The sequence below is a fragment of the Hippopotamus amphibius genome, chromosome X (assembly GCF_030028045.1).
Source record: "Hippopotamus amphibius kiboko isolate mHipAmp2 chromosome X, mHipAmp2.hap2, whole genome shotgun sequence".
Taxonomy (NCBI): Eukaryota; Metazoa; Chordata; class Mammalia; order Artiodactyla; family Hippopotamidae; genus Hippopotamus; species Hippopotamus amphibius.
This window is the reverse complement of record NC_080203.1, coordinates 103,496,347-103,784,704: the sequence shown is the minus strand read 5'-3', so window position 1 is coordinate 103,784,704 and position 288,358 is coordinate 103,496,347. Positions and strand designations below refer to the sequence as shown.

Here is a 288,358-nt window from a genome sequence, read left to right as displayed (position 1 = left end):
CTAGGTGTTACAAAAATTTGTAGTATGTGATTATTGAAAGTCAGTTCTCCTACCATTGTGTAATACATTTTTTAGCTCCTTGGTCAAGGATTCTTCCTTGTTTGTTTTTAGAACACTCTCCCTCCCGTATGATGGCAAACAGACCAGAGAGAGCTGGTAAAGAGTACTGATAACTATCACTTATATATCATTTTATCATGTTCTGAGCACTTTAATGTATTTCAGGTTATTTAATCTTTCTAAAATCTCTTCAAGGAAGGACTTGTTTCCTTTCTATGAATGACGAATCTTAGGCTCAAAGAGCTTAAAATGTCTTGTCGCAGATCTAACAGTCAGCAAATGGCAGAAGTAGGTTCAAATCCAGATTTTCTGACCCAGAATAGCCAACTCTACCTTGGACAAGAGAATGAAGAAGAGTTGGTCTATAGAAATATCATTTGCAGCCCATCCCCAGACCAGGCCAACATTCCCAGAATTTATCTAACCTCGAAAAAATCCTTGTAATGGCTAGATTTCCCTGTATAAACCAGCTTATTTATTTGTGTTTCAGCAATACCTATATGACACTAAAAATATCTATGACCAATTCCCAAGATTAGTATGGTTTGTTCTCTGAAAGAAAGAAAAAATTATACTAGAGCTTATTAGAGCTCCAAAATGGGGAAGATGGAGTTAATGCAAGTCTTTTTGTAAATTATCAAATTATCTTGACCTGCAAAAAAAAGTTCAGAAGGAGCTTCCTTCATTCTCTTTGTCTTTTATTTTTACCTTTTCACCTTTTTCTAAATACCAAAGAAATGTTTCTAAGGAGCTCCACTCTTGAGAACAGCTTGTCCAGGTCCTTTTGCTCTGTCTTCTCCTGTTTTCAGAGCCATCCATATCTTTGACTTCATGATCCTCAAGGTCAGTGTTTCTTAGAGAGCCTTTGATTTGCTCTTCTTTTTGTTCTTCTCCTGACGGGACCAGCAAGTCATTAGATGCTCTCTCTGTGTGTCTGCCAAGCTAGCTGTATTCCCCAAGTCAAAATTGGACCGTGTGGTTTGACAAATACAAGCATGCTCTTGGAGACAAGGGAAAAGAATATTAAAATTGAGATTGTCCCAAGTCCTTTGGATGTCTGGGATAGGATGTCACAATACCTATCTATGTATATTTTGTGTTCCTTTATTCTGTAGCTGTAACTTACCTTCACATGAGAGCAAAGGAGAGGGACTTGGATACCCCCATTCCTGACTAAATATGCGATTTAATTCTGTTATTTCTTCTTATTCACAACACCTCTCCACAAATTCCCTTGGAAAATAGAGACTGGCTAATTTAGAACTGTTTCAGGGATCTGTTATCACTCTCTTTAGAGTGCTCTTTCTCCAAATTGTTGCATATGGCACTCAATAACTATTATTTAATGAATGAATAAACGAATTGAAATGAAGCTGAGTTTAACTGTAGCACACGGGTACTCTTCGTGGTTAATAGTCTTCTGTTGTCCATTCTCTTATCCTTGGCGTGTGCCACAAAGGGGAAGAAAAAGCTAACGTAGACTCTGAATTTTCCTGATGGTGTCTCTGATAAGCCTGGGCAACTTAGTGACATTAGTGAGGTGTACAAGTCTCGAATGCTTCTCATCTGCATATCTCTCCCTCATCACCACAGATGATTCAGCCCCAATTTTATGTGATCCAGACCCCTTGGATGTTGGGAATTTCCCCCCTATGCATCTTTATCATTGCAAACTTACACCAAGACTCAAGGTGCTTTTGTTTTATGACTTAAATATGTAATATCCAGATCCTGACATATTTTTCTCTGCACTACGTGAACTCAGACTTGCCCTGAAACTCAAGATATGACCCCAGAAAGGAAAAGGGAGCCTTTATGAGAGACAAAACACATTCACATTCTGCTGCCCGCATATCAAATTCATTAGATTGTTCCCAAGTCTAAAATGAGGGTAAATGCTAAAGGTAACTGATTCACTGTGAAGTGTAAAGTTAAAGTTGTTGGTAGATGTTATATGACAACAGGGGACTCTATGGAGTCTTAGTTCCTACTCAGTACCTCTCATATGTCTTGTTGTTAGGCGATCAGACATGATGCAGCCTAAACTTGAGTTTTCTCTTGCTCCTTTTCATTTCCTCCAATGGTTATGCAAGATTGTTAATGTTGTTTACAAAGAAATTCTAGATGGGTTACTTATACCAGCGAATTAAATTAGCTGGCAATTGCGAACCTGTTTCTTTCCCTTGTAAATGACGTGATAGCTGGGCTCAAGGCTCATAGTTTTCCATCTTCACAAGTCTCGGGACATCTGTATTCCACGTTCCTTCCTTAGGACTTTGTGTGAGTCTCACGCGATGGTGAGGAGATGGCCAAGATGCAGGGACGCCGAAGGGGGTCAGGAGTGGGTATCCCAGGCTGAGCGAGGAGCATAAACAAAGGTGTCGGGGAGGGACAGCGCGGGGTGTGTGGGAAACTCCAAACAGTTGCGTGACTTCTGGAAGAAGGCCAGACATGGGAGGAGATGAAGCCGGACAGGTCAGCCCGGCGGGTGGGGAAGGACACGGCCAGGTGGGGAGGGCCAAGGACGTGCCGCGGTGCCGAGGAGTCGGGGCCTCCTCAGCCAGTACAGGGAGCCTCCGGGGCTGAGCCAGCGGTGATGGCGTTAGACGTACACTCACGTGCGTGACGTGCGCAGCTGGGGGCACCGTCCTGGAAGAAGGAAGTCCGATGGGGAGGGAGCACGGCAGCCCAGGAGAGGGATGGTGAGGGCCTACAGAGCGATGTCAGAAGAGGGGAGGATGGGCTGCAGCTGAGGGAGATTTGAGGGGCGGGGCGGGGCTGTTTGGCCGGCTGGTCGGATGGGAGGGGGAGCCCCGGTTCTGGCGGGGGCGGGGCGAGACCGCGGTGGTTGGCAGCGGCGACGCCCAGCTCAGGGGGAGCAGCAGCAGCAGGGTCGTCCTTCAGTTGAGCAGGATTGACAGAGGGCCTTCCTCAAGGTCAGGTGGCCGGAAGATGGTGAACGGGGTGCAGGAGACGTGGAGTTTGAGGTTCCGGTGACATACCCACGGGCAAGTGTCTGACGGCGGGAAATGGAACTTTGAAGCTTGCGGGAGGGGTGCGGGCCAGAGATAACGGATCTGGGAGTCCCCAGCTCCCAACTGGTGGTTGGAACTGAGAGTGAATGTTTCTGCCCAGGGAGGGTGTGAGTGTGTGGCAGAAGGACAATACCGGGCTCGGCAGAACTCTAGGCGGTGTAAACACTGAAGTGTCTATATAATCCCTTTTGTGTCTGAATAGGTCATCCATGCACGTTGTATGAAGTCCAAAGGGTTCAGAAGGCACGTAGAGAAAGGTGAGTCTTTCTCCAACCTTGTGCCCTGGCTGTCGTGCTCCCAGCACTGGAGGCTGCCGCCTTTACTGCCTCCTCATGTAATCTCTCAAAGATATTCTCTACATTTGCAAATATCTGCAAACATGTTTGTGGTTGTTGAAATTATTTCCCACAGTGCCATGTAGTGTTCAGTGTGGTTGAGCTGCAGTGCTGGGGACACACCCACGTGCCGATGTCTAACAGTTAGTGACAAATAGACCTTTGAGGCTTGCAGGAGAGGTATTGGCTAGAGAGAACAGATTTAGAGGTCATCAGCTCACAGCTGGTAGTTGAAACAGTGAATTATCTACTCATGGAGTGTTTATTTCCTTCTAGAAATGCAACAGAGAGGGGAAGAGCGGAGTGAGTAATAGAAAAAGAGGGAGAGAAAGGGTGTGAACCTCAGGAGAAGTGAAGAAGAGGTGGGACATTGTTGCTTTCAAGAAAATAAATTATTAGAGGAAAAAAGAGAACAGTCCAAGTTCTGTTTCGTTCCAGATACCGAAGGGGGTGGGGGAAATAAAGCATTAATGATAAAACAGAAAGCACAGGGCCTTTGGAAGACATGGAGGGACACCCCAGAGACATATTTTCTCTACTTGTTTAATTTCCTTAAGTCTTACATTCTGGGAAGTCTCGCAAAGCCTTAAAAAGTAGAGGCATCTCAGTAGTGTGCATTGAAAATACACGGGTTTTTTTCCTTCTAAAAAACGTTCTAGCAACATTTCCCTCCTTTTGAATGAACCGGCCTCTCGGCTGTGGCTTGCTGGCCTCTAGCGGCCAGGAAGGAGCCTCCCCGCTGCCGGCTCGGCCTGGCTTCACTGTGACTGCAGCGAGGAGAGGGGTGGGGCCAGGGGTTCATGCTGAGTGTCTTAGTTACCCACCTGCAGGGCTTCTTGGGAATACTGGACACTATCTGCTTCTCTACCCAAACCTCCATTTACCTGGGTGAGAAACTTTCTTTGGCCCAGAACAAATTCTGGAGGCAGCATTTAGGCCCAGACTCGAATTCCTTGTTTCTAAGATGTAGATAATATTCTAAAGATCACGCTTTCCAGTTTCTCTGATGAAAGGTGCAAAAACACATGGCAGGCAAGATATGTTTGGAGCAGACCCTCGTGAGCCTGGGAGGAGGAAAATCAAACGGAAACGCTGGAAACCAAACACGTGTGTAAACTCTAAAGAAGCACAGACATATTCAACATTATTTTTGGAAAAAACTCGGTGATCATCTGGCCTCCGTAATAGTTTCTTGGACAACATTTGCAACTTCTCCAAGCTTCCGCCTGCCCATCTGGGAATAACGGTACATCCCGCGTGTATGTGTTGCCGAGATTACACGAGTCAGTAGGTGAAGGGCTTACTTTACCTTTCCCTGTGCAGGACTGACACTTATTAAAGATGTCATGAATTTAGCTATGATTATGATTTTGCTGTTTTATTATTATTATTCTCTAGGAGATACAGTCCCATCTTCAGTTTCATGACAGACCAGGAGAATCTTGCCCTACGTTGAAATCCCACTTCACAGTTTATAAAGGTCTTTCAAGCATATGTGGATCCCACTTATTGAAGGCAGTACCTAAAATTCCTCATAAAGTTCTCGTCAAATAGACGGAAGGCTCATTCTTCTAAGGGGAAAGATGTCCCTGAATGGCCTGTTGATATGAAGATACTATAGAAGGGATATGAGTGGACTTTGAGGGGGTTGACAAAATGGACTTTGAAGCCCTTACAAGCCTAAAATTTCAAATCACATGACTCTCTAACCTGTTTATTGCCTGAAAATTCATGAGTGGAGGTAGACAGCAGAAGAGATGAGAGACATATCTGCTCAGGAGCCCATGGTTGACCCCGCCCCACACTCTGCAGGGAAACTCCCTTCTTTCCTCCTCAGAGACGGGCACTCCGGTCCCTCCAGTCACACAGGGATGCTGCTACAGTGGCACAGAGGCTGCCCGTGACAGCAGCCTTCCCCCCTCCCCCCGCCCGCCCCGGTGCCCTGTGCCAAGAGTGCTTTCCAAGTGGAGGAAAGACGGCATCAGGCTGAAGTAAATCAAGATAGTAAGACTCCGCAGGATGACTGGAAGGACGGAGAGAGACCTAAGCAAATAACTGATAGCAATAACTGGCAAGGATGACTTAGATGTCAATTTGATTTTTACATGATACAAATATTATGACTTCCTAGAATTTTGACAGAAAACAATGCAAATAATACCGCATCATGTGTCCGTTCTGTCTGACAGCAGTCGAGTTAACAGAACCCTGTGATTAGTGTGCAGAGGAAGAAATGATCAGTGCTTGTACTGGGACACAGAACCTACACGTACTTAATTCTTCTTTATGGAAGGGCAGAATAACAAGTTGGTGAATTGACTGTAGTAAATAATGATAATGGACTGTGAATTCCTAAGAAGAATTCGTCGCTATAAATCAACAAACATTTCAATATGGAAGATATCAGAGGCTGGAATTCCGGCGCAGAATCACAATAATATCAAAAGAGCTCGTATTATTGAGCATTTACTGAACACCGGATGCTATGCAAAGTGCTTTTCATGCATTCTCTCATTTCATTCTTGAGACATATAGCCCATTTGCACATTTTACGGGTGTGGATACTGGGGTTCTTTAGAGAATTTCTTTCTTTCCCTTCATATAATTTACCACCATTCATAACTGTATATTTGTTTGGGGATTTGATTGATGGCCAACATCATCATTGCAATGGAAGTGAAGCCTTTTCTTGTGAGATGTAGCTGGGTCCAGTTGTCCAGTGGGGGAGGCGGGGGAGGCAGCACCGGGGTTTACACTAACTTTGACCCCTGCTCAGAGCAGCGGGAGCCTGAGTTTTGCGGTCCACAGACTGAGGACTGTCTCCCCTCCTGGTTCCCAAGCGCTGCCTCTGAATACTGACTGCACTGTAGTCCAATGGCCTCTCCCTCCCCCACCTCTGCCTTCACCCTCAAGAAGAAAAGAAGAGCTTCCTCTTCAGCAGCCATTCTTCTGATACATTCAAGTCCAAGAAGAACCCCTCTGAAGAAGCTCATCAGTATGAACACGTAAAACCTGCAGAAGCGCTATAGGAAGTGGGAACACGAAGGGAGCTGTCATGTTGCCGGAGGAAGAGGACCTCAGTCAGTGGAGGACAGTTAACGCTGTGGATTTCTTCAACCAGATCAGAACTCTGCACTGAAATAAGCTGTCTCGTCATGGCTGCAGGTCCAAGATCTGAATATCATTGGGAAGATGGTGGTAATTTTGACACTGGTCACATGCTCTGAGCCAAACTGTATCGACTGTTTCATGATTGGAGTTCAGGGTGAACTTGCTTGTGAGACTTTTTTTCTTTCTAAGATTGGTGTCCCATTTCCTCCAAAATCTTATATCTGTGGTAAAGACTATTCTAAAGTACCTGTTCAAAGTTTATGGCCCGTCTTTCTTACCAGCGCTTTGATTCTGTGATGCAGCTGCCAGAAAAGGCCCACCATAAGGCGTCCTTTAAGTACTTTATTTGTTCAAGAGTTCAACTTGATTGATAGGTGAGAGTTGGCACCACTTGAGCAATTCATCGAGAAGCTTGGATTGAAAGACGGATTTCTTTAACACAGTTACCCTCTTGCTTCATGTACTGTTAGAGTTATCTTATTGCTCATCTATCATAGACTTGTGTTTGTGGTTGAATTACACCCGCGGAAATCACGTGTTGCAGTCCTGACCCCCCAGTAGCTCAGAATGTGACCTTATTTGAAAATAAAGTACTTGCAGATGTAATTTTTTTAATTTATTGGATTTATTTATTTATTGGCTGCATCGGGTCTTTGTTGCTGCACACAGGCTTTCTCTAGTTGCTGCGAGTGGGGGCTACTCTTCATTGTGGTGCATGGGCTCCTCATTGCGGTGGCTTCTCTTGTTGCGGAGCTCGGGCTCTAGGCGTGAAGGCTTCGTTAGTTGCAGCACATGGGCTCAATAGTTGTGGCTCACGGACTCTAGAGCACAAGCTCAATAGTTGTGGTGCATGGGCTTAGTTGCTCTGTGGCATGTGGTATCTTCCTGCAGCAGGGCTCAAACCCATGTCCCCTGCGCTGGCAGGCAGATTCTTAACCACTGCACCACCAGGGAAGTCCCTTTGCCGATGTAATTAAGATGAGGTCATTAGGATGGGTCCCAACCCACTATGACTGGTGTCACATAAAGGGGACATTTGGACATAGAGACATGCACAAAGGAAGAATATCCTGTGAACATGAAGACAGAGACCAGGGTGATGTGTCTACAAATTCAGAAGGGAAGCCCTAACAAATCCTTCCCTCACAGCTCTCAGAAGGAACTAACCCTGTCCATACCTTGCTTGTCAACTTCTAGCCTCCAGAACTGTGAGACAATGCATTTCTGTTTTCCTAAGCCATCTGGTTTGTGGTACTTTGTGTCCTGGCAGCCCTCCCTAATACAACTGGTGATACAAACTTTGAGAAAGCAAGGTACAAAGACACCCACTGTCTGTGTTTACTGACAAAATTATTCCCAAGGTAGGTTGGCCTCAAAGCAAGAATTTGAGAGCATAGCTACCTTTGCCGTACTTTAAGACCTGTTATTTCACGAAGTCACACTTGGTTGTAACATGTGGTGACTAACCTGTACTTTCTTAGTTTACTCATTGTTCCTTTGCTGAAGAAATTGATTGACTCTGTTTCAGGTGGCAACATGACAGATAATGAGCACTTCAGCCAGTAATTTGTTAGTTTCCAAAAGTTACCAAACCAAATTTCCTAACAACACAATCACACGATCAGATAGGTTTCATTGCACTTCAGTTTAGACATTAAAGAGAGACATCTTTAGGTTTTCTTAACATTTAGAACATTTGTCTTATTTTGTATTTTATTTTCAAATTTGCATGGCAGTGCTTTTATAGATAAGAATCTACCTATTTATCTCTATCTATATATCTTAAAAAAAATTCATGATCTCCATTTTAATAATCATCATATGACATATGTGGTGTAGGAGCAATCAAAAATTTTCCCCAAAATTCCTTTTTATTTATCTTTATTTGAGATTTCTGTCAATATAAACCTATTAAATTGTTAGGAGGTCGTATGTGTATATATCAGAAATGATATCTTTTATGTCTTCTAAGGATAATCTTATAGATTTTTATTTTGAAATGCCTCATTCAAATTAATTTTAACATATGAAGAGTTTGGTTAAGAAAAAACACCTTCCAAAACATTATCACAAACATAGGTCTCAAAGCCACTGTTTTCATTCATGTTGTAGTGTGGGAGTCCATGAGCGTTATGCCAATAAAGATAAATTAAGGAAAAGCACAGTAAAAGTCATGAAGGTGTATAAAAGTTATAGCGCAGCTACAGTGTTTATTTATAAAAGAAGAATAAGTAAAATGTCTTCCTTCCCTTTGGTTATATTAAAAGACTGAATTGAGCCCTCACAGGCGTTTTCTTCTTTTTCACTGCTTTTGTATCCATAACCAACTTGCTTTATTTCAGCTGAGATAAAAAGGACCTTCCCTTTTAGAAAGAAAACGCCTACTTTTCATTTGCGCCCTCGGACTTAGTAAACTCCAGCTGTTTAGAATATACTGAGGCACAACAAGTGTACTGGGCGATGTGCCGTACAGAAGAAGCTTTCCATTCCCCTACATTCTGTATTTCAGAGCTGTGGTTTTTGTAGTCATTCACTGAGCTCCTTGATGGCTTCAGTGAAGGTTAGATTTGATAGTATGTTTTATTTATTTTATTATCCCACTAGACTATAAAGAAAATCGCTGTTTAGAAAACTCCATTTTTAATAACTGAATTTTAGTAAATTCTCAAATACATGAGGACTTTAAAGGAAACACTTTGCATCTAACTTATTATTTGTGGAGTTCAGGAGTGGGATACCACTTGTGAAAAAAGAGAAAAGCCCTACGTGAAACACTCCACAACGAATATTGAAGCTAATCTAAGGTTCTCTGTCATCCATTCTGTAGATTGATCACTAAAATAAATAGATAAATAAAAATGAATGTATCAGCTGGGGTATTAAATGTAGGGAAATATTCAAAAACAAAAAACAAAACCAAGAAAGCCAGTGTCCAGATACTGCTTAGAATGTTACTGCCTCTCGGCACTTCCCTGGAAGTCCAGTGGTCAGGACTCTGTCCTTCCAATGCAGGGGGCCAGGGTTTGATCCCTGGTCAGGGAACTAGGATCCTATATGCTGTGTGGCATGGCCAAAATTTTTTTTAAAATAAAATAAAATAAATAATGTTGCTGCCTCTCACCTTTAAATTAAACCTTATTACCTTTATTTTTCCAGAAAGAAATTAACTTATATTTTTCAACCAGCTTGCATTTTCATCTTCACTTCTAATGTTTCCGGTATTCTCAAACACAAGGGGCCTCACTTTTGTCCATGTATTTTCAGTAACAGAAATCCTCTCTCACCTCACGACTAAGCTTCAAACCACACATCATCATATCCCAAAGACTGATTCCTAGTTAGACACAAATCAAAAGTTTGTGATTTGAGGCTTATAATGTCCTTTATTGTTTTTAATAAGTACATTATCAACAGGTACACCGAAACACTGATATTAACATTATTTCTCTGCATTCAAGGCCATGGAGCCAAGGGTAGGAAGAAAACTGGAAGCAGAGAGAATGGGAGAGGATGACATTTTCCTGACTTAGCTAAGGAGCTAAACTTTGAGGAGTCAGAAGAAATCCATCTGTCCTTTACTCCTGTCTCACTTTCCATGTATCTCCTAGTGTCCTCAGCCAGAGTTTCTTGTTCCACAACCCACATTCCCCTGCCCTCTCCAAATCAGAAGTCCTCTATTCTCAGTATCTGTGATCTTTGCTACTTGTCCCTAATCAAACTCACTGGGTGGAGAGTGCTTGCTACATTGTGCAGTGAATCTATGGTGCTTTAATCTTCAGGCCTTTGAAAACAAAACCAAAAACTTGCTCTCATGGATCTTTGTTTGAACATGGAGAACTCCTTGTGCTACAATGTTTGTTTTGGCAGCCAAATGTATCTTCTTCAGATTGTGTCTAAATCTGGTGATTTTATAGGCCTGCTAGTTAAGGAAGTGTCTCATGTTAGACTTGTAGAGTCCTAGCTCAGGTAACTTACTAGTTATTCTAGAAAAGCAAATCTGTGCTCACCATGACTTTGATGACAACGAAAGGAAAGTTTTTACAGTATTGCAGAGGCCACAAGGACAGTTCTAGTGGTGATTTTAAGGTTTTGCAAACATTGTTGAGTTTTCCTTATTATTCTCTTGGACTTCTCTCTGAGTGGTGAGATTAAACCAGAAGTGGGGCTTCTTAATCATAACATCACTACCTCGTTAGCAGAAACAAATCTGGCCCAAAAAGTATGTCCTAGAAATTTGATTCCAAGCAGATTCAGTCATGGTGCTGCTGCTGCTCCTGCCTGTCAGTGAAGAACCCTAGCCAGAGAGGTACTGGCCTGGACAGTTAATTGAACAAGGAGGCCATTGGGCTGAGATGACTCTAACGCCGCTATGTAAGTAAACTAGAGTCTAAGCCTGCAAATGCCTCAAGGTTATGAAATTGAAACCTAAGAACAACCAATCACAACAAGCCAACGAGGCTTTAAGCTATAGCCCATCGAAGAATTTCCTTTCTTTGCTCCCGTACTTCTCTATATGATCTTTCTGCTGGCTCTTATCGGCAGAGCACCCCTAACCACTTCCGGTTTGGCACTGTTCCATCGGAACCAATTTTTGCTCAGATAAGCTCTTAAGATGTTTAATATGCCTCAGTTTATCTTTTGACAACACCAAGCACTGAACATCTTGTGACAGAGACATTATCTCCTCCCGAACATTCAGTTCAGGGAGTAGATTTGATTTTTGCTACTGTAGAATTCTGGCAAAAAGGGATAATAATCATCTTCTGTTTTCAGTCTTTCTATGTTTTGCATTATATTTTTTATTTATTTTTTCATTGGAGTATAATTGCTTTACAATGTTGTGTTAGCTTCTGCTGTACAACAGTGAGTCAGCTATATGTAAACATATATCCCCTCACTCTTGGACCTTCCTCCCACCCCCCATCCCCATCCCACCCATCTAGGTCATCACAGAGCTCCGAGCTGAGCTCCCTGTGCTTTCTAAGAATGTCCCCACTAGCTAGCTATTTTACGTATGGTAGTGTATATATCCATTATGTTTTGATGTACCAGGCTGTAAAAGGCTTCCAGCAGTAATAGGGATATTACATGAGGTGGCAGTAATTTTACTGAAATCAAGTGCATCGACATTCAGTTGAGGTTATTCTCATTATCAAATTCTATGCCAAACGCATATTCTGTAAATCCAAATGGATTACAGTGGGATATATACTTGTTATAGAACAACATTACATATTTGGTCTACATCAGACATTGTAAGCCTTGTTTGCCATCTACAATATTTTTAAACGTTCTTTCTTAAACTTTTTAAACCATTGTTAATTGAAGTATTGTTAGTTTACAGTGTTGTGTCAGTTTCAAGTGTACAGCACAGTGATTCATTTATTCATATATATACATATATATATTTTCAGATTCTTTTCCATTAGAGATTATTACAAGATATGGAATATAATGCCCTGTGCTATATGGTAGGTCCTTGTTGGTTATCTGTTTTATACATAGTAGTGTATATATGTTAATACCAAACTCCTCATTTCTCTCCCCCCACCCCACTATCCCCTTCAGTAACCATACATTTGTTTTCTATGTAAGTTTATTTCCTCTTTGTAAATAAGTTCATTTGTATCATTTTTTAAAATTCCACGTGTAAGTGATATCATATGCTAGTCATCTTTCTTTGTCTGACTTAGTTCACTTAATATGATAATCTCTTGGTCTATCCATGTTGCTGCAAATGGCATTATTTCATTACTTTTTTACGGCTGAGTAGCATTCCATTGTATATATGTACCACATCTTCTTTATACATTCATCTGTAGGTGGACATTTAGGTGGCTTCCATGTCTTGGCCTTTGTACATAGTGCTGCTTTGAACATAGGGGTGCATGTGTCTTTTCGAATTACAGTTTTGTCTGGGTTGTGCCCAGGAGTGGACTTGCTGGATCATATGGAAACTCTATTTTTAGTTTTTTGAGGAAGCTCCATTACTAATTTCCATAGTGGCTATACCAACTTACATTCCCACCAACAGTGTAGGAGGGCCCCCTTTTCTCCACGCCGTCTCCAGCATTTGTTATTTGTAGACTTTTGAATGATCACCATTCTGACTGGTGTGAGGTGGTACCTCACTGTAGTTTTGATTTGCATTTCTCTAATAATTAGCGAGGCTGAGCACCTTTTCATGTGCCTGATGACCATCTGTATTTCTTCTTTAGAAAAATGCCTATTTAGGTCTATTCGTCTTGAGATGTGCATCTTAACTGTCTAGGGCCCATGTTTCCAAAGCGCAGAATGCCTCTTGTTTTTTTTTCACCCTGAATCCCTGTCAGGGTGTACTGTCGGTGGGTGACTGCAGTGGGTTCTGACTTAAACCTTGTATAATGGATGACAGGCAACACTCTTTGTTCTTTTTTTGTTGTTCATGGTCCTTCATCAGAATAAAATACACTATAAGAAAAAAATTAGTAATATATGCTTGTTGAGAACAGCAGCTAGTCCTGTTTTGCTAATCTACGTGCTCAGCACATAGCAATAAATATTTATTGAATGAATGCGGCTCAGAGAATCAAGTAAAGTGCTCATCGTTACTGAAGTGGAGCAGCATCTGCCACCCCAAAATGTGCCTCTTTAGCATAAGGATCATTTTGAGCTTATTATTTTTCAGAAATGGCAGGCACAGGAAAATCTCGGAAAGCAGAGAAGTTATCCTTTTGTAAGAGACAATTACGTTTGTAAGGGAAATCTCCATTTATAAGGGTGTCTCCCTCACTGTACCAGGAAGAGAAGGATAACTAAATCTCTAGAAACGCTTGTGAAAGGAGAAGGCATGGACTGAAGTCTGCATAACAACCTTCCCCTTGTTTACTGTGATTTGCCTGATAGCCTCCAAAAAGTGGCTCCCCTGCCCTTCCAATGTCTTCTTTTGTCTTTAGCGGAGATAGTATTTAAGGTGGTAGCTTGGGCTGTTTCAGTGAGTTATTCAGTTCTCCTTGGTCTCGCCCATGTGTACAGGAGGTATCCATGTTATGAAACTTCTCTTTTTTCTCCTGTTAATCTGTCTTTTATTATACAGAGGTTCTCAGCCCAGAACCTAAAAGGGTAGAGAGAAAATGAATTTCCTCCCCCTACATCACTTAGCTTTGAGAAACCCTGTCTTGGGAACCATTAACTTTTGGATCCTCTCTTTATACCGCCTTGGGTCAGTGAACTCTATGGAGCCGGGGCAGCCATCTTACAATCACAAGGAGTCAACCAGGAGAAGAAAGTCAAATGAGTAAAGGAGGCTAGTTCTGAAAGTGTCAGGTTTCTGGATCAAGGCCAACAGTGCCATACTTTCAGACTTTCTGTTATGGGAGAAAAATAAACTTCCTCTTTAAGCCATTGTAAGACAGGTTTTATGGTACTTGCAGCAGGAAGTACTGATGGACTCGCCTTTCCCCAGGAGAGCCACAGCTGTTGTTTAGCTGCTAACATGGAGAGAAGGAGTCTGGAACACTGGCTTGGAACAACCATAGAGTTCCTATGTGGTCAGGCAAAATGTTTTCAGATGACAGAGAACTAGAGGGCTCTTTGCTCGATGTGTTTTTACGGTCAGGAGGCAGGGAGGAAGGAAGGGACAGAGATATTCTAGATCCAAGTTTAGGACTCATCTCTAAAGACTGTGAGATTTGGAACTCCCAGGTCTATTCTAAAACCTCTAATGCAGCACTAGAATGACAAAGTGTTTACTCAACATAGAGCCCTGAGGAGTCTGGAGAAAAAGAGACGCGAAGGAGGATACGGAATTTTCCTGGAGATGAGGATTTTACTCTTCAGTTGAGTAGCTTGACTGGCGTGGACACCAGCAGGGGTTGAGACACTGAGAGGTGATGTCCAGAAGCCGGTCAGAAACAGGAAGGTGCGCGAGCGGTGAGCGAGATAAGCAAGCGTCCCGCGGCGCCTGAGCACCAGGAAGCTGGAGTCTTCGTTGGCACGCGTGCGTATCCTCGTGCGCATGTGCCTCACGCTGGGACCTGGCTCCACCTGGAACCGCACAGCTTCTCCAAGGGATCTGGGGCCCAAAACTGGGTGCAAACTCCTTCCTGATCTGGTCCGCCTGATGGACTACAGAAAGCAGGGCAGCAGTCATTTCAGCCACAAGGGGATGCTGCCCAGAAAAAAACAATCAAGGCTCATTTATGGAACCAACACCAGTCAGGGACGATTGTAACATTTTGGTGTATGTGAAGCTTTGGATTCCAACCCTGCTATACTTGTGTCCCTTGAACTTTGGATTTCTGTCTGCAGGGTGGTAAACATGTTACTAGATGCTGGTTATGATTGTTCCTGCCTCCTGTTTTAACCAGAATTGGGGGTGTTCAGGGCCCCTCCGTTTCTAAGGTCTATGAAGTGTGGATTCTATGGTACCGGCAGAGCTCATGTAGACTTAGGGCCACAAGTTGAGAGAAGACCTTAAAGGCAATCTCCCGTTTCCCAGATGAATCAACTGAGGCCCAGAATTGTTACAAAGCAAATCTGAGTGTGGACCGATGGTGTCCATCTCTGCAGTGCTGTGCTTATGTCACATTCCGCCTCTCCTGGTGGGAAAGGACCCCTGTTCAGCATTGTCTAAAAGGCCACCTTGTACAGTTGCACCAACCCTTGATTGTAGGAAGCTTTGGTGCCGTATGGCATTGTCACACACCTCGTCATTGCAAGTGACCCCTTGGGAGGCAGCAATGACGGAAATCGGTCAATTAGCTGAAAGGAGGTGTATTGACAATGCAGTCATCTGGAAAACCATTTCATTTCACTTGCTGCCAACTTCAGATAAGAAGCATATACACAATCACCTAAGACAGGAGTACCACTTAATATTTTTTCCAAGTGTTTAAATATTACCACTTAGTGGTAATATTTGTCATAGTTGTAAGAAAATTTGTCATATTTGTAAGAAAACTTGCAATAAAATGTGTCACTGAGGTATTAAATGGGATTGTGTTCTAAGGGTTTTAAAATAAATTTAATACTTTATCAATTATGTTATTTCTCTTTAGTTTTCAAATATGATTAATTAGGACAATAATAGATTTGTGGTCATTTGATTAATAGCAAATCACTAAAGTACTGAAAGAAAATGATTTCCACAAAATAAATTTTTATTTAACTAATTAAATAATTTCCCATGTTATACTAAGAAAAAGAGAAGTAGAAAATAACTTTGAGGTTTTTAACACAACTCAGAAGATGAGTTCCTGTAATTAGAAATACCATAATAGTTATGGAGAATTACAGGCATACCTCATGTTATTGTGTTCTCTTCACTGGCCTTCCCAGATACTACATTTTTTACGAACTGAAGGTTTATGGTAACGCTGCATTGAGCAAGTCTATTGGCGCCATTTTTCCAACAGCATTTGTTCACTTTGTGTCTCTGTGTTATCTTTTGGTAATTCTCACAACCTTTCATACTTTTTCATTATTATTATTATATTTGTGATACCAATCTTTGATCAGTAATCTTTGATGTTGCTACTATGACCTCCTGAAGGTTCAGTTGATGGTTGGCATTTTTTTAGCAGTAAAGTATTTTTAATTAAGATATGTACATTATTTTTTAGACATAATGCTGTTGCACACTCAACAGACTACACAGTGTAAACATAACTTTCATATGCGCTAGGAAACCGAAAAATTTATGTGACTGACTATTGCAATATTGACTTTATTGCAGGGGTCTGGAACTAAACCTGCAACATCTCCAAGGTATGTCTGTATTTGTAAAACAGGCTGCAATAATTTCCTCCCACTGTCCATACCCATGAGCACTTCCCTCCCACACTGGCTCTGTGCTTGCCCACCTGACTTACTTTGGTTACTGGGACAATAGCAAATGTGACATAAACAGAGACTTGAAAAGTGCTTGCCCTCTTTTGCTGCTCTTGGGAACCCTGTAATTACCACCATTGAACAAGCACCCAAGTCATCCCCTGCCTCACCTGATATAGAGCATGGAGTCAAAAATCTGACACGTGAAGGAGGCCATCTGGAACTAAACAGAGAAAGGAAAGTTGATAAGATGTGGGGACTTCCCTGGTGGCGCCGTGGTTAAGAATCTACCTGCCAGTGCAGGGAACAAGGGTTCGATCCCTGGTCCGGGATCGCACATGTGTAGCGAAGCAACTAAGCCTGTGCACCGCAAATACTGAGCCTGTGCTCTAGAGCCCGTGAACCACAGCTACTGAGCCCATGTGCCTAGAGCCCATGCTCCTCAACAAGAGAAGCCACTGCACTGAGAAGCCAGCACACCACAGTGATGAGTAGCCCCGCTCGCCACAACTAGAGAAGGCTGGCACACAGCAACGAAGACCCAACACAGCCAAAAATAAATAAATAAATAAAACATACTTTTAAAATATATATAAGATCTGAAGGCTAATAGGGAGTTAGCCAGCAAGTCTCTCTGTGCCAACCAGTGGCCAGTATCAAGCCAGGAATTGCCTCTCAAAGAAGGTGTGCTGGTGTCAGACATGTAACAAGACCTTCCTCAGGAGGATAATAGTTATTTATAACGCCTGTCCTAAAAGGTCCTGGTAGATAACCTTTGATCAAGTGGTCCCCTGGAACAAAGTCATGTGTGTAATACCCATGTGATAAACTGTATTCAGCATTTGAGCCTGTAGTAAAATGATAGCCCAGAATTAATTTAAAATTGAGATACTCTATTCTTTAATAAAAACCCAGGATCTTGCTGTAAAGAATTTAAATATTCATGAACCTGATCTTTTTTTTTTTTTTTATCATAGTGGGCATGCAAATGTCTACAAGATGAGCACTCTTAAAATTAGGGCCAGATGATAGCTTCAATTAGATGGTTCCAAGTTTCTTTTAACTCTTAATATCTTGGCATAAAACCTGGAGTGAGGGAGTCCTATATTTGGCAACATTTTAACTCATTTATTTGTATCTCAAGAGACCTAGTTGCTGCTACAGAGGTGAATAATTCTAAACAGCAATACATGATTTACTTAGCTTCTGTACTTGTAAACTGGGAAGGGAAGAGAAGCAAAAAACACAGAATCATTTTAACATCATGAATTGTTGACTCTTTTAGTAAAAGTTACATGTGGCCAGAAATATACATGGGAGACAAGAACAATAAGAAAAAGACCTGCATCTCATTCCACTTAATCATCACATATGTAACAAGTAATTGTAACTTTTATTGATATTTCATAAAACCACTGCTTGAGGCCCTTTTACTCCCCTTTAAATCTTCAACTCCATTTTCAATCCTTGCTGTTAGCTTCATGCTTGGGACTTGCCAGATTAATAACTTTATAACTATAATCATCTCAGAAGAAATTGTGATTAATTTTGATAGATTGTATAGTAGGTTACCACCATCTTTATTTCCTCTCCCCTACCATTTAACTCAGTTAGGCCATAAAGCTTCTGAAGGATATGTTTGCTATTTCTTTTTTGGCCTCTTTAGCACTTGTTACAGTATTCAGTAGGAGCTTAATAAATGATTGTTGAACAGTCAGATAAAGTACCTAATCCGTCCCTTCGTTTCCCTGACTTTCTCTTAGCCCTCAGTAAGTTTTGGAGACTATGACTAAGACGTGCTCAGAATCTGCGAGGGGGTTTGAAGGGGGATGCTTTAGTGTCTCTGCACTTTGTCTCCATATTTTATTGGCTGTAAGTCCATGGCTAGTGATATCCCCTTAGAGATCTGGACAGTATGCTTTCTTCTTGCTATTTCTCATGTTCTCTCTGTGAATCCCCATCCAGCCTATGCCCCAGGGCCAGGAGTAACTAACTTGTGTATCTTTATCTGGGTTGATTTTGCAAATGGTAAGGAATTTGTTGCTTCAGTGATTTGGACAAATCAGTTCAGGTGGTTTCATGCACACATTCACAACTGTGCCTAAGTAATCATTGGAAAGGGTTAGCAAGGAAGGAGGCAAGCCTGGGAGAGATGGAATGCACCTAAATTTTTCGTTTCCCTCTGCCTAAATACATTTCACAAATACATTTTCTGAAATTTCTCTTGCGACTTCCTCTTTCACTGGATTGTTTAGAAGTGTGGTGTTTAATGTCCAAATGATTGGCGATTTTCCTAACTTTCTGTTAATGACTTCTAGTTTAAGTCCATTACAATCAGAGATTTCAATTCTTTTACATTTGTTAACGTTTTATTTATGACCCGGGATATGGCCTATCTTAGTGAATATTCCTTGTGTGCTTGAGAAGAATGGGTATTCTGTTGCTGTTGGGTAGAATGTTCTATAGATGTCAGGTGGATCCCATTTGTTGATGTTATTCGGTTCTTTTATATACTTGCTGATTTTTTACCTAGTAGTTCTATCAGTTACTGAAAGAGAGGTGTTGAAGTTGTCAGCTGTGATTGTGGATTTGCCTATTTCTCTTTCAGTCATGTCAGTTTTGGTTTTGTGTATTTTGCAGCTCTGTTGTTTGGGGTATACATTTATGTAGGATTGCTATATCCTCCTGGTAGACCAATCTTTTTATCATTATATAATGTCCCACTTTGTCCCTGGTGATGTTTTTCCTCTGAAGTCTGCTTTACCTGATATTAGTAGGTCGCTTCTGCTTTCTTTTGAATGGTGTTTGTATGATATATCATTTTTACATCCTTTCATTTTTAACCTACCTATATCACTATATTTGAAGTGAATTTCTTATAGACAGCATGTATTTTGGTTTGGGGAAGTTTTAATTATTCTTTACTCTGCTCCTACTTCCAGTTCATAATCTCTCAATCTCCTGTTTTCCCACTGTACTTTATTTGTGTTCATGGTATAGCAATCATCACGTTTTGTCTTATGTATGTATTGGAATGTGATTATAGAAGCAGTTTCTTATATCTATGATCCCCCATATGGAAGACAGGCAAATTTTGGTGGCTTGAGTTCAGATTAGTACTATTTTTAGATTCATTGTGCTCTATTACCTGGTTTTCTTTAACTGAAGTACAATTGATTTACAATGTTGTGTTCGTTTCTGGTGTACAGCAAAATGATTCAGTTATGCATATATATACACATTCTTTTTCATATTCTTTTCCATTATGGTTTATCACAGGATACTGAATATAGTTCCCTGTGCTATACAGTAGGACCTTATTGTTTATCTCTGTTACCTGTTAATGGTAAACTGAAAGTGTAAAATCCATGAAAGAAATGAGATTTTACATTTTGAAAAATCTCATCGTTAGTTTACTGTAGGAAGGTACATTGTTTTGTTGCTATCCATAAAAATGCTTACGTAAAAGATTTAAAACTTTATTTTTAATTCCGTCAAAGGGAAATATTATATCAGAGAGTCATAGTCTCGAATTCTGAAACCTGGGAAATCTGAATTTAAGAAAATACAAACTAGAGTGTATTTTCCATGAGAACTTCTTGGGTGAATTAATGTAAGATTGTTAGAGGATGAAGAACTGTGGTGAAGGAGGAGAGTAGGTGGGAAGAAGCAAGTGAAAACCACTTCCATTGCCAATTCATACCCATCCTCTGCAACAAATCAAATATTCTTATTCCCTAATTTAATGTCAATGCAACATAGCCCCTCATATTTTTTTTAATTTTTATTGGAGTATAGTTGATTTACAATGTTGCGTTAGTTTCAGGTGAACAGCCCTCATATATTAATAATAGCAAAATATAGAGATTTTTACTGGCTCATAAAAGAATTGATGAGAATTAATAATTTTTGCAAAAGTGTTTTTAGTAACATTAGACTGTGGTTACATCAGGGAACATTTTGCTTTTAGTTCAAGTCTTACAAAGTCCGCTGCCCACCTGAGTCAGGGATTCATTTAAATGTGTGAAATGGGTCAAGGGTTTACCAAGGAATGTTGTGGACTGTGGTAAAGTAGCCAGTGCATGCCCCATATAAAGCCATTCAATTTAAAACATTTAAAAAATATTATGAAGGACATACAAAACATGTCTCCTGGCCAAGCCACCTTTGCACGACCTCCAATTTAATTACTTAGCCATTTCGATGGAGGAGAAAACTAGTCTGTCTTTATCACGTTCCGGCTGCCTTACCTCACATGTAACTTTCGCATTTTGGAGTCATGCGGAATCTCTGCATATGAAATCATCATATGGGGAGATTTTACAGTACGCAGTGACCATAAGACATGATGCTATACCTCAGGAATTTCTGACCCCTAGAATCTTAAAATCAATAGGCAGATAAAAAAAAAAAAATCAGGGTTCCAAAAAGGTCTAAATAAATGGTCATTTTTACTTTAAAACTTATTTTGTGTATGAACATGTATAATCTTTCTTTAAAATTAAGAATGGGACTTCCCCCCCCCAAAAAAAATAAAAAAAGAATGGGACTTCCCTGGCCGTCCAGTGGTTGAGACTCCACGCTCCCACTGCAGGCAGTGTGGGCTCGATCCCGGATTGAGGAACTAAGATCCTATGTCCTGCATGGTGCAGCCAAAAAAAATAAATTAAAAACAACAACAACAATTTAGGCTAAAAAAGCAAATAATTAAAACGTGTTAGGGGAAAAAAAAGAATAACAATTATTTTTTTAAAAAAATAAAATAAAGAATGGCATCAGTAATTCAGTATTTTACTCTAGATCAAAGGCCAGCAAAATTTTTCTGTAAAGGTTCAGATAGTAAATATTTTAAGGCTGCAGGCCACATGATCTCTGTCACGAATAGTAAATTCTGTCAATGTAGTGCAAAAGTAGCCATAGACAGTATATAAACAAATGTGTGTGACTATGTTCCAATAAAACTTATTTGTAGACTTTGTGATATTTTCAAAGAAAAAATTGGGATACTAGTTTTTAAAAAATAAATGGATAAAGCCATTAATAGTTACCCAAATCTTTAATGCTCAGCCAAAATTAAGTCAATATGAATCTTGTTTCTGAACTCCAAAGTAAGCTCAATTTACTCTCAAAATCCCACAGAATATTTTCCAGTTGTTTGGAAAAAAGGCAATATCATGCCTCAGAGCCAGCCCAGTGGCATACAGTGACCAGGCAGTGGGAGTGTCTGCCCACATGGGAAGGCTTATGACTTCTGTTTTGCTATGCATATAGTGATAATAAAATGCAAGCAGATTTTAGTCAGGTTTCTTATTATTATTGAAATTCTCTGTAGTCAGTGAACCCTATTATTGGCTGTACCCATTGCCTACGTCAAGGAGCAGACCTCTCCCATTGGACCATCTTTGAAATGCCACGTGGGGCCAGCCTACATGATGTTTGCTCACGTGGTATCATCGAAGGGCTGTGGGAAAACCTCAGACAAGTCTACCATAAAATACCTGAAATTCTCCCATTCATCACAGAAATATAATGATAGACATGGGTAGGAGATTATCATACTAAGTGAAGTAAGTCAGACAGAGAAAGACAGATATACGATATTGCTTATATGCAGAATCTAAAAAAAAAGACACAGACAAACTTATTTACAAAACAGAAACAGACTCACAAACTTAGAAAATGAACTTATGGTCACCAGTGGGGAAGAGGGAGGGGGAGGGACAGATTGGGAGTTTGGGATTGACATGTACACACTGCTATATTTAAAATAGATAACCAACAAGGACCTACTGTATAGCGTAGGGAGCTCTGCTCAATACTCCGTAATGACCTCAATGGGAAAAGAATTTGAAACAGAATATATATATATCTCTGTGTGTGTGTGTGTGTGTGTGTGTCTGTGTAACTGAATCACTTTGTTGTACACCTGAAACTAACACAACATTGTGGGGTTTTTTTGTTTTTTTTTGAGATTTATTTATTTGGTTGCGCCAGGTCTTAGTTGTGGCAGGTGGGCTCCTTAGTTGCAGTACATGGGCTCCTTAGTTGTTGCATGCAAACTCAAAGTTGCGGCATGCATGTGGGATCTAGTTCCCTGACCAGGGATCAAACCCAGGCCCCCTGCATTGAGAGTGCAAAGTCTTATCCACTGGGCCACCAGGCAAGTCCCACAACATTGTTAATCAACTCTACTCCAATACAAAATTTAAAGTTTAAATAAATAAATAAACAAAGAAACAGAAATGGTTAAGAATTACCATTTATTGACTGTCTACCATGGGCCAGAAAAATTATGTGTCAAATGCTTTATTTATATTTGAGAGATGAGGAGATGTCATTTCTGAGAGGCTAAATAACTTGTCCAAGGCCACAGAACAAGTATGTGGGGGATTCGGGACTGGGTGCAGGGAGCGAGTGGGGTGGAGAAAGCTGTGTGGGAAACTTCAGGAAAAACGATGCTTAGTCGTGAGAAGAGAGGGTTGCATGAGAAAAATATGAAAGGATAGGGTTGAAATGAGAGGGTGTGTCGCAAGTTTTCCCATGGCTTTTGTTCCCCAGTGTGTCCTTTCTCCTCATCTTCAGCAGTTTATTTACAGCTAACGATATGCAGAGTGCTTCCAGATTGCTGCTGTCACAGGAGCCAGGGTTTTATGTGTCAGCTGAGCCTACAGAACTCTCACTTGTTCATATATAGTTTGTCAGCTATACTGCAAACAAAGACTATGAACCATGTGACCAAAGGAATAGGCAGTCGTCATATAAAATTGCTTGAAAGGAAAGCTTACTGCATACACATTTATGAAGAATCCTTAATAATTATTCAAGCCTTCTTCCTAGAATTTTGGCACAATATTTAGAAAACAAAACAAAACACTGAAACAGCATTCACAAACATCATCATATTGTAGAATAATTAATTTCCATAGTTTGATTGTTAAATAAGATCACCCTTTCTAACCCCTAAAAATATTTAAGATGTTTTGAAAAGTGAGATGATTATATAAGATGTAAAGGTAGTTTTGGTCTCATAGAAAATTTTCAGCATTTAACAGGCTCAGGGCCTTCCTGATTCAAAAGAGGTATGTCTAATTTTGGCAACCCAGACCTTTTTCCTGTGACTCTGTAAACATTTTAAGTATGGTCAAAGCTGTCATGTGGTAAAAGAGCTCAACTAAGATGAATACTAAAAACACCTCTAGTGGGGAAAAAAAAAAGAAAATAATAGGAAAAATACGATGGAAAGCATGTCTACAATTGGTAAAAAGGGAAGGGATAGACAGGGAAGTTATATTCACTGAAGCTGAAAGTAAATGTGAAATGGAAAGAAAGTTTTGAAGTTGAGACTAAAAGTGGTCCTCCAACTTCAGTGTGCTTCTCTATCAGCTGGAGGGATTGTTAAAACAAAGACCGCAGGTCTTCACCCTGAAAATCGCTGATTCAGAAGGTCTGAGTTGAGGCCTGATAATCCGCATTTTTAGCAAGTTTCTAGGTAATGCTGATGACACAGGTATGGGGACCACTCTTTAAGAACTATTGGACTGGGACTTCCCTGGCAGTCCAGTGGTTAAGACTACACACTTTCAATGCAAGGGGCACAGGTTCGATCCCTGGTCTAGGAATCTGGGAACTAAGATCCCACATGCCACATGGTGTGGCTAAAAAACAAACAAACAAACAAAAAAACCCCAGAGCTATTGGACCAGAGCAATGCTACTTACACTTTTCAAACTAACGACTCTCGATAGCAGTGGAGAGCAGGCAACCACGGGCTGCATGTGTGAATCCTTTCTCTACCATTTACCAATCATGGGACCTTGGCCTAGGTACTTGACTGTTCTGTGAATTTTGCAGTGTACCCTGTGATATATCCCTGTTTTTTTTTTCATATAAAATTACACCCCCTTAAATCTTCTGAGTAAAATTGTAAGTTCCAGGGTAGGGCCCTGATCTTCAAACCCCACAGCACACTAGAATCACCAAGGAGACTTGAAAAAATATTGAAGGCTGGTACCCATCCTCATAGACTCTAATGTATTAAGTATAGGGTTAGTTTGGAAATAGGCATTTTAAGAAAGTGGTTGATATAGTTATAACATTACATGGTCTATAGATCAGTGAAAATACATGAGCCAAGGCTACATGAATCTACATGGAGAAATATACCCTCAAAAAAGCAACTCACAGGAAATAATCACATTATAACACAATAATACTTCTGTAAGTATCAAATACATCTTAAAACAGTTCCACATACATAGATGGTAAAAGTGTGAAAACATGGACAAGAAGCATAACCTACACCCCCAAGGTAATATTTACCTCTTGTTAGGAAGGGGCTTGGGGGTGCCATTGAAGAGGCATACAAAAGAAACTTCTGTGGCAAAAATATTTAATTTCTTTAAAAAAAAAAAAAGGACAGGGGCAAGTGTGACAAAATGTTAACATCTAATGCATCGAGGTGGGAGTTAGATGAGTAATTTTTATATTATTATCTACTTTTCTGTTGGTTATTTGAGAGTCATAGAAAGGAAAGCTACATCTTCTATGGAATGTGTCATTTCTCAGGGAATGTGTCAGTTGTGAACCCTGCTGTGCAGTACTGAAAAAGACAAAGGGAAATCTACTGCATTGAGAATTCTTAAAAATACTTGACATGGGGCCCTTTTATTCAAGGGGAGTCTTGTAGGATGAGAGCTGTCAGAACACATTTAAGAAGCACTGCCTTATTGAATGGTGGACACTATCATCAAACATCCAGCGTCATTATTTGTCACCCCAAATGAGGAAAGACAGACTTAAGCTTATAGAGGATGGACTGTCATAGTCATACTTGAGCTCCCGCCCCTGCTTGATAGTAGGAATCAGGTCATTGAGATCTGTAGTAGTTCAAAGTCAGGAGGTATGTCAGAGGTCCTCAACACTGCACCCATGTTCAGAGATTCACTAGGATTCTTGGAAAAGGATTCTTGGGAGTCAGCATATAGTTGTAGTCAGGGCTGAGATTTATCACAGCAATGTAGTAAGGATACAGGGCCAGATCCTAACGGGACAAGACACAGGCAGAGTCTGGAGGAATCCATGTGTAGGCCTCCTTATGCTCTCTGCCTCCCACAAGGGGTCGCACAAAACATCCTCTTCCCCTAGAAATTCAAACGCAACAACACGTGTGCAGTGCTTCTGCCCAGGGAAGCCCTTTTAGACTCAGTTTAGGATTTTTCTTTTTTTTTTTTACTGGAGGCTGGTCACATAGGCACCCTCTGCCTATCATGTGGCAGAAGCCCAGACTTCCAAAAGGAAAGTAGGTGTTCAGAATAAGACACGTTGTTTGTATAAACAGTCCAGGCACAGTAAAAATCCTTACCAATTAGGGAGTATTAAGGACCTTCCCCAAATCCAAGCTCCCAGACTCCAGCCAAGGGCCAAGTTTGCAAGCAGGCCTGTCTGAGGGTACCAGTCTCAGGTTTGCTATGTTCTTGTTTCTGCAGAGGACAGTTGGCAGAAACCTCAGAAAATACCATCAGTAGTATTATGGAACCCTGAGGGATAGAATGATGAGGTGAAACCAACAAGGTGAAGCCTATTAAGGAAAAACAAGAGCTCTGCATTAAAGTCCAAAAGATCAATTACTAGTACTGGGTGGAGGAGACCCAGCTTGACAGCAGTGAATGTGAAAACCCCCCAGAGGGGTTTGTTGCTCAATATCAATTAACAGTGGTAACTGAGCCATTGGAAAAACTAATGGAAACTTATTCTAAGTTAATGGGCGTGTCATGTCCAGATCAATGGATGTGGAATTCCCATGGTATTCTGAAACGATCAAACGTCATTTGGAAAAGGTATGCATTCCTATGGGTTTTATTCTAATCCAGATATGAATAAATAAAAGACAAGCAATAGGTAGTGCAGGCCACTAGAATGACACTGATATAGGAGCAGTTTTATCATTTTTGAAATGAGGTTTTGAAATTTTTGAAATGAGTCTGGGAGATTCTCTTTTGCTGCATTTGGCAGAACAGAGACCAGTAGAGGTGGCTTTAGGAGACAGATACAGAGACAATATAAAAAGGAAATAGAACAGCCCAGCTAGGGAATTAGCTGACTTGGGCAAGAATGTCTTCCCCAATAACGGAAGTATTCCCACAGCTGGGTGAACATGTGTCTCTAGGCTGGATGAGACATTGAAACTGAAGATCTATAGAGTCTCTTTCTACTCTACAACGCTTGACCCTGTGATTCTATTAAGTTGGACGTTTCCACTGTGCCCATGGTTCAGAGGCTGCTGAACGGACAGTCAAAGGAAGAATAAGAGTGATGACCTCTGCCTGGTGTCTCTGAATCTCATTCTGAGTGTTGCCTCAGACACCCCGGGGATGCTCCCAGGCACTGGGGGCTCATTTCATAACATTGCCTCTAAATTTGGAGACAAAAGCTTTCACTGGCAAGATTCATGCTTGAAATTTCACTTCTAGAATTAATCTTTAAGGATTATGTGACAAATATCGACACTACCTCAGTGAGGATGCAATTTCAGTATACACCAGGAAGTTCCTTAGTCTCCACTGACCAGAGCTCCTCACGTTTTACCACTAAACATTCATTTTTCTGCATCTTACTATCATGTGGACTTTCACAAAACATCCACTAAAAATAAATACCCCTGGGTGAAGTAGTGCTTTAGCTAATATGTAGATCGGGCTTTTCTGTCTCGTTTTATGTAAAAAAATATTGTTTTCTATCAGGAAAAATTCGGTTGTATTGTTACCAAGCCAAAGCTTGCTGTGCTCGCCACACAACAGGCCAGTGAATTGGAGATGAGGTATTGAGGCAAGGAATAGCGACTTTATTCGGAAAGCCGACAGACTGAGAAGATGGCAGAGTAGTGTCTCTGAAAAACCAGCATATCGGGGGCTGGATGCCAGTTTCTTTTGTAGAATCAGAAAGGGAGAGGCAGAGGCGGTGAGGAAGTAAAGTAAAAAGGCAGAATAGAGAGGGAGAAACGGTGAGGAAGTAAAAGGGCCATCAGTCTTGCAAAACATCTCCTGGAATGACCAGCCTCAGTGAGGAGATGTGTTAATTTCTTCTTCCTTGCAGCCATTTACAGGTGAGCAGGGTCAGATTGTCTGCCTGTGAGCTGAAGAGAGGCACTTGAGCTTAACATTCAGGCAGAGGGGTAGGGTTCCCTGAGGCAGGCCATTATGTATGACTATAATAACAAAAGCAGTGAAAAGCAAAGGTTAATGTCAAAGAAACAGATCCAACATGGAGTCCAATTTAGCTCTTCCCTGTTACAGTATCAAAAAAAAAAAAATTAGTTGTATCCCCACCATGCCTATATGTATTTTCATTCCTTATATCCTTGATGCATTCTCATTCAAACTTACTTCCTTAAAACAACCAGAACCCTAGTCACAGCCAGCTCTCTGCCTGCCCTGCAGCTGTGCCTTTGGCTGGAGTAAAACTCACCCCCATGCAGATAGCTCTCTCTTGAAATTCATACTGCAAACCTCATGTGGGTCCTTAATGCAGCTGGGCCATCAGGCTATTCTTCCTCAATCTAGTCACTCTCCCGAAAGTGTATCTCAAACTTGAGTGTGCGGTACATCACCCGGGGATCTTGATAAACACACTTTCTGATCTTGCCATGGAGTCTGAGAGTCTGTGTTTCTGACAAGCCTCCAGGTAAGGTACAACACAGGTGACCCTTGAGTAGCAAAGTCCAAGATGACTATTTTATACCTTATTATCTCTCTTCAAGCTTCTAACACCTCCTCCCCCACCGGTACAACCAGCTAGTGACCTGCTTCTTACTGTACCTAGAAAGTTGTAGGAATCAGAAGAGGACGTCATAGACTCCGTCACCTCCTGTACCTGACCTGCCAGCATCTGGACCCACACATTCTGCCTTCCTGTCTGTTAAGAGACATCTCAAACATACCTTGCTCAAGAGTGAACTTCTGATGTTGTCCCCACAATCTCTTCTACCAAGCTCCATTCACCCATCTCTGCTGAGGTCATTGTCATTTCTCCAGTTGCTGAAATCAAAAAGCTTTAAGTAATCCTTGTCATGTTTCTTTCCTTCATACCCTATATCCAATCCTCTTTGCTTTACCTTTAAAATGCATCCAGAGTCTGACCACTTCTCACCACCTGTACTGTTCCCACCCCCCCTCCAAGCCACCTGGATCACCACAGTCATCTGGTAAATGGCCTCCCTTCTTCTAACTTTGCCCCATTAGGGTCTATTTAAAACTAAGCAGTGAGAATGATCTTATTCAACTTACCATATGTTATTGAATCTAAAATGCCATCAGTTGCAAGAAGCAGCCTTATTGTATGCATAAATAAGTAAAGTAGGGACTTCCCTGGTGGCGCAGTGGTTAAGAATCTGCTTGCCGATGCAGGGGACACGGGTTCAATCCCTGCTTCAGGAAGATCCCACATGCCATGGAGTAACTCAGCCCGTGCGCCACAACTACAAAGCCTGCACTCTAGAGCCTGTGAGCCACAACTATTGAGCCCTTGTGCCACAACTACTGAAGCCCGTGTGCCTAGAGCCCGTGCTCTACAACAAGAGAAGCCACTGCAATGAGAAACCCGCTCACCGCAACTAGAGAAAGCCCACGCGCAGCAACAAAGACCCAATGCAGCCAATAAATAAATAAATGTATAAAAAAAACTAGAGTAAGGGATATTGCCATGAACTAAACTATGATGCTTTGCCTTAATAATAATTTTGTGCAAAACATGACTTCGTCTCACCAGAATCTGTCTGCTTTGAAGATACTTCACAATCCCAGGATATTTGACACTTTGTACTGCATCCAGATTAACTCATTGCTTGAGGGAATGATAGGCAATCCTTTCAGATGTAGATCATGAACAAAAGAAAATCCAAGTCCATCTACTCATTGATATATTTTTAAAGCACTTATTGGTAATTGCTTTGCAAGAAATTACGGACTTTCAGTCATTCCTCCAACCATGAATATTGATTTCACCAGTATCCAATTTTTATGCTGCTGCTGTGTTTCCCTGACTTTCTATTGCAGCTTAACTTTTTGTTTCAGTACCAAATCATCATATAATCTTTTGGAAGGCATTTTAAAAAGCAATTAAACTCAACATGTATAGTACAGATAATGCACAGAACTCACCTAAAAGGAAGAAAATAAGAACTTTCCTGAACAAGTTCCTCTGTGCAGGCAGTGACAGCTATGCCTGAACTGCCACTTGGCAGACGAGTATTGTAATACAATTTCTACAAGGATAATCCCAGTAACCCCAGTGATAAAATGTAGGGGGAAAGGGATAAAATTCAATATGTCAGATCATGTCCCTTCTATACTCAAAACTATCAAACGCTCTCCATGGCGCTTACCAGTATATCCCCTCTGTATCCTACAGAGTGCTATGTGAGCTCCCTGTCCCCACCCCAAGCACCTGTGCTTTGCCCTAGAGGGAGTTTGTCATTAGAGTGACTAGGTGGGGTGTCTGGAATCTAGCCATGAGGATACTGAGTTGAGGATACATTTAGTTTGGATTTCTGAGCTGTACTTCTGTGATTCACAGCCCTACCGAGAGGTCAGCTACTTCTAGCTTTCCCATATAAGGAATGATTTCCAGAAGTTCTCTTCATGTCCGCTGTGCTGACTCACCTGTGTTGGGACATGAGGATGTAAGGCCAAAGGCTGTTTGGTAATATAACCAGGTGCTCTGGCTCCCAGCACCTGGAAGAATGGAGGTAGCGGGAGAGAAACAATTATTGAAATGGATGGTGCCAGAAGTTAGACCATGAGAAACTCTTCTAATCACTAGCGTATAAAATTGTAGGCAGAGTGGTTTACTCACATCAATGCTTGTCGAAACAGAAGTTCTCTTCTATCAGGAACGTACATGAAAATGCAGGCATAAGCACCACCCCATACTTCAGGGTTTTCAATGGTTGTGGTGTTTGTTGGCTTTTTTTTTTATAATAAACTTATTTATTTATTTATTGCCTGTGTTGGGTCTTCATTGCTGTACTCGGGCTTTCTCTAGTTGTGGTGAGTCGGGATTTACTCTTCGTTGCGGTGCACGGGCTTCTCATGACTGTGGCTTCTCTTGTTGCAGAGCACGGGCTCTAGGCACACAGGCTTCAGTAGTTGTGGCACATGGGCTCAAAAGTTGTGGTTCGTGGGCTCTAGAGCACAGGCTCAGTAGTTGTGGCGCATGGGCTTTGTTGCTTTGCAGCATGTGGGATCTTCCGGGACCAGGGATCGAACCCGCATACCCTGCATTGGCAGGCAGATTCTTAACCACTGTGCCACCAGGGAAGCCCTGTTGGCTTTTTAAGGTTTGTAATTTATTGCAGTTTCCTTTGTCATTGTACATCAATCTTCAGTTTTGTGCCTAATTTTGTATTTGTACCTTTGAATTCTTTCTTTTAATTGTGCAAGATTCAGGTACCACAAAACCTAGGTCCATCCCTGCTCTGACATCTGTACCATTACCCTTGGGCCCCACTCTCCACACACTTGCCCTGAGCTTTTGCCATGCTGGCCTCCTCACCGTTCCTCAGACAATTCTGACAGTCCCTGGTCTCTGCACTGGTCCCCCTGTCTGGAGCCCTCTTCTTCCAAGCATCCACATTACTTGCTTCTTCCCCTTTCTAAAGCCCTTTCTCAAAATTCACCTTCACAAGCAAATGCATTCAATATCCTGAGATAAACTATAATGGAAAAGAATATTTTAAAACTGTGTATGTATAACTGAATCACTTTGCTGTACAGCAGAAACTAACACAACATTGGAAATCAACTATACTTCAATAAAAAAGAAAGAAAAAAAATTCACTTTCTCCATAAGGCCCTCCCTGTCCTGCCCTCTCCTTTTGAGTACACAGTCCATATCTATACATACTCCTGAAACGTCTTACTCCACTTTCATCTTCTCTTTTCTGTAGCATTTTTCACACTCTAAAGTAGATAGATGGGTAATGATTGATTGAGCAATAGACGGATGATAGACACTATCAACAAGTAATCAGGTTATTATGCTTAGAGTTAATTGCTTGCCCCTCCACAAAAATATACTCAATAAATATTTGTCACATGAATGAAACACTCCTTATATCAAAATTTGTGAATCATTTACTTAGGTCACACACACACACACACACACACACACACACACACACAATGCTCTTCTAAACCAAAATGATAACAACTTCTAAGGCCTTAAGTGAACCCTTGAGAAAGGAAAATCAAGATGGAGTCGGTATTGCTAAGAGAGCTCTTTAAAATGGAGCCAGGAGGCCATTAAGGAAGTGTGACTTGTGTATGTCTCAGTTTGGATGGAATCTGATCTTTTGACCTAATGAAGCCACCCAGAACACCTGCCAGAAACTCAAGATACTTATCTGACCCTTACCCTGAAATAACTTGTGACAGTCTATCTATTACCAGACTCCAACCCTAAAACAACTTGTGATTCCTTAAGGACAAATATTTTCTGACTCAAGTCAGAGTCAATCACAGTTCTCTCCAGGCAACTTTTAACCATCTTGTGGCTTTTTGTCTCTATAAGCCCCTGACTCTTTCTCTTCCCTAGAACATCCTTTAGGGGTTACCCAAATATGGGGTCTCCCAAGTTACAATTATTAAGACCCCAAATAAACACTTTTCTTATTTGCAGCCTCCTGAATTATTAATTTTTTTTGGCTGACAGGCTTTACTATGCCTTGTAGAAATTCAATATCAACATGATACTCTGCGCCCCAAAATGCGAAAGTGTGGAGAAAATGTGACTCTTCAGTTGAAAAGGCTCAGGGAAATATTGTAGGGTTCAATTGTAGTTGGTGATTGCATATTCTTTTTTTGATCATGTGAGGATTTTTCTTTTAAGACTATTTTTTTACAGCAGTTCTAGGTTCGCAGAAAAATTGAGAAAGGTACAGACTTTTCCCATATACCCCCTGCCTAGAGGTTGCAGATTCTTACTACAGAAAAAGGACGGGATGATTTTTATAGTTGAATGATTGCAGGACAAAAGACAAAAGCTGCCTTTGAAATAAAGCCTCTCATACGCATGGCTCTCAGTTCAGGAAACCAGAGAATTCTATGGTGGTCATTATTTAGAACAATGAGGAAAATGAGTACAGCAGAAAATGTTGAATGCTGTGAGCATTGGATACAAGTCAAACATTTGAAATGATTGTTTATTAACATCTTTTCTGCCTGAATTTGTTTAGCTTTTTTTTTCCTTGCGCAAGAAGTGAGGATCGTTTTTCCACATCTGCATGATAGGGTAGCATCCAGGGCTCCATTTCCATTGCAGTGAAGGAGGGGATGGCGACAGGATCTTCACAGATGTTAATTTCACTTCTGTCTCAGAACTTCACATTTCAGGAAAAATCTTCCTCCTTGTCAAGAGCAAATTGAGTTACACTTAATAGCTGTGTTTCTTGTGTCTTCACCTGGCTGTGGGCTGCTTCCAGCAACTTCTGTCACTATGTGAGAGACTGGATGAGAGATCACACTTTTGCTGAAACAAAAGAAAGATTCAAGCATAATGTTTTCTGCTTGGCTTAGCACATATACTAGGATGCTTACATATTCTGCGTAGCGATTCTAGGGAAATTTTAAATTCAAGACCAAGTGTCCCCTATGAGGATCAGTTGTTGGGATAGTTAACCATATTTGTTCATCATTTGTATTACAAACATTTGTAGCTTTGGTTCATGTCTGATCTTGACCCTTGGCAGTTGTCAGAGAGCTGTAGCTTTCTATTCACAGCATGGTAGACTGGCAGGAGGGGGCCTCCACTGGGCACAGGCTTGTGGGATCTGATGGCTTGTGGGGCCAAGGGAGGGGCCACATGTGCTAGGACCTATGAGGGCTTATGAGGTTTGTTACTTTGTTTTTTTCTTTCTTTCTTTCTTTTTTTTTTTTTGGCTGTGTTGGGTCTTTGTTGCTGAGCATGGGCTTTCTCTAGTTGCAGCAAGCAGGGGCTACTCTTCATTGTGGCGTGCGAGCTTCTCAGTGCGGTGGCTTCTCTTGTTGTGGAGCATGGACTCTAGGCGCACAGGCTTCAGTAGCTGTGTCACGCAGGCTCAGTAGTTGTGGCTCGCTGGCTGTAGAGTGCAGGCTCAGTAGTTGTGGCTCACGAGTTTAGTTGCTCCGCGGCATGTGGGATCTTCCCAGCCGAGGGATCAAACCTGCACTGGCAGGCGAATTCTTAACCACTGCGCCACCAGGGAAGTCCAAGGTTTATTACTTTGTTATCCAAGTGAACAAGACACCAATCTTACTACCTTCATCCTGGCCCCCACACAGCAGGCAGAGGGATCCTGTTGAAACTGGAATCAGGTCATGTCACTTCACTGCTTCACAAGTTCCCTTGGGTTCTCATTTCACTCAGAGGAAAGACAAAGTCTTCACAAAGGCCTAAAAAAGCCCTCCTTGATCTGATCCATGCCCTCCTCTTCCCTCTCCAACCTCTTCTATTATTCTCCACCTCCCTCACTCTATCCACTTGGACCACACTGGTCTTCTTGCTGGGCCTAGGACACACCAAGCCCATGCCCTCTTCCAGTCCCTTGCATTTCCTCTCTCTTCTGTCTGGAATTCTCTTCCCCCATATTTCCTCATGGCACCCTCCCTCATCTTTCACAAGTCTCTGCTTAGAGGTCACCTTCTCATTGAGGCTTACCCCGACCACTACATTTTAATTAGCACCCTCCAGACACCCCACTCACACATATATACTTAAATTTTCTCTTCCCTGATTTAATTTTCCCACAGCCCTTTATCACGATTTAACATTCTAGATTATCTTCCTTGATTGTTATGTTTTCTGTCTTTCTTACTATTGTACAATGTAAGCTCCAAGAAGGCACTGATTGTTTTCTCTTTGAATTATTTTTTTAAGAACTTATATTGAGATACGTTAACATACAATAAACTGCATATATTTAGAGTGTACAATTTGGTATCCCAATCTCCCAATTCATTCCCCCCCCCCAACCCTTCCCGCTTTCTCCACTTGGTGTCCATATGTTTGTTCTCTACATCTGTGTCTCTATTTCTACCTTGCAAACTGGTTGATTTGTACCATTTTTCTACAGTCCACATATATGTGTTAATATACAATATTTGTTTTTCTGACTCACTTCACTCTGTATGACAGTCTCTAGGTCCATCCATGTCTCTACAAATGTCCCAGTTTCATTGCTTCTTGCAGCTGAGTAATATTCCATTGTATATATGCACCATATCTTCTTTATCTATTCATCTGTTGATGGACATTTAGGTTGCTTCCATGTCATGGCTATTGTAAACAGTGCTGCAATGAACACTGGAGTGCATGTGTCTTTTTGAATGATGGTATTCTCTGGGTATATGCCCAGCAGTGGGATTCCTGGGTCATATGATAACTCTATTTCTAGTTTTTCAAGGAACCTCCATACTGTCCTCCATAGTGGCTGTATCAATTTACATTCCCACCAGCAGCGCAATAGGGTTCCCTTTTCTCCACACCCTCTCCAGCATTTACTGTTTACAGATTTTCTGATGATGCCCATTCTAACTGGTATGAGGTGATACCTCATTGTAGTTTTGATTTGCATTTCTCTAATAATGAGTGATGTTGAGCAGCTTTTCATGTGCCTCTTGGCCATCCGTATATCTTCTTTGGAGAAAAGCCTATTTAGGTCTTCTGCCCATATTTTGATTGGGTTGTTTGGTTTTTTTTGATACTGAGCTGCATGAACTGTTTATATATTTTGGAGATTAATCCTTTGTTGACTCATTTGCAAATATTTTGTCCCATTCTGAGAGTTGTCTTTTCGTCTTGCTTATAGTTTCCTTTGCTGTGCAGAAGCTTTGAAGTTTCATTAGGTCCCACTTAGTTATTTTTGTTTTTATTTCCATTACTCTAGGGGGTGGATCCAAAAAGATCTTGCTGGCATTTATGTTAAAGAGTGTTCTTCCTATGTTTTCCTCTAGGAGTTTTATACTGTCTGGCCTTACATTTAGGTCTTTAATCCATTTTGAGTTTATTTTTGTGTATGGTATTAAGGAGTGTTCTAATTTCATTCTTTTACATGTAGCTGTCCAGTTTTCCCAGTACCACTTATTGAAGAGGCTGCCTTTTCTCCATTGTATATCCTTGGCTCCTTTGTCATAGATTAGTTGACCATGGTTTATCTCTGGGCTTTCTATCCTGTTCCATTGATCAATATTTCCGTTTTTGTGCCAGTACCATACTGTCTTGATCATTGTAGCCTTGAAGTCAGGAAGCCTGATTCCACCAACTCCGTCTTTCCTTCTCAAGATTGCTTTGGCTATTCAGGGCCTTTTGCGTTTCCATACAAATCGTAAAATTTCTTGTTCTAGTTCTGTGAAAAATACCATTGGTAATTTGATAGGGATTGCATTGAATCTGTAAATTGCTTTGGGTAGTTGATTCTTCCAATCCAAGAACATGGTATATTTCTCCATCTGTTTGTGTCGTCTTTTGATTTCTTTCATTAGTGTCTTATAGTTTTCTGAGTACAGGTCTTTTACCTCCTTGGTTAGGTTTATTCCTAGGTATTTTGTTCTTTTTGTTGTAATGGTGAATGGGATTGTTTCCTTAATTTCTCTTTCTGATCTTTCATTGTTAGTGTATAGAAATGCAAGAGATTTCTGTGTGTTAATTTTGTATGCTGCAACTTTACCAAATTCATTGATGAGCTCAAGTAGTTTTCTAGTGGCATCTGTAGGATTTTCTATGTATAGTATCATGTCATCTGCACACAGGGACAGTTTTACTTCTTCTTTTCCAATTTGGATTCCTTTTATTTCTTTTTCTTCTCTGATTGCTGTGGCAAGGACCTCCAAAACTATGTTGAATAGTGGTGGAGAGAGTGGACATCCATGTCTTGTTCCTGATATTAGAGGGAATGCTTTCAGTTTTTCACCATTGAGAATGATGTTTGCTGTGGGTTTGTTGTATATGGCCTTTATTATGTTGAGGTAGGTTCCCTCTATGCCCACCTTCTGGAGAGTTTTTATCATAAATGGGTGTTGAATTTTGTCAAAAGCTTTTTCTGCGTCTATTGAGATGATCATGTGGTTTTTATCCTAAAATTGGTTAATATGGTGTATCACATGGATTGATTTGTGTATATTGAAGAATCCTTGCATTCCAGGGATAAACCCACTTGATCATGGTGTATGATCCTTTTAATGTGTTGTTGGATTCTCTTTGCTAGTATTTTGCTGAGGATTTTTGCATCTAAACTCATCAGTGATATTGGTCTGTAGTTTTCTTTTTTTGTAGTATCTTTGTCTGGTTTTGGTATCAGGGTGATGGTGGCCTCATAGAATGAGTTTGGGAGTGTTCCTTCCTCTGCAATTTTTTGGAAGAGCTTGAAAAGGGTGGATGTTAGCTGTTCTTTAAATGTTTGATAAAATTCACCTGTGAATCCATCTCGGTCCTGGACTTTTGTTTGTTGGGAGATTTTTAATCACAGTTTTCAATTTCATTAAGAAGGCACTGATTTTTACCTTGATATGCTGTTCACTGCTCTAGTCCAAGCCCCTGGAATAGCACTTAGAATATTGCCAGGTTGAGCATCCATACTGGTTTGCTAGGACTGTCCCAGTTACACCTGTTGTCCTGGTATGATTATTAACTGCATTCCCTTCACTGTGCAAAGTGTTAGATGATTAGATTTATGGTTACTGAGAAGCTCAGTAAATATATCTTAATTGAGAGGCTGCTCCCTCAGGGATAGAACCTTTTCCAGTTGTGGTTCAGGTAAATAGTACCGGGAAAAAATCAGAACACTCACCAGGATGATGCAGCTGAGGCTTGGAAATGGTGGTATAGAAGAGCAGCTAGCATCTGGAAGGTCAGTCTTTGGGCTACAATCCATCAATCTCTGATATTCAGGAGCAGGGTACCAGTTTCCTACAAAGAGCACAGTGGAGTCACCACTCCTGCAAGAAGCCTTGGGGACTAAAAAGTTGACCAGAGCAGAAATGTAGAATAGCATCCAAAACAGAAATCTAGCTTTATAAACTGGGGCTGGAGAGGGTAGCAGCTGGGTAATCACAGGTTCAGTCAAAAACCTAGCTAACTGCTGCATAGCACAAGGAGATTAGCTCAGTGCTTTTTGATGACCTAGAGGGGTGGGATAGGGAGGTTGGGAGGAAGGCTCAAGAGGGAGGGGATATGCAGATATATCTACCCATATAGCTGACTCACTTTGTTGTACAGCAGAAACTAACACAACATTGTAAGGCAGTTATACTCCAATAAAGAAGTATTTTAAAAAAAAGAACTCAGCTAACAAAAAGGATCCTTGGGACTTCCCTGGCAGTCCAGTGGTTAACACTTTGCCTTCTAATGCAGCGGGTACGAGTTCGATCCCTGGTTGGGGAGCTAAGATCCCACAAGCCTGGTGGTCAAAAAACATAAAACAGAAACAATATTGTAACAAATTCAATAAAGACTTTAAAGATGGTCCACATTAAAAAAACAATGCTATCTTAATGCTTTACTCTCTTGAATGAACCCTTTGAAAGAACCCTTTACATATATTCAAAACATCCTTCTCTTAATGAAGACTGTTGCTCCCCTTCTACTTGCCTTAATCTGTGACTTTCCCTTTTTTCAAAATATATTCTTGAATATCTTTTTAAATGTATATTTCACTTTGATTTCTCTTACTCCCTGTGTTAGTTTTCTATTGCTGACATAGCAGATGGCCACAAACTTAGCAACTCAAAACAACACAAATTTATATCACAGTTCTGCATGTCAAAAGTATGGGTTGGATCAGCGGATTTTTCTACTCTGGGTCCCACAAGGCTGAAATCAAGGTATTGACTGACCTGGGTGCTTACCCAGAGGTTCTGGGAGATATTCCCCTTCTAGGCACATTCAGGATTTTAGAGGAATTCAGTTCCATGCTGTTTTAGGACTGAGGCCCCCATTTCCTTGCTGGCTGTTGTCTGGGAGTCGTTCACAGCTTTGGAAGCTGCACACATTCCTTGGTTTTTGGCCCCTTTTATCTTCAAAGCCAGAAAGAGCAGGTTGACTTCCTCTCACAATTGCAGTCTCCCTGAAATGTTCCTCTCTAGCATCTCTCCTCCAGTCTCTTCTGCTGCTGCATCTCTCTGACTGACTTTTCAGCCTTTCTCTTTTGTTTTTCTGGATTCATTTGTTTATAATGGGCCCACATTGAAAATCCAGAAGATTCTACCTACTCCAAGGTTAAGTGATTAATCACTGTTAATCAGTTATTAATAAAGTGGTAATTGTAATAAACTGTAATAACTGTAATAAACAGATTAATTACATCTGCAAAGCCCCTTTACATCAGTACATAGATTAGTATTGGATTGAATAACCAGGAAAAGGAACTCTTGGGGGAGTCACCTTTTAAAAAGTAACCTCAACTGGTGAGAACTGGTTGTGAGAGTCTCCAGCTTCTGGCTGGTACTTAGTACCTTCATCCCTTCCTACTAGCAGAGTGTTTAGTAAATAGCAAAATCCGACGTCAAAAATAAGTCCACAAGTCTCTGATTTCCAAGGCAGGGGAAATGGGTAGGAGGATGTGCACAGGGATTAGAAAACTTCAGCACAGGAGCATAATTATCAAAACAGTGCACCCAGGAAGTGGAGGTGGGAGGATCCCACATAACTGAGACCCACCAGATAGATGTGAATTGTGACAAGGGACATGTGGGTGGTGATTCTGAAACTGCTGCAGTAACTCCTCTCTGGAGCTAGGATAGGTCAAAGACATTGGTTCTCCAAGTGTGATCCCTGGACCATCAGCATCAGCATTGTAACAGGGAAGAGCTCAATCAGGCTCCATGTTGGATCTTTTTCTTTGACTTTAACCTTTGCTTTTCGCTGCTTTTGTTATTATAATCATACATGATGGCCTGTCTCAGGGAACCCTGCTCCTCTGCCTAAACTAAAGTGCCTCTGTTCAGCTCACAGGCAGACAGTTTGCCCTGCCCACCTGTAAATGGCTGCAGAAAAGAAGAAATTAACACATCCCCACACCGAGGCTGATCATTCCAGGACATGTTTTGCAAGATTGATGGCCCTTTCACTTTACTTCCCTGCCACCTCTCCCTGTCTATTCTGCCCTTTTACTTTACTTCTTCACAGCCTCTCCCTCTCTGATTCTATAAAAGAAACTGGCATCCAGACCCCAATAAGATGGTTTTTTGGAGACACTAGTCTGCCATCTTCTTGGTCTGCTGGCTTTCTGAATAAAGTCGCTATTCCTTGCCTTAACACCTTGTCTCCGATTCATTGGCCTGTTGTGCAGCCAGCAGAGTGAGTTTGGACTCGGTAACAGCATCACCTGGGAACTTGTTAGAAATGTAAGTTCTTAGGTCCCATTGCCGACCTATTGAATCAGAAACCCTAGGGATAAGGCCCAGGTGTCCATGTTTTAACATGCCCTCCAGGTGATTCTGATGCTGGCTAAAAGGATTCCAAAAGTGATTTCAAAGGGATTCCAAAGTAGTTCCCTTTTCTCAAGATTAGGCTGCTCTCAAGATAATGGAGAGAAAGGAAACAGTTTTGCTCTCTGGTGGGGTCCCCTTCTGTTTAGCCATCACACTATACAAGAAACGGAGACACATTTTCTGCAGGAAGTAAGGATATAATATAAAAACATCATGGAGATGCTCAATTACCTTTCATGCATAACACTGTTAGTGATTTTCTAAGATGTGAGCATAGAATTATTTCCTCTTTATACACAAGACACAGTTCCTTAACATCATATTTGAACACTTCCTCTAGATCAGGAGTTTTTGTTGCCCAGAATCTCTGGGGATATTTTCAAACTTCAATAATCTAACTTTATACTTGCCCAGGGGAAGAATATTTAAAAGTTGAAAAACATTACCCAAGAGATTCTGATCAACTTCATCATTTCTCTCGTCCTGGTAAAAGCCACGAAGGAAAGAGTGTTCACTTCATGGTTCCAACCTGAATTGAGTATATTCCTAAGCCATTCAACTGAAGCCCTTCAGATTTGTCAGCGTTTCTTTAATGACCCAGGGTGTGGAGGGCAGTGTTACCAATTTGGCTGCTACATGGCCGATGCTGAATAAAAGTAAGGGTCTAAACAGCAACAGTGAGCCCAGTCTCTCTACAGTGAGCTTCTTCTTTGATTGAACTTGGATGTGAGGTTGACAAGCTGCCTGGCCCATCAGAGAGTGAAAGAATTTATTGTGAGTAAATGCTTGAGGCAGAGGGAGTGGAAAAGGTTAAGGCCATGGTTGAACTCAGACATCTGCCTGGCTTCTAAAGAGAGGCGTGAACCATGTTAAAGGAATTGAGGCTTTGTCCTCTTTTTCTTTCTTTGCTAAATACTGATTGACTCCCTTTTCACTGAGACTATATGCTCGTGCTTTTGTTTGTTTTGTTTTTTGATTGATCTGGACGCATGACGACCAAAAGAAATGGCTTTCCTTGATGTTTTTATCTTCAGATTTTACATATCCAAGTAGCAGCTCCTGAAACTTGTTCCTTCAGAACTGCCTGCACCCCAGCTCTGCCATTTCGAAACTCTGTAAGCTTGGGCAAGTCACTCAGCATCTCAGTGTCTCATCTGTCAAATGCAAATAATAATAGTTCTTACCTCAGTGGATTTTTTTTAACAAATTTATTTATTTGTTTATTTATTTTATTGGCTGTTGTTGGGTCTTTTTTGCTGTGCACGGGCTTTCTTTTAGTTGCGGTGAGTGGGGGCTATTCTTTGTTGTGGTGCGCAGGCTCCTCATTGTCCGTGGCTTCTCTTGTTGCGGAGCATGGGCTCTAGGTGTGTGGGATTCAATAGTTGCAGCACATAGGCTCAATAGTTGTGGCTCACGGGCTCTAAAGCGCAGACTCAATAGTTGTGGCGCACGGGCTCTAGGTGTGTGGGATTCAGTAGTTGCAGCACATGGGCTCAATAGTTGTGGCTCACGGGCTCTAAAGCGCAGACTCAATAGTTGTGGCGCACGGGCTTAGTTGCTCTGTGGCATGTGGGATCTTCCTGGAGCAGGGATCAAACCCGTGTCCCCTGCATTGGCAGGCGGATTCTTAACCACTGTGCCACGTAGGAAGCCCTCAGTGGATAATTTTAAGGATTGAATGAGTTCATAAATGTCAAGTGCTTGCAACTGTGCCCTACATAGAATAGGCACAGAGCAAATGAAAATTATTATTGCTGTTGTGGTGGCTGTTTTCCCTGCCCTGGACCTCTTCTCACACTTCCCATCCCTCACCCAATATGTACTACATGCCTGGTGACCACAACTAGGGGAGAAGACAGAGGCTATGGATTAGAGGTGAGATAATTCCCCAAATGCCACACTCCATCTGCATGCACAGTACCTCCTTGTCTTCTCTGACTGGCCATGAGTTCATTACTGAAATGGTAGGAAAGTGAAAGAATAACAAAGAATTACTTTAATGACCTGAAAATGTGGCCTTTTGGCATTTAGAAATGTAAAAAGTAGAAACTAGCACAAACAAATTTTAAATCATTCCAGCATCACCTGTTGCGGGGAGCTGCCCTGAACAGGGGTCCTGGTTTCCGTAGTTGCCCCCAACAAGGGCCTTGGTCTCCAGGACATAGCCCTGGGAGCTGCCTTACTGTAAGGGCTTGCCTAGGCAAGCATAGCTCTCTGTCCCGCCACCCCTGACCTTTGAGTAAGTGCTTAAACAAAGAGCATGTGATCCCCTGGGCTGCACTATGTGCACCCACAGGTCTGTGATCTCGCTAGTACACCTAGAAACAATCAACAGGAGGTCTTATGCTTGCTACGGTAGATGGTTATGGGAAAAACACATTGTTCTCTAAAGTAAGAATCATTTTTCTTTTAGCCTTGTTGTCAATGACTCCTCTGATTTAATCTGTATAAAAAGCCACTGTAAAATAAAGAAGTTTGTCAGTTGCCTGTGAGCTTCTGACCCTCTCGACCCCATCTTTTGTGTGTCTGTCTGTCTGTCTTTCTTAGCCACGTCGTGTTTGCCTAAGGACCTGATCGATTTTGCCGGCAGGCTCCGGCAACCTGTCAGTCAGAATAGGCAGAAAGTCTTATATAGGGAAGCCCAGCATTGTAACAATGTATACCAGCAAGGGCTTCTTTCTTGCTCAAATAACCAGTCTGTCCTGGGGAGGCTGGGTCCCTCCTCCACAGTGCTCTTCTCTGGCTAACTTGGGCTCTTAGAGCAGCTAGCATCTGCAGAGTTGCTGTGTTGTCACTGTGGCACATGAAAAAGGTCACGAGGGACTCCCCTGGTGGTCCAGTGGTTAAGACTCCAGGCTCCCAATGCAAGGTGCCAGGGTTCAATCCCTGATCAGGGAACTAGATCACACATGCATGCCACAACTAAAAAGATCCCGCATGTCACAACTAAGACCGGGTGCAGCCAAATAAATGAGTAAATAAATAAATAAACTATTTAAGGAGAAAAAGTACAGCAAAGCTTAAAAATAAGATTAAAAAAAAAAAAAAGAAAAAGGTCATGAGGCAAATCATGTACTGGCTCTTAAAGCTGGAGCCCAGAAATCAGCCACCTCTCCTCACATTCCTTTGGCTAAAGCAAGTCAGTTGTCTATGCTTAACTTCCACAGGATACATTTAATCCTTGAAGAGAGAGTCTAAAAACCATAAACATTGTAAACTATTGCTTCAAAAGAAATAATTAAAATAAAAATATTTCATATTTAACAATATAAGAACACAAATCAACATGAAATGAAACATCCCAACCCTAAGTGCAATTTATATCGTCAATTTTTTCAGTCTTAACTCCCCCCCCCCCTTTTTTTTTTTTTTGGCCACACTGTGTGGCATGTGGGATCTTAGTTCCTTGACAAGGGATCAAACCCATGCCTGCTGCATTGGGAGCATGGAATGTTAACCACTGGACCGCCAGGGAAGTCCTTTAGTCTTTAATATTTACATGATTAGTATACTTTTTCAAAACCATCGCCACAAGCAGAATGATACAATCTTCAAACACTTCAACTGTCTAAGAAAGAACTGTGTAAAAAGATCAGTCTCATTCTGATTTTAGGACAACAGAGAGATAACTGGAATTTTTTGCCTGAGTTGTTTGTATTATCCTAAATTGGTAGATATATAATTCCTAAAGTATATTTTTCTGTAGTTTTGTTTCTGGTGTTGAGTGTATGCATGTATGTATTCCAACTGCTTTATTTTTTTTTAAGCTCTTTATTGGAATGTAATTGCTTTACACTCTTGTACCAGCTCTTGAGGTACACCAAGTGAATCAGCTGTATTTTTACATATATCCCCATATCCCCTCCCTCCTGCGACTCCCTCCCACCCTCCCTGTCCTGGCCCTCTAAGGCATCACCCATCATTGAGTTGATCTCCCTTTGTTATACAGCAACTTCCCACTAGCTATCTATTTTACAGTTGGTAATGTATATATGTCTATGCTACTCTCTCACTTTGTCCCAGCTTCTCCTTCGCCACCCCCCAACCCTGTGTCCTCTAGTCCATTCTCTGCATCTGCATCCTTATTCTTGCCCTGTCACTGGGTTCATCAGTACCATTTTTTTAGATTCCGTATATATGAGTTAGCATACAATATTTGTTTTTCTCTTTCTGGCTTACTTCACTCTGTATGACAGTCTCTAGGTCTATCCACCTCATTACATATAGCTCCATTTCATTCCTTTTTATAGCTGAGTAATATTCCATTGTATATATGTGCCACATCTTCTTTATCCATTCATCTGTTGATGGGCATTTAGGTTGCTTCCCTGTCCTGGCTATTGTAAATAGTGCTGCAATGAACATTATGGTACATGTTTCTTTTTGGATTATGGTTTTCTCTGGGTATATGCCCAGTAGTGGGATTACTGGATCATATGGTAGTTCTATTTTAATTTTTTGTGGAACCTCCAAACTCTTTTCCATAGTGGCTGCACCAACTTACCCAATTGCTTTAATTCAAAGTAACTACTTAAAAATGTCCTTTGACTAAGGAAGTATATTTTTGAGAAAGTCTATCAAGTTTACTAAGTTGTAAGCATGAACTATAGTTGTTTTCCTTTTCAGGTAACCTTGGTAATTCCAGCTGTATAATGCAGTGTTTGCATTTAAAGCCAACTCTGAATTATCCATAGTCATGAAATGAGAATAATAATAAAATAATATCTTAATTTACTAAGTTTTATATACTTATTTAATCCCGTCAATGCTCAGAAGGAGGTGCTATTATTCCCCCCCACCCCATTTTACAATTTTAGAGGTTGGGAAGAGGCTAAGAGACTTAACCAGGGTAACACAGTAAGTGGCAGAGAGAGCATGCAAATCCTAGTCTCCCTGGCACCAGAGTCAGTGCTTCTAATACTACTCTATGCCCAGGAGCTGACCAAGCCCACACAAAGTGAAATAAGACAATTTTGATTATCCAACTGAACTTACCCACATGGAATCCCTGAATATATAAAACAAAAACAGGATTACTTAGGGCCGGATAAAATACATCCCAATGAGATAAGAGTGGGTATAATTTACCCAAAAACATAATGATCACCTATGCACTAGTAGAATGAGTCCAATACAACAATATCTATGTTTAAAGTATATAAGTAGGGAGTAGTAGGCTTTTTTGGCTAAAAGAATGAAAAAACAGTTGGGCTTAAAGATAAGCAGCTAAATTCTTAATATTAAAGGAAAAACAACTACTTAAAAAATTGGGTTAAACTGTAGGTATGTCAAAGGCTTCTTTAGTAAAAGTAGAGACGAACAGCAAAGAATGTTCAATAGCTTCAACTCACCTATTAACACATGAACCTCCAGACCTGCCAAGAGATTTAGAGTAGCCAATGTGTCATAATAGGCTTTTAGTTTTCAATAGGATCAGAGAGAAATTACATTTTAACTCCAATTAATTCTAACATCCTGTTAATTGAATACCTTGACAAGCTGGTTAATGAGACCATTGATGGAAGAATGTAAGATCAATTGTTTTTTATTGTGGCTTTTCAGTTTACATTTCCTTCATAAAGAAAAGCTGATAAATTACATTGGAAAAATCTATATTCTTAACCAGAAAATAAATCGCTTTTACAGTAATTTTGCTGAGGTATGTAGGCTACAGTGTAAAGGGCATTTATTTTTAGGTAAATTGCTCGTGCTCAAAAATGTTCTATTTGCAAGGCTAGCTTGGTTAGCCACTATGCAGAAAAGAGTTAAGATAACATGCCTGAGACTGCTTTCCTAAGAATGGCCTGTTAGTAAGGTTGGACCTTGCCTGGCATCTGGGAACTTAGATTTTGGGAGGGTTCCCACCAGTCTCAGAAGTGATAAGGGTGACTCACTGTATCTGAGTGGTTTGTGCAAGCAGTGTGGTTCCTGCTGAATTCTGCTTTCCTTTTAGGAGTCTAGAATTTTGATATATGATTGACAGAGGGTACCTACATGACCAGCCCCCAGTGAACACCCCAAATGCTAAGTCTCTAACGGGCATCCCTGGGCAGTAACATCACACACATGTTGCTGCATTTTTGTTGCTGGGGGAAGAGGGCGCTCTGAGTGACCCCTTATAGGAGGAATGAAACCAAGCAGGACCCTGCGGGCCCTCCTGGTACAAAAGCCCCTCCATGTCCCCTGTTTCTTGTCTGTAGAGAAAGGCTTAAGTCTCCTACACTCTTCCTGAGTTCCAAAGAGCAACTCAAACATTTACTAATTAGGGGAGTGAGGGAATGCAGAAACAAAGGAAAAGCAGTCAAGCAAGAAAAGTAATGATAGTTAAACAATAGTTCAGCAATAAAACAGAGTCTTAGTTCCTCCTCAAGAGGCCTACATAATAATCTGATGTATATCTTTGAGTTATTCTGCAAAAACTAAGACTCCCCACCCAGGTAGAGGATGGTGACTGCATACTGACCACAAGCAAATAGACCTCAGATTGGAACCAGAAGGTTGATGATTGATTAAGATTACTGAAACATAACCCTGTTACGTCACCACCAACCAATCAGAAGAAAGTCTTGCATCCTACTGCCCTCACCCCAAATGTTGCCTTGAAAAACCCTCCCCTGAAAGCCATCAAGGAGTTCTGGTCTTTTGAGCTTGAGCTGTCCATTCTCCTTGCTTGGTGCCCTGCAAATAAATGATGTACTTTCCTTCACCAAACCTGGTGTCAGTAGATTGGCTTTGCTGCTCAATCAGCAAGCGGACCCAAATTTGGTTTGGTAACAGGAAGAGAGCAAAAGGAAGCCTTCACGTGGATTCCTCTAGGTTCGGCTTATATCTTTTCCCTTCATGGTCTGGCTATATATCCATACTGTATCACTGTGATAAATCTTAGCCATGTGTGCAACTATATGCTGAGTCCCATGAGTCCTTCTAGTGAATCTCTGAATGTAGGGATGGTCTTGAAGACCCTTCAGCACAGCTACTTTCTACAGGCATTTTACATCCACAGGCTTTAATTTTAAAAGCAGTACAAAGTTTGTGTGTTTCATCAGAAAATTGTAGGAAGATGACGTCTCATCCCTGTTCTGACAACATAAATAAGACTCCAAATATATTTGCAATCTTTGATTTCAATACGTCAACCTGCAACAAACATTTTACACAGTAAAAAGCTCTGGAAGAGAATCAGGAAGGCGCTGAATGCACACAGCAGAAAGAATAGTTCACTTTTAAAGAAAAATAAGCAGAAGTGTCATTGTTCCTTTAGCCTTGGGGCACAATTATTCTTTGTTCTAAGAATTGTGAGGAAAAAAAATCCAAGAAGCCAATGAAGATCTCCTGTGGACTTTTAAAAATATCTTCCAAGGGAGAAAGTGGGCAGAGATAAAGAGGGATCATGTTGTTAACAGATGTTGTCTTTTTTGTTTGTGTTATTTTTAAATGTTTTTTTCTTCTTTTAAAAAATTTTTGTGCTGTGCTTTGTGAATGTTGTCTTTTAAAATTACAATAACATTACCTTCACTACAATATCAGTATGTGTTTTATCTACTCTTCTTTTTAGGTACTGGAGGGCTGTTAAATATTTGTGAACAAAGGAAGAAAAAATATTCACACAGTATGTTTTGAAATGTAATTGAAAACAAAAGAACAAAGCAGAGTGTTGAGATCATCACATAAAAAGAAAAGATGCCTGACAAGATTAAAGTGCCAATGCCTGACATCAGGTAAAATTAAAATGTCAGTTTCATAATAAATATGTCATGAATAGATACTGTAACACAATATGAAACATTAGAAAACAACAATCAGTGCAATGTACATCTAAGCATCACTAGTTTTTTCTCATCTTTTAAAGCAATGTGATTTTTCAGAATGCATGAAATACAATGTTATGACAGTGTTTAATGTTTCATATAGTTTCACAGGGTATTTCCAGAATATGATAAATAATTTAAGAAAGATATTTCATCTATTGGGAGTATGGCTTGAGACTCTCTTCCTTTCCTCTAAGATCCCTGTAACATTTATGCATCTTTAGCATCTGCCTCCCTTGTTTTCCCGCTTGCCACCCACTGACTATTTTGTAATTAACTTTATTTTTTCTCTGCAAACTAAGGATTTCTTAATGGAAGAAATGGTAAAAGACTGGCCTTAGGGGAAGTGGGTTTTGCCAGAAAGTTGCAAAAGGATAAGATTAAAATGAAGAAAGATAGTGAGAGTAATGAATAGTTTGAGGACTACAGATGGTATGAAGCTACTCTAATTGTAATGTGAAACCTATTGAAATGATGTCATTAAAATAGAAGTGATGTGATGAATAACTATGTCTATCAAAGAACTTTAATAGTCTCAAAAAGGATTATTTTCCAATCCTCTCAGTCCAGTTAGACTATATAAATCATTTGTAACAACAATATTTTTATTTCTGTTACATTCCTCAGAATAAAGGTGAGTAGATTTGGCTTCACAAAATTCTTTCTACGACCTTATACTCCTTTAAGGAAGGGAAGTGAACCCATTACTTAGATTCCTTACTTAGATTTTTCTCCCCACACCCTCAGACTCTTCTCAATGCTTACTTCATAAAAGGAATTTGGAGGGCTTCCTAGGTGGGGCAGTGGTTGAGAATCCGCCTGCCAATGCAGGGGACACAGGTTCGATCCCTGCTCCAGGAAGATCCCACATGCCACGGAGCAACTAAGCCCATGTGCCACAACTCCTGAGCCTGCGCTTTAGAGCCCGTGAGCCACAACTATTGAGCCCATGTGCTGCAACTACTGAAGCCCACGCACCTAGAGCGCATGCTCCACAACAAGAGAAGCCACGGCAATGGGGAGCCCATGCACTGCAACAAGGAGTAGCCCCTACTCACCGCAACTAAAAAGAAAGCCCGCACACAGCAAAAAAAGACCCAACACAGCCAATAAAATAAATAAATAAATAAATAAATAAATAAATAAATAAATAAATTTATTTATTTAAATAAAAAAGGAATTTGGAGAAAAGTGTAGGAGGTGATGGGGGCACTTCACTCCTTTTGTTGCCATATCAATTTGAAGAAAAATGCACAATGTAAGAGTTGTGAGTTTGGTTTTGTTTGTTTGTTTGTTTTTAACTTTTTAAAGGGGGTATAGTTGATTAACAATGTTTTGTTAGTTTCAGGTGTACAAAAAGTGATTCAGTTATACATATACATGTATCTATTCTTTTTCAAATTTTTTCCCAATTAGGTTGTTATCGAATATTGAGCAGAGTTCCCAGTGCTACACAATAGGTCCTTGTTGGTTATCCATTTTAGATATAGCAGTGTGTACATGTCAAGACCTTACTAAGGACTGTTGCCCAGGAGACAGCCTCTCAGTACCTCTGAGGGAACTGCTCTGAAGAGGAAGAGGAAGAAACCAAGTTTATATATGACTTTTGGCTAGTGAATCTGTTGCCGTCAAGCATGCATTTTGGTAAAAGATTACTGCTATTCACAAAGAACAGATATCTCAAGTTGATGATTTTAGTGGTTTTCTATGTAAGGATCTAACTATCTAAGGGGCCTGTTTTTCCAAAGCGTAGAGTGCCTCATCCTGTTTTTCATCCTGGATTCCTCTCAGGGTGCACTGTCAGTCAGTAACAACTTAGAGCTGGGTGCTGAGCAATGCTCTTTGTTCTTCTTTGTTTACAGCTATGTTATAAAAAATTAATTTTACTTTGTAATTCATAATTGAGAGGTAGACTGCAACTCTGATTTCAGTTCTAGAATTTTCACTGGGTTCTGTTTATAGTTCGTATTTCTTTGCTGAGAGTCTCTGTCTTTATATTCATTGTGAGGGTATTTTTATTTACTTCCATGAGCATAATTAAAATAGCTCCTTTAATATCCTTGCCTAATAATTTGGAAAACTGAGTTATCTTAGGGTTGATCTCTGTTGATTATCTTTTCTCCTAAAACTTGGGCCACAGTTTCCTATTTTGTTGTATAATTTTAGATTTTACCCTGGATATCGTGAATGTTATATCATGGAGACTCTGGATTCTGCTATAGTCTCCAGAAGAGTTGATTTTGATATTTTGCTTGCTTGTTTGTTTTTAAATCAGGTATGTCATTTGGTTGGTTTCAGACTTCATGGTGTGAATCTTCTGATGTGGCAACATCTCAAATTTCAGCTCTCTTAGATTTAGCTGTGTTAATTTGAGCCTACCCCAGCACATGTGCAGTTCAGAGGTCAGCCACAGAATTGAGCAAAATTTATAGAGAGAAATTGATGTACTCCCTGTCTTGTCTCCTTTCCATTGTCACCCCCTTGCTTTCCAGTGGCTGTGGTTGCCCTGGATTCCTTCCTCTACTTCTTCAGGCCAGAAATTCTGAAGATTTTCTATCAGAGTTTTAGCCGCTCCAGGTAGAGATGTCTTTGTTTTTCCCCCGGTCTAATGGATGGAAAACTGATACTGTGCTCTGTTCCTTCTTCTGAGTTTTGAATTCTCTCCAAGTTCTGCTGTTTTTGTTTATTCTCCTATGCCTCCCAGTCACTGTTTTATATTATTTTTGGTATTTTTTTCCAGAATTTTAAATTGTTTCCTGTGGTAGGGTTGGATCTAGTAGAGCTACTCAGCTATACTAATAGTGAAACTAATAGCTCTATGTGATTTCAAATATGACAACTATAAAATGAACTTTGTAACTGTAAAAGTTTCTATGGTGTTTTTGCTAGTGGGATATTATAATAAAAATAATCAGTCTAGCTATTAAAGGTGAGCCTACCAAATATAACTTTTCTATAAGCTATTTCAGTATTTTAAAAATATAATTTTCAAAAGATAGCAAAATAAAAATAAGTAAATAGAACAATAATTACTTGGAAATTCATATTATAAATTAAGGATATTTGAAGGAAGAATAAGTGGCATTACAGAAGACATAAAGTGAGAAGTAAACACAAAGGCTGTGACCTTGATCCTAAGTCATTATAGATAAAGACATTGGGCCTCAGTATAGGTTTTCTCCCTCAAAGTCTGATGTGGGATGGCAGAGGCTCTCTTCCATTTAGTGACTCAGGGATCCAGGTTCCCACCATCTTCTGATGTTGCCATGTAAACATGTGGCTTGCATATGGGGAGGATGGGGGGGACTCGAGGGAGGGTGGTGGGGGAGTCGAGGGAGGGAGGGAATATGGGGATATGTGTATAAAAACAGATGATTGAACTTGGTGTACCCCCCAAAAAATAATAAATAAATAAATAAAATTTAAAAAAAAACAAAAAAAAAATGTGGCTTGCATAACCTCTGCTATAGGGAGAGAAAGAGCCAGAGAGTTGCTTGCACACAGGCTTTTCATAGCCAGACTTGGAAATGGCATGCCATTTCTGTCTACATTCCATTGGCAAGAACTCAGTGAAATGGTCCCAAACCACCTGCAAGGGAGATTGGGAATGTTATCTTTCTGTGTGTCCAAGAAGAAGAAATGGTATGACGAACACAGACTGCTGTATGTGCAGTGTTCTCCTTTTAATTGAGGCTATTAGAGAAAAAAAAGAAGATATAGTTTTTAGTCCACATTTCTCTTCTTAATGGGAGAGTTGCTACTTGCATATTACAGGAATATTGATAGGATGAAGATTATCTCAGAAAAGTATTTATGCAGTTGACCCAAAAGGAGCAAAGGGGCCTACTTACAATAAAGAGTAATATCTTTATTTATAGACAGATTGCTATTTGTGTGGGTGGGGGTGGTCGTTTATAAGATACTCTTTCTGCTCCCTTTTCTCAGTAGTTTTAGCAACTTGCTCTTTATTATAAGGGAAATACGGAGTCTGTAGTTGTTATACAATAAGAGATATATGTAGCTTTTATATACAGGAAGGTAATCTACAGCCTATGTGGAGGGTAGGAGCACTGAGAACTTGCCACTGAGGGTTGGTACAGCTGGGGCTACCTTCATGCTGATTGTCCTTCAACCCCAGGGAGGCTAGTGGGCTGCGCTTTGACCTCTCTCTTGGGGCTCTCTGCCCTAACATGTGGGAGTGGCCTACATGTAATCCGTTCAGAAATCCCAAAGCTTGAAAAGTTCTTCATTGATTACTGATTCTCCCTTCAAAGGTATTCCCGACATCAGACTTTGGGTTTACCATGCATGGTTTGTCTTATCATTACAGTTGGGTTTTAATTTTTTAAAACTTAGAATATCTTGGCTGAGCTTTCATAGTTTATCTGGTGAGATACTTTGTTACCGAGTCCAAGCTCACTCTGCTCACTGCACAACAGGCCAATGAATTAGAGACGAGGTGTTGAGGCAAGGAATATGACTTTATTTGGAAAGCTGGCAGACCGAGAAGATGGTAGACTAGTGTCTCCGAAAAACCATCTTATTGGGTTCTGGATGCCAGTTTCTTTTACAGAATCAGAGAGGGAGGGGCTGTGAAGAAGTAAAGTAAAAAGGTAGAGTCGAGAGGGAGAGGTGGCAGGGAAGTAAAATAAAAGGGCCATCTCCTGGAATGACCAGCCTTGGTGAGGGGATATGTTAATTTCAGCCATTCACAGGTGGGCAGGGTAGATTGTCTGCCTGAGAGCTGAACAGAGGCACTTTAGTTTAACATTCAGGCAGAGGATCAGGGTCCCCTGCAGCAGGGCATTATGTATGACTATAATAACAAAAGCAGCTGAAAAGCAAAGGTTAAAGTCAAAGAAACAGATCCAACATGGAGTCCGATTTAGCTCTTCCGTGTTACATTTGTATTATTATAACAAACTTTAACCTCTTTCCTCAGTTTTACTAAGTAAATGTTTAACACACTTAGTTTTTTTAGCTCCTTTCATACATATATACAGAGAGGGAGAGAAGTGGAGAGAGAAACCAAAAGATACAGGAATAGATGTTGATTTCTGTACACAATACAGTATTTTTCTGCAGAAATGATCAAAAACTATTTTCTGAAAGAGCCATATCTCTCTGTCACAATAATTCTATCACAAAATTATTTTATTATTTTAATACAATGTATAGTATTTTCTAGAATTTGTTATAATATATATAATAGTAATATATTTCCAGAATTATAGTATAATACATTAATATATTATTGTATATTAATATATTATATATCATATTTTCTCAAATTTATGCAGTATAAAGTATATGAAAAATACCCCAAAAAATCAAAAGAAAAAGAAAAAAATTACAGTCCCATCATTCAATCATTGTTTACAATTTAGAAAACTTATGCTTTGAAAACTTGGTATTTGTAAGTAGATAGCAAATCCGTTGCACAATCACAAACAGCTGGTTAGCTGAGGAAGTAGTCTGCAGAAATGGAGTGCAAGATTTGAAACATTGATATCAGAAGAGCATGACGCAACTAAATGAATGAAAAGGCATCCAAGAGGAAAAAATTCTCCCCTACCCTTCTAAGTTCATCTGGCTGATCTAAGAATTAAACTGACATGAGACAGATTAACAGCAGAAAATCAAACAAAAATTTAGAGACCCAGGAAAATTGAGTAACTTGCCAAAATGTGTGAAGCCCTCACCTTAAATACCATCTTCAGCTAAAGACAAAAGAGGATGTGGGGGTAGTAGTTTGGAACTTCTACGGGGAGGAAGAAAAGTCACGTGGAGATGAAAAGCAAATGTTTGCTAAACAAATGTTTGCTGGGCCAGGCAGAGACCATGGGACACCGAGTGGACTCTGATCTCTAGGCCCTGCTGAGTTTCCCCAATACATCTAGCCCATAGTCTTTAGATATCTCTAGTGATAGCTCTATTCTGGAAACAGGACTTCTGCCTAAATTCTTTTATGCAGCGAGGTGGAAGGTCAAAGATTCTTCCTGAGTCTTTTGGGCCTTGATTGTTTCAGCTTGAAATAATCCACATGTCAAAGAGACAGTTTGGTGTGGCTAATTTTGTTCCCCTATAGAGTACAAATGTTATAAAGGTATAGTTTTAACATTTTTAAGGGAAAGAAAGGCAGTGATAAGCCACATACAAAATCTCTTAGATCAAGAAAAATCCCTAGTGCTAGTTCCTCAATAGAAAAAAAGCTAGAGATAGCTGATAAGCCCCCAATATAGAAAAACTGATGTCACCCCCAAAGACTAATAATATTAACCCTAAAAGCCCTGTGGGACTTCAGAGTGGCCAAAGTGCTTCAGAAATAAATAGGATGAGGTAAAACTAATCTAATTTATGGCCCAAGTTGGTAAAGAGCAACCTGGCAACTTCTTCACTGGATGCAAGAAAAATAAATTATTCTATTTTAGTTATATATTTTATATGTAAGTCTAGCATCTTTTTTCAAAGAAGTACTGCCCTTCCATTTAGGATTGATAACAGAGAAAATCAAGCTGGGGTTTTATTATTGAATTCAAAATTGAATAAGAAATGACTAAAAGCTCAAGAACTTATAGACTCATGAGACAATTTATAGAGGCGTGTAACTGAGAAAAGGAAGGGAAGAAGAGTGGGAAGAACATAAGAGCAAAGGAGGGAAAGAGGGAAGGCACAAGAGAGGGGGGATTTTTTTCTTAAGTTTTAAATAGATTTTGTTTTCAAAAAGAAATGAGCCACATGCACTACAAGTTCCCAAGTTTAATCTGAGAATCTCCATTACCAAAATCCTTAAATTGCTTCTAAAAGTTAAATTACTGTTTAATTCTTCACATTTTAGGCGTTCTCGGCATCCCTGTTGAAAACATTGACCTGATTAGTTTTTCAGTTTACTTTCAGAAATTAGTTTTTTAGTCTCTAATTAAGCCATGTGTAGTAGACTGAATAATGAACCCCAAGATATTTACATCCCAATCCCTCGAACCCGTGACTACATTATCTAACATAGTAAAAGTGTCTTTGCAGATGTGAGTAATGTAAAGCTCTTGAGGAGGGGAGATTAGCCTGCATAATTTAAGTGGGCCTTAAATGTAATCTCAAGGGTTCTCGTGAGAGGGAGGCAGCGGGAGATTTGGCAAGAGAAGAGGGAATGGAAGCAAGAGGTCAGAATGCTGTGAGGAAGGGAATGAAAGGGACCGCTAACCAAGTGATACAGGAGACCTGCAAAGATGGGAGAAGGCAAGGAGACAGATTCTCCCCAGAAGTCTCCATAAAGAACACAACCTTGCCAGCACCTTGATTTTAGACTTTTGTGGATTTTAGACATTTCTGACCTCCGGAACTATAAGAAAATAAATATATGTTGTTCTAAGTCAGTAAATTTGTGGTAATTTGTTACAGCAACAATAGGAAACTAATATAGCAAGCCAGTTTGAATGGATCTGAAAGTAAAAAAAAATAAAGCTATATATAATATATATATGTGTGTGTATATACATATATATATTTGCTCATATTCATATACACATATATAAACTTATATATTGAAACACTATTGATATATATTCATATATAAAAGGCTATTCATACATATGTACACATATATGTATGAAATCAAGTATCTGACATTAGACTTTTAATAAAAATGGAAAATACAACACATTCCTCCGGAATCATGTGAAGATGATGTGCATAATCACGATACCGCTTTTACTACACTCAGTCTTTGCCAAAAAACCAAGAAGCAATTACTCTACCGCTTGTGACTGTAGTGAAACACAGATGAGATTTAAATATGGCAGAAACTCTCTTAACTGACCTCCTCCCGAGGGAGTTGTGGATTAACTGATGATCTCCACTTCAATTGTAAAACATACTAACCCATGTCCACAGCACAAGGAATATTCTTGGTCAATAATACTCATGTCTACTTCTATCCCACCAGTTAAGTGGTCTGCTCTAAGAATAGTGGTGTTTGTTCCCAAACCTGTTTATTTCAATTACACATCCGTAACTCGATCACAGATATTATAATTATATATGTACAATTTACATTCCAAATTTGCCTAAACATTTCAAAAACTGATGAAATATAAATTGGAAAAGAAACCTGTTGTTTTCATGAAAATACTTTGGAAAGATTTAATACAGATGAATAGCTAATAAAATTGCTGTTAAAATATGTATGGGGGAGACAACTTAAAAGTTTTGAAAAAGATCATAAAAATCTAGAAGGATTCTGTACTTAGACTGCTTCACAAATGTCTTTAGTTTCTTAAAAGCTCTTCTCTAAGGACACCCAGAAGTGGAAATTAGAAATAACATCGTGCTGGTTCAGAGTGTAAACTTGGAAGCCAGACGACATGTGTTTTAATCTTATCTCCACCATTTACTGACTGTGTAATCTTAGGCAAGTTTCTTAACCTCACGTGTAAAATGAAGATGATAATAATTGCTACCTCAAAAAGATACATGACACATAGTAAGTGCTCAAATGTTATTATTAATACTATTACAGCTGCTGTGTATATGGTTTATTCAAGAATGACTACTGGGACCATCTATTGATGGAGTCATACTCAAAGAAGACTGCTGGGCTTCAAGTCAAAAGACTGATAAATAAATGTGCATACAGCTTTATGTTAAAATGAAGCTTTCAGTTCTCCACTTTAGCCAACTTTGCCAGTTACCAAACCAATTCCACTGCTAATTGTTTTTGATGAGGGAAGTCTCCTACAAGTTGGTTTATTTTTCTGTAAATTATTAGTTTAAAAACCCCCAAATAAGACCCAAATCCTATGAAAATAAAAAGCTCCCATGACATATAAAGATTGCTCCACTCAACCCTTCTTCCATATTTTTTTTAAGATTAAGTGTTTAAAACAATAAAGCAATGTGCCTGTGGCCCATGGCATCCTGTACCACTCTGGCTCTGCTCTTCTGTCTCGATGCAACATTTATCTTATAAAATAAGGGCCAAGGTCTTTTCAAGCTGAGCTTGCCTTCTCTAGCTGGTGCAGCATTCTCTTTGTACCTCGCTTGCAAACATTTCAGTGTTGCATCTCTCTTGTTATCTTACCTTAAAAAATCACATTGAAGTAAATGGTGTCAGAACTCCCCAGAGACCTAGCCTATTGTATTGCCTTGGGTCACCCAGAGAGGTCTACCTGCCAGAAATGAGGGAAATTAATCACTACCTCCTGACAAAATAAACAGAATTTGCTTTTTCTTATTTGGGATCATAATAACTTAACTCCTTCTGGTTAGACTATAAAGGGCTGAAGTGAAGAGGGTAGTGGAATCCCAGGTTGCTTTTGATAGAATCATCTCAATGTTTTAGTAATTAGGAATTGGGCTTTTCTCAAATGTCTTATATGGAAAATTTGCAATTATTTGGGGAAAATGTTCCCTATTTGGGGGGTCAGATTGGGAAAAGATACCCCAAAGTCTACAGCTGTTGATCAAAAGGGAAGACTAATAGGAAGGAAGCAAATATCATCCAATAATATTTATTAAGGTAGGGCTCTGTTAGGCTTCTTCCCAAGGATAAAAAGGGACTTGGCCCCTCTTCTCCCAGTGATAATAGATTTAGGAAGATCAACTCAGATTGTGATGAAACTAAAGACATATTAGAGCTGAAGACAAAATGGCCAACAAACATTCAGACTAAATAGAGAGCAAATACAAAAATCACAATGTTGTATCGAGTTTTCTGTCTGAAAGCTGGATGTTTGTTTGACTAAAGGATTTCAAAATTCAAACATCTTAGATTAAGAATCGTAACTTTTAGCCTTCAAGGGGATACTCATGATTTAGAGGCAAGAGCACAAAGTGAGGTTTCAGAAGAGCTGAATTTAGGTGAAGACACTTCACCTCTCATAGCTGAGTGAATTTAGATCAGACACTTATTGGAGTCTAATCTAGTCCTTGACCCTTAGCAGTCATGACCTTGGGCACAGTGCTTAACCTTTCCTAGCCTTGGATTTGCTATTTGCAAAACAGGGATAACAATAGAACCAACCTGTAATAGGTAGAAGTGATGATTACATGGAATAAACATATGTAAAGAGCATAGCATTGTGGCCAGCACACAAGTACTCAACAAATATTTGCTGTAACATACAAGTACTCAACAAATATTAGCTGTAATTTACTTATTCATTTGTTTGGGAGGTGGTTAGAGAGACTGGCAGGAAGGAATGAGTGTCAGAATTGGTGGCATTAGCTCATTGAAAGGGAGCTATTTTTTTAAAAACTTGTGTACAGTTTTTCAGCCTCTAAAGAAATGCTGGCACCCTAAGGCATAGTCCTGGGTGACCACACCCCAGTCAAATCTCTAATCACAGATTTGTTCTTTTGCATTGAAGATCCAGGGTCTGTGAATACCTTTTGTGTAGTACTCATTCTGTTTAATCAGAAACTAGACAATTAGCCTAGGGAATACATGAGTATGCAGAAGTACAATTTATATTTATAGTAACTATTTTAGCTTTTATTCAAGTATTGACAACACCATATTAATATTGATTATCCTTTTCCAACAATTGAGAACTGTTTAGCCACCAAAAAGATGATCCAACTTTAAAGCAGTTAAGGCTTAGAGTGTGGGCCTGTTTGGGACCTCCAGGAAGTCAACTCTGAGACAATCAGGATTAAAAGGGGTTTGGGGAAGGATGGAGAAGTAACATCTCTGAAAGGTAAATGGGGGAGGAAGCCTTGGGCAGAAAAAACCTTGATCCTGAGATGCTGATTTGACACTTCTGAAAGGGAAGTGAGGCGCTTCAGACCAAAATGCAGATCTGATCAAGTTTCAGCCAGCCCAAGAGGGAGCTCCGGAGCAAAGATTTCTCCTTAGAGGAGTCCCGCATTGGGCAGGAATGGCCAGGCACCAGTGCCCCACCATGCTCATTCACATGGTAGGGGTTTCCCATCAAGCATGCACAGCCCCTGCCCCCACCTCAAAAGTCGAGGAGGCGCATCCTGAAGGTGATACTGCTGGAGGCTGCCAGCTAAGCCTACTGTCTGTAGCTGAACAACAGTTTTGTTTCTTGAAAGAAGATCTGAGAGGCATACCTGAATGGCTGCCGAAGAGAGTTCCCATAATAAACACACCATCAATGTATTTTATTATAATATGAATTTTTCCTATTTTTATAACTTACCTCATTTAGTGTTTTGTAATTTAAATCTTTATATTTTTTCTTGAACATATTTTACCAAATTTCTTGAGTTGTTAAATTTAAATAGCAAATTACAAATTATAGTAAAGAATTTTAAAATATATGTTTAAAAGTTGATTTATTGTATTTTAGAGGCAACTAAGTAAATAGTAAATAAATTCATTCCTGTGTTCCCAAGTATAACAGTAAAGTTGGCATTTAAAATGCTGAGGTACCTGACCTTAAAATTTCATTTGTATTTTGTATTGGATTAAAACTCATAATTTTGAAGTCATATTTTTGATATTGCAAGCACATGTCAGATGCAAAAACAGCATTCTCTTTTAGTTTTCAGGTTCTTTGAGGATAGGCATTGTATCCATATTGCCAAGTATTTTCCAAGAGGTTCTGTAGCCTAATTGTAATGAATAGAGAATCACCACATTTCTTGAATGTGATAAAGGATTATTTAAAATAGACCTTTAACATCAGTGAGATATATAAAGTATTCATTGAAAATGAATTATGTTTTTTACATATCCTTACTTTTTACTGAATTCAGGAGGATGATAGACTATGCTTTTGGATTGCTCTGTGATATAATGAAAGTTGTAAACAAAATGAGCCATGGACATTAGAAATGAAAAGCCGTACTCTCTCCATCATGACAGTAAACCAGAGGATATTCTTTCATCTATTTTTTACAGAGATGTATGGACAGATAGATTGAATTCTGTAGATATACACTGGAATTCCCAATGTACTTCAAGACCTTTTTAAAATGTGAATATTGGCTCCCTGGATTATATAAAGATGTAAATAAATTAACCTCCACATACATGGCATAGTTATTATGTAACTAACTTTTGTATTCTGTAGCCAAAAGAAATTTGCTGTATTCTGATGAGACTCAGTAAATATGGATAGAAAAAAATGTTTATTTAATATTTCCTAATTATATCACATTTTTTCTATTTTCCTGATATTTTACTATAAAAATTTTCAAGGATACAGAAAAGTGGGAAGAATTGTACTGTGAACACTCACCACCTACATTCTACAAATAACATTTAACTTCTCTTGCTTTTATCTGTCCATCTATCTATCCTTGCATCAGTGCAAATTATTTTCAACACATTTGAAAGTAGATTGTATATATTGGTATATTCTCCCTAAAATATATTAGAATTCATTAGAGTTTAATATTTGGTTGTATTTTTTTCTTTTGAGGTAAAATTTCTATACAATATAATGTAATGTCTTGAGTGTAACATTCAGTGAGTTTCCACAAATGCACGAATCTGGGCACCCAGAATACAGAATGTTAATATCATCCCATAAAGGTATCTCATGCCCCCATACCACTTCCCAGTCAGTCTCCCAACACTCCACAGGAAAATACCATTCTCTTTTTTTCCCACCAAAAATGAGTTTTGCCTGCTTTAGAAATTCTTGTAAATGGAATCATACATACTCTTTTTTTTTGGGGGGGGGGGTGTTGGTTTTTTGTTTGTTTTTGTTTTGTTTTTGTTTTTTTTAATTTTTATTGGAGTATAGTTGATTTACAATGTTGTGTTAGTTTCTGCTGTACAGCAAAGTGACTCAGTTATACATATATTCACTCTCTTTTAGATTTTATTCCCATATAGGTCTTTACACAGTATTGAGTAGAGTTCCCTGTGCTATACAGTAGGTTCTTATTACTTACCTATTTTATATATAGTAGTGTGTATATGTCAATCCCAATCTCTCAGTTTATCCCCCTCCCCCTTTTCTTCCTTGGTAACCATAAGTTTGTTTTTCATATCTGTGACTCTATTTCTGTTTTGTAAATAGGTTCATATGTACCATTTTTTAGATTCCACATGTAAGCAATATTGCATGATATTTGTCTTTCTCTGTCTGACTTACTTCACTCAGTATGATAATCTCTAGGTCCATTCATGTTGCTGCAAATGGCATTATTTCATTATTTTTAATGGTTGAGAAATATTCCATTGTATATGTGTACCACATCTTCTTCATCCATTCCTCTGTCAACGGACGTTTAGGTTGCTTCCATGTGTTGGCTATTGTGAATAGTGCTGCTATGAACATAGGGGTGCAAGTATCTTTTTGAGTTATAGTTTTGTCTGGATATATGCCCAGGAGTGGGATTGCTGGATCATATGGCAACTCTATTTTTAGTTTTCTGAGGAACCTCCATAATGTTCTCCATAGTGGCTGCACCAATTTACATTCCCACCAACACTGTAGAAGGGTTCTCTTTTCTCCACACCCACACTAGCATTTATTGTTTGTAGATTTTTTGATGATGGCCATTCTGACCGGTATGAGGTGATACCTCATTGTGGTTTTGATTTGCATTTCTCTAATGATTAGTGATGTTGAGCAGCTTTTCATGTGCCTCTTGGCCATCTGTATGTCTTCTTTGGAGAAATGTCTGTTTAGATCTTCCACCCTTTTTTTTGATTGGGTTGTTTGTTTTTTTGATAATGAGCTGCATGAGCTGTTTGTATACTTTGGAGATTAATCCCTTGTCAGTGACTTAATTTGCAAATATTTTCTCCCATTCTGTGGGTTGTCTTTCCATTTTGTTCATGCATATTCTTTCATTTAAGGCTTTTTTCACTTAGCATATTTTTTTTTAGATTCATCCACATTGTTACTTGTTTCAGTAGTTCATTTCTTTTTATTGCTGAGTAATACCTCATTGTGTGAAGATCTCAGTTTGTTTATACATTGTCTTACTGATGGGCAACTCTGTTTCCAATTTCAGACTATTGTAAATAAAGCTGTTATGAACTTTTTAGTATTAATCTTTTTTGTACACATTTGTTTTCATTTCTCTTGAGTAAATACTGATGAGGCAAACTGTTTGGTTATAGAGTAGGCATATGTCTAGTTTTAGAAGAAACTGCCAGATCTTTCTCCAAAATAGTTGTATGGTGTTTCACATAACAACATATGAATGTTCTGATGGCTCCATATCTTCACTAACATTTGGTGGTGTTAATCTTTTCACTTTTAGCCAACCTGGTGGGTGTGTTTTGTTAGCTATCTGTGGTTTTATTATTCATTTCCCTGATGACTGATGATGTTGGGCACATTGTCATGTGCTCATTGGCCATTCATATCTCTTCCTTTGTGAGACTTCTACTCAACTTTTTTTGTTCATTTTTCTTTTATTTATTGAGTTTTTTAAGATTTTTTTTTTTGATGTGGACCATTTTTTTAAAGTCTTTATTGAATTTGTTACAATATTGCTCCTGTTTTATGTTTTGGCTTTTTGGCTGCCAGGCATGTGGGATCTTAGCTCCCTGACCAGGGATTGAACCCATACCCTCTGCATTGGAAAAGGAAAAGTCTTAACCACTGGACCACCCGGGAAATCCCTTTTTTGTTCTTTTTTTATATATAAATTTATTTAATTATTTATTGACTGCATTGGGTCTTCTTTGCTGCACATGGGCTTTCTCTAGTTGCGGCGAGCAGGGGCTACTCTTTATTGTGGTGCACGGGCTCCTCATTGCAGTGGCTTCTCTTGTTGCAGAGCCCAAGCTCTAGGTGCGTGGGCTTTAGTAGTTGCGCCACATGGGCTCAACAGTTGTGGTGCATGGGCTTAGTTGCTCTGCAGCATGTGGGATCTTCCCGGCCCAGGGATCAAACCAATGTCCCTTGCATTGGCAGGCGGACTCTTCACCACTGTGCCACCTAGGAAGTCCCATTGTTCATTTTTAAATTGCTTTTCTCTTTTTATTATTGAGTTTCAGAAATTCTGTATGTATATTGATGCCAGTATTTTGTGAGATATATGTTTTGCAAATTTCTCTCCCAGTCTGAAGATTATTAATTTTCTAAATGATATCATTTGATGAACAAAGTCTTAAATTTTCATGAAGTCTAATTCATCATTATTTTCATTTATTGTTGTTGCTTTCTTTGTTCTATCTTAGAAATCTTTGCCTACCTCCAAGTCACAAACATATTCTATGTTTTCGGGACTTCCTAGGTGGTGCAGTGGTTAAGAATCTGCCTGCCGATGCAGGGGACATGGGTTTGATCCCTGCCCCAGGGAGATCCCACATGCTGAGGAGCAACTAAGCCCATGCACCACAACTATTGAGCCTGCGCTCTAGAGCCTGTGTGCCTCAACTCTTGAGCCTGTGTGCCGCAACTACTGAAGCCCACATGTGTAGAGCCTGTGCTCTGCAACAAGAGAAGCCACTGCAATGAGGAGCCTGCTCACCACAATGAAGAGTAGTGCCCGGTCGCTGCAACTAGAGAAAGCCCACGTGCAGCAACAAAGACCCAAAGCAGCCAATAAATAAATAAATAAATAAATTAATTAATTAATTAAAAAATATTCTAGGGACTTCTTAGGTGGCACAGTTGTTAAGAATCTGCCTGCCAATGTAGGGGACACGGGTTCAATCCCTGCTCTGGGAAGATCCCACATGCTGTGAAGCAACTAAGCCTGTGTGCCACAACTCTTGAGCCTGTGCTCTAGAGCCCATGAGCCACAGCTGTTGAGCCTCTGTGCCACACCTACTGAAGCCCACGTGCCTAGAGCCTGTGCTCCACAACAAGAGAAGCCACTGCAATCAGGAGCCCTCACATCACAATGAAGAGTAGCACCCACTCACCACAACTAGAGAAAGCCCATGAGCAGCAATGAAGACCCAATGCAGCCAATAAATAAATAAATAAATAAATAAAATATTCTGTGTTTTCATATAAAAGATGTATAGTTTTACTTTGTATATTTAGGCCTATGTTCTATCTCAAATTAATTTTTTATTGTGTGAGGTAGGAATCAAAGTTCAATTTCTTCACATATGGATACCCAGTTGGTCCAGCATTTTTCATGGAAAAGGCTCTGCTGTCCCTAACAGATTGCCTTGGCTACTTTGTCAGAAATCAAATGACCATACAAGTGGGACACTTCTGGGTTCTCTATTTAATCTATTGATATTTTTATTGGTCTGTATGCCAGACTGTCTATGATGTTATAGTAGGTCTTAAAAGTCAGTTATTATGAGTTCTGTTCTTTTTCAAAATTGCTTTGGATAATTTGGATTCTTCCTTAACATTTCCATATGCCTTTGTTTTCCTATATGCCTTTTATAATCAGTTTGATTATTTTTTAGGTCTTCTGGGATTATGATTGGAAGTGTGATGAGTCTAAAATCAAAACCGGGAGAAATATATTGTAACATTGAGTTTTCTAATACATGAACATGGTATATATTTCCATTTAGTTAGGTCTTTCTGAATTTCTATGAGCAGGTTTTTGTGGTTAATAATAAAGAGATCTTGTATATCCTTTGTGAAATTTATTCCTAACCACTTTACAGTTTCTGATATTATCATAAACTGTTTCCAAATTTTATTTTCTAATTGTGTTAGCATATAAAACATAATTGACTTTTATATTATTTTATTTCCAAATATATGGATTTTGTCTAGATATCTATTGTACTTACTTCTTTTTTAAAAATGCTTTGATAATTTTTTTATTATTTTTTGATTAGTTAATTAATTAATTTGGCTCTGCCAGGTCTTATTTGCAGCACATGAGATCTTTGTTGCCATGTGTGGGATCTTTGTTGGTACGCAGGATCTTTTAGTTGTGGCATATGGGATCTTTTAGTTGCAGCCTGCAGGGATCTTTGGTTGTGGCATGCAGACTCTTAGTTGCAGCATGTGGGATCTAGTTCCCCAACAAGGGATTGAGCCCGAACACCCTGCATTGGGAGCACAGAGTCTTAGCCACTGGACCACCAGGGAAGCCCCTATTGTACTTATTTCTAATTTAATCTCATTGTAGTCAGAGTGCATACTCTGTATGATTTCAGTCCTTTTAAATTTTTTTAAAATAAATTTATTTATTTATTTATTGGCTACGTTGGGTCTTCGTGGCTGCACACGGGCTTTCCCTAGTTGCGGCAAATGGGCACTACTCTTCATTGTGGTGCACGGGCTCCTCATTGTGGTGGCTTCTCTTGTTGCAGAGCATGGGATCTAGGCACGTGGGCTTCTGTAGTTGTGGCACACAGGCTCAATAGTTGTGGCTCACAAGCTCTAGAGCACAGGCTCAGTAGTTGTGGTGCACGGACTTTGTTGCTCCGAGGCATGTAGTATCTTCCTGGGGCAGGGATCAAACCCGTGTCCCCTGCATTTGTAGGCAGATTCTTAACCACTGCACCACCTAGGAAGTCCCAGTCCTCTTAAATTTATTGCCTTAGTTTTGTGACCCATCATATGGTCTTCCACACTACCTGTATGTTTACCAAGATTTTTTGAGACGATACAAAAGAAATACAGAAATTTAACTCTGCTTTCTTTCAGTTTCCCAACTACATGGGAGTTAGAAATGTAAATACATGGAACAGTACAACAAAGTTAGGAAAAACTAAATTATATCATCGGTAGGGATTAACCACATAGTGATGAAAAATCCTAAAGGAAAGGATTTATTAGAGTAGGGGCTCAACAGGATATGCACCCCTCCACTCTTTCTGGACATGGGTGTTTAAGCCAATTCTTGAAACAAATGATGGGTACAAACTATTAGATTGGAGGTTGGCGCTAGTAAGTGAAATGATTAAGGGACTAAAAAAGGATCTGATAAGTCATGAGCAGAAGACAGCATGGAATCTTCTCATTTCCTTGTGTTCCTTCTTTTTTACCCACAAGAATTTTTTCTAACCTTGTGTGTGTCAGGCTTTGTAATTAATGCCAGAGCTACATTGTCCCCCTGCCTCAGAGAGGTCTGGGTGAAGAGAAAGGTTCAGGGATAAAGAAGAGGGGGATGCAGGTACTAGGATATCAAGGGGAGTAGCAATAACTAATTTACTTTGCATGGAGTGGCACCAGAAAGACCTTACATTGTGTGTGTCTTTTGAGCTGGGTCTTTAAGAATGTGTCTGCCATACAGAGAGAATAGAAAAGTCCTAGCAGTTTGAAAGTATAAGACAAATACAGAGAGCGACTTAGGAAGAGGGTAGAGGGATGCGTTTGCAAAGGAACACTAGTGCCAGTAATTAGAAAATTTGATTGTGCTTAAGGAGTTTGTATTGTTTGTTAAAGTGGGTGGGAATTATAAAATGTTTTTAAGAAGTACACTGGCTTGATCATATTTGTGTGTATTTACATATCTGGCAGAATTGAGCAGGGTGGATTGGATCTGGGAGAAACTAAAGACAGGGAAACGAGTTGGGAGAGCATCTTAGGTCAGGTGACTGATGATTAACAAGAAGTAACGCAGGAAAGGGGCATTAATATGTGAGACATGCAGGAGGTAGGATGAGTAGACAACTGAAGATGGAAAAGAAGGGGTCATGGGTGACTTTTCCATTTCTCATGTGTGATGGGGTGCATAGGGGCTTCATTAACAAGAAAAGAAATTGCAGGACAAAAGCAGAATTTGGAAGAAAAACTGAGTTTCATTTCTTATCAATTGAGGAGGAAAGATCCATTAGTCAGTTTTAACTGTAGAGCTAAAAATTAGGAGAAGGAGAGCTAAAGATTTGATTTGCACGGGTCATTAATATTTACTTGCCAGCAGTCAAGCAGAGAGTTAACTAGAACTACACCCACCTGGTGTGTCTTATGGAGACTGGACGGTTGAATGAGGAAAAGTCTGAGATAACTTGTGAGTCCCCTTCTAGGCCTTTGAGTAACTATTAAGAGGAAGAAGGATAACCAGTAGGTGGGATACTAGTGAAGTAGCCCTGGAATACCAACTCTGACAGTTTGGTTCTGAAATTTGCTTCATTTCTTAAACGAGAGGCAACTCATAAATAAGAAACTGGGGGAAAATAAAGCTCACATCATGTATTAATGAGAACATTTGAGGGGTAATGCAAGAGAAACCAATTTGAGCTAGCTTCAGCAAAATTAGATTTTCTTATGAGAATGCAGGGGTGCCTCATAGAAGCCAAGGGTAAGAATGCAACTGTAACCAGGAAGCAGACAGCCACTGAGAATCCAGGCTTGGCTCCACTGTTTACGTCTTTTCTCTTTCTGTCTCTTCCCTTTCTTGACTTGTTTTTTCTCTTTCTCCTGAAGCCATAGCTCCTAACTTGATATTATAGCTTCAGACACCCGGTGTTACTAATTCCCCCTCCCCATTCTAAATCCCCAGGCAAGTTCTCTGATTGGGCCAGCATGGGTGGGATGCTTCATCCTGATCCAATCGTGTGTGTGTGTGTGTGTGTGTGTGTGTGTGTGTGTGTGTGTGTGTGTGTGTGTGTGTGTGTGTGTGTGTGTGTGTGTGTGTGTGTGTGTGTGTGTGTGTGTGTGTGTGTGTGTGTGTGTGTGTGTGTGTGTGTGTGTGTGTGTGTGTGTGTGTGTGTGTGTGTGTGTGTGTGTGTAGTGGCCAATGGATTCCAGGCCAATTAAATCATAAGATCTGGGGGTGGTATCCAGACATCAGTATCTGTTATAAGTGTCCCAGTTCAGGAACCAATGCCTTAGGCTCTGTTATTTTTATGCAAATAAAGGCTATGGTAGGGTTAATAATGCCCTCACCTTGTCCCTGTGCTAGTACCCAGAACCTGTGGCAATAGTATGTTAAATGGCAAAGGGGAATTAAAGTTTCAGATGGAATTAAGGTTGCTAATAAACTGACCTTAAAATAAGATTATTTTGGATTATCTGGGTGGGCCTGATATAATCACAAGGGTCCTTAAATGTGGAAGAGGTAGGCAGAATTGTTACTGTGAGAGAGTAACGTCATTGCTGGCTTTGAAGATGAAAAGGACCGTAAACCAGGGCATGTGGGTGGTGTCTGGAAGGTGAGAAAGTCAAGAAAAAGCATTCTCCCTTAGAGCCTCCATAAAGGAACTCAACCCTGCCGAAACCTTGATTTTAGCCCAGTGTGACACTTTTCAGACTTCTGACCTCTAGAGCTGTAATACATTTGTATTGTTTCAAGCCACAAAATTTGTGGTGATTTTTTTTTAACAGCAGCCACAGAAAACCAATACAGAGACATTATTGAGAAGACTGGTTAGTACTTGAATAAAAGAGAGAGATCAAAGATAATTCCAAGGCTGTATTCCTTAAATACAGTTGTTCCATGGTGAACATTGAACTTTGGGGGGGAGGGTCCTCTCTAGCACTTTTCTTCTGAAGACAGCATCTCCTTCTACCTTTTGTTTTCATTTAGACATTTTCTCTTCATTTTTTCCCTCCAACTCTGAGGTTCTACAGAGGGGAACCATTCTTCTGTCCCACCTGCACTCTCTCTCCAAGAATGCTTATATGACTCAGCCTCGCCCCATCATGCTGTTTATCTGGTGTTCTGAAAATTGGAACTTTGGGAAGAGAGGTACATTCTGTCTGCTGACAGCTTGGTAGGTGTGAGCCCACAATTTGTCCGAGGCCATGTTTCCAAGTGTACAGAACATGACTTTCAGAGATGCTGAAGAGTGACCCCTTCCAAGAGAGGCAGGGTTGAGAGCCTAACCTGGAATTTGAAGCATTCTGTTACTGGTTCCATTTATTCTTAAGGCCAATCATAGAATTACCTTTTCACAACTTGGGTTACACAATAACTCTCTTTTTGCCTAAGTTACTTCATTTTAGGTTTTGTCACTTCAATCAAAATATTCAGACAAATTCAGACATAAAATAAGAAAATAAATCTGGTAATCAAATGAAAGAAACATGCGCATCTATTAAAGATGCAAAAATTATCTTTATTAATGCAGTGTTGTTGTTTTTTCTTTTAGCACCTTCTGTATGTGAAACATTTTACCAGTGAAGTGACTAGGACAAGGCCCTGTTTCTAGGCACTTACAGATTTATTCAGCCTACAGAGTCTGTGTCTACATTTACCAATATACATATCTTCTTGCAATCTGTCCTCACTGCAATCCCCGTATGCTTATTTCACAAATGCAAAACAGAAATGAGTTCAGAAAGTCTGGTTTGTAAACACAAATGGAAGAATCACAAAGGTTAATGGGAAGAATTTCAGGATATTCAGATCACCAAGGGCAATGACCAGTCTCTCCCCAAAAATGTTCCTTTCGCTTTTCAGTCAAAATACTTGCTGGAAAGGACTATTAGTGTGGCCCTGTGGCAGTTCTATTATTCTTAATAAGCCAAATGTTTCTTAGTTCCATCATAACTAAAATAAAAAGAAGAAAGGAAAAGTAATTTGGAATAAACCACTGCAGGCCCACAGGCCAGTTCACTTTGGATTCACTCAGGTGTGTTTATTTTAATAGCTGATCTGAAGGCACGTGAGATACCACAGCTGACCAGATTTTAAACAGCAAAGCGTAGAACTTAAAACTAAGCACGCATGCAGCCTGGAATAATAATCAAGTTAGGCTTCTTAAAATGCTAACTGCCAGAAAACCTGAAACCAATAGAGCAAAATTCACAGGACAACACAGGCTGAATATTCTGTTTCTCAGAGGGGGTTTTAAGAAGGCTCAAATTCTGAGGTGGCTTCTTAAAATTCAGGGTCAATAATGGGTCTTATTTGACAACATGTGTTCTTCGCAAGATGTTCGGGTAGGTTTGTTCAAGACTTTTTCTTTAAAAAAAAAAGCAGATATTATCAGCAAAAGGCCAGAACAGCAGAAGAGTTTGTTCTCAGGGAAAGGGCTGAGCTGTAACAGTGGGCAATGGTTGGAAAGTCACCAACCACGTTCTGGGCTCACACAGCAGAGACACGTTAACTAGGGTGCCCTGCGCAGGCGGTCTGTGGGTGTGAAATTTCCATGCAGCTTACCTCTGGACGGCTGAGGACACCGCGCGATGAGGACAGAGGCCAGTGGGCGGAATAACGTGTGGGGAGATAGGCATGTAAAAGGGTGAAAGGCTCGCCAGGATCTAGGGTGGCTCCAGGGAGAGGCGTGCTGACGCCAGCGGCTGGCTAGCTTGGCCCCACGCCAAGCTGGGCTTTTTGGAGTGTGAGTGTGCGCGGGGTGCACCCAGGGACCTCGACGACTTCTCTTGCCAGTGTTATTTATAAACAGATCTCAAGAGTGGAACGCTCTAACCAGGCTGAGTGCTAGTTCTTCCGGACCGAGGCGGCGGCGGCCCCGCCCCTCTGTTTCCCACCCTGCCTGGCCCCTCCCCTCCTCTCCCGACTCCGCCCGGGCCCCGCCCCTGCCGCTTCCCACCTCCTTTCCCGTCGGCTCCTGGCTCCAGGCTCAGACCGGGCTCGGCGGCGGTGGGAGCGCGCAAGCGCGGTTGGCGGCAGGCAGAGCACAGAGTAGTGGCGCGGGGCGCGCGGTGAGTGCGGTGGCCGCGCGGGGCTCGCGGCCGGGGAACGTGGTTCGGGCCGAGCGTCCGGGGAGGGCTCGGAGTGTGTGCGGGTGACGGCCCCGGGAGACGTCGGTCCCTTAGGGAGAAACCTGCCAGACGTGCGGCAGCGGGGTTGGCCGCGCCGCTGGAGGGTGTCCGGCCCGGCCGCGTGGGGAGCGGCGTGCGTGGTGGCGGGAGCGGGCGAGGGTATGTGTGAGGAGAGAAATCGAAGGAAAGGGCTCCGGAGGCTGGAAGTCCGGACTTAGCCTTGGCAGAATCGGGAGCCTTGCCAAGGGCGCTGGAGGGTGTCCCAGCTTCAAGTTCAGTACCCCCGCTTGGTGCCCCTGAGCGGCGGGCGTCCCGGGCCCATCCCTTCCCCCGCGCTGCCGTCTCGGAGTGCAGAGTTGCCAGGAACATTCCTCGTCGCGGGGGGAGAGGATTTGGAGGAGGTGGGCTGTCGCACCAGGCTTGTGCCAAGGAAGGCGTGGCATTCGTGTGACTTTCTTCACCCCGCCCCGGGAATGTGTCCGTCTTCTGGTACATTGTGCTCATGGACATTTTAACAAAGGCTATGACTGTTTTCTAGGCAGCGGCGGGTGACAGCGGGGGCGGTCGGTGGAGGGGAGGTGCACGAGGTCGCGGTGCGGCCCTGGAGGACGGGGGAGCGAAGGAGGGGCAGACGTGGGGAGAGTGGAAGGCAGGGAACAACCCTCCTGCCCCAGCTTTTTCCTCCTTCCTGGTCCGCTGATTTTGATCAGTGGTAAGAAACAGCCTCGAGAGGGATATGAGTGGAAATGAGTGTGTGTGTTCAGACTGGCTGCAGCCATTGGTTTTGGAATTGTGCTGTTGATGTATTTTCTAAGTGTCCCTTAAGGAGAGAGGCGAAGCTAATGGAATTTAGGAGGAAATAATTGAACGGAAGGATGAAGAGGTGGCGTGTCAAAATTTAGAGTTAAATTAATGCCTTGAGATAGTCATAGTATAAATTAAGCCAAACTTTGAAGGATGTGGAGGTGTGAAAGTCAGGGTAAGTGGAAGTTGTTTAGGCTGCGGTTGATTGCTTCAATCAAGAGTGGAGTGTGTGTGTGTGTGTGTGTGTGTGTGTGTGTGTGTGTGTGTGTGTGTGTGTGTGTGTGTGTGTGTGTGTAGATGCTGCTAAGTTCTTCAGCAGATTCACTTTAGAACCCTTAAAAATGATACTGGGGATATAAAACACCAGGGCAAATGTAATTTTGGAGAAGATTCTGAGGCTTTCATTTTCAAGCTTAGGATCTTTATGGAAAGTAGTATATGTGTTCCCAAGCATAGATATTGATATTTTTACTCATTTGTTTAACTTAATACAATAAAACAAACTGAACTTCTTCCTCCTCCACCCCTTTCCCTTGATTGTGAATCCTGTTTTATAAACATTTACTTTCAGATCTGAAGTGTGTTTAAAGGTGCAGTCCCCCCTCCAACCCCCAAATCAACAGGATTTCATCTTATGTTATTGTCATTTTACTCTTTCTTTTCCTGTTATGTTAAGTGCTGCTAACATTCCCAGGTTTGGGGAGGGAGGTGTTAGGGATACTTCCCTTTTCCAGTGCCTAACGAACTCCTATTCATCCTTTCAGACTCAGCCCAATTCACCGCTTGGAAAAATTGCCAGATCCCTCAGAATGAATTAATCACCCCCCTTTCTGGTAAACTAACATTACTGGCTTTATTTCTCTCTTACTGGAACCTCAGTCTTCTTTGTTATCCCAGTACCTAGGGCTACTGGGTATGTACTAAGTGCCTACAGTTAGATGTTAATAAGTGCTGTTAGAATGATAGTAATTGGTATCACATGAAGTTCATGGGGTACTAGAAGAAATTCAGAATGCTGAAATTATATTTAGTATATGAACAACATAGTTTGGAATATGGATAAGAAATAAGTATGGAAATATGTTCCCATGTAGTCTGTGGATTATCCTTCTAAAAGAGGTGCAAAAGCTTTGCAGATATAGGCAAAATAGACATCAGAAAAAGGCCAGTTTTTAAAATTTTATTTCTTTTTAATACATCTTTATTGGAGTATAATTGCTTCACAATGTTGTGTTAGTTTCTGCTGTACAGCAAAGTGTATCAGCTATATTTATACATATATCTCCATATCCCCTCCCTCCCACCCTCCCCACCAATTTTTTTTAAAAAGTCAACTTCTGACACTGAAACTAGTGAAAAGTCAACATGAAACAGAGATGAATCATTTGTAGAAAGACGCAAATAGGGTGCTGCTGGAATTTAGGAAATTTGTAAGCGGATCACACTGGCCAGATGGTGTCTCCTGAAGGCTAATAGAACTGAAGAAGCTGTAACCCATTAGACCAGTTAGAGAGGCTAATCAATTGTATTATTCTCCTCCTAAACCGTAAGGTGATTTGAGTATTTGGCAAATGAGTCTCTTCATATTATAGTGCCCTTAGTAGGCTTGTCCTGACTGTTTCTGCCAGCCAGTTCTCCTAACTCCGCCTGCATCACTGGGCTTCCAGTCACCTCTGGCTCATAACAGAAATTACCTTCCTCTTGCTCCTTACCGCTCAAGCTCATCACCCCCAAACCTAGCTTTGTCTGCTAAATGGATTTACCCATTGGAGACAATATGGTGAGCAAATGATTACTCAGTTTGTAAGTGAATAGAATTGATACTTTAGTTTTAAAAATAAGTCAGGATTGACTACTTGGTTACTCCAGGTTTCTGTGCCTGCAAAGCAGAAAACCTCTTCTGGCTCTTAGTAAACTTATAAGTTTTCACCCCTCATTTGAGTTATCCCCTCTCTATCTAAATGTAAAGGCTCTTTTTCTTCACGTCACTTTTTAAGTAATATATAATATCAACCATTGTTCCCCCCCAAAGCACTCCAAGTTAGTGTCTGATTTTTGTCAGTAAAACTTGGGAATCAGAATGAGGAGCCTCCATAAACCTTTTTTTAGAAAAGAGTTCTACATGCTCTGTGGTCTGTTGACATATTGAAAAAAATAATTCCCAACTACTGTGATTAAGGCTTCCTACTTAAAACTTTCCTCACCTAGACTTCCTCCCTTATTTCTGGTTTTTCTTCTAATTCTTTGACCAGTCAACTGCACTCACTTCCACCGAAGTCTTCTTAGGATTCTGTCCAACACGCTTTCTTTCCCACTCTTTGCAGGAGATAATATAGTGATCAAGCACATGAAATTTGCAGGCAAGATGTCAAGCATCTTCCTCTGTCAAGTTTCCTCATCTATAAAAATGATAACACCTGATACGTGAGATAAGGTATATTAACAGCGTATCATAATATCTAGCACATACTAATTGCCCTAAAAATGGTAGCTATCATTATTTGTAATTGCCATTTCTTATGACAACCACTATAATTTCAGTAGCAGTTGACTTCAAAATATGCATGTATTGACATCTACTGGGATTGAGCTTCAGTCCTGTGATTGTAGAGTCCTCCCATATTTCTAAAACAGGTGGCTTAGCACAGTGGTTCCCAAACATCAGCATGCATAATAATCACAAGAATGCATAGATTTCTGGGCCACATCCCTAGATGTCTGGGATGGGGCCTGAGGAATTTTCATTTCTTACAAGTTTCCAAATGATAATGCTGCTGCTGTCCCTCGGATCCCATTGAGTAGCACTGATCTAGATGGCATTAAGACAAGTTGGCAGGGAGGAAGGGAGACCAAAAAAAAAAAAAACCAAAAAGTTATCGAAGAGAGGAGCATGCTTAAAGCTGGTGGTATCAGATGTCTTGTAAAGATTGGAAAGGATAAAACTAAGAGAATACAATTGGGTTTGGTGACCAGGAGCCTTTTTGTTTGTTTTTCACGTGTATCAGATACGGAGGGTTGTTTAATTATACTCCTCAGTTGGTGGAATATTATCATTATTATGACCAGAAAAAACATATGGCAGCTATTCGAGGAAATGGTTCTTAATCTGGGGTGTGCATTAGACTGTGTTGGGGAGCTGTTTTCACCAGCATACTTATGGTTAGTGCCCTTACCCCCAGTGCAAACTCATCAAGTCGGAATTTCAGAGCGTGTAACCTGGGCATGAAAAAATTCCGGGAGATTTTTGTGTACACCCTGGTTAAGAACCACTTCTTCGAGCAATGATGGTCAGGAAATAGATGCCATGAAAATTAACCAGTTTTTTGGTAAATTGTTGATGAAGGGAGAAGAGAAGAAAAAAAACCAGAGTTTGAGAATTTTAAGGGATCAAGAAAAATAGCAATGTGTAAAAAGAGGAGAAAAGCCTGCTGGAGCATTTGAAGGTGTAATGCTAAGGGGATGTAATTGATGAAATAGAGAACTGGATCCAGAGAGCAGGAGGGAATAGAATCAGGCCCCAAGAGAACAGAGGGGGAAAGAATGAGGGAAGAAAAATAAATCTAAATGTAGAGAGGGGAGAAGCCGAAGGAACGCTCTTTAAGGGCAGTTTCAATGGAACTTAAATAGTCCATGAACTCTATGGATTTTTCAAGTTTAGTAATGCAGATGAATAAACTAGTCAGTTTCGTTACTCCAGCTACCTCTAAAGGTTACACAATTGTGTTTTTTCACAGCTTTTCTCATTAAGGAGAATTTTTTGAAATGAAGTCCAGACATGCTGTGCTGTAATGTTATTGCCCCAGCCCTTGCCATGAAAGATTGACACATCATAAGTATTTATATGATTATTATTCAACAAATGTTTGAGTGCCTCTCAATTGCCAGGCATTGTTCTAAGCACTAAGGATACAGCAGTGAATAAAATATTTGTATTTTATTGGAAATTTCTGTCCTCAAGGAGCTTACATCCTATTTGAGGGAGGAAGATAATAAAATAAATAAAATATAAGTGTGCATGTGTGCACGCTCTGTGTGTGTGTATACACACACGTGTACCTCTATAGGTATTCACCAATAGGTGAACAGAGTGTGTTGGATGGCAGTGATCAGGGAAGACTTTGCTGTCAGCAAAGACTTGGAAGAGATGAGAAAACCATTTATTTGGAGGACAAGCTTTCTGGGCACAGACAGCAGCAAGTATAGGGGTCCTGAGGTGGTGCCTTTTTGAGACCTTTTTGCTAAGAATCACAAAACAGTCCCTGTGGCTAGAGTAGCATGAATGAGTGGGGATGAATAAGAAGAAACAGGGTCAGATAAGTAAGAAGGTGTGTTGGAGGGTGGGAAGAGCATGTACGGTTATTCAGCTCATTATGAGAAGACACTGTAAGGTTATTGAGTGGGAAGGAAAGCCATAAAGGGCTTGAAGAGTGAAATGATGCGATCTGATTTCTGTTTTGCAAGGATCAATCTGAGTGCTTCGTGGAGAATAAATTGTAAGGGGAGCAAGAACAGAAGAGAGCAATTCGAGGAGAGGTTGTGGTGACGTGCACCAAGGTAGTATGATGCTGGAGGTATGATGAGTGATCAGATTTCCTGCTTACTTAGAAGGGGAATGTGAAAAGGATGAGAGTCAAGGATGATGCCAAGGATTTTGATCTGAGCAACTAGAAGGATGGAGTGCTATTTAGTGAGATATGGATGATTGTTGGAGAAGAAAATTTGAGAGAAGGAAGACCAAGAATTCAATGTCTGAGTATTTGATATCCAGCTGGAATTCAGGAGAGTGGCATGGGTGGACAGGGAACTCTGGGAATGAATCAGATCATTACAAGGGAAGAGAAGGGGTCACTCCTTTGCTTAGAAAAATTAATGAACTGTTTTTTTAGAGCATTTTAGGTTCACAGCAAAAGTGAGCAGAAAATACAGACGTTCCATATACCCCCAACATCCTGCAACATAGTGGTACCTTTGTTATAAGCAGTGAACCTGCACTGACACATCATTATCACCTAAAGTCCATAATTTACATTAGAGTTCACTCTTGGTATTGTACATTCTGTGGGTTTGGACAAATGTTTAATGGCATGCATTTGCCATTGTAACATCATACAGAATAGTTTCACTGCCTTGGAAGTCCTCTGTGCTCTGCCTGTGGATCCCTGGCAACCCTGGTCTTTTTACTGTTTCCATAGATTTACATTTTCTAGAATGTCATATCGTTGGAATTACACAGTATGTGAACTTTTTATATCGGCTTCTTTCACATAGCAATATGCAGTTAATTTTCATCCATGTCTTTTCATGGCTTGATAGCTCATTTCTTTCCAGTGCTAAATAATATTCAATTGTCTGGATATATCACAATTTATCCATTAACTTACTGTAGGACGTCTTGATTGCTTCCAAGTTTTGGCAGTTGTGAATAAAGCTGCCGTAAACATCTGTGCGTAGGTTTTTTTTGTGGACACAATTGCTGGATCATATGGTAAGAGTATGTTTCTAAGAAACTGCCAGATTATATTCCAAAGTGGCTGTACCATTTTGCATTTCCACCTAAAATGGATGAGAATTCCTGTTGCTCCACATCTTCACCAGCCTTTGGTCTTGTCAGTGTTTTGGATTTTGGTCATTCAGATAGGTGTGTGGTAATCTCATTGCTTTAATTTGGAATTTACCAATGGTATAAGATATTGAACATCTTTTCATATGCTTACTTGCTATGTGTATATCTTCTTTCTTGAGGTGTCTGTTCAGATCCTTTGCCCATTTTTTAAATCAGGTTGTTCATTTTCTTACTGAGTTTTAAGAGTGTTTTGGTATATTTTGGATAATACTCCTTTATCGGATATCTGTTTTGCAAGTATTTCCTCTCAGACTGTGGCTTGTCTTCTCATCCTTTTAACATTCTTTCACAGAGCAAAAGTTTTTAATTTTAATGAAATCCAGCTTATCAATTTATTTCTTCCACAGATCATGCCTTTAGTGTTGTATGTAAAAGTCATTGCCATATCCAAAGCCAATTAGGTTTTCTCCTATGCTTAACTTATAAAACTTGCAGGAGTTTTATAGTTTTGTGTTTTACATTTGGTCTTTGATCCATTGTGAGTTAAATTTTTGAAGGGTGTAAGTCTCTGTCTAGATTCATTTTTTTTCTTTGTAAGTGAATGTTCAGTTGTTACAGCACCATTTGGTGAAAAGACTATCTTTGCCCGATTATGTTGCCTTTGCTCCTTTGTTAACAATCAGTTGACTATATTTATTTGGGTCTTTTTTCTGGGCTCTCTGTTTTATTCCATTGATCTGTTTGTGTTCTTTCTCAATACCACACTCTCTTGATTACTGTACCTTTATCGTAATTCTGTAAATGGCGTTGAGTCAGTCTTCCGACTTTGTTCTCCTTCAATATTGAGTTGACTCTTTTAGGTCTTTTGCCTCTCCATATACATTTTGGAATAGGTTTGTTGATATCTACAAAATAACTTGCTAGATTTTAATTGAGATTGTGTTGAATCTATTGATCAACTTGACATCTTGACACTATTGAGTCTATCCATGAATATGGAATAATTCTCCATTTATTTAGTTCTTCTTTGATATCTTTTGTCACAATTTGGAGGAATTTTCCTCATAGACTTTGTACAAATTTTTTAGATTTATACATACGTGATTCATTTTGGGGGGTAAGTACTAATATAAATGGTAATATATAAATATACATATATATATACTTTTTTAAAATTTATCATTCATTGGCTGTGTTGGGTGTCCGTTGCTGAACATGGGCCTTGTCTAATTGCGGCAAGCAGGAGCCACTCCCGGTTGCGGTGCGCAGGCTTCTCACTGCGGTGGCCCCTCCTGCTGCGGAGCACGGGCTCCAGGCGCACGGGGTTCAGTAGTTGCGGCACAAAGGCCCAACAGCTGCGGCTCATGGGGTCCAAAGCACAGGCCCAACAGTTGTGGCGCATGGGCCCAGCCACTCCGAGGCATGTGGGATCCTACTGCAGCAGAGATCGAACCCACGTGCCCTGCATTGGCAGGCGGACTCCCAACCACTGCGCCACCCAGGAAATCCCAATGGTAATATATTTTTGATTTCCTATTCCATTTATTTATTGCCAGTATATAGGAAATTGATTAACTTTTGCATATGAATCTTGTATCTTGCAACACTGCTCTCATTGCTTATTAGTTCCAGGAGGTTTTGTTGTTGTTGTTGATTCTTTTGGATTTTCTACATTGACAATAATGCCATCTGTGAACGAAGATAGTTTGATTTCTTATTTACCAGTCTGCAACTTGGAAAAAAGTGGTGAGAGGGGACATGATTGCCTTGTTCCTTATCTTAGTTGGGAAGCTTTGAGTTTCTCCTTATTAGGTATGATGTTAGCTGTAGGTGATTTGTAGATATTCTTAACAAGTTAAGGAATTTCCCCTCTATTCCTAATTTTCTGAGAGTTCTTAATCATGAATAGGTGTTGGATTTTGTCAAGTCCTTTTTCTGCATCTACTGATAAGATCATGTTATTTTTCTTCTCTAGCCTATTGATGTGATGGATTACATTAATTGATCTTCAAATATTGAATCAGCCTTGCGTACCCAGAATAAATCTCACTTGGTTATGGTGTGTAATTCTTTTTATACATTTTTGCATTCGATTTGCTAATCTTTTGTTGAGGATTTTTGCATGTATGTTCATGAGAGATACTAGTCTGTACTTTTCTTTTCCTGTAATGTCTTTCTCTGGTTTTGGTATTAGGGTAATTCTGGCCTCATGAGTTAGGAAGTATTCCCTTGGTTCAGTTCTATCTTCTGGAAGAGATTATAGAAAATTGGTGTAGTTTGTCATTAGGGGTTTGATAGAATTCACAGGTGAACCCATCTGGGCCTATTGCTTTCTGTTTTGGAAGGTTATTAATTTTTGATTCAATTTCTTTAATATATATAGGCCTATTCATATTGTCTGTTTCTTCTTGCGTGAGTTTTGGCAGATTGACTCTTTCAAGGAATTGGTTTGTTTAATCTAGGTTATGAAATTTGTGGGCATGGGTTTGTTCATAATAACCTTTTATTAACCTTTTAATGTCTGCATGAGACCTGTTGTGATGTCTTTTATTTCATTTCTGATATTGTAATTTGTCTTTTTTTTGTTTGTTTTTTTAGCTTGGCTGGAAGTTTATCAGTTTTAACAAAGAATTAGGTTTTGGTTTTACTTTCTCTGTTGATTTCTTATTTTCAATTTCATCGATAACTGCTCTAATTTTTATTATTTCTCTTCTTTTGCTTACTTTGAATTTAATTTGCTCTTTTCTGGCTTTCTAAGGTGGAAGCTTAGATTTTTCTTCTTTTTTTTTTTTCTTCTTTTTTAATATATGCATTCAATGCTATAAATTTCCCTCTAAGCACTGCTTTCACTGCATTCCATAGTGTTTGGTAAGTTGCATTTGCATTTTCATTTAGTTCAAAATATTTTAAAATTTATTTTGAGAGTCCTTCGTTGACCCCTGTGTTTTTTAGAAGTGAGTTGTTTAATCAGCATATATTTTAGGATTTTGCAGTTACCTTACAGTTAACTGATTTCTAGTGTAATTCCATTGTGGTCTGAGAGCAGACATTGTATTATTTCTATTCTTTTAAATTTGTTAAGGTTGTGTTTTATGTCCCCAAATGTGGTTTATTTTGGTGCATGTTCCATCGAGCTAGAGAAAAATGTTAATTCTGCTTCTGTTGGATGAAGTAGTCTTTAGATATCAATTATATCCAATTGATTGACAGTGCTGTAGAGTTTGACTATGTGCTTACTGAATTTCTGCCTGCTGGATCTGTTCATTTCTGTTAGAGGAGTGTTATTTAAAGTCTGCAACTATAATAGGGGATTCATCTATTTTTCCTTGCAGTTCTGTCAAATTTTGCCTTATATATTTTAATACCTTGTTATGTGCGTGCACATTGAAGATTGTTATGTCTTCTTGGAGGATCAACCCCTTTATCATTATGTTATAATATTGTCCTCATATCTCTGTCAACTTTCTTTGCCCTGAAGTAGCTCTGTCTGAAATTGATATAGCTGCTCCTGCTTTCTTTTGATTAATTACTAGCATGGTGTATCTTTCTCCATCCCTTTACTTTTTGTCTATATGTGTCTTTATATTTGAAATGGGTTTCTTGAATAGTGCCGTTTACAGCAATGTGGATGAACCTTGAGATTGTCATACTGAGTGAAGTAAGTTAGAGAAAGAGAAATATTGCTTATATGTGGAATCAAAAAAGAAATGATGCAAATGAACTTATTTACAAAACAAACAGACTCACAGACTTAGAGAACCAACTTATGGTTACCCAGGGGGAAGGGATACTTAGGGAGTTTGGGATCGACATGTACACACTGCTATATTTAAAATGGATAAGCAACAAGGACCTACTGTATAGCACAGGGAACTCTGCTCAGTGTTATGTGGCAGCCTGTGTGGGAGGGGTGTTTGGGGGAGAATGGATACATGTGTAAGTATGGCTGAGTCGCTTTGCTGTGCACCTGAAACTATCACAACATTGTTAATCCACTATACTCCAATATAAAATGAAAAGTTAAAAAATTAATAAATAAAATGGGTTTCTTGTAGACAACATATATTTGAGTTTTGGTTTTTTTCATCCAGTCTGTCTTTTCATTGGTATGTTTAGATCATTGCCATTTTAAAGGGATTATTAATATGGTTGGATTAATAACTACCATATTTGTTACTGTTTTCTATTTGTTACCCTTGTTCTTTGTCCCTGTTTTTGTCTTTCATACTTTTTCTGCCTTTTTGTGGTTTTAATTGAGCACTTTATATGAGTCCATTTTCTCTCATTTGTTAGCATATCAAGTATGCTTTTTTTTAAAAAAAACTTTTAACGGTTGCCCTAGCATTTGCTAAATATACATTTCCAACTAATCCAATTCCACTTTCAAATAACTTCATGGATAATGCAAGTACTGTATAATAACAAAACATGCCAAATTCCTCCCTCCTATTCCGTGAATCATTGTTGTCATTCATTTCACTTATACATAAGCATATTATATACACAGTATAAGCATTCATAATTGAATACATTGTTGCTATTATTTTGAACAAACTGTTATCTTTTAGATCACTGAAGAATTAGAAAAAGAAAAGCTTTTATATTACCTTTAGTTACTCATTTTTTTTGATGCACTTCCTTTTTTTAATGTAGATCCTTTTTTTCTGACCTATATTTTCCTTCTCTCTGAAGAACTTGTTTTAACATATCTTGTCAGGCATATCTACTGGCAAAAGGTTTCCTCATTTTTGTTTGTCTGAGGAAGTCTTTCTCTGTCCCTTTTGAAAGATAATTTCTCAGGGTACAGAATTCTGAGTTGGTCGATTTTGTTTCTCTCAACACTATAAATATTTCTCTTCACTCCCTTCTTGTTTGGTTTCTGAGGGAAAGTGAGATGTATAGTTTAACTGTTGAACAACGTGGGGGGTTAATCCAAGTGAGTATAATTTACAGTTATCCCTCTGTATCTGCAGTTCCACTGCATCCGCAAAATCAACCATGGAATTCAGTATTTACTATGAAAAATATCTGTATATAGGTGAGCCCAGGCAGTTCAAACTCAGATTGTTCAAGGGTCTACTTATCTTTGTTCCTCTGTAGGTAAGTTTTTTTTTCTCCCCCTTTGGCCTCTTTCCAGAATTTTTGTCTTTGATTTTCTGCAATTTGACTGTAACATGCCTAGACGTAGCTTTTGTTTCTTTGTTTTTAAGCATTTATCCTACTTGGTGTTCTTTGAGCTTCCTGGATCTGTGGTTTGGTATCTGACATTTATTAGGGAAATTCTCACTCATTATTGCTTCAGATATTGCTTCTGTTCTTTTCTCTGTTTCTTCTTTCTGGTATTCTCATCACACATATGTTACATCTTTTGTTGTTGTCTCAGGGTTCTTGGATACTCTTTTCAGTTTTGGTAAGTTTCTGTTGTCATATTTTCAAGCTTAGCAATTCTTTGCTCAGTTGTGTCCATCCTACTAATGAGCCCATTAAAGGCGTTCTTTATTTCAGTTACAGCGGTTTTGATTGGTAGCATTTCTTTTTGATACTTTCTTAGAGTGTCCATGTCTCTGCTTACATTATCCATCTTTTCTTGCATGTTATTTACTTTTTCCATTAAAACCCATAGTATGTTATTCTTAGTATTTTAAAATTCCTGGTCTGATGATTCTAGCATTCCTGCCATACCTGACTCTGGTTTTGTTTTGATTTTTCTCCCTCTTAACAGGGTTTAGAAGACAACCTCTTGGTATTGCAATACCTTTCATACATGGCAAAGTGATTGGGTTATCCTGAAAACCTGGGGACCATAAAAATAATATTGTCAGTGCAAGTTGACTTTTAGAGTCTCCTAAAGAAATGGCTTTATACAATGTGTGGCAAACTTTTATTCAGCATTTATTGAACACCTTTGCTGTGAAAGGGGTGTGCTTTACCCTTTGTAAAGTAGAAACATAAATATTTCTCTAGAACGTTATTGAGTATAATAAAGTGAGAGTCGAGTAAATTTCCACAAGGCAGGGATAATCAGAGCTCTTAAAAATGCTCAATGGTTGCTTTGCTTTCTCTGTTATTGCATGATAATAGCTGGTATACTTCTTTTCAAGCTCATTCACATACTTATGATGAATTTTTGATAGCATTCATTATCTTCTTGAAAGTGTTGGCAGTTAAATGGGCCAGAATTTAAATAGCAAATTGAGCTTCTTAGGTATGTTTTTCAGTGCCTCAGAATTTAGAGTCTAGGATTTCTTTAGGAAAATGTATTCTATTTTATATTCCTGACTTGGAATAATTTCCTTGTATTCTATTTTTTCCCTTCTTTGTGTCCTAAAAGATATGTGTTATTTCCTGGAATCTTAGTTAACCAAACTCCTCCTTTTTGAGTGACAAAACCTTGTTACTCAAACCATTGTAATATTCTGTGTATGTGCTCCAGTCTGGCTGTAGAGAGCCTGTTCTTTGTGGTTTGGTTTCTAATGTTATGCATTGCCATTTTGTAAAAAAAAAAAAAATCCATATGACTAACTTGCCACAGTAATCCTCTCTGACATGTTTGCTTCAGGGAGAAAGCTGGCAAAGTTAGAAACACATGCCTAGTTTAAAACGTGCTGTCACTGCAGAAAAAAAGTTAATGGAATATACTCCTAGTTTTTCTCTCTGTGTTAGTATTACTCATGGGACCAGAATAATGATTTTGGCAAGAATATATTTACTTTCCTGTGTAATTTTATCATACTTCGGTATCTCACTCATTTTTTCCCTAGGATTTATCAAGAAAATATTATATAGAGAAGTAAAAATAAAATTCTTTCTTTAGGCTCATAAGCAGTCAGTCTGAAAATACAAATGTTTTTGTTGCGTTAATATGAACTATACAAAATTGTGTTCCTTGAATTTTAAAGCTCCTTTAACTTAAAAAGCAAATGTAGACATTAATATTTGTTATTAACATTTTCTTTATATTTCATTCTCTCAACTCTGATGTTCACCTAGTTTATAGGATTGACCTTTGCAAAGTTTTCGATAGTCTGTTCCCACTTTGTTGTCCTTGCTCAGGGTTCATTACTTCTTTCCTAACACTATAATTATATCCTTTTACTGGTCTCTCCAGTCATTTCTTACCAGTCCTTTAGGCAAATCTGCCCATCCACAGGTACCACCCTTCACAGTGCTTCTAGGAAGCCCCACCCACCCCTAAAGACTGATCTCTTTACTTGTTGAAAAGGTTGTATATGCCTAACCTTTCTGAGTTGGCTTCTGCCTTTTCTGTCTGAGTTCCTCATTTGCATTTCAGTTCTTAACTGTTGAGCTGGTGCTAGTTCTCTGCCAGAATCTTAGCCTCATTAGTAAGGGGTCAGAGCATTTGTCTCTTTGGTCTCTGTCTGGTTAGGGTTGGGAATCAGGATTCTAAACACGGTGTGACTCCTTGCCAGTAGAGTGGGTGGCCTCTAGTGTACTTCATTGGGGCTTATTGATAAAAGGAAGAAGATGTCAGGGCCTTCAGAAGACCAGGAAGAGCACTGGGGTAAATCCTATTTAGAATGGGATTTTGTTTTTTCCTCTGGGACCCAAACACACTCTTAGCAACCCTGTCCTTCACAGGAGTGTAGTGGATTCATTATTCAGAAGGTTGCTCGCATTATTTTTTTCTTCTCATCTCTCAAACAACGCCTGACCACATGGATTATCTTCTTTAATGATGATAATAACAGCAATGACAACCCCTCTGTGTTGTACCAGACATTGTACTTTTATTACTTTTATGACCTTGTAGGGGATATGACATTTACCCCCACTTTATACTGAGGACACTGCAGTTCAGAGAGGTTAAGAGCTGCAAGGTCACTTTGGGGTATGTGTTAGAGCTGGAATTCCAATCCAGGTCTCTCTGACACTAAATCTTGGAGCTTTTTTCAGGAGGCCCCGATGCATGAAGCATGCTTTTGGGCTGCCTCTTTCCATGCTCAGCTTTATACAGTAAAACTCTTGTGTTCAGGAAGAGAAAATATATATTGAACACTTAACTATGCATGCATTTCAAGCATGAAACATTATGGTCTAGCAAGCATTAAGTGCTTAATGATTGTTGAATGAATTGAATGAAAATGAGAGGATACTGTGTAAATTTGTTAGAAAGGGTAATCTCTTTGTACTTAACACAGTGGCAGGCACGTGGTAGGTGCTTAAAAATATTTAAATTGGTGAGATTATTCATTCAAATATTGTTGAATTAATGAGATTATCCACTGTACTCTTCTATTAAAACACAGTGAGGAATATAAGTATTTGAGTGATAGATCTAGTCTTCTGGTGAAGAAAAGATAGGTTTTAATGGATGTTTTTTTCCTTTGTATCCCTCAAAGAGTAGTTGATATCCTATGATGAACTCCACTTCCAATAGAAGGCTTCATTTAGCCTACTTCATCTTACTCGACCTGTCACTCATTCACTCCTTAAAACTCCTTCCTTGACTTCTGCCCTTTCCCTGGATAATGCTGTTAATTCTCATAAGCAGCTACATTCTGCACACTGACAATTCCCACAGCTATATCAGAATTTTTTGCAGAATTTTTCCTTGATGATCCAGGGTCATATAAATGACTGTCTACCTTAAACAAAAATGTCTTAGAACTTCTCCCCCTGCCCACTACCCCATGTATACATCTGCTGCTTCTCCTTTGTGTCTCATACTGTTAAAGGGGAGGAAACTCTGTGTTCAGGGCAGAGACCTCTGGGTAAGAAGCAGCCTGAGTGTAATCATGAATGTGACCACGTGAGGGTCCCTGAGCCACTTGTTTAAAGAAATCACAGTCTTGACCTAGAGTTAAGGCCCCTAACTTAAGGGGTAACAGTGGTCTGCATCACCCCCTCCAAACAAGTTTTGTCTTTTGGTGCTTTTCTGTGCCAGTGACCTTCTTTTCCTCCTTGCCGATGCAAGCAAGGATGACGGGAGAGTGAGACCTCTTTCTCGTTACCTTCCTTTTTCAGTCATGATGTATGAGAGAATGTACTCTCGATGATCACATCCACAGAGCTCTCTCAAGGTTTGTGTGGGTTTTTCCCCCATTGTCTATTTCTTTCCTGGCTGGATAATAGACCATGCATTGTTTTGTGAGTTATTTTTCCTATTCCAGTCCTCACAGGAGGCCTGCTCACTGACACTGCGCAATTAACTCAGCTATTTCTCTGGGCCTAGTCATGGTTTCCCTTTCTTGTGCTAGAGTCACTGGACTTCAGCTGATAGCGTTATATTTTTTCCTGTTACATTACTACAATGGCATCTGGTTTTGCTTCTTTTTTTTCCTTCATCACATTTGTGTGGGACCCATTTGTCTAAAACTGTGTATGAAATGTCTTCAAACAGCGTGAATTAAGTCACACACCGTCTGTGCATAATGTTGGCAAAGAAATCTTGTGTTTCCTTCCTACATTTAGTCCTATTAAAGAGAAATTTATAAGGAGTATTTTATTCTTTTTATTCCAAAATGTTTACTATAACTTCTTATGTAGTATTGATGGAAACTATGGATTCTGTTAAGATGATCAAAAGTTAATGCACATCTAGCCTCCACTTTGGCATAGGTAGATCTTAGTTGCTATGTGATCATCTACTGTCTGTCTGTCCATATCTGTATTTAAAGAAGTATAATTCAAACTCATTTTGTTGTAGTTTCCCCAGCTAGCCAGGACTAAGGCAGATTGTCTCAGAGAGCTCTGAGACGGGTTTGTTTGCAGCCTAAGGTTCTAGCACTGTCTGGGGTAGATGTTTCTGATTATATAGTGCACTGGTTGTTTTAGAACCACAGCCTTTGACCTGGCCTTATTCTGTTTGACCAGAATAGCAGCATTAATTCTACCGAGTATTACAAGACCCTGAAAGTGTCCTTCTGTAGGACCAAGAGTGAGTGGTTAGGGAAGTCATATCTCTGGTACAGGGCTTCATTGTGGACTACACTTATCTCCCACAAATAGGCCCCCTGCTTCAAGGATGGTTGTATTTGGAGTGGTTAATTCCATTAGCCGGTATGGGTAGGTGACAGAGGATAGTCTGTTAAAAGCTTTACACTTAACTGTCCTCTTCCATCACTTTCTTTCAGTTAATTCAGGGCCCAGCTGAAATGCTATCACCTCTTAGTGAGTGCTTCAGAAATCTTGGCATTGAATATCACTCTAGTAAAAGCACATAAATTCAGCATGTTGTAGAAAAGCTTCTCTGTGCAGCACGCTGCCCACCTTGCACATCTTCATTCAGGCCGCGTGGGCAAAGCTTGACCACAGTCTGAGTCAAGTCTTGGCAAAATGCCCCATGGTTCCTCCTGGAGCAAGGGGACCTAAGTGGCCTGGTGAGGAGCTGTCATGAGGTGGTTTCTCCTAACATACCTTGTGGGAAACTATCATAAGTCCATTTCTCATCCAATCTCCCAGTTCAGCTGATGCAGGGGTTTCCACCTTGTAGCTTGTACCCTTCAGGTGTCTGTGTAAGTCTGTAAAACCGCTTGGGTTTAGTTTAGAGGTGGCTCCTCCACAGCAGCATGACACATCGCTTGGACATCTGTCATCTGGCCCCTCCTGTTTGATGTCAGCATGTGGGATTAAGGACTTGATACACTGACACCATGCTGATTTTGCTTTTGCTGTGTCTGTAAGAAATAAATTGTCTGAATCCATTTGAGCTCATGGTCTCCTTACTAGCCTAATCTATGGAAGTGTGGCAAGCCAACCTAACAGCTGCACTAGTAATACTTGTGGCCCCGGGAGCCATTGAGTTGGTGCTTTGGGATTGTTTGACTGTGTGACGCACTGGGACTCTAACTGGCCAAAAACTCAGCTCCTGTACGTACCATGGGGTACTTATCTCTAGGCAGAGTGGGGCCCCCAGTTTGTAGGTGGATAGAGGCTTTCTATTGGAGCTACCCTTTTCTCACATTGCCAGGTCAAGAAAAATACTAAAATCTGCTCATTAGAAAGTTTTTTTATGCAACTGGAAGGACCACACAAATTCTGAAGCTGACCCCTGCCTCCCAGCCTCTACATTTCTCTGAGTGTGATAGGAAACAAAGAATAATCATAGCCTTTGGGCCTACTCAGAATGGTGTACTTTAAATGGTACATTTCTACTCAGGAGGTGGCTCCCTCTTGCTTGTAGATTTCGTGATATTTTGGTTTCCAAAGAAACCAAATGTTTCACCATACAAGCATCTACAAAACGTCTCTATTCTGGCATTAGATCTGTGGAAAATAGAAGGCAACATGGAGGGTAATTTCTACTTATGTATTTTTGAAAAAACTTTCTATAGTACTTGTTGATTTCGCATTATAATCTTTTTTAATATAGACATTTAAAGTTATAACTTTCCTTCTCAGGACAACTTTCATTCCACAGATTTTATGTTGTATTTTCATTACCATTTAGTTCAAAATATTGTCTAATTTCTCTTGTAGTTTATTTTTTGTTTTTTGCTTGTTTCCCCTTCTTGAAAGCTTTTCATCCAAATGCAATCATATACATTTCACTACATACTACTATAATTTTTATTCTAATACAGCAACACTCCTTCAATTTATCAGATCCCTTTTTTAAGAACTTTTATTGAGATACAGTTAATATACAATAAACTGCATATATTTAGAGTGTACAATTTGGTATTTTTTTTCTTATTAGTAACGTATATATGGCAGTCCCAATCCCAATTTTTATTCTTATACAGCAATACACCTTCAACTTATCAGATCCCTTTCACAAGAGAAGTTAGTATATACGTAATTTATTTTTTGATCCAATGATTATTTAGGGTTTTATTGTTTACTTTCCAAATATGTAGGGTTTTCCTGGTTTACATATTGGTATTTGTGAGGAAAATGTTAACACAGTGGGTCTGGTTGCTAACTCCTTCATGTCTCTAAGGGAACCTGGAACCATGATTGACTCTAGGTTAACCCCTGGGAATGTGGCCCTTTGCATGTTTTTATGTTAATGGTTGATTTTGTTTTGTACACCAGGAGCAATAGACCGTGCTGTACCTATTTGTCAGAACTCTTTGTACAAACATCCAGATTGAAGTGTCCCTAGTATCATTGTTGGGGTCCCGAGTTTCAATTACCATGACTGGTTGAGTAACCTGTATACATACAGGATATGCCTGTATGACCAGCCCTTTGTACAAGTCATGAATGCTGAGACTCATTTGCTCCTTCTGCTCTTTTCTGGGCAGAGGTATTTTGCATATGTCTCTGCATTTTGCTTCTAGAAAGTATGTATATAAAAGGTCTGTAAAAATAAAAAAAAAAAAAAGGTCTGTGACCTCTCTGGATTCTACCCAATGAGTATCTTTTCCCTCCTGCTTTTACTTTGTACCCTAGACTGTGGTAAATCTTAGCCATGAGTATAACCTACTGTTGGCTCTTTGAATTGGTGAATCACAAACTTGAGGGTGGTCCTGTATGCCTTAAAACTGTATTCTAATTTGATTCTATTGTGGTCTTGAGAACATATTCCTTATGATTTCAGTTTTGCTGTTTTTTTTTTAGAAAAAAACTATTGAGGCTTGTTTTATAACCTAGAATATGATCTCGCCTGGTAACTATAGCATGTAAATCTGAAAAGAATGTATTCTGACATTGTTGGGTATATCGTTGTATAAATATATATTAGGTCAAAATGGCTGATAATGGTGTGCAGGTCTTCTGTGCTTTGCTGATTGGTTTTTTTTTTTCCCTAGTTCAATCCATTGCTGAGACAGGATAAAGTCCCCAGCTGTGATTGGAGAGTTGTTTATTTCTCCCTTTAATTCTATCAATTATTGTTTCATATATTTTGAAACTCTGTTGTGAGATGCATACACATTTGGGTTGATCCCTTCCTGTTGATTTGACTCTTTTATCATTATGAAGAGTCCTCCTTTATCTCTGGTAATACACTGGGTTTTGAAATTTGTCTTGTGATGTTGATTCCAGCCTTTCGCTTATTATTCTTTGCAAAGTATATATTTTTCATCCACTCATTTTTAACCTGTGTGTTTATATTTAAAATGAGTGTCTTGTAAACAGCGTAGGCTTGTGTAGTCTATTTTTGCCTTCTGACAATTTCTGCTACTTAATTGGAGTGTTTAGTTCAATGATCTTTAATGTAATTATTGACATGATTGGGCTTAGGTCTAATATTTTATTTTTTATTTTCTACACATCTCCTCTGCTTTTCCTTCTCTCTTCATCCTGCCTTGTTTGTAGAGGATTTGAATATGTTTTCAGAATTCTCTTTTATTTTGTCTATTGATATTTTAGCTATTCTTTTTTTTTTACTATTTTTATAGTGGCTGCCCTAGGGATTACAAAAATAACTTTTCACAGTCCACTTAATTAATAATGTATTACTTAGTACTTTAGTTAATAATGTACTACTTCAAGTAAACATGGAAATCTTACAAATCTTATAGGTCCATACCTCTGTCCTTTTAGTTATAGTTGTTACCTGTAAACACACACACGCACACACACTCCACAAGACACTGTTAGATTTTAGTTTTAGACAGTTATTTGATTTATAAAGAAATTTAGAGGGGGAAAAAAGCAAAATAAAGTCCTCTGTATTTATTCTGCCATTTTATCACTTCTCATGCTTTTTATTCATTTCTGAGTGTCCCATTTCCATCTAGCATCATTTCCCTTATATCTAAATAACTTCCAGTATTTCTTACAGTGCAAGTCTGCTGCCAACAAATGCACTTCTTATAGTGATCTGCCAGTGACAAATGCTTTTAGTTTTATCTGAAAGTATATTTTTGTTTTCACTCTCAGGGATATTTTTTGCTGGATATAGGATTCTGGGTTAACATTGATTTTTTTCCCCCAAGACTTTAAAGATATTGTTCCAGTCTTTCTGTCCCCCATGGTTCTGATGAGAAGTTAAGCATTTAATCAGATCATTGTTCTCTCTGATGGTGATATGTCATTTTTCTCTGGTTGCTTTCAAGGTTTGCTCTTTATCTTTCGCTTACAATGGGTTTATTGTGTACTTTGGCTGGGTTTATCTATGTTTATCCTGCTTTGATTCATGTATCTCGTATCTGTGAATTTTATCAATTTTGGGAAATTTTTATCCATTATTTCTTCAAATTTTTTTTCTCCTCTTCATCTGGTATTATAGTTACATTTATTTATGACTGTATAATATCATTTAATAGGTCTCTTAGCTTCTGTTCATTTTGTTTAATTTTTTCTCTCTATTCTTCACCTTCTGTAATTTCTATTGATTTGTCTAAGTTCACTTATTCCTTTCTCATATCCATTTGGATGTTAGTTGATCTAGTGATATTTTTTCAGAAATTATATGTTTTTGTTCTAAAGTTTCATTTTCTTTATTTTTTGGCTGCATTGGGTCTTCATTGCCCGCTTGCTGCGCGTGGGCTTTCTCTAGTTGTGGTGAGCAGGGGCTTCTCTTCATTGCGGTGCACGGGCTTCTCAGTGTGGTGGCTTCTCTTGTTGTGGAGCAGGGGCTCTAGGCGTGTGGGCTTCAGTAGTTGCAGCATGTGGGCTCAGTAGTTGTGGTTCGTAGGCTTTAGAGCACAGGCTCAGTAGTTGTGGTGCACGGGCTTAGTTGCTATGTGGCATGTGGGACCTTACCGGCTCAGGGAACGAACCCGTGTCCCCTGCATTGGCAGGTGGATTCTTAACGACTGCACCACCAGGGAAGTCCTAAAATGTCATTTTTATTGTTTCTGTTTCTCTGCTGAGACTTCCAATTTCTCTGCTGAAGTTTTTATCAATTGATCGTTCCAACATCTTTGCCATGATTGAGTCAAGTTCTCATGCTTTCTTTGTGCCATCTAACTAGGTTGTTTTGTTTTATTACTCTTTGAAGTTTTTTGTTGAAAACTGGACATCATGTACTGAGTAATAGGAACTGAAGTAAATAGGCCTTTAGTGTGAAGTTTGACATTTGTCTGGCTAGAAGTTACACTGTGTATAGTATTTACTGTAGGTGACAGAGGATAAACTTTCCTCTGGTGTCTTTGTTTCTCACTCCCCTATTGTCTTCGGGTTCTCCTAGGGATGTGTTCTTAAATAAGGTCTGGGATTGCTATTCTTTCAGTTTTATTCCCCTGTCATTATACAAGAGTATTGGTGTGGTGGGAAAGTGTGGGGAGAGAGGAAGTGTTTTATAATCCTAAGATTGGATCTTAGTGTTTTAGTGAGCCTGTACTCCTGGGCTGTGACCTTCAGAACTGCTTCTCAGCTTTTGTTTTTCCCCCTTAGATAAGATAGGAAGTCTAGATGGGGTCTGGAATTGGGTGATTTCCTTCCCTCATGTGGAAGGCTAAAGGGGATTAGAACTACCTGGGTATTTGGGTATTTTGAGGCAATTTGAGTATTTCACTTCCCCAAGGTTGGTTAGGCTCTGTTAAAGAGTTTCTCTTGAGGGCAGGCCTTGTTAAGAGGTAAAGAATATTCTGGGCATATTACAAAATGGCTGCTTTCCCCCTCCCCCTGCTGAAGGCCTGAGGGAACTTTTCTCTGATCTTCACTGTGAGAACTTAGTAGGGCTCCTGGTAAAACTCTCAAAAGTGTGAGGGTCCCCCTAAGATCAAGCCCCTCTGAAGTTTTCAGCTCTCAAACTTGTCCACACTGAGCCTCCAGCAATCAACTACAGTTGAGGTTTTCCACTCTGGTACTGGTTCTGGAGTTTTCTGTTCCTGGTAAGTTGGATTTTCTGTATGCACCTGTCTGTCTCTACAGTTTTGGGGGCAGTGGTTTGCCCTGTGAGCTCAACGCTCTGATAGATCTAGAAAGAGTTGTTGATTTTCAGTTTGTTCACCTTTTTTATTGTGAAAATGGGAGTGATAACTTCCAAGGTCCTTATATGCCAGGGTTGGAGGTCAGGTTTTTATGAATTGAAAATGTGTCAATTGTGTATCATTGAGGATAACCACTTTAACATCCTTGTCTGTTAGTTCCAGTTTATATTGGAGTTGGACTAGAATGATTTTCTTTTCTCCTGATAATGTGTTATTGTGTGAGTGTGTGTTATTTTCTTGATTCTTTGTATGCTGGGTACTTTGGGATTATATCTCGGATATTGTGAATGTTAAGTTGAGATTTTGGACTATGTTATTTTTATCCAAAAGTACTATTTCTTTATTTTAGCAGGCAGTTTCCTTGGCTGGGCTTGAACAGCTAACTCTTGTGTAGTAGCTCTTGTCTTTGTTCAGATGTGTTGTTTTTGGATGGGCTGTTAATAGTCTAGTCTGTGCAAGCGTTGTTCAGGGTTGAGTCAGAGATGTGGGTAATCAGGGATTAGGGATCTAATCTTTGGCTCTTTGTCTTCAATGCTCATGATTTCCTGGATTCTTTTTATCTGGTTTTTCAGGTCTGAATGACTGGGTTTTTCACACGTGCTTACTTCTGCTGTGAGCACTTGGACTTCACCTAGATGCAGACTAAGAGGCACACCATCTCCCCTCCTTCAACTGAATGCACAGATCTGCCAGTGTCTGTCTGCTTCTCTTCACTCACTAGCACCTTCTGGATGGCAGTTACAGTCTCAGTTCAAAATTTCTTCTTTTGCTTTGCATTTATTCCATACCAGCATAGTTCAGGATTCAATGACAGATGTGGGTAGACAGAGTTTGGGGACTGCCTCTAGCTCTCTTCCTTCTGGGATTCCCTCACTTCTTCAGCATTTCTCCAACTCACCCTTTCTGGTTTTCTAGGCCAGGATGATGTCGGTTTTTTTTTTTCCATGTGTGCCCTGTCCTCCACTAGCTGCTGTTCATCACAAATGCTACCCATAGCCCCAGGCTAAAAGCCATGGTGACTAAAACTTATTTATATAGTTCCCTGTTTCTGTTCCTGCCAGGAGTTGTGAGTTCCCTCTGAGAATCTGTATGCTTTTGCTCGCTGTCCAGTACCTTAGGTTCATTTCTCTTTCTGTGATAACCTAGGCTTTGTGGTTGTTTTTTGTGTGTATGTGTGCAGAGGAGGGAGAGAGTCCTATAGGTTCTGAGTTTATCATATCCAGAAATTGAAAGTTTTGAGGAATAATTCCACAAGGGCAAAAAAATCCATTTACTTTACTAAATAACCTCTTAGAAACCAAAATCATGTGTTCCTTTAGTGAATCTTGGTTAAGACAGAATCTTGTGCTGTCCTAGCCTCTTTCTTATTTTCCATACAAAACAGAGTATGGGGCAGAGACAATTTAGAGAGAAACAGAATCCTTTTACAGCTATGAACAACTTATATGATTCCACCTCACTAAGTTATATTGAAAATAGAATAACTTTTCACCAAGCCTGGAGATTTTTAAAAACCTATTTACAGCTGTTTTCAGTCAAATGCTTCTACTCTGCTTAGTACGATGCTTGTGGTAGGTATTCACTAAATGTTATTTCACCATTAATAAATTAACTAAGAGTGAGCATTTTGATTCTCAGAAATAAGATGATTAAAGAAATATATTTGTATGTTTTTCTTCTTGTACCTATGTAGATACACAGCTAATATATTTCAAGCCATTTTTAAATAAAAGTTTACTTTGTCCATGATATACTTTATTATATAGTGCTATATAAATGAATTGGGAGGAAGTCCCTGTAATGGTTATTTCTTACTTTTAACTCATTTGTTGAAGGACTGTAGGGAATAGTGAGCTAGGTAATTAAATAAAGTTCATTTTGTGGTTTCTACGTTATATGACAGCCAGAGTAAATGAGATTATTAACGTGAACACGTTAAGAATTAGGAGGCTTATAGAAATCATCAAGGAATTTACAATGATAGAATAGCAAAGAATTAACGTTTCTGTAATAATGGGGTCGGAGTGTTCTTCATGTATGTCTGCACATATACAAAGTATAAAATTCATCAAAATACAACTCACAATACTTTTGGCTCATTATCCTCTTGTTAATTCACATGTAAGAGATTATGTGGGGTCTTGATAGCATTACGGTAAATCGCATGCTGTGCTTTAGGTGCTACTTCCTATTGAATGGCAATGAGATCAGAGCAGCCATGTTGGCCTGTCAAAATGAGAGATTTGGCATTGACTTGTCAGTGTGGTGATTGTCAAAGAGATGCAGTATGGAGCTATTTCCTGCGATGAATTCAAGTATTCAGCATCATAACTCAGAAACTTGTTTGGTTCTCTGCCCTGAGTCTCCATTTACTCTGTGCTGTAGGCTGATTGGTGAACCCTGAGAAGGCTTAGGACCTTGAAGGGGCTATGGTAGCTATCTTGCTGATGGCTCCAGTGACCCGAGGCTGTGGATCTCCCGGTATGCACCCCCTTTCTGGGGTTGAAATCCAATGCCCCAAAGATGCTTTGAGGGCTTAATTGCATGAGTGAGCACTGAAAGTGTGAAAACAATTGTAGACCAGAATAACAAGGTAAGACCAGAGAACGTTTTTATGGCTATTCATGCATGTTGCCAGCAGGATTCAATTTTTTTCCAGATGATTCTGAAAGATTCATTTATAATTTAACGAACTTTTATTTGATTCTTCTGAGCACCCAGTTACATTCCTATTGGTTCTGTCCAGACCACACCAATTTATGACCCTTTGTCTTACTCTCCCCTCTCTGAGGTAGATGAATGCTTCAGTTCAGCGAACGGGAAGAGGCTGTATTTTCAAAGGACTTTCCTTGTGTTCATAGTGTCTGTGTGATAAGGACAGGAAGAAAATCTGTTTGAGAACAAACTGCACGAGGTGTTAGAATCCTGTAATGCTTATACGAAGTTTGGTGAAATGCTCTTCCAATGAGAATTTTCTCCTCAAATTCGTAGCTATTGATAAATTGGTACATGGTGGGAACCTTCCCTAAGGTTGGTGTTCCGTGGTAGCTAAAGCAAAACACTGCAGACATTTCAGAAGCAGTTTCCAAGGAAGTGAATAGATGGTAAGGTAATTTTCTTAAGAACTTGAATCCTGATTGTCTCGAGAGGCTTCGAAGCTGTGAATTACAAAATAGACTGATTTGATCTCCTGGGATCTTTGCCAGGTTCATGATTGCGCTGAGATTTTTGATGATCACAAATGACAACAAGATGTCTTTCCCTTTGTTCTAGGAGAGAGGTGATTTCTAAATGATAAGGAACGAAGGTAGGTTTTAGTTTGGAAGGCTTGGAAAACCAGACTTCTCATAGGCCAAACACAGCAGTGTATCTGTGATACAGTTATGCAGCCACGGAGTTGTGACTGCTTGTTGTATTGAGAGTGTTGAAAAAGTCAATCAGACTAAGCAACATGAAGGCAGGTTTTATGTTATTTTGGTAATCAGACTCGTGGCATGCACGATGCTAGGCTGTCGTAGATCCTGATACATTTTTGTTAGAAGAATGGGAAATCTGTTATGTTGCAGTATCCTAGGTTGCTTGACTTGTAGACTTTTCCTCCTACCCTTGGCAAACAAGTCATTTTTCAAGACTCTCGAGTGTCACCTGGTCTGTGAAGCCGTCATATCTTTTCTGGTTACCACTGACCTGACTATTCTTCCCTTAATGTATCCTTTACTTCTTTTATAGCATCTGCGACATTTTAATTTCATTTTTGATGTGTAGCTGCCTCTTTATACCACAGTAGGGAGCTCAATTACGGTTCGTTTGTTTACCCCTGGTGTATTAGTAGGAATGAGTTTGGCTGCAATTAGCAGAAATGCACTTGATAGAGGCTTAGATAAGGGTGTAGTTATCTCACAAAATTAGTCTGGAGGTAGGCAGTTCAGGGCGGATGTCTTCAAGGACACATATCTTTCTGTTTTTCTAACGTATTAAGTTTAGCATGTGGTTCTCATTCTCATGATTGTACAGGGGCACATCTCACATCTGTATTCCATGCAGGAAGAAAGAGGGCAAATGGCAGAAGGGTTTGCTAGAAGTATGTCCTCTTGAAAAAAAGACTTTCCCCTTACATCACATTGGCTGGAATTGCGTCACATGTACACCCTTAGTTACAAGGGAGTCTGAGAACTTTTCCAGCCTTCCTCCTTGAGAAAGGCTGGGCACAAAGGCATTGTGGATGGCATTTGTGTAGGTAGTCTACAATGTCCTGTTGATGATTGGAGTCATCCTCAAAAATGTCCTGGCACGTGTCCAATCAACTATGTCCCATATGGAACATATTTTAGTAGTAGGCTAACCATCTTAAATCCCAGGAACAAAATCTGGGGTTTTTTTGCTATTTCTTCAGATTCTTTGCATCTATTTTAAAAGTGTGGTCTGGCTCATGGTTTCAAATTAAACTTGCTTTGGCCATTTTCAAGATGAAGGTTATGGTCAGAGATGGAAATAAGCAGTAGTACAAGAGAATGTGCTTCCAGGAACTTAGCCCCAGCAGTATGGAAACCATTTAACCCTCTAATTGATGGACTCCATAAATAATCTGTCTGCTTCCTAGGGTTCTGTGGTTTCTAGATGTCCTTCAATTCCTTTCTCCTTTTATGAATTGCTTTTGACAGAGGGAGGGGCTGCAGCCCTTGATGGGTCCCCTTATTTGTAGTGTGAGTATATTTAGTTTCTGTATCAACAAGCAGTTTGAGTGTCCTCTTCTTTAAACTGGTTGGGATGAAGCTGAGGGCATCTGGGAACCCTTAGGACCCTCTAATCCTTGCCGCCCCCACTGCTATTCTCAGTTGTTTTCTTAGGGCACTCTTTTCTGTGATTCATGACTTTTATATGCCTTCCTTACTGTGTTCTCTAGATAATTGTGAATTGTAACGTCTCTTTCTTTATCCAAATACATAACGTTTTCAGCCATAAATTCCCTTGTCCTCACCACAGCAACAAGAAAACCCTACATCCATATCTATTAGACGAATCCTTTCCTCAGAGACCAAGCTTTCCGCCACAGTCCTTCCCTTTAGTTCTAGGAAAGGCAGGAGCTTTTCTGAAGAAGGTTTTCTGAAGCTTTTCTGAAGGTGCTTCTAGAAAATTTATGTCCATTTTGGTAGTGGAGAGTTTTTTTTCCTTCAAAGGCCACATAGATAAGGAGGAAGAGATCAAGTAAGGGCCACACATGTAAAGATCCTACTTAGAGGGTAGTTCTTTTGGGTAGAAGTTTTATTTTTGAGAGAAAATGTTGTTCGTGCATGGTTTTGCAATTAAAAACAGTGTAAATGCCCCCAAAGAGCAGAGAGCACAAAATTTTAACCAAAAACTATAGGTTCCTAAAAGAAGAAATACAGCTAGCTCATACATACATTATATATAATATGTTCAGCCTGATTGTGATCAAGGAATTGTAAACTAAAATTATGAGATACCATTTTTAATCTATCAAATTCACAAATTTGAAAAACAAAATGCTCATACTCATTGCTGACAAGTGTGGGAAATAGTCTTTAAAATCTTTTTTTTTTAATTATAAAAGATTAGGCATACCAAAGAGTAGAGCCCAATATAATGAAAACTTCTATGTCTACTATTTTATTTATTTTGGATCTTTTTTTAAAGGCCTAACCCTCCCTAATCTGGTTCCCTTTCTTCCTCCCTCCTTCCTTCACTGTCTACCTCCCTAAAGCCAACCTGAGGCAGCTACTTTCCGTAAAGAAGCACTCTAATACACTGGTGGTAAAAATGAAATTGCTTCAGTCTTTCTGGAGGGCAAGTTAGCAATATGTATCAATCACCCTAGGAATGTAATCTCAGAAAACAATGAGATGTGCATAAAAATATAGGTGGTTACATTTATCAACATTATTTATAATAAAGAAACAGAAACATCCTAAATGAATACCAATAAAGCACTGGTTACATAAATGTTAAATATTCATATAATGGATTATGAAGTAGCAATGAAAATTTACGCATGTTCCAAGTTGTCTGCCCTAAGTATATATTAGTGAATAGAAAATATTTCCCATACGTGTCATGCAAGAATCGGTAGTCAGTCCAGTGGTAAAACATATAATTTGGTTTTGCGTTATGAACAATTAAAATAGGAAAAGAAAAGTAAAGGGGAAAATGGAAAATTAAAAGATTGGTTGTGTTTGTAATGAAAGGAAGACAGTGAAGTCAGTAGCTGGTTTGTTCAGGCTGTTCAGGGGACTTGGTATCTTAGCCATCAGTTATTGAGTGTTTTTCCTCTGTGTCACCTGGGTGCAGAAAGGCCAAGTGATGGCCTCATCCCTCAAGCAGCTTGTGATCTAGGGGAGATAATACACAGTAAATTGGTGCGCAAACAAGAGAGAGTAACATTTGACAAATGAGTACTACAGATTTGGAAATTAGCTATAGAAATTCAGAGGACAGAGAGATAATGTCCTGCTGGGCTCATAGAGATGCATTACTAAGGAGGCAGGAAATTATACTGTCATTAATAATGGCTTTTGGGTTCAAATATGCCAGGAGGAAGGGACATCATATTTAAATGAAGGGGAATGGTATGAACAAAACTTGGAAGTGGGAAAGTATATAGCATTTGCAGAGAGCTAACTTGATTTGTAGGATTCTTGTTGGAGTGAAAAAACAAATAACAGGGGCCAGAACTCAGCCTAGAATGTCATCCTTGTCTTTGGACCTCTGATGCAGCTTTGCTTGCAATCGTGTTTGCTGCTTTTTATTGCAAGTCACAAAAATGTCCATTTTAGCATTAGAAAATCCACTGTAGGACATATGAAATTAAGCTGAGAGCCAAGAATTTTCCATTCTTGGTTCAGTACTATAGTGGGGACATTAGAGTGAGAAGCAGATCTAGGATGTGCTACAGGGTCTACCCAGCAACAACTCTACAGAGTTTGGTTACAACCAAACCAAGCCTTGGTTTCCTTATCTGTAAGACAAGTATGGTATTATTCACCTTACTGAACTCACAGGGTTCCTAATGTGCAGATCAAGTAAAATGATATAAAGATTCTTCTTGATGCAGTGTTGGGGAAGCAAAAAAAATCTTTAGACAGAACCCCCTCTCTACCCTCTGCTACCTCAACCTCAACTCTGATAAAAAGGTATGTAACTAAGGGAAATAAAGGATTTATAGGGAAATTTGAACCCCCTTGAATACTGAGTACTAACATGACAATAGTCCAGAAAAATGTTCCCCCACCCAGCACCGGAATCTTTAATGCATTGTCCCCAGACAGTTGGACTCCAGTATAGGTTTTGGGATTGCTTTTTTGCCATGATTATATTGTAGCAAATATGCTCGTTTGTTTTGGCCAGTTGATCCCAGGGCTGTACTGATTTGGTAAACTCACTTGACAGGCATGCCACAGTGTATTTCCAAGGTATAGTAATTCTTAGGGACCCAAAGCTACCCCCAGATGAACTATAGTCCTTCATCCTTAATTATTTAGAATGGAATGATATTCTCAATTCTCTTGGCCCATGGCGTTGCTTATTGGCCTTTTTTTTTTTTTTTTTTTTTCCAGGGCTGCTGCTCTTTGTTGGAGAAGGGCCAGCAGAGTGAGTCAGATCATTTAGGATTTGTTTATAGAGTGGCTGTCAGGATATTTGTCAGAATCAGCCAGGTGCAGTGAGTTTCTTTTGGCCCGGGAATTCCACCGGGCCTAGAGTGTTTTTGAGTGTATCTAGGCAGTTTTAGGAAGCCATTTGAGTGGGTCAATTTCTAAATACTTTATACAAATGTAGAGTATGCTGCTTCTGTGCTGTCTTGCCATTGGCTGACTTATACAAAAACTATAGAAATTGTGTTTGTAAAATGTCTTATAGTAGGGATTTCCCAGGCACTCCAGTGGTTGAGACTGCCCTTCCACTGCAGGGGGCACAGGTTCAATCCCTGGTCAGGAAACTAAGATCCCACATGCCATGTGGTGTGGCCAAAAAGTTAAAAAAAAAAAAAAAAGCCTTATAATATTTACTATATGGATGTTGAAGATATTGTTCATTACATTTCTTCTTTTGAGGACACTATGGATAATTTTTCTCCCTAATCTAAAAAGCATAAATAATAAGGCTTCTAAGGCATTTGGTTTGTTTTTAGCGTAGGGATGCCATGGCTCATGTAACTAATAGTGTTTTTCTCTTGGCATTAGCTACTAAGAGGTTTATCTCTTCCTTTACCAAAGATACAAAAACTTTCAGCAAGTTTTTTGCATACAAATCTCAGTTCTCTCTATTCAGACTATATTATCCTGAAACTCTTCTATTCTTGATTTTTCCCTTTGTTACATTTTCCTCAAATGCTTTTTATTTTTTAATTTAATTTTATTTTCTTTTATTATCTGATTTTATATAGACCATCTTTAATTCTTTCCAGAACGAGGTAGGGTATGAGTAAATAAAATTAATTTGATACTGCAGTGTTAAGTTTAATGTGTTGAAATGGTGTTTGTTTTGCTTTTGTTATTTATTATGACTTGGTGATGATCTAGGGTGCCAGCGTAGGTGATATACTGAAGTATGTAATAATTGAACTTTTAGATAAGGTAGCATGAGAAGTAAAGCAACAAATGAACATATGCCTGCAATAACCCCTGCAACGAATATCTCAAGGTATGCACAAGTTATATCTGCCCTTTCCTGTCAAGCTTCTCAAGTCTCAGTTGACTTCACCAGGATGTCTTTTATAGGAGAGGAAACAGTCGCAGGTATTTCTCACAACTCACTAACAGAACAAAGGACTAGCCTAGTGCATGTTCCTTGATCAGGATCAATTCTCCCACGCCCACCCTATATGATCCAACTCTTTCATTGCCATACCATGTCTATTTTATCATGGAAAAACTCCATTTTTTGTAATCTATTTCAGGTAGGTTTTAAGCAAGCTGATTAAATTAATTTACATGTGTGAAGAGCTGATAACTCCCTCTAATTTTCCTAGTAATATATGCTGGTTTGCCCCCGAAGGATAAGATAGCTCTATCTCTAGATATCTAAATCCAGGTTCTCCCATTTATCCGTCCCAAGGCAATAGTCAGAACTGAGAATAACAGTTTATATTTAAAAATATACACTGCTACATTATTTATGACAGCAAAAATAGAATCAGTTCTTAATGGCTGCATAAATTTTTATTGTATGAATGTGACAGTTTATTTCTAAATGGTAGAACATTTAGGGAATGATTAAATTATGGTACATGGATATAACGGAGCCATTAAGAATCACGTTTGTGAAATGTTTAATTTCATAGGAAGATTATTACAATGTATGAATGAGAAAAGTTGGACACAAAATGGCGCATCATATGAGCTCAACTTGTTAAAATACAATTTTATTTATTCAATAAATTTTTATTCAATAAATTTTGTATGTCTAGTATGTGTCAAGTAGAGTGATGAGTATGAAGATATAAAATCAAAGAAGATAGGCGTGATCTCTGCCAGCATTAAACAAAATAGGACATGATTATGAAATTAAATCTCCCTTTGGGGATTAGTGATTTGTAGTCAAATGTGATTAAGCTCATTTTCTAGTTTGTGGATTCTCCAGGACCTTGGTTTCATTTCTCTTCTGCTTTTTGTCTGGGAATTCATAGCTCTCCAGTTCAATTAGATTGAGCAGTAGAATTTTAAAACAATAGCAACAGACAATTCAAGCCTAACATTCCCCATCATTTTTGGGGTTTTTTTTCCCCTGTATGGTCAGTGTTGCCCAATGACATCAGTGTAATAGCTTCTCCTAGAAATCTATCCTTGTGAGTTTGTCTGGGCTCCTTCTGCAGGAGAAGATACTAGGAAAAAAAAATTTTATTTTACCTTACACAAAGGAAAAAAAATTTTTATTTTACCTTACACAAGCTTTTATAGAATGTGATTCTTACTGTCGGGTAGCATTATGCGCTTAATGTTGTTCTTGAGGCAAATTTCCTTTTAAAAAATCTGAATGATACTTATAGGAAATGGACCTTTACTCAGAAATAGTTTTTATTGAAGAAGCTATAAATCTTGTTTATTTAAGAAAGTCATTCTGCGAAATAAACCTTCTTTAGAATTGAGGTTAATGTTTGAATTTAATGTTTAATGGTCCGTGTAAAACCATTGAATTTTGGTTCTCCCAGTAGCTTTAATGTAATATCCTTAAACATATTCACTACAATGATATGCTTTGTTAAATAGTGATGCAACTTATTACATGTCATAGAAACAGCTCTTCCTTCTAAAGCCTTAGAGGTATTGAATTGTAAATGTGAGCTCTTGAAGTTATTTAGTATATCTGACCTCATTTATTTAAAAAAAATTATAAACGTGAATCATTCATATGATCACATTTAAAGCTCCAGTATTGTTGCATTTAGGGCTAAGATTTTGTGCTGTGGTAAGCCTAAGGTAATACGGACCAAAGCCGCATTGTTTATTCTTCTACTTTTTCACTCACACATGGTGTCCATTATGCATTGATCTTGTCCAGCAGTATTAACTTTCTTTAACTGATTGTTCTGCTATCCAAAGAGTCTTATTAAAATTTAATCAGTAAACTAAAAATAAGCAGCTAATGCCATAGTGTATTCTGGTAACTCATAAAAGAGAAAAAGAAAGTAAAACCTAATGTAGGCTTGTGAGGTTAAAGGAAGGTGAGTATGTATTTATTGGCTATTCAAGGGTATATATAAATTGCCATTTTTCCTCTCTTGAGAAGTGTGATGTAATGCGACCACACTTACAGGTAATACACTTTTCCATTTGCAGAATATTTACTGTTTGCCCTGCTAACACTGAACTACTCTGAATTATATAGCGCTATATAATAGGGGTAAAGCCCATCTGTGCCCCTTGTTTTCCTCAGAAAAGCTCTTCCGGACAGTGACTACGGCTAACATGGTTCTTGAGTTATGTCCTTTGTGTGCTGCACTTCCCATCCACCAAAACCAAGCAAATCCTACCCACATGCATCATCTTTATAACACCCTCTCCTTTTTGTCTCATTTCCACATTGAAGGTTCTTTCTGCCTTACTGCTTTTCTTGTTTCTCTTTTCAAAACAGGCACCTAACCATATTCCTGCTGTTCTAACTTTCCTTTTATTTTTGGTGGCTCTGTTCTGCTGCTCAAAGGTACTTGTTTTCACAGTAACGCAGAGAACCTATTAGTTTAGAAAATTATGGCATTTCGCTCATCTTACAGTAACATTTGCTTAAATGGGCAAAAGATTTTTTTAATTTTTTTAATTAATTTTATTTATTTATTTGCTATGTTGGGTCTTCATTGCTGCAGGTGGGCTTTCTCTAGTTGCAGTGAGTGGGGGGCTACTCTTTACTGTGGTGCGCAGGCTTCTTATTGAGGTGGCTTCTCTTGTTGCAGAACACGGGCTCTAGGCATGCAGGCTTCAGTAGTTGTGGCTCATGGGCTCAATAGCTGTGGCCTGCGGGCTGGGCTCTAGAGCATAGGCTCAGTAGTTGTGGTACATGGGCTTAGTTGCTCTGCAGCATATGGGATCTTCCCAGGCCAGGGATCGAACCCGTGTCCCCTGCATTGGCAGGCGGATTCTTAACCACTGTGCCACCTGGGAAGCCCTGGGCAAAAGATTTGAAATAGGCATGTCACATAAGATGTCCAAATGGCCAATTAATGTACAAAAGGATGTTCAGCTTCATCACTCATCAAGAAAATATATGATACAATACTGCTAACACCCACCAGAGGAGCAAAAGATGAAAAAGACAATACCAAGAGTCTGCAAAAATGTGGAGCAACTGGAACTCTGCTCTAGTGCTGCTGATGGTGTGTATTGGTACAACCACACTGGAAAAATGTTGATCAGGTAATGAGTAGAGCTGAATATAGGCATGCCTATGAACACATTAATTCCATTTTGGGGCATAGACACAGAAATAGTTACATATGTTCATAAGAAGACATGTATAAGAATGTTCACAGCACTATTTGTAGTAGACCTAAACTTGAGAAAACCCAAATGTCCATTAGTAGTAAAACGAATTGAATACGTTAATGGGGGTATATACCTAACATGGAATTGGTAGTGAGAATGAATGAACTATAACTACATGGAACAATATGGATGAATCTTATAATGTTGAGCAGAAGAAGCTAGATCCAGAAGAGTATACACTGTGATTTATATGAAGTTCAGAAACACTCAGACATCATTTATGACATAAGAAATCAGACTGGTGGCTACCCTTGCTTGGTGGTAGTGCCTAGACCAGAGGCACAGAGAGGGGGTGGGGTTCTAGGGTGCCAGTATTGTTCTGTTTGGTGTTCTGGTCTGGGTACTGGTTACATGGGTGTGCTCACTTTATGAAAATTCAACAAGGAATATATTTATGATTTGTACGCTTTTGTGTATGTATGTTTATTTTAATAATATTTTATATAAACTAATAATAAGTACTGTATTATTTATCTACTGCTACATAACAAATTACCCTAAAACTTGGCAGTTTAAAATAATACTTATTTCACACAGTTTCTGAGAGTCACTGATCCAGGAGTCGCTAAGCAGGGTGGTTTTAGCTCAGGGTCTCTCACAAGATTGCTATCAACCTGTGAGCTGGGGCCTGCAGTCATGTGATGGCTGGAGGATCTGCTTCAAGGTGGCTCAGTCACCCACCTGTTGACAGAGGCCTCACTGAAAGCTCCTTATACTACCATAGGCTAGAAAAAAGAAAAACCCCACAGATAACATTTATTTTCTCATGTTTATATACGTATATGTGCACATAATGTTTTTACACACATTTATATGTATTTAATGAATTATAATGAATACTGTCATAATTTTTTTCTCTACTCAATACTTTATGGGCATCCATTTTTTTATGATTGGCTCAGAGATCTATTTCATCCTTTTTGCATGTAGGTTTTTTTCCTTAATATTTATTTATGTTTATTTGGCTGCATCGGGTCTTAGTTGTGGCACGTGGGATCTTTCGTTGCGTTGTGGTGCATGGGCTCTTCGTTGTGACAGGTGGGCTTCTCTTTAGTTATGGCGCATGGGCTCAGTAGTTGCAGCGCTTGGGCTCTCTAGTTGTGGTGCATGAGCTCTAGAGCACACGGGCTTAGTTGCCCCACAGCATGTGTGATCTTAGTTCCCTGACCAGGGATTGAAACCGTGTTCCCTGCATCGGAAGGCGGATTCTTAACCACTGGACCACCAGGGAAGTCCCTGCATGTAGTTTTATTGAGGTATAATCAACATACAATTGACATACATGCACATAATTAAAGTGTACAACTGGATAAGTTTTTGTGTATGGATACACCCATGAAATTGTCAGCAAAAAAGATAATGAGTAACTTCTCACCCCCAAAAGTTTTCTCCTGTCTCTTTATCATAATCCCTCCTCTCATTCTCTTTAATGGCTGAAAAGTTTTATTTACATATATAAAGCATCTTTAAAATCCACACTTAGGTATGCTCACAGATAGCTCAATCTGATTTTTCATTTAAATTGTAGAACCCTCACCCCATTTGGAGGAAGAAATCCCCTTCTCCCCAGTCAAGAACATGTAAGCCAGATTGCCTGGGTTAGAATTTGAGCTCTGCCACTTTGCAAACTGTATGACCTTGGACAAATTGCTTAACTATTCTGCATCAAATTCCTATTCTGTACCTCTGGTGCTAATGATAGTACTATACCTAACTCGTAAAATTACAAAGATTAAAGTAATTAATATACGTAATGATCTGATGACAAAGCACTATGTTACTGTCTGCTGTTGTTATTGTTCTTGTGGGTTGCTGTGCTAAAAGCCTGGGTTCTCAGTTTCTCTTGATGATGTTAAAGCTGTGAGTTGACAGTGCCCTACCTTCAAACATCTTACTGGCCCGTACTTCTTCCTTTCACTTCTACTTCTTCTATACCACCTCCCTCTGAGTTCCTTGCTAAAGGCGAGGAGAGGTATGTATTTAATGCCAGGCTCTTTTGGTATTTAGGTGATATCTTATGGACATTTCATTTGTTGAGAGATACCTAAAATAGGATGCTTTAAAAATCCCAAGACCTTATGAGTCAAGATGTCAGAATGCCACTTGCATTTCTACATTAAAAGTTGTTAGTGATCACTTTGATGGTAGTGGTTATACATGTACAATAATTATTCCTTGAATGTATACTAAGTATATATCCTGTGAAAGATCCAAAGAATTAAGATATTTTTTGTCCTTGGGAAGCTTACTATCAACTTGAAGAAATACAATTATATTTTGAAGTAGTGAGTACGGAAAGACGGGGATCAGGTATTAGAGATATGACAAAGGAAGAGTGAGTAGGTCTTATGGATTGGTTATCTTAGATTGAGCTAAGGATACTGCCACTGTTGTAAACCATGTAATGGGGGCATGTTTTACTGCTTCCCCTAAACTGGAAACAACCCAACTTTCCGTCGGTGAGAGAATGAATAAATAGGAATGTATAACTAATAGGGAGTCAGTAGTGAGAATGAATGTACTACAACCACATGCAGCAGTATAGATGTTCACAAACATGAAGTTGAGTGGAAGAAGCTGACTTCCAAAGTATACACTATGATTCCATTTAAATGAAGATCAAAAAACATGCAAAACTCATTTATGGTGTAAGAAATCAGGTCAGCAGTTACAAGTGCCTACCCCTCTACCCTCACTTTCCTCACCTTGCTGATTCAAAGTACAGGGCTTGCCCTAATCACCATAACCACCATTACGACCATCGCCTCCAAGGAGTGATCAGAGGTCTGTTCTTCAGGTTTATGGACCAGGGAAGTTGCAAAGTGGGCTATCTACATGGCAGATTGGATGGGGACTGAATAAAGCCTCAGGCATTGGTAGGCATCCTTCTAGCAGGGAGGTCATCAGTAAGGGGATGACTGCCATAAGAGAGAAGCCCTCACCGTGCACCACCAGGGAAGATTCTGTCCATATGCTTGCACTTGTGGTCTGTTGATGCTGAAACCACTCCCGAGGCATTCCTGAGCATTCAAGTAATGTCCCTCACTAAAATGGCCCAGCCTTACTCATCTCTTTGGTCCCTACACACCTGGCCCTTCTGTCCTACAGCTTACTGACTTCTCTCTTCCTTTTAACCTAAGGGAGCCTTTCCAGCCTGGGATGGGGGAATGAATAGATGGGATTGAAGGAGGAACCTATGCTCTCATTACATTCGTCAGTCATATTGTCTCTGTTGTACCTTGGAAGACAAAGTTAAGAAGCTTTTTTTCTCTTTTTATGACCCAAGCTTATCTTTCATTTGAAGCAGTGAGAACACAATGGCTTAGCTACTTGTGGAGGAGGTAGTAGGTAAGAGTTAAAGAAAGACAAAAATGAACTCTTGGGAGAAATAAAACTTTAAATATCTTAAAACATCAGTGCCACAACACTTGGGTTGAATGAGATAATGAAAATATTAATAATATAGTTATGAAATTTAGAGGGGGAGCTACTTTATGTGGTGGGGAAAATACTTGGTTTTAGATCCATGATGTTTCAGGTGGTGGCATGATATCCAGGTGTAGATTTCTCTGAGGCATTTGGAATTACGGAAGTTAGGGGAAAGGTCAAGTCTGGATAAATAGCTTTGTATTTTATTGGGACAGAAGTGATAATTGAAACATTACTCTGGATGAAATAAGTGGTTTCTGTTAGGAAGTACCGATGACTTCATCAAGTGATTTATAGGGCATCAGGATTATTTGATGTAAGTTGTGATGACTTCTTTTTATTCACTGGGGTACTTCTATAGCTTTAGCATGATTTATTTAGATAGTTACACCATTGTCTTTAATATTTTATTGTGTACTTGAAATGTAAGTCCCACTATCATATAAAATTATTATCTCTAACTTAGTTATTAGAGAATTTTCTAACTGTTGTTATTGATAGTGCTAGATCTTTATATTTCAATAATATTTATCCTGGGCTTACTTATATTTCTTTTGACTTGTTGATTTATGGAAATTCAGTAAGCCATTTCATGGTATACTCCTGGGGTTGGCAAATAATGGCTTGCTGCCTGTTTTGTATGGCCTGTGAACTGAGAATCCTTTTTACATTTTTAAACGGTTGAAAAGTTTTAAAAGGAAATTTCACGACACATGAAAATGATATAAAATTCCAGTTTCAGTATCCATAAATAAAGTTTTATTAGAACACAGCCACACATTCATTTCTGTGCCTGCTTTTGTGCTGCAACAACAAAGTTGAATAGTTGCAGCAGAGACCATGTGGCCCGCAAAGCTCAAAATATTTACTCTCTGGCCCTTTATAGAAAAAGTTTGCTGACCCCTGGTATATACCAACAGTTGTGTCATTGATAAACTACTAAAAGACAAGTATTCAAAAAGAAATGCTTGTTTACAGTCATTTAAATCCCTGTCCTCCTTTCCTGCTTTATTTCTTTAAGCTTTGTATGCACTGCTCCTTATCACAATTTAGCATGCTATACATTTTGCTTGTTTCAATAAACAAGCACAGGTTCCCATCTAGGTTGTAACTTTCATGAGGGCAGGGATTTTTGTCTTTTTTATTTACTGCCGTCTCCCCAGTACCTAGGCATGTGGTAGAAACACAATATGTATTTGAGTAGTCACACAGTATATGTTGAATTGAAAAGATGATGGTGCTGAACTGGCTACATATTACTATACCCAAATCTGAGGATAACTGAAGAACAGACCAAAACAAGCCTTTATGAGGGTTATTATATTTATACATTGAGGTTAATGGGCCTAGCGAAGTGAATGGCATGGAGTGAGTACCCAAAGGTTAGAGTAATTGAGCAAGCTCTTTGGAATAGGTTGTTTTATGAATGGAGGGGTATTGTTTACCGGTCTTTCCCTACATTTAGAATCCGAACTCTTTTTCAGCCCGTAAATCCTTGTATGATCTGTTTATCTCTTTCTCCAACCTCTTCTCTCTTGCTTGCCATGCTGAATCCATACTGAACTTCTTTAAATTCCTCTCATACCTGTATGTTCCTTTATGTATAGTTTTTTTTTTTTTTTAATTATTATGACCCCCTATAGACTCTTAAGCTCCATTAGGGCAGGGATCAAATCTGTCTTATTCACCATCAAGAACACGGTGCTTAGCAAAATGTCTGATGTTTAGTAAGCAGTAAGTAAGTATTTGTTGAATGACTACATATATGATTTAAAGAGCACTGGACTTGGTGTCAGATAAAATCTAGGTTAAAATCCTGTAGAATGTGTTCCGAATCTTAATCGGGGTGCCAGTTAGACAGATGTGTTTGTGAAGTCATTGAGCTGTACACTTACAGTATGAGCAATTTTGATGTAAATGTGTGGATGAGTTAAAAACAATAATTCTGGGATGCCCCTGCTTATTGATGATGTGAACATGAGTGAGTCAATTTCTTTGCAATGTATTTTTATCAGGGACTTCCGTGGTGGCACAGTGGTTAAGAATCTGCCTGCCAACTAGAACAAGAAATTTTATGATTTGTATGGAAATGCAAAAGACCCCAAATAGCCAAAACAATCTTGAGAAGGAAAGAAGGAGTTGGTGGAATCAGGCTTCCTGACTTCAGGCTATACTACAAGGCTACAGTGATCAAGACTGTATGGTACTGGCACAAAAACAGAAATATAGATCAATGGAACAGGATAGAAAGCCCAGAGATAAACTATGGTCAACTCATCTATGACAAAGGAGGCAAGGATATACAATGGAGAAAAGGCAGCCTCTTTAATAAGTGGTGCTGGGAAAACTGGACAGCTGCATGTAAAAGAATGAAATTAGAACACTCCCTAACACCATACACAAAAATAAACTCAAAGTGGATTAAAGACCTACATGTAAGGCCAGACAGTATAAAACTCCTAGAGGAAAACATAGGAAGAACACTCTATCACATAAATGCCAGCATGATCTTTTTGGATCCACCCCCTAGAATAATGGAAATAAAAACAAAAATAACTAAGTGGGACCTAATGAAACTTCAAAGCTTCTGCACAGCAAAGGAAACTATAAGCAAGATGAAAAGACAACCCTCAGAATGGGAGAAAATATTTGCAAACGAATCAGCAGACAAAGGTTTAATCTCCAAAATATATAAACAGTTCATCCAGCTTAATAGCAAAAAAACAAACAACCCAATCCAAAAATGGGCAGAAGACCTACATAGGCATTTCTCCAAAGAAGACATATGGATGGCCAAGAGGCACATGAAAAGCTGCTCAACATCACTAATTATTAGAGAAATGCAAATGAAAACGACAATGAGGTATCACCTCACACCGGTGAGAATGGGCATCATCAGAAAATCTGCAAACAGTAAATGCTGGAGAGGGTGTGGAGAAGAGGGAACTCTCCTGCACTGTTGGTGGGAATGTCAGTTGGTATAGCCACTATGGAGAACAGTATGGAGGTTCCTTTCAAAACTAAAAACAGAACTACCATATGACCCAGCAATCCTACTACTGGGCATATACTTGGAGAAAACCATAATCCAAAAAGACAGATGCACCCCAATGTTCATTGCAGCACTATTTACAATAGCCAGGACATGGAAGCAACCTAAATGTCCATCAAGAGATGAATGGATAAAGAAGATGTGGTACATATATACAATGGAATATTACTCAGCTGTAAAAAGCAATGAAACTGGGACATTTGTAGAGATATGGATGGACGTAGAGACTGTCATACAGAGCGAAGTGAGTCAGAAAGAGAAAAACAGATATCATATATTAACACATATATGCAGAATATAGAAAAAGGGTACAAATCAACCAGTTTGCAAAGCAGAAATAGAGACACAGATGTAGAGAACAAACATATGGACACCAAGTGGGGAAAGCGGGGGGAGGGTTGGGGGGAATGATTTGGGAAATTGGGATACCAAATTGTACACTCTAAATATATGCAGTTTATTGTATATTAACTGTATCTCAATAAAAGTTCTTAAAAAAAAAAAAAAAGAATCCGCCTGCCAGTGCAGGGGACATGGGTTCAATCCCTGGTCCGGGCAGATCCCACATGCCACAGAGCAGCGAAGCCTGTGTGCCACAACTACTGGGCCTGTGCTCTAGGGCCCACGAGTCACAACTGCTGAGCCCACATGCTGCAACTACTGAAGCCCGTGTGCCTAGAGCCCATGCTCTGCAACAAAAGAAGCCACCACAATGAGAAGCCCGCACCCAAACTAGAGAAAACCTGCATGCAGCAATGAAGACCCAACACAGCCAGTAAATACATAATTTAAAAAAAAAAGAAATTTAGTTTTATCAGTTATCGAAAGGTGTTGTACCTATCTCATAAGGTTGTTGTGAGCACTGATAAGATGAAGCAGTCTTACTGTTGTAGATATTCAGCATATACCAGCTGAATGTTTATTATTTGAAGGACATGGAAGTGGAGAAGGTACAGAGAGGAAGCTCTGAGAAACCTGGTAGAATAAACCCATCTCTTACAGAAGGATCCTTAGGCAGCTGAAGAGAGCTGGGGCTTTAAGAGACACCATGAGGAGACAATGGACTTCATCTCATCCCTAGAGTATGCCACAAGGCCCTTAGGCCCTCTTACTCTTAAAAATTGGAAGGACTTTGGGGCTTGGGGAAGAGCAGGAGACTAGGACTGGCAAAACCTTTAGTAGGGTGGCCAAAAATTAATGCAAGTGCATATCTGTGTCCTCCACAGTGGAGGACAGTGAAGCGATTGACCTGCCTAATCAGCCATAAGAGAGCCATGTGACTAAAAACTAAAACCATCATTGAAGTGCTTCTCTACAAATTGTACCCTGCAGTGTTTCAAAACTAATAAAGAGCTAGATATAATTGAATCTCAGAGGATTACTGAAAGAAGAATCGCTACTGGGATTAGGAGTTTCCAGGCTGATTGTCAGAGAAAAGAGAGACAAGAGTGTATAAGGACATAAAAATGGCAAAAGAAGTCTCTTGAAGAACTGAGGGCACACATTTCAAACTTAAATAGGACATGCAACTGAAGCTAAAACTTTAAAATCAAATTTTATTTTAAAAAATTCAGCTCATAAAATATATTTTATCCTCTGTCTTATTTAGTAATATTTACACTTAATGTATTGAACCAGATTGAGCACCAGAACTACACTGAACCAAGACATTTTTGAACCAAGACATTTTGAGAAAAGGCAGTCTTTGTTTTGATCCTCTCAGGTCCTGCTCACTGTTTATTGTTATCAAGAACCGTTCTAGCTGTTCTCATCTAATCTTCCCTCAAAGTCTGTGACATTTGGGCTATCAATAATAACTCCATTATGGATGAAGAAACTGAGGCTTAGAGAGTTAAATAACTTGCCCAAGGCCGCATAGCTAGTAACTGACAAGTCAGGCCTCAAACCCTGGCACGTGTGGTGGCAAAGCCCACACTCTGACTTGGGGGTAGAACTCTTGTAAGGATGTACATAACCTGCCATTATTTAAGAGGCCACAGTTCTGGAGGTTTGCTCAGTACCAGCATGCCTTCCATATATAAGAAACTCACACCACAGAGAAGAAATCCTAAAAACTGTAGACTCTTGAATCTTACTTGAATGTACTGGAAGAGAGTAGCATCCGTAATGTTACTGGATTATAACAAAAAAGCAGAGAATTTGTCTCTCTTTTGTTTGTCATGTTTCTCTGAAGCAGGGTTTCTCAACTTTGACACTGTTGACATTTTGGACCGGCTAGTTCTTTGTTGTGGGGGACTGTTCTGTGGGTTGTAGGATGTTTAGCAGTATCCCTGGCCTCAGCCCACTAGATGTTAGTAGCACCCCTCCCCAGTTATGACAAGCAGAAATATCTCTAGACATTGCCCAATGTGTCTAGGGGAGAAAATCCAGTTGAGAACAACTGCTCTTTTAAAGAACAGAACAGTGCCTGGCAAGTAAAAGACCCCCAATATTTTTTTAATTGACTGAAGACAGGAATGAACAGTGTTCCACAAAGTATACTGTTTGTGATATGCAAAATAACTAGAGGGAACCTTGAAAAAGTTCTAGAACTTTAATAGTTATGCATTTTAATATGCATTAGAAAAAGATAACATATCAAACCTATGATTTCACATAGTATTTTACAAGACAAGGCTAAAGTGGATACTGAAGTTTAAAAAAATGTCTTAATTGAAGGAAACATTGTGTAGACAATAAACGCATTTAGCAAAAATCATAAAATTGATTAAGGTGGTATGTAAATGACTAGAGTTTGATGCATTGATCTATACTAAGGGAAACTTAGGCAAACAGTGTGTCCTAAACATACTTGGTATGAGAGCCTCAAGTCCAGCCACTAGAGCCCTCACTGGGAATGATCTGGTGTCCTGTACAGCCTAGACACAGATGTTGAAGACAAATTGCTTACCCTCTGAAAACTAGAGTCTGATGGATACTGTAAGGTGTGCACATCTGTATGAGATAGTACCTAAGTTCCATATTGTATGAGAGGTCAAAGGAAAAAGATTACTTCCTGTTCACGTGATGAGAAAAGGCTTCACTACTGGTAGTGAAGAATGAATGGAATTTTAGTAGGTATGGATAATGCAGAGAAAAAGGGCAGAGGCATAGAAAAAAAGGGCATGGAACAGTTTAAAGCATATTTAAGGGATGAGCAGAGGCCAGTTTGGCTGGAATATAGGGTGACTGCTAATGAAGGTGGAACCTGCTTGTCGAGAATGTTTAATGCCAGGTTGGGTAAGTCCATGGAACGGTGATTTTTTATATAGATTTCCTAATATCTGGCTGAAAGCTGCTGTGTTGTTGTTTTTAAGTGCCATTACTTTAGAAGTAATACTTAGTTTGGGATGGGGATCTAAGAATCAAGATTGATGAATACTGCTGCTCAGAGAGGTCTACAGACTTAAATACACACACCCCCACCCCCCACCCCCACCCCCCACCCCCAGCCGAAAGAAGAGAGTAAAGCAAGAGGAGGGGATCAGAGTAGAAAGAAAAAGCTGAACCTTGGCAACAGAAGAAGCAGCAGGGTAATATTGTCGGACTGGGGGAATACAGGGTTTGGGGGCCAATATTGGCAGGAGGCCTTAAACTCCGTCCCCTGTAAGGAAACTGTCTTCTTTAAAACAAGATTCGGATCTTTGGAAGTTTACTGCTGGCACAGTAGGTGAGTCAGCTGACAGGTAATAATGATCTTTACCTCCTTGGCTACGTCTTCCCTGGAAGAGAGCTGCCTCTGAACCCTGTTCTGTCCACCATGTTGACTTCTGGAGAGGCAAGTCCTCTTGAAAACCCTGGGCTATGCCTGACAACCCTTTCCTTTGTGGTTCCCCTGACACAACTGAGAATGGCTTGCTTCTTTTCAAAAAGACTATTAAATATTAAAGAATGAACAAGAAATAAAATACAAGAAGTCTTGTCAGTCAAATCTCCTTTGCCTGCTGCCGCCACAGAAAACTTCTTTTTTTCTTTTTTTGGCTTTCTATTTATTTATTTATTTATTTATTTATTTATTTATTTATTTATTTATTTATTTATTATTTGGAGGGTACGGACTGGGACGGGGAGGGTGGGGGGGACGCCACAGAGAACTTCTTAAAACCCAAATTTAGCGACGTGATTCCCTGGCTTCACTCTTTCATAGCTTCTCGTTTGTACAGGGATTACGTTATAATGGATTAACTTTCTTATGGTTTCTCCTGGAGTGAAAAAGCCTTTATAATTCTCTTTACATAATGCTTATTTTACTTATCTGACTTGGAGGGGTGACAGTGAAAATGGAGATGATGCTGGGAAGGGTGAAGGAGTTTCCCGTGAATACATATATGAGAGTTCCAGCTCTTTGCTAAAGCCTTCCCACAATAGCTTTATCTGAGGGGTCAGGGCTCACTAAACTCTTGCTTTCTGACAAGGTATTTCTAGGCTGCTTCAAGGAGAAATCCCAGTGAATGGGACTACAGCCCTCCACCTCAATTCAACCCAAAGCCTTTGGCCGTGACCCATTTTATATATTAGTGTTCTGCCTAAGATTTTTTTAGAGTGGTCTCCTGCTTTAAATAAAAGTTGGGGTGATGAGAAATCATTAGATGATTTCTCAAGTTCCTTTTGCCTCTAAAATTCTCTGAGAATCAAGCCTCCTTCTCTCTTGATTCACTTTATGTTAATTTTGTTCCATATAGTTAATGCCTTGTTAGCAAGTAATGAGATTTCAGAGCTACAAGAGGTTTTAGCAGTTATCTGGTCCAGTTTCCCAAACCGAGCTCCCAAGAATAGAACTCCTAAGAAATAATGATCGCTCACAAAAAGAATTATATAGCCAAATATATTGAGAGACTATACTTTTGTCACATTGCTTATTAGCATTTTTGAGGCTCTGAAAGGTTTTATAGTAAAGAAAACTGTTTGACAGCATTTCTTACCTTTGTTTGATCAGAGCCCTATTTCTGAATAATGCACCTTTTAACATCCTGTGGACATCAATTTGGGAAAAATTCATCTAGTTGTGTCCCCTCCTTTTGCAAGGAACTTGAGATAGAAGATTTTCCAATGTTAACACAACGAGTTATCAGGTTTCATTTGCATATTTATTCCCTGATTGTCTCTAGTTCATATATGCTCAATTTCTTTTTCCCAGTTTTATTTGAGATATAATTGATATATAACATTGTGTAAGTTTAAGGTGTGCAGTGTTGATGATTTGATACATAGATATATTGTGAAACAATAGCCACAATAAGGTTGGTTAGCAGACCCATCACCTCACATAGTTATTTTTTGTGTGGTGCTTTGAGAACTTTTAAGATTGGTTTGCTTAGCATCTTTCAAATATACAGTAAGTATTGATAACTACTATGATAATATACAGTCATCATGCTGCACATTACATCCCCAGAACTTACTCATCTTAAAATTGGAAGTTTCTCTTTTGACCATCTTCACCCATTCTCACCACCACTCCCTGCTCCCACTCCTGGCAACCACCAGCCTACTCTCTGTTTTTATGAGTTTGTTTTTGTTTTCAGATTCCACATATAGGTGAGATTATACAATATTTGTCTTCCAATGTCTGACTTATTTCACTTAGCCTAATGCTCTAAGATTCAACCATCTTGTCACAAATGGCAAAATTTCCTTTTATGGCTGAATAATACTCGTGTGTGTGTTTCTTTATCCATTCATCTGTTGGTAGACATTTAGGTGTTTCCATGTCTTGACTATTGTAAATGATGCTGCATTGAAGATGATGGTACAGAAATCTCTTACAGGTAGTGATTTCATTTCCTTCAGCTATATACCCCAAATAGGAATTGCTGGATCACATGGTATTTTTGTTTTTTTATTTTCTTGAGGAACTTCCATACTCCTTTCCACAGTGGCTATACCAGGTTACATTCCCACCAACAGTGTCCAAGGGTTCCTCTTTCTCCGTGTTCTCACTAGCATGTTATCTCTTGTCTTCGATAATAGACATAGTAACAGGTGTGACATGTGATGTATCATTGTGGTTCTGATGTGCATTTCTCTCATGATTAGTGATGTTGAGTACCTTTTCATGTACCTGTTGGCTATTTGTATGTTTTCTTTTGAAAAATGTCTACTTAGATTCATTACCCATCTTTAAATTTGGTTGGTTTTTTTGCTGTTGAGTTGTGTAAGTTCATTGTATGTTTTGGATATTAAGCCTCTATTGGACATGTGATTTGCAAATAAATTCTCCCATTCCTTTGGTTGCCTCTTCATTTTGTTGATCATTTCTTTTGCTATGCAGAAACTTTTTAGCTTGGTGTAGTCTCATTTATTTGTGCTTTTTTTTTGCCTGTGTTTTTTCCCTTTGTTTTCTTCTAGGACTTTTATGAGTTCAAGTCTTACATTTAAGTCTTTAATTCCTTTCAAGTTAATTTTTGTCAATGGTGTTAGTTAGGGGGTCCACTTTCAATTTTTCACATGTGAATATCTAGTTTTCCCAGAATCATTTATTGAAGAGACTCTCTTTTCCCCATTGAGTGTTCTTGGCTCCTTCGTCAATTATTAGTTAACCTTACATGCTTGGGTTTGTTTCCAGATTCTAGATTCTGTTCTTTTGGTCTATCTGTCTGGTTTTTTGTTTGTTTGTTTGTTTGTTTGTTTTTATGCTAGTACTTCTAGGTTGTTTAATTTGTTGGTGTATAATTGTTCGTAGTAGTCTCATGATCCTTTGTATTTTTGTGGTATTAGTTGTAATGTCTCCTCTTCCATTTCTGATCTTATTTATTTGGGTCCTCTTTTTTTTTTTCCTTGGTTTAGCTAAAAAATTTGTCAATTTTGCTCATGTTTTTAATGAACCAGCTTTTAGTTTTGTTAATCTTTTCTGTTGTTTTCCTGTTCTTTATTTCTGCTCTAGTATTTAGTGTTTCCTTCCTCTACTAACTTTGGGCTTAGTTTGTTCCTTTACTAACTCCTTGAGGGGTAAAGTTTGGTTGTTCTTTTCAGATCTTTCTTTTCTTTTAAAAGTTTACCACTATAAACTTCCTCTTAGAACTGCTTCTGTTGCATTTCATTGGTTTTCTTGTGTTTCTATTTTTTTATGTCTCAAGATTTGTTTTATTTACCTTTTGATTTCTTCTTTGGTCCATTGGTTAGTCAGGAGTGTGTTGTTTAATTTCCATGTATTTGAAATTTTTCTGGCTTTCCTTCAGTTATTGATTTCTGCCTTCATAACATTGTGTTTGTAAAAGATGTTTAATATAATTTCTATCTTCTTAAATTCATTGAGACTTATTTTGTGGCCTACCATATGATCAATCCTAGAAAAGGTTTCTCTGTGCTTGGGAAGAATGTGTATTCTGCTGCTGTTGGATGGAATGTTCTATATATGTCTGTCTGATCCATTTAGTTTATAATGTTATTTAAATCCACTGTTTCTTGATTGATTCTCTGAATGATCTATCCATTGTTGAAGGTGGGATATTAAAGTCAACAGGTGTTATTGTATTGCTGTTTGTTTCTCATTTTATTTGTATTAGTATTTGTTTTATATATTTAGGTGCTCCAATGTTGGGTGCATAAACAATTACAATTTTTATATCTTCTTGATGAATTGACCCCTTTTTCATTATATAATGACCTTCTTTGGCTCTCATGACTATATTTAGCTTAAAGTCTGCCTTGTCTGATATAAGTATAGCTATCCCTGCTTTCTTTTTGGTTACCACTTGCTTGGAATATCTATTTCCATCTCTTCACTTCATCCTATATGTCTGTAGTTGGGTGAGGCTATTGCCTGTGCTCTGAGGTTGGGGGGATGCCACTGGCTGGGCTCCACAGTTGGGTAGGCCTATTGGCTGGGCTCCATGTTCAAGCAGGACCACTGGGTGACCATCTCCCTGTTTGGGTGGGGCTACTGGTTTTGCCCAGCAGTCAGATGGGGCCACTAGCTGGGTTTTGCAGTCACCTCTAGTTGGGTAAAGTCCCAGGCTATGTTTGCTGGTAGGGTGGTGCCACTTGTTGGATTCCATGATTGAGCAGGGCTGTGGGTTGGGTTCAGCAATCACCCCTTGTATGGGGTCTCAGACTGTGCTCTACAACCAGGTGGTACCACCGGCTAGATTTTATGTTTAAGCAGGGCCCCAGGCAGGACATAGAGGTTCGACGTGGCCTCAGGCTGTGCTCTGTGATTAGGTGGGGTCGCAGACTGTGCCCTGAAGTTGAGCAGGGCTGCATGCTGGTGTTCCTGACTGTGCTCTGCTGCTAGGTTGAGCTTTCTTGTTGGGTGGGACCATAGACTATGCGTCTTGGTTGGGCAGGATTACTGGTTAGGCAGGATTACTGGTTGGGCTTCCTGCCTGGGCAAGGCCACAGACTGTGTGCACCAATTAGGAAGGGCCATAGGGTGGGCTCCTCAGCTTATCAGGGTTGGAAGGGTGGGCTCCTCTGCTTATTAGGGTTGGAAGGGTGGGCTCCATGACTGAGTGAGATTGTAGGCTGGGTTCTGCCTCTCTAGCAGTCTCATAGGCTGGGTTCCCTTGTTGCCCAGGGTCACTGTTCCAGCTCTCTGGTTTTCAGGGCCAGTGACTATGCTCAGCAGTTGGCAGGGCTGCTAGCTTGGCTGCCTCACCAAGTGGGGCAGTAAGATGGGCTTGTAACTGCTCTAGTTCCCTGGCCAGGCTTCCTGGAAGGAGAAACTGGAGGCTATGCTCAGCACTTGTGCGGGGCTGAGAATTTGCTTGCCTTCATGGGCTGGGTGGTAGGACAGGCTCCGTTGCCAGTCTAGCCCATTGATTGTGGATCCAGATCACATAGAACTATCAACTGAGCTCCCTAGCCAGAAGGGGCCACTGGCTCAGCTCTGCAGATGGCCAGAGCTGCTGGCTGGGATCTTTGCTCAGGTGCTGATGGGAGCAGGAATGCCATTTGCCAAGGCCTGAGCACTGTTTGCTGTAAGCCCCGCCCCCTTCTCCATCTCTGTCTGATCCCCAGTAGTCAAGCCCAGCAGATTCCTCTGGTAATCTCCACAAGGCAAGACCTGAGTGGGCCTCCTGGGAAGTGTCCCATATGCTGGGGGAGCTGGATGTCCACCTTGGGCTCTTTTTTCCCCCACTATGGAGTCCATATTCTCCTTCCTTCCCCCAGGGAGGAGGGTGATGTGGTTAGGGTATAATCCAGTCCTCTCACCCTTCTGATGTGCTCTTTTTCAGTCTTTGTTGTCCAGCAGGGTGCTTCAGCCTTACCCCCAGGTTCTAGCATCTTCATAATGGAGTCCTTTCTATGCATAGTTGCTAGTTGGTCTTGTAAGGGGAACTCAAATTGGGAATAATCTATGTGACCATCTTGATGACATCACTCTCCTCTATATGCTTGACTTCAAGTAGATTATATATTGCTTAACGTAGTGATAAATGATATCTTAGCTCCATATTGGGAATGTGGCAAGTGAACAATAAGTGTGTGGTAGTCCTGTGATTAAACCTTGTAAGAAAATGAAGCATTATGGTATAAATTGGCTTCTGTGTGTGTATTTTCATAAAGAAACAGAATTGCTGCTCCTCCATGCACACCTGCATTTGCAATATGTATCTTTTTCCTCCAGAGTTTCTGTTGTCAGTAGCTCATAGTTAGATTCATACTGTTTATTGATAATAACTCTGTGGGCTGCTTTGCTGGAGGGATAATTTGATTAGAGGTACTGCTGTTTGACACCATTCAGGAAAATGTTACACTATAAAGGGTATTGGATTTGTCACAGAGTGACATTCAAGAGAAACCAGGGATAGGCAAACTAATAACATGCTAGCCTTGTTATTAAAATTGGGCCTTTTGGCATTTTTGTCCACCATTTTTCATTGGTATCACTGCCTTCCTAAGAGATAAGAATGTGACCAATTTGATGACTTGTATCTGGCAAGGGCAGAAACTAATGCCGGATAAACAAGGTCATGATAAGCTGATATAGAGCCCATGCTTTCAGAATACAGTGTTCCTGTCCTCTGAGGTTAGCTGTTTTATGTATGTAAGGGGGCAAGATTGAGATGCAATGAAATGAAATGCTCATGTTGACACCATAAGCTTTAATGGAACTTGAATCTGACTCTGTGTGTGTGTTGTGTTTTGTACAGGGAATCATCATCCAAGGACCTACCAGAGACCACCAGAAAACATGGGGAGAAGTAAGTTTCTCTTCACTTTTAAATAATTTAGATTCTCTCCACATTAATCTAGTATATCCAGGAAATTAGATTTGCAACTCAGAGGTTGTTTTGTTTTGTTTTTTGTGGACAAGCAAATTGTATTTCTGGTTAGTGTTAGAAAGGTTTCTTTTGAAGCAGGGCGGTGCAGAGAAAGACCAACAGATCACATGTTGCTCACTGGAAAGGGTCTTTTTTTTTCCCCCTGCTCTTTTCTGGACATCTCCCAGTACAGGGAGAGAAGGCTCAAAATTGATATTATATAAATCTGCCTAATCCCAGCTTCTGTACAACTCTTAGCAAAGTTACCCATATGTTGCTAATGGTTTCTAAGCCTTGTTGATAATAACATAAACAAAAATATGATTGTACTATGCAGCCAGTGATAGTAGTAAAAAATTCATCTGTGAGGTTGGCTTATAAATGGCTTCGGTTGCCTCTAAAATGTTAAAGCCTGGCATTAGGAACCGTGAGATGAATTCTTTTTATTTTTCCTTTGTCATAAGGCTGTTCTATGGGCAGTAGACACATTTAAGGTCATTTCTTTAAGTTGTTAAAAACCAGCCACTGCAGTGACTTCATAAATAATTCTAATCAACGTAGACCATAAAAATCTGATGCTATACAGGACCTCAGAGGAAGACTTGGTGCTGAGTAGTATAATGAGACGAGTACCTGACATAGAGTCAGAGGCTTGAATTCAAGTTCTACCTCTACTATCTCGATCAAATCCTACCATTCCCCTAAACTAGTTTGTTCTTCTCTGAGATGAGATTAACAACATTCTGCACTATTAGCCTCAGGAGATTGTGGCTGGCATAGTGTGATAATACATATGAAAGCGTGTTGAGACCTCAGAAGTGTAATGGAAGAGTGCAGTGGTATGCTCATTGCTATCCTTATTTAATAAGTATGTCTTCATTGGTTCTGTCTTTCAGTAGTTAAAATGAAGTTATTTGATCAGATGTCTCTATAGGCAGCAGGGCTGGGACTAGGATTGTGCAAGTGACAGAGAGTGCTTCCTTACGTTTATGCTGTAGGTATCTTTCTCGTCCCGTGTTAGTATGGGCCCTACTAGGCAGCCCCAAGGATTATAGATGGAAAATATATTCCTGAACTTTGATGAGCCAGCTTCTGTGTGTTTTCTCCAGTGCTTCCCTGGGGATTCTGGTTCTTTCCTAGCCTTCACAAAAGATACCAATCTCCACCCTCCCTGCAGGGAGGGTGGGGAGGACTCGAGGAGGGGGAGTCAAGGAAGGGAGGGAATACGGGGATATGTGTATAAAAACAGATGATTGAACCTGGTGTACCCCCAAAAAAAAATTTAAAAAAATTAAAAAAAAAAAAGATACCAGTCTCTGATAGTTTAGAAAATTTTTAAAAATGAGTAAATTAAAAAAAACTGGTCAAAGTTCTGGGACTAATCCATGCCATGTCCTAACTCCAAGTCACCTGCCAACAGAACCTTCCAGAGTGACTCATCGTGGTTTGGTCCTCACCTTCTCTCAAGCTTCAAGTGAATTTGGAGAATGTTGTGATGATTGGATTTCATCATGGCCGTATGGCAAAGAAAGCGGCACTGAGCCAGGGCAACACATTCCTCTTGTTTTCATTCTTCCTTTTCAGAATGGTCATCAGGTCATTAGCAGGGAGATCATTTGGTGCTTGCTTTAAAAGGTGCCCCAGCAAGTATTTGTTTAAATGGTCACGCAATTAATAGAGTTCTTGCTAAAGGGCAGGGCATGGTAATGTAATCTGCAAAGATGGGCATGTTTCCAACCTGGAGATGAGATAAGGGAAGTGCTTCAAAAAATGCTACTTTTACAAACACATGGAAGCTTGTAATAGCAGCATTTTGACTATGTTGAACAGTTTAAAAACATCCTAAAACCCTGAATCTCAAAGAATCTATCCTTTACACTCTAAGCTTTACTTAGTTTGTCTGATTATACTTGGTAATTGCTGACACTGTTAGTGAAAAAAAAGATGCTTCTGTGTGCTCTTTTTTTTCCTTTTCTGGCAGTGTACAATGAAGTTTTTAGTGGATTTGGCAAAGATTCTCACAAACATAGCTCAGTGTGTCATACAAAGGGACAGCAGAGGAAAATATCACAAAGACATGGCACTAGCCTCATTAATTAAGGAGCCATTAAAACAAAGAACACAGCTGGGAAACCATACAGTATAGGTGAAAAATTAAAATTAAATTGAGGTGAATTTCTTTTAGTATTCTTTGATATTGGATGAAGAAATCATTCATAAATACACGTTAGAGGAATCTGGGGGTGACGAGAACAGACTTATGTATTTAATTTCTCATTTGGTCACCCACAGTTTCCATTGTATGTGGCGTTGAAATCCCATGTACTATATAAGGATTTAGTATTTAGCTAGAATTTAGTATTTAGGACTCTTATGAATCTATAATTATTTTGATATTAACCAGTATCTATAGAGCATTTCATAACTCATAGATATTTCTCCTTCATTATCTTATTTGAGTTGTAAGAGAACCCTATAATGTAAACAGGGATCATTTTATGTGTTATAAAACTGAAGATGGTGAGGGAAAGTCTTATCTAAAGTCCACAGTTTATAAATGAAGAGTCAGAAGACAAACCGAGGTCTCCTTATGTCATATCCAGTTTTTATTTTCTTCCAGTAAATTGTATGCTGAACACCTTCATCATGAGCAGTGTATACAGTTGATTAAAAACTCAGGAGCTATCTGATGCTGTAAAAGGTGTGGAAGAAAATATTTTCTTAGAACTACGATGTTATTCATATGTTTCTCACAGCATGTGAGAGTGGGCAGATTGGAGAAGAGAAGTGGCTCAGTGTTCATCAGCATTTATGGTAACAGCCAAAACACATGTGTGTCAGATAGTGGAGTGCCTAAAATACCAAAATCCTCTGAGCAGCGGTGGTCCATGGCTGCGGTAATTCAAAGGCAGCAGCAGTGCTTGGCAGTCACCAAGCTAGATAACAAGATAATTCAACTCATAAGCTTGCTGTACACAGCCCACAGTGGGAGGTGCCCAAAGTAAGGGGCCTAAGACACCACTTCCATGGTGAAAGTCACCCTTCTTGATCGATAGATTTTTATATTTGTGGTTTTTCACAAAGAAGAAAATACACCGTGGAACACCAGAAAAGTATGTAGACGACAAGGGGAGATGCTGTTATAAGAAAAGAACAGCATGTATAAATAAAATTATGTGTAAGATTTTAGTAGAGAATTAACATTTTCACAAAGACGAGAATGTGAAGATTTTACAAATGTGTATATATGTAGGCTTACTAAATATTATGTGCATAATACTAGAGAGTATTTATCTGTAATCATCTTCAGATGGAAATTAAAACTTTATCCTACCTCTTCATCCCCCCCCCCCCCCCAAATAACTGGTACATTCATGGTAAAATGACAAAAGTCTCAGTACTCCGCACAGCAATTTCTTTTTTTTTAATTAATTAATTAATTAATTTATGGCTGTGTTGGGTCCTTGTTCCTGCACGCGGGCTTTCTCTAGTTGCGGCGAGCAGGGACTACTATTCATTGCGGTGCACAGGCTTCTCATTGCAGTGGCTTCTTTTGTTGTGGAGCACAGGCTCGAGGCGTGTGGGCTTCAGTAGTTGTGGCACACGGGCTTAGCTGCTCCACGGCATGTGGGATCTTCCCGGACCAGGGCTTGAACCCATGTCCCCTGCATTGGCAGGCGGATTCTTAACCACTGCACCAGGGAAGCCCCCACAAAGCAGTTTCTTGGGAGTTTTCTTGCTAAAAAATTAGCGGGTTGTTGTTTTTGTTACAGTGTTTGAGTAGAATTTGATTTTTAATCGTACCTGTTTTCCATCTGATTTTTTTGTACGTCAGAACACACTTCTCTTACTGCATATTTTAAGTGCTATAGCAGCAATTTATGATATTTATTACTCTAACGTGCAGTTATGATGGCTAATTTCACTGTCTTTACCTTAATAACAAAGCTTCTGGAAGAAATTCATCATGTTTCCTCAGCAATAGCAAACCACAAGATGTACTCCTCTTTTACAAAATAGGAATAATATTTAGCCATGAATCTTCAAAGTGATTAATTTTGCTTTGTTGTGTAGAAAACAATATCCACAGTAGCTGAATGATAGCAGGCAGACAGATCTTATTCATGCAGAATAATTAACATAAAAATATAAAGATACCTTAGCATTTTTTCTGTTTCTTGTCTTTCACTATTTAGTCTTTGGAGATAGTTTTTACCTAGCCTAGTAGGTAACCCTAGATCTATCAATTCTTAATCTGCAAAGTCAGTTTCCATCTTCATTTTCCACACTTAATGGCAACATGCCCTTGACGTCCTAGTATACATGAACCTGTTGTCGTGCTGTAGAGAAAGTGACAGTGCTACCAGTTACAGTCTTTTGTTTATTATTATTAAAACATAGCAGCATCATTCCTTTAGGTCACTGGATGTACGTGGCTCCTTTAGTTCAAAGAACCCAAACACGTCCCCTCCACTTACTAAGACTTAATGGAAGGAAAGAGGGTTTGTAGCTACCACAGTAAGTTTCTAAGCTCTTTGAGTCACTGCTGTACTACTGTTCAGTTGAGGCCAATCCTAAACTTTCATTCTGAGCATACAGCTCCATAGTTTCACACAAGAATGAGTGTTCAAACTGACAAGCCTTGCAGAGTGACTGTCTCATAATGCAGTGCCTAATTTTATTTGACAGCCCCCAGGTTTATAGTTCAAGTGAAGGCACACATTTAAAGACAATTATTTCATTTTCTGGCCTATATTAAATCTGCGAGTCTCTCTATTATGATAGCATATTCATGCCTCTGCAGTTCAGATGATGTCACCAATTTATCGTAAACCCTTATCTAGCTTCATAATTTTATAACAGTAAAACAAATCTGCTTGGGGCTGGCGACAGCCACTATTTTTTCCTGGCAAGTCTTTCCCACCAGAAAAAAAAAATGAGCTTACTATTTAAGGGTCAGGCTGCCTTTTTTTTTTTTTTTTTTTAAACTCATTATAGTGCTTGACGCTTTTTGTGTTTGATGCAATCCTCCCTGCCTTTTACCTATTCAAGAAGAAAATAACTTTGGTAAGTAAGTTTAGAATGGTTTCTCAACTTTAGTACTATTGACATTTTTTTAAAAAATTGAGCAAAACACACAATATAGGCAAAACAATTCACATAACATAGAATTGATCATTTTAAAGTGTACATTTTAGTGATATTTAGTACATTTACAATGTTGTGCAACTATACAGTACCAAAACATTTCCCTCACCTCCAAGGGAGACCCTCATGCATTAAACAGTTAGTCTCTCTTTCTCCCTTTCCCAGGCCCTGGCAACCTGTGGTCCAATTTCTAGCTCTATGGATTTACCTACCCTGCATATTTCATACAAATGGAATAATAAACTATGTGCCCTTTTGTGTCTGGCTTTCTTCACTTAGCATATTTTTTTTTAGGTTTATCCGTGTTGTATTAGTACCTTATTCCTTTTTATGGCTGAATAATATCCCATTGTATGAATATACTACAATGTGATTAGTCATTCATCAGTTGGCAGACGTTTGTGTTGTTTGGCGGTTGTAAATAGTGCTACTGTGAACCTTGATGTACTACAAGTTTTTGTTTGAGTGTCTGTTCTCAATTCTTCGGGGCATACATGTAGGAGTGACTACTGACATTTGGGGCCAGATAAGTCTTTGTTGCGGGGGGCTGTCCTGTGCATTGTAAGATGTTCAGCAGCATCCTTGGCCTTTCCCCACTCGATGCCAGTGGCACCTACCCCTCCAAGTTATGAGAATCAAAAATGTATCCAGACATTGCCAAATGTTCTCTGGGGTGTAACATCGCCTAAGACTGAAAACCACTGATTTAGAATGAAGGAAAGAAAATTGTTAGAGATAAGCCATAAGTAACATATTATGATTTTCACAGAAGTAATCTGAGTCTAAAGGAGAGCCCTAGAGTTGGCCCTCTGTCTCTGCAGGTATCCACGGGTTCCACATCCATGGATTCAACCAAGCATGTATGAAAAATATTGGAAAAAAAATTGCAGAAAGTTCAACAAAGTGAAACTTGAATTTGCTGCATGCCAGCAACTGTTTACATAGAATTTACATTGTTTCCAACTATTTATGTGTCATTACATTGTATTAGTTATTATAAGTAATGTAGAGATGATTTATAGTATCTGAGAGGGTGTGCATAGGTTATATGCAAATACTACACCGTTTCACTTAAGGGACTTGCGCATCTGCAGAATTTGGTATCCATAGGGGGTCCTGGATTGAATCCCCCATGGCTACCGAGGGGCAAATGCATATGGTTGTCAACAGAAATAATCAGTAAACTGATCTGTGATAGGAATCGGAAGGAGTTTTATTTGAGCCAAACTAAGGACTGTAGCCTGGGGAACAGCCTCTCAGATAACTCTAAGGAAACTACTCTGGAGAAGCATGGTTTTCAGCACAGTTTTATATCTTGTCAGAACAAAGAACATCAAAGAAGTCAGGGATCCATTCCTTCAAGATGTCAAAACAACAAATCAGCATGTACACAGGGAGCCAGTATGGCCTAGGCACCTGGGAAGGAAGGGAGTCTTATCATTGAAGGAGTACCAGCTTTGGCAACCCAGGAAGGGAGGCATTTAATCTTTATTTTTAACATGGACATTTTTTGCTTCTGGTCAGTGTGCCCTTTTCTTTAAGGATTAAGGCAGATGCACAATGTATGTTTGATAGGTCACAAACAGGCTGTTTTAGTTAGCATAAAATTCGAATTAAATCATATATAAGCGAGAATGACTTCCCTATACCACAGTATGTGAAATTTTCTTCCATTATGGTTCTAGAAACCAAGGTGTAGTCCTGGTCCTGTAATCAAGCGGCTGTGTCCTTGGATAAGTCACTTAACCTCTGGATTTCAGTTTTCTTGTCAGTAAAATGAAGGGATTGAGATGCATCAGTGGTTTCCACTGTGCTCCATGGAGCACCGGGTTTCCTAAAGGGGTCCCTGAGGAGCCACTATGGGAGAAGGGGAGGAAAAGAGAGCACTACTGATATGTAGTACCTCCCCTTCAGACAGAGCAAGCGAAAGTTTGAATGCTATCATTTCTAGAGCAAATTCACATATAAACAACATTGATTTCACCAGCGAAAAGTCATTTCTGAAATCCATGTGGTAATTAACAAAGGCACTAATTTGTCAATGAGACTCCATTTCTGAAATCCATTATGCTCTGCTGTTGTGCACAGAAGAGAAAGATAGCTGAATACTATCCTTGAATGCTATCTAAAGAACCACTTCTGAAATGTGGCTTTTTGATTAAATGTAGTATGTGTTCTATTAGGACAGTTATTCACTCCTAGCATCTAGATTACAGCTAACTATCATATAGACAGTGCCTTACTGTCTATGTTGACAGATTGTAAATTATTCATTATAACACAGAGTTATGTATTTAAAACTATTTCATGGAGACACAGATGTAGAGAACAAACATATGGACACCAAGTGGGGAAAGTAGGGTGTGGGGTGGGGGGGCGGGGTTGGGGTGGGATGAATTGGGAGACTGGGATTGCCATATATACATTACTAATAAGAAAAAAATATATCAAATTGTACACTTTAAATATATGCAGTTTATTGTATGTCAATTGTATCTCAGTAAAAGTTCTTAAAGAAAAAAAAACTGTGTTTCATATTTGCTGAGTCTCTCTACAGGTCTTTTCCCCCATTAAATGGTGATTGTTATAGATGTTTCCATATTCTTCCATGTGGGACAGAACTGTAATCAGTATAAATCAGATCCATAAGCTAAAAACAACGTTTTATGGTTGTAACAATTATAAACTCTAAGACTAATGATATTCTCGTTGATAATAGTTGAGGCACTAGTGATAGGAGAAATATCTATCTTTGGAATCCCCCTCTTTTCGTAATTCCACCTCATTGTGTGCTTAATTTTGTGCAGATTAGACCATTTTCTAATTCCGTATTTATTTGTTTCCTGTGGGTAAGGCACAGCCCCTAGTCCATACATATCATGTGTTAGAGCACCATACATTGAAGTCAGTTGTTGTAACTGCCAGCAACTTGATTGCTGTCATCTACCATTTCATGAAGATTTTTTTTTTTTTTTTGATAAGGAGTCATAACTTGTAAAACTCCTTCAAAGAAAATTTGGCCTTTCCCTTCCTTTGTGGGAGAATCAATTAGATCATTTCTCTGTATCTCATCATTCCTTACAAAGCGTAAAATCGTTAGACAAGAGACATCTGAATATATGATGTAAAATTTGGCTTTTAGGAAAACCACATTGAGTTAGTAAGACTCACTGTGGGGGCGGGGGGGGGGGAACCGTATTTGTTTTTAAAAAATATTGACTTTATAGACATACATTACCTCTTTTGTCTTCTCTCTTATACAAATCCATTTCTGGCTTTTTCTCCACCCTTGTTCCCGGAAACCTGCCTGTTATCATCTGGCATTTCATTGCATACCTCCGGTAGCACAAAGATATCTTTTTTTAAAGTCTTAGGTAGTGATCATAACCACTACATTGTCCTTAAGAAGCAGGTTCAGGATATTAAAGATATCAATTACTTCTTCTCTCGAACCCTGAGATTCCCCACTCTCACTAGCTCAGTCCTGTAATTTAAAATTATTTTTTAAATATCTCAGTTCTTGAGTGGGTCTCAGCTTCCTAATTCCTGTGAATACATATACTACCTCCCATTCTAACTAAGCTGTAAGTTTGTGACAACCTGTTTGGGCACATGGACACCACTGTACAACAAATTCTGAGTTATAAACATCCAAGCTATGAAAAAAATTAACCTTTAATTTCCACAAATAGGTTACAGTGGTGAAGTACAACTGGGAAATAATCTGTTTTTCTACCTCCGTAAGTAATAGGAAGATGATCCAAATAGGATTTTTTATTTTGCACAATTTTGGTTTTTAGGAAGTGAAATGTCACTTTAGAATTCCAGTGAGACGTTGTTTTTCTAGGGGAGCTTACGTCCATCAGTCTGTGATAAGAAATGCCTATTTAATACCCTTTTCAGCAGGAAAAAACCTTGAAGGCACTGTATGCACACACAACTGAGTAATGATGGTATGAAAATGGCTCTGAAGCAAGAAAACAAGGAATGATGAGTGTGATACTTCATGAGATTTTCTTTTATAGTATATAAATCTGAGCACAGGATTTGGTGGGGAAGGTATCTTATTGACTTTGGCTTCTTGTTTGTTTTTATTGTTGGCTTGGGGGATGGTGGTTGCTTGGCTGGAAAATAGTGTATTCACATCCCCGAAGAATTTGGATGCGATACACTACTCCCACTTAACAAAAATCTTTCCAAGTATAAAACTTCACAGTTACAACTGAAAGGACCTCAGAAATCATATACATACAACACCTTAGGTTCACAGATTAGGAGACAGGCCCAGATATATTAAGCAACAAATGCAGAATCATGCAGCCAGTTTAGTGCCAGAGCTGGACAGAAATCTGCATATCTGACTACAAATTCAGGACCTTTTCACCCTACCATACTCTTCTCTTTGCCTGCAGTTTCATTTGTCTTAATACAGGGTTGGTGAAAGTGATGAATGGATATCGGCTTTCTCAGACGTCAGCAAGATAGTCTCAAAAGGGAGTTTTCATATGCTTAACAGAAGGCTCAGATAATGGATAGCTTAACATCTTATGCAGTCTTTTTTGAGAAATTTTCAACTAAAGAAAATATTAGAGATTTATTCAGAAAAGAAAAATAGCTTCCTGATTAGCATGTGGACTCATTATAGTTTCAGTCTGTGGCACACCAACATTTATACAACACTGTCTAGGAGCAAACTTTCCGTTTGAATAAATACATTTTGCAGATTGCTGATGTTCACCTTTTTAATTAAAAAAAACTTTAAAAACTATTTTTATGGAAATAGTTCTGAAATAGATTGTATACCTTACTGCCTTTGTAAACAATATCCTGAACATCATATGGTCCTTTCTTGGTGACTCAGGTTCACCATCATAAACATAATCATTGACGCCTACAGCTTTGGGAGCTGTTAGTGTGAGCAGGGTTAGGACCTACTCTAAATAACCCTCAAAGGGCTTTCTGTCGCTCTTTCCTCTTGTCTTCAGATTCATCAGCTTTCACTTCTTGTTGCTGTCAGTGTGTTTATCTAGTTCAGCCCACCCCTAGTCCCATCCGCTTCTCAGCTTTAATGTGCAATGAGGCTTTCAAGTCTTGTAAACCAGGCTCGTGGATGAGAGTTTAGTAAATTGATTCTTGATTAGTCTAAGGGAGCTGGGGCTCCCTGTGGGTAAAACAGAAGTTATAATGCATGACCTTGGTCATCTTTTATCTCTAAGTTTATGAGACTGGGTTTATTTGAGTGACTTCTGCATAAATAATGTCTTACTATCCTTAATATCCACAATGATTATGTCAAATATTGACTTAGCTGAACTATCAAATAACCCAAATATCAGTCGAAATAATTTATTTAGTATATTTTGTTATAGCTACTCATTCATGATTCTCTAAACACATCTGTCGTGTATGATTTTCGTTTCTTAATCTGTCCTTCTTAAGAGCTTCTTTGTGATCTATTGTTAAAATTCTCGTGATGATAGACTATCAGCATACATTTGACCAAAATTGAAGTTAATAAAAGTAGGAATATAAGGTATGGTAAAGGATACTTCCTTATGAGTTTCTTACAAAATCAAGTCCTTCTAAATAAGGACCAGAAATAGTCCTTAATTTACATTCTGAAGAATTTAAAAATTTTTTAAATCTCGTGATATCCTCAAAATAGTTATGAATCATCAAAGTAGGCACTACTTGACATTAGGTAATTGAAAGGACCTATGAGACTCATAAGGCTTTAATAATGGCTAAAGGTATGGTGCAGCAGGAGAAAGATGGCTCCTGAGGCCATTTTTAGTCACACAGGATGTGCTTTGTCTTCTAATTGTGCACGATCAAGATACATGCAAGATAACCTTGGTCTCAGGGGAGCCAAGGTACAAGTTTACTGAGAATCTTTGATATCCAATGGTCATATAGCTGAAATTAGACTGCATACCATCACTGCAAACCATCAATCTATACATTTTCAATAAACAGTGTAGACAAGCTAGTACAGAGTGCCTCCAAGGGCTTTAAAGAACGCTTTATAAAGCTAGTACATTTTGTCCCAAACTTGACCAAGGGGACCAAACTTCCAGGCATCCCTAGAGTTAAGCATATAGACTCACTGCAAGTTAACTCTATCCTTGATCATTTATTGTTTATTTTCTAAGTGTATTTTTTTTATCATCTTAGTAAATCTCTTGTTTTTCCTTTAATGGAATAACTGCCACCATGACAGCTGTCATGGTGACAACAAATCACACGCTTGTTTATTGACCTCCATTCTTTGCCAAGTTCTGAGTGAAGCACTTTATGTCCATTACCTCATTTCTAACTATGACATTGGTGCTGTTATTCCACTGTTACAGATGAGGAAGGAAAACTTAGGGTTTTTGCTTTCCTCACATAGCTGTTTGCTTTAACAACTTTTTCTTACTTTCTAAATGTGTAACTGATGTGTACCATTTAACAAGCTTGGGATACCAATGAGATCATATCCGTTACTCAAACAACCACAGCCCCTGTAAATACAAGAATGTCTTTCTTCCCTGACCAACCCTGTTCCCGTGGGAAATTCAAGACCTCTAGGGTTGCACCTTAGGTCTAGAGGAGTACACCCTGCGAGGAGCCATCAAGATGACGGAGTAGTAGGATGTGAAGCTCACCTTCTGCCCCAAATAGAGGAGTGTGCCCTGCCTCCTGCACGGAAGAAAGATAATGGAATGCTAGGTGTATTTGGTGGAAGTCCCCATTCTCTCTTGCTCTTCATGTTCTTGCTGTTGTTGCTGGCATATAGTCTTACATTAAAACCAGGGCACCCAAACCAGGCTTTCCAGTACTCAGGACAATTCCAAGGACAATAGAGGAGTCACTTCATGAACTGAGGCATAGGTTGCCCAGACGGGGCTGGTAGTAATTACCAACAGCACTGGGAAAAGAGGAGGGCACCTTTTTACCCAGCATTTCGCTCACCTGTGCTTACTCCATGACACAGGAGGCCTGATTGCCCCGTGTTCTGGCTACCTAGTGACCCTGTTGTTTCAGTTCTCATCTCCCTGGCCTCTTCCCCAAGCAAGCTCACAGAACCAGAGTGGCTAACCGAGGGAGACCTACAATTGAGGGGTGTGGGGACTACACTGTATTCTTTTCATGCCAGCTCTTATCAGGGCCACAGTAACCCATGTGACAGGTTTCAGTAACTTTAAACTTTTAAAAGCGATCACAGTTTCCTTCCTCAGAGAAGGAACTTCCCAGGCCATTCAAGCTTGGTGTGCCAGATGGATTTGGGAGAGCAGTGGCAGGACTCCATCAGTCTCCAGAACCCCTACGTCAGAGGTTCCCAAACTTTCTGAGATAAAGTGCCCTTAGTGGTTGCAGTGACTTTTTCACAGCAGCCACAGGCCAAAAGAAATGCCTAATAGTTCCATATATTATGTAATTAGCTCCATCCAACTTAACAGGTATTTATATACTGACAGCTTGGTAGCCATTTGAAAAAAATAACACAGGCATACCTCCTTTTACTGCACTTTGCAAATATTGTGAAGGTTTGTGGCAACCGTGTTGTCAGGTGATAGCATTTTTAGCAATAAAGTATTTTCTAATTAAGGTATGTACATTGCTTTTTTAAGACATAATGCTATTGTATAGTTAATAGTCTATAGTATAGTGTGAACATAACTTTTATATGCACTGGGAGACCAAAAAACTCATGTGACTCGCTTTGTTTCGATATTTCTATCTTAAATAGCCATGCAGTTACTTACTAATTGGATGTGTGTACCTGTTGGGCACCGCACAACTTCTCAAACCTTCTCACTTTTTGTCAAACACAACACTTGTGTTTTGTTTTTGTCTAATCACAGCCGAAAATCCAGCTTCACAAAGGAGAGGAATGTAGAACTATCTAATAATGAAACTGTGAATTACCTTAAGCTCATAGTTTGGTGTCCAACAGATGTTAAATATCAATGCATTTCTCCAAAAATGTAAAATATCCTGCACATTCTTCACGAATTCGCAGCAGCACCCTGGGGGGCCAAGGTGCTAGTTCCTGGCCAAGCCAGAAGGCATCTCTCTGTGCCCTCTTCCCACAGCAGTAGGTGTCCAGCTGCTCTCCTTCTACGTAACTATTTGGGCAAATCAATGGTTCTTTCAGAACAATAATGAAAAATGTGCTCCAAGGGGAACCCAAACAGAAGTATTGTTACAAATTTCAAAACGTAGTTTCTCTTGCTAAAAGGATATTCAAGTGCCATCTCACTAGCAACTTTGCGGTAAATGTGTTGATTTCATAATCATATATTCAGTTTGCAGTGCTGCTTCATAATTAGAGGCATGGTCCATGGTTTCCCAGCTTCTAGTCATTCAAATGTCAAGTTTCTCCCATTCTGCCTTTTCCTTTATTTCATGCTTATTGAATCATGTTTTGTACCAAGGTCTTTACTAGGTGTTATGAAAGACAGAAGCTGGATCAAAATATTAATGATACATGAACCCTGCCCTCAAGTCTTGAGGGGGAACCAGATGGGCATACCAAAAATTATAATGAAACTTTACTATACTTTAGTTAATTGCTATAATTGAAGTATACATAAATACTAAGAGTCTGTAGCACCTCTGTCTAATGAAGTGGGGAGTAGAATCTGGGGAAGGTTTTTTAGAGGATGTTACATCTGAATGGAATAGGAGTTTGCTAGGCAGAGGAAATATTAGGTACAGAATTATGGAGGCATAAAAGAACGTATAAGAAGAATGGTAAGATTTGGTTTGACTGAAGAATAAGGTACATGATGGGTATAGTGGCCAAAGAGATCACCTGTATTTCACATCTGACCCTTTCTTTCCCTTCCTGTTGCCACCATTCTAATGCATGATCTCATTATTTCTTAACCTGGTCTATTGTAAGTAGCCTTTTTCCTGGCCTTTATCCCTCCATTTTCTCCTCATCCTACCCCCAAATCTGTTGTACTTATACATTTTTCTAGGTTATTCTCCACCAAGTATCAGTCTAAACTCTTGAATGCTGTCAAATAGTTTAAATATCTTAGCCTAACATTAAATGCCTCCATGACCTGGCTATCAGCCCCTTTCTGGTTTCATTTCCCTCTCTTCCTCTTTGGAATCGTGTACTCTGGCCCTCATTTATAGCTGTAGGTTTATTCGATTTCTCACTGTTTTGTTTTCCTAGGGGGTCTTTCCTCACCATCTTTGCGTATCCCAGTCCTGCCAATTTTTAAAAGGTCAGCCCAAATGTACTTTTCACTTGTCCTTCTCCAGGTCCCTCTCCCATCTCTAAACATACCTACCCAGTAGAAGTATGCCTGCCTGCTGATCTCAAGGAGTATCTACCTTGTTCATCTTGCATTAGAACTGTTTGTATATCTTTTTTATCTTCATCATCTCTTGCACTGAAAAGCTTGAGGGCAAAGGCCGTCTCCTACGCATCTTTGTGACTTGTCATATCTCATTGTGCATAGTCTCTGTTCAGTAAATATGTCCTAAAGAAAGAATTTTGTTTACCTAAAAGAAAAGTGTAAACATTTGCAACTGTAAATAATGGCTCTTTCAGTGAATTCAGACCAAAGATTAGAGAACTGATTAGATAAGTGGAATAGGGATTTTCCACGTGGGCTGTTAATTTTCAGGCCTTACCATCTGCTGTTTTTCAGCAAACATATAGACATGACTTCACCTAGATAAAGATTTTGGCATTAAAATATTAGTTTTAATATGCTGCAATGCATTAAAAATAACATGACTACATATTTTGGTTTAAGGCAGTAATTTAAGGAGTTACTTAAGAAGTCATCTTATTTCATCTATTTTTGTTCTTTTGAAGAGAAAGCATGGATGAGCTATTTATTTTGAAATTATGAAAAATAGTTGTTTTTTTGAATTAATATACTTATTTTGTGGTCAATTATGTGTTTATCAGTCTTAGAGTTTAAATATTTTCTTTAGTAAGCATGTTTCCTAACTGAATCTAAAGAAAACCAGCTTAGGTTTTTCTTTATGTCCTTTAATGAGAAAAGGACGTGTTTGAATAACACAGTGTTGTGTTCTCAGAGTCAATTTACTTTCTGTATACTTGCCACATCATGTCATCTCTGATGAAGGCACACACTGATTCTGGACAGCTGTGGGGTAACTCACACATTTTGATGAGAAGGAGGTAGAGGGAAGTAATCAACTTTAGTTTCAAACATTAAGTCCAGACACAAGCCCTTGCATCATGGACATTGCCCAGTGTTTTAGGGAGAAATAACCTGATCTTATCCTATAGATCCAAGCTGCCACCTTTCCCTTTATTTTGTTTCCACATAGAAAGAATTCCAATTCTGATATCACCCATTAGATTTCCAAATTACTTTGATGAGGACTGGCAAATACTCTGTCACAACTTCCTATTCCCTAATATATGGCAGACATAACTAATCTGTAACGATATCTTTCCTACAGGTCGGATTCTTACTCTAGGTGGTATCTTCTAGTTGACCACATTTGGCAAGAGCGATAAAATCTGCTTGCCAGCTTATTCCATCTAGAGTTCTCAATATTTCATCACGTTGCCTCCCAGTAAAAGCAATACAGAGAAGGTATTTTGTGGAATGCTCTTGGTAATTTGAATAGGCTGGAATTAGAAAGGCTGTGTCCTGCTGTACATTATCTTACAGTCGCTTAACCTTCTGAATTAGTCTGCTTTCTGGTTTCAAGAGTTAGCTGTTTTCTTTGACCCCTTTTTCCACGGAGATAGTGTATAACATTTTCTCTTAGGAGAATTTAGGTTGTTTTACCTCTTAAAAGCTTAAAATACGTTATTATTAATTGGTTTATTTTCAAGAAAACTGTCCCAAAAGCCAAGCATGCCTTAGACTTTATTGACATATCTATTGTGTCATCAACAGATGAATGGATAAAGAAGATGTGGCACATATATACAATGGAATATTACTCAGCCTTTTTATAAAAAGGAATGAAATGAAGCTATATGTAATGAGGTGGACAGACCTAGAGTCTTGTCATACAGAGTGAAGTAAGCCAGAAAGAGAAAAACAGATATTGTATGCTAACTCATATATACGGAATCTTAAAAAAAAATGGTACTGATGAACCCAGCGACAGGGCAAGAATAAGGATGAAGATGCAGAGAATGGACTGGAGGACATGGGGTTGGGGGGGGGCGGGGGGCGAAGGGGAAGCTGGGATGAAGTGAGAGAGTAGCATAGACATATATACACTACCAACTGTAAAACAGATAGCTAGTGGGAAGTTGCTGTATAACAAAGGGAGATCAACTTGATGATGGGTGATGCCTTAGAGGGCCAGGATAGGGAGGGTGGGAGGGAGTCTCGGGAGGGAAGGGATATGGGGATATATGTATAAATACAGCTGATTCACTTTGGTGTACTTCAAAAGCTGGTACAAGAGTGTAAAGCAATTATATTCCAATAAAGAGCTTAAAAAAAAAAAAAAAAAGGAAGCCGATAGCCCTGATTAGTTTTGTACTTGTCAGGCCACCCTCAGTGTAGAATACAGTGTTTTATGAGATAAAGATGGTACAGAGACGCCTATCTATTTTATGTGACCAATGGATGAAGGAACTAGGCATGTTTATCCTAGAAAAGAGAAGCCTCACAGGAAATCAGTTACTGTCTTCATGCATTAGTTGGCCTATTATACGGAAGAGAATTGTTTGTCATTGGCATAAATAAGCCCAATGGCTAGGAAGTTGTTAATTCATTGAAATGTTCCTTGAAAAAGGGCTCCATAGTCAAATAAATATGACACATGCTTGTGACATGTTTTCTGGAGATTTAAAATATATATTAAATGCATATTAAGGATCCTAAAAAGTCATGCAGTAAAAGATCTTTTTAAATTTGTTAATCCCAGCATTCCATAAACACCTTCCTCAGAACTAGTTTTCTAAGGAGCTCCCATTTGAGTAGTGGTTTCAAACTGTGGGAGTGGGACCAGCAGCACCAGCATTACCTGGGATCTTTCTAGAAATGCAGCTTCTTGGCCCTACCCCAGACCTGTGGAGCCAGAAACTCTGGGAGGTAGGCCCAGCAATATGTGTGATAATAAGTCCAACAGGGGATTCTGATGCTGCTAAACTGTGAAAAGCACTGATAGAAAATTCTACTATTACTCTCCAACTCAAGAGCACCCTTTTATTTTTTCATTTTTAAAGATTTCTTCTAATGTTATTTTATGACTGTGATTCATTTTTATCGATGGTTACCCTTCTGAGGTACAGAAGGAAGGAAATACTTATAGAAAGCCTACCATAGTTTTCAGTGTCGCCATGTAATTGATATCAAGTTGGATACTTTAAAAAATCCTAAATAATGAATCCCTATCTTCTGAAAAGTGAAATACACATTTCTGAAGTGAGGTAAACCTTAAATTCAGTGCTATTGTTGCCATTTTTAAAAGAGCATTTACTGTTTTCCTTTTACTTCAAAATGTCTTTTGCAAAATGTAGACTTTTTTAAATTTTCAGTATCTCAGAGGATCTGCACTGTGCCATCTCTCATGTCAAAGGTCTTTAAGATTAGGGAATTTTCTAATTGCTTTGCGTTAGCAGAGATTCAATTCTGGTGGCATTCTATTTATCTCTCCAAACAAGCATAACAGTTTTAGAAAAATGGAATTGGAGTATAGTTTAAAATGAACCTGTATGTAAAAATAAAAATAACTCCCCATGAGTATGCATATAACCATTGCCTTATTTTACTGGGTATAATAAATGTGCATTTTGAATGTTTATATGAAATGCCCCTATAAGTCATGCAGAACAATTTTCTTTTTCTGAAGAACACTGAAATGGGGTTAAATATATTAAAGTGTCAAAATATATTTAAATGCATTGAGAACAAAATTATTATTAATATACCCTGGAGTATATTATGGCCAAATTTATCTTAATATCTTGATATTATTTTGTCACCTCTTCCTTTCATGTTCTCTGGGTTTATATAATTAGGTCAATTGGAGTTTTATTTATTTTTAGGGGGACAAAGACTGGTAGTCCACAGACTAGATTTTGATTTCATTGCTGCTGCCTAACAGCAGAACGCCTGGGGGCATCCTCTTACAGTAATGAGTATAAGTACTGGTATCATTATTGCTATATTTAAACACCTATGGTTGGCAGGAATGTGCTGAAGTCCGGATGTAACATCGTTAATCATGTCACTGTCCCAGCCCAGGGCAATTGCTACTGAAAGGACACACTCACATGATGAGGAAGACAGCAGATGCGGTTGTTGAGAGCTGAATGTCACTTCATTGCTGACCTAGAGAAAGAGGTTTAGGGTGTTGGCTATGTTTTTAAAGAGTATCTAGCAGATTTCATCTTGTATATTAACTTTCCACACGTTTTTTTAATTACAATTTTATGCTTATTATTATATCTCTTTTTAGTTTTCCTCACAGGAGAAAAAGCCAATTCAGTGTTAAAACGCTACCCAAGAGCTAATGCATTTTTTGAAGAAATGAGACAGGGCAACATTGAACGTGAATGCAAAGAAGAAGTCTGCACATTTGAAGAAGCAAGAGAAGCTTTTGAAAATAATGAAAAAACTGTAAGTATATTGGCAATCTTTTAAAAACGTTCACAGATTTGCCTACTTTTGTGGTGTATATTTGAAAGCTGCATTCCCAGATGTGTGCCTTGCTATCATTTAAAAACTACCCTCTCAAAGAACTAACTCTGAACGCAACCTCTAAGAATACTCGGCGGGTTGGAGGCCTAGGTTCACTTCCCTGTGTGCTGGTCTGTCCGAGGGCTCCATTTCCATAGGACCCTGCTGAGCTGAGATTGATCATCTGAGCAGGGGGCAAGCATGTTTTACACAAGGCTTTGTTCGCGACAGTTATAGATACCATCATGACCATACCGTGCCTGATCATGGAGAAAGTTCAGAGGAAGCTGATAAATAGTGATGCTGTTTTAAAACGCTTTACTTCTACAAAAGAAAAGACATATCAGAACTCCCCTCCCCACTCTGACAAGATACCTCTTCACCTCTCTTTACTCTAGACCAAATGCTTTTCGAGGAGAAGAGGGATGAGAAAGCACAAGGCAGTGGTGTACATTCTTTGGAACTGCTTTACAGTAGGAAATGACATTAACCAGAGGTAGCCATTATGTAAAGATCCATTCCTGTATGCTGACCATGAAAGTAACACTGCATGTGAAACAAGTGATGTCAGATGTGCTAAAGGGACATCAGATAATCTCAGGAGCAGTGGATGCAGAAGTTTTAAAGAAGAGGATTTATTCTCTTGTTAGGTAGAGATGGATCCAGTGGGTAAGCGGAAGGAGTTCAAGGACAGATGATCAGAGAGGCAGCGAGGCTAGATTCCACTGTGCACAGCAAAGGCAAAATTAGTTTATAAAATGATAAGCTGTGAGCATCGTGGTTTTTAAATCTTAAGTCCCACAGTTAAAAACAGGGAAAATAATATATCACCCGTGATGCCGTCTTGCAACCACAAAACACTGTTGGCTTTTTAATTTCTTTCCAGCTGTTTTCTTCTGTATCTGCTTACTCCTTGTGAGTTTTTTTTTTTTTACATTTTTTTCTTCTTATTAATACACATTCATTGTAAAGAAATTGAAAGTGTAGTAAAACATTTAGCGCTGTCAGTTTTATAATTTTGGTATTTATCATTCTAGCCTATTTTTAGTACATATTTTTTAATAAGAACAATAGGATTATGCTATAAATAGTGCTTTGTAGCATGCAGTTTTAAATAAAAAACTAGCTCATGTACTTAAGCGAAACTTGGTTTTTGATAGTGTGTTTTCCCAAAAAATACAAATTTTAGATATTCTACTGTGGTTTTCATAAAGCTTATGGCTTTTTATCGTGCTTTACCATTCTCCTTTAAAGGACAAGTAAGAACTTTAGTGGGAAGATACTTTGAAACTATGTAAATATTCTGTTTAAACTTCTACCCACTAGTTTTAGCCTCTGCTGTTGATAGTTCTGGACTGAATCAATTAAATTCTAGTTTAATATAATGCTAATGGTGAATTTCTAACTCCATCATTCTATGTACATGTGTTAGTTGGCATTCCACTGTGGGCAGGAACTTCTTTCATAAATCATTTTATTCAGTGAGTTATAATTCATTGCTGTCAGTGTTTTGATCAAATTGTCTCAAATTTGGCTAATGGAAATTTCTTCAAACTGGCTTCTCTGTCTCATTTTTAAAATGTCCTTATCCTTTTTTGAGCACTTTTTTACTTTTTGGCCCAGAAAGGTGCTCCAGGATAATCTTGTACTTTCCCTGCCCCAGTCTTGGAATTGGTTGTTTCTCTGAGGAGCCTTACTTACTCTGAGTTAGGAATAATATTTAGAAACCAAGATCTGGGAGCGAGAGTGTTCTCATTGCTATCAGAATATCATTGCTTCTGGGCCGTCCATCAACAGAGCTAGGAAAACAGTTACACACATATATGCATATAAATGTGTGTATGTGTATGTGTGGTGTGTGGACTTGCATATTCATCCTGCTGATCTCCTGCTCCAATACCCCTCAGGGTTCTTCTTTGTTTTCCCCATTCTGTATCTGTAGGTGAGATGTAGATATTCTCTGTAGATACTCTTCCACAGTGAAAGCCCTGACTCTCAATAACATCAATATATTAACTCATTTGCCCAGTTCCACAGCACACATACAGTGGTTTCAGAATTTTAATGCCCATATCCATAATAGGGAGGGGGAAAACATTTATATTCATCCATCCATCTTTCCATTCTGGAAGTCATTCCATATGTATTCACAGAGATTATCCTATTTTTAAAAATCTGTATAGTATACTTCCTTGTAAGGATGTGTCACAGTTTATTCAACCAGTCTACTGTATTTAGGCATTAAAGCAGTTCCCAGTATTTTTTCCATTACAGATAATGCTGTAGTAAATAGTTTTGCATCATTGGAAGTATATCTTCAGGGTAGATTCTTAGAAGTGGACTGCTCGTCAAGGGTTTGTTGCATATGTAGTTTTGTTAGATATTGCCAGAGTACGCGCCATAAAGCTTGTACTGTTTTACATTTCCACCAGATATTTGAGAGTGCCTGTTTCCTCACAGTCTGACCAGCAGAGTGTATTTTAAAAGTTGTGACATTCTTTTCAATCTTTTGGGTGTGACATGGTATTTTGATGTAGTTTCAATTTACATTTCTCTTGTGAGTGAAGTTGTGTATTTTGCTATGCGTTTATGGGCCATTTTTATATCTGTCTTGTGAATTGTCTTTGCCTTTTGCCCATTTTTCTGTCAGATTTATGGTCTTTTTCCCCCCCCTGAATTTTTAATAAGTATATTAGAGATACTAGCTTTTGTTGGTGATATATTTCAAATTGTTGCAGAAAAAAAAACTGATCCCACGAGAAACCAAGCACAACACTCGGAGAGTTGGAGAACTCAGGTTTATTAAGCCGGCGGACCCAGACGAGCTAACGCTCCAAAATTCTGGGGCCCCGTTTCAGGGGAGTCTTCTCCTTATATAGGTTAAAACATACAGCTATAATTGGTACAAACTGATTGGCTACAAATTACTATAGGTCACGGGCAGTTACAGAGAGCGGGAGTTGCCAGGGGTTACACACATAGTAGGGGTTCCTAACAGGAACTTGTAGGAGCCGGACATTCCATTCCTATCAGGACTAAGGTCACAATTTGCATTCTCACATTGGTTGCAGGTTGAAGTTAATGGTCACTTAACAAGTCTATGTGCAAAGGGTCTCAAACAAAGGCTTGGTGGGGGTGGGTGCCTGAGAGCGAGACAGTCTTCCCTTATCTGATCACTCTTAGTAATTCATCTTACTGTTTAACTGAGAGTGGCGAGCAGGCCTTTGCAAGATAGAGGAGAGGAAGTTTCAATTTCCTCACCAAAATTACGCTTAGTTGTCATTTATATTTTGAATTTGCTTACGCCTACGCCATAAATTAAATATTTTATTAAATCCAGATTTTTAATCATAGTAGAAAACCTTCCTCTTATGCCCTGGTTATAGAGGAATTCACACAATTTCTTCTAATGTATTTGAGTTTTTACATTTAGATCCCTGATTCACTTACAGTTTATTCTTGGGTGTGGTGTGAGTTATGGATCTGATTTTTTTTCACATAGCAATTCAGTTGTCCAAACACAATTTATTATGAAATCCCTCTTTGCCCCAGTGATTTTAGTTACCTTTTATCATATACCTAATTTCAGTATGTACTTAGTCTATTTCAGGTTTTTATATTCTAGTCCAGTGGTCTATCCTTCTACTCAAATGCCAGTATCACACTTTTATTTATAGAAGATTTTTAGTCTATTTAGTATAAATTAGAACTAGTTCCCCTTATAAACTCTTCTTTTTCAGTGTTTTGTGAGCCATTCTCAAATGCCTATTTTTCCATATAAATTTTAGTATTAATTTGTGTAGCACAGAAAATCATTTGTCAGTATTTTTATTGGAATTTCAGTTTGTAAATTAACTTAGGGAGAACTAACATCTTTAAGATAATCAAATCACCCTCTCCAAGAAGAGATTTCTTTTTATTTGTTGAAGTCAGTATTGCTCTCTTTCAGGAATGTTTTATTGTTTTCATCACATAAGTTTTGCATATTTCTTAGGTTGGCTCTTCGCTATTTCTTTGTTGCTATTGTGCATGAGTTTTTCTTTTCCATGATATATTCTAACTGGTTATTATTTGTGAATGTGTAAGCTATTGCTTTTTTTTTAAAACCTTATTGAGTTACAATTGACATACACTTAACCACACATATATAAATTATACAACTTGGTAAGTTTTAACATATGGATACACCTATGAAACCATTGCCACAATCAAGATGATGAATGGATTCATCATTCCCCAAAGGCCCTTCTTACCCTATCGTAATTCCCCCTTCCCACCTCTCCCTATGATCAAGACCACCCCAAGGCAATGATTTATTTGATTTCTGTCACTGTAGTTTCGTTTATATGTTCTAGAGATGTCTATAAGTGAAATCATACATTATGCACTCTTCTCTCACTTTTTTTACTCAGCATAATTATGTCCAGAGGCATCCATAGTACACATAGCAATAGTTACCTGTTTTTATTGCTGAGTATAGTATATCGTTGTATGTATATGGACATTTGGGTTGTTTCCAAAGTGGGGTTATTACAGATGAAGCTGCTGTGAACATTCATGCACCAGGTTATTTATTTTTTAAAATTAGTAACCCATATATATTAAAACATTTTTTTTTTATTTTTGCCTGCATCGGGTCTTTGTTGCGGCATGCAGAATCTTCGCTGAGGTATGCAGGATCTTTTGTTGCTGCGTGTGGGTTTTCTCTTCTCTAGTTGTGGCACACGGGTTCCAGAGCGCATGGGCTCTGTAGTTTGCAGCACGCAGGCTCTTTAGTTGAGGCGTGTGAGCTCAGTAGTTGTGTCACTCGGGCTTAGTTCCCCCGCGGCATGTGGGATCTCAGTTCCCTGACCAGGAATCGAACCCGCATCCCCTGCATTGGAAGGCAGATTCTTTACCACTGGACCACCAGGGAAGTCCCAATAAACCATATATTTATTTTGACTTGAGTTCTAAGAAATCCTGTGGTCCAAGTTATACTTGGAAGGATGCATTAGATTTTTAAAAACTTTTGAGATAATTATAGATTCTCAGAAAATTGCAAAGATAATACAGAGAGGTCCCATGTAGCCTTTACCTAGTTTCCTCCAATCATTACATCTTACATAATTGTAGTACAGTATGAAAACCAGGAAACTGACATCAGTATAATCCGTGTGTATAGTTCTATGCCATTTTATTACTTGTGTAGACTCCTGTAACCACCACTACAGTTAAGGTGCAGAATTCTTTCATTATCACAAAATCTCCCTTAATAGACACCCCCCCCATCCTTAACCTCTGATAATCACTAATCTCTTCCCCACCTCTGTAATTCTATCATGGCAAGAATGTTATATAAACGGAATCATATAATATAGAACCTTTTGCCTGTTTACACTCAACATAATGCTCTTGAGTTCATCCAAGTTGTGTGTATATCAGTAGTTTGTTCTTTTTTATTGCCGAGTAGTATCAGTAGTTTGTTCTTTTTTATTGCCGAGTAGTATTCCTTGTCACGGATTTATCACAGTTTGTTGAACCATTCAATTATTGAGGGACATCTTGGGTTGTTTCTAGTGTGGGGTTATTTTAAATAAAACTGCTATGAGTATTTGTGTACAGGTTTTTGTGTGAACATTAGTTTTTATTTCTCTGTGGTATAATTGTTGTATGGTAAGTATGTGTATAGTTCTTTAGGATACTGACAGACTAAGTTGTCATTGTATAAATTACCGTTTTAAATTCCCACTAGCAGTGTTTGTGTGATCAATTTTTCTGCATACTTGCCAGCACTTGGTGCTGTTACTGTGTTTCTTTTTTTAGTCATTTTGATAGGTGTGTAGTGATACCACATTGTGGTTTTAATTTCCATTTTCTTAATGGCCAGTAATGTTGAACATCTTTTCATATGCTGATTTTCCATTTACATATTCTCTTCTGTGAAATCTTCTTTCCCTTCTTTTGGTTATTTTCTAATTGGATTGTTTGTTTTCTTGTATTTTTGAGAGTTTCCTGTATATTCTAGATGCAAATCCATTGTCAGATATGTGTTTTGTAGGCTATTGATTTTTATGTGTTAATTGTATATCTTACTACCTTACCAACCTCTTTTATTGCTTTCAAGGTGAATGATGATTTTTTTTTCTTTCTTTTTTTTCATTTTATTTATTTATTTATTATTTTTTGGGGGGTACACCAGGTTCAATCATCTGTTTTTATACACATACCCCTGTATTCCCTCCCTGCCTTGACTCCCTCCCCCCACCCTCCCCTGAGTCCCCCCCAATGATGATGTTTTTATTGCTTCCCTCTCTGGCCCTTATGCGTGTCAGTGCTTCTCTGTATGCTTTCCTGCCCTCAGAGACAGTATGCTGCGTTTCAGCAATCTTTGAAGCAAATGGAAGAAGAAACTCTTTCAGCAGTTGCTCAAGCAATTCTCTGCACTCTCCAGTATCACCTTTTCCTCTCTATAGAATCATTCTCATTAGCCTACACACCTTTTAGGAAAAAACAACAACAACAACTCTCTTCACCCTAAATCTCTCTCCAGCAGTCACCTCATTTCTTGAAACTCTGCTCTGGCTGTGCTCACTCCCCTGGTAAGCTTTCCTAGTTTGTGGCTTGAAATGCTAATAACTCGCAAATTTATATCCTGGAGGGTTACCTTGAACTGCAGACCTGGGCGACTAACTGTCTACTCAACATCTTTTGGAATTGGATACACTTCTCAGACTAAACATAGACAAATTTGTGTCCCTTCCTTACAGATCTGCTCCTGCCACAGCCTTTCTGATCTCAGTATGTGGTTAGTAATGCATCCATCCATCTCTTTTGCTAAGCCCCAAACCTTGTTGCCATCTCTGCCTCGTCTCTCTTTTTCAGATCCACACTCCATCTGCCAACAGTGTTGGTTCTAACATGAAAATATATTCAGAATAGAACCACCTCTCAGCCTCTCTACTTGTTACCACTTTACATCCAGGCCACCGTCACTCTCTCATTCGTATGATTTCTTGGCCCCTCCTTATAGGTCATTCTCAAAACAGCAGGCTAGAGTGATCCTTTCAAGTGTCTTCTCTGTAACGGCTTCATATCTTCCTTAGTAAACATCCAAGTGCTCAGGATCACCCACAAGGAAACTACACGATCGGTCCTCATCCCTCGCCACACCACACCTCCACTATGGCTGCAGGTACTCCTTTATCTCATCTCCTGTGACATATCACCCTTTCATCACTGTCCTGTGGCTTTCTTGTGGCTCCTTGCATACGAATAGCACATGTCCTGCCTTAGAGCTTTGGCACTTGCTCTCTCCTCTTCCAGATGGATGTTTCTGAGCTCCTTCATCTTTCTCCGTCAAGTTTACTTTCTCAGTGAGGAAGTATCCTACTTTAAATGGCAACCTCTTGCTCCTTCTGGGAATTATTTTTCTTCCCAGCCCTTACCACCATCTGACACCTATTTGTTGTATTTGTTTATTGTTGCTCTCCCCCCAGAACTGTTAGCTCTATGACAGCAACATTTCTGTTTTGTTCATAGCTATGGTCTTTAGCATATGAAACAGTGCTGGCACATAATAGGAATTAAATAAATATTTGATGAAGGAACAAATGAATGGGGATTGGCATATTATGAAGTACATTTAATTCATGGGAAGTAGTGATCTGAAACTTATTCACAAGTTAGCTGATAGATGTGGACTTAATTTAAAATGTATTTTTTATTATGTTGGTGTTAGGTTCCTTTCCTTCTTTATGGTTTAAAGGCTGTCATCTGAGTTTGTTATGCCATTAAAACCATACCATTTACAAAAAGGTAATCAGGGGCTTTTGATCTCTTAAGTGTAATAGAAATGGTATTCTGATCCTTGATCTATTTCAGAACATCTCTTTCAGAACAGTGTTTGTTATATGTTAAGAAGGATCTACTCTCTGTTAAGAAGCAATGGCGTAACATAGTATCATCTTTGAAGTTTACTTGATTAATCCAGGCAGTGAAGAAAATTATTGACTTTTGGCATTTGCTTTCTAGTCTTAGACTACATATTAGCTGTCTTTTTGTTTACTAAAATGTATCAGAACAGTTTTACTCATATTTAATTTTCATCATCCCCAAATCGGAACTGTGTGAAGTTAGAAGTATGCTTTCAGTAGATTTTTTGGGGGGAGGGGGAGTGTAATTTCTTACCTAATTTGGAACATAAGTCTAATTATAAGATACAATAGAAGAAAATGTGTTATATTTCACAGTCCTCCTCTTCACCAGTGTAGAAATTTGGTCAGATTATTCAGATGCTATCTGCTGAGTGCCTACTATATAACAGACAGGGGACATAAAACAGTGAATAAGCTGACCCTCCCTCCTGGCATTTGAGATCAGGGACAGACAGCCTGCATACTCACAAAAGCCCACATAAGCAGTAGTTAGCAGAATGCCCTGCCCAAATCCTCTGCTTGGAAGATCACATGGACCTGATTTGGTGTCTCAGCTCTGCCACCTACTGACGGTATTGCTTTGTGCAAACATTTCACCTCTAAGCCTCAATTTCTGTACCGTACCTTTAAAAAAGGAGAAATTACACCTTCAGCATTAGGTTTGGGGCTGTGCACTTAGCTTAGTGCCTGGCATAGAGAGAGCCTTCGATAAATGTATTTTATTCTAGCTTTTAGGTGCTGGATTATAATCACTTTATTTCAGAATCTTTATTTGATCTCTACCATTGTTTTCTCTCTTTTCCTCTCTATGGGTCCCCCAGGGTACTTTGTATTTTGGAACTTTTAACCTTGGACTAACATGAAGAAAATAATAGTAATTCTTTAAAACGACTATTTCAGAACTTTTCTTGACAAATTATTTCTAGTTTATTTGTGCTTGACTTTCCACAGTGGCTGTCCTGAAACTTGAGAGCGTATAAGAGTCAGCTGGGTTGCTTCTCAGAACTGCACAATCCCCCTCAGTGCTCAGATCTGGGTCTCTCACACTCCACCACAGCAAAAGAAATCAGGACTCTTTTTAAAAAAAAATAAATTTATTTATTTATTTAATTTGTTTATTGGCTGCATTGGGTCTTCGTTGCTGCACATGAGCTTTCTCTGGTTGTGGGGAGCAGGTGCTACTCTTCATTGTGGTGCATGGGCTCCTCATTGCGGTGGCTTCAGTAGTTGCGGCACATGGGCTCAATAGTTGTGGCTCATGGGCTTAGTTGCTCCACGGCATGTGGGATCTTCCTGGAGCAGGGCTTGAACCCGGGTCCCCTGCATTGGCAGGCGGCTTCTTAACCACTGTGCCACCTAGGAAGTCCCCGAAATCAGGACTCTTTGGGGGAAATGGCTGATTCGAGGGCTGGAGCAGGGAGAATATAAGATGTGCTGAAGTGTGTTGTAGTACCAGAAAGTAAGGAAGTACTCAAAAAAACAAATGAGACCATGTCCAAGGGACATAGGAGCCAACCTAAAGGAGCTCTCAATGGCCAAAGCCAGAACAATTTGAATAACAAAATAAGTGATGTACTATTGAATTATAACCTAAAGCATATAATAAATACACGAGTCCATAATGACACAAGTAAATGAAAAAATAAACAGGTGAGAAGGGACAAATCCACAGTACACAAGAATTCCAAACTGTGTATGTAGATACTCCCCTCTCCAGGAGGCAGAGCTTAATTCTCCACCTCTCCTGAAGCATGTTTGGTCTCAGTGATCTGCTTCCAAAAGCTAGAGTATGGGGGCGGGGGGGGGGGGAGTACCTTAAAGTGCAGAAACCTGGCACACCTCTACCTTGACTGGGTGATTAAGGTTAGCATCATCAGTGATGTCATATATAACATGTTATGAGAAGGGACTTCACCTCTGTGGTATTTTCCCCCCAAACCCATAACCCCAATGAAATCATGAGAAAACTACGAAAGACATCCAAATTGAGATATATTCTACAAAACACCTGACCCCTCAAAAGTGTCAAGGTCATAAAAAAGAAGAAAAGACTGAGAAACTGTCACAGAACAGGTGAGACCAAAGATATATGATGATTAAGTGCAATGTGGATTGGATTCTGCAACAAAAAGGTCATTAGTGGGAAAACCAGTGAAATCCAAATCCAGTGTTAATAGTAATGGACCAATATTGGTTCATTAATTATAACAAATGTACCATCCTAATGTGATGCTAACATGAAGGGCTACTGGATGAGGGGTACAGAGGAATGCTCTGACCTATCTTTGCAATTTTGCTGTAAATCTAAAATTTCTTCAAAATGAAAAAAAATTATTTCAAAAATGCACAGTCCAGGGTCCACAGGTCTCCATGGGGCCAGGGAATCTGCTTTCGTGAGCAGTCCTGGGGATTCTAACGTAGGTGATCAGCAGATTACATTTCGTTAGATTGTAAAGCAAATGGTTTGACTAAAACTGCTTAGTTGAAATACTCAAAAAGCTTTGCAGTGGGTAGTATTTCTGGGGGGGCATGGACGACTGTCCTGTCTGGGGCTGTCCTATGCCCTGTGCACTCCATGCTCCACTCCGCCCCCAAGCTGTGTCTGCAATTTAGAAACTGAGTCCAATGATTTTAGTCTAAGTCCAGCTATTCCTTTTTGGATAATACCTCTTGTTCCAAAGTATTGCCTTAGATTTGTTTTCTGTGGAAATTATTAAAAGAGAAATTGAAGAAAGAGATATGCAGCGCCCCTTCGTACTGGGATATGCTACGAAAGCTATATTGGGGATCCCTGAATTCAGAGCCCACAGCAGGACATAGCATGTAGACACTTGTGGGTGAAGATGGTAATTGACAAGAAGTGCTCAGTGTCTGATGTATTGAATACTTGGTCACTAGTTCCCTGCAGATTACTCATCACACCTGCAGGCAGAAACTTGGATTCTTTGACATTGTTAGGGGAACTCCTATTTCATTTAGCCTCTCATGATCCATTGATGGCACTTGAGCCACTGATTCAGAGCTTTGCCCTTTGAGAGCTGAGGGAATTCAGGAAGGTAGTGAGTTGAGTCGGGGCATAGACATATAGGAGGCAAACAGGGGGCATCACTGTGGCTGTCTCCCAGACGTACTCTATGCATTTCCATCCAAATCTTTCCACACCTTCACTAGACCCATCCCAGACCCTCTTGGAGGAGCCAAATATGAAGTTCCTCTTCAGCCACGTGGGGTAGTTTCCTGGGGCTCCCATGGGCTTCATCACTACTTCTTTTGGGATCTCTTGGGAATAAGTTAAACAGGACCAAAGTCTGTTATTTTGTGGAATTGGTATTCTGAGCTACCAGAAAGATCAGGAAGGTCTGACAGCACATTGTCCATTATATGGTCATTTAAGGTAAGTTTTTGTTGATTACATTGTCAATGTTTTTAAGTTAGTGGTGAACTTTATGCTCTGGCAGTTGGGCCCTTTTGTAGATTATAAATGCTAGGTAGTCTCAGTTATTCTTTTCAGTTTATGGTAGTAGCTTAATTTGGAGGGTTTCGGCCTGCATATTATCAAAGCAGTGGACTTGCTCCAGTGTGGGTCTCTGCTGCCTATGCTAGCAGTCTGTTAACCTTGACCTGAAATTACTTCAGCAGGTTTCCTCTCTCAATGCCAGTTAATCTTTTTTTTGGACCTGCCCTCAGAGAGCATAGATTTAATATAACTCTGCATATCTTAGGCAGCAATGTCTAGTTAGTGATGCCCTGTTTAACCTCCAGATATGCTGCTGTTTACCCATGATTACCCTCAAGACACATGTAAAATTTCAGAACTCATCAGTGCTCCTCATTAGAATTAGTTTGCCAGAGGAGTTCTCCAAATGGAGCTGGTGGAAATCCAAGGGTTCCATGAGAATAGCACAGCAGGTTTTAAGGTCACATAAGGGGTGAGTCAGGTGTCTGAAAAGACCCTGCCTTGCATAATCACTCTAGTTTGACAGTCTAAACTCTTGTCCCTTGAAGACAGGCAGATCTCATACCTTTCTAGGCACTTTGGGGCATAAAAATTCCTATCCACTCTCTTCCACTTGAAACTGGAGTGTTGGATTCGCTTCATGCTCACCTTTTCCTCCTCTGCTCCTTCATCTTCTGCTAGATCTTAACCTGAAGATTGTGGAATAAGGAGAGGGTCATGATCTGCTCTTTAACAGTTTCCTCTTCCCACTTCTCTCTCCTCTGGTATTTTGAGGACCTGCAAGAAGGAAGGGGAAAGGGGACAGATGTCTCTCACTTAACTGGTATTGCTGTCACCCCTCCTTGGCTGTCACTCATTCTTTGGTGGGCTTAATTATAAGTTGGGTGGGAGATGCCCAGTGTTTTTCAAGTGGTCCTAGAAGCCTCCCCACAACACAGTTCCAGGAAAAGGAGTTATGACTCTGTGTTGGCCTCTTTGGCCCCCTTCCCCAGCTGGCTCCTGTCCCGGTAGGCACACCTCACTTCCTTGTTGAGGCCCTCTGCCTGGAAAACAGCCCTCTGGGGCAGAGTAGCGGCAACATAGCTCAAGTTTTCCATGATATCCACCTAACTTATGGGAAGTTCTTACAGCCTCATTTTAATCCTTGGAAAGAGTCTGCTCTACTGATGACCCTGTTCCCCACCTTGCTTTCCCTCATATTCACGCTGCCCTTCCTATGGGCACCGGGGGCAGGAGTGGGGCACGGCGGCCATTCCACTGCTTAAGTAGATGTCCACTTGGGGAATGGTTGTTAGTGTTCTCCTCTTGCAGGTACCCTACCTTTGGCTTTCTTGGAGCTCCCCTTAGTAGTTCAGGGTCTTAGGGTCTAAATGGTAACTTTCAACGTATGAAAGTGTGACAAAGCAACCTAGCACGTGCAGTGGTCATCCTCGTGGGCTCGTCAGCCAGCATGGCACTGCTTTGGAGCACCCGACTGCTTGCTAGGCAGTCCTGTCACTGTTAGAAATGGCTCGCGTTATCCAATAGTGAGCGGCATTCAGTCAGTGGAATTGATGAGAATGAAACCTTCACATTCACACTGGGATTTGAGTAAAACCCCAAATCAGCAACTTTGCTTGGTAAATGTTTAATGCCCCTATTATTTCATCTGAAAGATGGTGTCACATGCCTCCCGTGGCCTGCTAGGAGGTTAGCTATGACTTCAGAGAACAGGGGTCTACCTGTTACCCAAGGAATTATATTCCTTAGCCTAATATATTAAACCTCTCTCTCCTAAAAAGTAACAGAAAGAAGATAAAAGTCAGAAACCACCCATTCTAGGATGAGGCTGAAGTGTTGTAAAATGATACAACATCCAACAGAAAATGCCATTTTTTTAAATTAATGTTGTCTATCTTTGTAAATAATACTGTGGACCATTAAGGCCACACATAAATTACCAAGAGGTTTAAACAATTTTGAATAGTTTAGAAAAGTAGCTACTTTGATAAATATACTAAGGCAAGTGGATGACAAAACCCAATATACATTACCATGTTTCATCAGTTCTCTAATCATGTATTCACATTTGAACTTCTGTGAAATTGAGGTGCAGCTTACAATCAGTGGCATGTGGTTGAAAGCATGTTTTTTTCTTTTTTAATAGAGAAAAAAGTCTGCTTTTCAGTTCATGGTATATTTGATAAAATACAGCAACCAATCACCACCCCTGCCCACTCCTCAGAGATTCCCATCTGGGTGGGGCCACTACTATAAATCAATCTCCGTTACAGCGAGTGGCTGCTGATTTAATATTGGGGGTTGTACTTGGTTCTTTCTGCCGGTGTTAGGGCACAGCTCCCCTAGTGTTAGGGTGCAACTACCCCCAGGGCAAGACTTCTGACCATGGTTCTCATGGTTGGAATATCAGCAACTGTAGAAATAAGATTCGGTTTCGCCACTTCCAAGGTACAATAAAAACAGTGACAAAGGAAATTAGAACCTTGCGATAGCCCTGTATTGTCAGCCCTAGGTCCTAGGTACCATGAAGCTGAAACACGGCATCTGTTCCTCCACTACGCACATAGCAAGCAGCAGAGCAAAGGGAGCTCTGCCTTTTCTTGAATTGTATGCTTCAGAGGGTTGCACTAATGTCAGCACTTAACATAGCATTATTATTTGAATGTTAAAATATTAGCCCATTCCCAAAGCTAATATACTAATCACTGCTCATCATGAATAGACTAAAGCCTATGTTTTCTTTCCATTCTCTTATTGAAGAAAGACTCATGGAATAGGCTCCAATCGTTGTTATAACTGATAGGGTCCGGGAGAACCAAATAGGTCAAGCTCTTCATTTTGCAAATAAGGAAATAAGAGCCCCAGAGAAGTTGTCAATTTGCTCATTTCCCCATAGGAAGATACTGATTGGTGCAGCCCAAAGTAGGACCCAGGTCTCCCTGCCCTCCCCTCCCTCTACATTGAAGACAATTCCCTCCTAACTTAGTGGCTGTTTATGCTTAGGTTTCACAATGGAGCAACTTACCTCTAGGCTTCTTATGCCCGTTCTTTTTAGGCCATTAGTAAAGGCACATCACAATATGCTTATTCAAGCCCAGATATGATTGAAATGGAAAAATTGGTGGCTAGTTCATGCTCTCAGCTGTATTTTTATTTTTACTGTTTTAAATGCTTTAGAACCGGCAAAGCGGGTGACACTCTTTGCACCTTTAGGCCAATATTGTGAGTGCCAAAAAGATCAATGATGTGCCTGATTTCTGACTGGAGTTGGAACTGGTGGCTTTTGATTCCTAATCAGGTACTCCTGAGCATCATACTATGTAGCTGACACACCTGGAGTACAAGGCAGGAAGAAAAGAAAAAGAAAGCCTAATAGAATTTGCAATATAACAGGCCCAGTTGGGAAGGAATATAGAGGTTGGCTGAAATTTCCTGTTATTATCTGAGAAGTGGCAACCTGAACTCTTAGACAGTTTTGTTCGGTTTGATGGTGAGGTCATTTTCAAGGGAGCTGTCTTTAAGCTAAATAAACTGATGAGGTTTCAGTATAATTCTAGAGTAATGTCTGAAGAGGTAGAAGAGATGATAAAGAATTCTATTTAAAATTAGTCAAACTTGGGACTTCCTAGGTGGTGCAGTGGTTAAGAATCTTCCTGCCAGTGCAGGGGACATGGGTTTGATCCCTGCTGCAGGAAGATCCCACATGCCGCCGAACAACTAAGCCCACATGCCGCAACTATTGAGCCTGCACTCTAGAGCCAGCCAGCCACAACTACTGAGCCCACGTGCAGCAACTATTGAAGCCCACGTGCAGCAACTATTGAAGCCCACGTGCCTAGAGCCTGTGCTCCGCAACATGAGAAGCCACTGTAATGAGGAGCCCATGCACCCCCACGCTCGCTGCAACTAGAGAAAGCCTGTGTGCAGCAACGAAGACCCAATATAGCCAATAAATAAACAAATAAATTTATAAAAAAATAAAGTTAGAGTTTTCAGTTCTACAGAGATTCATTTTTATTACTTTGAAAGACACATTACATTATAAAGATCCAGGTATATACTAGTAACTAAAATGAGATAAAGTAGTAAGAACAATAATTCCCCATAAATCTAGAACGTATTAGTTTTTCATTAAAACTGTTCCATGTTGCTGTTTTCTATTTTAAAGTATTAAAATCCAGAAACTAACACAACATTGTAAATCAACTATACTTCAAAACACGCACACACAAAAAAAACCCAAGGTAAACTTTAGACAAAACAGAGATAATTATGTACTAGGAATTGTAATCTCTCTTCAATTTACCATAAAGAGATACTTTGTTCCAGTGTATGCCATTTTGTTTGCCTTCTCCACTCTGCCACCTCTTGTATTACTCATTTCCATTATACTGGAAATCCTGTGCTCATTACAGTTTGGTCATGAATTGCCCTACCACCAACATTCTTGTTGAGAAAAGAAAGTTATTGCCTGAATTTATGTATTCTGAGTTGCAATCTGTGTGGCAGATACTGTTGATCTAAGAACCATTTTACATCCTTCTTCCTTGCTCAGAGAACCCCAGTTGGAGGGAGTAATAATATACCCAGGTGCTAGAGGTGTGAATCCTAATTAGTCTAATCATGATTCTGATCTAGTCTAGTCATTGCCATGACTAATTACGGTAATATTGTTCCCTTTTCATAATCTGTAGTGATGTCTTCTCCCTCATTCTTGATATTGGTAATTTGCCTTCTCTCTTTTTTTCTGGTCAGTTAGTCTAGAAATTTATCTTCTCTTTAATCCTAAAGAGTTTGTGCTTGGTTTTATTTATTTTCTCTATTTTTTTGTTTTCTATTTCATCGAATTTTCCTTTCTTTATCATTTCCTGACTTCTGTTTGATTGGGGTATTTATTGCTCTTCTTTTTCATGTTCCTTAAGGGAGAAGGTTAGATTTTTGATTTTACATGTTTTTTCTCTTCTAATCTTGTGTGATTTGAATCCTTTGAAATTTATTGAGACTTGGTTGTGGCCCAAAATATGATTTATCTTGGTAAATATTCTATGTGTATTTGAGAAGAATTGCTTCTAAAGAATATATTTTAAAGATTCTTCTGTCTCATAAATATTCTTTCTTTCTCTTTTCCTTTTCTCCTTCTGATTTGTAAGAAGTAATACCATGCTGGTTGCCTGCAGAAAGGACACCAGTGTGGCTTTGAAACATGTGATTTTATTACCTATTCAGAAAATTATTTACAGTTTTAGAAATTTTAAAAAACGATAATTGAATCATGGTAGTGGTTAAACACACCAAAAACATCTAAACATACACACATAACCCCTAAAGGGTATCATTGGCACACACACAAATGAGGAATTCTTAGAAGATAGGAAATGCAGATACAGTCAAATTAGTTAATTCAGAGAATTTGAAACATCTGCAGTAGAAAACTGAGGACATTCAGACACTCGTCAAGAACAGTCACCAAAATTGAAGTGCTGTAGAGTCCTAGGTCAGCCATGAGATGAAAGAGCTACTCTGGGAACAGCACATCTGTTTCACCCTGCCCTGAGCCTCTCCCAGTCCTGCTTACACTGGGCATAAGCACCTGTGCCAATGACCACCTTTAATCTCCCAAAGCTGCTCTCCAAAGACAGTGCATGAGCTTAAGGCAACTGCAGACCAGCACAGAAGGGAAACGTCAGAACACAGCTCTCTCCAAGGGGAAAACATTTGCCTTCCGATGTCAGAAATAACATCTTTATTTTGGCAACAGTGAGAGGGTCCTTAGCCTACCTGCAAGCTCCATGTCACGTACCCGCAAAGGAGGCCACTGAGTAACTGACACGCTCTGCCCTCCCATTCCCGGGAGGAGACTATTAGTGCAATGGACACCACAGCTCTGGAGGTGATCCGTCCTAGTTACCGAGGCTCATCAAACGAGCCCTTTCTTCCTAAGTGTAAGTGAACAAAAGTGTGCCAGGTATTGAGGAAAGTAAGAGAAGATCAGGATGAACAAACATAACTATTTCTGGAGAAAAAACAAATATAATACAGGAAACAGAATAAATCCAAATTCATATTCTCAGAATTTTAAGGAAGACAATGGGTTTATAAAATGAGAACAGGGTGCTATAAGAGGGAACAATTGGAGAACAAGGGAAAGTCTCTGGAAAACAGAAATATTGATGCGAAATTTAAAATGGAATAGATGCCCGGTGCTCAGCGCAGTGTCCCTGTCTCATTCAAGCTTTGATGGAACCTGGGACACAGCGCTCGTGCCCCACACTCCGAACGCTCCGCCCCCCGCCCTCCATAACGAAACCGGAACTTACGCAAACCCAGCCAACGGACCTGCCTTCCGGTTCATCCCAGAGCTACGGACCTGACCTGAGCTGCCGGCCTCCGGCTGCCCTTGTCCACCACACCTGGAAGGCTCTGCGGCCGCTACCGCCGTCCGCACCGTCTCACCTTGATCTTCACGCCCACCGTGACCGCGCAGCCAGCCATGCTGCCCGCGCTGCCCCCGGAGATGCGCCAGAACTACCACCCTGACTGCGAGGCCGCCGTCAACAGCCACAGCGCTCTGCAGCTCCACGCCTCCTACGTGTACATGGCCGTGGCCTTTTACCTCGACCGAGACGACGTGGCCTTGAAGCAGTTCATCAGCTTCTTACTGTGCCGCTCCCGCGAACACATTGACCAAGCCGGGCGCCTGTTGTGCCTGCAGAACCGGCGTGGGGGCCGCCTCAGCTTCCACGACATCAGGAAGCCAGACACCAGCGACTGGGAGAGCGGCCTCAAGGCCATGCAGTGCACCTTGCTCCTGGAGAAGCGCGTCAACCAGAGCCTGCTCGACCTGCACCAGCTGGCCATCGACAAGAGCGACCCCCAACTGTGTGATTTCCTGGAGACTCACTACCTCAACCGGCAGGTGGAATTCATCAGAGAGCTGGCGGATCATGTCACCACCCTGAGCAATAGGGAAGCCCCGGATGTCGACATGGCAGAGTACCTCTTTGACGAGCTCACCCTGAGCGACGGTGACAAGAAGAACTGAGCCTGGACTGGACTTTCCTAGAGCCACGGGGTGACTGCTTAAGGTCACCATGCCTGCCACGCAGACCGCAGTATTGCCCTTGCAGAGAAAGTTCACTGAAGTTTTTTTCTTCCAGTTTTGTCAGTTCTTCCCATAAAGTTATTTGCTTCCTAAATAAAGGTTTCTGGTTGATTCGTGTGTGCAAATCTCTCACCTTTTAAGTTTTAAGACGGGTATCCAGGAGTCTCTCCACATACCTATGCCCCACACGTATGCAGCTCAGCATCTCCACAGAGGGAGGGAGAAGGTGTTCCATGGGACCGCGGAGAAAACAAAATCCATCCTCCCCTAATAAATAATGTGGGGGTGGTCTGGGGCCCTGGTGAATGTGGGTGACTGTACATAGTTAAAGTATAAAAACATGGCCTGAAAATCATGATTGGGGTTGATCTGGGGAAAGAGTGAAGGGAATGGGATTGGGTAGGGGTTGAGATAAAGGGGGTCTTCACTTTATTTGACATGTTAATGGTTGATTCTTGGTAGCAAGATGGGGGCCCCTGGAAGCCAGCATGGCAGAGTCCCTCTTTGGCAAGCTCACCCTGGCCTACAGTGTTAAGGGAAACTGAGCCTTAGCCTGGCCTCCCCATAGATGTGAGGGTGATTTCCTCTGGTGCCTATGCAGGACATGCATGATGTCCTTAGAAAACCTCTACTTTCCCCTTATAAAGAGTATGGTTATGTGGGGTGAGGTGAGATGGGTGGTTTGGGGCACTGGTGTCTGTGGGTGCATGTGGATATGATAAAAGTGTGGATAAAAACATGTTCTGTAATGCATCATAGTGGTTGCCTCCCAGGAAGAAGTGAAAAATAGGATCGGGTGGGGATTAAATAGAGTCCTCAACTTTATCTGAAGTATTCTAGCTTATTAAATTATGCAAGTGTTAATGTTTATTGTTTCTCAGTAACAGTCTGGGGCCTTGGAAACTGGCATAGTGGAGTACCTGTTTGGCAGGCTCACCCTTGTCCGTGATGATGGGAACTGCCTTAGGCTGGCTTCACCATAGACACAGGTATGACTTCACATAGTCAGCAGTGCCAGGCATGTATGCTGCTGTTATAAAACCTCTGCCTTTGTTTTCTTTTTTTCGTACAATTTCTACTAATAATTTGGTACAAAAAGAAAACCCTACTCAATAGAAGTGTTGAAAATGTAATAGTTGCTGAACATCAAATTTTTGATAATGGATATATAGTAGATTGAATCTCCCTCAGAGAAATAATGAAGAGTCATAGAAGACCCTTGTACAGTAACTAATAGCCACCAATAGAAATTTCAGAAGGAGAAAATAGAGGGTTGCATAAAAGGGTACACAATAAGCAAGAAATATTTTTTTTAATTTATTTTTTGGCTGCATTGGGTCTTCTTTGCTGTGCGCAGGCTTTCTCTAGTTGCAGAGAGTGAGGGCTCCTCTTTGTTGCAGTGCTCAGGCATCTCATTGTGGTGGCTTCTCTTGTTTCGGGGCATGGGCTCTAGGCACGTGGGCTTCAGTAGTTGTGGCGCATGGGCTTAGTTACTCTGCGGCATGTGGGATCTTCCCAGACTGGGATTGAACCCATGTCCCCTGCATTGGCAGGGGGACTTGTAACCACTGTGCCACCAGGGAAGTCACAAGAAGTATTTTTTAAATGCTAACTACGTCCAAATACTATTACCATATATTTTTCTCCTTTAATATACCAACACTCTAAATTAGATTAATAGATTTCCCTATGTGGAATTATTATTCCTGGAATGAAACTTACTTGGTCACTGTTGATTTGTTTTGATATGACTTTTTTGAGCTATAACATTGTATAATATTAAGATGTACAATGTGTTGATCTGATACACATGTTTTGTGAAATGATTGCCACCAAAGCCTTAGCTAAAACCTCCATCACCTCACATAATTACCATTTCTTTTTGGTAGTCAGAATATTTAAGATTTACAATCTTAGCAACATTCAAGTACAGTATATAATACAATATTGTCAACTATAATGATCATGCTGTACATTAGATCCCCAAAATTTGTACCCTTTGATTAACATCTCCCCTTTTCCCCCACCCCCAGTCTCTGGTAACCACCATTTTACTCTATGAGTTTTGCTTTTTTGCATTCCACATATAAGTGATAGAATACAATATTTGTCTGACTTATTTTACTTAGCATAATACCCTCAAGGTTCATTCTAGTTGTTAAAAACATCAGGATTTCCTTCTCATAGCTGAATAATATTCTAGCGTGTGTGTGTGTGTGTGTATCTCATATCATCTTTATCCATTCATCCATTGATAGATACTTAGGTTATTTCCATATGTGGACTTTTGTGAATAATGTTGCATTGAACATGGAGATGCAGATCTCTCTTCGAGATGCTGTTTTCCTTTCTTTTAGATAAATACCCAGGGAAGGAATTGCAGGGTAATATGGTAGTTCTACTTCCAATTTTTTGAGGAGCGTCCATACTGTTTTTCATACTGTTTTTCATACTGTCTGTATCAATTTACATCCCCACAACAGTACACAAGGGATTCGTTTTCTCCACATCCTCGCCAACACTTATTGTCTCTTTTCTTTTTAATGATAGCCATTCTGATAGGTGTGAGGTGATATCTCATTGTCGTTTTGATAATTAGTGTTGTTGAACACCTTTTGCGTGTATACCTGTTGGTCATTTGTATGTCTCCTTTGGAAAAATGTCTATTCAGGTCCTCTGACCACTTTTTAATTAGATTATTTGTTTTTTTGCTATTGAGTTATGTGAGTTCTTTATATATTTAGGATATTAACCCCTTATTAGATATACCTATTTGCTTTACTGACTGTTTCTTTTGGCATATAAAACTTTTTTTAGTTTGATGTAGTCCTACTTACCTCTTTTTGTTTTTGTTGCTTGTACTTTAAGTGTCATATCCACAAAATTGTTGCCAGGACCAAAGTCAAAGAAGTTTTTCCCTGTTATCTTCTAGGAGTTTTATGGCTTCAGGTCTTACGTTTAAGTCTTTAATCCTTTTCGAGTTAATTTTTTGAGGGGTGTAAGATTGGAATCTAGGTTCATTCTTGTGGGTGTGGTTATCTAGTTTTCCCAACACCATTTAACAAAGAGACTATCCTTTCCTCATTGAATATTCTTGGCTCCCTTGTCAAATATTAGTTGACCCTATGTGCATGGATTTATATTTGAGCTCTTGATTATGTCCCATCAGACTATGTTTTTTATGGCAGTGCCATACTTTTTTGACTACTAATGTCTTGTATTATAGTTCAAAATCAGGAAGTATGATACCTCCAGCTTTGTTCTTATTTCTCAAGATTCCTTTGGTTATTTGGGGTGTTTTGTGCCTCAGGAATTTTAGGATTGTTTTTCTATTTCGTAGAAAATGCCACTGAAATTTTGATAGGAATTGCACTGCATCTATAGATGGTTTTGGCTAGTATGGACCTTTTAACCACATTAATTATTTTCCTCAATGAATACAGTACATCTTTCATTTTATTGGGTCTTCCTTTTTTTTTTTTTTTTTTTACCAAAGTCTTAAAATTTTCAATGTACCTCCTTGGTTCAATTTATTCTAGAGTATTTTATTGCTCTTGATTTTATTGTGAATAAGATTGTTTTCTTTATTTTTTTAGATGTCTTGCTAGTGTATAGAAAATGCAACTGTTTACTCTATGTTAATTTTGTATCCTGCAACTTTCCTGAATTCCTTGATTGGTTATAACAGGTTTTTGGTGGAGTCTTTAGGACTTTTTATATATAATATCATATCATCTGCAAAGACATTTTGACTTCTTTCCAATATGGATGCCTTTTATTTCTTTTTCTTGCCTGGTCGCTATGGCTGGGACTTCCAGTACTATGTTGAATAGGAGTGGTGAGAGTGGGATTCTTGTCTTGTTCCTGATCTTAGAGGAGAAGCTTTCTACTTTTCATCATTGTGGCTGATGTTAGCTGTGGACTTGTTCTATATGACTTGTACTCTGTTGAGGTGTCTTCTCTCTATACCCAATTTGTTAAGAACTTTTATCATGAAAGGATGATGTGTTTTATTAAATCATTTTTCTTCATCTTTGGAGGTGATCATATGATTTTTATCTTTCATTCTATTAATGTAGTGGCTCAGTTTTTGATTTGCATATGTTAAACTATCCTTCCCTCCCAGTGATAAATCCCACTTGATCATAGAATATGACCTTTTTAATGTGCTGATCAATTAAGTTTGCAAAGGTTTTGTTGAGAATATTTACATCTATATTGAACAGGGATATTGACCTGTAGTTTCTTTTCTTGTAGTGTCCTTATCTGGCTTTGGTATTAGGGTAATACTAGCCTTGTAAGATGATTTTTGGAGTGTTCCCTCCTCTCCAACTTTTCGGAAGTGTTTGAGAAGGACTGGTGTTGATTCTTTTTTAAATGTTTGGTAGAATTCACCATCTGCTTCTGGCTTTTCTTGGGGAAAGCTTTTCATTAGTGAGTCAATCACCTTACTCATTATTGTTCTGTTCAGATTTTCTGTTTCTTTCTGATTCATTCTTGGTAGGTTGCATGTTTCTCAGAATTCACCCATTTCTTCTAGGTTCCAATTTGTTGGTGTATAGTTGTTTATAGGATCTCTTATGATCCTTTGTATTTCTGCAGTATCAGTTGTAATGTCTTCTCTTTCATTTCTGACTTTGAGTGTTTTCTCTTTTTTTTCTTAGTCTAGCCAAAGGTTGTCAATTTCATTTATTTTTTTCTTGATGTATGCATTTCCCTCTTAGAAATGTTTTTTGTGCATCCCATTTGTTTTCATGTGCTGTGTTTCCATTTTTGTTTGTCTCAAGATAATATTCTATTTCCCTTTTGAATTCCTTGACCCATTGGTTGTTCAGGAGTGTTTTTTAACTTCCACATATCGGTGATTTTTCCAGCTTTCCTTTTGTCACTGACTTCTAGTTTTATACCATTGTGCTTAGGAAAGCTACTTGGTATGATTTCAGTCTTCTTAAATTTGCTAAGACTTGTTCTTTGACTTAGCATGTGATCTATCCTGGAGAATGTTTCTTGTGTGCTTTAGAAGAATGTGTGTATTCTCCTGCTGTTGGATGGATTGTTATATATATATATATATATATCTTCAGCCCCTTTGACCTAAAGTAAAGTCCAACATCTCTTTGTTGATTTTTCTGTCTGATCTATCCGTTGTTGAGAGTGAAGTATTAAAGGCCTCGACTATTATTGTATTGCTGTTTATTTCTCCTGTTAGTTCTTTTAGTATTTGCTTTTTATTATTTAGGCCTTCTGTGTTGGGTGCCTAAATAGTTACACTTGTTATATCTTCTTGATGAATCGACCCCTTTATCAGTATACAATGACTTTGTGTCTTTTGCCATATTTAGCTTTGTCTATTTGGTGTGATAGATGTATAGTGACCTCTGCTTTCTTTCGGTTATAATTTGCTACAAATAACTTTTTTCATCCCTTCACTCTCTGTATATGTATGTCCTTAAAGCTAAAGTAATTCTCTTGTAGGCAACCTATCATTGGATCTTTGTTTTTTTTAATCCATTCAGCCATTCTTTGTCTTTTGATTGGAGAATTTAATCCTTTTATGTTTAAAGTAATTACCATAGGTAAGAACTTAATATTGCCATTTTGTTCACTGTTTTCCGTTTTGTACATCCTTTGTTCCTTTTTTGTCTCTCTTGCTGTCTTTGTGATTTGATGACTTTTTGTTAGTGGTGTGCTTTGATTCCTTTATTATAATCTTTTTTTTGTAACTAACGCAGGTTTTTCCTCTGTGTCTTTGGGGTTGGTTACTGATGATTATTGTGATTGTTTGGTCATGTCATGTTTCCTTGATGTTTTTCATGTTCCTTGACATTTTGCATTGCTGTCTTCTCATTTGAAGCAGTAGTCACCTCCTACAGTCTTTACTAATTGTCTTCAGGAGAGAAATACCTGCTCTGAGCCCTGGTAGTGATTCTGAGGCTTTCTCAGACCTTCTATGGATATAGCTGCTCCACACTTCTTCCTCCCTCTAATGGCAGAATTCTTAAGCTTTCTCTTAGACCCACTCTTGATCCTGCATTGCACCAGGCCAGGTGTTGATAGTCTCACTTTTGTCTTCCAAAAGGTGGCACTAAATCTTAAGGTTGTGTTTTTTCTCTAGCCTGCAGATTTGGGCGATTTTCTGCAAGTGCTCACTAGCCATTTCCCAAAGCTCACTCTTGCCACCACCACCACCAGGAGCACACACAGGGAGTGTGGGGGTGTGTGTGTAGAGGAGGCATGCTGAGTACTGAGGGTACCCAGGGGTCTATTGGGGTCATCCATGGGCAAGGCATTTACCAGTGCTTGTGGGCAGTCTTCTTAACGGAGTCTAAGACACAGTTAGTAGGATCCATTTCCCTTTAATACCCTCTAAGAGGCCTATGTGCCACTCTCTCAGCTTCTTCCTGATCCCCAGTCATGGAGCTCACAATTCAGAACTCCTCTCCAACGTGTCTGAAATTTGTATTACTTCTTCCAGTGGTGTTTTACAACAGGAGCTTTTCCTCTGGAAACCTGGACTTCCACAGAGGTTCTCACATCTGTGGGTGATTGTCGAAGACAGTGTTTTCCAGGGGCTCCTGGATTGTGGCCAAGAGAAGTTAAAACTGGTTCACAGGCTACCCCAGGAGGCATACCTGGGACCAAGTCTATATGCCCTTTACCCAGTGTGTGGGTTGTTGAGACTCCTTCTGGGACAGTTGGCATGTGGACCTGGATGATCCTACAGCCCCCACAAAGGCACTTTTGTCCATGAATGGGTGCCAAATTGTTGTTGAGGGGGGACAAAGACGATAAACGTCTTATTCTATGATGATGCTGACATCTCTCTTGCTGATATTTCTATTTATGATTTTTCATCTTTGTTCATACTTTAACATATAGACCTTTTTAAAAATATGTGTGAGTAACATCCCTGCCCTGCTTTGGTGTTAGGATTGTTCTGCCCTTGTAAAATAAATTGGGAAATTTTCTCCATTTTTATATGCTCTGGAACAGTTTTCATATCATGGTTTTCTTGTTGTTCTTAGAAGGTTTAGTAGAATTCCCATTGACATCATCTGGATTTGTTCTCTTTTTGTTAAGATAGATACTTTTATTTCTGTGGGGGAAAAAAAGCCTTTGGGATTTTGATAGAGATTGCATTGAATCTGTAGGTTGCTTGGGGTAGTATGGATATTTTAATAATATTAATTCTTCTCATCCATGAAACGGTATGTCTTTTCATGTATTTGTTTCTTTTTAAGTTTCTTTCAGCAGTGTTTTGTGTCACATTGATTGATTTTGATACATTCAACTATCCTTGTATCCCAGGGATAAATCCCACTTGGTCATGATATATGATCCCTTTAACGTGCTGTTGAATTTCATTTGCCTAGTATTTTGTTGAGGTTTTTTGCATCTATATTCATCAGAGATAGTGGCCTGTAGTTTCCTTTTCTTGTAATTTCTTTTTATGACTTTGGAATTAGTGTAGTATTGGCAATGTAAAATGAGTTTGGAAGTGTTTCCTCGTCTTCAGTGTCTTGGAAGAGTTTGAGAAGGGTTAGTGTTAGTTTTCCTTAAATTCATATGGGACCACAAAGGAGTCCAATAGCCAAAACAATCTTGAGTAAAAAGAGCAAAGCTGGAGGCCTCACACTTCCTGATTTCAAAAACTATTACAAAGATACAGTAATAAAAAGAGTATGGTACTGGCATAAAAACAGACATATAGATCAACAGAACTAAATGGAAATAAGCCCACACATATATGGTCAAATAATCTTCAAGAAGGGTGCCAAAAAATGGGAAATGGATTGTCTGTTCACCAAATGGTGCTGGGAAGGGCGGACATCTACATGCATAAGAATGAATTTGGAACCTTACATTACACCAAACACAAAAATCAACTCAAGATGGATTAAAGACTTTAACATAACACATGAAACTATAAAACTTGTAGAAGAAAATATAGGGGGAAAACTTCATGACATTGGTCTTGTCATTTATTTCTTGGATACCAAAAACATAGGCAACAAAAGCAAAAATAGACAAGTGGGACTACATCAAACTAAAAAGCTTCTGCACAGCAGAAGAAACAATCAACAGAATGGAAAGGCAATCTATAGAATGGGAGACAGTATTTGCAAACCAGATATCAGATAAAGGGTTAATATCCAAAATATAGGAGGAACATATATAACTCAATAGCAGGAAAGGAAACAACCCAGTTAAAAAATGGGGAAAGGACTTATAGACATTTCTCTAAAGAAGACATACAAGTGGCTAACAGGTACATGAAAGGTTGTTTAATGTCACTAATTATCAGGGAAATGCAAACCGAAACCACAATGAGATATCAGCTCACACCTGTTAGGATGGCCATTATCCAAAAATCAGAAAATAACAAGGTTTTGTAAGGATGTGGAGAAATTGGAATCCTAGTGCACTGTTTTGGGGAATGTAAAATAGTGCAGCCACTATTGAAAAGTGTGGGCATTCCTCAAAAAATTTGAAATAGGACTACCATGTGATCCAGGAATATAAGTTCTGAGTGTTTATCCAAAAGAATTGAAGTTAGGATCTCAAAGAGAGAATTGCACTGCCATGTTCACTGCAGCATTATTGACAATAGCCAAGAGGTGGAAATGACCTACATGTCCATTGATGGATGACTGGATAAGGAAGAAGCGGTGAAGAAGTACAATGGAATATTATCAGCCATAGGAAAGAAAGAAATCCTCTCATATGCTACAGTGTGTATGCACCTTGAGGACATTATGATAAGTGAAATAAGCCAGTCACAGAAGGACACATACTGCATTATTCCACTGATATAAGATACACAAAGTAGTCAAGCTCATAAAAAGAAGGTAGGATGGAGATTTCCAGGGGCTGGGGGGGCAGGGCAAACTGGCAATTTACTGTTCAATGTGTATAGAGTTTCAGTTTGCAAAATGAAAAAGTTCTAGAGATCCTGCTACACAGTGTTGTGATCATAGTTAAAGATACTGCATTGTACACTTAAATTCTAGTTAAGAGGGTAGATGTGTTTTTTATTGAAGTATAATTGCTTTATAATGTTGTGTTAGTTTCTGCTGTACAGTGAAGTGAGTCAGCTATATGTATACCCATATTCCCTCCCTCTTGGACCTCCCTCCCGCCCATCTACATTGTCACAGAGCACCAAGTTGAGCTTCCTGTACTTTATAGCATGTTCCTGCTAGCTAGCTATCCTACACACAACAGTGTATGTATGTCAATCCCAATCTCCCGATTCGCCCCATCCTCCCCATCCCCCACTGTGTCCACATGTCCATTCTCTACATCTGTGTCTCTATCCCTGCCCTGCACATAGGTTCATCTGTACCATTTTTCTAGGTTCCACATGTACGCCTAATATACGATATTTGTTTTTCTCTTTCTGGCTTACTTCACTCTGTATGACAGACTCTAGGTCCATCCACATCTCTACAAATGACCCATTTTTGTTCCTTTTTATGGCTGAGTAATATTCCATTGTAAATATGTGCCACATCTTCTTTATCCATTCATCTGTCATTGGACTTTAGGTTGTTTCCATGTCCTGACTATCATAAATAGTGCTGCAGTGAACTTCGGGGTATGTGTGTCCTTTTGAATTATGGTTTTCTCAGGGTATGTGCCCAGTAGTGGGATCGCTGGGTCATATGGTAGTTCTATTTTTACTTTTTTAAGGAACCTCCATACTCTTCTCCATAGCGGCTGTATATATTATGCTTCATGTTTTTTACCACAGTGAAAAGATCACTTGTAATAGATGCCTTATAAATATTTGTTGAGTAAATGAAAAGTAAAAATAGATAATCTTATGTATTATGCTGAGCAGTCTATCAAGATTCTTCCTTAGGTTTCAAGATATAAGTTGCTACTACATACCAGTTTGGCCATCCTAACATATTTTAATATGTAATTCTCTTACTGCTTTTAATTTCTAAATAGCTTAGAACATCAATTTTTATTTTCCCTCTAACTTGAGAAAGTTCGATGTTTATAAAATTTAAAACATGTTTGGGGTTACCATTTTTTGCTAATTTGTAATTGTATATGTATGGAGTGAGAATATAATTGCCCTAATTTATTCATTTCTGTGTTTATTATTCATTTAACAAGTATTTATTGCATGCCTACTGTGTATCATGCACTATACTCATCCATGAGGATATACCATGGTCAGACAAAGGCCTTTGTCTTCAAGGAACTGAAAACCAAAAATAAATATAAGATTAGTTTTAATTGGGATTCAACCCATAGAGAAATATTCAGTTTACTATGATAGAGAATAGCTATTGCTGGAGGAGACATTATTATTATTTCGAATAAGGTGATCAGGGTTGATGTTTGTTTGAACCCTGTGGTTCAAAAAAACCCTGTGGGTTGATGTTTGAAGGCCAAAGGATAAGTGAGAGTCAGCATGTAATAGCCAAGGGAAGGCATTTTAGATGTTAGGGTATCAGAAAAGAGGTGTATGTCACTGAACCGTAATGAATTGAGGTAGAGTTGTACAAGGTAAGGTGGAGATGTAGGGTCTTGTAAGCATGATTAGAGTAGTCCACATTATATTCCAAGTGCAATGGCAAGGCCGTTAAAGGGGTTTAAGCAGGCAAATGATTCTGGCCATTTTGACGAATGTTGGGTTTGAGGAAGAGTTGAAGCAAAAGGACCAGATGAGAGGTATTGCAGATGTCCAGGTGAAAGACCATGGTAGTCGGAACGACAGCGGTGGCTAAGGAAATGAGATATAGACAGATTCACATGGATTTTGGATAAGTTGATAGGATTTGTTCATGGATCTAGAAGTGAGAAGTGAGAAATGGAGAAAATAATCTAGATTCAGAGATTTGGACTTGAGCACCTGGGTTGATGGTAATGATGTTTATTAATCTGGGGACTTTTGCTGGGGATATGTTGAAGGTGGAAGGGTGGGGAAGGCATGTCATCTAAAAACAACTCTAGGTGCCTATTAGACATCCAAGTGGAACTGTCGTGCAGGTAGCCGGAAAAATGAATCTGGAGCTCAGGAAGAGGTCTTGTTTTGAAATATATATATGGGAGGCATCAGCTATAGATGATGTTGTGATCAAGGGACTGGGTTAGCTCAGCAGAAAGAGAGTGGAGAGAGAGTGTGGCACAGCCTGCCCAACACCCAGGGCAGCTAACAGCAGAGGGGGGGTTGAGGTGATGAAGCGCCCAGAGAGCTGCTGGCCCCACCTTGACCATTACTTCATTCCAGAGTGTGGCCACCTGTGTCCACATCCAGTAGCCCCAAATCAGCCTGTTGCTGACCTCAGTGTGGCTCCTGGCTTCTCTTTTCAGGATGTGAAAAAGAGTTAGCATTTTACCTTGTCTTCATGGCTATGGGTAGAAAGAAATTTCCTAGTTAAAAGAAGAGTCCCCAAGGAAATGATCTGCTTTTCTATATCTGTCTTTTTTTTTTTTTCTATTCCCTTTTAAAACCTCAGTCTCTCAGCCCACTGTGTTTGACCAGATGAAATCTGTACCCATGTAAACTCTAAGGTTGTCCATGTCTGGGAAAAAAATTCTCAAAATGTTTTGTTTCTTTTGAGCCACCTGTGTGTTACAAAGATAAAAGTTACAAATTACAGATTTTTGTATGCAGTATTCAAGGTTACAGGGGTAGTGTGAGTCTCTTTAAAGCTAGCAGATTGCTTTGAACATTTAGTAAACTGTGAATAAATTTAGGTACGTAGCAATTACCATCCACATTTCATCACTGCATTTTTTAACACTTTTTTAAAAAATGAAAATTATGGCCCTGTGAATTCAGTTTCCAGAAAATGCTATTGTCATTTACCTCTTTTTAGTCAAAGTTGGTCTTTTTACTTTCTTTCTCTGCTTGCTTGGAGGACCTCTCCTCTCGCTGACACATCGACGCAGATCTTACCTATTAACTGTTCTCTAGATATGAGGAGGCACAAGGTGAGCACCTGTTTTGCATGTAGAACTGTAAATTGACTGAGGATCCTTATTTTCCCGTTTTGGAGAGGCAGTTTGCTGTGCTGATTTCTTAACCTCAGATTGCCTGGCTTCAAATCTGTTTATCCACTTATCTTGGGTGAACTTGGCCAAGTTATTTCACTTCTCTGTGCCTCAGTTTCCTCACACGTAAAATAGGGATAATAAAAGTGTCAATCCCATTGGGTTTTTGCAATTCCATGACTTAGTTATATGTAAATCATTTTGAACAGTGTCTGGTAATAGTAAGTACATTATGTGTTAGTCATCATTTATCATCACCACTCTTAAGTTTTCTTTGTGCTGTTTATAACAGCTTTGGGGAGAAGAATTCATGTCTACACTTTGCCACTGGTGGGTCTCTTACATTTTGACCAACCGTGTCACCCTGCATATGTAGAAGGAAAAATTCTTCGTAGCTGCTTAGTTGTCAGGTGCTGTCAGGATTCAGGAGGGTAGATTGCTATTTTCCCTGCAGCAAATTCAGGCCCAAGCCTGCAGGTGAATTTTTGCTATGACAGCTTTCCCTGGTCATCCTCCCCATTCTGTCTCAATGAGCTTCCCTTTTAAATCACCCCGTTAGCATACTTTTTGCTTATTCTTCCCAATTCTAGGTTGCTCGAGTCTGTTTTTTCCATCCTGAACTACATCTCACTTCTCAGAGATGGAAAAGAGCGAAAGGATGAAATGCTAATCCTGATCCCCACTGTCACCGGGATGCTGGGATCTGAAAAGCAGAGGAATGGGTGGGCGCGAGGGGGGGCTGGGGAGTAGGCAAACAGGATCACATTAGAGCTACTAACAAAAGAATAACTTAAGATTGATAGACCACCGCACACTTTGCCGTGGGGGTTCTCAAGCTTTGCTGCACGTTAGAATTACCTCCAGGGTGCATCCCAGACCAATTACATCAGTCTCTGAGGGCAGGACCTAGGCTTCGCAGGCAGTTAAACCGGCACGAGCACCTTGCTACTCAAAGTGTGGTCTGTAGAACAGCAGCAGCAACCTCACCTGAGAGCTTGTTAGATACACAGTGGTCTTAAGTGCTCCCCCAGACTTACGGAATCAGAATCCACATTTAATAAGGCTCCGGGTAATGAATATGCACACTGAAGTTTTTGAAGCACTGTTTTAGCATCCTGGTTCTCAGTGATGGCTGTGCCTTGGGCTAATCTGGGATGCTGGAAAATGATACTGATGCTCGGACTTGAACAACTCATCCAGGTATATCCTTATGCATGTACAAGACCAAACATGCTAAAATAGTAAAAAAAAAAAAAAAAAAAAAAAAAAAAAAAAAAGACTTGCAAACCTCTCATTTCCATTGATATTGCATACCTGCACACGCACATAAACACACACTTTTAAGCATTCTGCTTTATAAACGAGTTGGCAACCCCTATGTTTCATCACAAACATGGATTGGAAACTGTGGCCTGTAAGCCAAATCCAGCCCACCATGTACTTTTGTAATGAAGTTTTACTGGAAGAAATGCATGACATTTGATTACATATCGCTTGTTACTGGGTTCGTGCTACAGACAAAAGTCAGGCCCAGCTGCTTGCTGCTGGAGAGTCGGTATGAGAGACGAGTGTTGGTAGGAACGGAAAAGTTGCTTTAAAAAAGTTGCCGGCAATCTGGGGAGAAGGCAGAGTAGTGTCCCAAAACCACCTCTAAAGATTCTGCTTGGCCATGAAACTTTGTAAGGGGTAAAAGGGGGAGTAATCTCAGTTACACTGAGATAGGGGGGTCGCACTCATCGCCATCTCCCACTGTGTGCAGGCTCGTCGATTCCTTTGTGATTTTTCTTTAGATGCTGTCTCGTTCACACAGTTTGTGAGATTACTGAAGGGGAAGCTGGGGAAGAGATCTGGTCATCTGTTAACTACTTAGTCTTCATTTCTACTTCTTTGATCTAAGGCAGGAACCAACAGATTCTGCAAGGCTTTGTGTGAGCAAAAGATTTTGAAGGGTGCGCTTGAGTCGGAGGTTAGTTAAAGGATAGCTTTGCTAAAGTGACAAGACAAAAGGTAAACTTTTCCTGGGAGTTTTCTGTATATCCTTCTTTATATCTGTTTCATGTATATTTCAGCATCTATGGATTTATACCCTCTCCTCCAACCTAAACAGTGGCATAATTCAAAGGATCCTGCATCTTGATTTTTTTCTGTCCTTAACAATATAAAAGAATGAATGGTTATTGACATACAATTTACATAACATTTCATTAGTTTCAGGTATACAACATGATTTGATATTTGTATATACTACAAAATGATCACAATAAGTCTGTTTAACAACCAACACCATACAGTTACCAACTCTTTTTTCTTTTTTCTTGCGATGAGACCTTGTATTTGTTTTCTTAGCAACTTTCAAATATACGATACAGTATTTATTCACTATAGTCACCATGTTGTACATTACATCCCCATGACTTATTTTATAACTGGAAGCTTGTACCATTTAATCCCCTTTAACCATTCTGCCCACCCCTGGTAACCCCACCTCTGGTAACCACCAATTTGTTCCCTGTATCTATGAGGTCAGTGATTTTGTTGTTTTGATTGATTAGGTTCCACATATAAGTGAGAGCAATCATATAGTATTTGTGTTTCTCTGGCTTATTTCACTTAGCATAAGGCCCTCAAGGTGCATCCACGTTGTTGCAAATGGCAAGATTTCCTTCTTTTCTTTGGCTGGATAATGTTCCATTGTATGTATGCACCACATCTTCTTTACCCATTCATCTGTTGATGGACACTTGGACTGTTTCATATCTGGGTGCTTTTGAATACTGTTGCAAATGAATGTGGGGATGCACATACCTCTTTGAGATCCTGTTTTCATTTCTTTTAGATAAATACCCAGTGGAGGGATTGCTGGATCATATGGTAGTTATAATGTTAATATTTTGAGGAGCCTCCATACTGTTTTCCATAGTGGCTGCACCAATTTACATTCTCACCAGCAGTACCCGAGGGTTCCCTTCTCTCCTACCCTTGCCAACACTTGTTATTTCTCGTCTTTTTGGTGATAGCCATTCTAACAGGTGTGAGGTGATGTCTCTTTATGGTTTTGCTTTGCGTTGCCCTGACAGTGAGTGATGTTGAGCACCTTCTCATGTACGTGTTCGTCACCTATGTGTCTTTTTTTGAAAAACGTTTACTCAGATCCTCTGTCCATGTTTTAACTGGATTGTTTTCTGGATTTGTCATTTTTTGCTATTGAATTGTATGAGTTCCTTACTTATTTTGGATATTAACCTCTTATCAGATATATGATTTTCAGATGTTTTCTCCCATTCAGTAGGGTTGCCTTTTCATTTTGCTGATGGCTTCCTTTGTTATACAGAAGCTTTTTAGCTTGATGTCATCCCACTTATTTTCTTTTGCTTTTGTTGCCCAGTTTTTGGTGTCAAATCCAAAACATCATCACCAAAACTGATGTCAAGGAGCTTACCACCTATGTTTTCTTCTAAGAGTTTTATGGTTTCAGGTCATACATTCAAGTCTTTAATCCATTTTGAGATAATTTTTTGCATGGTATTAGTAGTTTCCCAGAACCATTGATTGTAAGGAGACATGACTGCCACGATTGATGTAGAATAATTATGAGTTATCACCAGTAACTGGGCACACTGTCATTCCACTCAAAATCAGTGTATATCCTTATGGGGTTTCCCTTGTATGTGACCCTGTTTTTCTCTTGCTGCCTTTAGAATTCTCTCTTTATCTTTCACTGCGGCCATTTTAATTATGCTGTGTCTTGGTATGGGTCACTTTGGGTTCCTCTTGTTTGGGACCCTCTGTGCTTCCTATCTGGATATGTTTCCATCTTCAGGTTCAGGAAATTTCCAGCCATGAAATCATCAAATACATTTTTGACCCCTTTCTCTCTCCCTTCTCCTTCTGCTGACCCTTATAACGTGAATGTTAGTGCATTTGATGTTGTCTAAGAGGTCCCTTAAACTCTCATTGTTAAAAATTTGCTTTTCTTTTTGCTGTTCTAATTGAGTAATTTCCATTATTCTGTCTTCCAGATCACTTCTGTGTTCTTCTGTATCACCTAGTCTGCTGTTAATTCCTCTGCTGTGTTTTTCATTTCAGTTATTGTATTCTTCAGATTGAGTGGTTCTTTTTTATATTTTCTAGTTCCTTGTTAAAATTCTCACTGTGTTTTCATCTACTGTTTTCCCAATTTCAGTTGGCAATTCTTATTACTAATGCTTCAGACTCTTTATCTTGTAAAATTAGTTCTCTCTTTATCACTACTTTTTTCAGAGTTTTCTCCTTTGATTTGAAACAATTTTCTCTGTCCCTATGAAACTAGGTGAAACCGTTACGTATCCCAGTCTTAAAGGGGTGTCCTCCCGTGGCAGTGTCCCTGTGCAGTCTCCACGTGCCAGTGACTTTGGTGGGAGAGCTGGGTCTGAAGTGAGCACGGATCAAATCTTTGCCTGTGATGTGCTGGCAGTTATCACATTGGTGGGAGGCGGGCTGGAGATGGAGGGGCTAGAGCCAGTGCCAGGTGTGAGCCAGGGCTTCTCCTACACTCAGTGGCCATCACTGCCCTATTGGGGGTGGGGGCACATCCCAAGGTGCTGGATCAGAAGCCCTGAGGGTTGGGTCCAAGCTGGTTCTGTTCCCTCTAAGTGTACATTTTCCTTCCTCCTGGCAATGGCACCTTCACCCCAGAGGGGAGCAGCATGGAAGCAAGAGGGGCTGGAGTGGGTGCTCAGTGAAGACTGGGGTGCCTAATGGGATGGTCCCCACACTCCAGTCAGCTCCAGATCCACCGCCTCCACCAAGCACCAGCAGTGGCTGCTTTCACCCCATTCAGATGTGGTGCTGGTCTGAGCCAGCCGCATCCTCCACAGCATGCACTCTTTTCAGCAATGGCAGCCTTTGCCCTAGTGGGGAGCTGTGCCAGAGTCCCAGCAGCTGGAGTGGGCACTCATCACGGGCCAAGGCAGTCACAGGAAATTGGCCAGAGCCCCAGGCAGTTTCCATCTGCTTCCTCTTCCTTGTTTCAGGAGTGAGCAAGCTTGTGCGTGTGTTCTTCAAGTGCAGTCCGTATTTCTTACAGCCCACTGGTTTTCAAACCAGCTAATGAGACTTGTCTTCCCGGTGCTGGACCCCAGCGCTGGGGTGCCCAACGTGTGGTTCAAACCCTTCACTCCCAGGGAGAATCGCCCATCCCATGATGTTCCTCTCCCCTTCTCTGTCCCTTCCTAGGGACATGGGTCTCCTCTCTTCCTCACCAACCTTTCTCACCAACTCTGTGTGGATCTTTGTTTACAGCCTTGGTTGTAGAAGAGCTTTTCTGCCAGTCTCCAGTTTGTTTTCAGTGAGAACTGCTCTACATGTAGATGTATTTTTGATGTGTTCATTGAGGGAGGTGAGCTCAGCCGCCTCCTACTCTGCCATCTTGATTTCTTCCCTCCCCTATTTTTTTTAAAGACCGGAAAGTTATCAGAAACCTCTACTAGTTAGAGTGCTTTCCATGAGTGAGTGTCCTTGAAGATGAAGCACTTTGTGTAGGAATACTTTAGCAAAAGCGACAAGCACTAACTATCTGTAAAGACAAAAAGACAAAAATGTCCGTCGTTAAAAATGTGATGAGAGTTCATTATAATGCAGTTTGACATGGATATTTGCATATTCCTGTCACATAGAACATTCTAAGATAATAGCTAGATTTACAAGTAATAACATTCTACTAGGACATATCAGATTTGTAGGAATTTTATAAAACTTCTGCAACTATTATATTAGTAACATATGTATCAAATATAACCTAAAGAAGGTTTAGCATTACTTCTTATTTATTGTTTACCATGTAATTTAACATATCAAACCTTTTGACATGTTCCAGGGACCTTCTGGAAAATCCCCAAGGATTTGGTCAAATAGACTAAATTTGGAATTTGATTCTTGGGGAAGTTTGTCAAAAAATATCAAAAATATTAAAACAAGTAGGATCATAGGAGTCTCTGAAACAATAGTTATCCATTTTATCAAAGTAACAAAGACTTAGCAGGGAAATACAGGAAGTTACAAAATTGTAAAAACAACAACCTAGCTCTTTTACTAGAGAAGACTCAGTTTTCTTAAGGTGCCAGAAAGACCTGATAAAGACAACAGGAAGCAAAAGAAATTATTTTGATAATTTTGATAAAACACAATCTTGGTTTTCTAGGCATATTTATTAAAAGGTAAAGAAAAACCTTTTACAGTCTTATCAGGAGCAGACCAATTTTGTCCTTTTAGCAGATGAAAGAAAATTAAGTTTTAGGTTCACATACATATACTACTTACTACTTAGTAAAGCTTATTAAAAAAAAAAAACCCCTTTCAATAAATTTATTGCATTTTTGGCTAGCCTAACTACCCAAGGTAAAGCTCTCTCTCCCTGCCCCCAACTTTCTATATCCATTCAGTTTGACCTTTATTCTTCTCTTTTCATTAGGAAACAACCAGTTCTACTTTAAGACAAAATTACTTTCATTTCCCTTTAAAAAATATACATCTCTATACATCATACCTTTTTTTAGCCAAAGCATCCAGCTTGCCTTGCATGGTGATGTTTCCCTTAGTATTTCTAAGTAGTTTTAATTACACGTATTAATTAGAATTCTTAACCCTCAGAAACTTTAACTTCTAGTGAAAACTAAGAAGTAAGCAATTGTGAATTAGTATACAAGTATTCTGTAGACTGGAAAATTTCTGAATACATTTCATAACTTCTAGAAGCATGTGATTTCTTATAGTATAATTTTTTCAATGTGGCACATGTCTGCTGACAGATCCAAGTATCTTTAATTTCTCTGTAGTGAGAAGGGTGACTAAAACTGTGTGTGGTAATTAAGCTTTCAGTATTTTATCTTATTTGGAAATGATGCAGTCACTGAATTTCCATCATGTAACTTAGAGAAACTCTAAGGTTTCAAGTTACCAAAAGGACTTGAGTAACTTTTTTATTCTATTTTATTTTATTTATTTATTTATTTATTTATTTATTTATTTATTTATTTATTTATTTATTATTTTTGGGGGGTACACCAAGTTCAGTCATCTGTTTTTATACACATATCCCCGTATTCCCTCCCTCCCTCAACTCCCCCCCCCACCCTCCCTCGACTCCCCCCCCACCCTCCCCGTCCCCGTCCTCTAAGGCATCATCCATCCTCGAGTTGAACTCCCTTTGTTATACAGCAACTTCCCACTGGCTATCTATTTTACAGTTGGTAGTATATATATGTCTATGCTACTCTCTCACTTCGTCTCAGCTGCCCCTTCACCCCCTGCCCCCCCAAACCTCGAGTTCTCCAGTCCATTCTCTGCATCTGCGTCCTTGTTCTTGTCACTGAGTTCATCAGTACCATTTTTAGATTCCGTATTAATATAAAAATTATACTATGCCTTTGTTTTATTGACCTCTCTTCTAACCTGAAAAATGTAAAAAGACAGTATTTTGCACACAGGGGAAGGAATCCAGGAGAGAATCTTAAGAATTGAGTCCAAAATGTAGAAGATAGGAATAAGACTATATGAGATAAGCCAGTGGTTTCGATGAATAGTGAAAATGCAGCAGGTTCAGGAACCACGTCTCATATGCATCTCTTTATCTCCAGCTCTGCCATAATGATTGAAACAGGCCAGACCACAAAGGCTGGCGAAAACGATGACCTTGCTTCAAAGAGGCTATTTTCACTTTAGTTTACTATAAATTAGAATGTAAGCAGTGTGAGGAGTGTAACTAGATAAAGACACAAATGAGTAGAGAGAGCTCATCCTGCTCCCCAAATCCTCAGTTATCTTGGAAGATTAGTGTCCAGTGCAGCCCTGGCAGAGGGAAAAAAAAAAATCCCTGTTCAAAGCCATGGGCTTTCTGCCTTTTACATGGTGAAGATTAGCAGAGGGCAGCTCCAACTTCTCATGCAATATTCTCCCCAGTAGGAAATTCTTGCTGTGATGCAGGTACGTACATACTCCTAAATCTGTGGCAGGCCTAGCCATGCTGCACTACGCTGGCCCTTGCATGTGTGGTTTGAATTTGGTTTATAACTGGCCATTCTCAAAAGACACAGCATTTTTATGTCTCCATCTTCCTTCACTGTGCTCTAATGCTGGTATAAAACTCTTGCTCATTTTATGTTTCTGATCACTCAAGGCACAGTTCATTCACCCCAACTTCTAATTGGAAACAATTGCTCCTGCCTCCCTCTTACAATTTCAAATGAAGCTTGTACCACCTTCAAGGCATCTTTTTAATCCATCTTATAAAACAATTATTTATATGATTATATACACCCTTCTACAATAGACGATCCCTGAGAGTGCTAGCCTCTGTAAACAGCACGGTACCTAAATAAAAGAGATGTTCTTAAATGTAAAAAGATGAATGAGGGACTTCCTAGGTGGCGCCGTGGTTAAGAATCTGCCTGCCAATGCAGGGGACATGGGTTTGAGCCCTGCTCTGGGAAGATTCCACATGCCACAGAGCAACTGAGCCCGTGCACCACAACGATTGAGCCCATGTGCCACAACTATTGAAGCCCACGTGCCTAGAGCCCATGCTCTGCAACAAGAGAAGCCACCCACTACAATGAGGAGCCCGCACACCACAATGAAGAGTAGCCCCCACTCGCATTAACTAGAGAAACCCGTGTGCAGCAATGAAGATCCAACGCAGCCAATAAATTAAATAAATGTATTAAAAAAAATGAATGAGTACATGCACCACATACCATCAGAGAGGTTTGGAACAGGGTCTGATGGAAGCAGCAGCAGCAATAAAAGAACTTAATGGCATCTTAGCCTTTCTTTATGCTGAACCTAGGCTCCAATCCTGGAAATCAGGTCTCAGACCCTATGACACTAAGTTCCATCCTTCTTTGAGCATGTGTTGCTCCACATTTCTGTCAATGAAACATGGAAAACACATTTACACATAAGAAAAACTCCATAAAGAAAGATAGCAATGCTTAACAAAGACCTCCCAATTCATGTGTATGTTTTCCTTTTATCCCAACCTTGGTTTTTTGTATTTCTTTTTAATTTTCATTGAAATATAGTTGATTTACAATGTTGTATTAGTTTCAGATGTACAGCAAAGTGATATATATTCTTTTTCTACATTTACTTCCATTATAGGTTATTACAACATATTGTGTATAGTTCCTGTACTATGCAGTAGGTCCCTGTTAGTTATCTATTTTTCATATAGTAGTCTGTATATCTTAATTCTAAACTCCTAATTTATCCTTCCCCCACTTCTCCTTTGGTAACCATAAATTCGTTCTATGTCTGTGAGTCTGTTTTGTAAATAAGCTCATTTGTGTCATTTTTTTTTAGATCCCACATATAAGCAAAATCACATATTTGTCTTTGTCTGTCTTACTTCACTTAGTATGATTATCTTTTTTTTTAAATTTTATTTATTTATTATTTTGGGGGGGTACACCAAGTTCAATCATCTGTTTTTATACACATATCCCCGTATTCCCTCCCTCCCTTGACTCCCCCCCCCAACCTCCCCGTCCCAGTCCTCTAAGGCATCTTCCATCCTCGAGTTGAACTCCCTTTGTTATACAACAACTTCCCACTGGCTATCTACTTTACACTTGGTAGTATATATATGTCTGTGCTACTCTCTTGCTTCGTCTCAGCTTCCCCTTCACCCCCCACCCCCTCCCAAACCTCAAGTTCTCCAGTCCATTCTCTGCACCTGCGTCCTTGTTCTTGTCACTGAGTTCATCCATACCATTTTTAGATTCCGTATATGTGAGTTAGCATACAATATTTGTCTTTCTCTTTCTGACTTACTTCACTCTGTATGACAGACTCTAGGTCTATCCACCTCATGACATATAGCTCCATCTCATCCCTTTTTATAGCTGAGTAATATTCCATTGTATATATGTGCCACATCTTCTGTATCCATTCATTTGTTGATGGGCATTTAGGTTGCTTCCATGTCCTGGCTATTGTAAATAGTGCTGCAATAAACATTATGGTACATGTTTCTTTTGGGATTATGGGTTTCTCTGGGTATATGCCCAGGAGTGGGATTACTGGATCATATGGTAGTTCTATTTATAGTTTTTTAAGGAACCTCCAAACTGTTTTCCATAGTGGCTGTACCAACTTACATTCCCACAAACAGTGCAGGAGAGTTCTCTTTTCTCCACACCCTCTCCAACATTTGTTGTTTCCAGATTTTGTGATGATGGCCATTCTGATCGGTGTGAGGTGATCCCTCATTGTGGCTTTGACTTGCATTTCTCTGATGATGAGTGATGTTGAGCATCTTTTCATGTGTTTGTTGGCCATCGGTATGTCTTCTTTGGAGAAGTGTCTATTTAGGTCTTCTGCCCATTTGTGGATTGGGTTATTTGCTTTTTTGGTATGAAGCTGCATGAGCTGCTTGTATATTTTGGAGGTTAATCCTTTGTCCGTTGTTTCGTAGGCAACTATTTTTTCCCATTCCGAGGGTTGCCTTCTAGTCTTGTTTATGGTTTCTTTCGCTGTGCAAAAGCTTTTAAGTTTCATGAGGTCCCATTTGTTTATTCTTGATTTGATTTCCATGATTCTAGGAGGTGGGTCCAAAAGGATCTTGCTTTGATGGATGTCATAGAGTGTTCTGCCTATGTTTTCCTCGAGGAGTTTTATAGTGTCTGCCCTTACATGTAGGTCTTTAATCCATTTGGAGTTTATTTTTGTGTATGGTGTTAGGAAGTGTTCTCATTTCATTCTTTTACATGTTGCTGTCCAATTTTCCCAGCACCACTTATTGAAGAGGCTGTCTTTTTTTCCATTGTATATTCGTGCCTCCTTTGTCAAAGATAAGGTGCCCATATGTGTTTGGGCTTACTTCTGAGTTCTCTATTCTATTCCATTGATCTTCCTTTCTATTTTTGTGCCAGTACCATACTGTCTTGATCACTATGGCCTTGTAGTATAGTTTGAAGTCAGGAAGGCTGATTCCACCAACTCCATTTTTCCTTCTCAAGATTGCTTTGGCTATTCGGGGTCTTTTGCGTTTCCATACAAATCGTAAGATTTCTTGCTCTAGTTCTGTGAAAAATGCCATTGGTAATTTGATTGGGATTGCATTGAATCTGTAAATTGCTTTGGGTAGCACAGTCATTTTCATGATGTTGATTCTTCCAATCCAGGAACATGGTATGTCCCTCCATCTGTTTGTGTCATCTTTGATTTCTTTCATCAATGTCTTAAAGTTTTCTGCATACAGATCTTTTGCCTCCTTAGGCAGGTTTCTTCCTAGGTATTTTATTCGTTTTGTTGCAATGGTGAATGGGAGAGTTTCCTTAATTTCTCTTTCTGCTCTTCCATTGTTAGTGTATAGGAATGCAAGAGATTTCTGTGCATTAATTTTGTATCCTGCTACTTTACTAAACTCATCAATTAGTGCTAGCAGTTTTCTGGTAGAGTCTTCAGGGTTTTCTATGTATAATATCATGTCATCTGCAAAGAGTGACAATTCTACTTCTTCTTTTCCAATTTGGATTCCTTTTATTTCCTTTTCTTCTCTGATTGCTGTGGCTAAAACTTCCAAAACTATGTTGAACAATAATGGTGAGAGTGGACACCCTTGTCTTGTTCCTGTTCTTAGAGGGAATTCTTCCAGTTTTTCCCCACTGAGAACGATGTTGGCTTTTGGTTTTTCATATATGGCTTTTATTATGTTGAAGTAATTTCCTTCTATGCCCATTTTCTGGAGAGCTTTTATCATAAATGGATGTTGAACTTTGTCAAAAGCTTTTTCCGCATTTATTGAGATGATCATATGGTTTTTATCCTTCAATTTGTTGATATGATGTATCACGTTGATTGATTTGCATATATTGAAAAATCCTTGCATCCCAGGGATAAACCCCACTTGATCATGGTGTATGATTTTTTTCATGTGCTGTTGGATTCTGTTAGCTAGTATTTTGTTGAGGATTTTTGCTTCTGTATTTATCACTGATATTGGTCTGTAGTTTTCTTTTTTTTGTGACATCTTTGCCTGGTTTTGGTATCAGGGTGATGGTGGCCTCATAGAATGAGTTTGGGAGTGTTCCGCCTTCTGCAATATTTTGGAAGAGTTTGAGAAGGATAGGTGTTAGCTCTTCTCGAAATGTTTGATAGAATTCGCCTGTGAATCCATCTGGCCCAGGGCTTTTGTTTGTTGGGAGATTTTTAATCACTGCCTCAATTTCAGTACAAGTGATTGATTGGTCTGTTCATAGTTTCTCATTTCTTCCTGGTTCATTCCTGGAAGATTGTACTTTTCTAAGAAGGTATCCATTTCTTCCAGGTTATCCAATTTATTGACATATAGTTGCTTGTAGTAGTCTCTCATGATCTTTTGTATTTCTGAGGTGTCCGTTGTTACTTCTCCTTTTTCGTTTCTAATTCTGTTGATTTGCATCTTCTCCCTTTTTTTCTTGATGAGTCTGGGTAATGGTTTATCAATTGTGTTAATCTTCTCAAAGAACCAGCTTTTAGTTTTATTAATTTTTGCTATGGCTTCCTTCCTTTCTTTTTCATTTATTTCTGTTCTGATCTTTATGATTTCTTTCCTTCTGCTCACTTTGGGGTTTCTTTGTTCTTCTTTCTCTAGTTGTTTTAGGTGTAAGGTTAGGTTGTTTATTCGATAATTTTCTTGTTTCTTAAGGTAGGACTGTATTGCTATAAACCTCCCTCTTAGAACTGCTTTTGCTGTGTCCCATAGGTTTTGGGTTGTTGTGTTTTCATTGTTGTTTGTTTCTAGATATTTTTGGATTTCCTCTTTGATTTCTTTAGTGATTTCTTGGTTGTTTAAGAGTGAATTGTTTAGCCTCCATGTGTTTGTATTTTTTGCAGTTTTCTTCCTGTAATTGATATCTAGTCTCATGGTGTTGTGGTCTGAGAAGATGCTTGATATGATTTCAGTTTTCTTGAATTTGTTGAGGTTTGATTTGTGACCCAAGATGTGATCTATCCTGGAAAATGTTCCGTGTGCACCTGAGAAGAAAGTGTATTCTGTCATTTTGGAATGGAATGTCCTATAAATATCAATTAAGTCGAGATGGTCTCATGTGTCATTTAAAGCTTGTGTGTCTTTATTGATTTTCTGTTTGGATGATCTGTCCATGGATGTAAGTGGGGTGTTAAAGTCCCCTACTATTATTGTGTTACTGTTGATGTCCCCTTTTATGGCTGTTAGCATTTGCCTTATGTATTGAGGTGCTCCTATGTTGGGGGCATAGATATTTACCATTGTGATATGTTCTTCTTGAATGGATCCCTTGATCATTATGTAGTGTCCTTCCTTGTCTCTTTTAATAGTCTTTACTTGAAAGTCTAATGTGTCTGATATGAGTATTGCTACTCCAGCTTTCTTTTGACTTCCATTTCTATGGCATATCTTTTTCCATCCCTTTACTCTCAGTCTATATGTATCCCTTGGTCTGAAGTGGGTTTCTTGTAGGCAGAATATAGAAAGGTCTTGTTTTTGGATCCATTCAGCCAGTCTGTGTCTTTTGGTTGGAGCATTCAATCCATTTACATTTAAGGTGATTATTGACATGTGTGTTCCAATGACCATTTTCTTAATTGTTTTGGGTTTGTATTTGTAGGTGTTTTCCTTTTCTTGTGTGTCCTACTTAGAGAAGTTCCTTTAGCACTTGTTGTAAGGCTGGTTTGGTGGTGCTGCATTCTCTTAACTTTTGCTTGTCTGTAAAGCTTTTGATTTCTCCCTCAAATCTGAATGAGATTCTTGCTGGGTAGAGTATTCTTGGCTGTAGGTTTCTCTCTTTCAGGACTTTCAGTATATCCTGCCATTCCCTTCTGGCCTGCAGAATTTCTCTAGAAAGGTCAGCTGTTATCCTTATGGGTTTTCCCTTATATGTTATTTGCTGCTTTTCTCTTGCTGCTTTTAATATTTTTTCTTTGTGTTTCATTGTCATTAGTTTGATTAACATGTGCCTTGGTGTATTTCTCCTTGGGTTTATTCTGTATGGGACTCTCTGTGCTTCTTGGACTTGGTTCATTATTTCCTTTCCCGTGTTGGGGAAGTTTTCCACTATAACCTCTTCAAATATTTTCTCAGACCCTTTCTTGTTTTCTTCTTCTTCTGGGATGCCTATAATTCGAATGTTGGTACGCTTAATGTTATCACTGAGGTCTGTGAGACTGTCTTCTATTCTTTTTATTCTTTTTTCTTTTTCCTGCTCTGTGGCAGTTATTTCCCCCTTCTATCTTCCAACTCACTTATTCGTTCTTCTGCCTCAGTCATTCTGCTGGTTATAGCATCTAGAGTATTTTTAATTTCAGTTATTTTGTTATCCATTGCTGTTTGTTTTTCTGAGTTCTTATGAACTGTTTCTTGCACTTTCTCTATTTTGTTATTGGGATTTTGGATCATCTTTACTATCATTACTCTGAATTCTTTTTCAGGCATTTTTCCTATTTCTTCCTCATTTATTTGGTCTTGTGGGTTTTTTCCTGCTCCTTTGCCTGCATGGTGTTTCTCTGTTTCCTCATGGTTGTCCAAACTTTTGGGGTTGCTTGTCCTGGTGATAGAGGTGTTTATAGAAGACTGTCCAAGCCTCAGACTAATGTCCAAGTGTTGGATTAAACAAATACTAAGTCTAGGAAACACATACATGTATAAGACACACAATTACTGACTCCATTAGGACATAAGGCTCTGGAAAGACCTGACAGAAGAACCCCAGTATGCTATCAGATATTCAAAGAGAAACCCAACAGAAATTGACAACCGAAACAGAACAAATCAGAGACAAAAGCAAAAGCAAGCAAAGAAACAAATAACACCTTACACATACAAACACTTATCCAGGGAGATTTTGTAAGCTAGGATCAAATACAGAAAAGAGCTAGAGTACCACCATACAGAATGGAGATTCTCAGAATGAAATTAGACAATTGTACTAAGAACTAAGATAAAGACAAAAACCTAACATTAAATACCAAGGCAGTGCATCATCTGGAGAATAGAGCAAGGAGTCTGAGCAGGTCGATAGTGTTGCTTGTAAGTATGTTAAGATAAAATAAACTAAAAATGGATGGAAGAAAGGGGAACAGAAGAGCATAGTGTGGTTGGAAATATGCAAATAGAAAGGAATAGAAATGTATAAAAGATAGGGATGAAAGGAAAGTATGAGAGATATATTGTCTGTACTGCCAAAAAGTTAGCTAGAAATAGAAGTATATAAAAAGGCAAAAAAATAAAAATAGCTTTAAAAAATTAGGTTATAAAACTTGTAGATCCCTTAGGACTAAGATCGTAATTAATAAAGGAAAAAAAGAATCCAGAACTGATCCCAGAATGGACCAGTTCATGAGGATTGATACTAATATTTCTGTTTCCTTAGAGTCTCAGCTGTAAGTGTCCTTCTCCTCGCCTTGGGTTTTTTTTGCATTATTCTGTGACCAGCAGAGCTTCCTTTATTGTTGGTCTATAAGCGTCGGTGTGTGGGGGGGGGGGGAGGGAGAGGGTACAATAATGGCTCCTTTCCCTGGGAGTGAGTGAGCAGTGGCACACTGTTGTTTCAGTCGGGCTTGGAGTTGCCTGTTGCAGAGGGACACCAGTGGCTCAGGTGTAAACAGAAAGTCTCAGAGTTGGGCGTCTCTCGGGTTTTTTTTTTTTCTTGGCAGCCTCCCTGCTGGAGGCGTTCCAAGGGGTTTTAATCTAGCCCCGCCCGAGTGCCTGAGGGTGCTTGTTATCCCTGAGCGCCTTAGGTGGCCCACAGGGCATCTCTCCACTGCCTGTTGCAGAGGCACCGAAAGAGAATGAGAGAGAGAGGCTATGCCCGCGGCTCCTCTCCCCCTGCCCGTGCGCCTGCAGCCTCCAGCCGCCATCATGGCCGGGCTGCTCTCAGGGGCTGGCACTCGTGGCCGTGGACCTCTTCCCTCCTGTCCTCTCGGTCCGTCCCCTTACTGGCAACAATGTTTCTCACCCTGAACCAGCTCTCCGGTTCCCACGCTCCCACTCTCTGTTCAGCTGTGAATCGACATCTCGGTCCGGGAACGCTGAGCTGCAGTGTGGACCCTCCGTATGTTTCTCACTCCCTCCTGTCTGCCACAGCTCCGCCGCTTCACCCTCTTTGAGCTGTTGTAGATGCCTCCCAGCGGTTATGTCAGGATCCTCGCGGTCCTTTCTGGTGTCCGAGGCCGTCTGCTGGTGTTCAGCTGGTTTTCTGTGGGAATTATTGCGTCCTTATGTGCATTCCCAATGCATCTGTGGAGAGGGATGCATTCCACGTCCCTCTGCTTTGCCACCATCTTTTTTCCTCTAAAATTTTTATTTTATATTGGAGTATAATTGATTTACAATGTGTTAGTTTCAGGTGTACAGCTAAGTGATTCAGTTATACATATATGCATTCTTTTTCAGATTCTTTTCCCATATAGGTTATTACAGAATATTGAGTAAAGTTCCCTGTGCTATACAGTAGGTTGTTGTCTATTATCTACTTTGTCTATAGGAGTATGTATATATGTTTAGCCCCAAGTCCTAATTTATCCCTCCCCCACTTTCCCCTTTGTTTTTGAAGTCTGTGAGTCTGTTTCTGTTTTGTAAACCAAGTTCATTTGCATCATTTTTTTTAGATTCAACATGAGTGATATCATATGATATTTGTCTTTCTCTGACTAAACTTCACTTAGTAGGATAATCTCTAGGTCCGTCCATGTTGCTACACATGGCATTATTTTGTTCTTTTTGGTGGATGAGTAGTATTCTGTTGTATATCTGTAGCGCGTCTTCTTTATCCATTCATCTGTCCATGGACATTTAGGTTGCTTCCATGTTGTGGCTCTTTTAAACAGTGCTGCAATGAACAGTGGGGTGTGTGTGCCTTTTTTGGATTATGATTTTCTCCAGATATATGCCTGGGAGTGGGGTTGCTAGATCATATGGTAGTTCTGTTTTTAGTTTTCTGGGGAACCTCCATACTGTTCTCTATAGTGGTTGTACCAATTTATATTCCCACCAACAGTGTAGGAGGGTTTTTTCTCCACACCCTCTCCAGCATTTATTGTTTGTACAATTTTTGATGCTGGCCATTCTGACCAGCATGAGGTGACATTATAGAGCTTTTTTTAAACAAAGTAATTTTGGCAGTACCATCCAGAGGTAGAAAAAATGTCACGTATACATAACATGTATCCATAGACATACACAGACCCACAGAGACTTTCTAGCTTCCCTTCCAAATTTTAGCCATGAATAAGAGATGATACAAAACTCATTGCTGTATAAGTAACGACTGAATCCAAATTGTGTCTGGCAGATGGAACAAGTTAGGATTACCTGCTCCAGTGGCTGAAGCTTTTTACTAATATTTTGGGAGAAGACTTTAAAGATTTGTATTTGTCCTTGACAAGTAATATTATGGAGGCTGTGGACTAGATTTCGTGCAACCGAGCTTTTAAGGCAGTTTACATTAGTAAAAGCATCTCCTCCCCGCCAAAGCCCTTTGTTGTCAGTCTTAGATGATTATGAGCAGTGTTTTAGTTACCACGTCTTTGAAATCTAATCTCCCCAAGGAGCTAAGATTTACATCTTCAAGGGACAGAGAAAGAGTGTAAGTTTTTTCCTAGGAGTTTGAGTGCCTTTTGGATCTTTTCAGGAATCCCAGTAAAATATAGTGGCACCACCCTGTAATTAGGGGGGTGCACCCTGTACAAAGAATGCTCTGGACTCACGGGGGCCCATTCAGGATTGGAAATGAAGAAGGGTTCATTTGGGTCACTATGGTCATAGAAACGATCAACCGATTGGACTAAGACAGTTTTGTGCAGCAGGAGATGGTTCTCGTCTTAATGTTTTCCATTCACTGTGAGCCTTAGCAGTGAACACTCTGGCGGAAGCATGGGGATGGTGCCAGGCAATAAATATCCAAGTAAAGAGAGGGACGGCCCTGGTGCAGATGACGGTGACTCTAGGAACCTTTGCCTTCCCTTCTCCCTCCTCCTATTCCTCCTCAGTAGAGGCCCCGATGATCTCATCAGCTTTTCTTTCGGTGGCAGGAATGTCTCATGAGGCATGTTTCTCAATTCTGCCTCATTCAGGGGATAGCTGAGGGGGCTCACGATCTGTGGTATCATAGAGATGAGCAGGTTGTGGATTTTAGGGTCTTCAGACATACCAATTGACACAGTATGGTAGCCATGAGTAATTCAGAGCTTGTTCCCCCCAAAAAACCACAAAAGCCTGCAAGGGCCAGTTAGCTTCCCCTTCTCCTTCCTGGTACATAAAATCTTTAAGAGAGGTTTGAATTTTAGTTAAAGTATAGTTTCTGATCTGTTTCTACTGTACTTCTTGATTTTTTCCTGTTGCCTCAATCTTAAGTGTTATTATTGGAAAATTCTGAATGACATCACAGTGAGCCCTTTTTGTAGGCATCTGCTTTCCTTTCCAGGATGTCCCAGTGGATCTCTCCAGGCTTGTGGCGTGCCTCCACTAGCATGATCTGCACAAGGTCTTTGGAAAAAGCCTCTTGGAGTGTTGGTATGCTGGCACTGAGTAGCGCCATGGGAGCCTCTGTGGGGGTTTTACATTTATCAAGGAGCTGGCACACCTCCTTAGAGCTGTTAGGAGGTGCTGACACCAGATGTTCAGAACAGGACATTTATACATATTTGTCCATTAATTGTGTAGCAACGGCACGGCAGGGATTGCACCCCTGATACCTCATCAGGTCAAGGGGGCGAAGAGCAACAGTAATGAGTGAAGCAGTGACACAGAGACCGTATGCCTCTGTTGTATTTTCCCTTTCACGGTGCCATCAGTTTCCTGTCACAAGGCTCTTTTATTGTTCTGGATTAAGGCTCACAGTCCATGCATGACCCACCTCTTCTATTGTCACAAGAAGAGATCTCTTATCGTCTTTATCTATAGGAATCCTTTCATCCTGCCTTTAACGCAGAGCCTCTCCTTGGGCAGTGACAGTAGCCTGGCGATCCAGTCCACCTTCCTAAGGTCTCCTTGGCGTTGACATACATTCATAGTTAATTAAAGCCTCTATAATTAGTGGTCTAAGCACCTCATTAGACCATATGCCCCTGACACACTGCTCTGGGTATACGGTTGAGTTATTATAGCAGCCATGATACTTTGGGTAGGATACTGCAGGCAACACACAACAGAGGCAGTATGTGAAAGCATATAGCAGCTAAGCAGACCTCAAGTACGCAGTGCTCTTCCCCCGATGGGTTACCCACCTGAGTGAGTTAGATCATGATTTTCATCCTTCATTTTGTTAATGCTTTAAATCCAGAGCATACCACATTGATTTGTGGATGATAAACCACCCTTGCATCCTGGAATAAATACCCCTTGATCATGGTGTGTGAGCCTTTTCATATATTGTTCAATTCAGTTTGCTCATATTTTGTTGAGGATTTTTGCATCTGTGTTCATCAGGGATATTGGCCTGTAATTTTCTTTTCTTGGAGCATCCTTGCCTGATTTTGGAGTCAGGGTTATGCTCACCTTGTACAATGAGTTTGAAAGTGTGCCCTCTCCTCTTTTGGGAAGCATCTGAGAAGGATTGGTATTAATTTTTCTTTGAATGTTCTGCACACTTAGCCAGTGAAACTATCTGGTCCTTGTCTTTTGTTGGGAGGTTTTGATAATATCCTTACTAGTAACTGGTCTGCTCAGATTTTCTGTTTCTTCATGATTCTGCCCTGGTGTATGTACGTTTCCAGAAATTTATCCATTCCTTCTAGGTTGTCAAATTCGTAGGCATGTAATTATTCATAGTCGTCTCTTACATACTTTGTGTTTCTATAGCATCAGTTGTAATGTCTTCTCTTTAATTTCTGACTTTGAGTCCTCCCTTTTTCCTGGTAAGTCTAAAGGCTTGTCAATTTTGTTTATCTTCTCAAAGAACCAGCTGTTAGTTTCACTGATTTTTCTATAGTCTTTTCAGTCCTTATTTTATATATTTCCACTCTGATCTTTGTTATTTCCTTCCTTCTGCTCTTTGGCCTTAGTTTTTCCTTCTTTTTCTAGTTCTTTGAGGTATAAAATTAGGTTTTTTACAATTTTTGTTTCTTGATGTAGGAATTTATTGCAATGAACTTCCCTTTAGAACTGCTTTCGCTGCATCCCATAAGTTTTGGTATGCTTTATTTCCATTTCATTTGTCTCAGGAATTTTTTTCTCTTTGATTTCTCTGCTGACCCATTGGTTGTTCCCATGTTAGTGAAACTCTACATATGTCTGAATTTTGTAATTGACTTCTAGTTTCACCACACTGTAGTTGGAAAAGATGCTTGATAGGAGCTTTCAATCTTCTTAATATATTAAAACTTATTTTGTGGCCTAACATATGAACTATTCTGGAAGAAATTATATGTGCACTTAACAAGAATGTGTATTCTCTTGCTTTTGGATGGAATGATCTGCATATGTCAAGTCCATCTGTTCTAATGTATCATTTAAGGCTGATATTTCCTTATTGATGTTCTGTCTGGTTGATCTATCCATCGATGAAAGTGAGGTATTAAAGTTCCCTGCTGTCATTGTACTGCTGTCTATTTCTCCCTTTAGGGCTGTTGATAGCTGCTTGATATACTGAGGTACATAAATACTTACAAATGTTATATATACTCTTATTGGATTGACCCCTTTATGTAATGCCCTTCTTTTTCTCTTATTACAGCCTTTGTTTTAAAGTCCATTTTGTCTGGTTTAAGTATAGCTACCCCAGCTTTCGTTTGGTTCCTATTTGCATGGAGTCTTTTTCCATCCCTTCACTTTCAGTCTGTGTGTCATTACATGCAAGGTGAGTCTCTTGAAGGCAACATATAGATAGGTCTTTTTTTTTTTTTTAACCCATGCAGCCACTCTGTGTCTTTCGATTGCAGACTTTAGTCCATTTGCACTTAAGGTAATGAATTATAGGTATAAAGTTATAGCTCTTTGTTTTCTTACTGTAATTCCTCTATTCATTTCTTCTTTTGTTGTTCTTTTCCTTTGTGATTAGATTTTCTTTAGTAGCATGCTTAGATTTCTTTTGCTTTATCTTGTGTGGCTACTATAGGTTTTTGCTTTGTGGCTACCATGAGGCTTACATATAGCAACTTACCAACTTAAAATAGACTGTTAGGTTGCTGTTGTAAGTTTGAACACATTGTAAAGTTCTACATTTACTCCTCCCCCCTCTATGTTATGTTTTTCATATCACACGTTACATACAGTTGACCCTTGAACAATGTGGGTCTCAACTGCACTGCACAGGTCCACTTATACATGGATTTTTTCCCACTAAATGTACTATAGTAAAACACAATGTACAGCTGGTTGAATCCACAGACGTGGAACTGGTATATGTGCATTTTCAAGTGGGTGGAGGGTCAGCACACCTAACCCCAATGTTGTTCAAGGGTCATCTGTAATGATAGTAGTTATTGTCCTTCAATATTCCTACTAGCTTTATGAGTGATTAATCCACCATTTTCCTACACGTTTACCTTTACCAGTGAGATTTAGACTTTCATATGTTTTCTTGTTACTAATTAGTACCCTTTTTTTTCAGCTTAGAGAAACTTCTTGTAAGGCTGGTGATGAACTCTTTTACCTTTTGCTAGTCCAGAAAATTCTTTCTCCAGCTCTGAATAACTGTTGATACTTATATGGGGAGAGTATTCTTGGCTGGAAGTTTTTCTTCTTTTAGCACTTTGAAAGTGCTAGCCCCTTCTGGTCTGCAACATTTCTGCTGAAAAATCTACTGATGGTTTTATGGGGGTTCCATGGTATGTTACAAAGTGTTTTTCTCTTGCTGCGTGCCTCTTTGGCTTCATCTTGTTTGGAACGCTCTAGGCTTCCCAGTCTGGATATCGGTTTCCTTCCCCAGGTTTAGGGAAGTTTGAGCCATCGTTTCTTCTAAACATCTTTCCACCCCCTCTCTCTCTCTCCTCCTTCTGGCACCTCCCTAAAACATGAATGTTAAGTCAGCTTGATGGTGTCCCCAGAGCCCCTTAAGCTGTCTTCAAGTTCATTGACCTTTTTTGCTTCATCTAGTCTGCCGTTGAACCCCGTATTCTTCACTCTGTGACTTCCTTTTGAAGTTATCACTGTGTTTATCCATCCCTCTCCTGCGTGCAGTAGCATCTTTATGACCATTATTTTGACCTCTATCAGATAAGTCACTTCCCTCATTTTCATTAAGGATTTCTTCTGAGGTTTTATCTTGTTTCATTATATTTCCCTTAACTCTTTGTGTTGGTTTCTGTATAGTAGATGAAACAACCACCTCTCCCAGTCTTGAAGGAGTAGCCTCACGTAGGAGATGAACCTCATCATTCATCCCTACTCTAGCTCTTGGCTGCCTCTCAAACCTTTGTGATTGTCTAAGCAGCCCATTTGATTTTTAATGGCACCCAGTAGTTGAGGGTATGCCAAGACATTTCAGTGTCCCGGAGGGGAGGATTACAGTCAGCACCTAGATTCAGGCTGATTAGAAGCCAGACCTCAAACAGCAGCTTTTAAAGTATGCACATAGTCCTGTGGGGCCACACGTTAAGTCCTCGGGCCACCAGAGCCCAGTGATAGAGTTGTGTCCTAGGCAGCAGCCTGAAAAGTCACGGTGCCAGATGAGGATACAGGCTCCTTTCTAGAAGATTCCAGCAACCTGGAGCAGTGCAGAGGTGGCATCCACAGAGAGCCCTCAGTAGGTCCCTAGATCAGTGCCAAACCAGAATATCGTTCAGTCTGAAGCCCCAGGACCAGCAAATAGGCGTTTTTCACAGAAAGACTGGGGTGCGTTTCAACCTCTTGTCTGTGCCGGGCCCTGGGGGTTGTAGCCAGCCAAGAACTGTTTCTCCAATGGTTACAGTATCACAGGATCCACAAACACAAGACCTGCTGGCCACCAAAGTCAGGTGATTAGGGGGCAGCCCCCTGGGTAGCAGACACATGTACAAACTCCCTCTAGATACCAGTACTCTGGAGAGGATTACAGTGGGCCCTTAGATGTGTGTTTAATTAGGAACCTGACCTTCAGGCCCCGGCTATAACCATAGGCCTCTTTCACAGGACTTGGCACCTCAGGGCTGCTTCTTGCTCTGCCCTAGAAGTGGTAGCTGCTTAGTAACACTTTTTCCATTGGTTAAACTCCTGTGTGACCTGCGCACGCAAGCCCCACTGGCCACCAGAGCCGGGCAACCTGGAGGTATCCCCTGGGCAGCAGCCTCAAAAGTCGGGCCTGCACGCAAGGGTACAAGCTCCTTCCTAGGAGACGGCAGTGCGCTGAGATGAGGCAGAGCACAAAGGTGCCACCTGCCGTCCTCCATCCCCAGAGTATTGCATTAGGCCTACAATATGTCTGTTCCATCAGAGGCCTGCCCCTCAGGCCAGTGCTTTAAGATCAAAAAGTGAGTCTCTTTCACAGAAAGTCTGGGTGCTTCTGATCTGGCTGCCTCTGCCCTGAGTGAGCCTGCTCACATCCTGCTAATAAAAGTTGCGGTGCCCCATGTCGGTTCCCATCCTCACTCCTCAAGGAGAGAAGTTCATGGTTCTGAGATCCCGCCCAAGTATAAGTCATCACACTAGGGGTGCGGTATGTTGGGAGATTGTGTCTCAGCCTATCCTACCCACCTCAGTGTAGGTTTTTGCCCTTGTTGGCCTGATGAGTAGAAGTCGCTCTGCTGGTTTTTTTTTCTGGAAAAAAAATTGTTCTTTATGTAGATTCGGTGTCTCCACGGGTTGCCTCTTATAGCAGGACAGCTATCAGTTCCCACTTCAAGTATCTCAACAGTTTCACAACAATTATATCTAAATTATGGAGGTTTTACCTTATGTGAGATGTATTCCACCTAGCAAAATAATAATCCCCATAATTATTTAAAGATAAAACTGTACCTCCTCCTTCATCCTCCAGCTGTATCATTTTCAACTTAGAGTAAAACACATTGACACCATACTTAGCATAAATATTGTTTCTCAGCAACTTGTTTACACCCTAGTGGCAGTTTTCAAGATAATGCCTTCCCTTTTATATTGTACTTTACAATTTACAAGTAATCTTTGTCTTCTCAGAAGTTAGATCTACAAATTCCTACCCTTTTGATGAAGGAAATAACACAAAGATGTTCAGTGACTTTTGTGCAACTACAGCCATTTTTCACTAGAACATCCATCTTGAAAAGGACTCTTAAAAGTTTTGACCAACCTCTTGCTGGAATGCCCCAACTTGTTCTCAACCAGGCAGCGTTTGGAGTTAGGATTCTGGTTTTTGTCCCTCATTCTCTGGTGGTCTTTCCTTCCCTTTCCTGTCATGCTTGTTGAAGGAAAGGGAGAAGCCATGTGAGCGCTGTATGTAAATACTGCTGGACCCTCCTCAGCAATATCAACTCACTGGCCACATCACCCACTTCCAGACTTCACTAGGTGGGTACTGAGCTGATTAATCAAAGATTGTAAAAACATTCAAAACATTCTCAGCTCTACTCTTTAAATGTAATAGGGTCCTTCAGGCCTTGAGTCAGTGACACTCTCTTCAAAACAGAAAAGCATACATTTTATAAAAGAGCAACAAATTTTGTTTGATAGAATCTTTCACATACTGAATTTTGTTCTGAAACTTATCTACTGTGATGAGACATCTATCTTCTGGGGCTCCTGCCTCCGAAATGCTTGTCAAAAAGTAAAGACAACGAAAAATATTAAAAGCAACAGGGGAATCCCCATAAGGCTATTAGTTGATTTTTCAGAAGGAACTCTACAGGCCAGAAGGGAGTGGCACAATATATTTAAAGTGGTGAAAGGGAAAAAGCTACAACCAAGATTACTCTACCTAGCAAGGCTCTCGTTCAGATTTTATGGAGAAAGCAAAAGCTTTACAGACAAGCAAAAGCGAACAGAATTCAGCACCGCCAAACCAGATTTACAACAAATGCTGAAGGAGCTTCTCTGGGCAGAAAAGGCCACGATTAGAAACAAGAAAATTATGAATGGAAAAGCTCACCGATAAAGGCAAACGTGAAATAAAGGTAGGAAATCATCCAAACATAAATATATCAAACCCAGCAGTCGTGAGAAGAGGAGAGTACAAATGCAGGATACTGGAAATGCACTTGAAATTAAGAGACCAGCAAGTTAAAACAGTCTTGTATACATGTGTAAGTGAGTGTATATATATATATATACGGATTGCTATATAAAAACCTCATGGTAACTGCAAACCAAAAATCTGCAATAGCTACACACCCAACAGTAAAGATAGACATCAACTCACAAGAGAAGAGACCAAAAGAGGAAGGGAAGAAAAAAGACCTACAAAAAACAAACCCGAAATAATTAAGAAAATGACAATAGGAACATACATATTGATAATTATTTTAAATGGATTAAATGCTCCAACCAGAAGACACAGACTGGCTGAATGGATACAGAAACAAGACCCATCTATATGCTGTCCACAATAGACCCACTTCAGATCTAGGGACACGTAGAGACTGAAAGGGGATCAAAAAAGCTATTCCATGCAAATGGAAATCAAAAGGTAGCTGGAGTAACAATACTCATATCAGACAAAATACACTTTAAAATAAAGACTTTCACAAGAGGCAAAGAAGGGCACTACATAATGATCAAGGGATCCATCCAAGAAGAAGAGATAACAACTAACTGTAAATGTATATGCACCCAACACAGGAGCACCTCATATATAAGGCCAATGGTAACAGTCCTAAAAGGAGAAATCCACAGTAATACAATAATCATGGGGGACTTTAACATACCATTTTCATCAACGGACAGATCACCCAGACAGAAAATCGATAAGGAAACACAGGCCTTAAATGACATGTTAGACCAGATGGACTTTACTGATATTTATAGGAATATTTATAGGACATTCCATCCAAAAGCAGCAGAATACCCGTTCTTTTCAAGTAGACATGGAACATTCTCCAGGATAGATCACAGAGTGGGCTACAAACTGAGTCTTGGCAAATTTAAGAAAACTGAAATCATATCAAGCATCTTTTCAGACCACAACACTACGAGATTAAAAATCAACTACAAGAAAAAAAAAGAAAACCTCTAAAAAACACAAACACGTGGGGGCTCAACAATATGCTACTAAACAACCAATGGATCACTAAAGAAATCAAAGAGGAAATCCAAAAATACCTAGAGACAAATGACAACGAAAGCATGACAATCCAAAACCTAAGGGATGCAGCAGAAGCAGTTCTAAGAGGGAAGTTTATAGTGATACCGGCTTACCTCAGGAAACAAGAAACATCTCAAAAAAACAATCTAACCTTACACCTAAAGCAACTAGAGGAAGAAGAACAAACAAAACCCAAAGCTAGCAGAAGCAAAGAAATCCTAAAGATCAGAGCATAAATAAATAGAGACAAAGAAAACAACAGAAAAGATCAACGAAACTAAAAGCTGCTGCCTTGAAAATATAAGCCTTTAGCCAGACTCCTCAAGTAAAGAAGGGCGAGGGCCCAGATCAATAAAATTAGAAATGAAAAAGAAGTTACAATGGACCCCACAGAAATACAAAGGATCATAAGGGATAAATTCTTAGAAAGGTACAGTCTCCCAAGACTGAACCAGGAAGAAAAAGAAAATATGAAGAGGAGAACTACCAGTACTGAAATTGAAACTGTGATTTTAAAACTCCCAACAAACAGAAGTCTAGGACCAGATGGCTTCACAGGCGAATTCTATCAAACATTTAGAGAAGAGCTACCACCTAGCCTTCTGAAACACTTCCAAAAAATTACAGAGGAGGGAGCACTCCCAAACGCCTTCTCTGAGGCCACCATCACCCTGATATTCAAACCAGATGAAGATACCAGAAAAAAAGAAAATTACAGGCCACTGTCACTGATGAACACAGATCCCCAAATCCTCAAAATGCTAGCAAACTGAATCCAAAAATACATTAAAAGGATCATACACCATGATCAAGTGGGATTTTATCCCAGGGATACAAGGATTCTTCATATCTGAAATGATTTTAAGACCTGTCTGGTCCCTTCATATTACATTTATTATCTGTGTACTTGTAGCCTTATCTAAAACTCCTGAAACCCTTTAATTTTTTTGTTAAAAATTTTTTCCTTCATTAAACAAACGTTCATTCCCTCTAAAGCACTGTTTTACTAAGTCCTGAAATCATTTATTTGCTCTTTCTGAATATCTTCTGGCTGTTTTTGGTAAGATAAAGAACAATCTAAATAGCTTAGAGAGACATAAATGACAGTTATAATATTTTACTTGATTTCAAGTGAATATTTCTCCGATTCTCTTGCCTCAAGGACAAAGGCCAGTTTCCAAAGAAATAAATCTGTCAGTACTTTTTTATTCAGAGCAATGTTACTTGCTTTCAACTCCACATTTAACATGATGAGAAGACTGAATTTTCTAGGAAAGTGTCCAGGTTTAAAATACCTCATGCATCAGGGCAGACTGCTTTTTGGTTTGCTCTGACGCCAGGGCTGGTGCGTTCAAATCCCAGCTCCAACATTTACATTTGTGTGTTACATGACCTTGGTTTTACTCTTTGGTAAGGTCTCTGAGCCCCCATTTCCTTATCTGCAAGTGGGGATGAAAATTATACCTTCATTATTGGGTGTGGCTGAAGAATTGAGTTGCTATAGGTAAAGTAAAAATTTGGTGCTGTAATTCCATTTTTGTCTAAACTTTGTTTTTAACCCTTGAAAATAAAAGTGTGACTTTAGTAATTTTTTTTTCTTTGGGAGAAAAAAACTTTAAAACAGTCTGTAGGTGTATTTCCGAGCATGCCAAAGACACCACCGAAATTGATTTCTATAAGCCAAGCATGAAGAAAAGTCATTTTTCACGTGCATTACTGATGCTTGCCTCAAAGTGACTGGACAAGATTTAAAAGCCACTTTTGATTGTGTTTACCTAAGATAATTATTTGAAATCACATATTTATTGTGTTGTGTGGTTAAGATTAAATGCGGGCACAGGAGATGGTGATATAAGAGATTAGGAAGAGAGGAGAAATCCTCATCTATATAAAGAAAATTGTTTACAAATCAAGATACTTGGTTGGTCGGTCTAAGTACATTATTTAAAATTTTATTGTGATTTAGTACAGTTTGAGTACAAATTTCTAAAGAATGTGTATTTGTGTAAGGATTCAATTTTGAGTTAGAGTAGAGGTAAACCAAAATGTTAATGATGATTATATCTTTGCAGGGTAATTGCAGATGACTGGTTTTTCTTTTTTAATTGTTTCTGACAATAAATTTTTATATAATGTGTATTGTCTGTAATAAAGCTGGCAATCCTAAAAGTAACAGTTATACAGAGTTAATAGTGTACACTTTTATTGTTTAAAAAAAGCTTCATCTACCTGTGTTACCAAATGATTGTTTCCTAAAAAAAGAACATTTTAATTTCCAGTTTGGGGTACTGTCCTAAAATAAATATTATATGCTTGGGCATTATACTGTCTCTATTCTTAGCTTGTTTTAATATTGTACCTTGCGTATTTTCATCTGTGCATAGCCTTTAGTAAATCATACCGTATTTCTTATAGCATATTGAAATTTTATATTAGAATCACAGAATGTTGGAATAATAACATACCTTATAAACAACACTGAGTTCGGGGGTGGAACATTGATGACTTTGGGTCCTTGTTATAGTGTTATAAAACAAGCAGGTTTCTTACTTTCTTAAATAATATCAGTGACCTGTAGTGCCTGCAAACAAATATTGCTTAAAAAAAAAAAAGCTATTATTGGCTAGGTTTAAGGATTGAAAACAGAGTTAGTAGCACTGGGGGTGGTGTTTTTGTACCAAAGTTTGGGATATAGATTAATCAGTCAATTTGAAGCAGAGACTTGATTATGATATACAAGAATTGATTATAATCACTACTACTTACTGAATGTTTATATGCTAGGGACTTAATTAGATGCATTAGATTTGTGTACTTTGGGGCTAGGGAGGAATAGCTGGTAAATGAGGACCCCACAAAGAACCACTAGAGAACAAGGCATTCGTCCATGAAGCATCTGAGCCTACAGCAGCCTGAACAGCCTGAAGTAGCACAGTGAAGATGGGAGCTGTGATGAGAACCTCATAATTGGACGTGGAAAATGCTATTTAACTTATAGTTTAAAGGGAAGATTATGTGGTATGTTTGGAAAAGGGAAAATCTCTTATGCTTTTTTCCCTTCTAATAGATCACAACTGAAACTATAAATAACAGCAAGTCTTGAAGACTTTTGGGGTCGGACTGACCATTTTCGGGGAGGACTGAGCACCACGATTTGTAATTTCTTGTCGGGGAAAATACAGGCTGTATAGGTCATCTGAACCAACAAATCTGGTTCTGGGTTTTGTTTTCATCGTGTGACTAGAACCCAGATATGTGTTCATTTGCTATCTTTTGATCATGCTAATCTTCAACCTGCCTTGTGTTTTCAGAAGGCGTTTTGGAACACTTACACGAAAGCACAACAAGGAGAGAGCAACAGAGGAAGTGACTGGTTCCAGTTTTACCTTACCTTCCCATTAATCTTTGGCCTCTTCATTATCCTCCTTGTCATTTTCCTAATCTGGAGATGCTTCCTAAGAAACAAAACTCGCAGACAGACAGTTACGGAAGGCCACGTCCCTTTCCCTCAGCACCTCAATATTATCACCCCGCCTCCCCCACCAGACGAAGTCTTTGATAGCAGCGGATTGTCACCAGGCTTTCTGGAATATGTAGTTGGGCGCTCAGATTCCGTCTCCACTCGCCTGTCCAACTGCGATCCCCCACCGACCTACGAGGAAGCCACTGGCCAGGTGAACCTGCGGAGGAGTGAAACAGAACCTCATTTAGATCCACCCCCGGAGTATGAGGACATCATCAACTCCAGCTCAGCCAGTGCCATTGCTATGGTGCCTGTGGTCACCACCATCAAATGAAACTGCTCACTTCTTTTTACTATAATCGTTTTTAAAATACTAACAAAAGACCTTTCTAGCACTTTACCACTACATAAATGTGCATCTGACTTATTGGACTCTGACAGCATACCACTTCACATTCTCTGATTTGATTTTCATGAGTTTTGTCTCCTACTCTAAATTCATTATCCATGCTCATATTTGCTAATGGAAATATGTGAAGAGGGAAAAATACTAGCGGAGGTCTTCATGTGAGGGGATGTACGCCTGTGCGTGCATATATGTTTATGTACATATGTACACGCACATACATGTGTTTGTACATCAGCGCAGTATATGGGCAGCTGTCTTAAAAAGTCATTAACATCTATCTAAATCACCTGTAAAGTTAGAACATTACTCACCAAAATTGGGGCGGGGGGGCACCAACAATGTGTGTAATAGATAGCAACATGCTGTTCAATGTTGAAAATGAGATGAACTTAGCATGTTTTATAATTCTTACAGGCTTTTATTAACCTGCAACTACCTTAAAAGGAAACAAAAAAATTCATGTAGTCAATCACAACTTTAGGAACATCTCAGAAGGAGACAGAGAAGGAAGGCACACTAAACGATACCTTGCTCGTAGTGGACAGCAAGAAAATCATGGGTCCTTAGTGGCATTTGGCTAGTTTCCTAGGAGGGATTTTGTTGCTGTTATTGACTGCCTCCCCCACAAAAATTAAACAGTATTTGCTTAGTATCTTTGAATGTCTCATGCTATTTGTATTAACATCTTGGTGGAATGGATTTCCCGGCAAAAGAATAATTTCTCAAGTAGATACACAGATTAATGACAGGGAACGGATGCAGATTTCTCCTTAGCTCGTTGGCGACAGTATTTTTTTCGCATTGTTTCGCTGCCTTTTACTCTACTCCCTCTCCTACCACCACAGAATCTTCAAGCACCTAAGAATTTAGTTACAATGCTTGAAATTATTTTCTTAATGTTTTGGTATAGAGTGACGCCTTTGTCTCAAGATGATCAGGAGGTAATTTTCCACCAAATTAAGAACTGTGATTTTTATATTATTCTCCAGTTGGTGTGCCAGGTGCATAATAAATCTAGTTATAGCTGCACACAGATCTCATTGTTGCTATTTCATTTTGTATTTTCATCACGTTTTTTTTTTTAGACCGCAGATTTTTACTTTTCCCTTGGAGCAGGGGGAACAGGCTGTGAATGAACTGCCAACATAAACTGGCTCAGAAAGGAAAAATAAAACAGTTATACATACACTGATGGAAAACTCCCTGTATCAGTCAGGGAAACGTCTGTGCCACTCCCATGACTCCTTACTGTTGGATACAATGGTTGATCAGGCAGAAGGAACGCAGGTTCTGGAAGTGTCATACCCTGCTGCCTCCATCTCCATCCCCACCCAGACTCCCCCAAACCCAAGGAAGAAGGACTGCTGGGGAGGACCGTGAACTACGAGTCAGATGACCTGAATTCTAATCCCACTCCGCCATACACTTGCCAGGCTGCCTTGGGAGAGACCCATATGTGACCCTCAAATTCCTCCCCTCTGAAACGGCAATAGTATCACATGCCCTGCCTTTCTCCTGGGGCTTTCAAAGGATCTAATGAGATGGTGTGCGTGAAAGTCATTTGCAAGACATGAAGCGCTTTCTAGGTGTAAGGCCATAGCACTGTTCTCATTGCTCTTATGAAGGGAGAATTTTCTCCCTCTGTTTCCCTAAAATGTGTCTGAGTTTTCACATAGTGAGAAATAGAGTAGGCTGCTGCATAACTGGCTAACGGGTTACTAATCCGAGTGTGTGGGCTCTTAAACACCTGTCATCCTCTGGTCTATACCAATACTGGGCCTACTTAGCTCACACAAACAGGATTAAGCAACTGTTGGAAAGGGAACTAAGATGTCTGTGTTTAGATAATAGGTTTTACAGCTTTCATGGACTAAAAATGAATAAATCTTGAACCTGGTCTCAACAGAAATGACAATATTGTTTTGAATTTGGCCATGAGTACATGGTGATCTCTGGCTTCTATTTAAAGCTGAGAGTGGGAGTGTTTGAGGCGGGGGGGGGGGGGTGTGTGTGTGTGTGTGTGTGTGTGTGTGTGTGTGTGTGTGTGTGTGTGTGTGTGTAGGTTTCTTTTTAAAGGAAAATTAAGGCTCCTTTTGTGTGGACTTTTTCCCCCCCCCCCATTAATATCAGGCCTTAGATTAAACCAGCAGTTTTCAAAGTATGGCCAATGAACCCCTGGGAGTCCTTGAGAACCTTTAGGAGATCTGTGAGATCAAAAGTGTTTTCATGATAATACCAAGACGTTATTTGTCTTTTCTCACTCTCTCAAAAAGTAGTTAAAAATGTAAAAGCCATCTTCCCACGAATTTTGTTTGTTTAGAAAATATAGCTATCTTCTTCACATTGTCATTTATGTTAGCATGTAATGGATCCATTTTTTTGGACTTTTAAATTTTTAAATGAATAAACCCTTAAAAATTTTTTCCCGTTCTACTTTCTAATATGGCAAATACTGGTATATATAAACTCCATAAACAAAAGCTCTTTGGCATCCAGCTCCCCAGCAAACGTTAACAGTATAAAGGGGTCTGGAGACCAAAAGTTTGAGAATTACAGGATTAGACAAGGGAGCAGGATGTCCTATTACTAACTACGTATTCTTGCAATTTTATTTTACATTCGAAACTCCCGCTACTGCATTTAATGCTGCCTCTCAGAGATACCTGAATTTCAGTATAAGAACGAATGTTGATCCTTGAAGCAAAAGCCAAATGCTTACACTGATCTATGACTACACTTTTTCAGACTGTTAGTCAGAGAACACACTACTCCACAGTGACAACTGGCATCAGCTACAGGTCTCCTGGCAGCATTCGGGGGATAATGACAGGATAAGCAAATTTTTTAGAGAAACAAAATACTTTCTTTAAGAAACATTCTCTTAGGTTAGTTTGTTTTGTTTGAAATTGATTTGGGTTTGACATTTTTAGAAACCCTTTCGCTACCCCGTCTGGTTTTATAAACTGAGTTTCTTAACATTTGTTAAAATTAAAGGGGCTTATCTGGAATAATATATATTTTTTATGCTTTGGCCTTTCTTACCTGACTGATATGACATTCACCTTTGATCATTTTTAATAAAGGTTTATTTTTACAGCTATATTTAGTACCTTTCTTAAGCAGTAACTGCATTGAATCAACCAGTGTGCATTTAAATGAAAGAATGGGCTTCCTGGTCTTCCAGTGGACCGGTTTCCAGGCCTCCACATGCACTGCTTGTCTCTGGAGTCCTAGAACTGGCACTTTTCTGCCTCCTTGCTTTGAATGTCACAATGAATTGTATCTGTTTAAAGTAAATGAAATGATTTCCTTTTTTCCTGTTGACCGGTACAAATACAGATGCTGTGTTTGATTCACTGTTAATGATGACTTTAAGATTGATGAGCTGATAGGATAACTGTGGAGGTAGCTTTAACTTGGTACTGTGTAAATAGCATGTATTTTATAAGATTTCACATTTTTAAACACTTGGTTTACATTAAATTATGGTATTTAACTATTTTTATGTTTATTCTAGGTAAGGTTTTTCTTATGTTTCTGTGTTTTTGGTATGCTAAATAAAGCTATTTTTAAACCCAAGCGATTTTTTTCTGCCATGTGTTAACTGTATTATGGTTAGGGGATAAACATGCTGCATAAGCTCTTATTAATTGTGATCTTTTTAACACGGTAAAATTATTGCATTTCTTTCTTATGAATTTAGGGAATATTGCTCAGTAAAGATATCAAAAATTACCTGGTGAAAACTTCAGGGTGTTCTCAGCATAAGAAAGACCTATCTGTACTACTGGTGAATGATGCTGGAATGATACAAAATGGGAACACTTGCTCCAAAGGGATACATTGAGTTCCCTGCTATAGTGTTGTTTGTCAATTACTGGGAAGTGTGTTGTCTGCAGATACATAGGAGCTGGGTTTTTCCTCCTTAGCAGAAGAGCTTGCAATTGACATGAGAAAATGAGAAAGGAAAGCAAAGGATGGAAATATATGTGACCACAGGGCATCTCACTAAGTGCAGTTACCTCAAGGACTAAAAGATGATGTGATGTGTCATTAACCAAGCAAAGGTAAATATGACTTGATCTTTATGGTATAAAAATTAAAACTATTTACTTATATCCAAGGAAGAATTTTAAGTATAAATTATAAGTCTAAATATATATTTTATAAGCATAAGCTTTCAGAGTTGTCCAAAATGCCATAAAAAGGTACTTTTAAAAACATACAGCAATTTCTAAAAATTACATCACCTACACACATCCATGAAACCCAACACCTACCTCAAGACATTTCCAGTACCCCAGAAGGCTCCCTCTTACCCTGCCCCCTCCTTAAAGAGAACACTTCTCACATCGATCATAAATGATCAGTTGTTAAAATTTCACACTTGGCTGTAGCCGTATGGACTTGCCACTTTACCTTTGTTAAAGTATTTCCAAGAAGTTCAAGCTAGAAGTTCCAGAGTTGCTCTTTCATCTCTTGGCCCTCCTTGAAACCACCTACTCATTCTAAGCCTTTTCCACATACCTGAAGCTCTTTGAGGGCCAGAATTGTAAATCCTTTTAACTCCCTTCCACAAACACACCAAATACTTAAAAGTGAGGGTTTTCTAATACTATACATTGACCAAAACATCAGTACCTTTCTGGCTGGTTTTCTTAATGCTTGTCTGTGTGCTATAATTCTTATGCCATTTCCTTAAACTTTGTATGATGACATTTTGTTCTCAGTAATTTTATTTACTTTATCTGCTACTTTCTTTTTGGATCAAAACCTGCTATAATCTGGTCCCACAGGCTTATCTAACTTTATTTTCTTCCATAGCTCAGATTATAGATATTTACAAAGTACCTACCTTGTGTTAGACACTAATGGGATTAGAAAGCAATGGTGCCTATAGCCTTTGTCCCTGGGGATTAGATTTGGATAGTCTCCTAATCTTCTAATTTACTGCAACCCTAATTCCACCCCATCTCACAGAGATTCTTCTTGCCGAAAGTTCTATGGTATTTATAATCAGTCATCTTCATCGTGCAGTTGTGTACATCAGGTATGTTGTGATTTTTATGTTTTTAACAATGGAAACTAATTTCAAAAATTTTTTTCTTAGAACCCTATTTAAAAAATGAGACTATTGTGGTTGATTACACAAGTGGGAAGCTTGGAACCTCACCATCTGTGACCTTCCTTGTCAATCCCGCTCCCCCACCGCCCCTAACTTCAAGTCAGTCCAAAAACCACTATAGCATCTCTTATTGATGTCCAATTTTTTAGTCCCTTATTTTTCCACACACACACACACACACACACACACACAAAGCAATCTACAGAATCTCCTCCACTAACAGACTGCTTAGGGTTCAAAATGTTCTTTCTGGTCCATTTGTTCCTAACTCACAAGTATACTGCACTGGCCACCAACAAACACTATCAAAATTTTGTCACAAGAGATCACCATGTAATATTAGTTCTGGTTCTTTGCTACAGTCCTTTTGCATTTGTGGAAATGTTCGTTTGAATATATCCAGAGACTGTACTTTAAAATAAGCATAGAGTAATGTCAATGAAAACAGTATGGAATAGGATACTCAAACAGCATGTTCTGCCACAAAAGCAGCAAAGAAACTGCCCAAAACTGTCAGAATCAACTTCATCAGAACGCTGGAAAACAAAGTTTATAGCAACCAATCCAAAAAGCTTTAACTTACCCTGGCCTTATCCCCTGCTTTCCTTGAGAAGGGAAGACAACAGCTCACATTGCAGGTATAGGTTCCTAGTACCAGAAGAGGAAAAATGAACCTTATTCGCAAAGAATTGAGGTTGATGGTTCAGCCCTTTATTTTGGCCTCCTTAAGTACCAGCTCAAGGGGCTTATGTTTATTTCACCTCACTTGGAACTTTCTGAAGTTGGAGGCCGCTACTTGGGGCGGGGAAGGGGTCAGTCAAAAGTACTTAAAAGGTAAGAGCATTAGCTGCTCCCAGCTGGACAAAGAATAACTGTTGGGATAAACAATAGACAGACTGAAAAGCTTGGGAGGAAAGGCTAGGGAATGAAGAGAATAAGGACTTTGAAAAGCTCCCACATAGTCTTAGGCATCTGTTAATAGAAGGCCAAGCACATATCCAAAGCTGGGTACATGGTCTAAAAAATCTGAGAGACTTTAAACTCTCACCTTTGTCTGACCTTCAGGTCCTCCATAAGCAAGAAGTGAAGGTTACCATAGAGTTGTATATTATCTGGCTGAAAGTTGAAGGTTTCCTCTAACACAAAAAGCCCATCTGCCAAAACTAGGACACTTTTGGGGGAGGCATTCTAGGTATTTAGGAAACTCTGTCAAGTCACTAACTGACTACAATAACAGAAATGAGACTTCTGTCACATGAGAAGGACTACAGACTTCAGCCACATATGACAAAGAATACAGACTTTACAAAATGAGTTTTAAAAGTTACTACAACAACAAACAATAACTAAGACAAGTGGCAAAAACAAACCCTGAGGAGGGGGAAGAATCTGATTTCCAGAGTTGCTATCCTTTAATTCATAGCACCACCTACTGTTCAGTATAGTACCCAGTCCCCACCATCTAGGAAGCCTGACCGGAAAATTCAGGCAACTGTGGGGCCCATCCTACAGTCTCATGTGGGCACGATACAAAGCTAACAGTCCTATCCAACAGTTCTCAACCAGCAACACACACCCTGAACCTTGGAGCTCATGTAGTGGCCTCACCTCAAAATAGACCCAGATGGCAAGCCCTAGTGGCTCAAGGATGTTACCAGCAGACATATACAGGAACGCAAACAGCTGACTTGTCAAGAACTGTCTGACAAAGCAAACCTGTAAAGTCTGGAAGAGGAAACCACTTACTCAAATGTGCAGATACCAATATAAGGAATCAAGGATCGTAAAAAATCAGGTAAGTATGAAACCACCAAGGAAACTAAGAAAACTCTAATAACTAATCCTAAAGACAGATTATGAGCTGTCAGGCAAAGAATTAAGAATAATCCTTTTAAAGAAGTTTAGTGAACTACAAGAACACAGAGACAACTCAATGAAGTTAGTAACACAATACATGAACAAAAATAAAAGTTTAAAGAAATACAAACCATCAAGAACAAAAATAAAAACAAATCCTAGAGCTAAAAAATGTAAAAATATAATGAATAAACTGAAGAATTCAACAGAGAGCTTCAAAAGCAGACTCAACCATACAGAAGAAGGAATCAGTGACCAAGAAGACACAAATACTGAAATTACCCAGTCAGAGAAGAAAAAAGAATAAAAAGAGTAAAGTTGATGGGACATATGAGACACAATGAAAAGAAACAATATCCACATTATAGGAATCCCAGAAGAAGAAGGAAAAAACAAAGGGACAGAAAGTATATTTAAAGCAATAATGGCTGAAAAATTCCCAAGCCAGAGGAGAGAAATAAACATCCATATCCATGAGTCTTTAAAGGATCCCAAATAGGTTGAACTCAAATAGAGCTACTCCAACACACATTATTATAATTAAATTGTCAAACGTCAAACACAAAGAATTTTGAAAGCAGCAAAAGAAGTTATGTACAAGGGAACCCCCATAACACTATCAACGGATTTCTCAACAGAAACATTTCAGATCAGGAGAGGAGAATGGAATGATATATTCAAAATATTGAAAGGGAAAAGCAAAAACAAAAACCTGTTAACCAAGATTTCAATACTCAGCAAAGCTGTCCTTCAGAAATGAAGAAGGGGTAAAGACTTTCTCAAACAGACAAAAGCTGAGGGAGTTCATCACCACTAGACCTGCCTTAGGAGAAATGCTAAAGGGAATTCTTTGAGTGGAAGTAAAAGGACAATAATAAACATCATAAAAACGTAAAACAGTAGAGTAAAACTTACTGACCACGGTAAATGTATAGTCAGTTAGATTCTTTAATATGATAATGGTGGTGCATAATTCACTTACAACTCTATTTTAAAAGTTAAAAAATAAATGTAAAAATTACCATAACTATAATATGTTATTATAGTTATGGTATTAGTTATAGTTATGGTATCTGTTATTAGTTATACGATACAATAATATGTAAAGTGTAATACCAATAACCAAAAATTTGAGGAAAAGAAGTACAAGTGAAAAGCTTAGAAATTCAGTTGAAGTCGTTATCAGTGTAAAAGAGGCTGTTATAATTTTAAGCTATTTTATGTAAGCCTCATGGTGACCACAAGGAAAAAACCTTTAGAGTTACACAAAAGAACATGATACAGAACACAAAGCATACAAATACCAAAAGACATCAACACACACACACAAAAGACAGCAGGAACAATGGGTCTACACAACCGCCAGAAAACAACTAAGAAAATGACAACAGCAAGTCCTTACCTATCAATAATTACTATAAATGTAAACAGATTAAATCCTCCAATCAAAAGACACAGAATAAATGAATGGATTAAGAAACAAGATCCAATGATATGCTGCTTACAAGAGACTCACTTTAGCCTTACAAATACACATACTAAGAGTGAAGGGACAGAAGAAGATATTTCACCAAATGGTATCCAGAAAAAGCAACAGTACCTAACTGACTTTACAATAAAAATGGTAAAAAGAGACAAAGAACATATAACAATTTTAAATATTATTCATCCAACATTGCTGTACCCAAGTTTATAAAGCAAGAACTAACAGAGTTAAAAGAAGAAATAAACAACAATATAATAATAGTTGGGGCTTTAATTACCCACTCTCAACAATGGATAGATTGTCCAAACAGAGAATCAATAAGGAAACAGTGGATATGAACAACATACAACAAAGGAACTAACAGACAAAAACAGAACATTCTATCTGACAACAGCAGAATACACATTCTTCTCAAGCATGCATGAAACATCTTCTAGGACACACCATATGCTAAGCCAGTCTTACTTAGCAAATTCAAGAAGACTGAAATCATACCAAATATCTTCTCTGACCACAATGGTTTGAAACTAGAAATTAGTAACAGGAGGAAAATTCACAAATATATGGAAAGTTTAAAACACTTTGCTGAATATTCAATGGATCAAAGAAATTACAGAGGAAATAAAAAGTAACTTGAGACAAATGAAAATGGAAACACAGCATACCAAAACTTGTGGGATATAGCAAAAGCAGTTCTAAGAGGATATTCATAGCAATAAACACCTACATTAAGATACTAGAAAAATTTCAAATAAACAACCTAACTCTATGCCTTAAGGAACTAGAAAAAGAAGAAAGCTAATCCCAAAGTTAGCAGAAGATGGAAAATAATACTAGAGCAGAAATAAATGAAATTGAGAACAGGAAAACAATATAAACGATTAACCAAACTACGAGTAGTTTCTCTGAAAAGATAAACAAAATTGGCATACCTTTAGCTAGACTAAACAAGGAAAAAGAGAAGATCCAAATCAACAAAATGATAAATGTAAAGGGAAACATTACAACAGATACCACAGAAATACAAAGATGCATAAGCTACTGTGACAAACACATCAAACAGGACAACCTAGAAGAAATGGAAAAATTCTTGGAAAAATACAATCTACCATGAATAAATGAGGAAGAAAAAAACCTAAACAGACCAATTACTAGTAAGGAGACTGGATCAGTAATCAAAAATCTCCCAAAGAAGAAAAGCCCGGGACCAGATGGCTTCACAGTTAAATTTTACCAGACATTTAAAAAATTAATGCCAGAGGGGATCAAGATGGTGGAGGAGTACGATATGAAGCTCACCATCTCCTACAAAAACATTAAAAACACATCTACAAGTAGAATGATTCACACAGAACACCTACTGAATGCCGACAGAAGACCTCAGACTTCCGAAAGGGCAAGAAAACCTCCATGTGACTGGATAGGACAAAGGAAAAAGGAAAAAGAAAGGAATTGGGACAGGGCCTGTGCCCCAGGGAGGGAGCTATGAAGCAGGAAAGTTCCCGCACCCTGGGAAGTCTCCTCACTAGCAGGGAGATCAGCCTAGACAGAAGGGGAGCTTCAGAGCCTAGGAGGAGAGTATAGCAACCAGTGTTCAGAAGGCAAAGTGGAGAGCAACCTGCACAGAAGGTTGCTACTGCCACCCTGCACCTCTCAGCCTGAGACACTTGTCTGTCAATGCAGGTGAGGGCTGGGTGCTGAAGCTCAGGCTTCAGAGGTCAGACCCAGGGAGAGGACTGGGGTTGACTACATGGAGACAGCCTGAAGAGGCTGGATCTGTGGCAACTGAGGGTGTATTCAGAAGAAACCAGGGCCTGCCAGAGAGGCAAGGCAACATTGTTGGGGGAGGGGGGGCACATGAGAAGAGGGGTGGGACCACCGTAAGAGCTTCTTTCCCTCTGAGCACTCCCAGGCAATGGGACACCAACTACAGGAGCTCCCAGGGCAGGTTCGAGTCACCAACATCATCATGGGCTCCAGAAGTGGGCATGAGATGCTGCTACAAGACCTACAAGCAGGTGCCAAGTGCTGCCCCTGCTGTCCTGGGAGAGCACAGAGAGCAGCTGCCCCTAGGTGACCTGCAAGCAGGTGCCAAGCCCTACCCCTGCTGTCCTGGGAGTGCGTGGACCGCAGCCGACCCTAGGAAACTTGCGAGCAGGCACCAAGCCCTGCCCCCTCCATCCTGGGAGCATGCAAGGGCCACTGCACCTGTACACCCCATATCAAAGGGATAACAGCCAGCACACACTGAGGAAAGAGGCAGCAAGCATGCAAACTAAAAGCAGTCTTGAGTCCAGAAGAGATGGCAGAATAGAAGGACTTGAGCTCACCTCCTCTTGTGAAAACACCAAAACCACAACTAACTGCTGAACAACCACTGACAAAAAAGACTGGAACCTACCAAAAAAGATATTTTACATTCAAAGACAAAGAAGAAGCCACAACAAGACAGTAGGAAGGGCACTTCCATGACATAATCAAATCCCATACCCACCAGGTGGGTGACCCACAAATGGGAAAATAATTTTATCACAGATGTTCTCCCACAAGCGTTAGAGTCCTGAGCCCCAGGTCAGGCTTCCCAGCCTGAGAGTCTGGCATCAGGAAGAGGAACTCCCAGAGCATTTGGCTTTGAAGGCCAGCTGGGCTTGAGTGCAGGAGCTCAAGGAGGGAAACAGAGATGCTACTCGTGAAGGGCACACACAAGGTTTCACGTACACTAGGACCCAGCACAAAGCAGTAAGAGCCATAAGAGCCTGAGTTGGACCTACCTACAAGTCCTGGAGGGTTACCTAGGGAGGCGGGGGTCAGCTGTGGCTCACTGTGGGGGGTGGCAAGGAAACAGGTGGCAAAGGTCCCAGAGAATACTGATAGGCATGAGCTCTCACAGAGGTCACCATTTTGGCAACACGACCTGGCTCTACCCAACAGCCTATAGGCTCCAGTGCTGGGGCGCCTCAGGCCAAACAACCAAAAATATAGGAACACACCCCCACCCATCAGCAGACAGGTTGCCTAAAGTCATCCTGAGCTTACAGCCACCTTGAAACACACCCCTTGATATGGCCCTGCCCATCAGAGGTACAAGACCCAGCTCCACCCACCAATGGGGAGGCAACAGCTGACCAGCCCCCCCCCCCCCCCCCGCCCCAGAAAGCCTGCACAAGCCTCAGGACCAACCTGACCCACCAGGGGGCAGACACCAGAAGCAAGAGGAGCTATGATCCTGTAGCCAGCAGAAAGGAGATCACAAATACAGAAAGTTAGACAAAATGAGACAGCACAGAAATATGTTGAAGACAATGGAACAAGATAAAAACCCACAATAACAACTAAATGAAGTGGAGACAGGCAACCTACCTGAAAAATAATTTAGAGTAATGACAGTAAAGAGGATGCAATATCTCAGAAAAAGAATGGAGGCACTGATTGAGAAGACAAAAGAGGTGTTTAACAAAGAGCTAGAATATTTAAAGAACAAACCAACAGAGATGAACAATACAATAACTAAAAAGAAAACTACACTAGAAGAAATCAATAGCAGAATAATTGAGGCAGAAGAATGAATGTGTGAGCTTCAAGACGGAATGGTGGATATCACTGTCATGGAACAGAATGAAGAAAAAAGAATGAAAAGAAATAAGGACACTCTCAGAGACCTCTGGGACAACATTAAACACACCAACATTTGCATTATAGGGTTCCCAGAAGGAGGAAAGAGAGAGAGAAAGATCTTGAGAAAATATTTGAAGAGAATATAGCCAAAATCTTCCCTAACATGAGAAAGGAAACACTCAGGTCCAGGAAGCACAGAGAGTCCCATGTAAGATAAACACAAGGAGGAACATGCCAAGACACATATTAATCAAACTGACAAAATGTAAATACCAAAAAAAAAAATATTAAAAGCAACAAGGGGAAAAGCAACAAATAACATACAAGGGAATCCCCATAAAGTTATCAGCTGATTATCCAGCAGAAACTCTGCAAGCTAGAAAGGAGTGGCATGATATATTTAAAGTGATGAAAGGGAAAAACCTACAACCAAGAATACCCACCAAGGTTCTCATTCAGATTCGACAGAGAAATCAAAAGCTTTACAGACAAGCAAAAGCTAAGAGAATTCAGCACCACAAAACAAGCTTTACAATAAATCCTAAAGGAACTTCTCTAGGAAGAAAAGAAAAGGCCACAACAACTAGAGTCAGGAAAATTACGAATGGGAAAACTCACCAGTAAAGGCAAACATAAAGCAAAGGTAGGAAATCATCCACACACAAACATGATATCAAAATCAGCCATCATGAAAAGAGTATAAATACAGGATATTGGAAATGCACTTGAAATTGAAAGACCAGAAACTTAAAACAATCTTATTTATATATAGACTGCAATATCAAAACCTCATGATAATCACAAACTGAAAATCTACAATAGATACAAACACAAAAAAGAATAAGGAACCCAAACACAACAGTAAATTTAGTCATGGTTCAAAAGGATACATGCACCACAATATTCACTGCAGCACTATTTGCAATAGCCAAGACATGGAAACAACCTAAATGTCTATCAAACAGATGAATGAATAAAGATGTGGTACATACATATGATGGAATATTACTCAGCCATTAAAAAGAATGAAATAATGCCATCTGCAGCAACATGGGTGGACCTGGAGATTATCATACTTCATAAACGAAGTCAGACAGAGAAAGACAAGTATCATATGATATCGCTTTTATGTGGAATCCAAAAAAAAGATACAAAGTAACTTATTTATAAAACAGTAACAGACTTATAACACAAACTTATTGTTACCAAAAGGGAAAGGTGGGGGTCAGGAATAAATTGGGAGTTTGGGAGTCACATATATGCACACTACTATGTTTAAAAAAGATAAGCAACAAGGACCTACTGCATAGTACAGGAACTCTACTCAATATTCTGCAATAACCTAAATGGGAAAAGAATTTGAAAAACAATAGGTGTCTGTAAATGTATAACTGAATCACTTTGCTGTACACCTGAAATTAACACAACACTGTAAATCAACTATACTCCAATAAATTTTAAAAAATAAAAATAATAAAAAATTAATGCCAATATTTCCCAAACTCTTCCAAAAAAATCAAAGAGGAAGGAACACTCTCAAACTCATTTTATGAGGCCAACATTACCCTGGCACCAAAGCCAGAAAAGGACACTACCAATAAAGAAAATTACAGGCCAGTATACCTGATAAATATAGATTCAAAATTCTCAATAAAATACTATCAAACTCAACTCAGCAGTACATTAAAAAGATCATTCACCATGATCAAGTGAGATTTATCTTGAGATGTAGGGATGGTTCAACACATACACATTAATCAATGTGATACATCACATTAATAGAATGAAAAATAAAAATCATACGATCAACTCAATAGATGCATAAAAAGCATTTGATGAAATTCAAGGTATTCATGGTAAAAAAAAAAACCCTCAACACATTAGGTATTGAAAGAATTTACCTCAACATAATAACAATATGTAACATTGTCATAATGTTGACAAGCCAACAGCTAATGTAATAATAAAGGTTGAAAGGTGGAAAGCTTTCCTCTAAGGTTAGAAATAAGACAAGGGTGCCCACTCTTACCACTTCTATTTAACATAGTACTGGAAGTTTTAGCCAGTGCAATCAGGCAAGGAAAAGAAATAAAATGCATCAGAATTTTAAAGGAAAAAGTAAAATTGTCTTTATTTGCAGATGACAAGATTTTGCAGATAAAAAATTCCTAAAGACTCCACCAAAAAGCTTCCATCTAATCAACAAATTCCATAAAGTTTTAGGATTCAAAATTAACATGCAAAAATCCGTAGTATTTCTATACACTAACAAAGAGTTATCTGAAAATGAAGTAAAGAAAATGATCCCATTTACAATAGCATCAAAAACAATAAAACACTAAGGAAAAAGTACAACCGAGCAGGTAAAAGATCTCTACACTGAAAACTATAAGAAAGTGATGAACAAAATCAGACAACACAAATAAATGGAACGATATCCCTTGTTCATAGGTTAGAAGAATGAATTATTGTTAAAATTTCCATGCTACACAAAGCCATCCATAGATTTAATGCAATTCATACCAAGAGTCCAATGGCATTTTTTACAGAAGTAGAAGCAACAATCCTAAAATTTAGATGGACCCAAAGAAGACCCTGAATAGTCAAAGCAATCCTGAAAAAGTACAAAGCAGGAGGCATTGCACTTCCTGAAATGAAGCTATATTATAAAGCTACTGTCATCAAAACCGTACGGTACTGGCATAAAAACAGACACATCAACCACTGAAACAGAATCAAGAACCCAGAAATAAACCCAAACATATATGGTCAAGTAATATTTGACAATGGAGGCAACAATATTCAATGGAGAAAAGACAGTCTCTTCAATAAATGGTGCTGGGAATAGTGGATCTTCACATGTAAAAGAATGAAATTAGACTCCTATCTTATACCGCTCACAAAAATTAACTGGAAATAGATTAAAGACTTTAATGTAAACCCCCAAACCATAAAACTACTAGAAGTAAACATAGGAAAAAAAGCTCCTTAACATAGGTATTGGCAATGATTTTGTGTATATGACACCTAAAGTACAAGCAACAAAATTAAAAAAATAAGTGGGATTATATCACACTAAAAAGCTGCTTAGCAATAGAAACAATCAACAAAATGAAAAGACAACCTATGGGGACTTCCCTGGTGGTCCAGTTGTAAAGAATCTGCCTTCCAATGTAGGGGATGTGGATTTCATCCCTGGTTGGGGAACTAAGATCTCACATGACATGGGGCAACTAAACCGGCATGACACAACTACTGAGCTCACGTGCCTCAATGAGAGAGCCCACATGCTGCAAACTACAGAGCCCACAATGCCCTGGAGCCTGTGCACCACAACTAGAGAGAAAACCCGCATGCCACAACTAGAGAGAAGCCCGCACACCGCAAGTAGAGAGAAGTCCCTGTGCCACAACGAAGAGCCTGCATGCCGCAACAAAAGATCCTGCATACCTCAATGAAGATCCCAGCTGCTGCAACTGAGACCCAATGCAGCCAAAAAAATAAAGAAAATAAATTAAAAAAAAAAGACAACCTATTAAATGGGAAAAAATACTTGCAAACCAAATATCTAAGGGGTTAACATCCAAAATATGTAAAGAACTCATACAACTCAATAGCAAACAAACAATTCAACTAAAAAATGGGCAAAGGACTGGAATAGACATTTTTCCAAAGAAGATATATGAATGACCAACAGGTATGTAAAAAGATGTTCAAAATTATTAGGGAAATGCAAATCAAAACCACAATGAGGTATCACCTAACACCTGTTAGAATGGCTGGCATCAAAAAGACAAGAGATAACAATGCCAACATGCATGTGGAGAAAAAGGAACCCGTATGCACTGATGGTGAAATTATGAACTGGTACAGCCACTATGAAAAGTAGCATGGAGGTTCCTCAAAATATTAACTACCATATGATCCAGCAATTTCACTTCTGGGAATAAATCAGAAGGAAGTGAAAACACTATGTTGAAGAGATCTCTATCCCCACCACCCCCCCCACTCCCCCCCACGTTCATAGCAGCATTATTTACAATAGCCAAGACATGGAAACAACCTAAATGTCATCCTTTCATCTGTAGATGGACAAAGACAGGGTATACATATATACAAGAGAATATTATTCAGCCATAAAGAAGGAGGAAATCCTGCCATTTGTGACAACATGGATAGACCTTGAGGGCATCATACTAAGTGAAATCAGTCAGAGAAAGATAAATACTGTATAATCTTACTTATATATGGAATAAAAACAAAACAACTCATAGAAAAAGAGATTAGATTTGTGGTTACCAGAGGTGGGGCATGCAGGGATAGGAAATTGGATGAAGATGGTCAAAAAGTGCAAACTTCCAGTTTTAAGATAAATAAGTGTTGGGGATGTAATATACAACATGATGACTATAATTAACACTGCTGTATAGTATACATGAAAGTTGTTAAGAGTAAATCCTAAGTGTTCTCATCACAAGGAAAAAGAAATTTTCTTTTTTTCCCCCTTGTATCTATATGAGATGACTGATGTTAACTCATACTGGTAATCACTCCATGATACATGTAAGTCAAACCATTATGCTGTACATCTTAACCTTATCAGTGCTATATGTCAATGACATCTCAGTAAAACTGGAAGAAAAATCATATAGCACACTTATGCATTTGAAGGACACTCTTGCTCCCCCAACTATTTTTGTAACCAATCCTTGCCCTAGAGCAGCGGTCCTCAACCTTTTTGGCACCAGGGACTGATGTCATGGAAGACAATTTTTCCATAGATGGGGTGGGGGGAGGGGTGATGGTTCAGGCGGCAATGCGAGCAATGGGCAGCAGCAGATGAAGCTTTGCTCACTCACCTACGCTCACCTCCTGCTATGTGGCCCAGGGGCTGTAAAATAAGATAGGGCTTCTTTATGTAAATATACTGTAAGCACCTGACAGTTGTGTTTTTTAATTGTAATGCAAGTGCCTGACATTAAGCTTTTGATTGCCTAGGCATCCACTTCAAAGACAGCTATCTTGAATAAACACATTGCCAGCTACAGGACTAGATAAAGAGCCAGGCTGCCCCACCCCAGAAGTTTCCTTTGTTTTAGTTGCTGGTTAACTAAGATAACTGACCATTTGACCACCTGTATTTCCCTTCTGGCATTTTAATTCCCAGTCATGTTTTAAATTCACCAATAAAGACTGAACTTGTGAAACCCTAGGCATCCATCCTATACCCCAGTAAAAGTACTCTCTTTCTACCCACGATCTCGCTGTCTGGCCCATGCCATGTATCCTCCAGGACCTCTGAGTAATAAACCATGTTTTTTTTCCAAAGTTCCCTGATGGCTGTTACTGAAGTGCATCGTGTAATCATAATTAGAAACACAGGAGGGGAGGGGTCCAATCACAATATTGGCTCCCAAAGGGGAAATGTCTGTGGGGGCTGCCTCAAGCAGGATGGCCTAGGTAAGTGCCCCAGGCATTTCTCACCAATAGCAAAGCTATTGATATGCTGAGCCCAGCACCAAGACTTCTGTTGTTTACTTTCCTCCTGTAGCAGTTCTTCCTCACTCCTCCTTGGCTCAAACTGACCATTTGATAAGCAGTCAGTGATCACAGGACCACAGCTAGACTAGAACTCTCCATGAGAGAGTCACAGTCTCTGGCCACATGTGACAGAGCAGTCACTTGAACTCCTTCTAGATTAAAAAGTACAACTGAGATATTGGATTTTTGAACAACATGTGTTCAATCATGAAATAACTGTCAGGAAAGCACTGAGTACCAGTGATGATCCCCATTGCTCCTTGTGTTAGTTTCTACAAGAAATGGGTCTGAGTCCAGTGCTGGCCATTAAATGCAGAACATGAGTGGTTTTCTGACATATCAGCTCTACCCCTCCCCCCAGATTAAAAAATTGGATATGAAGAATTACAGTCCACATTTAAGAAGTGTTGATTTCGTTATGCCATAGAGGTACACATAACCAGTAGGCAATTATTGGGGATTTATGTGCATCAAACTGTTGACAGATGGAGAGATAGTCTTCATAAGACCTCACAAAGTACAGTCTAGTTGAAAATAAGCAAACACCAATATCAATGGTTATTGGGAGAAACAACCAAGGGACAGGAGTTTGGGAGAGAGTTGCTAAGTAACTCTCTAGAAAACTTATTGGCCAGGCCAAAAAGTTCGTTCGGGTTTTTCCAATAGACGTTATTTTATGGAAAAACCCAAACGAACTCTTTGACCAACCGAATATATTAGTCCTATGTGGAAAGGCAACCCAAGTCTCTGTTCTAACCCTAGGATGAAATACTGATTACCCACATCAAAAGAGGATGAGAGATCAAATACTTATGAGGAAATGTCACCTATAAATTAGACCAGTAGAATTTATTAATACATCACGAAAAACCCAGCTGGGTGGGTTGGCCACCTCAAGAAAGGAGTGATGCACAACTTAAACTCCCTCATCCCAGCCATGGTCAGGGCCTTGGTAGCCTACTGAGGAAAAGTTTTGTTCAATCTCAAACTGTGGTCCTTCATGATTTTTTAAAATTTATTTAAACTTCTTTCCTAGCAGAAGCTGAGCAAGAAGAGACTGTTCTGTATACATGGGTAGGGGAAACTTGACCTTACTGAAGGTTAGGACTGTGCCAAGAAGGGGGGCAGAGGTGGCACTAAGCTGCTACAGAATCAGAACAGCTATATGTCTGCATCTCTTTGTTCCCTCATTATGTAAAGCTGGGAGAGGCCTCAGAAATGACATGACACAGGGTCCTGTTTATACTCCATTTCATTGACTGAGGTCACTAGGGGTGTACCTGAGAGTCAGATCTGACTTTAATCGAGTTTCCAAATCATCTTGCACAAGAAGTTTATATTCTGGGCTTTAGTTTCCTCATGTGGGAGATGATCAAATAGATCCTACCTCACAGAATTGTGAGGATTAGTGAGAATGCAGGAAATGGCCTAGTCTGGTGAGGACTCATCAAATCTTTCACTTGGACTGGCACCCTGGTCACCTTGATTAACCAGTGCTCACTGTGACTGAAACAGGAGGGAAGGGGGAAGGACACAACCTTTGAAAGAATGACATAGCCTGAGAACATGGCACAAACTGATTAGAATCAAATGGGTCCAAGTTGGTGGAGTTCCACTAGACCTTGAGCCTCAATAATACAACCATAAGGATCAAAAAGTAGGCAGTGGATGATGCCAGAGTAGGAGGACAGGTGCTCACTCCCTCTTGCAAGAGCACCGGAATTACAACTAACTGCTGAACAATAATAGACAGAAAGACACTGGAACTCACCAAAAAAAAAAAAAACAAAACAAAACAAAACAAAAAACACCCCACATCCAGAGACAAAGGAGAAGCCCACAATGAGACGGTAGGAGGGGCGCAATCGTGTTAAAATCAAATCCCATAAATGCTGGGTGGGTGACTCACAAGCTGGAGAACAGTTATACTGCAGAAATCCACCCGCTAAAGTGAGGGTTCTAAGCCCCACGTCAGGCTTCCCAACCTGGGGGTCCAGCAATGGAAGGAGGAATCCCCAGAGAATCAGACTTTGAAAGCCAGCAGGATTTGATTGCAGGACCTTCACAGGACTAGGGGAAATGGAGACTCCATTCTTGGAGGGCACACAAAAAAGTGTGCTCACCAGGACCGAGGGGGAAGGAGCAGTGACCCCACAGGAGACTGAACCAGACCTACCTGCTGGTGTTGGAGGGTTGCCTGCAGAGGTGAGGGGCAGCTGTGGCTCACTGAGGAAACAGGGGCACTGGCGGCAGGGGTTCTGAGAAGTGCTCACTGGCGTGAACCCTCCCAGAGTCTGCCATTAGCCCCATCAAAGAGCCTGTAAGCTTCAGTGCTGGGTAGCCTCAGGCCAAACATCAAACAAGGTGGGAACACAGCCCCACCCACCCGTTGGCAGACAAGCAGATTAAAGTGTCACTGAGCTCCACCCACCCAGCCCAACCCACCATCAGTCCCTCCCATCAGGAAGCTGGCACAAGCCTCCTAGACAGCTTCCTCCACAAGAGGGCAGACAGCAGAATCAGCAGTATCAGCAGTATTTCATCTTGCGGAACTGAAAACCACAGCCACAGAAAAACAGAGAAAATGAAAAGGCAAAAGACTTTGTACCAGGTGAAGGGACAAGATAAAACCCCAGAAAAACAACTAAATGAAGAGGAGAAAGGCACCCTTCCAGAAAGAGAATTCAGAATAATGATGGTGAAGATGATCCAGGACTTTGGAAAAAGACTGGATGCAAAGATCGAAAAGTTGCAAGAAAAGTTTACCAAAGACCTAGAAGAATTAAAGAACAGAGATATGCAACACAATAACTGAAATGAAAAATACACTAGAAGGAACCAATAGCAGATTAACTGAGGCAGAAGGGCGAATAAGTGACCTAGAAGACAGAATGGTGATAATCACTGATGTGGAAAAGAATAAAGAAAAAAGAATGAAAAGAACTGAAGACAGCCTAAGAGACCTCTGGGACAATGTTAAACGCACCAACATTCGCATTATAGGGGTCCCAGAAGGAGAAGAGAGAGAGAAAGGACCTGAGAAAATATTGGAAGAGATTATCGTGGAAAACTTCCCTAACATGGGAAAGGACATAGCTACCCAAGTCCAGGAAGCACAGAGAGTCCCAGGCAGGATAAACCCAAGGAGAAACACTCCAAGACACATAATATTCAAATTGACAAAAATTAAAGACAGATAAAAATTATTAAAAGCAACAAGGGAAAAACAACAAATAACATACAAGGGAACTCCCATACAGTTAACAGCTGATTTCTCAGCAGAAACTCTGCAAGCAAGAAGGAAGAGGCACAATATATTTAAAGTGATGAAAGGGAAGAACCTACAACCAAGAATACTCTACCCAGCAAGGATCTCACTCAGATGCAACGGAGAAATCAATAGCTCTACAGACAACCAACAGCTAAGAGAATTCAGCACCACCAAACCAGCCCTACAACACATGCTAAAGGAACTTCTCTAAGTGGGAAACATAAGAAAAGAAGAGGACCTACAAAAACATAAACAAAACAATTAAGAAAATGGTAATAGGAACATACATATCGATAATTACCTTGAATGTAAATGGACTAAATGCCCCAACCAAAAGAAACAGACTGGCTGAATGGATACAAAAACAAGACCCATATATATGCTGTCTCCAAGAGACCCACTTCAGACCTAGGGACACATACAGACTGAAAGTGAGGGGATGGAAAAAGATATTGCATGCAAATGGAAATCAAAAGAAAGCTGGAGCAACGATACTCATATCAGATAAAATACATTTTAAGATAAAAAATGCTACAAGAGACAAGAAAGGACACTACATAAAGATTGAGGGATCAATTCAAGAAGAAGAGATAACAATTATAAATATATATGCACCAAATATAGGAGCACCTCAATACATAAGGCAAATGCTAACAACTATGAAAGAGGAAATCAACAATAACACAATCATAGTGGGGGACTTTAACACCCCACTTACACCAATGGACAGATCATCCACACAGAAAATTAATAAGGAAACACAAGCTTTAAATGACACAATAAATCAGCTTGATTTAATAGCTATCTATAGGACATTACATCCAAAAACAGCAGATTACACATTCTTCTCAAGTGCACATGGAACATTCTCCAGGATCACATTTTTGGTCATAAATCAAGCCTTGGTAAATTCAAGAAAACTGAAATCGTATCAAGCATCTTTTCTGACCACAACACTATGAGATTAACAATCAATTACAGGAAAAAAACTGTAAAACACACAAACACATGGAGGCTAAACATTACGCTACTAAATAACCAAGAGATCACTGAAGAAATCAAAGAGGAAATCAAAACATACCTAGAGACAAATGACCATGAAAACACAATGATTCAAAACCTATGGGATGCAGCAAAGGCAGTTCTAAGAGGGAAGTTTATAGCAATACAAACCTACCTTGAGAAACAAGAAAAACCCCAAATAAAGAATCTAACCTTACACCTAAAGAAACTAGAGAAAGAAGAGCAAACAAAACCCAAAGTTAGTAGATGCAGAGAAATCATAAAGATCAGAGCAGAAATAAATGAAATAGAAACAAAGAAAACAATAGCAAAAATCAATAAAACTACAAGCTGGTTCTTTGAGAAGGTAAAATCGATAAACCTCTAACAAGACTCTTCAAGAAAAAGAGGGAGAGGACTCAAATCAACAAAATTAGAAATGAAACAGGAGAAGTTACAATGGACACCCCAGAAATAAAAAGCACCATAAGAGACTACTACAATCAATTATATGCCAATAAAATGGACAACCTGGATGAAATGGACAGATTCTTAGAAAGGTATAACCTTCCAAGACTGAACCAGGAAGACACAGAAAATATGAACAGACCAATCACAAGTAAAGAAATTGAAACTGTGATTAAAAATCTCCCAACAAACAAAAGTCCAGGACCAGATGGAGTCACACCTGAATTTTATCAAACATTTAGAGACGAGCTAACACCCATCCTTCTCCAACTCTTCCAAAAATTTTCAGAGGGAGGAGCACTCCTAAACTCATTTTATGAGGCCACCCTCACCCTGATACCAAAACCAAACAAAGATACTACCAAAATAGAAAATTACAGACCAATATCACTGATGAGTTTAGATGCAAAAATCCTCAAGAAAATACTAGCCAACAGAATCCAACAACACATTAAAAGGATCATTCACAATGATCAAGTGGCGTTTATCCCTGGAATGCAAGTATTCTTCAATATATGCAAATCAATCAATGTGATACACCATATTAACAAACTGAAGGAGAAAAACCACATGATCATCTCAATAGATGCAGAAAAAGCTTTTGACAAAGTTCAACACCCATTTATGATAAAAGCTCTCCAGAAGGTGGGCATAGAGGGAACCTACCTCAACAAAATAAAGGCCATATACGACAAACCCACAGCAAACATCATTCTGAATGGTGAAAAACTGGAAGCATTCCCTCTAAGATCAGGAACAAGACAAGGATGTCCACTCTTGCCACTACTATTCAATGTAGTTTAGGAAGTCCTTGCCACAGCAATCAGAGAAGAAAAAGAAATAAAAGGAATCCAAATTGGAAAAGAAGAAGTAAAAGTGTCCCTGTTCGCAGATGACATGATACTAAACATAGACAATCCTACAGATACCACCAGAAAACTACTTGAGCTAATCAATGAATTTGGTAAAGCTGCAGCATACAAAATTAACACACAGAAATCTCTTGCATTTCTATACACTAACAATGAAAGATCTGAAAGAGAAATTAAGGAAACAATCCCATTCACCATTGCAACAAAAAGAATAAAATACCTAGGAATAAACCTAACCAAGAAGGTAAAAGACCTCTACTCAGAAAACTATAAGACACTAATGAAAGAAATCAAAGACAACACAAGCAGATGGAGGGACATACCATGTTCTTGGATTGGAAGAATCAACATTGTGAAAATGACTATACTACCCAAAGCAATTTACAGATCCAAGGCAATCCCAATCGAATTACCAATGGCATTTTTCATAGAACTAGAACAAAAAATTTTATGATTTGTATGGAAACGCAAAAGACCCCGAATAGCCAAAGCAATCCTGAGAAGGAAAGATAGAGCTGGTGGAATCAGGCTTCCTGACTTCAGGCTATACTACAAGGCTACAGTGATCAAGACAATTTTGTACTGGCACAAACACAGAAATATAGATCAGTGGAACAGGACAGCAAGCCCAGAGAGAAACTATGGTCAACTCATCTATGACAAAGGAGGCAAGGATATACAATGGAGAAAAGGCAGCCTCTTAATAAGTGGTGCTGGGAAAACTGGACAGTTACATGTAAAAGAATGAAATTAGAACACTCCCTAACAGCACACACAAAAATAAACTCAAAATGGATTCAAGACCTAAATGTAAGGCCAGACACTATAAAACTCCTAGAGGAAAACACAGGAAGAATATTCTTCAACGTAAATAACAGCAAGGTCTTTTTGGATCCACCCCCTAGAATAATGGAAATAAAAACAAAAATAAATAAGTGGGACCTAATGAAACTTCAAAGCTTCTGCACAGCAAAGGAAACTACAAGCAAGATGAAAAGACAACCCTCAGAATGGGAGAAAATATGTGCAAACGAATCAACAGACAAAGGATTAATCTCCAAAATATATAAACAGTTCATCCAGCTCAATATCAGATAAGCAAACAACCCAATCCAAAAATGGGCAGAAGACCTAAATAGGCTTTTCTCCAAAGAAGACATACGGATGGCCAAGAGGCACAGGAAAAGCTACTCAATGTCACTAATTATTAGAGAAAGACAAATCAAAACGACAATGAGGTATCACCTCACACCGGTTGGAATCGGCATCATCAGAAAATCTGCAAACAGTAAATGCTGAAGAGGGCATGGAGAAAAGGGAACACTGTTGCATTGCTGGTGGGAATGTAAATTGATACAGCCACTATGGAGAACAGTATGGAGGTTCCTTGCAAAACTAAAAATAGAACTACCATATGACCCAGCAATCCCACTGCTGGGCATATACCCAGAGAACACCATAATTCAAAAAGACACATGCACTCCAATGTTCACTGCAGCACTATTTACAATAGCCAGGTCATGGAAGCAACCTGAATGTCCATCAACAGATGGATGGATAAAGAAGATGTGGTACATATATACAATGGAATATTACTCAGCTGTAAGAAGCAATGAAACTGGGACATTTTTAGAGATATGGATGGACCTAGAGACTGTCATACAGAGTGAAGTGAGTCAGAAAGAGAAAAACAAATATCATATATTAACACATATATGTGGAATATAGAAAAATGGTACAAATCAATCGGTTTGCAAGGCAGAAGTAGAGACACACGTGTAGAGAACAAACATGGACACCAAGCGGGGAAAGTGGGGAGGGTTGCGGGGGAATGAATTGGGAGATTGGGATACCAAATTGTACACTCTAAATATATGCAGTTTATTGTATGTTAACTGTATCTCAATAAAAGTTCTTAAAAAAAAAAGTGGGCAGTGGCCCACTTCCTGGAAGCCCCTGCCCCTTCCTGAAATAGCTAGAATACCCCTCTCACTCCTTAGCCTATGAAATTACCCACCCCTTTAAAAACTGACAATCCCATACCCTGGTGCCTTTCTCACTTTCTGAGATGGCCCACACTCTGTCTGTGGAGTGTGTTTCTCTCTAAATAAGTCCACTTCTTACCTGTCACTTTGTCTCTCACTGAATTCTTTCTGCAATGAGACATCAAGAACCTGAGCTTCCTTAAGTCCTGAAACCAGGTGTGTGATCTCAGTTGGAAGACCTTGGGTTTTGGCTGGGTTTGAGTCCCAGCCGCATGGGTTGAAGTCCCAATCTGAGGTGCACGGTTTCGTGACCAGGCTCCCAAACCCTCGCCTTCATGGGGAGCACTGCCAGGCAACCCTGCCCCAAGGCCTTCAGAGCCTGTATTTGGGAGCTGAAGCCATTTTCCACCCCCACAGATGTTTCAAACAGGTTGCTCTAGGCCTTTCTGAGCCCACTGTTGTTCCTCCTTTCTCTCTATATTCTTTTCCAAAGGCGAAGAATTGCTTGGGGAATGAGGTGCTCAGCACCCAGAGTGCTGTGTGGTGTAGAGGCACACACAGATCTGGGACTCCGTCCAGTCTACAGACCTCACAGCTCAATAGGGAGGACAAAATGGTACAATCCCTGGACCATCTCCTTAGCTCTGCTACCAGTTCTGGACCAGCATCCTCCTCTTCTGAGGAGCTGCCCACAAAAACACATCCTCCACTTATGTGGTTCCAGGGGGCGCCCCTGTTCCTACATGACCCATGTCTCCCTCACCCCAGCTGACTGGCTCAGGGATCAGCCAGTCCCAGTCCCACCCCTTATGACTCCTGTTGTCGGCTTAAGGCCAGGCACCTGAGGACCAGCCTGGGTTTGTTCCCCAGCACTGAAGGAAATGAAGAAACTTACTCCTTGTGCTTCATGTGTCCTTGAGGGATTTTTCATTCCACTCTCTATGAGGGGAAAAGGCAGCAGGACTGATATACATTATTGATGAATTTAGCAAAAGAAAGAGAGCATGATGATTCAGCTCTATCTAGACTTTTTAACTTGTGGATCTGCATTTCCATCAAGAGGGAATGCTATAAGCTTACAGTGGCTTATAACCTGTTGTCATCCAGAGCTTCCTTTGAGTAGCTAACTAGTCAGGGTAGGCTAACTGCTGTAACAAATATTCCAAGTATTATTGGGTTAACACACTACCTTTTTCTTTTTTGTTCTTACCAAGATTCAGTACACATTGGTGGTGCAGGTGATGGGGCAATAGTCTCCTCATGTCACTCAAAGGTTCAGGAAGGGAACCCATATTAGAGCAGGTTTGAGATAACTGCAGACCCACTGAGCAAAATAGAAGGACACAATCTATATTAAAAGAGACACACGAAAGTCTTCCAATGTCAGAAAATGCCAAGCTTTCGGTATTTGGGATGGTCCCTATCTTACCTGCAAGCTCCAAACCATGTATCCCAAAGAGAGAAGACCAGTACCTAACTGACACACTCTGCCCTCCCATTCAGGGGAGAATACTTAGTAAAATGGATGTCACAACTGTAGATCAGATCCATGCCAATTTCCGAGAATAATCAAATGAGTCCTTTACTCCCAAATATGAATGGACAAATGTCTGCCAGATATTTGAGGAAAGTGAATGAGAAGATCAGGATGAACAAACAGACCTATTTCTGGAGAATAAACAAATAAATACAGGAAACAGAAGAGAACATTACCAGGGACTTCCCTAGTGGCACAGTGGTTAAGAATCAGCCTGCCACTGCAGGGGACATGGGTTCGATCCCTGGGCCAGGAAGATCCCACATGCCACGGAGCAACTAAGCCCGTGTGCCACAACTGCTGAGCCTGTGCTCTAGAGCCGTGCTCCACAACAAGGGAAGCCTCCGCACTGAGCAGCTTATGTACCACAAAGAAGAGTAGCCCCAAATCGCCACAACTAGAGAAAGCCCGCAGGCAGCAACAAACACCCGACGCAGCCAATACATACATAAATAAAATATTTTAAAAATTTAAAAAAGAGAACATTACCCCAAAATACACATTCATAGTCTCAGAATTTTAAGGAAGACAATGAGTTTATAAAATGAGAATAGGGTACTATAAGAGGGAGCAATTATAGAACGAGAGAAATTCCTTGGAAAATATTATTTCAAAATTAAAAACTCAGTAGATGCCAGGTGCTCAGGTCAAAGTCGCCCTGCCTCACGCAGACTTTGAAGAAACCTGAGACACAGCGTTCAGGCCCCGCCCCCCGTGGACTCCGCCCACCCCATGTGACCTCTTCCTGTAACGGACTCCCCAAGCCCGCCCCCAACCCCCATAACGGACTCCATTTCCGGCCCATCCCAGAGCCCTCACCCAGCCACTTGCCGCCTGGTACGGAGCCCCGCGCCTCCGGCCGCCCTCACCATCCACCATGGGAATGCTCCGAGGCCGCCACCGCCAGCGCCGCCACCGCTGCCCGCCCCGCACCCCCATCTTCCGCCTCGCCTCCCCCACGGTCTTTAACCTCCCGCTGCTGCCGCCTCCGCCTCCGCCTCCTCCTCCGCCGCAGCCGTCGCCGCCACCCGCCATGCTGCCCCCGCCACCGCCACCGCCGGAGGTGCGCCAGAACTACCATCCCGACTGCGAGGCCGCCGTCAACAGCCACACAAACCTGGAGCTCCACGCCTCCTTCGTGTGCCTTGTCATGTCCTTTTACCTCGACCAAGAGGACGTGGCCTTGAAGCACTTCCCCCGCTTCTTCCTGCGCCGCTCTGATGAGCACAACGAGCGGGCCGAGGGCCTGATGCGCCTGCAGAACCTGCGTGGGGGCCAGATCACTTTCCACGACATCAGGAGGCCAGACACCGACGACTGGGAGAGCGGCCTCAAGGCCATGCAGTACACCTTGCTCCTGGAGAAGCGCGTCAACCAGAGCCTGCTCGACCTGCGCCAGCTGGCCACCGACAAGAGGGACCCCCAACTGTGTCACTTCCTGCAGACCCACTACCTCAGCCGGCAGGTGGAGTTCATCAAAGAGCTGGGGAATCATGTCACCAGCCTGAGCAAGATGGAAGCCCCAGAGGGCGACATGGCAGAGTACCTCTTTGACAATCTCACGATGGGCAATGGCGACGAGAACTGAGCCTGGACTGGACTTCCCCAGAGCCACGGGGTGACTGCCCAAGGTCACCATGCCTGCCACGCAGACCGCAGTATTGCCCTTGCAGAGAAAGTTGACTTAAGTTTTTTTCTTCCAGTTTTGCCACCTCTTCCAATAAAGTTATTGGTTCCTAAATAAATAAAGGTTTCTGCTTGATTCGTGTGTGCAACTCTCTCACCTTTTAAGTTTTAAGACGGGTATCCAGGAGTCTCTCCACATACCTATGCCCCACACGTATGCAGCTCAGCATCTCCACAGAGGGAGGGAGAAGGTGTTCCATAGGGCCCTGGAAAACACAAAATCCACCTTCCCCTCATAAATAATGGGGGGTGGTCTGGGGCCCTGGTGAATGTGGATGCCTGTGCAGAGTTAAAGTATAAAAACATGGCCTGAAAATAATGATTTGGGTTGATCTAGGGAAAGAATGAAGGGAATGGGATTGGGCAGGGGTTGAAATAAAGGGGTCTTCAGTTTATCTGAAATGTGAACTGCTAATTCTGGGTAGCAAGAGGGGGGCCCCTGGAAGCCTGCATGGCAGAGTCCCTCTCTGACAAGCTCGCCCTAGGCTACAGTGATAATATAACTAAGTGTAGTAGAGCTGGCTTTCCCAGAGACACAGGGATGACTTCCCGTGGTCACCAATGTTGAGTGTGGATATTGCCCTTACAAAACATCCAAGTATGATTTTTTTCACACGTGTGATCTTTTTACTACAATTGTACCATCTTGCAATAAAGCAACATGAACCACTCAAAATTTACCTCAACAGAAGGGCTGAAAAATATAAGACCATGGATGAAGGTCAATTTGTGATATTGAATATAAAATAGAATGAATCCCCCTGAACGTTAAGTCAGTGATTCTGGCTGCATTGAGGAATGTAGTGGGGTGGGAAGGGTTGAAACTGGGAGACCAATCAGGAGGTATCATAGCTGGTCCAAGTGAGAGACAGTGGTGGTTGAACTGGAGTGGAGGCTGAAGAAAGGAGATGTGACAAATTGTAGATGGATTTGGATAAATCAACAAGATTTCTTCATGGACCAGAGATGATGAATGAGATATGAAGAAAATAATCTAAATTCTAATCTAACCTGGGTTAATGGTGGCACTATTGACTAATTTGGGGTCTTTTGCCAGGGGTGCAACTGGGATAAAAGGGTGGGGAAGGCATGTCGTGTAAAATCTGAGATGCCTATTAGACATCCAAGTGGAATTGTCATGCAGGTAGCCAGAAAAATGAATCTGCAGCTCAGGGGGGACGTCAGGTTTAGAAACACTCATATAGGAGACATCAGCCTATATAGATGGTTTTGAGGTAATGGGAGTGGAAAAGTTCACCAGAGAGTGGAGAGAGAGTGTGGCACAGCCTGCCCAAGCCCAGGGCAACTAACATTAAGAGGGTGGGTTAAGGTCATGAAGCACTCAGAGGTGTGCTCCCCTCACCTTGACCATTACCTCATTCCAAACTGTGGCCGCTTGTGTCCACACCCAACGACCCCAAATCAGCCTGTTCTTGAAATCAGTGTGGCCTCTTGGTTTCTCCTCTCAGGATATGGAAAAGATTGAGCTTTTTATCTAATTTTCATGACTACGTAGAAAGAAATTTCCCAGTTTCACAACAACAAGAAGATTCCTTAAGAAAATGATAGATCTGGGTTTTTTTGTTTGTTTTTCCTATTCCCTCTTAAAAACTCAGCCTCTTGGGATTCCCTGGTGGTGCAGTGGTTAAGGATCTGCCTGTCAATGCAGGGGACATGGGTTTGATCCCTGATCCAGGAAGATCCCACATGCCGAGGAGCAACTAAGCCCGTGGGCCGCAACTACTGAGCCTGCACTCTAGAGCCTGTGAGTCACAATTATTGAGCCTACATGCCACCACTACTGAAGCCCACACACCTGGAGCCCATGCTCTGCAATAAGAGAAGCCACTGCAATGAGAAGCCCAGGCACCACAATGAAGAGCAACCCCCGCTCTCCGCAACTAGAGAAAAGCCCAAGCGCAGCCAATGAAGACCCAATGCAGCCAAATAAAAAAATTAATTTATATATATATATAAAAACCTCACCCTCTCTCTCAGTCAACTCTATTTGACCAGATGAAATCTGTACACATGTAAACCCTCAGATTGTCTCTGCCTAAGAAAAATACTGAAAACATGTTTCTTCTGTGCCAGTTGTGGTTACAAAGATAAAAGTTAAAATTGACAGATTTTGCATGCCTTATGAAGGACACGTGGTCAGTTTGAGTCTCTAAAGTTTGCATATTGCTTTGAACATTTACTAAAATAGGAACAAGCTTAGCTACACAGGAATTAACTTTCCCATTTCATCTTAACTGCACTTGAATATTTTCTTAAAAATGAGGATTAAGTCCCTTTAGTTAAATTTCCAGAAAATGTGCTTGCCCCTTTGTTCTTCTTAGTCAAACGTGGTCTTTTCACTCTATTTCTTTCTCTGCCTGCTTTGAGGACCTCTCCTCTGACAATGTCTCAGATCATACACACGTCAATTAACTGTTCTCCAGATATAAGGAAGCACAGGGTGAGCAGCTGTTTGTGAGTGTTTAAAAATTGACTGACGATCCTTCTTACTCTCCTGTTTTGGAGAAGCAGTTTGGTGTTGTGGATTCATCACCGCAGATTGCCTGGGTTCAAATCCCAGTTTAGCCACTTGCTAAACTGGCGGAACTTGGGCACGTTAATTACCTTCTCTGTGCCTCGGTTCCCTCACATGTAAAATAGGGATAATAAAATTGTTCATATCATTTGGTTGCTTAAAAGATTAGATGAGTTAATATTTTTTAAGTGCTTAGAACAGTGGCTGGCACATAAAAAGTGCCTTTGTGTACTCATCATTTATCACTGTCACCATCGTCATCATCATACACACTTCTAAGTTCCTTTGTGGTGTTTATACTTTGGAGAAAATAATTTTTTTATCTTTACTTTGCCACTGGTGGTCTCTCTTGCATTTCGACCAACACTGTCACCTACTACTTGAAAGGGAAGAGTCCTTTATAATTGCTTGGTTGTCAGGTGCTACCAGGATTCAGGAGAGTAGATTGTTGTTTTCATTGCTGCAAACTCAGACCCAAGACTAAAGGCAGGTTTTCTCGTGACAACTTTCCCTGGCAATCCCTCTGCCCCATTCTGCTTCAACTAGCTTTCCCTTTAAGTCACCCCCTAGAGCACTTTTGGCTTCTTCTTCCCCAACCCAGGTTGCCTGAGCCTGCTCTTTCCATCCTGAACTACATTCCACTCCTCAGAGGTAGGAAAGATGGAAAGGATGAAGGGCTAATTCTGATCCCACCATCGTCTGGATGTTCGGATCTGAAAAGGAGAGGAATAAGTTGGGGTGCGGCGAATGGGAAGTGAAGACCACCTTAGGACTACTGATGAAATAATAATTAAACTTGATAAGTTATCACTCACTTTGCCATGGAGGTTCGCAAGCTTTGCTGTACATAAGAATCACCTGCAGAGCTTTTAAAACGCTGGCTGCCCCAGACACATCCCAGACCAATTACATCAGTCCCTGGGGCAGGACCCAGACATCCCAGGCAATTAAAACCAGCACGAGCACCTTGCTACTCAAAGTGTGTAGTGTGAACCAGCAGCCTCAGCCTCAGCCTCACCCAAGAGCTTGTTAGACTTACTGAATCAGAATCTACATTTTAACAAGGTCCTAGGTGATGAATACACACACTGAATTTTGAGAAGCATTCCTTAGCATCCTAGTTGTCAAACGTGACTACACCTTGGAATCACCTGAAACACTGGAAAATAATGCTGGTGCCTTGCTATGAACTCAGGCACACCCTCATCTGAGTACGGAAGCAAACAATAATAATAATAATAATAATAATAATAATAATACTTCCTGTATCTTCAACAGCAATTACTGAATTGGCAAATATCCAAAGGCCCTCGGAAACCTCTTATTTCATTTGATGTTTCCACAGACACACAGTGACACAGACACACTGACAGATACACACACACTTTTACCCAATTTGCTTTATCACAGCTTCCGCACTTTGCTTTCTTCAAGGTGATATAATCACCTCTTCCACCCTCCTCCTCCTCAGGTAAGTTTTTCAAGGTGGCGAGTGAGACAGAGCCTGGACTCTCATAGGCCCCTCTGCAATAGGCAAACCTGCCCCTCACCACGAGGGGAAAAACTATGAGGAACTTCTGACCAAATGGGCTCCAGTCTTGGAACTGGTGGGACAGATTCCTTTGCAGCTGGGTAGCACGTGTGACCTTCAAGCTACAGTTCGTGACAATCATTGCTAATGGAAAGCTTTCCCGTGTTCCTTAAGTGAATCCTCAAACCCAAGCGGGTCATCTTTGTGACTGTCCAATTCTTCTCTGTGGCTTCTCCAGGGAATTCTTACAGCCAAGTTGTGAATAGTGACTGCTGCATTTGCTCCAGAAATCAAACTAGGTTCTGGCTTCCTCTCTTACACCTCCTGAGACGGTTTGGGGGGCGGGGAGTGAGGGGAGGCCATTTTCTAGAGGTGGGAATCCGTAGACTGTTAGCTCTCGAGTTTGAAACCTGGGATATTGACTAAGCTTTTGACTTACAGGTTGTGTTATATCTGTCTGTCTGTCTCTTTCTCCCTCTCTCCCGCCCCAAACATCCATTCCCAGAGGGGCCAGTTAAGCACGAAGGGGGAGAGCAGTTGAGGGGCACGCCTCTAGTGTGCCCAGGTGCTTCCTACAAAGAAACTAAGTGTGCTCTGAGCCACAGATTGGCAAACCCTGGTGCCTTCCTCACTGCTCATGAACTCAAGGGTTTTCCCAGCGCAGCCAACATTTCTGCATCACCCAGACCTCCAGTTTCTGAGAAGACTGCTGGTTGGGCCCAATCCATGAAGGCTGGGAAGAAGTGGCAGGCGTTTGCTACAGGCAGTTATTCTAGGTTCTTCCATGGTTTTGCTGGCCAAAAAGTAAGCTATTTTGAGCCCTACAATGGTGGAACTGGGCCAGCAAACCTCAGAACTCCAACTTCACTAAGGGCCTGTCTTTCTTCAAAGGATGGCTTCCCAGATGGAGAACTCTTGGCTGTCCTCCCATCAGCTCTGCCTTGCACTGTGGTTATCAACTTCCCTCAGATCAACAGTAGGCAGGGGACTTCCCTGGTGGCGCAGTGGTTAAGAATCTGCCTGCCAATGAAAGGGACATGGGTTCAAGCCCTGGTCCAGGAAGATCCCACATGCCGCAGAGCAACTAAGCCCATGCACCACAACTACTGAGCCTGCGCTCTAGAGCCCGTGAGCCATAACTACTGAGCCCATGTGCCACAACTACTGAAGCCCACACACCCTAGAGCTCGTGCTCCACAATAAGAGAAGCCACAACACTGAGAAGCCTGAGCACCGCAGTGAAGAGTGGCCTCCGCTCACCACAACTAGAGAAAGCCTGTGCACAGCAACCAAGACCCAACAGAGCCAGGAAAAAAAAAAAAAAAAAGAGTAGGCAGGTACAAGGAGTGGGTTCACAACGTTGACCTTGGCTGGTTTTTCTAAGTTATTTTGCAGAATAATAATTTGCAAAAGAGATGTAAAATTATGGTTCAGAGGGAAGACCCTCAGAAAAAGCCTGTCTTGCCTGCATCAGAAACTAATGATGATCCCAACTTACTACATTTTCTAGGGCCACAGGTCCAGCCCTAGCCCTGTACCCTTCCTTACTAGAGAGTCCAAAGGGACTGGTCTCCCCTCCCAGCACCCACCATGGTACTCAATTAGGCTCAGGTTGCCCTCTGCCTTAGGCAGGGCAATATCCAATGAAATAAGTTCCCAAAGGTCTAGATGACCAAGGTCAACCCAGGGGATTTGTCCCTTTTCTACTTCTGATCGTACATAATTGGGAAAAAAAAAGCATATTTAAGGCACAGCTTTCTGTGTATGCCTGAACGCCCTATTCCCTTGTTGGGGTGAGATCTAACAAAATTAAATGCCCAAGTGACTTTCTCACCAGGAAAAGTAGACTCTAAAGTACTTCTAGGGCTTCCCTGGTGGCAAAGTGGCTAAGAATCTGCCTGCCAATGCAGGGGACAGGGGTTCGAGCTCTGGTCCAGGAAGACCCCACATGCCGCAGAGCAACTAAGCCCGCGTGCAACAGCTACTGAGCCTGCGCTCTAGAGCCTGCAAGCCACAACTATTGAGTCCATGTGCCACAACTACTGAAGCCTGCGCACCTAGAGCCCATGCTCTGCAACAAGAGAAGCCACCCAATGAGAAGCCTGTGCACCACAATGAAGAGTAACCCCTGCTCACTGCAACTAGAGAAAGCCTGCGCGCAGCAACAAAGACCCAACACAGCCAATAAAGAAAATTTTAAAAAATTATTAAAAATAAATAAAAAATAAAGTACTTCTAGATCAAGTCTGCGCCCTCTAAGCTGAGCTATTACAATTGGGGGACAAACCTCAATCAGAAATCCCTGAAGAAATTCTACAAAGGGTAAGAGCAGATGTTGGGAGCTTCCTTGGTGGTCCAGTAGTAAAGAATTCGTCTTGCAATGCAGGGGATGCAGGTTTGATCCCTGGTTGGGGAACTAAGATCCCACACGCCACGGGGCAACTAAGCCTGCGTGCCACAACTACTGAGCTTGTGTGCCTCAACTAGAGAGCCCACATGCTGCAAACTACAGAGCCCACACGCCCTGGATCCTGCATGCCACAACTAGAGAGAAGCCTGAGCACTGCAATGAAAGATCCTGCATGCTGCAACGAAGACCCGACATAGCCAAAAAAATTAAAAAATTAAAAAAATAAATAAGTAAATGGATACAATATTTAAAAAAAAAAAAAAAAGAGCAGGCCGGGGAGAGCCAAGACAGCTGACCCAACGGTAGTAAAACTCTGTCCAGGTGCCAAGGGTCCAAATTTAAAGCAATACCCTTTAAAGAGGCATGTGAAGGAATGTATAAAGCCTCTGATAACCAGCTTCTTAAATGCCAGTTAATCTGACCTTGTCAATGTCCAGTCCTAAAGGTACAAAAACCTGGGACTGGAGAGTATCATTTCGTACAGGATTTGAGAGCCATTAACCAAATTGTATAGGATATACATCCTGTGGTGCCAAATCCTTATACTTTTGTTTACAACTTTATCTGGAGACTTTTGCTGGTTTACAGTTCTGGACCTAAAAGATCCCTTTTACTTCATACCCTTAAGTCCTGAGTCCCAGGAACTATTTGCCTTTGAATATGACGATGCAGAGAGTAGTATAAAACAACAATATTGTTGGATGGTACTCCCACGAGGATTTAAGAATGCCCTCACCATCTTCCAGGGAAGCCTTGGCCAAGAACTTAAGGGACCTTCAATTAAATGAGGGAGTTGTACTCCAATATGAAGATGACATACCTAATTGCTAGGAAAACTAAGGAAGCTTCAGACCAAAACACAATCCTCACTTTCAACTTTCTGGAAGACTGGGGCTGTAAAGCCTTCACAGGAAAAGCACAAAATTCTCAACCAACTGTAAAATATCTAGGACAAAGAAACTTATTGCTGGGTTGAAGGGAAGCATTAGCTAGGGTGGCTGTATCCACCACCAGAAGGCAATTGCGAGAATTCTTAGGAATGGCTGTGTTTTGTCTTATTTGGGTTCCTAACTTTGGACTCAAGGCCAAACCCCTAGATGAGGCCCTTATAGGAAATGGCAATGAGCTATTAAGCTGGACTCCAGGATGCCATTAGGTGTCCCACACCATACAAATAATTGAAGACTATTCTAGCAGACCTGACCTGACTGATCAGCCTTTAGACAATCCAGATATGGAAATGTTTTCAAACGGGGGCAGCTTCATGGACCGGGGACTCCAAAACGCTGGGCATGCAACAGTAACTCATCAGGAAGTCCTAGAAGCAGAAGCCCTCCTCCAGGTATGTCTGCCCAGAAGGCAGAGCTCATAGCCCTCATAAGGGATCAGCATCTTGGAGCTAAGGAAAAGGTAACCATTTATACTGATTCTAAGTATGCCTTCTCTGTCGTGCATGCACATGGGGCCGTATGGAAAGAGAGGTCTACTAACATCAGGAAGGAAAGAAACACACAGAGGAGACACTGGCCTTATTAGACTCTGTTAGAATGCCAGAAGAACTAGCCATAGTTCTTTGCCCAGGCCACCAAAAGACTGATAGTTATATAGCTAAAGGAAATAATGTGGCTGATCAGGCCACAAAACAGGCAGCCAGAACCAAAACCCCAGGTCCTAAGGCCCTAGCACTCATTCTGAGTGTAGACCTATCCCTGTTTAAGCCTCAGTTTTCAGAACTGGATTTAGAGAGCAGACAGATGGGAATGTTATGCTCATTCTCGAGACTTCGATGATTGGTACCAACCAACGAAAGAAGGATTTATAATGAACAGGGACGAGGGCTTATACTCAAGCATTTAATGGAAAGAATTATTACTCATTTACATCAAGGAATCCATTATGGTAATGGATACAACCTTTCATTAGCTACAAAAGTTTATTGTTGGTTCACAAATACAAAGGACCACCCAAAAGGTAGTACAAAATTGCCTGATCTGCACCAGAAGCAATCCTAAAACCAGGCCACCCCCAATAATAAAAGGGGTGCAAACCGAAGAGAAAGAACCAAGAGGTGACTGGCAAATAGACTTCACTGTATGCCAAGAGCCATGGGAAATTTGAGATATTTGCTGGTAAATGTGGACCCCTTCACAGGATGGGTCGAAGCTTTCCATGCCAGAAATAAAGCTCCCAAGGTAACAAAGACCTTACTAAAAGAAATTTTCCCTCATTTGGGGTTGTCTCTTTCAATTTGAAGTGACAACGAAGGAACTTTCATAGCTGAGATAACTTGGGAGTGTCTGGGGCCCTTGGAATACAATAGAAATTACATGCTTCATGGAGATCCCAGGCTTTGGGGAAGACTGAAAAGAGGAATCATTCCTTAAAAAAGACAATCACCAAAATACGTCAAGAAACCAACTTACCTTGGGAGAAGTCTTACCAGTTGCTCTGCTTAGGGTAAGAGTAGCCCCTAGAAGCATACTCCAGTTGAAATGTTGTATGGGAGACCCTTCCTTAAGACTAAATATTATTGCAGTCTTGAAAATGATCATATCGTAAAAGAATTAGATACTATACAATGTGTACAGTCTCTAGGTGTTATGCTTCTAGTCCATTAGTGCTTCTCACAGATGTTCCCCTGAATTGCATAAGCTCAGGGGATTCGGTTCTCCTCAAAACTTGGGGAAAAAAAATTAACCTAAGTGGAACCCAACAGGGCACACTCTCCATACACAGGAGAAAATAAGAGAATTCAACCATCCTAACACCATAGGGAAACCCACTACCGATTTCTCAGCCCCTAGTTAAAACTGTGAACCCTTAGCTGACCTTAAATTACTTCTCAAAAAAGAAATAGGACAGTTAGGACTCCACTTGGCCAGAAAGAGACAACTGCTTCTGCCCAAGAGGCTAAGCCAGGCCTAGATAAATCTATGTAACTCCAAATTTAATCACTAAAAATGTTAAAAATAACATGTTTTCATGGATTCCCAAATGAATAAGGTCTGTTTTGGAAGGATGGTTAAAATTAGGAGTCATAGTTCTGTGTCTCTTAGGGTTAATCCTTTTACTACTTATTGTCAGAGCGGTCATCGCCCATTTCCCTCAAGACTGAGGAATGTACAGAGAAAAAAAGGGGGGAATTGAAACAGCACGTAAAACATTGACCAGCTTAAACTGATTTTGCTTCCTTAAAGTAAGTTGTTGATGAGTCACACCTGCTTTACAGAGACTGCACTGCACATGTACAAAACAAGAACCCATGTCTCCAGGATACTCCTGAACCAAGAATCTTCAGTTCACAGAACTCAAAGAATAGAAATATTGTCACCAGAGCCCTTTATGAAGTGAGAAGTCCTTCAATAAGGAAAATCTGGCTTCCAGTAGCACAAGCATCTTATATGGACTGATTCGAGACTAGCCAATTAGCTTATTCCCCTAACCCCTTAAAATTTCACCTTGAACCTTGGGTTGAGGAGACAGATTTGAGAGCCTCACCTCCTTTCTTCTTGACAGTCAACTTCGCAATGAAGCTCTTTCTTGTCTCAAAAGCCAGTGCCATAGTATTGGCTTCTATGCACATTGGGCAGTCAGCCTTTGTCAGTAATAGACACACAGTGACAAAGACACATCAACACAGACACACACACTTTTACCCATCTTGTTTCATGACAAACTGGTTTGTCTTATACCATGGGTTGTAAAACTATGGCCTGCAAGCCAAATCCAGCCCACCGTCTGTTATGTTGTTTTTTAATTTGTTAAAGACTATTTTTTAGGGACTCCCCTGGTGGTCCAGTGGTTAAGACTCTGAGCTCCCAATGCAGGGGGCCTGGGTTTGATCCCTGGTCAGGGAACTAGATCCTACATGCTACAACTAAGAGTTTGCATGCTGCAACTAAAGATCCCGCATGCTGCAACTGAAGATCCTACCTGTTGCAACTAAGACCTGGCACAGCCAAATAAATAAATAAATTAAAAAAAACAACAACTATTTTTTTAGAGCGGTTTTAGGCTGACAGCAAAACTGAGAGAAAGGCACAGAGATTTCCCATTATACTCGTTGGCCCCACATGTGCATAGTCTATGCCACCATCAACATCTAGTACCAGAGTGGTGAATTTGTTACAATTGATGAACCTACATTGATACATCATAATCACCCAAAGGCCACAGTTTATATTGGGATTCATTACGGTGGTGTACATTCTATGGATTTGGGCAAATGTATAGTGACATGTATTCATTATCATAATAACGAACAGAGTTTTCAGCGCCCTAAAAATCCTCTTCACCTATTCTTTCCTCCTCCCCCTCTCAACCACTAATCTTTTTACTGTCTCCATTTTTTTTTTTTTTTTTGGCTACACTATGCGGCTTGCGGGATCTTAGTTCCCCAACCAGGAATTGAACCCGGGCCCCCAGCAGTGAAAGCCCAGAATCCTAACCACTGGACCACCAGGGAATTCCCAACTGTCTCTGTATTTCTTTTAAATTTTATTTATTTATTATTTTTGGGGGGGTACACCAAGTTCAATCATCTGTTTTTATACACATATCCCCGTATTCCCTCCCTCCCTTGACTGCCCCCACCTCGAGTCCCCCCCCACCCTCCCCGCCCCAGTCCTCTAAGGCATCTTCCATCCTCGAGTTGGACTCCCTTTGTTATACAACTTCCCACTGACTATCTATTTTACAGTTGGTAGTATATATATGTCTGTGCTACTCTCTCGCTTCGTCTCAGCTTCCCCTTCACCCCCCGCCCCCTCCCAAACCTCGAGTTCTCCAGTCCATTCTCTGTATCTGCGTCCTTGTTCTTGTCACTGAGTTCATCAGTACCATTTTTAGATTCCGTATATGTGAGTTAGCATACAATATTTGTCTTTCTCTTTCTGACTTACTTCACTCTGTATGCCAACTGTCTCCATATTTTAAAAATTGAGATATAATTGACAAACACCATTACATTAATTTCACATATATAACATGATTTGATATTGTGAAATGATCACAATTAGTTAATATCTGTTACCATACATAGGTACAGTTCTTTTACATGTAATAATAACTTTTAAGATTTACTCTATTAGCAACTTTCAAATACACGATAGTATTATTAACTATAGTTACCATGCTGTACACTACAATCCATGACTTATAACTGGAAGTTTGTACCTTTTGACTCTTGACCCATTTTGCCCACCTTCACCCCCACCCCCCACCTCTACTCTGGCAACCACCATTCTGTCCTCTATATCTACGAGTTCGGTTTTTGGTGGTGGTAGTTGTTTTTAGGTTTCACATATAAGGGCGATCATACGGTATTTGTCTTTCTCTGTATGACATTTCACTTAGCCTTGTGCCCTCAAGGTCCATCCATATTGTCGCAAATGGCGAGATTTTCTTTTTTTTTTTTATGAAGGTAAATATTTTATTATTAAACTGTTTCTTATTTTCCCGCAAAGCTGTTGCTTCACTGTATAAAAATAGTACCAGCAAACACAGTATATTGCAAAATTAAGATAGTAATGTTTGTCATCAGACGCTACACAACTAACAAATTTTTCTCCACTGCCAGTTATTTCCAGAGGGAAGATCATTGAGTATTTTGACCCAAATCCAGGGATGGCTGTAAGCAAGTTACAATATTATATATAAAACGCTTAAGATAACACTGTTATCCTTAAATTACATAATTTTTATAACTAGTTTTACCACAGATAATTTCAGGAATTCTGAATATTAATAACTGGAGCCTAGCCTAAAAATCATAGGTTGCTGTGAAAAAGATGCATAGTGTTTATCTGAAATCATTAGGAAGTTAAGGGGTTATTTTCTTTAGGAAACATTGTTGCAAGTAGTTTCTTTTGCTAAAAGTTGCTTTTTAAAAATCTATCCATAGAATCACAGAAATAAAATCAAGAATAAACAAATGGGACCTCATGAAACAAAAGCTTTTGCACAGCGAAAGAAGCCATAAACAAGTCAAGAAGGCAACCCTCAGAATGGGAGAAAATATGTGCAAACGAAACAACGGACAAAGGATTAACCTCCAAAATATACAAGCAGCTCATGCAGCTTAATACCAAAAAAGCAAATAACCCAATCCACAAATGGGCAGAAGACCTAAATAGGTATTTCTCCAAAGAAGACATACAGATGGCCAACAAACACATGAAAAGATGCTCAACATCACTCATCATCAGAGAAATGCAAGTCAAAGCCACAATGAGGGATCACCTCACACCAGTCAGAATGGCCATCATCACAAAATCTGGAAACAACAAATATTGCAAAGGGTGTGGAGAAAAGGGAACTCTCCTGCACTGTTGGTGGGAATGTACGTTGGTACAGCCACTGTGGAAAACAGTTTGGAGGTTCCTTAAAAAACTACAAATAGAACTACCATATGATCCAGTAATCCCACTCCTGGGCATATACCCAGAGAAAACCATAATCCCAAAAGAAACATGTACCATAATGTTTATTGCAGCACTATTTACAATAGCCAGGACATGGAAGCAACCTAAATGCCCATCAGCAAATGAATGGATAAGGAAGATGCAGCATATATATACAATGGAATATTACCCAGCTATAAAAAGGAATGAGATGGAGCTATATGTCATGAGGTGGATAGACCTAGAGTCTGTCATACAGAGTGAAGTAAGTCAGAAAGAGAAAGACAAATATTGTATGCTAACTCGTATATACGGAATCTAAAAATGGTACTGATGAACTCAGTGACAAGACAAGGACACAGATGCAGAGAATGGACTGGAGAACTCGAGGTTTGGGGAGGCAGGGGGTGAAGGGGCAGCTGAGACGAAGGGAGAGAGTAGCATAGACATACATATACTACCAACCGTAAAATAGATAGCCAGTGGGAAGTTGTTGTATAACAAAGGGAGTTCAACTCGAGGATGGATGATGCCTTAGAGGACTGGGACGGGGAGGGTGGGGGGGGGGAGTCGAGGGAGGGAGGGAATACGGGGATATGTGTATAAATACAGATGATTGAACTTGGTGTACCTCAAAAAAAATAATAAATAAATTTTAAAAAATCTATCCACCACTAATTTAAGACAACTATGCTAGATTAAGTTGTTTCAAAATAGTTTATTTTGCAGTTCCATTTTCACTCAATAGATTTTATGTATTTCTCATATGCTTCTTCACTCATTAGTTCATCTAGTTCTGTAGGGTTACTAGAGTCATCTTGATCAGCCAATCATCTTCATAACAAGATTTGCTGACAAGTCCTGGATTTTCTGCTAGAGCTTCATTAATTTCAGTTGCTTCTCCTGATAGAGGAGAATGCAGCTTTCACACTTTCTAAAGCACCAAATTCCTCGTTTGTTCAATTTTGTCCCAACTTCAGGCAGACTACAGTAAACAACATCTCCCAAAGCTTCCTGTGCAAAACTGCTGATTCCCACTGTTGCAACACCGTTTTCTGTTGTCACCCATTCATGTTTGTCTGTGAATTTCCACACTGAGAGCAGAACGGGGCCAGTGCGCAGCGCCCGGACAGCGCCGGCCCTCAGTCCCCAGGGCCGCGGCGGGCAAGGGCGCGTTGGGCGCAGAGATGGCGCGCAGGCTACACACCGCAGCCCGCACGCTTCGCGCAGCTCTCCGCGCAGCACCGACAGCACCGTGGCCGGCGGGGGTGGGCGGGGGCGGCCGGAGCCAAGATTTTCTTCTTTGTATGGCTGAATAGTGTTCCATTGCATATATAAACCACATTTTCTTTATCCATTCATCCATCAATGGACATTTAGGTTGCTTCCATGTCTTGGCTATTGTAAATAATGTTGCAGTGAACATAGTAGTGCATATATCTTTTCAAGTTATTGTTTTCATTTCCTTTGGATAAATACCCAGAAGTGAGATTGCTGGATCATACAATAGTTCTATTTTTAACTTTTTCAGGAACCTGCATACTATTTTACATAGTGGCTGCACCAGTTTACAATTCTATCAACAGTGCACAAGGGTTTCCTTTTCTCTGCATCCTCACCAATACTTGTGATTCCTTGCCTTTCTTCCTTCCTTCCTTCCTTTTTTCTTTCCTTCCATTCATTCATTCATTCATTCAGGCTGCACTGGGTCTTAGCTGCAGAACCTGGAATATTCGTTGTGACGTGCAGGATCCTTTTCTTTTTTTTTTTAAGTTGCAGCATGTGGACTCTTAGTTGTCACATGCAGGACCTAGGCCCCGGACCAGGGATCGAACTCAGGCCCCCTGCATTGGGAACGTAGAGTCTTACCCACTGGATCACCAGGGAAATCCCTCTTGTCTTTTTGATAATAGCCATTCTAACAGATGTGGGGTGATATCTTGGGTGGTTTTGATTTGCATTTCTCTGATAAGTGATGCTGAGTACCTTTTCATGTACCTTTTGGCCATCTATATGTCTTCCTTGGAAAAATGTCTGTTCAGATCTTCTGTCCATTTTAATTTTTAATTTTTTTATTTTTTATTATTTTTTGGGGGGTACACCAAGTTCAATCATCTGTTTTTATACACATATCCCTGTATTCCCTCCCTTCCTTGACTCCCCCCTTGAGTCCCCCCCACCCTCCCCGCCCCAGTCCTCTAAGGCATCTTCCATCCTCGAGTTGGTCTGTCCATTTTAATAATTGATTTTTTTTGCTATAGAGTTGTATGAGGTTTTTTTATATATTTTTGGATATTAATCCCTTATCAGATTTATCATTTGCAAATATTTTCTCCCATCCAGTAGGTTGTCTTTTCATTTTGTTGATAGTTTCCTTTGCTGTGCAGAAGCTTTTTAGTCTGATGTAGTCCATTTGTTTATTTTTGCTTTCCTTGCCTTCACTTTGGTGTCAAATCCAAAAAATCATCGTCAAGACCAATGTCAAGGAGTTTACTGCCTATGTTTTCTCCTACAAGTTTTATGGTTTCAGTCTTACATTCAAGTCTTTAATCCATTTTGAGTTGATTTTTGTGTATGGTGTAAAACAGTGGTCCAGTTTCATTCTTTTACATGTGGATGTCCAGTTGCCCCAACACCATTTATTGAAGACACTGTCTTTTCTTCATTGTATATTCTTGGCTCCTCTGTCATAAATTAATTGACCACATAGGTGTGGGTTTATTTCTGGGCTCTATTTTGTTCCATTGATCTATGTGTCTGTTTTCATGTCAATACCATTTCGGTTACTGTTTCCATATTCTTGTCTTTTCCAGAATGTCATATAGTTGGAATCATACAATATATAGCCTTTTTAGATTGGCTTCTTTCACTTAGTAAGATGCATTTATGTCTCCTCCATGTTTTTTCATGGCTTGATAGCTCATTTCTTTTTAGTGTTGATTAGTATTCCACTGTCTGGTTGTACCACAATTTATTTATCCATTCACCTACTGAAGGACATCTTGCTTGTTTCCAAGGTTTGGGCACTGGGAATAAAGCTGCTACAAACATCTGCATGCAGGTTTTTGTGTTAACAGAAGTTTTCAGCTCCTTTCAGTAAATACCAAGGAGTGTGATTTCTGGATCATATGGTAAGAGTATGTTTAGTTTTCTAAGAAACCACCATCATGTCTTCCAAAGCGGCTATACCCTTTTGCATTCCCACCAGCAATGTATGAGAGTTCCTGTTGCTCCACATCCTAGCCAGCAGTTAGTGTTGTCAGTGCTCTGGATTTTGGCCATTCTAATAGGTGTGTAGTGGTATCTTGTTGTTTTAGTTTGCATTTCCTTGATGACATATGATATGGAGCATCTTTTCATATGCTTATTTGCCATCTTTATATCTTTTTTTTATAAAATTTATTTATTTATTTATTGGCTGTGTTGGGTCTTTGCTGCTGCACACGGGCTTTCTCTAGTTGAGGTGAGTGAGGGTTACTCTTCATTGTGGTGTGCGGGCTCCTCATTGCTGTGGCTTCTCTTGTTGTGGAGCATGGGCTCTAGGTGCGTGGGCTTCAGTAGTTGTGGCACATGGGCTCAATAGTTGTAGCTCATGGCCTCTAGAGCTCAGGCTCAATACTTGTGGTGCACGGGCTTAGTTGCTCCACGACATGTGGGATCTTCCTGGAGCAGGGATTGAACCTGTGTCCGCTACATTGGCAGGCAGATTCTTAACCACTGTGCCACCTAGGAAGTCCCCTTTATATCTTTTTTGATGAGGTATCTGTTAAGGTCTTTGTCCCATTTTAATATCAGATTGTTTGTTTTCCTATTGTTAAGTTTTAAGTGTTCTTTATCTATTTTGCATAACAGTCCCTGATCATATGTGTCTTCTGTAAATATTTTCTCCCAGTCTGTGGCTTGTCTTCTCACTCTTTTAATATTGTCTTTCACAGAGCAGAAGTTTTTAATTTTAATGAAATACAGGTTTTTAACTATTTCTTTCATGGATGATGTCCTTGGTGTTGCATCTAAAAAGTCACTGTCCTACCCAAGGTCAGCTAAGTTTTCTCCAATGTTATTTTCTAGGAATTTTATAACTTGACATTTTACATTTAGGTCTATGATCCATTTTATTTTATTTTTTTAATTTTTTATAAATTTATTTGTTTATTTACTTTTGGCTGCATTGGGTCTTTGTTGCTGCATGCAGCCTTTTTCTAGTTGCGGCAAGCAGGGGCTACTCTTCATTGTGGTGCTCAGGCTTCTCATTGTTGTGGCTTCTCTTGCAGAGCACAGGCTCTAGGTGCTTACGCTTCAGTAGTTGTGGCACGCAGGCTCAGTAGTTGTGGCTCATGGGCCCTAGAACACAGGCTCAGTTGCTCCACGGCATGTGGGATCTTCCTGGACCAGGGCTTGAACCCATGTCCCCTGCATTGGCAGGCAAATTCTTAACCACTGCATCACCACAGAAGTCCCTATGATCCATTTTAAGTTAAATTTTGTAAAGGATGTAAAGTCTGTGTCTAGATTCATTTCTTTGCATGTGGATGTACAGTTGTTCCAGGACCATTTCTTGAAAAGACTATCCTTGCTCCATTGTATTGCCTTTGCTTCTTTGTCAAAGATCAGTTGATTATATTTATATGGTTCTATTTCTAGGCTCCGTATTTTGTTCACTGAACTATTTGGCTATTCTTTCACCAATAGAATACTGTCTCAATTATTGTCGCTTTACAGTAAGTCTTGAAGTCGAGTAATGTCAGTTCTCCAATTTTATTCTTCTCCTTTAATAGTGTGTTCACTCTTCTGGGGTTTTTTTGCCTCTCCATACCAACTTTACAATAATTTTAGTGATATCCACAAAATAACTTGCTGCGATTTTCACCATCTGCTTTCGTAATAAAATTTTATTGAAACTGAGCCACGACCATTTATTTACATATATTCTGTTGCTGGGTTTACGCTACAAAGTCAGTTAAGTAGGTGAGACAGTGTCCATATGTCCCACAAACCCTAAAATATTTACTCTCTTGTCTTTTACTGAAATGTTTGCTGACCCTTGTCTATAGTAACAGGCCCTAAATTCACCTAAAACTGTCAAATATTTTTAACATGTCAGTTGTCTTTATACATCCCATATGCTCATTGCAGTTTTACCGTCAATTTCTCTACCACCACCATCCCTTGGCAGAAAAGAAAGTGACTGCTTGACTTAATTTAATCTAAGATACTAATGATTTAATCCATCATCTCAGCAAAAAGAGCATGGCAGACACTGTTGATTACTAATCCAACAGCCATTTCATCCCTTCTTACTTATTAAGAGAACACTGAAATTTTGGGGGTGATAGCGTGCCCAGTTCCTTGGCATAAGTCATAATTAGTCCAAATCAGTCATGAAACTTTTCTTCCTATTTCAAGATGTTTGTTTTTGTAGTCTCTCCTGATGTTAGGGTTGACTATATAACTGAATTTTAACCTAAGGTGTAAATAGAAATAGCCTAGATCTGATAAAAATGTTACTGGCTTGACAAAAGCGATGAGCTTTTGGAAAGAAATCATTTTGCCCCCATTCTTGTCACTCTGACTGTGATGCTAGTATGAGGATGTGATGCCAGGTGCAAGGGCAGGCACTGTGTAACCATGAGGATAAGGCCAAGAGCATTGCAGAACTCAGCGTGGAGCCCTGTTATAAATGAGTCACAGACATAAACTATGACATTTCCTCCCCCATGCCATCCCCCCAGATTCTTGGAAAATAAGCAGTTAACCTTACTGCCTAAGCTCCTTTGTGGACATTCTGTTAGTTACGATTCATCTAACAGGTATAAGAAGACTACAAGAAAGCATTTTTCAACCTTACTCAAAATTAAATCCATCTTCCCCCTGTCTTTAAATACAGGTTTCCCCACTATCTGAAAGTAGAGCAATCCTATGAAACATTTCAGAAGCCAAAATGGTGTAAAGCTAAGAGCATCCTCCACTTTCCAAAAGTTAGCATTATGCCACTTCACTTTTATGAAAGACCTACATTAATACAGTAATAGCTTTTTTTTTTCTTGTAAAATAAAAAATCCTCTTTGGATTTCTGAAGATCGGTACTAACGTAGGTCTTTCACAAAAATGAAATGTTGTAACACAAACTTTCAGAAAACAGAAGGGATACTTGTACCCAGTATTTGCCAAGCACATGTTATATGTGAGGTACTCTTTTTGGTTCTTTCCTGACAATGTCTGTGTCACTCTCACAACAGTCCTGTGAGGTATGGATCTTCCCTATTTTACGTGTGAGAAAATAGTTTCAGCGTGCTGTTACTGTCTGAAACTACATAGCTAGTAAGTGATGGAGTCTGACTCCAGAGGAGGTAATAATGTCTTTGTATCCTTTCTGCTTTTCTGTCGCCTCATTTTGGAGGACTACGTGATCCACATTACATAAGTGATTTCATTTAAGTAACAGACCTGTGAGATGGGTCTCTTTCTTACAGTTTTATAAATAATTGGCAGTTAGGCTTATGGGCAGTGTTTGAATGCCCCCTCCAGAGGTTCAGACCCAGAGTCCATGCTCTCTCTGTTGCACCCAATCCTGAATGACTTACTTCACCTCCGATGTTCACAGAGCACACAGGTCCCTAAAGTTTCTAGGAGGGGATACCTGTACCTGTTCACCTGCCTGAAAAGAATGAATTCCATGGATTTCAGTTTTGAACTTACTAATAACATCTTTAAGGTTCAGAAACCAAAACATATAAAACAACTTATGGTGGAGACTTTTTCTAAACATTGCTCCTCAGTTTCCCAATTTTCTCTACTTTTTAAAGTGTAACCTCCTTGAGAGTTTTCTGCATATTCTTACAAACACTTGGAGAATGTATATATAAGCATAGACGGATGTGTAACACCTTTATCTAAACAGTAGTATAATATATAGAATCCTGTACTTTGCTTTTTTCCCTTCTGAAATATGACATGATTAATTTTTAACAGTCCATTTTACATACTGGTCACTAGAGATACTTTGGCACTTGAGATTCTTCCTGCTCCCTCTTACACCAAGACAGTGACCAATCCTTCCCTACTTGATTGGCTTCATTCAAGTATCCTGAGTACAAATCATAACACTTTTCCAAAAATTACATCTAAATTAAAGAGGTTTTACTTTATATAAACTGTATGTCACCTTGCAAAAAAAAAAAGTCTCTGAGGTTAATTTAAACAAGATGCAACCAACCTTTGCCATCTTCTTCCCCAAGCTATTCATCTTTAACTGGTACTAAAACAAATTGGTACTGGTAATGCACAGCATAGATACTATATTCTAGCAATGTGTCCACGCTCCCTGGTGACAGTTTCAATAGAATACCTTACTTTTTGTACAGAACTTTCCAATTTTTTTTGTACATAAAATTTCCCCCTTTCTCAAGAAGTCTGAGCTTCTTAATCCTATTTTATAGATGAGGAAATTAAACATGTTAAGTGACTTGTGTGTTGGTTCAGCCATTTTCCCTAGAACATATAAGTTGATAAGAAGGCTCTTACATTTTTTGAACAACTTCTGGATCTACAACTACCTCTCTGTGAATGCTCCAACTTGCAGATATTTCTACCTTATGTTCTCAACAAGGCAGCTTTTGGAGTCTGGATTGTGGTTTTCATCCCTCATCTCTGATTATCTTTCCTTCCCTATCCTGTCATGCTTGTTGAAGGAAAGGGAGAAGCCATGTGAGCACTGTATATAAATGCTGCTGGGCCCTCCTCAGCAATACAAACTCACTAGGCACATCACCCACTTCCAAACTTCACTAGGTGGGTTCTGAGCTGATTAATTACGTAGTAGAACATGCTCAGCTCTACTTTTTCCAATTACGTATAGGATCCTTCAGGCCTTGAGTCTGGACACATCTAAGAAGGTGATTAGCTGGATACCACAGGAAAACATGTACTGTTGCCCACAACTGCTTCCTGCTCCCTACACTCAGCAGTAGCAAGAGGGGTAAATGCCTTTAGATCAGAGCAGGATGTAGGGAAGCTCAGGTCACAGGGTTGGGACAGTATCCACAGGAGGTTGGCAATACCCAGGAAGAACAAGGAGCATCCAAACCCAGCACCTCATCAAAAATATGAGCTAATTCTCTCCAATTCCACTAATGACTGGCCAGAGTACAAGCTGCCCAATCCCTGACCTCCCCTGGCTTTCTAAATTCATACAGCTGAATGTCTAATAAGGAATCTCAAAAACAAACATGAGCATACAATAAATTATCATCAAATGTTTGAAGAAAAACTTATGAAAATGAATTATAAAAAATGAACATCAAACCGAACAAATGGAGAAAGAAAACCCTTACACTCAAAACACTCCACAAGCTCAAATTCAAAGACATTCTGCAAAATAACTGGCTTACGATCTTCAAAAGTGTCAAGTGATGCAAGACAAAGAAAGATTCAAGAACTATGCCAGCCCGAAGGGAGCTAAAAGTCATGACAAATACATGCAGCATGAGATTCTGGATGGATCCTTTTGCTGAATCCTTTTGGGGATAACTGGAAAAAACCTGAATGGCATCTGAGTATTAGATGGTAGTAACATATCAATGATCGTTCCCATTTTTGACTGTTGTATTGTAGTTACTAGGAGAGTTTTCTTGATTTTGCAAAAAATACACACTAAAGTATTTGGGCTGATGAAACATCAAGTCAACTTATTCTCAAATAAGTCTATCTTTATCCGAAGATAACACGTTAGTAGAGTAAGAAGAGAACTTTAGAATAAGTATTCTTTTTTAAAAAAAATAATTTTATTTATTTATTTATTTTTATTTTTGGCTGCGTCGGGTCTTTGTTGCTGTGTCCAGGCTTTCTCTAGTTGTGGTGAGCAAGAAATACTCTTCGTTGTGATGCACGGGCTTCTCACTGCAGTGGCTTCTCTTGCTGTGGAGCACAGGCCCTAGGCGCGCAAGCTTCAACAGTTGTGGCTCCCAGGCTCTAGAGCGCAGGCTCAGTAGTTGTGGCGCACGGGCGTAGTTGCTCCACAGCATGTGGGATCTTCCTGGACCAGGGCTTGAACCCCTGTGCCCTGCATTGGCAGGCGGATTCTTAACCACTGCACCACCAGAGAAGTCCGTAGAATAAGTATTCTTGATATCCTCAGGCAATTAAAAATATTGCATCCACAAAAATAATTAACTAGAGATCATGGAAATTAAAACATTAATTGTTGTAATAAAAAATCCAATAAATGGACTAACAGAATAGGCACTGCTGAATAGCAAATTAGTGAGCTGGAAAATTAACCAAAGCAATCCTCCTACAATACAATACAACAGGACCAAGAGATGACAGAAATTGCAACCTGCTAATATGTTTACAAAAAAAAAAAAGAACAGAGGAAATTCTCAAAGAAGTAAAATGTCGAAAATACATGAGAACATAGGAATAATATGAAGAATATAACAGATGGGGGAATTCCCAGAACTGACCAATATATGAGTTTTAGCCTCAATCTTTAGAAAACAGAGACTGGGGCTCAGTTTAGATGCTGTTAAGATGCGGATTTAGTTGGAAGGTACAAATCGACAGCAACGAGGGTGAACAAAGTGGAACACTAGGCAGAGGAAGATGTGAAGAAGTGTGATGTTAAGTGATATCATGCTGGCCACTGCTTCGCAACGAGCCATAAAGACTCAGCAGATCATTCACTGAGCAGGCCTGTCCAGAGGTTTAGAAGGCAAAAGCATGCCTCAGATGACAGTGTGGAAGAGGCTGGCGGTGGTATTTATCTTCTAGGCTCCCTCCTGCCTCCCATTTCTCATTGGTCAAGGCTCACCCCCATGGGAGCTTCTTTCACACTTCAGAGATATATTATCCAGCCTCTCATTAGCCCCTCAAGACACTAGATGCTACACTCTGCAGTGTGACCACTTCACTGGATTCAGGAAGTGGAGAGGTGAGAAGCACAGCGTGGAGACACAAAGTGAAGCTTTTCTGGGTTGTTTCCCAACAACTGATAGCTGAAATCCTCTTGTAGCCCATCCTCAACAGCCATCACCTCACCAGGCAGAAAGGAGGAGATGGTCAAGGACTCCACGAAGGTATCTACTGTCCAATGCAACCCACATACTGAAAAGTGGTGGATCTGCTGAGTACTGAGCAGGAGAATTTTTTTTAAAGTGTTTCACTCACAGACAGAGGGTAATACATATTTCAGATAACCAGGACTTAAAAAAAAACAACTAAAATCCTTCAGAGAAGAAAAAGAATACCTACCAATGATTAAGAATGTGATTGATATCAGAAACGTCGGCAGCATCATTAGGTAAAGGAGACATGGAATAGTATCTTCCAAGTACTGAAGGAAAATAACTTTGCACTCAGATTTCCATATTCTACTCAGCTATCACTCAAGTATGAGGGTAAAGTAAAGATAATCTCAGGCAGAAAAGGATTCAGAACATGGTCAAACATTGAAGCTTTTCATGAAATACTACCTGACATACTTAATGAAGGAGAAAAGTCAATCTAAGTGAAAGTGAAATACAAGAAGGAATGCTGAGTCAAAAAGATGAGAAAAACTTAGCTTTAGGATAAATAAGTGTTGACTCTTAAGAAACAATGTTGGATTGAGATTTCCCTGGCAGTCCAGTGGTTAAAACTTTGCCTTCCAATGCAGGGGGTGTGGATTCAATCCTTGGTTGGGGAGCTAAGATCCCACATGCCTCTCAGCCAAAAAACCAAAACATAAACAAAAGCAATATTGTAACAAATTCAATAAAGACTTTAAAAAAAAGAAACAGTGTTGGTTATCAATCTAGATCTGAAATTCCAGAAGGTACTGACATGATAGTTAGAGCTGAATGGGAGAGGGAAGGGAGAAGGTTAAAAGCTTGCTAAGTTCTTCATCTCGATAAGACAAAAGCCTTTAAATTTCAATTAGTTCTAGAGAGTGTAAGAAAATCTTAAGAGATGACTTGATTACATTTAGTAAAATTCCAACCAAAATTGCTGGTATAATTTTCATAGAACTTTATAAGCTAATTTTTTAAGCTCTTTGTTGGAATATAATTGCTTTACACTCTTGTACCAGTTTCTGAGGTACACCAAAGTGAGTCAGCTGTATTTATACATATATCCCCATATCCCCTCCCTCCCGCGACTGCCTCCCACCCTCCCTGTCCTGGACCTCTAAGGCATCACCCATCATCGAGTTGATCTCCCTTTGTTATACAGCAACTTCCCACTAGCTATCTATTTTACATTAGGTAGTGTATATATGTCTATGCTACTCTCTCACTTCATCCCAGCTTCCCTCTCCCCACCTTCCCCAACTCCCCTCCCCCGCCCGCCCCATCCTCGAGTCCATTCTCTACATCTGCATCTTAACTCTTGCCCTGTCACTGGGTTCATCAGTACCATTATTTTAGATTTCATATATATGAGTTAGCATATGGAATTTGTTTTTCTCTTTCTGGCTTACTTCACTCTGTAAGCTAATGGTATAAGCTAATTTTTTAACATCTGTATTAAATAGCGTAATAGAAAGTTTTGCTCTACCAAACATCAAAATATATTATTAAGCCATTGTAAATAAAACAGTGTGATAATGACACCACGATGAATACACTGGTAGAAAAAACAGAGTCCAGAAAGGGACTCATTCTATATGGGAGTTTAGAGTAGCAGTGACATTGCAAATTGATGAAGTAAGGACAGATCACTGAATAAATGATGTTGAGATAGCTGGCTATCCATTTGGAGAAAAAAATAATATACTCATCTCAAACCAACAGAGGGATTCACTGTGAAGCAAATGAAGTTAAACCTAAGGGTCCCTGTTAATAGCATGAACCCACACATACACCTGAAGGACATGGAAGGGTCCTAGGGATGAATTTAGGATAGCAACAGCAGCATGGAGCTAGTCAGCAGAGTAGATTTATGCAGCTGACAGTAATTTCTGTATATAATTAGGATATTGCTGCTTGTTCTAATCTGTAGGAATGGCTTTCAGGAATATCCCTATCGCCTATTATGCTAATGCACATGGTATAAAGTTGTAGGCCAGTGGTCATATCAAGATATAAACATGTCCTATGACATCTACATTGAAAGAATGTGATAGTGGAGGAGACATAAGGTATCAGAAATGCAAATTCTCTCAGGACAAAGTATGGATTGCAGTTTATACAATTACAAACATACAATATAGCTTTTCCTTTTATTGGGGAGAGTATAAAATAGAAGTTACTGGAATGCCTGAGTTCGTTAGACATAAACCTGTCGCGGTACTGCAAATAGCAAATGTAGCTGAATGTGAGGGAGATGAATACTGCATGCACCCCAAGATCAGAAGTAAGAAATTTCAATCAGGCATGTTAGAAGGAAGTGTAAGAATGTTCAAGGCTCTCCTGGTACAGTAAAACTCCCTTTTGATTAGAAAACCAAAAGACCTTCATGACTTTTCCACAAGGACCAGGAGTACCCTGCCGGCAAGAGCATTTTCTTTTGCTTCGCTACAAGAAAAGGAAGGACAAAAATAAGAGAGTTCCATAATCCTACTTTCTGCTAAACATCAAGAGGAAGTCTCATCTGGCCATTCTTCGTAGTCCAGATATTAAGAAAATATAGTAATTACTGTATCTCCCTCTTAGTAGATCAAAGAATAAACGGTGTTGCTGCTTTTGATGCAAAGTTGCTTCAGAGTTCAGGAGCCAGGGACTTCCCTGGTGGCACAGTGCTTAAGAATACAGCTGCCAAGCACAGGGCTTCCATCTAGCGCGCAGAAGAGCGCCGGGGCTTCAGCCAGGCCACCTCTTCTCGAGGGAAGCAGGTCAGGACCCTCAGGCTGCAGGACTTCCCAAATACTGATGTGAAGAAGAGAGCGTGAGCAGAAGGGAAGTTTTCCCTGTTTTGGGGGACCGAGATCAGAGTCTGAGGCACCCAGTGTGTACGGGACTCGTGGGACCAGTTTCCAAGAAGGAGGTAACCACAGAGAAGATGGCCAAGTATCTACATAGAAGTCTCCTTATGTGTGGCTGACTTCAGACACATGCATGTGAAAGACTGAATATTCGTCTAATCCAATACTTGGACATTAGTCTGAGGCTTGGACAGTCTTCTATAAACACCTCTATCACCAGGACAAGCAACCCCAAAAGCTTGGACAACCATGAGGAAACAAAGAAACACCATGCAGGCAAAGGAGCAGGAAAAAAACCCACAAGACCAAATAAATGAGGAGGAAATAGGAAAAATGCCTGAAAAAGAATTTAGAGTAATGATAGTAAAAATGATACAAAATCTCGATAACAAATTAGAGAAAGTACAAGAAACAGTTCATAAGAACTCAGAAAAACAAACAGCAATGGATAACAAAATAACTGAAATTAAAAATACTCTAGATGCTCTAACCAGCAGAATGACTGAGGCAGAAGAACGAATAAGTGAGTTGGAAGATAGAATGGAAGAAATAAACGCCACAGAGCAGGAAAAAGATAAAAAAATAAAAAGACTAGAAGACAGCCTCAGAGACCTCAGTGATAACCTTAAACGTACCAACATTCGAATTATAGGCATCCCAGAAGAAGAAGAAAACAAGAAAGGGTCTGTGAAAATATTTGAAGAGGTTCTAGTGGAAAACTTCCCCAACATGGGAAAGGAAATAATGAACCAAGTCCAAGAAGCACAGAGAGTCCCATACAGAATAAACCCAAGGAGAAATACACCAAGACACATATTAATCAAACTAACGACAATTAAACACAAAGAAAAAATATTAAAAGCAGCAAGAGAAAAGCAACAAACAACATATAAGGGAAAACCCATCAGGATAACAGCTGACCTTTCTACAGAAACTCTGCAGGCCAGAAGGGAATGGCAGGATATACTGAAAGTCCTGAAAGAGAGAAACCTACAGCCAAGAATACTTTACCCAGCAAGAATCTCATTCAGATTTGAGGGAGAAATCAAAAGCTTTCCAGACAAGCAAAAGTTAAGAGAATTCAGCACCACCAAACCAGCCTTACAACAAGTGCTAAAGGAACTTCTCTAAGTAGGAAACACAAGAAAAGGAAAACACCTACAAATACAAACCCAAAACAATTAAGAAAATGGTAATTGGAACACACATGTCAATAATCACTTTAAATGTAAATGGATTAAATGCTCCAACCAAAAGACACAGACTGGCTGAATGGATACAAAAACAAGACCCTTCTATATGCTGCCTACAAGAAACCCACTTCAGACCAAGGGATACATATAGACTGAAAGTCAAGGGATGGAAAAAGATATTCCATGCCAATGGAAGTCAAAAGAAAGCTGGAGTAGCAATACTCATATCAGACAAATTAGACTTGAAAGTAAAGACTATTAAAAGAGACAAGGAAGGACACTACATAATGATCAAGGGATCCATCCAAGAAGAACATATCACAATGGTAAATATCTACGCCCCCAATATAGGAGCACCTCAATACATAAGGCAAATGCTAACAGCTATAAAAGGGGACATCGACAGGAACACAATTATAGTGGGAGACTTGAACACCCCACTTACATCAATGGACAGATCACCCAAACAGAAAATCAATAAAGACACACAAGCTTTAAATGACACGTTAGACCATCTCGATTTAATTGATATTTATAGGACATTCCATCCAAAAACGACAGACTACACTTTCTTCTCAAGTGCACACGGAACATTTTCCAGGATAGATCACATCTTGGGTCACAAATCAAACCTCAGCAAATTCAAGAAAATTGAAATCATATCAAGCATCTTCTCAGACCACAACGCCATGAGACTAGATATCAATTACAGGAAAAAAACTGCAAAAAATACAAACACATGGAGGCTAAACAATTCACTCTTAAACAACCAAGCAATCACTACAGAAATCAAAGAGGAAATCAAAAAGTATCTAGAAACAAATGACAACGAAAACACAACAACCCAAAACCTATGGGACGCAGCAAAAGCAGTTCTAAGAGGGAAGTTTATAGCAATACAGTCCTACCTTAAGAAACAAGAAAATGATCGAATAAACAACCTAACCTTACACCTAAAACAACTAGAGAAAGAAGAACAAAGAAACCCTAAAGTGAGCAGAAGAAAAGAAATCGTAAAGATCAGAGCAGAAATAAATGAAAAAGAAAGGAAAGAAACCATAAGAAAAATAAATAAAACTAAAAGCTGGTTCTTTGAGAAGATTAACAAAATTGATAAACCATTAGCCAGACTCATCAAGAAAAAAAGGGAGAAGATGCAAATCAACAGAATTAGAAATGAAAAAGGAGAAGTCACAACGGACACCTCAGAAATACAAAACATCATGAGAGACTACTACAAGCAACTATATGCCAATCAATTGGATAACCTGGAAGAAATGGATACATTCTTAGAAAAATACAATCTTCCAAGACTGAACCAGGAAGAAATAGAAACCATGAACAGACCAATCACAAGTACAGAAATTGAGGCAGTGATTAAAAATCTCCCAACACACAAAAGCCCAGGACCAGATGGATTCACAGGCGAATTCTATCAAACATTTCGAGAAGAGTTAACACCTATCCTTCTCAAACTCTTCCAAAATATTGCAGAAGGCGGAGCACTCCCAAACTCATTCTATGAGGCTACCATCACCCTGATACCAAAACCAGGCAAAGATGTCACAAAAAAAGAAAACTACAGACCAATATCACTGATGAATATAGATGCAAAAATCCTCAACAAAATACTAGCTAACAGACTGCAACAGCACATTAAAAAAATCATACACCACGATCAAGTGGGGTTTATCCCTGGGATGCAAGGATTCTTCAATATACGCAAATCAATCAACGTGATACATCATATCAACAAATTGAAGGATAAAAACCATATGATCATTTCAATAGATGCAGAAAAAGCTTTTGACAAAGTTCAACATCCATTTATGATAAAAGCTCTCCAGAAAATGGGCATAGAAGGAAATTACCTCAACATCATAAAAGCCATATATGACAAACCAAAAGCCAACATTGTTCTCAATGGAGAAAAACTGGAAGAATTCCCTCTAAGAACAGGAACAAGACAAGGGTGTCCACTCTCACCACTGTTATTCAACATAGTTTTGGAAGTGTTAGCCACAGCAATCAGAGAAGAAAAAGAAATTAAAGGAATCCAAATTGGAAAAGAAGAAGTAAAATTATCACTCTTTGCAGATGACATGATACTATATATAGAAAACCCTAAAGACTCTACCAGAAAACTGCTAGCACTCATTGATGAGTTTAGTAAAGTAGCAGGATACAAAATTAATGCACAGAAATCTCTTGCATTCCTATACACGAACAACGGAAGAGCAGAAAGAGAAATTAAGGAAACTCTCCCATTCACCATTGCAACCAAAAGAATAAAATACCTAAGAATAAACCTGCCTAAGGAGGCAAAAGATCTGTATGCAGAAAACTTTAAGACATTGATGAAAGAAATCAAAGATGACATAAACAGATGGAGGGATATACCATGTTCCTGGATTGGAAGAATCAACATCGTGAAAATGACTGTACTACCCAAAGCAATTTACAGATTTAATGCAATCCCGATCAGATTACCAATGGCATTTTTCACAGAACTAGAGCAAGAAATCTTACGATTTGTATGGAAACGCAAAAGACCCCGAATAGCCAAAGCCATCTTGAGAAGGAAAAATGGAGTTGGTGGAATCAGGCTTCCTGACTTCAAACTATACTACAAGGCCATAGTGATCAAGTCAGTATGGTACTGGCACAAAAAGAGAAAGGAAGATCAATGGAACAGAATAGAGAACTCAGAAGTAAGCCCAAACACATATGGGCACCTTCTCTTTGACAAAGGAGGCACGAGTATACAATGGAAAAAAGACAGCCTCTTCAATAAGTGGTGCTGGGAAAATTGGACAGCAACATGTAAAAGAATGAAATTAGAACACTTCCTAACACCATACACAAAAATAAACTCCAAATGGATTAAAGACCTACATATAAGGCCAGACACTATCAAACTCCTAGAGGAAAACATAGGCAGAACACTCTTTGACATACATCAAAGCAACATCCTTTTTGACCCACCTCCTAGAATCATGGAAATAAAATCAAGAATAAACGAATGGGACCTCATGAAACTTAAAAGCTTTTGCACAGCAAAAGAAACCATAAACAAGACTAAAAGGCAACCCTCAGAATGGGAAAAAATAATTGCCCATGAAACAACGGACAAAGGATTAACCTCCAAAATATACAAGCAGCTCATGCAGCTTCATACCAAAAAAGCAAATAACCCAATCCACAAATGGGCAGAAGACCTAAATAGACATTTCTCCAAAGAAGACATACAGATGGCCAACAAACACATGAAAAGATGCTCCACATCACTCATCATCAGAGAAATGCAAGTCAAAGCCACAATGAGGTATCACCTCACACCAGTCAGAATGGCCATCATCACAAAGTCTGGAAACAACAAATGTTGGAGAGGGTGTGGAGAAAAGGGAACTCTCCTGCACTGTTGGTGGGACTGTAAGTTGGTACAGCCACTATGGAAAACAATTTGGAGGTTCCTTAAAAAACTACAAATAGAACTACCATATGATCCAGTAATCCCACTCCTGGGCATATACCCAAAGAAAACCATAATCCCAAAAGAAACTTGTACCATAATGTTTATTGCAGCACTCTTTACAATAGCCAGGACATGGAAGCAACCGAAATGCCCATCAAGAAATGAATGGATACAGAAGATGTGGCATATATATACAATGGAATATTACTCAGCTATAAAAAGGGATGAGATGGAGCTATATGTAATGAGGTGGATAGACCTACAATCTGTCATACAGAGTGAAGTAAGTCAGAAAGAGAAAGACAAATATTGTATGCTAACTCACATATACGGAATCTAAAAATGGTACTCAGTGACAAGAACAGGGAAGCAGATACAGGGAATGGACTGGAGAACTCGAGGTATGGGAGGGGGCGGGGGGTGAAGGGGAAACTGAGAAGAAGCGGGAGAGTAGTACAGACATATATATACTACCAACTGTAAAATAGTCAGTGGGAAGTTGTTGTATAACAAAGGGAGTCCAACTCGAGGATGGAAGATGCCTTAGAGGACTGGGGCAGGGAGGGTGGGGGGGAATCGAGGGGGGGGCGTCAAGGAAGGGAGGGAATATGGGGATATGTGTATAAAAACAGTTGATTGAACCTGGTGTACCCCCCAAAAAAAAATAAAATAAAATAAATCCTAAAGAATACAGCTGCCAATGCAGGGGACATGGGTTCGATCCCTGGTTTCAGATGATCCCACATGCCTCAGAGTAACTAAGCCCATGCACCACAACTACTAAGCCTGCTCTCTAGAGCACGCAAACCACAACTACTGAGCCTACCCACTGCAGCTACTGAAGCCTGAGTGCCTAGAGCCTGTGCTCCACAAGAGAAGCCACTGCAATAAGAAGCCTGCACACCACAATAAAGGGTAGCCCCAGCTCGCTGCAACTAGAGAAAGGCTGCATGCAGCAATGAAGACCCAATGCAGCCGTAAATAAATAAATAAATACCCTTCTTAGGTTAAAGAGCAAAAAAGAAAGAAAAGAAAAAAAAGAGTTCAGGAGCCAAAGATTATCACCCAGAGAAAGAACAGCCAAGAAATATTATGTTAATTTCACTATACTTAAGCAAGGGAAGTGCGTGAAAGAATATTAGGTCAAGCTGTGATTGAAAATTAAAAATTAATGTGAAAAATATCTACCTCATTTCTCTCAGTGTTAGTGATTGTATTTTTCTCTATATTATATATCCTATTTTTGTACCATATACTTTATTTTTATGTTAGTTCTTTAAATGAAGAGCTTGAGTATTAAAGAAAAAGCATAATTGAACGTGAAAGTCAGCTAAATTCTTTTCAATATAGTGAATTCCTTTACTGGAAGCCTGGCTACATAAACCGAGCACCAACATCCAGCTGGTGGCACCAACATCCACTTGATGGCCCCAATATCCACTGGGAGCACCCTGGTGGACTTCTCCACACATCACTTGTTTCCATCAGAGCACCTGTTGCAAAAAACTGACCTTGGTTAACTCCATCAAAAAAGAATTTATTGGAAAAGTATACAGTGCCTTGAAGAACTGACAGGAAGGCTGGAGAACCAGGAATGGAAAACAGGCAAGAACAGAGGGAAGCTGGGGTGTCAGAAAGTCAAGGTGATACCAAAAGAAAACATCTAGGTAAGGGGCATCTGCCACCAACACAGGCAGTAGAATGAATTCTAAACTCTTCTAATTCTTTTCATCACAATCTCCAGGTACAAAGTCCTCGGAGCATCTCCCTATGTTTGTGCTGTTTCTCTATCTGCCAGGGATCAAAGAGAATAATTATTTCAGTTTTTCACCTTCTGATACAATGGTGGATTCCTTTAATAAAAGAGGCTTTGAAGGCTGGGTAGCTAAGGATTGACTAATTTCCATTATAGCTCCTATGAAGAAAAAGTTTTGCTAGACTTTTGGTCATACCCAACCATGTATGCTTTTTCTGATTAAGAAAAGACAGTCTACAGAAATAGTGCTGTAGAAATCCCTGCACTCATGGGACACAGATGAACAGGAAATCAAAGGCCAGAAATTTTGCCATCTTCACCTGCCTCCTCTCAGTACTCCAACTCCATAGGCAGTGCATCTGCCCTTCTGATAGAAGCTGGAAAGAGAGTTTCAGCACTAAAATATGAAGAGTATGTACAATGGGGTGCTAGTAAACATTTAACAACTGAATCTCTGAAGGTGGGGAAGGGACTCTCATTTGTAGAGTCTGACAATTTTTGTGGTGTAAAATCTACCATGGCTGATATCAAGAATGTTTAATGACTGGATCACCAAATTCCTAAAAATCTAATAATTAGCTCTTGTGAGCTAGTACCAAATGGCTCCAGCATACTGCTGAGTAGATAAAAGTGAGATAAAGAACAGGAGATAAAAATTAAAGCCACCAAAAGGTGTTTGTAAAAATTGAAAAAGAGAAAAGAATTTACCTGAGAAACTAGAAAGGAGGAAAGAAGGAAATTAAAGTCAGAGTTTCAGGGACCATCAACTGAAAAGTTCTAGGAGATGATCAAGAGAAAAGTGGATTAGGATAAGTGAAGTGAAAGGATGCCATGAAAAAAAAAAGCAGGAGAAGTTATTACTCCATCATTGTTGTTGAGAGAACTCATTTTAAAGATGTTATGAAGAAAAGATCAGCAGGAATGAAGTTAGAGGCTCGATATGTTTATCATCTTTTGCTACAGAAATGCTGCATAGCAAATTACTCCAAAACACAATGGCTCAAAGTAGCAGCCATTTCTTATTGCCTCCAGCTCTATGTTTGCTAGGTGATTCATCGGGTCTTCACCAAGGTCACTCGTAGCTGCAGTCATCCTTGGGTTGGGGAGGCAGTTCTGTCGATCTTGACTGGATTCTTCCACATGTTTGAAAGTCAGCTGGCTCTTGGCTGATCTAGGATGGCTTCACCTCTTCACCATGAGTTTCTCTTATCCTTCCAGAGAGCTAATCTGGACATTCTTTCATGATGAGGCAGAGGTGCAAGAGTGAGCAAAATCAATCATACAAGAGAGCAGGTAGACACATGAACAGACTTTTCAAGCCTCTGCGTGTATCACATTTACTAACATTCTCTTGGGCAAAACAAGTCACCCGGTCAGTTCCAAAGTCAGAGTGAGAGGGGACTACAAAGTTATAGACAAAAGGTGTAGGTACAGGGAAAGCATTTGCTATAGACTGAATGTGTGTGTCCCCTCGAAATTCATATGTTGAAACCTAATTCCCAATGTGATGCTATTTGGAGGTAGGGCATTTGGGGGGTGATTAGGTCATGAGGGCAGAGCCATCATGAATGGAATTAGAGACCCAAGAGGGCTGAATTGTTCTTTCCACCATGTGAGGACACAGCAAAATGACGGCTCTCTATGAACTGGGAAGCAGGCCCTCATCAACCAATGAATCTGCCAATCCCTTGACCTTATATTTCCAAAGATCCGGAACTGTGGGAAATAAATTTGTTGTTTATAAGTCATCCAGTCAAAGGTACCTTCTTATAGCAGCCTGAATGGACTAAGAAACTACTACCTGGTAAGATTAATGCAGTCAAGATGATCACACAGGGCATTATGGAAACAACAGTACCTGTGACAAACATGGTCCTCCCATTCTTCGTGGAACCCATAATCTAGTGGATGATGCAGAAGTGCGCACAGGTAATTGACATATGGTGTGGTAAGTAGTATAACAGGGGCAGTACAGGGCAATGTGGTATTAAACATGGGTGGCATTTAACTCGGTCTTGGAGATGAGAAGATTTCCTAGCACAACTGATTTCAAGACGGAGATCTGATGAATGAGGAGGATTACTGACCAGAAAAAGCCAGTTGTAAGAGTGTGCCCTGTAGAGAAAACAACATACTCAAAGGCACAGAGGTAAGAGAGAAAAATGGAACAGTGAGGCATCTGCAAATAGTTCAGTGCAGTCAAAATTTAGAGGGAGAGGAAGGTTATGCCAAGATAGGTGGCAGTTAGATGAACAATCAGGGGCCAGACTACACAGGATAACAGCGATTCACTGAAAGTTTCTAAGAAGGGGAATAAGGTGATCAGATTTGTGTCTTAGAAGAACAGCATGACCTCAGTAAGAAATGGATTGGAAGGGAGCACTGTAGGCAGCAATAAAAGTTAGGAAGGTATTAAATGTGTCAAGGGAAGTATATAAATTGACTACTACTGTATAACAAATTACCCAAAACTCAGTGGGTTAAAACAAATCTATTATTTCTCCTAGGTATGTGGGTCAGTTGGGCATTGGTTAATGTAGGCTGAGCTCGGCTGAACAGCTCTGACGGCCTTGACTGCGCTCACTCACACATCTGCAACCAACGGGGAGTCACCTGATCTAGATAGGGTTTGAGTGGGCATGGCTCCATTCCATGTCGCTTTTACCCTCCTCCCAGGACAAGCCAGCAAGCAAACCTGGGCACATCCTTCTCCTATGGATGGAAGGGGTGCAGGAGAGCAAGCCCAAACAGATAGACTCTCTTTCAAGCCTCTGCAGCGTCATGTCTGCTAATGTCTCATGGGGCAAAGCACACCACATGGCTGAGCTCAATTTCAAAGGGGAGGAAATATATTTCATCCCTTGATGGGAGGAGCTGTAAAGTCACATAACAAAGGATGTGCATATAAGGAGGGGTGAAGGATTGAGGCCATTAATGTGTCCTACCTGTTATGTAGGATTCTGTCCATCATGATGCAATGGGGGCCTCCAAGCACATTAACAGGTAAGCTGTATAAGAGGTCACAGAAAAGAAGGACAACCCGCTGACCACATGAAAAGCTTGAACTACATAGTTTATCAATAAACTTTAAAACACACAGCAGATGGAAAGGGAGAAAGAGATGAGGACAGTGAGTACAGGGTGCAAACAAGCAGAAGCACCACACTTCCTGAATCCCGGAACAGGCAGTGGGCATACATCCAGTCTCTCTCCGTCTCTGCTGGATCAGCCTTCCCTGCCGATAATGCGCTTACAAGCACCAGAGTTGAGCTATGAGCCAGGGGTCTACAGACAGCAGGGGCTGAGACAAGTATACCTGGTCACGGCTGTAGCCTGTCAACAAGTCTGCTGAACAGCTAAGGGTTTATTTGTATTTCATAGGAAGAGGACACATGGGGCCAGGATGGGTGTCACCAGTGGACGGCTGAATTAAGACTCCATAAGTTTGTAGGGTTGCATGATCCTGACATAAAAATAGCCTGCCTCATGGACCTCATGTTCATTTATCATATATATCGAGAATATTAGTGTTTCCTTGGTCCTTCCCTCCTTTTCTATCTACATGTACACAAATACACCGTACTTGCTTTACTTATCTCACGTCTTCCAGATTAATAACTCACTTACTGCTATGAACTGAGTTGTGTTCCCCCCTCACCCCCGGCCCCAAATTCAAATGTTGAAGCTGTAACTTCCAATGAGAGTGTATTTGGAGATAGGGCTTTTAGGAGAAAATTAAGGTTAAATGAGATCATAAAGGTGGCGTGTCTAATCTGATAGGACTGGTGTCGTTATAAGAAGAGGAAGAGAGAAAGATCTCTCTCTTTCTCCACGCACATACACCGAGGAAAACCTACATGAGGACACAACAGAAACACAGCCACCTACAAACCAGAAAGAGAGGCCTTACAAGAACTCGACCATCCTGGCTCTTCCAGCATCCAGAACTGTGAGGAAATAAATTTCTGTTGTTTAAGCTGCCCGGGCTATGGTACGTTGTTACGGCAGCCTGAGCACACTAAACACTTCCTTACGCCTAACCCATCTCATGAGCTCCACGCCTCCCATTTGTTTTCTTGTCTTTTACAGCAGAACTGAATATTCTCCAACAGGACAGCAAATACACACGATCCCACCACTGTGAGAGATGGTAGGGGTGTGAATTAGACTAGACTAGACTAGACAGGACAGCAAGGGTGAGAAATGGAAGGATTCAGAAGTCACACTGCCAGGATCCGTTGCCTGAGGAGTTAGTTGCATGAGACTGAGGGACAGGAAGGAGTCAAGGTTGACCCCAGGTCTCCGGCTTGGGCAGCTGGTTAACGGTGACGTCATCCCCTGGAGAAAAGTGCCAGGAAGAACCACCATTGTGTGGAGAAGGTAGGGAATCCAGTTTTGCACAGGCCTGAGTTTAGGCGGGTGGGGCAGGGGAGACGAGATGTCCGAGGGGAGGTGTTGGCTGGTGAGCTGGATGCACAGTGCGGAGCTCCTGACCCCGGTCGGGCTGGAGACAGAGGGGTGGGCGTCATCAGGAGACGTTAAAGTAGAAAGTTACAAAAGGTCACGGGAGAGGGCAGCAGTAAGAAAGTGGAGGCCCCGTGGCAGATGCTTCCTGGAGACCTTGGTTCGAAGGAGAGCAGGAGAGGAGGAGACTGAAATGGAGACGAGGAAAGGCAGGCAGAGAAGAGAGGCCACACCTGCAACTATGGGGCTCAGCAGCCCTGGAGGCCTAGGCACCAGGCCTCTGATGCCAAGAGTGTGAGGGTGACGCACACTAATACGTGACCTGGATTCGGCCACGAGGAAGCGCTGGGTGACCGCACTGACAGGTCTCAGTGGACAGCAAGGAGGGGAGCTAGATGATAACGGGTTGGCGCGAGGAGTGGAGTCACCTCAAAATGCTGCCTGTGACCAGGAAGAGAGAGCGTGGCTGGAATCGAGAGGACATGTGGACACCACGTGGACCTGGTTTCATTTTGCTTTTAACTAAGAGCTGGTAAGTGTTGTGGAGAAGGAGCCAGGACAAAGGCAGAAGCTCAACACGGGGGCTCTTAGAGAGAGCCAGGCTCCTGGGCACATGGCAGGAGGGAAATGGGAGCAGCCCTAGACGGGAGGGGGGCCCTTGTCTTGCAGAAGGAGGGACAGAGAGCCCAGATGCAGGAGGTCTGCAAAGTGGTGGCAGGAGGCTGAGGGACTTCCTCTTTGTGGTTTCCATTTTCTTCATGAAAGAGCAGAAAAGGTCTTCTGTTGAAAATGAAGCTGTAGGTGGATGTTTCAGGACAACGAAGAAAGTTTCCATGTTCTGTACCTGCTGTTCTGAAGTGGGGCTTGACTGCAGAAGCTGAAATGACTTCCAGAGACCCGAGAACCCAGTTAAAAGTCTGAGATCATAAGTCGACAGTGGTCTGACTCTGCGGGTAGCTGTCCTTGCTCTCCTTAGCAACCGTGTGCAGGTGCAGAGGAAGAAGGCAGTGAAGGTGACTGGGCTTGGATTCTGCTGGCAGAGGGCACAGGAAGACAGTGTGTGAGGGGGTTCAGGACACCTGCAAGAGAATGGCGGAAGTGACAGATGGTGGAGTCTACGACGGGCGTAACACCATGAAGGGAAGCAGAACCAAAGGGTCAAGAAGAAACCAAAGGTCTTGATGAGGTTGAAGCAAAGGCCTTGATGAGGACAGTTATCTTGGGCGTGAATGAATGAGAGAGAGAGAGGAGGTGGTGTTCCAAGGGGGCATGTCTGTGATGGAGATTTACACATGATGCACTTCTGAGAGATGACGGGGTCCACAGTGTGGCCTTGGGGGTGGGTGGCTGAAATGGAGGGGGAAGATTTCTGAATGAGAAGGCAAAGCAAGAGTGAGGCAGGCTTCTGGATCCACTGGAGTCCCCAGAAGGAAGGCCCTCCTCTCGTTGCAAAGGGGTTTAATGAAATTACATAGAATTTGTTTAAATCCTGACCCTCTACTTACCAGATAAATGACCCTAGGCGATCTGCTTAACCTCTCGTAGTCTCCATTTCCTTATCTGTATAACGGAAGAGAGGTATTAATACCTATCTCACTGGATTGGTGGGAAGATGACTGGTAACAATGCACACAGCACAGTGCTCGACACAGTGGCTGCATGATGCCTGAGTTCTACCTCCCTCTTAAAATGTGATCCAAACAAGAGGAAAATGTTCTAGGTGCGGTCAGACTGGTCAAGAGTGAAGGGGGATCCTGACTTCTGTTGTTTTGGAGATAGCATGTCTATGGTGTAATCTTAGACCGGTTGTGCTACCCTTTCAAAGACTTGCCTCACATTCTTGGCTCACACAGAAATGTGCAATCAACTTGGACCATGAGAACATTTTAAAGTAAACTGCAGCAACTGAGGTGGGGCAGCTGATAAAAAATATCTGGCCTCTATGACCCAGAATCCCACTCCTGGGCATATACCCAGACGAAACTCTAATTCAAAAAGATACATGCACCCCTATGTTCATAGAAGCACTAGTGACAATAGCCAAGACATGGAAGCAACCTAAATGTCCATCAACAGATGAACAGATTAAGAAGATGTGGTACAGATATACAATGGAATACTACTCAGCCATAAAAAAGGAACAAAATAATGCCATCTGTTGCAACATGGATGCAACTAGAGATTATCATACTAAGTGAAGTAAGTCAGGAAGAGAAAGACAAATACCGTATGATATCACTTATATGTGGAATCTAAATTATGACACAAATGAACTTATCTACAAAACAGAAACAGACTCACAGACATGGAAAACGAAGTTATGGTTACCAAAGGGGAAAGGGGGCGGGGGAGGGATAAATTAGGAGTTTGGGATTAGCAGATACAAACTACTATGTATGAAATAAACAACAAGGTCCTACTGTATAGCACAGGGAACTATATTCAATATCCTGTAATAAAACATAATGGAAAATAACATGAAAAAGAATATGTATGTGTGTATATATATATATATATACACACACACAATATCTGAATCACTTTGCTGTATACCAGAAACTAACACACCATTGTAAATCAACTATACTTCAGGGAATTCCCTGGTGGTTCAGTGGTTAGGACTCTGCACTCTCACTGCCGAGGGCCCGGGTTCAATCCCTGGTCAGGGAACTAACATTCTGCAAGCTGCACGGTGTAGAAAAAAAATTACTCACTGAGAGGAGAAATAAATAATGCATCCTCCCCCCTAAAGATAAAATGTATAAACTTCTTGAATCTAAGAAACAAAACAAGAAAAAACAAACAAACAAAACTGATGTGGGTAGGTGGTCTTTTTCTATATCTAAGGGCTGAGCTGGTGTTTGGATGTGTCTCTTCTTGGAAACATGGACATAAATGTTTCTTTGGAGTTTGAGCTCTGGGAGAAGCTCTGCTAAAGAGCTGCAGTGATGGTGCTGCTGCCCTGAGGATAGAGCCTTGCAACTGATGATAAAGATGTGCTGTAGCCTGCACTAAATCATCTGAATTCTCTCGTCCAGTCCTTATTTGGAGGTCACACAATTTCAAGATGGCCACACAGGTATAGGAAGGAAACCAACATTTCTTGACATCAACCACTGGCAGGGTCTGTGATAGGTAGTCTGTATTCATTAATTTACTACAGTCCTCATATTAAGATTAAGAAGTCTCTCTTCTTATCCCCATTCTACAGGTGAGTGCGGTGAGGATTAGAAAAACCAAGTATTCCACCTAAATTCTCATGGTGGTAGTAACAGAGGTAGGATTCAAATTTTGGTTGATCTGAAAACAAAGCATTACTATGTTTGATTCCACCCAGCAAGTGGGTCTAGACCAGTACTGTCCAATATGGTAGCTACTAGCCACATGTGGCTTTTTAGATTTAAATAATTAAATTTAAATAAAATATGAAATCTAATTTCTCAGTTACACTAGCTGTATCTCAGGTGCTCAACAGCCACACGTGGCTAGTAGATGCCGCACTGGACGGCACAGAAGTACAACACTTTCATTATCACTGAGATCTCTATTGTCCGGTGCTGGTCTAGAACTAGCAGGCCCTGACATAATTTATAACTACTTCTGTGAATGTTTCACTGACAAGGTGTTTTCCAGCAAGTCATAAAACTAGCAACTAATAAAAATGTAGATCGAAAGGTAAAAATCTGATCACTGAACTTTTACAATCTTTTTTTAAACTGTGAAAGATGACTACCTAGAAATGCCTATAACATAAACATATAATTTAACTAATACTGTTAAAGTGCATTTCCATGTAAGCACCAGCAGGGCAAAGAAACAACATGGCCAGTCCTCTGGCTTCCCCCACCCGGTGGCCCTTCCTGATCATCGCCAACCCCTTTTTGCTCCTGGGGTAAGCATTTGCCTGATGTTATGTCATGATCACTTTCTTGTATAATTTTACCATCTATGGACGTATCCGTAAACCACAGAGTTTAACTTCGCCTTTTTAAAATTTTATATAAGCTGAATCATAAATTGTGTACTTTTTCATTTCCCTTCTTATGTTCAACATGTTAATATGTCATCCATGTTATTGTTCATAGCTATAATTCATTCACTTTCTTTGCTGTATACATAATATTCCCGTTACATAATTATGCCACAATTTATGTATCTCTTCTACCTTTGATGACTATTTCGGTTGTGTCCAGTTTGTGACTACTAGAAATGATTTTCTCCTCTGAAACAAAAAAACAAGCTTTTCCCTCCTGTCAAGATGAGACTCGGGTTAGCAGCAGTTGACAAGCATTTTGGACCACAGCTACAACAAGAATCTATTTTATACTGTGACTCGCTATACTCATAAATGTTTAGAACTGAAACAAAAACGCCCCCAGAGAATAACTGACTCAACATGTGCAAGGCATTCGGATATTTTCCCTTGTATTCAATTCTAGTCCATTTCTTTTTTAAAAAAATTCTGGTTGTGACCCATGAAATTGATTTTGGGATGCATTAATGGTCTATACCTACAGGTGGAAGAATTCTGGAAGTTGTGTTACATAGGACATGGATGGCAGCACGAGGCTAGCAGGGCCCTTCCAGAGCAAGCCTTCCACGGTTTCCATGACTACCCATTTATCAGGCCAACAAAATCACTCATGCAGTGAACCAAGACTGTCACGGCAACCTGCCCTTCCTCTCTTCCCCAGCACGGGGATGGGAACACGGCACACAGCTGCAGCAGCAGGGATGTGGCCTCGGTCACCAGTGCTCTCAGAGAGGATCTAGGCCTGGCTCTGCAGGAAGCTTCATGGCCCAGACACGGTTTGTCAACGCAACCCACCCGGGCTGTGGAGGCGCTGACCCCTTCCCTCACGTCGGAGGAGAATTCCTCCATTCAGGAGCCGGCCCCTCCGCAGGGTGTGGAGGAATTCCTGGTGACCCCGAGACGCCAAATCTCAGCTCCGAATCAGAGGACAGGCCTCCTCGTAGGCCTTGCTTCATGTCCCCCTCCTTCCCAAGTCCCCCTCCCGCCCCCAATTCCCGAGTCCGCAGGCTTCCTCCAGCACTGCAGGTGGTGAGAGTCAGCTCCCTCACCATGTGCCCAACTACTGTTGCCAGGGGGCTGCCCTGCCCGTCTGGGTGTCACAGGGGCTCTTTCCCAGCTCGCTGGAGCCGGGACCCCAGAGTGAAGGACCACAGCCTTTCCAGAGCAGCAGGTCAAGTTGCCAGGTCTGATTTTTTTTGCCGAGTCGTGAGCTGTGGGTGGTGAGGGGAGGGACATCTGGGAATTGCGGGTGTGGGGTGGGCGTGAGGGTGGCGGCCTTGTTCCACTTGTAGCTGCTGAAGCAAGAACATGTGATGTCCTGGGGGACCTCCAGGGAGTGGCACGGGAAGAGCCAGGGTTTTCAAGTCAGTGGCCTGGACTTAACCCCGGCTCTGCCACTTTGGGGCTGTGTGATTCTGACCGATGGTTTAACCTTAGCCATGGTGTCCACAAGTGTAACCTCTACTGCTCAGCCCTCATCTGAAGGTGAAATGAGACGATGCCTGTGAATCACTGAGCACGTGGAACGGGCTCCCTGGAGGTGGCTGCTGTTATTAACACCTTGCTGTTGTCATCATATCGGGAAGGAGGAAATGGGGCAGAGGCCTAGGCAGTGGCTCTGGGAAGTAGCTAAAGGCAGGTGTGGGGCCTGGGAACCGCACATACACTCCACTCAAACCCAGAAACTTGCTCTACCTGGGACAGCAAACACGAGTTTGGCTTGCTGGCCTGTGGGTTACCAGAGACTTCAAGGACAGCGGTGCTGGGAAGGACCCTGAAGCCATGGAGAGTGTCAGAGCGGCGACCAAATGTCAGGATTGGTCACTGTGGCCTGGCTGCATATTTGGAGTACAGAGGAGGGGAGAGACTGGAGTGGGGAGACCAGCAGGGCATCTGCCTTTCCTGCCCCTTTAGTGATTTAACCTTTACTCTTCTAGGATGTTCAAGGTGGCTTTTTAAAAAAACATTATCTCAACAGAGATCAAGATAGCAGAGTAGAAGAAGACAGAGCTCACCTTCCCCCTCTCCCCAAACACATCAAAAATACATCTACGTGGAGCCATTCTCACAGAAAGCTAACTGGAGACTGGCAGAAGGACTCCTGTACAACCGAAGCTGTAAGAAAAAGCCACAAGGAAATGGGTAGGAAGAGAAGTGATTAGATCAGGACCTGCACCTCTAGCAGGGGACACTGAAGGGGGTGATTACATGAGCTCAAGATATTCTCTGGGAGTGAACAGTATGAGCCACGTATTTGGCACCCCAACCCTGGTGTCCAGCACCGGGAAGATGAGTCCCCTTAGCTGGTGTGAAAACCAGTGAGACTAACAGGAGATCTGTAAGAAACTTAGGCTCCACTAGTGGAGAGTGCGCAAACATTTGCTTACACCTGAAACAAGGCAGAAGAAGGAAACTGAATCTGCCCAGGACTCTGGCTGGTTTCCTATGATGGCCCCAGCTCATGTCCTAGCCTGAGCTGAGTGCCCGCTCCAGAAAAGCTTGCTTCATGGCACAACCCCACACTAGGGCAAGGGCTGCAGCAACCGAGGGGAGTGTGTAGTCATGAGGAACGGAGCTGGCTCAAACCCAGAAGAGCATGTGAATAGGTTAAGGGCAGAGGATCAGGAGCATTCTGGGACTCTGACAGGGGCCAGGACCACCACAGACCACACCCGTATCCATATTGAGCTCCTGCTTCAGCCTCTCTTGCTTCAGCACTGCACCCCTCTGGGACAAGGGTACCAATACTGGGAGGCGAGAGAACACACACTTAGAGGGAATGGAGCCAGCTTTGGGCTGAAGCTCAGAGCTTCTGCTCTAGCAACTTGGGACCCAATCCTGCCCTTGTTAGGGTGATGTAGGCCACTGAGTAGAGAAGAAGCCCCAGCTCAAACCTGACTCTGGCTCTAGGCCTTTCATCTCCAGTCCCATCTCCCATCAAGGTGATAGCTGCCAGCACACCATGGGCAAAGATGTTACCGTGCTCAGTTTAGATCCAGCTCTCCCACCAAAGCCACTGGGCACACACAGACTGCATAGGGATGCTGCCACACAAGGATACCCCTTCAAGACTGATATGGGTAACTGTTTCACACAATCTCATAGAGAGAAAGAGAGAAAGTTAAGGAAAATGAGAAAATGGGGGGATTTGTTTCAAATCAAAGAACAGGAGAAAAACCCTCAAAAAAAAAAAACTAATGAAAAACAAATAATTTACCAGAAAAAGAGTTCAAAGCATTAGTAATAAGAATGCTAACTAAACTAGGGAAAAGAATAGATGAACACAGTGAGAATTTTAACAAGGAACTAGAAAATATAAAAAAGAACCAGTCAGAACTGAAGAATACAAATATGAAAAAACACTAGAAGGAATTAACAGCAGACTAAGTGATACAGAAGAATGCACAAGTGATATGGAAGATAGAATAATGCAAATCACCATTCAGAACGGCAAAAAGAAATCAAATTTTAAAAATGAGAACAGTTTAAGGGACCTCTGGCACAACATCAACCATACCAGCATTTGCAGTTTAGGGGTTCCAGAAAGAGAAGAAAGAGGGAAAGTGTTCAAAAATGTATTTGATGAAATTATGGATGAAAACTTCCTGAACCTGAAAAACGAAACAGATATCCAGGCAGTGGATACACAGACGGTCTCAAACAAGATGAACCCAGAGATCCACATCAGGACATATCATAATTTAAATGGCGAAAGTCAGAGAGAGAGAGAATTCTAAAAGCAATAAAAGAAAAACAAAGAGTCACATACAAGAGAACCCCTGCAATGCTATCAGCTGATTTTTCTTTAGAAACTCTGCAAGCCAGAAGGGAGTGGCATGATATATTGAAAGGGCTGAAAGGGAAAACCTGCAACCCAGAACACTCTACCTAGCAAAACTGTCATTTAAAATTGAGGGAGAGATAAAGAACTTCTCACACAAGCAAAAACAGAGTTCATTAATACGAAACCTATCCTAAAAGAAATGTTAAAAGGTCTTCTCTAAGTGGAAAAGAAAAGGCTACAACAAGAATTAAGACTCTATAGAAAAGGAAAAATCCTGCTAGTAAAGGTAGATATATAGTAAAGGCTGTGGATCAACTACTTAAGCTAGTACAAATATCAAAAGACAAAAAAATTGTAAAATCAACTATAACTACAATAAACAGTTAATGTATAAACATGAAGATGTAAAATATGACATCAAAAACACAGTATGTGGGGGAGAAGAGTAAAAAATGTAGGTGTTTTAGAATGTGTCTGAACTTAAATGACTGCCATTTTGAAACAAGTAGCTATAGGTATAAGTCAACATATATGAACTCCATGGTAACTGCAAAACAAAAACCTACAATAGATATATAAAAACTATGAAGAAAGAAACACAAGCATGCCACTAAAGAAACTCATCAAACCACAAGGGAAGAAACTAAAATAAGAAGAAAAGAACAGAGAAGAACCACAAAAACAACCAGAAAACAAGTTTTTAAAAAAAGGCAATAACTACATAGCTATCAATAATCACTTTAAATGTCAATGGATTAAATACTCCAACAAAAAGACAGAAGGTGGCTGATTGGATAAAAAAAAAACAAGACCCATATATATACTGCCTACAGGAGACTCAATTCAGGGATAAAGGCACACACAGACTGAAAGTGGGGCAATGGAAAAAGATATTTCATGAAAGCGAAAATGACATAGAAAGTTGGGGTAATGATACTCATGTTAGACAAAGTAAACTTTAAAACAAAGTCTGTAACAAAATAAAGAGCATTAAATAATGATCAGTACAAGAAGATGTAACATTCATTAGCATATAAGCACCTAATATCTGAGCAGCTAAACATACAAAGCAAATACTGACAGACATAAAGGGAAAAATTGACAATAATATAATAATGGAAAGTGACTTTAACATCCCACTTACATCAATGGACAGATCATCCAGACAGAAAATAAATAAGAAAACAATGGTCTTAAATGACACATTAAACTGGTTGGACTTAATAGATATTAATAGGACATTAACATCCCCAAACAGCAGAATGTACATTCTTTTCAAGTGTACATGTTATATTCTCCAGGATAGATCACATGCTAGCTAGGTAACAGAACAAGTCGCAATGAATTTAAGAGGATAGCATTATATTAAGCATTTTTTTCTGACCACAATGGTATAACACTAGAAATCAATTACAGGAAGAAAAATGGGAAAACACAAACACATGGAGACTAAACAACATACTACATGAAAAAACCAATGGGTTAACAAAGAAATCAAAGAGGACATCAGAAAATACCTCAAGACAAATGACAATGCAAACACAACTTTCAAAAGTTTATAGGCTACAACAAAAGTAGTTCTTAGAGAGAACTTTATAGTGACACAGGTGTACATCAAGAAACAAGAAAAACCTCAAATAACCTAACCTACCATCTAAAGAAATTAGAAAAAGAAGAACAAACAAAACCCAAAGACAGCAGAAAGAAGGAAATAATAAAGCTCAAAAATACATAGATACCAAAAAAAATATGGGAAAGATGAATGAAACCAAGAGTTGATATTTCTAAAAAAATAAAAATAATTGATAAGCCTTTGCTCAGAATCATCAAGAAAGAGGACCCTAATCAAACTTACAAGCTTTTGCACAGCAAAGGAGACCATAAACAGAACGAAATGACAACCTACAGAATGGGAGAAAATATCTGCAAATGGCATGACTGACAAGGGCTTAATTTACAAAATATACAAACAGCTCATACAGCTCAATTACAAAAAAACCAAACAACCCAATCCAAAAATGGGCAAAAGTCCTAGAGACATTTCTCCAAAGAAGATGCATAGATGGCCAATAGGCACATGAAAAGATGCTCAACATTGCTAATTATTAGATAAATGCAAATCAAAACTACAATGAGGTACCACCTCACACCAGTCAGAATGGACATCATTGACAAGTCTATAAATAACAAATGCTGGAGAGGGTGTGGAGAAAAAGGAACCCTCCTACACTGTTGGTGGGAATGTAAGTTAATGAAGCCACTGTGGAAAACAGTATGGAGGTTCCTCAGAAAATTAAAAATAGAATTATCATATGATCCAGCCATCCCACTCCTGGGCATATATCCAGAAAAAACTATAATTCAAAAAGATACATGTACCCCTATGTTCATAGCAGCACTATTCACAATAGCCAAGACATGGAAACACCCTAAATGTCCATGGACAGATGAATGGATAAAGAAGATGTGGTACATATATACAATGGAATACTACTCAGCCATAAAAAAGAATGAAACAAAATGCCATTTGTAGGAACATACTATGATAATCTCTAGTTGCATTCAAATGAAGTAAGTCAGAAAGAGAAAGACAAATACCATATGATATCACTTATATATGGAATCTAAAATATGACACAAATGAACCTATCTATGAAACAGAATCCAGGACAGAGAGAATAGACTGGTGGTTGCCAAGTGTGAGGGAGGTGGGAGAGGGATGGATTGGGTGTTTGGGATTAGCAGATGCAAACTGGTATATATAGAATGGATGAAGAACAAGGTCCTAGTGAACAGCACAGGGAACTACATTCAATATCCTGTGATAAACCATAATGGAAAAGAATATGAAAAAGAATGTATACACACACACACACAACTGAGTCACTTTGCTGTAAAGCAGAAATTAACACAACATTGTAAATCAACTATACTTCAATAAAAAATTTTTTAAAGAAAAAAAAGAAAAAGAAAGGATCCAAACAAATAAAATAAAAGAGGAAAAAGGAAAAAGGAAATATAACAACTGATAGCACAGAGATACAAAAAAAGCATAAGAGAATACTATGAACATTATATGATAACAAATTGGACAACCTAGAAGAAAGAGACAAATTTCTAGAGACATAAAACCTTCCAAGACTGAATCGGGAGAAATAAATAATATGAACAGAATGATCACTAGCAGTGAATTTGAAGTTATAATTAAAAACCTTCCAGCAAATGAAAGTCCAGGACCAGAGAGCTTCACAGGGAAATTCTACCAAACATATAAAGAAGAGCTAATACCTATCCTTCTCAATCTGTTCCAAAAATTGAAGACAAAATAATATTCTGCAATTCATTCCATGAGGCCACCATTACCCTGGTACCAAAACCAGAAAGTTACAGGTCAAAATCTCTGATGAATATAGATGCAAAAATCCTCAAAAAATTAGCAAACCAATTTCAACAAAATATAAAAAGGATTATACACCATGATCAAGTGGGATTTATTCCAGAGATGCAGGGATGGTTCCATGTCCACAACTCAATCAACGTAAGATGCCAAATTAACAAATGGAAGGATAAAAATCACATGATTATGTCAATAGATGCAGAAAAAGCATTTGACAAAATTCAGGATCCATTCATGATAAAACCTCTCATCAAAACTGGTGTAGAAGGAACATACTTCAACATAATAAAGACCATTTATGATAAACCCACAGCTAACATCATACTCAATGATAAAAAGCCAAAAGCTTTTCTTCTAAAATCAGGAACAAGACAAGAATGCCCACTCTTGCCACTTCTATTTAACATGGTATTGGAAGTCCTAGCTACAGCAATCTGACAAGAAAAAAAAATAAAAGAGAAAAAGTAAAACTGTCATTATTTGCAGATGACATGGTTATATATATATCTGCAAAAAACAAACCAAAAAAAACCTATTAAAACTACTAGGTGAATTCAGCAAAGTTGCAGGATACAAGATTAATATACATAAATCTGTTGCTTTTCTATACACTAATAATTAGCTTTCAGAAAGAGAATTCAAGAAAACAATCTCATTTACAATTGTATCCAAAAGAATTAAATATCCAGGAATAAATTTAGCCAAGGAAGTTAAAGATCTATATTCTAAAAACTGTAAGACATTGATGGAGGAAATTGAAGATGATAAAAATAAATGGAAAGATATCTTGTGTTCATGGACTGGAAGAATTAATATTGTTAAAATGTCCAGACTACTGAAAGCAATCTACAAATTTAATGCAATCCCTATCAATATACCTATGGCATTTTCCACAAAACTAGAAAAAATAACCCCCAAATTTATATAAAACCACAAAAGACTCTCAAAAGCCAAAGCAATCTTGAGAAAAAAGAACAAAGCTGGGGTATCATGCTCCCTGACTTCATACTATACTACAAAGCTACAGTGATCAAAACAGTAATGGTACTGCCCCCCCCCCAAAAAAAAAAAACCAGACACATAGTTCAATGGAAAAGAATAGAGAGCCCAGAAATAAACCCATGCCCCTATGGTAAATTAAGCTACAACAAAGGAGGCAATAATATACAATGGAAAAAGATGGTGTCTTCAATAACGGTTATGGGAAAACTGGACAGCTACATGTGAAAAATGGTATTAGAACATTTTGTCATACCACAGACAAAAATAAACTCAAAACAGATTAAAGAATGAAATGTAAGGTCAGAAACCATAAATCTCCTAGAAGAAAACATAGGGAGAACACTCTGACATAAATTATAGCATTATACTTCGGATCAATCTCCTAAGGCAAAGGAAACAAAAGCAAAAATAAATAGGACTTAATTAGACTTAAAAGCTTTTGTATAGCAAAGGAAACTATTTACAAAAGGAAAAGACAACCTACTGAATGGGAGAAAATATTTGCAAATGACATGAATGATAAGGGGTTAATTTGCAACATATATACACACTTTATATAACTCAACATCAAAAAAAAAAAACTGATTAAAAAAGGGGCAGAAGACCCAAATAGACATCTTCCAAAGATATAGGTACATGAAATGATGTTCAATAACACTAATCATCAGAGAAATGCAAATTAAAACCACAATAACACATCACTTCACACCTGTCAAAATGACTATCATCATAAAGTCAACAAATAACAGATATTGGTGAGGATGTGGAGAAAAGGGAACCCTTGTACACTGTTGTTGGGAATATAAATTGATGCAGCCACTATGGAAAACAGTATGGAGGTACTCATAAAACTAAAAATAGAACTACCATGTGAACCAGCAATTCCATTCTGGATATGTATTTGAAGAAAATGAAAAAACTACTTTGCAAAGATACATGCATTTCAATGTTCATAGAAGTATTATTTACAATAGCCATGATATGGAAGCAACCCAAGTGCCCATCAACAGATGAATGGATAAAGAAGATGTGGTATAAACATACATATATGTATGTGTATATATGTATATATACACATATACATATACACACACACACTAGAATATTACTCAGCCATAAAAAATAGTAAAATTTTGCCATTTGCAATAACCGGGAGGGTATTATGCTAAGTGAAATAAGACAGAGAAAAACAAATATGGTATGTTATCACTTATATGTGGATTCTAAAAAATAAATAAAACAGAAGCCAACTCAGACATAGTGAACAAACTAGTGGTTACCAATGAGGAGAGAGAAGTGGGGAAGGGCAAGATAGGGGTAGGGAATTAAAAGACACAAACTACTATGTATAATGTAAATAAGTTACAAGGATACATTGTACAGCACAGGGAATATAGCCAATATTTTATAATAACTTTAAATAGAGCATACGCTTATAAAAATTTTAAATCATTATGTTGTACACCTGAAACTGATATTGTTAAGTCAAGTGTACTTTAATTTAAAAAAAGAGAGAAAAAAAGCCACACAAGGGTTGGAATCAACTTCTTTCAAACTCCTGTTAATGTTGACATTTGGACCTCTTCCCATGAATTATGAATGTTTTTCATGGCACCTAGAATGGTGAATCTTTTCCAAAAGGTCTTCAATTGACTTCACCCAGACCTATCAGAGGAATCATTACCTATAGCAGCTGCTGCCTTACAAAATGTATTTCTTAAATAACAAGACTTGAAAGTTGAAATAACTCCTTGATCCATAAGTGCAGAACAAATGTGTTAGCAGGCATGAAAACAACATTAATCTCCATCAGAGCTCCCAGGTGCATTGTCAATGAGTAGTAATATTTTGAAAGGAATCTTTTTCTGATTCTCAACAATGGACTTAAAAGATTCAGTAAACCATGTTGTAAAGAGATGTGTTGTCATACAGGCTTTATTGTTGCATTTACAGAGCACGGGCAGAGGAGATTTAGCGTAATTCTTAAGGGCTGTAGGATTCAAAATGGTAAATGAGTGTTGGCTTTAGCTTAAAGTCACCAGCTGCATTAGCTCCTAACAAGACAATCAGCCTGTCCTTCGATGCTTTGAAGCCAGGCATTGACTTTTCTCTGGCTATGAAAGCCTTAGATGGCATTTTCTTCCAATATAAGGCTGTTTACATTGAAAATCTGTTGTTTAGTGTAACCAATTCACTCATCATCTTAGCTAGATCTGGTTAACTTGGTGCAGCTTCTACATTACCACTTGCTGCTTCATCTTGCAGTTTGATATTATGAAGACAACTTCTTTCCTTCAACCTCATGAACCAACCTCTCCTAGTTTTACAAACTTTTCTTCTACAGCTTCCTCACCTCCCTCAGTCTTCATAGAATTGAGGAGAGTTAGGGCCTTGCTCTGGATTAGGCTTTGGCTTAAGGGAATGTTGTGGCTGGTTTGATCTTCTATCCAGACCACTAGAACTTTCTCCAGCAATAAGGCTGTTTTGCTTTCTTATCATTTGTGTGTTCCCTGGAATAGCACTTTTAATTTCCTTCAAGAACTTTTCCTTTGCATTCACAACCTAGCCAACTTTTTGGTGCAAGAGACCTATCTTCCGGCCTATCTTGGCTTTTGATGTGCTGTCCTAACGTCATCATTTCTAGCTTTTGATTTAAAGTCAGAGACGTGTGACTCTTCCTCTCACTTGAACACTTGGAGGCCACTGCAGGGTTATTAGTTGGCCTACTTTCAATATCGTTGTGTCTCAGGGAATAGCAAGGCCCAAGGAGAGGGTGAGAGACTGGGGAACAGCCAGATCGTAGAGCAGTCAGAACACACAACATGTATCAATTAAGTCTGCCATCTTATATGAGCATGGTTCATAGCACCGCAAAAACAATAACAGTAACACCACAGTAACACCGAAGATCACTGATCACAGATCACCACAACAAATACAATAAAGAACAAGTTTGAAACATTGTGAGAATTACCAAAATGTAACACAGAGACACAAAGTGAGTAAATGCTGTTAGATAAATGGCACCAATAGACTGCTCAACTGAGGGTTGCTACAAACCTTCAATTTGTAAAAAACACAGTATCTGGGAAGCACAATAAAATGAGGTATGTCTGTAAACACATTCATGCCCACTTACTACCTTGGATAAAGCCAAGCAAATCAAGGAAATCTAAAGGAACTTCTTTAGAGTAAGGGTCGATGCTGTTTTGTCCTGCACTCTTTCGGATCTTGCCAAAGAGTGTAGTTCCTGGGGAGGTGCAGCCATTGAAGAGGTGGCTGGGGGTTGCTCTAATTCATGCTCTCCTTACATTCTTGGGTATTTGAAATGCTTTCATAGAAAAGCGTGGTCATCTGGTAGATGAAAGAGTTTGGTCTGACTTGAAGGAAAAGTAGATTTTACACCTCTAAACATGAAAGAAGATGGGTGGAAGGCTGACCAGACCCTCTGTTCAACAATCCATGCAGAGTATGTTTGTAAGTGTGATTTGGGGGCCCCCATCCAAGAGCTTGTTTGGTCATTTTGTGTATTTTAACTTTTTATTGAAGTAGAACATATATACAGAAAAAGGCGTGTACTTTCACAGCTCACTGAATTTTCATAAACTGAAAATATCTATGGGACCAGTACCCGGATCAAGATTAAAAACATGACCTTCAAGCCAACTTCATGGGTGTTGACCTGTGCAGTTGCATGGGGCCGCAGGATAAGAAGGTCTCTGCACTTGGTTTAATACTCGCCTGAAATTCTTAACAAGGGGCTCTCCATTTTCCTTTTGCATTGGGCCCTGCAAATTATGTAGCTGGTCCCGATTACCAGCATCCCAGAGGCCCCCTTATGCCCCTTAACCCATCACTATCCCTTCCTGCAATTTTTTTCATATCCTGTTTCTATTTTACGTAAATGAAGCAATACAGTGTGTGCTCTTCTGTGACTGGCTCCATTTATTAAGCATCATGTTTTTCACCTGTTTTCACATATTGTTGTATGTAGTTGTAGGTCATTTATCCCCACCACCATATCATGTTGCATTGTGTGAGTGTACAATGTACTTATCCATTCTATGACTGATAGGCATTTGGGAAGTTTCCAGTCTGGGGATATTACCTATGGTGCTGCTGTTCTTGTACATGTTTTTGTTTGGTTGCAGTTTTAAAGCAGAAAAATTTAATGTTAGGTGTAGCGCTTACAAATATCTTTATGTATGGTCTTATGCTGCCAGTTTTGATGAAAGCGTCCACATTTAAATTAGAGAAATAAGGATTTTCTTTAAATGCTAAGATATATGATATACTTTGGATACAGTTTAAGTTGGGTACAGTTTAAGAGATAATGCACATTCTAAGAAAATACTGGTACCTAAGAACCATGGCAGACACAAAAATTGCATTTGCTCCTCCTAATTTGTTTATCTTATTTCAATTTTTTCTTATTTCTTTATTTTTTGTTTTTATTTCTACTGCCTTGGGAGACTGACCTAAGAAAACATTGGTACAATTTATGTCAGAGACTGTTTTGCTTGTTTTTTATCCAGTTTGCCACTCCATGTCTTTTGATTAGACCATTCAGTCCTTTGAAATTTAAGGTAATTATTGATACATATTTTTTATTGCCATTTTAAACTCTGTTTTCCAGTTGATTCTATGTTTTTTCTTTGTTCCTTTCTTTTTCTTTTTGTTTTTCTCTTTGTGGTTTGATGATTTCCTTTTATTTTATGCTTGTGTTCTCTGCTTTTTGGTTTTTGTCAATCTATTGACTGTTTCTGATTTCTTGTTGCCCCATTTTTCAAGCATGGTTACCCCTTCCTATATCTGCTTGTTTTAGACTGATAATCATATAAGGCTCAAACACATTCTAAAAAAAAGAATCTATTTTCTTACTCTTCTTCCCCACACTTTATGATTTTGATGTCCTTTTTTACGTCTTCATGTTTATCCTTTTTCTGTTACTTGTGTTTATCATTGCTTTCACAAATAGGTTTTGTTTTGTTTTTGATCCATATACTGGCTTATTTAAGTGCTTTACTTTCCAGTTGTGATTTCCTCCTTCCTGTATCTTCTTGCTTCTTGCCTGTTTATTTTTTGCTCTACACACCTTCTGATGAAAATGTGTGCATTTCTGTTAGACATATACCTAAGAATGGAACTGCTGAGTCATAGGGTATGTGCATGTTCAGTATTAGTAGATACTGCCAAGCTGCCTTCCAAACTGGACATATAAAAGTACTTTCTTAGCAGCAGCCTTCGAAGTTCACCTCCTAGCTAGGCCTTGTTTTTAAGTCCTATACTATGATGACATCTGCTGGTGGTTAGTGTAACCCTCATACCAAAGCAGTTAAGTGTAGGGAATAACAGTTCTTTTTAAGATGGGAAGATTTTACCTTTTCCACCCTAGATTCAGCTGAATTCATTCATTTTTATGTTTTATGTCATACACCTAGGGAAGAAAATGCAAGCGAGGAAAGAAAAAGTATTGAAGAGGCAAATAACTTTCCACAACAGAGCAGCTATGGCATCAAGACCCATGGCAAGAGTGGGAAGAGGTTAACACATGATTATTGTTAGATATTCCACATTTCGAATTTTGGTCTTTCCAAATTTTCCCTGCCAAAATGTACTCAAGTGCTACTGGTAATTCATACGGTGTATATAACATGTTTGCGGGAAGCCTACTATGTATTAGGAATAAAGTATTTGTTGAAAACTATGTTGAAGAATATAAACGCAGCCCCAGCCCCTTTGGGGGCTTACTATCCAGTCATTAGAGCTCTATTTAAAAGTGTGATCACTATTAAAATAGGTCCATATGTTAATGGTTAAAGATGTAGATTCAAGCTGGACTGCTGGGGTTCGGAGTCCGATTCCACACCTAATGGTTTAATGACGTGGAACAAGTTTTTAAACTGCTTTGTACTCAGTTTCTTCGTACACAAATGGGGATAAGAACAGAACAGACCTCATAATGGTTTTGTGAAGATTAAATGAGTGTAAACACACTTAGCATTAGTGACTGACAAATGTTATGTGAGGTTGTTGCCATTATCACTATTTTTAGGCAAGCCCAGGGTTAGGGAAGTTAGAAGGGTAAAAAAAGGACTAAAGACAGTATTTAAATGTCTGAATCAGAAAGGCTTTGGTTAAAAAGAGAGAGGGAGACAATTTTCTTGACCAAGTAATGCATGTAAAACTTATCAACTGCAAGAATACATGAAAGAATAGAATTCTAGGCCCCTTCTTAGTTCTATTTCTGTTCCAATTATCTGTTGCTGCATTAAAAAATCATCCCCAAACTTAATGGCTGAAGACAATTTATCACACTCCCTCATGGTTGTACATGTTGACACTGCTTAGCTGGATGTGTCTTACTTGGAGCCTCTCATGTGGTTGGAGTCAGATGCTGGCTAAGGCTAAAGGTTTCAGAGGTTCCATTGGGAGGAACATTCAAGATTGTACACTCACAAAGCTGGCAGTTAATGTTTGACTGTTAACAGGGAGCATAACTACGTCTGTTGACTAGAACCTCTGCAAGTCCTCCATGTGTACTGAGCTCCTCACAGCATGGCAACAGGGTCCTGAGACAAAAGTTTCCCAAAAGTGAGCATTCCATGAAGCCCAAGTAGAAGCTGCAAGGCTTCTTGAGACCTAGCTTCAGGTTTTAAGTCCCATAATGTCACTTCCACCACATTCCATTGGTCACATAGAGCTAGTCCAGATTCAGTGTGGGACATGATTGCACAAGGGCAGAAATAGCAGGAGGCAAGGATCTTTGGGGGCCATCTTGTAGACTGGCTTCCATTACCAGTAATTCACATGCTGGAGTTGAAGTCACAGTCACGGGCTTCAACTCAGACCCTATCAACTAGCTAATCACTCTGGGACCTGACATGACTTTCTCATTTATACATTGAGGGGGACTCCCTCTTGCAAAAGCACCAGAATTACAACTAAATGTGGAACAATCATCAACAGAAAGACACTGGAACTCGCCAGAAAAGACAGCCCACAACCAGAGACAAAGGAGAAGCTGCAATGGAGATGGTGGGGTGGGGGGGTGGGGGTGCAATCATGTTAAAATCAAATCCCATAAATGCTGGGTGGGTGACTCACAAGCTGGAGAACAGTTATAGCACAGAAGTCCACCCACTAGAGTGAGGGTTTTGAGCCCCACGTCAGGCTTCCCAACCTGGGGGTCCAGCAACAGGAGGAGGAATCCCCAGAGAATCAGGCTTTGAAAGCCAGCGGGATTTGATTGCAGGACCTCCACAGGACTGGGGGCAACAGAAACTCCACTCTTGGAGGGCACACAAAAAATCGTGTGCTCACCAGGACCCAGGGGGAAGGAGCAGTGACTCTATAGGAGACTGAACCAGACCTACCTGCTGGTGTTGGAGGGTTACCTGCAGAGGTGAGGGGCAGCTGTGGCTCACCAAGGGGACAGGGATACTGGCGGCAGGGGTTCTGGGAAGTGCTCATTGGCATGAACCCTCCCAGAGTCCACCATTAGCCCCACCAAAGAGCCTGTAAGCTCCAGTGCTGGGTCTCCTCAGGCCAAACAACCAACAGGGTGGGAACACAGCCCCACCGGTTGGCAGACAAGCAGATTAAAGTTTTACTGAGCTCTGCCCACCCAGCCCAACCCATCACCAGTCCCTCCCATCAAGAAATTGGCACAAGCCTCTTAGACAGCTTCCTCCACAAGAGGGCAGACAGCAGTATCAAGCAGTATCAGCAGTATTTTGTTCTGTGGAACTGAAAACCACAGCCACAAAAAGATAGAGAAAATGAAAAAGCAGAGGACTTTGTACCAGATGAAGGGACAGCATAAAACCCCAGAAAAACAACTAAGTGAAATGGTGATAAGCAACCTTCCAGAAAAAGAATTCAGAATAACGATGGTGAAGATGATCCAGGACTTTGAAAAAAGACTGGATGCAAAGATTGAAAAGTTTACCAAATACCTAGAAGAATTAAAGAACAAACAGAGATATGCAACACAATAACTGAAATGAACACTACACTAGAAGGAACCAACTGAGGCAGAGGGACAAATAAGTGACCTGGAAGACAGAATGATGATAATCACTGATGTGGAAAAGAATAAGGAAAAAAGAATGAAAAGAAATGAAGACAGCCTAAGAGACCTCTGGGACAATGATAAATGCACCAACATTTGCATTATAGGGGTCCCAGAAAGAGAAGAGAGAGAGAAAGGACCTGAGAAAATATTGGAAGAGATTATAGCTGAAAACTTCCCTAACATGGGAAGGAAATAGCCACCCAAGTCCAGGAAGCACAGAGAGTCCCAGGCAGGATAAATCCAAGGAGAAACACGCCAAGACACACAGTAGTCAAACTGACAAAAATTAAAGACAGAGAAAAGTTATTAAACACAACAAGGGAAAAACAACAAATAACATACAAGGGAACTCCCATAAGGTTAACAGCTGATTTCTCAGCAGAAACACTGCAAGCCAGAAGGGAGGGGCATGATATATTTCAAGTGATGAAAGGGAAGAACCTACAACCAAGAATACTCTACCCAGCAAGGATCTCATTCAGATTCGATGGAGATATCAAAAGCTTTACAGACAAGCAACAGCTAAGAGAATTCAGCACCAGCAAACCAGCCTTACAACAAATGCTAAAGGAACTTCTCGAGGATGGAAGATGCCTTAGAGGACTGGGGCAGGGAGGGTGGGGGGGACTCGAGGGGGGGAGTCAAGGAAGGGAGGGAATAAGGGGATATGTGTATAAAAACAGATGATTGAACTTGGTGTACCCCCCCAAAAAAAAATCATACTGCTTTTGACAAAATTCAACACCCATATACATCATGAAAACTCTCCAGAAAGTGGGCATGGAGGGAACCTACCTCAACATAATAAAGGCCATATATAACAAACCTACAGCTAACATCATACTCAATGGTAAGAAGCTGAAAACATTTCCTCTAAGATCAGGAACATGGCAAGGATGTCCACTGTCACCACTTTTAGTCAATATAGTTTGGAAGCCCTAGCCACAGCAATCAGACAAGAAATAAAAGGTATCCAAATTGGAAGAGAAGAGGTGAAACTGTCACTATATGCAAATGATATGATACTATAGAAAACCCTAAAGACTCCATACAAAAAACTACTAGAATCGATAAATGAATTCAGCAAGGTAGCAGGATACAAGATTAACATACAGAAATTGGTTGCATTTCTTTACACGGACAATGAAATATCAGAAAGGGAATGTAAAAAAAAAAAGAAAAAGAAAAAAAAAACAGTACCTTTTAAAATTGCAAGCTCCAAAATAAAATACATAGTAATAAACCTCACTAAGGAGGTGAAAGACTTATACACTGAGAACTATAAAATATTAATAAGGGAAAATGAAAATGATTCAAAGAAATGGAAAATATCCCAGGCTCTTGGATTGGAAGGATTAATATTGTTAAAATGGCCATAATACCCAAAGCAATCTACAGATTTAATGTGATCCCTATCAAATTACCCATGACATTTTTCACGGAACTAGAAAAATAATCCTAAAATTCATGTGGAACCATAAAAGACCCAGAAATGCCAAAGCAATCCTGAGGAAACAGAACAAAGCAGGAGGCATAACCCTCCCAGACTTCAGACAATACTACAAAGCTACAGTAATCAAAACAGCATGGTACTGGCACAAAAACAGACATATGGATCAATGGAACAGAACAGAGAGCCCAGATATAAAACCACACACTACAGCCAATCTTCAACAAAGGAGGCAAGAGCATACAATGGAAAAAAAGACAGTCTCTTCAACAAGTGGTGTTGGGAAAGTTGGACAACTGCATGTAAATCAATGAAGTCAGAACACACTCTCTCACCATACACAAAAATAAACCCAAAATGGCTTAAAGACATAACCATAAGATGTGACACTATAAAATTCCTAGTAGAGAACATAGACAAAACATTCTGTGACATAAACTGTACCAATGTTTTCTTAGATCAGTCAACCAAGGCAATAGAAAAACAAAACAAAACAAAACAGAAAAAACAAATGAGACCTAATCAATCATAAGATTTGCACAGCAAAGGAAATAACAAAACCAAAAGGCAACCTGCAGAATGGGAGAAAATATTTGCAAATGATGTGACAGACAAGAACTTAACCTCCAAAATATACAAACAGTGCATTCAACTCAATAACAAAAGAAACCAAACAACCCAATCCAAAAATGGGCAGAAGACCTAAATAGATGTTTCACCAACGAAGACATACAGATGGCCAACAAGCACATGAAAAGATGCTCAGCATTGCTAATTATTAGAGAAATGCAAATCAAAACTACCTCACAGATTGGGATTGCCATATATACATTACTAATAAGAAAAAAATACCAAGTTTTACACTCTAAATATATGCAGTTTATTGTATGCTAACTGTATCTCAATAAAAGTTCTTAAAAAAAAAAAACTATCTCACACCAGTCAGAATGGCCATCATTAAAAAGTCTACAAATAACAAATGCTGGAAAGGGTGTGGAGAAAAGGGAACCCTCTTGCACTGTTGGTGGGAACGTAAGTTAGTGCAGCCACTGTGGAAAACAGTATGGAGGTTCCTTAAAAAACTAAAAACAGAATTACCATATGACCCAGCAATTCTACTCCTGGGCATATGTCCAGACAAAATTATAATTCAAAAAGATACATGCACCCCTATGTTCATAGCAGCACTATTCACCATTCACAAGACATGCAAACAACCTAAATGTCCATGTACAAATGAATGGGTAAAGAAGATGAGGTACATATACACAGTGGAATACTACTCAGCCATTAAAAATGAAATAATGTCATTTGC

At 39.9% G+C, this 288,358-nt stretch overlaps 3 protein-coding genes, 1 non-coding gene and 2 pseudogenes across 7 annotated transcripts; 5 read left to right on the top strand and 1 right to left on the bottom strand.

Moving 5' to 3' along the window:
* Nucleotides 1–2,521: 2,521 nt before the first annotated feature.
* LOC130841547 (MOB kinase activator 1A-like) lies at nucleotides 2,522–6,979 on the top strand (annotated as a pseudogene).
* A 62,953-nt stretch (nucleotides 6,980–69,932) lies between these two features.
* Nucleotides 69,933–202,182, top strand: PRRG1 (proline rich and Gla domain 1). 4 transcript variants are annotated; one of them, XM_057718661.1, is made up of 5 exons: nucleotides 69,993–70,030; nucleotides 75,356–75,448; nucleotides 120,811–120,861; nucleotides 139,483–139,643; nucleotides 199,631–202,182. In XM_057718661.1, the coding sequence occupies exons 3-5, from the start codon at nucleotides 120,852–120,854 to the stop codon at nucleotides 200,114–200,116; spliced, it is 657 nt and encodes a 218-aa protein (XP_057574644.1). In that variant the 5' UTR covers nucleotides 69,993–70,030; nucleotides 75,356–75,448; nucleotides 120,811–120,851; the 3' UTR covers nucleotides 200,117–202,182. The 4 variants fall into 4 exon arrangements, with proteins under 4 accessions (XP_057574643.1, XP_057574644.1, XP_057574642.1 ...); XM_057718660.1 differs by lacking the exon at nucleotides 75,356–75,448 and having other exon boundaries at nucleotides 69,933–70,030; XM_057718659.1 differs by lacking the exons at nucleotides 69,993–70,030; nucleotides 75,356–75,448 and adding an exon at nucleotides 70,815–71,069.
* LOC130842020 (ferritin heavy chain-like) lies at nucleotides 157,567–158,261 on the top strand. The gene has a single exon (XM_057718666.1). It carries the CDS (start codon nucleotides 157,567–157,569, stop codon nucleotides 158,116–158,118), a length of 552 nt encoding a protein of 183 aa, XP_057574649.1. The 3' UTR covers nucleotides 158,119–158,261.
* Nucleotides 202,183–227,827: 25,645 nt separating the features above from the next.
* On the top strand, nucleotides 227,828–228,538 carry LOC130841546 (ferritin heavy chain-like). The gene has a single exon (XM_057717668.1). The coding sequence runs from the start codon at nucleotides 227,828–227,830 to the stop codon at nucleotides 228,536–228,538; it is 711 nt and encodes a 236-aa protein (XP_057573651.1).
* Nucleotides 228,539–242,251: 13,713 nt separating this feature from the next.
* Nucleotides 242,252–265,171, bottom strand: LOC130841545 (glycine cleavage system H protein, mitochondrial-like; annotated as a pseudogene).
* Nucleotides 265,172–267,897: 2,726 nt separating this feature from the next.
* On the top strand, nucleotides 267,898–267,970 carry TRNAE-CUC (transfer RNA glutamic acid (anticodon CUC)). Its single transcript has one exon. It is a non-coding gene; the product is annotated as a tRNA-Glu (tRNA).
* The last annotated feature ends 20,388 nt before the right edge of the window (nucleotides 267,971–288,358 follow it).

Excerpts from the sequence above, each read along its gene's own strand:
- PRRG1 (XM_057718659.1), top strand. The coding sequence starts at position 71,048 with ATGTGGAGGTGTGAAAGTCAGG. Across the intron at positions 71,070-120,810 it reads GTGGAGGTGTGAAAGTCAGG|GGAATCATCATCCAAGGACC; the intron begins GTAAGTGGAAGT and ends TGTTTTGTACAG. Across the intron at positions 120,862-139,482 it reads ACCAGAAAACATGGGGAGAA|TTTTCCTCACAGGAGAAAAA; the intron begins GTAAGTTTCTCT and ends ATCTCTTTTTAG.
- LOC130842020 (XM_057718666.1), top strand. The coding sequence starts at position 157,567 with ATGCTGCCCGCGCTGCCCCCGGAGATGCGCCAGAACTACCACCCTGAC.
- LOC130841546 (XM_057717668.1), top strand. The coding sequence starts at position 227,828 with ATGGGAATGCTCCGAGGCCGCCACCGCCAGCGCCGCCACCGCTGCCCG.